This window comes from Ictidomys tridecemlineatus, chromosome X, assembly GCF_052094955.1.
Source record: "Ictidomys tridecemlineatus isolate mIctTri1 chromosome X, mIctTri1.hap1, whole genome shotgun sequence".
Lineage (NCBI taxonomy): Eukaryota > Metazoa > Chordata > Mammalia > Rodentia > Sciuridae > Ictidomys > Ictidomys tridecemlineatus.
In genome coordinates this window covers 82141873-82430230 of record NC_135493.1, presented here as the reverse complement: position 1 = coordinate 82430230, position 288358 = coordinate 82141873, and the positions used below count along the sequence as shown (strand labels likewise).

General features: G+C 35.4%; 1 protein-coding gene, 1 non-coding gene and 2 pseudogenes across 13 annotated transcripts; 2 read left to right on the top strand and 2 right to left on the bottom strand.

The window, feature by feature from the left end:
- Positions 1-46610: 46610 nt before the first annotated feature.
- Klf8 (KLF transcription factor 8) lies at positions 46611-279942 on the bottom strand. Of its 12 annotated transcripts, XM_078034786.1 has the most exons (12): positions 279405-279942; positions 222883-222934; positions 175369-175404; positions 173847-173875; positions 165425-165501; positions 139826-139895; positions 104139-104277; positions 74876-74949; positions 64919-65483; positions 61862-61973; positions 61071-61210; positions 46611-52848 (listed from the first exon to the last, which is right to left on the bottom strand). In XM_078034786.1, the coding sequence occupies exons 8-12, from the start codon at positions 74945-74947 to the stop codon at positions 52667-52669; spliced, it is 1071 nt and encodes a 356-aa protein (XP_077890912.1). In that variant the 5' UTR covers positions 74948-74949; positions 104139-104277; positions 139826-139895; positions 165425-165501; positions 173847-173875; positions 175369-175404; positions 222883-222934; positions 279405-279942; the 3' UTR covers positions 46611-52666. The 12 variants fall into 12 exon arrangements, with proteins under 12 accessions (XP_077890912.1, XP_077890913.1, XP_077890915.1 ...); XM_078034787.1 differs by lacking the exon at positions 175369-175404; XM_078034789.1 differs by lacking the exons at positions 165425-165501; positions 175369-175404.
- Positions 79857-79928, bottom strand: Trnaa-agc (transfer RNA alanine (anticodon AGC)). Its single transcript has one exon. It is a non-coding gene; the product is annotated as a tRNA-Ala (tRNA).
- On the top strand, positions 89324-106083 carry LOC144371588 (52 kDa repressor of the inhibitor of the protein kinase-like; annotated as a pseudogene).
- Positions 228646-230264, top strand: LOC101977426 (actin, cytoplasmic 3 pseudogene; annotated as a pseudogene).
- Positions 279943-288358: the final 8416 nt, after the last annotated feature.

Here is a 288358-nt window from a genome sequence, read left to right as displayed (position 1 = left end):
CGAACGTTTTCTTTGATATAAGGAGGATAATTCATAGTGGGATAGGGAGAGGGAGCATGGGAGGAATAGATAAACTCTAGATAGGACAGAGGGGTTGGAGGGGAAGGAAAGGGGCATGGGTTTATTAATGATGGTGTAATGTGATGATCATTATTACAGGTATGAAGACACCAATTGGTGTGAATATACTGTGTATACAACCAGAGATATGAAAAATTGTGCTCTATATGTGTAATAAGAATTGTAATGCATTTTGCTGTCATATGTAAATAACAAATAAATAAAAAAAATTTAAAAAGATTCTATTAACTAGGAAAAAAAGAATGGGAAGCGAGAAGCTACAGAATGAGAGAAAATCTTTGCTAGCTACTGTTCTAACAAAGGATTAATATTCAAAATATATAAAGAATTAAAAAAATTTTTAAAAATCCAAATAACCAATAATGGTCAAATGCCCATTAAAAAGATGCTTCTGAAGAGGAAAAATACAGTAAAGTAAATTTCTCTCCATTACCAGCAAACAGGTTGGTGTATACACAGACATAGTTCTACTCCCTGATTTCTGCTAGGCAAAGTTGTTTAATGGTGTATTGTCTGCAGCAGGGCTGTATTTTCTCCAGAGGCTTTCTAAACAAATGTGCACCTTAAGTCACTGCTATCCCCAATTAGTTTTGTGGCATGTGCACCATGCAAGTTCTCACTCACTCAGAAGATCCCCAGTCTGTGTCCATGGGGAAAGGATTAATTTCCAAGATAAGACATAACTTCAAATGCATTGGAGTGGGGGAAGCAAACAGACCTGAGTTATGTGCTGGAGGGATGCAGTTATTAGAACCAAGTAACCATCCAGGATAGATCTCAGAACTCTCAGACCCAACCCATGTAAACCACATGTGACAAATCTTGCTTATCACCCTAAAGGGCTTTGACACTGACTACTGTGCCTTTCACAGTCTGAGCTCTCCACTGCTAAACTTTTTAGGTAGTCTATGACTTATCTTCCCCATACTCTACAACTGTCTTAGTTGTGTCCAGTCAGTGTGGCTGGAGACCATAGACCCTAAAGACACTGAATTGTGATTATTCCATGCTTTCTGTGATTGGTAGCTCAGTCCTAGCCAATAGGCCCCTTTCAAAATGGCTCCTAGTGACAAGATGGCAGATTAGCATGACGCAACTTTTCTCACAGCTCTGTGACACAGGACTCAAACAGTGAGAAAAACTGCTTGTCTGTGAGTTTGGTGAAAAAAAGCTCTTCACTGATACTGTATATTGGACTGACAACATTGTAGACTGGGAAATTTGGGGTGCATCAGATAAGGATAAGGAACAGAATTGGAGCTGAGCTGGAGGAGAAGCAGGAGCCTGGGAAATTAGTAGCAAGGTTGGGAAACACTGAAAAGTTCTATGGACGGTCTTAGAGGTGGAGAATCCTGGATTGGAGGGGCAGCCTGCTCTTTGGCTCATTAAACTGATGCACCAAAGTCACCCTGGTCTTCCTGCTGTGCCCAGGAATTCCAAGCTGGAGACATTTTGGGATGTCCATGCGGCAGCAGCACCAACTCAGACCTGGAACTTAGATTCCTGAGTCTGATAATGAATCCCTCAGACACTAGCCTTGTGATCTCAAAGCCTAGCAAATCAGGAGAATTTCTGGCATGGAGAGCATTTTGCTCAGGGGTAAATCAGGCAAATCAGGTCAAAGAGACAAGAGAAAGCCCACTCTCTTCCCCTCCTTTGAATCCAGCAGTGTGCAGGACAAGTGACAGCAGGTCATGAATCTCAATGGGCAAGAGTGACAGAGCTCAGTGCTCAGGGGCAGAGCTTGGAGGCCAGAAAGGGAAGTATTGGTTAATATCACAGATGGCGAAGGACTGGATGCCCCTTCCGGATAGTGGAGCCCTGGGGAGATTCTTGAGGTACAGTCCTAGTGGTGCATTGACTCATTAATGCCCTATCACACAATAAAACACCTGAGGCAATACTAGAACTAATCCTTTCTCTGAGAACTTTACTTCCTGAAATTGATCTCATAGAACCCAGCAACATTTATGCCCTGGGAGTGAAGCCACAGACTGCAGATTCTACAGCTCCCCATACCATCCCACTGAGAAGGGGAGCTGAGAAACAAAAAGAGAGTCTGGCACAGACAGTGAACATATACTTTCATTGACTATTTGTTTATTTATTTTTTAAATTTAATTTTACTTTTTAAAAACTTTTCTTTTTCACTCTTATTTTCTTGTGATTATACAATGAAGCTTTTGAAAATCTACATGGCATAATTATATCATTACTCTGTTTTTATTTTATTTATTTATTTTTTTATTTTTATTTTTTAAAATTTTTAAAATTTTTTTATTGTTGGTCATTCAAAACATTACATAGTTCTTAATATATCATATTTCACAGTTTGATTCAAGTGGTTTATGAACTCCCAATTTTACCCCGTATACAGATTGTTGTATCACATCAGTTACCCTTCCATTGATTTACATATTGCCGTTCTAGTGACTGATGTGTATGAGTCCATACTGTTTTTATTTTTTTTAAAAAATTTTACTCAACAAATCATTTATAAAGGAACAATCCATAGACTGTGAGAAAACATTTGCAATATGCATACTTGTTTACAAAATATACAAAGATTGGAAAACTCAACAATCAGCAAATAATGTAATTCAAAAATTAACAAAACATATAAACAGGTATTTTACTGAAGAGAATTTTTAAATGGCAAATACTCATATGAAAAAATAAGCAGCATTATCTGTTGTTACAGAATTTCACATTAAAAATACCTAAGAGATTGCCTATGGTAATATATATATATATATATATATATATATATATATATACACACACATACACACATATATTATGAAATATATTATAAAATTATGTATATATGATTTTTATTTGCAAAACAAAAAGTGTTAGTAAACACTAAAATAAATCTGTTGCTGTGTACCATATGATAAATGAGAGAATGAACAATTACAACAAAAACATTCAAACAGTATTCTCTCTGAGCATGATAGCAGAATTATTTAACCTGTTTTCCAAAATATTACATCATCAAACCTATGATTTACCAAATTTTCCACTGACCTTTATTTCAAGTGTTCTTTTTTCAACAATATCAATAATTAATTTAAATATAAATAACTATATGCTATAATTAAAAGATATAAATATTCAACATGTGTAAAAAGCAGACAATATGAATACACCAATGTTTTAGAAGCAAAAGAAGGAAAAAACAATCATAAGAAATTGAAGTAGAATTATTAATATAAAATAAATTTCAAGAAAAAGTGTTTTCAGAGATAAAGTGGAACATTTCAGAATCATGATAGGGTAACTTCTTCAAGAAAGTATAACAATCCTAAATGTGTATGTACCTAATAACTAAATTTCAAAATGCATGAAGCAAAAATTAATAAAACTAGAAAGACAAATCTGTAATCATATTTGGAGATTTTAAACTCCCTCCCTTTGCTGAAGGAGAAATGATATAGAAGACTTAACAACAGAACTATATACAAGAATGACAAGTAGAAAATTAATAAGAATAGACTACATTTAGTAATAAAATAAGCTTTGAGAAATTTTAAAAATGTGAAATCATGCATACTGTGTTTCCTTTATGATTTATTGCATTAGAAATCTATCACCCTAAGATACATAGAAGCCCACCCCTATGTCTCAACTACTTCAAAATTAAGCAGCACACTTATAAATATCTCAAAGATCAAAGAAGAAAGCACAAGAAAAGTGAATAAAAAGTGTTTTGAATTAAGTGATGATAAATGCTTAAAATATCAGAATCTCTGGGACAAAATAGTACTCAGATGAACATTTATAACTTAAAAGTATTTGTATCAGAAAGAAGGCAGATTAACAATCAAATTATTTTCAAATTAGGTAGTAGGAAGGAAAAAATAGGAGCAGAAATATGTGAAATAGAAAAGAAATAATACAACTAAAAACTGATAAAAATCTAACAAGTTTAATCAAGAAAAAGCAAGAAAAAATTAATATCAATTGAAAGGGAGAAATCAAAACAACCCTACAGATACTAAAAATGTATTAAGGTAATATTACAATTGTATAATTACAATTCTATACCTTATATAACCAGGTCTATTTTAAATGGAGAAAAACTGAAAGCATTCTAAATGGAGAAAAACTGAAAGCATTCCCTCTAAAAACAGGATCAAGTCAGGGATGCCCACTTTCACCACTTCTATTGAACATAGACTTTGAATCTCTAGTCAGAGCAATTAGGCAAAAGAATGAAATAAAAGGGAAACGAATAGGAAAAGAAGAGCTAAAACCATGTTTGTTTGCTGAAGCATGTTTCTATATTTAGAAGATCCAAGAAATTAGCAGTAGGCAAAATTAACTCTCATAAATCAATTGGGGGGCTGGGGATGTGGCTCAAGCGGTAGCGAGCTCGCCTGGCATGCGTGCGGCCCAGGTTTCATCCTCAGCACCACATACCAACAAAGATGTTGTGTCTGCCGAGAACTAAAAAATAAATATTAAAAAAATTCTCTCTCTCTCTCTTCTCTCACTCTCTTTAAATATAAATAAATAAATAAATAAATAAATTGGGTTTCAGCTGAAAGAGAAATTAGAAAATGATCCCATTCACAATAGTCTTTTTTTTTTTTAAATTTTATTGTTGGTTGTTCAAAACATTATATAGTTCTTGATATATCATACTTCACACTTTGATTCAAGTGGGTTATGAACTCCCATTTTTACCCCGTATAAAGATTGCAGAATCACATCAGTTACACTTCCATTGATTTACATATTGACATACTAGTGTCTGTTGTATTCTGATGCCTTTCCTATCCTCTACTATCCCCCCTCCCCTCCCCTCCCTCCCCTCTTCTCTCTCTACCCCCTCTACTGTAATTCATTTCTCCCCCTTGTATTTTTTTCCCTTTCCCCTCACTTCCTCTTGTATGTAATTTTGTATAACCCTGAGGGTCTCCTTCCATTTCCATGCAATTTCCCTTCTCTCTCCCTTTCCCTCCCACCTCTCATCCCTGTTTAATGTTAATCTTCTTCTCATGCTCTTCATCCCTACTCTGTTCTTAGTTACTCTCCTTATATCAAAGAAGACATTTGGCATTTGTTTTTTAGGGATTGGCTAGCTTCACTTAGTATAATCTGCTCTAATGCCATCCATTTCCCTGCAAATTCTATGTTTTTGTCATTTTTTAATGCAGAGTAATACTCCATTGTGTATAAATGCCACATTTTTTTTTATCCATTCGTCTATTGAAGGGCATCTGGGTTGGTTCCACAGTTTTGCTATTGTGAATTGTGCTGCTATGAACATCGATGTAGCAGTGTCCCTGTAGTATGCTCTTTTTAGGTCTTTAGGGAATAGACCGAGAAGGGGAATAGCTGGGTCAAATGGTGGTTCCATTCCCAGCTTTCCAAGAAATCTCCATACTGCTTTCCAAAAAATCTCCATACTGCTTTCCAAATTGGCTGCACAATAGTCTTAAAAAATAAAAATTCTTGGGAATCAATCTGATAAAAGAGGTGAAAGACCTCTACAATGAAAATTACAGACCACTAAAGAAAGAAATTGAGGAAGATCTTGGAAGAAGGAAAGACCTCCTATATTCTTCAATGGGCAGGATTAATATTGTTAAAATGGCCATACCATCAAAAGTGCTATACAGATTCAATGCAATTCCCATCAAAATTTCAATTATGGGGCTGGGGTTGTGGCTTAGTGGTAGAGCACTAACCTAGCATGTTTGAGGCATGTTTGAGGTTTGATCCTCAGCACCACATAAAAATAAATAAATAAAATTAAGTTATTGTATCCATCTACAATTAAAAATATATTAAAAACTATTTCAATGATGTTCTTCATGGAAATAGAAAAAGCAGTCGTGAAATTCATTTGGAAAAACAAGAGGCCCAGAATAGCCAAAGTAAATCCTTTCCAAGAAAAGTGAAGCAGGAGGCATTACAATACCAGACTTAAAATTATACTATAAAGCTATATTAACAAATACAGCATGGTATTGACACCAAAACAGTCAAGAAGACCAATGGAACAGAATAGAAAACACAAAGACAAATCCACAAATATATAACTCATACTAGAAAAAGGCACTAATAACATACATTGAAGAAAAGATGGCCTCTTCAATAAAGGGTGCCGGGAAAACTGGAAATCCACATGTAGTAGAATAAAATTTAACTCCTATCTCCCATCCTGACTAAAGTCAGCTAAAAGTTGATCAAGGACCTAGGTATTAGACCAGAAACCCTGCACATACAAGAAGAAAAGCGAGGCCCAACAGTCGGGAACTGACTTCCTTAATAATACCCCTAAAGTGCAAGAAGTAAAATCAATAATCAGTAAGTGGGATGGCATCAAACTAAAAAGTTATTCACATCAGTAGAAACAATCAAGAACATGAAGAGAGACTCTAGAGAATGGGAGAAAATCTTTCCCACCTTCACCACAGAAAGAGCATTAATTTCCAGGATATAAAAGAACTCAAAAAACTTAACACCAAAAAACAAATAGCCCAATCATTAAATGTGCAAAAGAACTGAACAGACATTTCAGAGAAGAAGAAATATGAGTGATCAACAAATATATGTGGAAATGTTCAAGTTCTCTAGCAATTAGAGAAAATTAAAACTACACTGAGATTCCATCTCACTCCTGTCAGAATGGCAATTATCAAGAATGCAAGTAACCATGAATGTTGTCCAAAATGTGGGGGAAAAGGTATACTCATACATTGCTGGTAGGACTGCAAATTGGTGCAACCACTCTAGAAAGCAGTGTGGAGATTCCTCATAAAACTAGGGGTGGAATCACCATTTGACCCAGTTATCCCACTCCTTAGTACTAATCCTAAAGGATTTAAAATCAGCACACTACAGCAACGCACATCAATGCTTATATCAAATCAATTCACAATAGCTAATAGATGACTAAGTAAGTAAAATGTGGTATATCTACACAGTGGAATATTATTGAGCCATAAGAAAAAATGACTTTATGACATCTGTCAGAAAATTGATGGATCTTTAGACTATCCTGCAAAGTGAAGTAAGCCAGTCCCTGCCCCCCAAAAAAGAAAGGTCGAATGTTTTTATGATATATGAAAGCTAACACATAGTAAGGGGGAGTGAGGGGAAGAAAAGAAGCACATAAGATTAGACAATGGGGAATGGAGGAAAGGAAAGAGGGATAGACAAATAAAAGGCAGTGGAATGTATCTGACATAATTTTCCCATGTACATATGTGAAAACTACAGTGAATCCCACCACCATGTACATCCATAAGAATGGGACTCCAACTAGAATAAGATATATTCATGCTTGGGTAATCATATAAAAATGAATTTTGTTGTCATGAATAACTAAAAAGATCCAATAAAAAAGCAAATAGCTCCTAGTTATAGCACTCTGAAAAATAGAGATCACTGCAATGATTTATTTCTCCAAAGCTAGTCTGCCATGTAGAAGGAATCATTTTCAGCCCAACTCCCCACACTGGATTTATTTTTATTTCTTTATTTTTTGTGGTGCTGGGGATTAAACCCAGGGCCTTATTCACGCAAGGCAAGCCCTTCCACACTGGATTTAAAGTTCACTGGGTTCATTGATTTATCTTTGGGGATGCCTATACTCTTTGGTCTTAGCTTGCATTTGTAGTATTGGATTTCACTCCCCACAGGAGCCTTTTCTTTGAGTTACCTTTCCTCTTCCCTGTTCTTTTTAGGTTTCCTGTAACCTCTTTCATTATCCCCAAAGGTCTTCCTTCCTGTATTTCCTTGGAATATTATTATTTATTATCACTCACAGATTCATATGAAGAATACTTCTATTCTTCCATGACATATTTTAAGATTTATACAATGTCATATGTTGAATTGCCCCTCCCCCAAAAAACCAAGATATGTTGAAGTCTTAACCCTTTGTATTTCAGAATATGATCTTACTTTGATATAGAATTTATACTGAGGTAACCAAGTTAATATTAGACCAGTTAGGGTGGAGCCTAGTGTAATCTGACTGGAGTCCTTACAAAATTTAGGCACAAAGATAGACACCTACAGAGGAAGTTAACATAAAGACTCATGAATAATGTCATCTACAAGCCAAGGAAAACTAAAGGGTATCAAAAGGGAAGAATAGGGTGTAACATAGTTTTTCCACATGGTTTTCAGGAGACAATCCTTAAAATATCTTGATGCCAGACATCAATCCCCTAGAATTGTGAGACAATAAATTTCTGCTGTTCAAACTATCTAGTTTGTAGTACTTTGATATAGCAACCTCAGGAAACTAATACATATGAAACAACACTTGTATTTCGATATGAGCAGATGTATTCAGGAGACCTAATGCAATTTTAAAAAAGAAGAAAAAAAGTGGAAGGAATCACTCCATTTATTTTTCATTTTTTTTCTCTGAAAATATTTTATTAAAAAAATTTGTATTTGTTCTAATTAGTTATACATGACAGTAGAATGCATTTTGACACATCATATAAATGGAGCATAATTTCTCATTCTTCTGGTTGTACATGATGTAATGTTAAATGGTCATGTAATTGGGGCTGGGGATGTGGGTCAAGCGGTAGTGCGCTCGCCTGGCATGTGTGGGGCCTGGGATCGATCCTCAGCACCACATACAAACAAAGATGTTGTGTCCGCCGAGAACTAAAAAATAAATATTAATGGGAGTTCATAACCCACTTGAAAAAAAAAAGGTCATGTAATCACATATGCACATAGGGTAAAAATTTCCAACTAATTCTACTATCATTTTTATCCCCATACCTCCTCCTTTCCCTTCACTCCCCTCTGTCTTGTCCAAAGTACCTCTATTTTTCTTTCCCCTTATTGTGAATCAGCATCCACATATCAGAGATAATATTTGGCCTTTGTTTTCTTGGGATTTGCTTATTTCTCCAGACCTTCCATTTATTGGTATATACAATGATTTCATTCTTCTTTAAGGCTGAGTGATATTCCACTGTGTATATATACCACAATTTCTTTATCCATTCATCTGTTGAAGGGCACCTATGTTGGTTCCGTAGTTTGGCTATTGTGAATTGATATGCTATAAAAATTGAGGTGGCTATGTCACTGTAGTATGCTGATTTTAGGTATAAACCTAGGAGTTGGATGACTGGGTAAAATGGTGGTTCCATTTCAAGTTTTCTGAGAAATTTCCATACTGTTTTTCAGAGTCGTTGCACCAAGTTTCAGCGATGTATGAGTGTACTTTCCCCCCACATCCTTGCCAATATTTATTGTTGCTAGTATTCCTGATAATTGCCATTCGAACAGGAGTGAGATGAAATCTCAGTGTAGTTTTGATTTGCCTTTCTCTAGTTATTGGAGATGTTGAACATTTTTTCATATATTTGTTGATAGGTTCTATTTCTTCTTCTGTGAAGTGTCTGTTCAACTCCTTGACCCATTCATTGATTGGGTGTTATTTTATTTTATTTTTTTTTGGTGTTAAGTTTTTGGAGTTATGTGCATATCCTGGAGATTAATGCTGCATCTGCATTCTCCCCCTTTTAGGGCTTATATAGCAAATATGACTGCATGGTATTTTTTAAAATATATTTTTGTTGTAGATGAGAACAATACCTTTATTTATTTTTATGTGGTGCTGAGGATTGAACCCAGTGCCTCATAACTGTGAGGCAAGCGCTCTACCCCTGAACCCAGCCCCACAAATGCATGGTATTTTGTGAATAGAACAAGTTAGAGAACCCAGAAATAGGCCTATATAAATATATTCAACTGATTTTTTTTACAATAATACAAATACAATCTAATTCAGGAAGCAGTTTTTTTTTTAACAAAAGTCATTAGAGCAATTGAACACCCAAAGGTAAAAAAATGAATCCAACCTTGACCTCATACTTCTAAAATAAATAACTGAAAAGTGATGGTAGTCTTATGTAAAATGTAAACCCAGAAAATATTTAGAAGATACAGGAGAAAAAATCTCTTTGGGGCACCGAGCATGATGAAGATTTCTTTGATATAATATTCGAAGTACAGTTCATACAAAAAAAACTTGATAAATTTTTCACGTCATCAAAATGAAAAATAAAAAACTCATACTCTGTGAATGATTTTGTTGAAAGGATGAAATGATAGGTGTAGACTAGTAGGAAATATTTATAAACACTTACCACACAAAGGACTATTATATCACTACTAGAATAGAATTTAAAATTCTTTAAATTATATAGTAAATGACCATAAATGAACATAGTGTGTTTCTTTTTTTTAAAAAAGAGAGAAAGAGAGAGAGAATTTTTTAAATATTTATTTTTCAGTGGACACAACATTTTTATTTTTTATTTTTATATGGTGCTGAGGATCGAACCCAGCGCCGTGTGCATGCCAGGCAAGCACGTTACCACTTGAGCCACATCCCCAGTCCAACATAGTGTGTTTCTAAATAAACATGAACAAGAGACATTTCATTGAAGATGATATAAGGGAGACAAAGAAACATGAAAAGGCATACAACATCAATAGCTATTAGGGAAATTCCAATTAAACCATCATAAGATAGCACATATAATTATTAGAATAAAAGTTTTACTCAGACATAAAAAGAATGAAATTATTGCATTTGCTGATAAGCAGATGGAACTAGACAACATCATGCTAAAGAAGCCAAATCTAGATAGTCAAGAGTTGAATATTTTCTTTCATATGCAGAAGTTAGACCAAAATAAGGGGAAATAAAGGGAAGGGGGTAAATCCCATGAAAATAGAAGGGAGATTAGTGGAGCAAAAGAAGAAGATGGGGGGGCAGTAAACAGAGGAACAGTGGAATGAAATTGAACAATATGTTATGTACACAAATGAGTATACCATCGTGGATTGTGTTGTGTGTGTGTGTGTGTGTGTGTGTGTGTGTGTGTGTATATATATATATATATATATATATATATTTCATAAACAAATAGAAGGAAGACCAGAGGAGAGGAAGGGGGACAGGGAAGGGGGACCAGTGAAGAGGGAGAGGGCGAGGGGAACTACTAGGGACTAAAGTGAAGCAAATTATATTCCATGCTTGTATGATTATGTCAAAATGAACCCCAATAATATGTGTAACTATAATGCACAAATAAAAACATAAAAAAGTAGTAGTAATATCAAATGCTGGCAAAGATGTACAGAAAATGAATCTCACCGGTAGATGTGAAATGGTATAGCCACTGCTGATGCTAAGGTAGATAAATGACTCACACTTAGGCTATACTGAGGCAGGATTGCAGCTGAGAAGAAGCTATTCGTATATCTGGTAGTGATCTTTGCTACAACTGCATGGTGTTAAGTCATACCTCTGTTTCCCAATGTTTAAAGAATGATCTCCAATGTAGTGTGTGCACCCCAGAGGAGGAGGACACGAGATGATTTATTGCATTATATGAATAAAATATTAAAATTTCTATTTATATTACAATATTTTAATGTTTTATAATTTATTTGTGAATGATTTATAATACATATAAATTTACTACAGTGCTTTACATAGTTTATATATAGATGAACATATATTTGGGATACATGCAGCTTATCATTCTTTCCTTTACTTTCTGCAGCCACACTACCTTTATTGGGTACAATAAACACATTCTTGCCCAAGAGCTGTCATATTTACTGTTTTGTCTGCTTGAAATGGACATTTTTTAGATCTTAAGGCTCATTGACCTACCTCTTTTAGGCCTCTGCTCAGATCAAATCTATTCAGAAAAATTTTTGATTACCCTATATTACAAAGCAGTTCTGAACAATCTTTAATCCCTAACCCCAAATTATTTCATTAATATCACGTTTATACATTGTATTTATTTTATCAGCTTATTGTTTTTCCCACTATAATATAAAAATTTTGATAAAAATATCTTTTAAAAATATCTTTATTTAACTTATTTTTATGTAGTACTGAGGATTGAACCCATGCCTCACCCTTGCTAGAGAAGCACTTCACTGAGCCACAGCCCCAGCTCCAGAGACTGTGTCTTTTTTTGACAACTTTAAATCCTCATGTCATACTGGGCTTTCAGTAAGTGTATGTTGAATGAATTCTCAATTTTTTTTGTGTGAGTGGGATATGTGATTTAAAATTTTGGACATCACTATTTTTTTCTCTTTTTAAAAAATGTATTGGTGTATAATAATTTTATAGAATAATGGGTTTCATTGTGGCATATTCATACATAACACGATCAATCTCAACCCCTAGTACCTCTCTTTGTCCTCTCCTCCTTCCTCTCTCTCATATCCCCTTTCTCTACCCAATTGATCTCCTTTCTATTTTCATGAGATCTCTTTTCTTCCTCTTTTGTCCCTTGAATTCATGTATGAGAGAAAACATATGACCTTTGACTGTCTGAGTCTGGTTTACGTTGCTTAATATGATGCTGTTTTATTCCATCCATTTTCCTGTAAATGACATAATTTTGTTCTTCTTTATGGCAGAGTAAAAGTCCATTGTGTAAATGTATACCACGTTTTATTTATCTATTGATCTGTTGATAGATACCTAGTTTGGTTCCATTTGCATTTGCTGCAAAATATGGGTATGCACGTATCTTTATAGTGTGCTGAGCTTAATTATAGTGTGCTGGCTAAATACTGAGGAGTGTTACAGCTGAATCATATAATGGTTTAATTTCTAGTCTTTTGAGGAACCTCCACACTGATTTACATAGTGGTTGTACTAATTTACATTCCCACCAACAATGTTTAAGAGTTTTTTTGGTTGGGTGTGTGGTGGCACATGCTTGTAATTCCAGCTACTCAGAAGGTTGAGGAAGGAGGATCACAAGTTTAAGGTCAGCATCAGCAACTTAGTGAAATCCTCTCCTGGAAATAAAAAATAAAAAGTGATGAGGTTATAGTTCAGCAGTAGAGATAGAGTATCTCTGGCATCAATCCCAGCGCTGAAAATTTAAAATTTCCTTTTCCCACACCCTCACCATTAGTGTTATTTGCATTCTTGATGCTTGCCATTCTAACTGGAATGAGATTACATTTCAGTATAGCTTTGATTTGCATTTCCCTAATGGCTAAATATGTTGAATGCTTTTCATGTAATTATTGGCTATTTGTGTTTCTTCTTTGGGGAAATATACGCTTAGTTCATTTAACCATTTATTGAATGGGTTATTTGTGGTTTTGGTGTTGAGGTTTAGGGGAGTTGTTGTTTTTCTTTAAAATTCTAGACATTAATTCTCTGTCAGAGGACTAACTGGCAAAGATTTCCTCCATTTCTGTAGGTTTTCTCTTCACACTTTTAATTATTTCCTCTGTTGTGTTTAAGCTTTTCAGTTTGATGTCACTCATTTATTGATTCTTGGTATTATTCCCTGAGCTATAGGAGTCTTATTGAGGAAGTTGCTGCCTACAACAATATGCTGGAGTGTTTCTGCTATGTTCTCTTCTAGCTATTGCAAAGTTTCTGGTCTTATTCCTAGATCTTTAATCCATATTGAGATGAACTTTGTGCAAGGTGAGAGAGTCATCGAATTTCAATCAGTTTCACAGCATCATTTGTTAAAGGGGTTGTCTTTTCTCCAACATAAGTTTTTGTCACCTTTGTCGAGAATAATATAAAAATATTTAACATGTTAAAAAAGGAATAATATAACTATCTGTTTGGATTTGTCTCTGCATCTCTATTTTGTTCCACTGTTCCACATGTGTATTTTAATACCAGTGTCAAACAGTTTTTGTTAATACTACTCTAGTATAATTTGAAGTTGGTTATTTGGACACTGCTACTTTTGAGGCATGAAGGACCACTTTAATAGGTAATTAAAAATCTTTTTTTTTTATTGATTGTTCAAAACATTACAGCGCTCAAGACATATCATCTTTCATACATTTGACTCAATTGGGTTTTGAACTCCCCAAATACATAATACAGACTCACTTCTGTTACATACTCACATTTTTACATAATGGCATATTAGTGACTGTTGTATTCTGCTACCTTTCCTATCCCCTACTATCCCCCCTCCCCTCCCCTCCCCTCCCATCTTCCCTCTCTACCTCCTCTGCTGTTGTTCAATTCTCTCCCCTTTTTTCCCCCCACCCCCTTGCCCCTCATAACCTCTTATAATTTTGTGTATCACTGAAGGTCTCCTACCATTTCCATATGTTTTCCCTTCTCTCTTCCTTTCTCTCCCCCCATTCGTCTTAGTTTACTGTTAGTCTTTTCCTCATGCTCTTCCTTCCTATTCTATTCTTAGTGGCTCTCTTTATATCAAAGAAGACATTTGACATTTGTTTTTTAGGGCTTGGCTAGCTTCACTTAGCATAATCTGCTCTAATGCCATCCATTTCCCTGCAAATTCTATGATTTTGTCGTTTCTTAGTGCTGCATAATACTCCATTGTGTATAGCTGCCACAATTTTTTTATCCACTCATCTATTGAAGGGCATCTAGGTTGGTTCCACAGTCTAGCTATTGTGAATTGTGCTGCTATAATCATTGATGTGGCCGTATCCGTATAGTGTGCTCTTTTAAGGTCCTCAGGGAATAGTCCAAGAAGGGCAATAGCTGGGTCAAATGGTGGATCCATTCCCAGCTTTCCCAGGAATCTCCATACTGCTTTCCAAATTGGCCTCACCATTTTGCAGTCCCACCAGCAGTGAACAAGTGTGCCCTTTTCCCCACATCCTCGCCAACACTTATTGTTGTTTGACTTCATAATGGCTGCCAATATTACAGGAGTGAAATGGTATCTTAGGGTGGTTTTGATTTGCATTTCTCTGATTGCTAGAGATGGTGAGCATTTTCTCATGTGCTTGTGGATTGATTGTATGTCCTCCTCTGAGAAGTGTCTGTTCAGGTCCTTGGCCCATTTGTTGATTGGATTATTTGTTATCTTATTGTTTAATTTTTTGAGTTCTTTGTACATTCTGGATATTAGGGCTCTATCTGAGGTGTGAGTGGTAAAAATTTGTTCCCAGGATGTAGGCTCTCTATTTACCTCTTTTACTGTTTCTCTTGCTGAGAAAAAACTTTTTAGTTTAAGTAGGTCCCATTTGTTTATTCTTGTTATTAACTCTTGGGCTACGGGCGTTCTATTAAGGAATTTGGAGCCCGACCCCACAATATGTAGATCGTAGCCAACTTTTCCTTCTATCAGACGCAGTGTCTCTGTTTTTATATCTAGCTCCTTGATCCATTTTGAGTTAACTTTTGTGGCTGGCGAGAGAAAGGGATTCAATTTCATTTTGTTGCATATGGATTTCCAATTTTCCCAACACCATTTGTTGAAGATGCTATCCTTCCTCCATTGCATGTTTTTAGCCCCTTTATCAAATATAAGATAGTTGTAACTTTGTGGATTAGTCTCTGTGTCCTCTATTCTGTACCATTGGTCCACCTGCCTGTTTTGGTACCAGTACCATGCTGTTTTTGTTGCTATTGCTTTGTAGTACAGTTTGAGCTCTGGTATCGCTATACCTCCAGATTCACACTTCCTGCTTAGAATTGCTTTTGCTATTCTGAGTCTTTTGTTTTTCCATATGAATTTCATGATTGCTTTATCTATTTCTACAAGAAATGTCTTTGGGATTCTGATTGGCATCGCATTAAACCTGTAGAGAACTTTGGGTAATATCGCCATTTTGATGATGTTAGTTCTGCCTATCCATGAACAGGGTACATTTTTCCATCTTCTGAGATCTTCTTCTATCTCTCTCTTTAGGGTTCTGTAGTTTTCATTGTATAAATCTTTCACCTCTTTTGTTAGGTTGATTCCCAAGTATCTTATTTTCTTTGAGGATATTGTGAATGGAGTGGTTTTCCTTATTTCCATTTCAGAGGTTTTGTTGCTGATATACAGGAATGCCTTTGATTTGTGCGTGTTGATTTTATATCCTGCCACTTTGCTGAATTCATTTATTAACTCTAGCAGCTTCTTTGCAGATCCTTTTGGGTCTGTTAAGTAAATTATCATGTCATCTGCAAATAGCGATAATTTAATTTCTTCTTTTCCTATTTTTATGCCTTTAATTTCTTTTGTCTGTCTAATTGCTCTGGCTAGTACTTGGAGAACTAAATTGAATAGAAGTGGTGATAGAGGACATCCCTGTCTTGTTCCAGATTTTAGAGGGAATGCCTTCAGTTTTTCTCCGTTTAGGATGATGCTAGCCTGAGGTTTAGCATATATAGCTTTTACAATGTTGAGGTAAGTTCCTGATATCCCTAGTTTTTCTAATGTTTTGAACATAAAGGGATGTTGTATTTTGTCAAATGCTTTTTCTGCATCTATCGAGATGATCATATGGTTCTTGTCTTTAAGCCTATTGATGTGGTGAATAGCATGTATTGATTTCCGTATATTGAACCAGCCTTGCATCCCAGGGATGAATCCTACTTGATCATGGTGCACAAGTTTTCTGATATGTTTTTGTATTCGATTCGCCAGAATTTTATTGAGAATTTTTGCATCCAAGTTCATTAGAGATATTGGTCTGTAGTTTTCTTTCTTTGAAGTGTCTTTGTCTGGTTTTGGGATCAGGGTGATGTTGGCCTCATAGAATGAATTTGGAAGAGCTCCTTCTTTTTCTATTTCTTGAAATAGTTTGAAAAGTATTGGTATTAGTTCTTCTTTGAAGGTTTTGTAGAACTCCGCTGTATACCCATCAGGTCCAGGGCTTTTCTTGGTTGGTAGTCTTTTGATGGCTTCTTCTATTTCTTCCTTTGTTATTGGTCTGTTTAAATTGTGTGTGTCTTCCTGTCTCAATCTGGGCAAATCATATGCCTTAAGAAATTTATCGATATCTTCGCTATCTTCTATTTTATTAGAATATAGGGTTTCAAAATACTTTCTAATTATCTTCTGTATTTCTGTAGTGTCTGTTGTGATATTGCCTTTTTCATCCCGTATATTAGTAATTTGAGTTCTCTCTCTTCTTCTTTTTGTTAGCATAGCTAAGGGCTTGTCTATCTTATTTATTTTTTCAAAGAACCAACTTTTAGTTTTATCAATTTTTTCAATGGTTTTTTTTTTGTTTCAATTTCGTTTATTTCTGCTCTAATTTTAATTATTTCTTGTCTTCTACTACAATTGCTGTTGTTTTGTTCTTCCTTTTCTAGGTTTTTGAGGTGTAGTGTGAGTTCATTTATTTGTTGGTTTTTTCTTTTTTTGATGAAAGAACTCCAGGATATGAATTTCCCTCTTAAAACTGCTTTCATTGTGTCCCATAGATTCCGGTATGTTGTGTCTGTATTATCATTTGACTCTAAGAATTTTTTTATCTCTTCCTTTATGTCTTCTGTAACCCATTGATCATTCAATAACATATTGTTCATTTTCCATGTGGTGTAGGATTTTTCCTTCCTTTTTTTATCATTGATTTCCAATTTCATTCCATTATGGTCAGATATGGTGCATGGTATTATCTCCACACTTTTATATTTACTAAGATTTGCCTTATGGCATAATATATGGTCTATTTTTGAGTAGGATCCATGTGCTGCTGAGAAGAACGTGTATCCACTTGATGATGGTTGGTATATTCTATATATGTCAGTTAGGTCTAGGTTATTGATTGTGCTGTTGAGTTCTATAGTTTCTTTATTCAGTTTTTGTCTAGAGGATCTGTCTAATGGCGAGAGCGGTGTGTTGAAGTCACCCGTAATTATTGTGTTATGGTCTATTTGACTCTTGAACTTGAGGAGCGTTTGTTTTATGTAGATTGCAGCTCCATTGTTTGGTGCATACAAATTGATAATTGTTATGTCTTGTTGGTGGATGGTCCCTTTTAACAGTATATAGTGTCCTTCTTTATCCTTCTTAATTAACTTAGGTTTGAAGTTGATTTTATTTGATATGAGTATGGCCACTCCTGCTTGCTTCCGAGGGCCATGTGAGTGGTATGATTTTTCCCAACCTTTTACCTTCAGCCTGTGTATGTCTTTTCCTATCATATGAGTCTCCTGAAGGCAGCATATTGTTGGATTTGTTTTTTTGATCCAGGTTGCTAGCCTATGTCTCTTGATTGGTGAGTTTAGGCCATTAACATTTAAAGTTACAATTGAGATATGATTTGTACTTCCAGTCATGCTTCTTTATTTATTTATTTTAGTTTGACTAGTTTTACTTTTTTGGTTATTTTCCTCCTCCTTTACTGAGATACCTCTTGTTGTTAGTTTTGGGCACTATTTTTCAATTCCTCTTCTTGTAGTATATTGCTCAGAATGCTTTGCAGTGGTGGTTTTCTTGCTGCGAATTCTTTTAGCTTTTGTTTATCGTGAAAGATTTTAATTTCGTTGTCAAATCTGAAGCTCAATTTTGCTGGATACAGTATTCTTGGTTGAAATCCATTATTTTTCAGCGTTTGAAATACATTGTTCCAGGATCTTCTCGCTTTCAAAGTCTGTGCTGAGAAATCAGTCGTTAACCTAATTGGTTTACCCCTGAATGTAATCTGTCTCTTTTCTCTGGTAGCTTTTAATATTCTCTCCTTGTCCTGTATGTTGGCTATCTTCATAATTATGTGTCTTGGAGTTGGTCTATTATAGTTTTGAATGTTTGGGGTCCTGTAGGCTTCCAGGATTTGGCAATCCATTCCATCTTTCATCTCTGGGAAGTTTTCTACAATTATTTCATTTAATATGAAATTTTGTGAACTTGCTAGGTTACAGTGCAAAGTATACATTCAAATTTGCATCTATGATCCATTATTTCCTCATTTATAAAATGGTAATAAGAGGCTACACATTACTTTTGATATGCAAGCAAGATAATATATGTAAAATACCTAACACTAAACCTGACACATATTTGGAGCTTATGAAATATTAAATTCTACTGTAATATCTCAAAATAGCAATACCTGGGAACTAGTTCTATCAATAATTTTAGGGATTTTCTTCATAAATTGATAGCACTTTCTCTGATAAACTCAAAGTTATTGCCTAATGTCATCTCAAATAATATATTATACCACACACATTATTTGTTCTATTATTTTGATTTTTTTATATTTATTTTTTAGGTGTAGATGGACACAACACAATGCCTTTATTTTTATGTGGTGCTGAGAATTGGACCCGGGTCCAACCTGTGCTAGACGAGCACTCTACCTCTGAGCCACAATCCCAGCCCATTGATGTTATTTTTAAAAGTTTGGAAAATTGAAGAAGTTTAATTTTTTTTAAAAATTGACAGGTATAATTCTATATGTTTACTGTGTACAACAGGCTATTTTGAGGTATATATACATTGTGAAGTGACTAGATCTAGCTAATTAACATATCTTCTACCTCAGATTTATTTTTGTGGTAAGAACACTTACATTTACTTTCTGCAGTTTTCAAAAGTATAATATGTTAACTATATTCACCATGTTATAAATAAATCGCTTGACCCTATTCCTATCTAACTAACATTTTATGTCCTTTGACTAAATCTCCTCACTTCTTTTCCCTTATTTCATTCCCTGGTACTCCATTATATGCTCTACTTCTATGAGTTCAATTATTTTAGGTTCAACATAAGTAAGATCATGTGGTTTTTGTATTTTTCTGTCTGGTTTATGTCACTTAACATCTTCCAAATTTATCTATGTTGTAAAAAAATGAAACAATTTCCTTCTTTTCCATGACTGAAAACATTCCATTGTGTATATGTACTTCATTTTCTTTATCCATTTATTCACTGATAGACACTTAGGTTGATTAAAAATCTTGGATATTGTGAATAATACTTTAATGAATGTGAGGGTGTAGGTGTATCTTTAACATATTTATTGCCTTTCCTTTTGATAAGTTTTTAAAAACCATTTGCCTATTAGCATAACAAACATGAAGGATTTATTTAAATATTTTTGCCTTTTTACTATCTTCTCATGTTGTGTTTTTTAACCTCTTACTAATTTCATCTATTTTTAATTTATAAAAAGATAGTCATTTTAATTGTCATCATACCCTCCTCCTATTACCCATATTTAGAATCTTACTACATTAGGGGTATCACAAAAGGAAAAGACAAAAATGTGATCAACTCAAGAAGTAGAACAGCAAGAGAGAAAATCAGTTCCAGGAAAATGTTGAATGAACTGCAGGATGGTTTTGATTTCTCAGAATAAAGGATTTACTGTACATTATGTATATTGTGTTAGATCTACTAATTTGACATTAGACCAAAGGGACCAATATCACTTTATGGCTTTCATGACCCTGATTTTAAAATTTAACTTAATTAGATATAAAAAATTTTAAAAACCAAATTCAACTAATATGCAGTTTTAAAAAATACAAATAGTGTGATCTAAAATACTTATAGGGGCTGGGGATGTGGCTCAAGCGGTAGCGCGCTCGCCTAGCATGCGTGCGGCCCGGGTTCGATCCTCAGCAGCACCACATACCAACAAAGATGTTGTGTCCGCCGAGAACTAAGAAAAAATAAATAAATGTTAAAATTCTAAAAAAAAAAAAAATAAAAAAAATAAAATAAAATAAAATACTTATAGAACTGTTCACTGAAATTGGTAAAAAATTAAGTCTGTTTTCTTGATCCTTAAGACACTTTTTCTTGAATCATTCATATTGTTCAAATCAGGAAGGTGATTCAAGATTAAATTGTAGTCATTAACTAGCTTGGCAAGAAGCCTCCTACTAGGAGCTGGGACACTGATGAGCATGCTTTTTAATGTACCTTTCTAAGCCTCTTTTCAAGGCATTAGCATCTGGCCACTGAATACTGCAACTAATTATGATTCACAGAGATGATGAAGTTTTGAATGAATTTCAGCAATTATTTCACCTTTGTCAATATGACATCAATGTCATGCTCTCCATCTATATGAAAAGGATGGGGTCATACTGGAGATACTGAAGTGTGCTTATGAAAATTGTTTCATGGGTGCCAGGGAAAGTGCGGAGCATTTAAAAAACTGCCTCCTCTTTTAAAAAATATTTATTTATTTTTTTGTTTTAGGTGTACACAGTATCTTTAGTTTACATTTATGTGGTGCTGAGGATTGAACCCAGTGCCTCATGCATTCTAGGCGAGCCACAACCTCAGCCCCCAAACTGCCTCTTCTTATAAACCAAAACAGACTTTTTGATTACTTGAAATAGTTGAACTTCCCTAATTTTAACAAGGGAATAAAAAGCAGTTTGAACTAGGGACAAATCTCATATTTTAAACTGTAATTCTTTCAAGGGAAAAAAATAAACTAGATATAGAAAAGAATTGGCTTATAGAGATACATTGAGATCTGACAGAAAATCATTTATACCCAGTACATCAATTTTGTTTCTACATAAGTGCTTCCAAAGACTTGAAAAATATGTCTTCTTCATAGTTAGTTAAATATCTCCTCTTGCAGGATCATTTGCAGTATGCATTTGCTTAGTAAATTTTATCACATGTAATATAGCAATTAAATTCATCCCAGTTCTGTGCAGGATTATTCAGATTTTAAATCAGGGAGTACAAATTTATGATATTTGAATATAACAATTATTTCTTCAGTTTCCACATGATTTTCATTTGCTTTCAGTCTTTACAGTGAGGTCAAATAACTCATAGGTGAAAATATGCCAACAAAGATTCTTATAAGAACTAATTCCCCAAATCAGCCTGTTAGGAATGTGTTAGATCTACTAATTTGATAACTAGAATGTGATGGTGTTTAGAACAGCTGAAACCACAGGAAAGAAGGGGCAGGTGTTAAATTGCAATTAGGTATTGCCACTCTCAGTGATGTTTTTCCAGAAGAGAGAAAAAAGGAGGGGCTATATTCTGAGACTTAAAAAATGTCTTCTTCCTAAGCTGCTTAAATTCCCTTCCTGTCTTTTTTATTCTCCTAACATAACAACATCTTTAAAAGTACCATAGATATAGAAGAGTCTCAACAAGTCTTGTTAACTAAATTTGGAAAATAAATGTTTTTTCCAGGTTCTTAAATTTAGAGATACTCTCATCCCTTTTCCTTTCCCATCCCCCCACTGTATCATCAATTTCAACAAGGAATGTATTAGCTGGCAGGCTTGCACTTCACTCTGAAAGAATGCAATGGAATAGGTGTTCTCAGCCTAGGAGCAGCAGAGGCTTAACCAAGGGCTAATTTGGCCCATGTGTACTTTGTTAGATAATTATAAAAGGCTTCTTTCATTCTCTAAATACTTGGGTTTTTTTCCCTGACAAACACAGAGAAATTAAAAGAAAAACAATTTAGAAGTCAGATATAATTGGTGGAAAAGAAACATTTTGGGGCTGGGGATGTGGCTCAGTGGTAGAGCGCTCACCTAGCATGTGCAAAATAAATAAATAAAATAAAGATATTGTGTCCAACTACAGCTAAAAAAGAAATATTAAAAAAGAGAAACATTTGAAGAGAGAGATCAACTACCTATGAATAGACACTTATGCCATCTTCAAATTACCCCAGTGCTAACTGCTTCCTGGGAAAATCCGACTTTACCCTACTTCTGGCCTTGTATTCAATGTTTACACACTGGCTCATGGGTAATGATTCAACTATATGAGATCCAAAATGATTGTAGAGGCATCTAATACCCATCCAAAAAGAAGAGCTATAGTAACTGGTTTATATGTGCATTTTGATGTCTGCCCATGGGAGAACATTGGACACCAAACCTTGTTCAATTTGGAGAATTGAGACAATAATACAGTAAGAGAAATAAAATATCCCAGCATCAGTCATTCTGGCTCTACAGCCAAAGGAAAGAGAATCTCCCCTTTGTAGAGGTAAGTGTGAAATAGAGAGTCCCTATCTATCAAGAAACTTTAGTCAATGCAGATAGTTCAAAAACTAGCTAAAGAAAAATTTCAAAATCCTCACAGGATTTCAACCCACTTAAATAAATAATGTGAAATCTGCAAAGTAGCCTTGTTTTGAAATCAAACCTCACATTGTCTTCAAATTGAACAGCCAGGCTATTGTATCCACAAAGCATCTTGAGAAACAAGATATTGTCTGAATTTAAATTGCTTTAGGGCTCAGAAACCACTGTGTACACCAATCCTATGGACACCACAGACATTGTACTGCACTGGTTTTGGGGTAGCTGCCTCATGGACCAAACTTGGCCCAGGAAGTGACTGTGACATAAGAACCTAGGGTACCATGCAATGTTGGAGATAGATGTTGTGAGATTTCCATTGCCACTCCACCACCATACCTTTTATGACTAGGTACTGCTCTCAGGATTGCATGTGAGCATCAAAGAGGTGTACTGCATTTCCAGCCACTGTTTTTTTTTTCCATGCAGCATCTGGGGAAAAAGTGCTTCAGAAACCTCACCACTGTTGGTACTGCCAGTGCTAGAGACCCTTGTTGGCAGCACAGCCAGCATCAACATTGCCTTTGAAAACACCCAAAACCTGATAGGGGCCACCATTTACCACTGTAGAAGTAGTCCCACACCCCCTGCTCTTTGCACCATATCTGCTCAAACTACTACAGCATCCCTCAGCCTTGCATGTCACATAAGTTAGAGGGGTTTTCTGTATCTGTCACAGTATAGACCATGCCTGAAATCAACGTTCTTGGCCCTGTAACTAAGAAAGTTACAGGGAGACTATGCTATTATGTCCAGTTGAAAATAAAGCAAACACTGAATAACAAATTAACACTCCAAGCCACATCTTCAGGAGAAAGTTGCTTACTAAGAAGGCCAGCCCATGAAGGTAGTCAAGATTGATATCACCATAGGCATGAATTTCAATGTAGGAACACAAGAAATATGAAAAAAATGATGTGGTTTGACAATTCCAAAAGATCATAACTCTCTAGCAATAGATCCTAAAGAAATTGATATAGATGAAATTCCTAATTTAAAAAATTACAAGAAATCTACACCTCAGATAAAGCATTAATCTCCAGGATATTCAAAGAACTAAAAAAACTTAACACCCAAAAAATAAATTAATTAATTAAATAAAAAATAACCCACTCAATAAATGGGCAAAGAAAATGAACAAGCCCTTCACTGAGGAAGAAATATGAATGGTCAAAATATTTATATTTTTAAATTTACTCTAATTTGTTATATAAGATAGCAGAATGCATTGTAATTTATATTAAACATATATAGTACAATTTTCATATCTCTGGTTGTACACAATGTAGTGTCAAACCATTTGTGTCTTCATACATGTACTTAGAGTAATAATGTCCATCTTATTCCACTGCCTTTCCTACCCCCATGCCCCCTCCATTCCCCTTCCTCCCCTTTGCCCTATCTAGAGTTCGTCTATTCCTCCCATGATTCCCTCCCCATCCCCACTATGAGTTAGCATTCCTTATATCAGAGAAAACATTTGGCTTTTGGGTTTTGAGGATTGGCTTACTTCACTTAGCATTATATTCTCGAACTCCATACATTTACCTGCAAATGCCATGATTTCATTCTCTTTTATTGCTGAGTAATATTCCATTGTGTGTGTGTGTGTATGTGTGTGTGTGTACATATATATATATAAACAGTTTCTTTTTCCATTCATCTACTGAAGGGCATCTAGGTTGGTTCCACACTTTAGCTCTTGTGAATTGTGCTGCTATAAACATTGATGTGGCTGTGTCCCTATAGTATGCTATTTTTAAGTCCTTTGGATATAAACTGGTGTGTGTGTGTGTGTACATATAAATTTATATATATATATATATATATATATATATATATATATATATATATATATAATTCTTGGGAGTCTCCTAAGATACAGACTCCCATCAGAGAATAGCATCTGTGTGGCCCTATCAATGAATTGATCCAGAGCAGATACCACCCAACAAAGCCCCTGAGACTGATTAGACCTAATCCTCAACTCTTGGAACTCCCTTTAAAGAACTCTGCAGCAACCACATCCTGGGATCCCCTCTGTTAAGACAAAATTCTACTTGGTAGTACTTTCCATTCCATCCTGCCTTGTACTGGTAAGAAAGGAACCTGAGAGCTATTTCAACCAGCTTCAGTTTTAGGCAACTCTAACTGGCAGTTTAGTTAGTAGCACAAAAAGAGGAAGGGGTTAATAACCCCCATTCTCTCTCTATGTCTCTGTCTCTGTCTCTGTCTCTCCCTCAGTACATAGACCAAGAAGAAATGGAAAAGACAGTTGCGCATGGGCAGTGACCATTTATTTCTCTTTGACTATTTGACCACCTAAACAGAAATGATTTTTTCATTTTTCATTAAGTATTGTGGATGAGATATATATATATATATATATATATATATATATATATATATATATATTCTCATTTTTAGCATGTTTAAATGTAGTTATTTTTCCTTGAACTGTCATATGAGGGTTGGGGTTTTGGATTTGTTTATTTTTGCTTTTTTTTTTGGTTTGTTTGTTTTTCTTCTCCTCACACTAATAACCAATTTCTCTTGTTTTCTCTTTCCCTTTACTTTGTTTTTCCTATTTTCCTCTTCATTCCTTATAACCATCACCTGCTCCATCTCTTCTTACATTTTGTATACTGTAAACTCACTTCTCCCTTTCTGTTACATTTTATTTTCTCTTAATTAACTCTGTTTTATATCTTTTAGCACTAATTGGTTTATATAACTCTTGCCCCACCCTTCATATTGAATTATTATTGCTATGAATGACATAGTTCACCCCTGCTATTTGCTTTAATGACAGATCTAGTTCATGGTTACTTATTGTTTTTGCTCTTGGCAATTGCTGAGCCCATCATTTCTGTTTGTGATAAAAAATTAATGTTGTAGATGTCATAGTAGGAACCATGTATTTATTTTAACACTGTATGTTGTTTGTTTCTCCACTTTCTGTAAGGTGCTTGGAATCTACAGGGAAATTACATGTTCACATAATAAAAACTCTGCTGCTGAACTAAATTCAACCAAAAGACAGAGCACCTTGCTCCACACACATAAATTAATGACTATCAAACTTCAGCTATACCTTAATACAAAGACAAAAGCCCAAAGTAATGACCAGGCCCCAAGTAAGAATGGCCCTCAGTACCCATTCTAAGGAGACAGAGATAATTAAAAAAGAACTAAACAGAAATTTTGGAAATGAATTACACAATTAATCAAATAAAATATGTGGTTGAAAATCGCTCTAATAGAGTAGACCATACTGAAGACAGAATCTCAGAGCTAGAAGGTAAAGTGGCCAGTCCTGAACATTCAGAAAGCATTAATGAAAAGAAAATAAGTAGCCATGATCAGAATATACAAGAACTCTGGGATAATGCTAAGAGTGGAATTGAGGAGGGATATGAGATGCAGGCTAATGGAAAGGGATAACCCCTTCAGATAAGTAATAACAGAACATTTTCCAAATCTACAAAATGAGACAGACATCCAGATACAGGATGCATTCAGAAGTCCAAATAGACAAGATTTAAAAAGAACCTGTCAACAACACATTATAATTAAAATGCCTAACATACAGAACAAGGATAGAATTTTAAAATCTTGAGAGAAAAATGTTAGGTCACATTTAGAGGTAAGCCAATCAAAATTACTTCTGATTTCACAATACAAACTGTAACAGCCAGGAGGGATTGGAATGATGTGTTCTAAGACCTGAAAAAAAATGTCAGCCAAGATTGCTATATCCGGCAGTTATTATTTAAAATTGATGAAAAAATAAAAACTACCCAAGATAAGCAGAAACTAAAAGAATTCCTCACTATTAAGCTAGCACTACAGAACTTGCTTAAAGAAATACCCCTACATAGAAGAAATGAAAAACAAACCCCAGAGCTCACAAGTGAATAAATCTCACTTGAAGAACTGCTAAGCAAATGAGAAACAGGACCAAATTAAGGATTACAAGTAAATCAAAGTGGCAGGAAATAAACATTCCTCTATGATAACATTGAATGTAAATAGTCTCAACTCTCTGATTAAAAGATATAGGCTGGCCGAATGGATTAGAAACAAGACCCAACTATGTGTTTGCAAAAGACTCACCTTATAGGCAAAACAGCCAACAGCTGAATGTGAATGGATGGAAATTGATATACCATGCCAACAGAGCACAAAAACAAGCAGAAGTACCTAATCTCAAATCTGAAAAAGCAGACTTCAAACCAAAATTAATCAGAAGAAACAAAGAAGGTCATTTCATAATGGTAAAGGGAACTATCCAACAGGAAAATATAACAATAATAAATGTTTATGCCCCAAATGTGGGTGCAACCATTTACAAAGAAGAGATACCACTCAAATTGAATTCTCAGATAGACCTCAGTACAATAATACTGAGTGATTTCAACACAACTGTTTCACCAATAGGTAGGTCATCCAGACACACACTAGGCAGACACTTTGGACATAAAAATATTATAAATCAAATGGATTTAACAGAAACCTATAGAATATTCTATTCAACGAGAACTGACATACTTCCTTCTCAGTGGCTCATGGAACTTTTTCCAAAATAGACCATATTCTAGGCCATAAAGCAACTTTTAATAAACACACAAAAAATTGACATAATTCCTTGCATCTTATCAGATAATAAAGGAAATTAGAAATACCAAAAAACTTTTCAGAAAATATAAAAACCCATAGAAATTGAACAATACACTTTTGAATGATGAGAGGATGATAGAAGAAATCAGGATAAAAATTTAAAAAGACTTTGAATCAAATGAGAATAGTGATACAAAATAACAGAACATCTGGGACACTATGAAGGCAGTTTGAAGAGGAAGGTTTATAGCTATGAGTGCCTACATAAGAAAATTCGAAAAGATCCCGAATAAACAACTTAATGATAAATCTCAAGGCTCTTGAAGAAGAAGAACAAAACAATCCAAAATCAGTAGAGGAAAGAAAATAATTTCAGAGCTGAAAGCAATGAAATTAAGAATAAAAATTACAAAGGATCAATGAAATGAAGAGTGGATTCTTTGAAAAGACAAGCAAGATTGAGAAACCCTTATCCGAATTAAGAGAGAGAGAAAGAGAGAGAGAAGGGGGGAGGAAGAAAGACCCATTTAATAAAATTAGAGATGAAAAAGGAGAAATCACCTCAGCTATCACAGAAATCCAGAGAACTTAAAATCCAATAAATTGGAAAACCTAGAAGAAATGGACACATTTCTAGACACATATGACCTGGAAAAAGGTCATAAAAAAACCTAAACAGATCAATAACTAGCAATGAGGAAAAAGCAGTAATAAAAAAACCTCACAACAAAGGAAAGCCCAGGACCAGATGGATTCTTAATTGAATTCTACCATATCTTTAAAGAAGAACTAGTGCCAATGCTCCTAAAATTATATCATCAAATAGAAAATGGTGGAACACTTCCAAATTCATTCCATGAAGCCATTATGGTACTCATACCAGATAAGCACACCTCAAAGAAAGAAATATACAGACCAATAATCCTGATGAACTTAGATGTAAAAACTCATTTGCATATCATACTCAACAATGTAATAAGACATGAAAAAGTTGGTTTTACCCCAGATATGCAAGGATGCTTTAACATACACAAATCAATAAATGTAACTCCCCACTTTAAATAGAATTAAGAACAAAAAACACTTAGTCATCTCAACAGATGCAGAGAAGGCATTCAACAAAAATCCAGGATCCACTCATGATAAAACCACTGAAGAAACTAGAGAAAGAAGAAACGTATCTTAACATAATAGAGGCTGTATATGAAAAACCCTAAGTCAACCTTATAGTAATGGGGAAATACTGAAAGCATTTTCTTTAAATTTGGAGCAAGGCAAGGCTATCCAGTGTCACCACTTCTATTTAATATAGTACTTGAAATTCTAGCTACATAAATTAGAGGAGAGAAGGAAATAAAAGGGATAAAAAAGGGAAAGGAAGAAGCCAAATTATTACTGTTTGCAGATGATATGATCCTATATTTAGAAGATTCACCCCTCAAAATCTGCTAGATCTAATAAACAAATTCAGCAATGTAGCAGGTTATAAAATCAACATTAAAAAATCAATAGCTCTCCAATATCCCAACACTGAATCTGCCCCAAATGTGGGTGCAAACATATACATAAAAGAGACACTACTTTTCTCTTTCCCTTTATTTTGTTCTTATTTTCATTTTCATTCCTGAGAAAGATATCAGGAAAATTATCCATTCAAGATAGTCTCAATAATACTAAGAATAAATCTAACAATGGAGGTATAAAAAAACCCTCTACAATGAAAAATTATACAACATTGAAGAAAGAAACTGCAGACGACCTCAGGAAATGAAAATACATCCCATGTTTACAGAGAGAATTAATTTTGTTAAAATGGCCACACTACCAAAAGCAATATATAGATTCAATGCAATATTCCTCAAAATACCAGTTACAGTCTTCACGTACAAGAAAAAAACAATGCTAAAATTCATTTGGAAGAATAAAAGACTCAGAATAGCCAAAGCAATTCTAGGCCAAAAAAGCAATGCTGGGATGCATCACAATATTACACTACAGAGCTATAGTAACAAAAACTATATGGTACTAGCATGAAAATAGATGCATAGACCAATGATACAGAAAAGAGAGACAAACTCACATATCTACTGTCATATGACCCTTGACAAAGTTACCAAAAACATACATTGGAGAAAAGACATCTTTTTAAAAATATTTTTATTAGTTATAGATGGACACAATGCCTTTATTTTATTTATTTTTTATGTGGTGCTGAGAATCAAACCCAGTGCCTCACACATGCTAGGCAAGTGCTCTACCACTGAGCCACAACCCCAGCCCAAGACATCCTTTTTAAATAAATGGTGCTAGGAAAATTGGTTATCCATGTGTAGAAGAATGAGACTAGACCCTTATTCCTCACCGTGAAAAAAAATCAACTCAAAATGGAGCAAAAACTTAAGAATTAGACTAGAAACTCTGCAACTCCTAGAAGAAAATGTAGGGTAAACACTCCAAAATATAGGCACATTCAACAACTTACTCAATAGGACCTCTAAAATTCAGGAAAAATGCCAAGAGTTAATATATGGGATAGTGTCAAATTAAAAAGCTTCTATACAGTAAAGGAAGCAGCAAAGACTGTTAACAGAAAACCTACAGACTGTGAGAAAAAATCTTTGCTAGCTATATAAAGAACTCAAAAAATTTAACACCAAAAACTAAATAACCCAATTAATGGGCAAATGAATTAGATCCTTTATAAAAGAGTAAATATAAATGGCAAAAATGTATAAAAGTTGTTCAGTATCATTAACAATTAGGGAAATGCAAATAAAATGTACACTGAGATTTCATTTCAAAACAATCAGAATGGCTGTTGTCAACTATAGAAACAATAATAGATGCCGAAAGGATATGGAGAAAAAGGAACACTTTTACATTGTTGGTGAGATTGTAAATTAGTACACCTACTACGAAAATCAGTATGGAGGTTCTTCAAAAGATGAGGAATGGAACTGCAATATGATTCAGCTGTACCAATCCCTGACATTTATCCTGAAGTATTAAAATATACTATGGTGATACATGCATACCAATATTTATAGCAGCACAATTCACAATCACCAAACTATCAAACCAGCCTAGGTGTCTATCAACAGAATGAATGAATAAGGAAAATATGGTATGCATGTGTGTTTTTTGTGCATACACATATACACACATATGTGCATACACACATATATGTATGTATATATAATAGCCAAAAAGAAAAATAAAATTATGTCATTTCCAGGAAAATGAATGAAACTTGAGAACATTATATTAAACAAAAGAAGGCAACCAAATTCAGAAGGTTAAGGACAATATATTTTCTCTCATATGTGGAAACTAGAGAGGCAAAGGAAAATAAATATAGAGAGATCTCATGAAAATCAAAGAGATATTAGTGGAATAGAATAAAGGGACCCAGTGAGGTTGGATGTAATGGAAAAAGGAAATACCTGGGATGATGATGCCCAAATTATATTGTTATATTGTGTGCATGTATGAATATATAACAACAAATCCCATAATTATGTACAACTATAATACATCAATAAAAATGTGGGGAAAAGAATGATTATGAAAAAAACCCAATGAGACCTAAGAGAATGTAGGTGAACAATTAAATGTAACTTGGAAGACAATGCATGGTATGAATAAGAAATTCATCAAAGTGATAAGAGATGTTGAAAAAGAAGCAAATAGGTATCTTGGTGATTAAGGGCTTAATAGGTCAAATAAATAGTACACCTGAAAGCTCCATTGAGGGATAAGACCAAGGAGAAGAAAGAATGTCTGAACTTGAAGACAGGTCTTTTGAACTATCCCAATTAGGTAAAAATTAAGGAAAAAATGAAAGAATGAAGAGAACATTCAAGTTCTCTGATACACCATTAATTGAACAAATCTCCATATTTTTGTAATAACTGAAGACAAGGTGAAAAAAAGGGATGATATGGAAATGTTATTTAGTGAAATAACAGAAGAATTCACCAATATTGGGAAATATATGGCCATTTTTATACAGGAGGCTTGTAGGACATGACCAGAAAAGATCTTCAGTATGCCATATTATAGTTAACCTATGAAAACTATTAAAAGTGCAAGACAATAAAAAACCACAAAGCATTCAATACTAACAGATTTTCTGCCCATAAGAAACTCACCTTACCAGTAAAAGCACACACAGACTGCAAATGAAAGAATGTAAGATAACATTCTAGGCAAATGGAAATCTTAAATAAGCAGAAGTAGCATATTTATATTTGGTGAGATATACTTTGACAAAAAATATAGGAGTGGGAGAGCAAAGATGAGCAAAGTAGATAAAGTCTGCACTTTCCATTTGCTCCATGGCTTGGAATTGAAGCAGTAAGAATACTGTTTCTCAGTGTAGTGAGTGATTCAAGGATTTCAGTGAAATTCAGCATTAGACTATGACATAAAAAGACCCAGAAATTCTGATGGTTTGAACAGAGAACAAATGGGAATACATAAGAACCAAGCTTGTGGCAACAGCAACACTTGGTCACTACAGAGGGGAGGTGCAACAAAAAGAAAAAGAAAGAAACAAAGGACAAATTTGACAGGGGAATATTGGTAGATTAAAAAATAGTCTAAATTTTGCTAATTCAGAGGCTGCACAGTTAGCTGGTCTTCAATAAATGCTCTGTTTCTCAACTTGTGAGCAGAGTGCTCAAGCTGGGAGCCTCTTTGTGGAGGTTACTCAGGAACTTGCTGGGAGAAGTCAGGAGCATGTAGCAAAGTATCTCCACACGTTCACAGCCATTGTCTACTCTGTGGCTCAGGGTACAGCTTGCAGAAGGCAATTAAAACAAAAAACAGATAAGATTGTATCCTGGAGGGATGTGGGGTTCAAGGCAGAGATATTGAGGGGAATACAACTCACTTTCCCTTTCAGTATAGTGGCTTGTGCAACCAGCTGAAGAGGGTCATGAAACTGAACAGTAGGGCACGGTTATATTCAGAACCTCAGACAACTAGGTTTCTGGATGGTGGCACGAACAAGAACTACCCTACTGCCTCCACCCAGGGTTGTTGGTTACCCCACACTACTAATGAAATTCTTGGGAGGACTCTGAGATCCAGATGCCCAGCAAAGATCAGCAATTGCCCAGTCCTTTGGGTGTGTTGACCAAATCACTGCACAGTAGATACCACCTGACAAAATTCCAAACTTTCAATTAGATCCCAGTTACTACAACTTCCCATTTAAAACTCTGCATCAGCCTACCCTGGGAGTACACCAATTTAGTCTCTCTGTATATAACTACAATAGAGGTACTTCCCATTCCTTTTTACCTTGAAGTTGTGAGCAGGGAAGCTGAGAGCCATTTCAATCACCTTTGGCAGCAGGTCTGCACCTTGGTGAGCAACACCAAAGGAGTAATGGCTTAATAACATCTAGAACTTTTTCTCTCTAAGGGGTGCACAGATCAAGAATAAATAGAAAGGACCAGCTGGCATAGGCAGTGAATATCCATCCTTGTCCACAGTTTTGATTACCTAAGTGGAAACAATTTTTACATTTCATTAAGATTTTTTCTTCTTTTTGAATTTGCTAATTGGTTTGTGTGTGTGTCTGTGTTTCTGTTTTTATAAGTTTTCCTTTTTATTATCCTTTTGTTATTTTGTTTTGTTTTTGAGGGTTGGGCTTATATTTTCTTTGATTTTGTTTCATTTGTTATTCATTCTTTTCTTCTCCATCTAATAGCCAAATTCTCCTCTCTCTCCCTGCTTTGCTGTATTTTGTTTCTTTTTTTCCTATCTTCTCCTTCATTATAGCCTTTAATTTCTACTTCTTTTCTGCCTCCTCTTCTTCACCTTTTGCATTCCCACCACATTTTATTTTCTCTTAATGATCTGCACGTTTATGATCTTTTAAAAATACTTCTCTTATAAAATTTCTGCCTCATCATTCATGTTGTTATTGTTAGTACTATGGGTGTCATAGATGACAACTGGTGTATATTACAAGACTATATCTAGTTCATGACTTCTTTGTTGCTGATATTAAATTTTCTGACCCCATGATTTCAGTTTTTGTGGTTATTAGTGCTATAGATGTAATAAAAAGCATTTGGTGTTTAATTTAATGCTATATTTTTTTGTTGCCATTGTTGATGTGATTGATTTACTCTTTACTGTGAGGTTCTGTGAATCTAGTGTGACACTACAAGTTCACAGAGTAGGTATTCTGCTGCTGAGCTACACTCCAACCTTGATAAGAGACAGCACATTGTTTGACACACATCTAACTCACATTCAAACTTCAGCAATACTTTAACACAAAGAATAGGGGAAGGAAAGCCTCCAACCAATAACCAGGCCCCAAGTAGGAATGGATAGGAAGGGGCTTTAGGCTTCATTAATAGACATCCTCTCCTAAAGCAATAGCAAAAAGAAATAACATAACCTTTGTGCATACCACACCTACAAGGGCCTTCAATCTAGATCAATCTCATACCATTTCAGAACATACAGAGCTGTCAAGTAGAGAAGATCAATCCCAGAAGGTGTAATCCATATACCCTGCTGTATACAACACATTTATCTTACCTCCTGGATGGGGCCCTTCTATCAGAGGTGAGTTAGTGTGATCACTTACTTCTCACTGAGGTAAAGCCAAGGCATGTTGGGCATTTTTCTAAAGGTCTCAAATTCTGATGAAATCCAAATAAGGAAGACTCATTAAGAAATCACTCCTGTCCCTCTCCTCAGCGTATACCCAAAGGACTTAAAAACAGCATACTACAGTGACATAGTCACATCAATATTTATAGTGGGACAATTCACAATAGCTAAACTGTGGAACCAACCAAGATGCCCTTCAATATATGAATGGATAAAAAAATGTGGCATACATACTCAATGAAATATTATTCAGCAATAAAAGAGAATAAAATCATGGCACTTGCCTGTAAATGTTAGAGAATATAATGCTAAGTGAAGTTAGCCAATCCCAAAAAATCAAATGCCGAATGTTTTCTTTGATATAAGGAGGCTGATTCATAGTGGGATAGGGAGAGGGAGCATTGTAGGAATAGACGAACTCTAGATAGGGCAGAGGGGTTGGAGGGGAAGGGAAGGGGCATGGGGTAATTAATGATGATGGAGTGTGATGATCATTACTATCCAAAGTACATGTATGAAGGCACGAATTGGTGTGAATATACTATGTATACAACCAGAAATATGAATAATTGTGCTTTATATATGTAATATGAATTGTAATGCATTCTGCTGTCATATAGAAATAAAAAATACATAAAAAAAGAAATCACTCCATCTCAGATATCTTAGCATGGTATATCATAAGTAGATTTTATGTCAGTTTGATTTAGATAATGCATTTTGTATTGAATATATGTTTAATATATGTTCCCTTATTATTTTCATTGCAGTCCTCATACAAATGATCATATTCTGTTTTAACTAAAATCATTCTTTCTATCTTTATTTTCTTAGCTCAAGTTTACACTTGCTACTCTTTTTTTAAAGTATGATTTTTTTTAAAAAAACTGTTTTTAGTTGTAGATGGACACAATACCTTTATTTTATTTATTTATATGTGGAGCTGAGGAGTTAACCCAGTGTCTCACGTGTGCTAGGCAAGCACTTTACCACTGAGCCAAAATTCCAGCCCCACACTTGCTGCTCTTAATTCCTCTTTTCCTTATTGCATTACCCACTACTGTCTCAAATTCCCCTATTTTCTTCTTTTTATCTTAGTTTGTATTATTTTATTTCTCTTTTCTCTTTCTTTGCCTATTTTCTCTTTTCCCCCTTTTCAATAATAATTTTACTACTTTAAACCACTAATTTCTCAACCTATTCAAGAATATCATCTAATTTTATACTTTAATCAAAAGAAGTGTGAGATATGTTTTCAATAAGCTTATTTCAAAGGTTTATTAGTACATGGATTTGCTCTGAAGTGATTGCTGTTTAGTATATTCCCTCAAAATGATGCTGCATACTCAGCATAGTAGTGGGTACATGTTGAATGGGAGTAACAGTACTCAGATATTTGCCAATCCTTAGGCACATAAAAGATGAAAGCTCCCTTGCATAAAAGTAGAAGGGATAGTCATCCAAGTTGATGGGTAAAAATATAAACAATATTATAATGCAAGGAAACAAGTCATTCCAAGAAATCCACAAACTTCAATAACTGATCACATTGACACCACAATGGAGGAAATATAAGGTAAAGAATTTAGAATGTTCATAGTTAAAATTTTCAGTGCACTAAAAATAGATTTATGGAATAAACTAAGAGAAAATATAGGAAGTAAAAGGACATTTCAACGAAAAAATAGAGATTCTGAAAATGAACCAAACAGAAATCCTAGAAATGAAAGACTCAATAAATCAAATTAAAAATTCAGTTGAAAGCTTTGCAAATATATTAGACCATGTAGAATATTGTCAAGTCTTGAAGACATAGTATGTAACCTTGAAAATAAAGAATAAAGCATAGCATATCATAACAGTAAAAACATAATGACAAGAAAATATGTTAAGAAACCAGAATATTAAAAAAAAATCTGGGATAACATTGAGAACAAATTTAAGAATCATTGGCATAAAAGAAGGCACTGAGATAGAATCTAAAAATATGCATAATCTTTTCAATAAAATAATATCATAAATTGTCCAAACCTTAGGAATGAGTTAGAGATCAAAATACAAGATTCATTTTGAATCCCAAATAAGATAAAGAAGATTCTGTCCAAGATACATTATAATTAAATGTCTAATGTGCAGAACAAGGATATAATTTTAAAAGCCAAAGAGAAAATATAGCAACTCACTTTAGAGGGAAGCCAATTAGGCTTCCTCTGATCACTCAGCCCAAACTCTAAATGTCAGGAGGGCTTGGAATAATATATACTTTTTATCTTTGATGTGTCTAGGTAACTACTAGCTTTCTGCTGGTTCAGAAGAGATGTTCCTTAATTGCTTGTGACTTAGAAGTCAGATTACTCTTTATTAGGGGGTGTAGTTTTGTATGTCCTCCTGAAGAAAATTTCTGTGTATACAACACTGTCAAATCCAACGTTGGTTCTCATATGTGTTTTCGAGTTTGTGTGGTATGGTGGTCTAATATAGAAGTACTATGGTGTGAGTGCAGTGGCACTTTGTTGCCCTGGGAGTACACAGGTCACAGGTTGTTGGGGTTGTATCTGGGAAGAATGAGTAGTGACTTGTGTGACTGAAAATGGGAAATTATCTCTGTTTGCTAATGATATTATCCTATATTTAGAAGACCCGAAAACCCTCCTCTATACTTCTAGAGCTAATAAACATATTAAGCAAAATAGCAGGATATAAGATCAACATACTATATCTATTGAAAAATAATTTAGAAAAATATTCTATTGGCAACAACCTAAAAAAATACTTAAAGAGAACAAATAAAAAATTTAAAACATACTTAGGAATCCATCTAAGCAAGGAGGTGAAAAAGCTCTACAACAAAAACTGCAGATCAATGAAGAAAGAAGTTGAAAAAGACCTTAGAAGATGGAAAGACTTCCCATGTTCTTGAAGGTGCATAATTAACACTATCAAAATGGTCATGTACCAAAATCATTATACAAATTCAAAGCAATCACAATCAAAATACCAATGGCATTCTTCACAGACCTAGAAAAAAAAGCAGTTCTAAAATTTATTTGGAAGAATAAAAGATACAGCTATCCAAGGCAATTCTAAGCAATGCTGGAGGTATCACAATACCAGCTCTCAAATGATATTACCATTAAAACATACATGAAGACTTACAGAATGGAATAGAAGACAGAGACAAATCCATATAGGTACAGTCTTCTGATACTTGACAAAGCTTTCAAAAACATGTCGGAGAAAAATAGCCTTTTAAACAAATGGTGCTAGGAAAATTGGATATTCATTTGTAGAATGAAACTTCATCCCTATCTCTCACTATGCACAAAAATTAATTCAAAGTAGACCAAAGACCTAGAAATCAGACCAGAAACTGCAACTGCTAGAAGAAAATGGAGGTTTAACCTTCCAACATATTGACACTGACTCTGATTGCCTTAACAAGACAACTAAAGTTCAAGAAATAAAATCAAGAATCAGTAAGTGAGATAACATCAAATTAAAATTCTTCAGCACAGCAAAGGAAACAATTAAGAGTGTGAAGAGAGAATCTACACAATGAGAGTTCTTTGTTACTTGTTCCTCCAACAGAGAATTAATATCCAGAATATATAAGGAACTCAAAACACTTAACAAGCAAACAAATAAATAAATAACCCAGTTAAAAACTAAAGAGACCCTTCTCAAAAGAATAAGTACATATGTACAACAAATATATGAAAAAAGTTCAATTCTGTAGCAATTAGGGAAATTCAAATCAAAACTCCATTGAGATTTCATCTCACTTCAGTAAGAATGGCAATCATCAACAATATAAATAATAATAAATATTGGCGAAGATGTGGGAGAAAAGGTACACTCATATATTGTTGGTGGAACTAAAAATTAGTATAACCACTCTGGAAAGCATTGTGAAGATTCCTCAAAAAACTAGGAATGAAACCATCATACGACCCAGCTATCCCATTACATGGTGTATATCCAAAAGATATGAAATCAGCACATTACAGCCACATCAATGCTTATAGTAACACCATTCACAACAGCCAATCTATGGAACCAGACCAGATGCCTGTCAACAGATGAATGGATAAATAAAATGTGATATATATATATATATATATATATATATATATATATACATACAAATACATACACACACAATTGTGTTTTAATGAACCATAAAAAATGATATTATTGCATTTGTTGGTCAATGGATGGAGCTGGAGAACAACATGCTAGTTGAGATAAATCATATCCAGAAAATCAAGGGTTGAGTGTTTTATACGTGGAAGCTAGATCAAAATAAGGGGGTGAAAGAAGGGTGGCAGAATCCCATAAAAACAGAAGAGACTGGTGGAGTAGGAGAAGGAGGTTGAGGGGGAGAGTGGAGGAATAAAAAAATGGGCAAAGAGTAGAATGAATTCAACCAGTTTCCTATGTGCATATGAATATACCACAATGAATTTCACTTTTATGTATATCCATAATGCATGAATTTAAAAGAACTATAAATAAGGAGAAGATAGATCAGTAGAGGGAAGGGAACAGGGGGATGGAGGGAGGGAAATCAAAAGTGCTTGGGACTGAATTGGAGCAAATCATATTCCATGCTTGTATAATGATGTCAAAATGTGGCACAATATTATGTATAACTATAATGCACTAACAAAATCAATCAATAAATAAAGAGAAAAAAATATAAAATCCAAATGGCCAACAAAAATATTAAAAATTTTCAACATCTTTAGCAATTGGGGAAATGCAAATCAAAACTACCTTGAGATTTCATCTCTCTTGATTTATAATGGCAATTATTCAAAAATACAAAAAATATTAAATTCTGGAGAGGATATGGGGAGAAATACATTGTTAATGCAACTGAAAATTAGTACAACCATTATAAAAATCAGTATGGAGATATCTCGAAAGTCTAAAAATGGACCAATGATGTGACCCATATATCTGATTTCTTGGTATTTGTCCAAAAGAACTAAAATAAGCATACCATAGCTTAGATATGAGCTTTCCCCCAAAAAATTCTTGTGTGAGACAATGCCAGAACTTTCAGAGGTTAAATGATTAGATTATAAGAGTTTTAACCCAATCACTGATGTGAATTAACTTGGTATGGTATGGCTTGAAGAGGTAGATCACTGGGACAATGCCTTAGGGGTTTATATTTTGTCCCTGGTGAGCATAGTGCTCTCCCCGCCCTCCCCCCTTTCTTGATTGCCATATCCTAAGTTCTTTTCCTATGCCAAACCCTTCTGCTATGATGTTCCACTCAGCTTAGGCCCAGAGCAATGGAATCAGCCATCTATGGATTGAGACCTCTGAAATCATGTGCCTCTTCTAATTGTTTTTGTCAGGTCTTTTGGTCACAGTGACAAAATAAAAAATCTAAAACAGAAGTTGGTACCAAGAAGTAGGGTTGTTGCTGTGACTAACTTGACCATGTGTTTCAGAAGCCTATGGAAAAGTTTTGAGGGAAGTGGAATTTTGAAAATTTAAAGATGCAAGCTAGAATATTGGATATATGCGAATTGCTTTCGATTTTTACAGGGGTTCACACTGGATCTTAAGCCTTCACAGGAGATGTTAATAACTTTTAAATAAAAATTTCTTCTTCTAATTTTTCTTGTAAGGTCTTGTGCTCACAGTGACAAATATTGACTAAAACACCTACATTCCAAGTGGATAGCACCACAATCCATAGTAGCCAAGTCATGGAACTAGCCTAGCTGCCAGTCAATAGGTGAATGGATGAAGAAAATGTGATACATATACACAAAGGAGATTTATTTGGCCATAAAGAAGAATAAAAGTATGTCACTTGCAGGAAAGTGGATGAAACTGTAGAGCATCATGTTAAGTGAAGTAAACCAAACTCAGAAAGACAAGGGTCAAATGTTTCCTCTCATATGAGGAAGCTAATGAGAAAAAAAGAATTTGAAAAAAAAAGGGATCTCCCAAAAGTACAAGAGGGAATAGTAGAGTAGAGGAAAAGGATAGAGGGGGAGGGAGAAGGAGAGAGAAAGGGGAGATACTGGGGAGTGAAATCAATCAAATTATGCTATGTACATATATGAACACATGTATAACACAATGCATATTCATGTATTAAACAATGAATCCAACTGATATGTAGAACTATAAGCATCAATTTAAAAACTAAATTATTAGAAGGGAGATCAGCAAAGCAGAGGTGGATTGTGGGAGGGAGAACAGAAAGGAATGGGGAGATCAAAGTGGAGTAAACTATGGTATGTGCATATATGAATATAAGTTAGCAATGAACTCTATTATGTATATGTTTTGGTTAGCTTTTTGGTGCTATGACCAAAAGACCCGATAAGAACAATTTTAGAGGAGGTCTCAGTCCATAGATGGCCGACTCCAATCCTTAAGGCCTGAGATAGGCAAGATTAGTGGAAGAATGTGGTAGAGAAAATCATCTCAGGACATGGTACTAGGATGGAGAGAGAGAGAGAGAGAGAGAGAGAGAGAGAGAGAGAGAGAGAGATATCTCCAGGGACCTACAGTTACCAACCAGTTAATACCTATCAGGGGATTAATGCACTGAATAGATTTAGGCTCTAATAACTCAATCATTTCACCTCTAAACTTTCTTGGATTGTCTCACATATGACCTTTTGGGGGAATCATATGTCTGTTATGTCTGAACCATAACAGCATAATTACAATGCACTAATAAAAACACAATAAAAAAGAAATTATATTGAACTAGTAATAAAAAGATTTCCAACAATTAAGAACTCAGTAACAGATGGATGGATTCACAGCTGCTTTCTATCAGACCTTTAAAGATGAACAAATGCCAATGTTCCTCAAATTATTACACAAAATAAAATAGGAAGAGAACACTTTCAAATTCATTCTACAAAGTCAGTATTTTCCTGATCGCAAAACCTGATAAGGACTCTTTAAGTGAAAAATGAAACACCCACATACTTTGTGAGCATAGATGCAATGATCTTTAATTAAATATTAGAAAATAAAATTCAATAATACATTAAGAAGCTTGTACATCATGATCAATTTGGTTTCATTCTAGAGATGCAAGAATATTTTAACATATGCTAATCAATGAATAGAATAAATAATATAAATAGAATCAAGGACAAAAGCCACATGATCATCTCAATAGATGCAGAAAAATAATCTGACAAAATTCAACATGTATTTATCATTAAAAAAAAAAACCCTGAATAAACTAGGGTAAGAAGGTCATATATAAAAAACCTAAAACCAATCATACTGACCTGGGGAAATCAAAAAGCCTTTCCTCTAAAATCAGGAAGAAGGTAAAGGTGCACTCTTTCTGCACTCTTATTCAAGAGAATCCTTGAAACTTTACCCAGAAGAATTAAGCAAGAGAAGGAAATAAAAGGAATACAAATAGGAAAAGAATGGTTAATTTTTCCTTGTTTGCAAATGATGTGAGCTTATATTTACAAAATCCTACAAGCAATACCAGTAGAACTTCCAATAAACAAATTCAGTGAAGTAATAGGATATAAAGACAACATACAAATATCAATAGTTTTTCTATATGCCAATATAGATCTATTGAGAAAGAAATCAAACAATTCTATTCACAATAGTAAAAACATTTAGAAATAAATATAACAAAAGACCTCTGCACAGAAAAGTACAGAACACTGAAAAAAGGAATCAAAGACATCAGAAGATAGAATGAATTCCCATATTCAATTGACAATACCACCAAAAGCAATCTATAGATTCAATGAAATCACCATCAAAATACCAGTTATGGTCTTCCAAGAACTAGAATAAAAATACTAAAATTTATATGGAAGTACAAAAGACTCAAAATAGCCAAAGCTATTCTGAACAAAAGAAGTAAAGCTGGAGGTATCATAATATGTAACTTCAAATAATACTACAGAGCCTTAGTAACAAGAATAGCTTGGTCCTGACATAAAAATGGACATATAAGCCAGTGAAAAAGAATGGAAGAATACCCACACAGACATAGTCATTTGATTCTTGACAAATGCCAAAAATATAGGTTTGAGAAAAGATAATCTTTTTAACAAATGGAAAACTGGATATCTATATGTTACAGATTGAAACTAGATTCCTATTTCTCACTTTGCATGTAAGTTAACTCAAAATGGATCAAAGATCTAGAAGGAAGACTTGAAACTTTACAACTTCTGGAATAAAACATAGGGGAAACATTACAACATACAGGCATAGGAAGCAACTTCCTCAATAGGACTCTGATAGCTCAGGAAATACTACCAAGAATGATTAAATGGGATACCATCAAACTAAAAAGCTTTTACACAGCAAAGGAAACTATTAATACCAAGAAGAGAGGACCTAATGTATGGGGGAATTTTTCTAGCTAACTTTCCTAGAGTTGATTAATGTTTTGAATATAAATTCATAAAATTTAATATAAGAATGAATTACTTAATAATTGGGCCAATGAACTAAATAAACAGTTCTCAAAATCAGAAGTACAAACGTCCAGCAACTATATGAAAAAGTGTTCAACATTTCTAGCCATCAGAAAATTAAAAATCCAGACTACACTGAGATTTCATCTCACTCCATTTCTAGTGGCAATTATCAAGAATAAAAATAACAAATTCTGGCAAGTATGTGGAGTAAAAGGAACTCTTATATCTATTGGTGGCAATATACATTAGTGTGGATATTATGGAAATCAGTGAAGAAGTTCCTCAAAAGACAAAGCATGTAAACACCATATGATGCATCTACACAACTCCTGGGTATTAAAAACAAACAAACAAACAAACAAACAAACAAAAAACCTCCTGGGATTTACCAAAAAAAAAAAAAACAAAAAAACAAACTAAAGTCAGCAAGTTATAAAGGTACATTCAAACATGTTTACTGGCAGCACAATTCACAATAGCCAAGTTATGAAGCTAGCCTAGATTTCATCCATATAATACACATATTTGAATTTTATTCAGCCATAAAGAAAAATGAAGGCATGTCATTTGCAGGAAAATAAATAAAAATGCGGAGCATCATTTTAAGCAAAAGTCAAGGGTCATATGTTTTTCTTCTATGTGACAGCTAGACAGACAAAAGCAAAAAGAAAAAAAAACATCTCATGAATATAGAAGGTGACCAGAGGGATAAAGAAAGGGGGTCAGGGGGAAAAATGAGGAAAGTGCAAGAGGAGGTAGTGGTGATTGAAATTGATGAGATTTCGTTATATGCATCTATTAATAAACCAAAATGAAACCCTTGTTCTGTATAATTATTACTCACCAATACAAAATAAGCAAACAAAAACTACATTGAAGGCTAGTTGTGGTGGTACGTGTATGTAATCCCAGTGACTAAGAAGGCTGAGGCAGGAGGGTTGCAAGTTCAAGGCTAGTCTCAGTAACTTACCAAGGCTCTAATCAACTTAGTGAGACCCTATCTCAAAATTAAAAACAAAAAAACACTGGGGATGTTGCTCAGTGGTTAAGCACCTCCAGATTCATCTCTGGTACCTAAACAACAACAGCAAACTACATCAAGATTTCTTTTCACTCCACTAGAATAGCAATCATAAGAAGAATATTAATAATAAATGCTTGTGAGAAAGGGAAAAAGAAATCCTTATGCATTCTTGGTGGGAATGTAAATTACTACAGCCTCAATGGAAATCAGCATGTACATTCCTAAAAACATTAAAAATTAAAGTACTGTATGGTTCAGTGATACCATTCCTTGGTATTAATCCGAAACAATTTATTTCAGCATACTTTAGAGATACATGAATACCCAGGCTTATTGTAGCACATTTTACAGCACCTAAGTTATGGAATGAACCCAGATTCCCATCAAAAGATAAATTGGTAAGGAAAACATGGTGTATAGATAGTGGAGTTTTATTCAGCCATAAAGAAGAATGAAATTATGTCATTTGCAGGGAAATAGATGGAACTGGAGACGATTATGTTAAGTGAAATAAGCCAAACTCAGAAAACTGACAAGTGTCATATGTTTTCTCTCATATGTGGAAGGAAGCCAAAGGGGGGAAAAATAAGAAAAGTGATGTGATGGAAGTAGAATGAAGACTGTTAGGGCAAAGAAAGTCTATTGGGGAAGGGAGGAGTGGAGGGTAAATGTAGTTATTGGAAAGTGAAATTGATCAATTTTTTTTTCTCTATATATGTACAAATAGCCACAATAAAACTCAGTTTTCTGTATATAATGTAGCAATAAAATAAATTAAAATATTTTAAAAATATATTGTTCTGATCATGTATCTCAATGGTAGATATTATCTAGCATATGTCCTGGGTTTGATCCTCAGTACCTTAAAAAAAAATCCAGGTTGTATCATATATTACAACTTATGTAGATAATTAAAATCCTTATACATTACTTGTGGAAATGTAAACTGATACAACTGCATTAAAATATTTTGCATTATACAGCTAAGATTAAAATGTTTAAAAGCAAATGCTCTGTGTATGAACAATTAATTGTGCCACTAGATATTTTCCTTAGAGAACATTTACACATGTACACCAAGAGATATTTAAAAACATTCATTATAGTTTTGTTTCTCTAAGCATTATTGCTTCTAAATCTGAAGCACTGTAAGGGAACTTCAAAGCTCAGAGGAATACATATATTTATTTATGTGGTGAAATATCTTACAGCAATAAAAATAAAAGTACTACATTAACACATATCTACATGATTGATTTTCACAGGAATAACTTTGAGTAAAAGAAACAAAGCACAAAACCCCCATAAAATAGTATTCCATTTATTTAAAGTTCAAAAACAGGCAAAAGTAAACTATTATTTAGGTTTGCATTCATCAGTTGGAAAGATACAATTTTAAAATAATGGAAGGAAATGATTATCACTGAAAATAATATAGTGGTTACCTCTGATGAGGGATTGGTACCTGGATGCTTCTGGAAGTCTGAACAATAAATGTCTTGTTCTCAATCTTAATGAATACATGTAGGTCTATGCTATCATTATTCATTTAACTGTAGATACATGCTTTATTTGCTCTTCTTAAAAACTTGAATGCCCATCCAAATGGAGAATGTTCCTCCTAAACGCCTAAATAAAGGATTTCCCTCCCAGGCATCCAACAATGAAGAATACCCAGATAAAATTTTGGAACCTCAACCAAAGAAACAGAAGGTTCAGAAACTGAAATAACTTACCCCTCTGACTAAAACTGAAACCATTTACTCCTACGACCAGAAGCTGCCAGAGAGATGGTGAAGCATAAAAGGGCTTCTTTACTCATGTCTGGCAGCATTGGAGGTAGAGATGAGTCACTTTTGATCCCACTCTTGACACAATATAATGACAATCAATCCAAACTCAGAAACTGTGAAAGTAAAAAGACTTTATTTGGTCTCACAGAAATTGAAATTTGGGAGACAAATATCACATAGCTCTGAGTGAGAGTTCCAAGGAAAGCAATAAAAGTGGGAGCTTCTATGTGTTATTGGATATTGAGAAGTAATAGGAGCTACATGACTGATAGAAGATAAATAAAATAATTTACACACAGAATGGAGATCTCCATAATAGTCTGGCAACTTTTTGATATATATCTTTTGCCACTGGGTACAATATAATTGTTCACTTCTTCTTGTCATTCTAGATGCCTGTGGTCAAAGTAGGGAAGAGACCAAGGTTCATGTTCCTAGGCAGCAGTTTAAATTGTGTATAAGTCTTGCTTTCTTAATGGTCCCTTCAACTCCATTTTTAAAAGTTCTTTTAATGTTGATTTCATCATAATATTCCTTTTATTTTCACAAAAGAAATATTTCTGATAAATCCACAAAATCTTATGTTCATTATTTTTCTCATTTGCAGTGAAAATCCCATTCTCTGGGAACCATCACTTCAATTGTTCTTTCCAATTTGGCCTTGATTTCCTTCACAGAATTCCCTTTTTTCTTTTTCTCCCAGTGTTTCTCTGAAAGGCAAAACCTTCCAATGAGCCAACTTCCCATACCCCTACACAAAGCTGATAGCTGTATTAAGATATCTTTAGAGTTTACGTTTTCCCAATATTCTCTTATCCTTCTTCCTAGGAAAAAACACAAAATGGTGAGAACAGGGCTGGGTAGAGAAGCCTATTCAACTGAGCACATATCCCTGTATTCTATAAACTCTTGTGGAATCTCATACAGGAATTATACCAGAAAATAGCATACAGTCTTCATGGAGCCCCATTCATGGACATGGTTAAATATATTACCAAGAATGTGTTGGGCCTCATGGGCTTAAACAGATAATTGATTGTGTTTGAGTCAGTCTGATTTCCTTTTTTGCCCCATGATATTAAACAGTAGTTTCATCAGAACTTTACTCAGCTAGAGGGAAATAAAATAATTTAATCATCCCATGTTGAAGAAACACTGTTTGGAGACAAATTCAAGATAATAGCCATGAATTCTGAAGTTTAAAATATTTTTATTAATAAAAAAGTACAATAATAGAACTAAACAAGATTGCTTAGTACCCAAGCACACACCCTGCCTGGATGTCACAACTGGAGAGTCCCATGGAACTAGAACAAAGTAACCTTTAAGTGGCCATGCTAACTGAAGCAATTCTTGAGGATCTTGAGGTCTATGACAAACTTGTACATGAGAGATTGCTCAAAGCCATGCTTCTGGAGCAGGAACTAATATAAAATAGAGGAAAAACAGGGTGTTGCTCTAAAGCACTATAATAAAGAGACAAAAACACAAAAGTTAAAGCTTAATATACTGTTTTATAATTTCTTTAAACAAGTTAACAATGACAAAAGTTCGATCAATCCCTTCACTGCAGGCTCCTTTCCCCAACACAAAAATGAGTCAGTTTCTGGCACTGCTCTCCAGCTGTGACTTCCTGTGAAAAAACAGGGATAAACACCACTAGGGACTCTCTTCACCTTTTTTTCAGGAATACAATGAAAACAGCACTGCATACAACATAGTTATAAAGTAATGTCCAACAAAGCTACTTGTAGTGACCCTAGGAAACATCTATGGAAGTGAAGGAGAGTTTAACAGTTAACAAAATAATATCTCTTCCCCTGACCCCAGCCCACCACAGAAAGTGAAACCAGTGTTTGAAAACCAAAGAAATATCCTGCCACTGATATGAATTTCATCTTTTCCCTGCCCATTCCCACCCTAACCATCCCACCCCTCATCCCTCCTACCTTTACTGTTTACAGTACAGTAAGTGGAGAAAATGTAATTAATGAATATGAACTGATCAAAGACTGAAGGAAAGGTTTTAAGAAACTGCCTTTGTGCTTCTGACAGGGTGTCATGTAATATAGTCCAGGCAGAGTAAGAAAGTGGAAAATATAGCTTTGAAATAATGGAATATACCTATTATATCTATTATGTTTCAAGTCTAGAAACACTTGGTAATCCTATAGTTAGTAACCAAGAAAATATAGGGAAAGTGAGAACAAGAAATAATATTGCTTCTAGTGGCCACTCTTTAATTATCTTTCTTACTGAATCAAATTTAGCTCTTTATCACCTAGGAGGCCTAATCCTCTCCTTTTCATAGGGTAAATATAGGGTACAATAATTATCATTATAGTAATGTTTATAATACTTAGTTGTTCAGTTAGAGATCTCTCATGATTTTTGCCAACATCTATTAAGAAGAAGCCTCACAACATTCCTGTGAGGTAGATACTTGGATTCCCATTTTGCAGATGGGTTAACTGAGGCACAGAGGTGATGTGACTTGCCTAAGGTCAACCATGTAAGAGACTGGGAAAAATATGGAAGAGAGGCAACTTAGGGTAGCACCTCATTATCAGAGAGCCATATTTAGCTGTGAGAAAAGATAGTGCAGTTTCTTTAAATTGGGCCCACCCAGTTTCTTTTGTGTCCATCTGTCTATAGTACCTCATCAGGGATTAGCACACTATGAAAGATAAATACATTCCCTTGGTTTATTCAAGGTTAGGTCAATTTCCAATGGAATTTCTTTTACTAAAGTACATTAGAAAACTTTCTGGGGACAGGAAAGACCCCAGATTCTTAGAATTCAGATCACAGAAATCTCTAACTCCAGAATGTTGTAGACTACTTTGTTTTAAAGAATTGTTGGAATGCCAAAAATGTTATTATTATGTACATAAGCACTGGGTTTTAGTGATAAAGTTCTTTCTCATTGGTGTCCAGGTTAAGGATTCAGATAATGTTATATGTGTATATACTGGAATTGAACAATTAAGTAAATAGAGGGCAGAAGTTGGGAATCACGTTTTTCACTGTTGGAATGAAAGGCTACAGATAAAGGGCAAAAAGCTAGACTAATTCATGTAGTAATGGATTAGGGTTGCAACATCAATATGAACTCATGTATAGCTAAACAGATATGGATAATTACATCCAGAAATATTTATAGATGTGTATATGCATAGGTTAGTATACACACATATATTTCCTTGCTCTGTCAGCTGAGAAGGCCTCAAAGCAATAGCACTCTAGTAGCAACAAGCATACTTAATGCCCAGATCTAGGTTTCTAATACAATTCTATAGTAAAAGTAACCAGGATTCCTTGATGAAGTGGCTGATTATAGTAGTGGGCCTCAAAATATGCAAAATGAGAATGGAACATCTTGCAGTGCCAGAAAGTAAGGACATTCTAAAAAAGTGATGGGCATATGTCAAAAGGACTTGAGAGAACAGCCCAAAAGACCTCCAAATGGCCAAAGTCAGAACAATGTGAGTTACAAAATAAATAAACTAGCATTGGATTACTACATAAAAGTATAAGATAAATATCCAAGTCCATGCTGATATAAATAAATGATTGTATAAATAAATAAATGAAGATAAATCACCCATGCAGAAAAGTTCTAAATAATTTATGTAGATACTTCCTCTAAAGGATGTGGTACAAAACTCAACACTCTCTAAATACGGGCTGCACATAGTGACTTCCTTCCAAAAAGTAAAGTATGGAAGGGAAGAAAAAGAGTATATGGGAGAAACCTGATAAATACAATCAATTTCAGCCAGTTCATCGAGGTTGACATCAAAAGTCATAAGTCATGTAAATACCATGTGATGAAAATAACACTTCACCTTTGTGATCTTTTTCCGCCCAAACCCATTATGCCCATCTCTTCATGAGAAAAACATCAGACAAATCCCAATTGAAGAACATACTCTTCAAAACTGCTAAGGCCATTAAAAATGACCTTGAAAGGTAAATCTGAGAAACTGTCACACCAAGAGGAACTTGAGGAGATATGATTATTAAATGTAATATGGTATTCTGAATGGGATGCTGAAACAGAAAGAGGATACGAGGTCAAAACTAAAGAAATCTGAATAAAGTATAAACTTCAGTTAATATTAACGTATTGATATTTTTTCATAGTTGTAGCAAATGTACACTACTAATGTAAGATGTTAGTAATGAGGAAATTAGATGTGTAGTATAAGGAATTCTACTATCTTCACAATTTTTTTGGTAAATCTGAAAATTTCCAAAATGAAAAGTTTATTTAAAAAAGTTTCTATGATAAACTTTTATTATTTTTTACCCATAACACACTTCACTTAATCTATCCAACCAGTTCACAGTCCTCATATTTCCCCCAAATTTTATAGTCTTAATTATCAAGTTATGTTTAACTGCCAATCTTATACAGATGAAGGAATTCCACGATATTATTAAATTATTAGATAAAGTCATTTCTATATCCTAGGCAACTGTCACCCTAACAGTGCTTAGCTGGTATAAGCACATCAAATTCAATTAAACCCCAAATGCTACCCAGGAAAGATACATTTTAATTCCTTTCCACCTCGCTGTCTACCTAGCAAAGTTTTATGTGCTTTTGGTGCAGTAACTCTGTTGTGTAGTGTATTTGAATACATGTATTCTATGAAAATTCCTTTCATGAATCTTGACACGTTTCTTAAAGCTTATGTAATTGGAAAGAGTTTATTTTATTTTATTGAGAAGACAGGGCAATGAGAATAGGGTTAAAAATGCTTCTTGAGTAAAGACAATTAACAAATTCTCTCATTACTTTAAGAAAAATTTCAGAATAAAGTCTTAGGGATGTCAGGGACACCAATATTTGGGATCATAATTTGGTCATCCTAATTAGTGTAACAGTATGTTTGATAGCTTTTGCTTATTAATAAACCAAATGTCCCAATGCAAATGATCCTGAGGTCTAAAGGGTATGTATCAGGTCTGAACTCTGGAAAAGGAGTCCTAGGATCCAAACTGTGGAGAAAATGAATATGCCCTTGGGCTCTATTGTGAAATACTGTACCAACTACTCAATCATAAGCTTAAATCTATGTATGATGACAATCTACCTTTACCAACCTGCTTTACAGCTACAGAGATGTCTCCATGAACATACTGGCTCTAGATATTTCCTAGTGCTTTAGTAATTAATATACAGTTTGGAACTTGCACACCAAAAGTCAGGAAAAAGCCCATATCAAAATAAGAATGATAATAGTAAAAACCTACATGTCATTTTGAAAAAATACAAGCAGTCTTAAATTTATGGAGTTTATGGTCTAGAAAGACATTGCAAGTTGAAATGAGGTAAATAAAATCTAGATACTATAAAAGTGCTACAATAGAAAAACTGTGAGCCTAATGTTATATGGCAATGACCACAAGCACATTTTACTACGTCATCAACTATAAATTATTTTTGGGTGGTGTAAAGTTTTTTTTAAGTATAACATATAAAATTGGACAAATATTGCAACCAACCACGAAAAATTATCTTTAATTTGGTTTAATAATGTGATCCCTGGAAGAATGAGTGTGCAGGTCTATAAGGCCTCAAGGAAACATCTGGAGAAAAAAATCTGACCCGTATTTGTCTTATCTGTAAAATACTAGGGATGGGTAGGACTAGACAGCTAAAAGGATCCCTTCTTGATGCTAGAAATCTGACTTAGAATGAAAAGCCTCAGGAGGTAGTAACCTAAAGTATTCAAGCAGGGACTGGTTGAGTATCTGCCAAGGAAAAGGGGTTCAATATGAAGATAATCTTTAGGAGAGAGGCTGAGACCAATCCAATTGATACAAAGCCCCCTTCCCCTCATTCTGGGAGAGGAAATATGCTATGTGGAGGTAGATCTGAGGTCCAGGGCCAGGAACAGGGGATTTCATGCCCCAGATAATACCATGAAACAGACTGATTAGGCAACCAAATGTGAATTTTGCAACCTGCTGTAATGGCTAAAAGAAATGGCTTAGGTGGTCATGCAGTTATAAAACATCAAATTGCTTTTTGTATGTCAGTTTTCACAAAAGCCCCTTATATTCCATTCAAAACACAGGAATGAATGCCAGTAATGCTATGAAGTGAACATAATTCCTTTCTTTCAACCTCTCACCTCTGTATAACATGGCCTCAATGTGTGATTTCTCATCATGTATTATACTGAATAGTTGCTTTATGTAAACAAAAGAATAAACAGTACAGTGAAGCCCCTCAAGACACTGTCTCAACAGGCTGGCGTTTGAATGAGGTTTGTGATTAACAGCACTTTTAATATTCTATCCAAATTAAAGTCACCTTTTATTTGTTCTCAGGTTTGCCCCAGGTTTGCTTGTTCCTGTCACTGCCCAACATATTTTCCTGGAACACTTTTCTCCCTACTGAACTGAACTGTGCTTTGAATATTTGTCCAAATCTAACCTAACAAAGAATGTAACTGTGCCACAAAATCTTGAATCTTAAAGGAGCAGGAGGAGAAAGAGGAGAGGACAAGAAGATCCTTTCATTCCTTTTTATGGACTTAAGAAGCACCAGGACTGTCTGAAAACCAAACTGTAAGAAGAAATTGAAATGGATTTATAAAACTTTTAAGTTTGGTGTGAAATTCACCTTATTCACTGAGAAGATGCCCTATACTTAGGACCAAAATTCCTACAAATCTTACCAGTCCACTATATTGTTATGCCTCCTTCATCTAGGAACTTGAGAAAAGTCATTTTAAGACCCCATCAACTGCCTTTAAGTACTGATTAAAAATACATACGTGTGCATATATATACATATATACACACACATATATGTACATATATATGGATATGGATAAAAGTTATAGAAAACAAGAGAAAAAATAGAGGGAAAAAGCAGCGTATGTTTGTTCACAGCCTTGAGTTTGATTCCTGTTTTGTTATTGTAGGAAAAATGTCTATTTCAGGGAAGGGGTGTTGGGGCAGGGGCAGCCATGGGTGCCGCACTGGAATTCAACCCATGCGGAGGTTGAAAAAACTGAAGTCTGGATAGTGGAGAGGTGAAGGTGGAATATGAAGAGCCCCATGGGAGACTAGCTATTTTTTTCTCCAGTCTCCACAACCTGGCTCAGTAGGATCCTCCAACCCCATCCCAGAGGCAAGTTGAAGTCAAAGAGGAAGATATGGTCTTGACCTCAGCACACACACAGGAAAGAGACCAGTGCAGCTCCTCTAGTGTGGCCTATGGAGTTCACATGGTATCGTGGCGCCGGCGGTGCAGGGACAGGTGGTCAGAGCGAGAAAAGCTTCGGTTGCAGTCTGTACACCTGAAGGGCTTGATGCCTGTGTGCTTCCGGAAATGGCGGGTGAGCTCATCTGAGCGAGCAAATTTCCAGGAGCAGCCATCCCAGGTGCATTTATAAGGCTTCTCTCCTACAAAGGGAATTTGCCAAAACAATGGGAATCAGAGAGATGCTTGGCTCCTAGAAAGATAACACAATCCGTATTTTTTTTTTAAATCAAAACTTTAGTCAAAAGGCAAGGCAATCACTTTGAAAGCATGCTCTGGTTCACCTTTTTAATTAATTAATTCAACAAACACCTATACTTATCACGTATAACATGATGTTTTGAAATATGTATCAATTGTGGATTGGCTGATTGCATTACCTCACATAAATTTTTTTGTGATGAGAACCTTTAAAATTTACTGCTATCAATTTTCAACAATACAATATATTTTTATTTACAGAAATCATAAAACAAGGTCAAGATGGTAGGGTGGAAAGCATATAGCCTCTGACTCAATGAGACCCTTTTTTGAATCCTGGCTCTACCACACTAGCTGTGTGAGCTTAAAAAATCACCATTCCCTGGTTGAGTCTCTGTTTTCTCATCTGTAAATGGGAACAAAAATATTTTACAGTGTTGTTTAAAACATTTTCTCTTTTAATGATAGCTACTAAATAATAAAACTGGGAACCAAACTAGATCTTTATTGATACTTTCTACTGTACTATATGATAGTAACCACATCTTCTATTACCTCCCACTGAACAGTCTAAAACAGAGTCATATTCAAGAAGAATCTATGACTCAGTAGAAAGGGCCCTCAGCTAAAGCTACAGGCCTTCTTTTGTGTATGGTTAGAAATGAATTTCTAATGCATCAAATGGTATGGGGAGAGGGCTCAGGTGAAAATTCCTGAAATACCTCTATGTTTAGAGTCTTTTGGTTGCAATATATATATATATAATGTGCTCAGGATAGAAAGCCAAATGAAAAAAAAGAAGTATAAAAACATTAACATAGTTATGTCTCCATTATATGTATAGGTCACATGCTACATACACATTTGTATACTCAGAATAAAGGCAATACCAACACCTATACACTTAAATGTAAATTATTAAAGAAATTGTTAACAGTGAGGATGAGAGCTGGTGGGAAGAGTATTTTTTCTTTTTTAAAATATCTTTTTGTACTGTCTGAATGTTTTAAAATCATGGTATATCTTATAAAAATTTAATAATAAAAAAGTGAAGGAGCTATGTGAGTACAAATACATACTCATTGTGGTTATGTCTGAGTTTGTGATTATGGTAATATTTGCTTTCTTCTGAATGTATTTTGCTGTCCTATCTGCTACAATAAGCATGTATTATTTTATAATCAGAAACAAGTGATAACATGAACACATTGTTTTAAAATTCTGTTTTTCAATGCTTCTCCTTCCTTTCTATTTCTCCTCATAAATTTTCCAGGACATTTGCGTTTTTGCTACTTTAAATTTTGGTGGCAATTCGATATGCACATACTGTTTTTCAATTTACTGTTTACAATCTACTAACTCCCCAAAGTGTTTACTAATTAACTTTATAGCTTTCATATAATGGACAACAGAATGCATCCATCCTACCTCACAGCTTTGGACTATACCCAGGCAATCATTTTGATGATTGAAATTGTCAGTTATTAATCATTTCAATATGCAGAATTTTGTTAGCAACTAAGAAAAATGAAATCGAGCTATATGTATTGAGACCAAAAGATGACCAATGAAATATTATCAAATGAAAAGAAAAAGCTACTGAATAACAACACACACACACACACACACACACACACACACACACACACACCAGACAAAGGGAAAATATGTGGAAAGCTATACAGAAAGTATTTAGAGCAGGAAAGAGAATGAAATTTCAAAGGGTATAGAATATGTAAATGTGATTTTCACTTTTTATTCTATATAATTTTGTACATCTCCACACCTTCAAACTGCCTCATTGTTACCTATACATATTTTTGTGATCTCTCAAGAATTTCCCTTGAGAATTCCTATCTTCACTACATCTAAATGAAGAAAATTTGAATTGTAAAGCAGTGACACCCTGTGGCAATTGGGATCATTGCTAGAACACACAAGGTATAGGAATTTTCCTATTTCAAAAGCATTACCTTTTATTATCATTGAACAAGCTCTTATTTGAGCTAATTTCATATGACACAAAACCTTCATCAATTTAGTATGTGAATTGAAGAACAAAACATATAGGGAAAATTAATTCATAATTAAAAGCTCACACACAATGTGACAAAGATAGTGTGGTGTAAATTCCAAGGATAGATATTATAACCTCTGGTCTAGTGTTAAGGCATTAAAATGGAAGGGTAAGTTTCATATGAGTGATGAAGAAGACAAAAAGCAACCCAATCAGCTGGGGGCAAGCTCTGGTAAGGCAGTGCAGTGAATGGTAATATAAGGTTAGTGATCCTGAAGCATGAGGCATCTTTTCAGAAGCACTATAAGATGAACCCTATTATAAAAGCCGGGCCAAAAATCTTGGGGAGTAAAAAGGAATTTGGGCTTAAGTATAAAAAGCAGTAATATAACATAGAAAGTATGCAATCTGCACTGCATACAGGCTATAATCAAGATGTATTGACTATACAGAATTTTAAATTTTAAAACAATAATAAAATAGGCTGAGTTGGTCAGCTTTTTGTGGGTGGGGGTACTGGGGGATTGAACTCAGGGGCATTTAACCACTGAGCCACATCCCCAAGCCTGTATGTTATTTTATTTAGAGGTCCTCCTGTCTCAGCCTCCTGAGCTGCTAGGATTACAGGCGTGCATCACTATGCCCAGCTGGTCTGCTTTTATTATTACCATGCACCAATTTTAAACCATGTCCATGACATTCCTCTCCCCACTAGGAGAGAGAGCTCCGACTATCTTCTCCTTTTTGGTAAAGCATTTCATAAAGGCAATGGGGTATATATTGGGGTAACACTGAAGATTTTTTTAAACTTAAGGGTTACTTATTCAAAGTTGTATGTTAAAATTATCTAGCCATGATATGTAATGAATAAGAGGCTACTGACACAAAGTAAGTGATCAAATTGTTGAAAAGATAAAGAAATCAAGAATGAATGTAAGAAAAAACCTATGGGGGTGCAGTGGGACTGGAGGAAAGAATATTAATAATGGCTAAAAGTTATCAAGTGTTTACTATAGTCAGATTCTAAGAGATTTACACTATTACTGTTTCCAGATAAGGAAACAGGTAAAGAAAGGTGAAATAACTTTTGGCAATTAGTAGGAGACTAAGATGTCAAATATGACAGTGTAGTTTACAATACATGCTCTTAGCCATTATACTTGCATCCCCCAATGAAAAAATTATTCAAAACAAGAAAGAAATAATAGAGCTTTAAGAAAAATGTCTAAGTATATAAGAGAATATTAAGATTCAATGATAAACCAGGCGCAGTGGCACAAACCTATAGTCCCAGCGGCTTGGGGAGCTGAGGCAGGAGGATTGGAAGTTCAAAGTAGGCTCAGCAATTTAGGCCCTAAGCAATTTAGCAAGGCCCTGTCTCTAAATAAAATATTTAAAAGGGCTGGAGATGTGGCTAAGTGATTAAGTGCCCCTGGGTTCAATTCCCAGTACCAAAAAAACAAACAAACAAAAAAACCAATGATAAATTTTGACTCTGAGTGAATGAGTTATGCTATTATTTAAAAAATGGGACTTGAAGGTATGTTTAATGGGACCTGTTGTATCTGTATTTCCTCCTTTACATGAGTGCAAGCTTAGAGATGAGGGTTTCACTGCATGCAAGAAGGGTCTCTGAGATTCATGGATCTCTTCTAAAAGAATTTCTACCAAAAACAGGGATATTATTCTTAGGATTTATAGCAATGAGCTGAAACCAATCCTACCCTCTTCTCTCTCCCCTTTGTAGAATATAGGTGCTCTACTGAGCTGCATCCACAGCCCTTTTTATTTTTAATTTTGAGACAGGGTCTCACTAAATTGCTGAGGATGGCCTTGAATTTGTGATCCTTCTGCCTCAGCCTCCCAATTTGCTAGGATTACAGGTATGTACTATTGTGCCCAGATTCACATGGTTAACTTTGTGTGTGTGTGTGTGTGTGTGTGTGTGTGTGTGTGTGTGTGTGGTGCTGGGATTTGAGTGCATGCAAGACAAGCACTCTACCAAATGAGCTATATCCCCAATCCACATGGTTAACTTTTTAATGGCGAATCCAGGGAAATTTGATTCTCCATCATTGCTTTTTCCATTACATATTATAGTTTCTCCACATATAAAATTAATCCTTAAGTTAGTGATGCTTAGTCTTCACTGAAAATGGGGAGCTTTAAAAATTACTGACATCTGGGTCACACCCAAAGTTTCTGATTTAACAGATCTGGAGTGTGGCTCAAATGTGGAAATTTTAAAGGTTACATTTTCCCCATTGGAGATTGAGAACTCGAACTAATAAGTCCTAACTGCAATCTTTGGAAGGCAATGAATTAGGCATTTCTGCAACTGCCTTAGTCTCAAGGAACATGTAGAATAGTAGCAATAGAGAAAAGGATACCTAGTAAGTTTTCATTTCAAGGAAGTTTTCCTGCTTACTAGCTGTGTGATTGTTGACAATCTACCCATCTTTGTAACTGGCACTTCCATCTACCCAATTGGCCCAAACAGAAAACTGAGTCATCAGAGTCCCCTCAATCATCATGTATATATCTCATTTTCTGTGCCTCCACTGCCAATATCCTAATCAGACCGTCCTCATTTTTGGCCTAGGTTGCTACCTTAGCCTCTTAAATGGTCTCCCTCCCTTCCACTCTTGCACCTCAATGCTTCCCCTACCCACCATCATACTCCGTATGCTCTAGCTGTGCTGGACTTCTGTCAGTTATGTTAAAAATGCAAGCTTATTCCCATCTTGCAGATTTTGTACTCCATCTAGTTAAGAACACTCTTTCCTCAGTTTTTTTTTTGTATAGTTGATCCCTTCTCAGATTAATTATGTTATTTCCCAACTAAAAAAATCCTTCCTACCAATAAATTAAATAGGGTATTCTTATGTTGATAATTGGGAGAGGATACTGCTTAGGCTTAAGGAAGACTTTCATGATCAGAAGACATTTAAACTGAGATATGACAGATAAGAAGTGTCATAGATGAAACTTGTCAGAGGCCACATTCCACAGGACCTTTTAGGATATTGTAAGGAATTGGATTTCATTCAGAGTATGATGGAAAGTATTTTAAGCAGAAGCGGTTATATGGTTTGATTTACATTCAATCTAAACAGAACAAAAACATATGAAAACCCTCTGACTACTGTATGAAGAATGAATTGTAGTAAGAAAAGCATTAAGGCAGGAAGATTAGTTAGGCTACTACTACGTTAGTCCAGGGAAGGAGATGAATTAACAAATTGCCACTTCATTCCCCAAAATGGCTAACCCTATTGTGACTCAAGTTGTTAGGGCAAATTAAATTGCTTCTGAGAAGTGCCTTCAAGATTACCATTGAGATTATATATCCATGGAAAGATTGCATGTTAATTCCTGGGATCTTCTAGAAGGGTAAACACTAGGATACATTGAAATTTAGGCCATAGGGTTGCAGATAAAATAGTCAGATAGGGTCATCCAGTTCAACCCCTTCATTTTACAGCTGAAGAAACCCTGGATAGTCGGAGAGGTAGGATTAGAACTCAGGCATTCTATACCCCCTGTTTATTGTTTTTGCCTCCATAACTTCAAGGGGAACAATTTTAAGGATTAAAGAGGAATATGTGAACAGATGTGATCTGATGTATTGTTGAGTGTAGAAGAATGAACTGAAATTGGGAAAGGTCATCTGAACCCTACTATCTAGATAAATCTACGATATATACATGCTAAAACCATACCACATTGCCTCTCATTAAATGAATTTATTCAACTGCCTTCAGATCTGCTTTATAACTATCTAGAAAATATAGTTCAGAGATCCAAACCCATGGATCTATCTTAACATCACACAGAAACAACTAAGAAGCATGTGCCAAAATGCTATGCAATAGAAAGTACACAGCACCCTTTGATATATTGTTGCCAAAAACTTAATGTAAATCTGATTAATCTTCCAGGTATAGTTATCAGCTTGTAGGAATTATGGGGAACAAGGAATAATTTAAAATGACTGATGTAACCAGAGAAACTTAGAACATGGAAACATTGGATTAGACTAATGACCTGGGCTCTTCAACAAATAAAACAGAAGAGGAAAAACAATTAAAGAATTAAAAGATAACTAAGAGAAATATTAACCAAATTCAATTAATGACCACATTTAGATATTGACTTGAACAACCTTTTAAAAATAGTTATTAGATGTTTAGGGGAAACTTGATATTGAGAAATTTTACGTGCTAATGTTATTGTGCTTATGTTAAGTGTCTGTTAAAAACATATTCTGAAGTATTTATGACTGAAATTGCAAGATGTTTGGAATTTGTTTTCAAACAATATAATGGGCTGGGTGTGGTAATGCACACCTATAATCCCAGTGGCTCAGGAGGCTGAGGCAGGAGGATCACAAATTCAAAACCAGTCTCAGCAAAAGTGTTGCGCTGAGCAACTCAGTGAGACCCTGTCTCTAAATAAAATACAAGATAGGGCTGGGGATGTGGGTCAGTGGCCAAGTGCCCCTGAGTTCAATCCCTGGTATCCCCTAAAAAGTAAAATAAAATAATATAATGGGAAGTGGGAGAGTCAGTGGGAGTATAGAAGGAACAAGATTGTCAATGTATTAATAAAATTCTTAAAGTTGGATAAAGGGTACATTGAAATCTAATAAACTATTCTGCCTTTTCATGTTGAAAATTTAGATTTAAATACTTAATATCATATATATAGTCAGTGGAGTTAGCATCCACCTGCTGAAGAAGCAAACAAAAACATCAATAAATAAAAATAGTACCATGCAATCTGAAGATATAGTCACTAAGGCTCTGGGATCTTCTATATGAATTCTAACACAGCAAATAAAACACAATAGATAGAGGGCATCTTCTTTGTTCAAGGTGTCTAAGTCTCAATTCTGAGCTGGAGGTTGCTGAGAGCAGTCATTAAGGCAAAGTACACAAAATGATCAGACATTCTGTGTCTGGATTCTGGGCAGGTTTCTTTCAATTGCTGTTGTTATAAAATTATTTTAAAAATTTTGAACTAGATGTCAACATTCAAAATCTAAGACATTTTAGCCAGGTGTGGTGGTGCACACCTGTAATCTCAGAGGCTTGGAAGGCTGAGGCAGGAGGATTACGGGTTCAAAGCCAGCCTCAGCAACTTAGTAAAGCCCTAAGTAATTCAATGAGACCTGTCTCTAAATAAAATACAAAAAATGACTGAGGATGTGGCTCAGTGGTAAAGCACCTGTGGATTCACTTCCCAGTACCAAAAAAAAAAAAAAAAAAACTCACCAACAACTAAGATACTTCAAATAAAAAACCTGGATTTAAACTTAGGAGATTTCCTAATACTCAGTTGGAGTAGGGTGGCAACTGTCCTTCAAATGAAGCAGGAGTCCTCTTTGACACAATCCTTACCCAGTCTGCTTTAATTATCTAGGTGCATCTTTCTTCAGATGTAAACAAAGATAAATTATAGGTTAGTGTACAGAGCTGAGCTCCAAAAGCCTTTTTTAATATCACTAAGTTTAAATTGCTTTTGTGCTTTTCCATGCTCATTAAAATTTTGGGGACCCTAGTCACAAAGGAGGTAATAATGTTTTAGCTGCCTTAATCTTTGCTTCAGTGTTATGGCTTCTTAATTAGAAAGACCCATGGGTGCTCACCAAGAATGACAACCACTCATAAGAAACCAGGTTTCATGTTTTGCTAGTCTCGTTTTATAAATGTTGTCATAGAACATGAATGAGACATGGAGGTTAAAACCATGAGTTGGGCCTGTCCATGAATATTAATGAATCCATCTCTTTTTAAAATATTTTTTTTAGTTGTCAACAGACCTCCATTTTATTTATTTTTATGTGGTGCTGATAATTGAACCCAGTGCCTCATACATGCTAGGCAAGCACTCTACCAATGAGCCACCACTCCAGCCCCCAAATGAATCCATCTTTGCCTCAAGACTTCCTTCTCTTCCTAGCTCTCAAAGATTCATGTGTGTGTATGTCTCTCTCTCTCTCTCTGTGTGTATGTGTGTGTGTGTGTGTGTGTGTGTGTGTGTGTGTGAGAGAGAGAGAGAGAGAGAGAGAGAGAGAGAGAGAGAGAGAGAGAGAGAGAGAGTGAGAGTGTGAGTGTTTTGGAGTTGAATTGGGGGCAGGCAGACCTGTATGGATTCTGCGGTGAGCTTTCAGGTGAGAGCTTTTGGTGTACACTTTGCTGCATCCTGCAAAGTCACATTGGTGAATCCGTCTTCTCTTCAAGTCAAGTGACTCTTCCCCCTGCATTTGGGCCATTGTTGCTGGTCTGAGCAAAGAAAGAGAGAAATAGGCCAAAGTATGGCTTTAAAGTAGAATCTAAAGAAATAGAGTTTATTAAAGTGGTTCTACCTCATACCAGTTTTTAATTTATGCAAATTTAATGTTAGCTCTACAAGTGAAGAAGTAATTGGAATAATGCAAGCAATTCTTTCAACTAGGCCATTCTATTCAGGGAGTGAAGGTTCCTGAAAAAGCATGGGAAATGGTAACATTTCCTTGGGTGGTTGTGTTCCCAAATAGGGCAACCATTTCACCGTGATGAGTGTCATTTTTCATACACATGGTTGCTAAACACAAACCAATTACTTCCAATTAGTTTCAACATTAGAAAGTCAGGTTGTTTTAAACTTACAGAGAAAAAGAGTACACAACTGAATTTATGAGGAATTTGGAGATTGTTTTCAAGGGTAAAATTAATGATCTACAATTAGAATATAACTCTACCATAACCTTTATGCACGTGTTCATGCACATGTGTGCACATGAACTCATATATCTTCTCTGGGAAGGCAGTTTGCCTATATTGCCAATTTTTTTACCCTGTTTCTGAAAATTAAGTCCATCTCTATGCATTCAAGCGCACACACACACACACACACACAAGATACAGACTTGAAGTAAAGACAAAAGTACTCACTCTTGCTGGAGTCCCTGTAGACTCTGTAAGGCTGAAGATCCACTCTCAATTGCACTCTCTTCACTGTCACTAGGAATCTCCAGTGGAGACATGGAGGTGGGATCAACTTTCACTAAAAGCAAAGAAAGAAGCAGTATGAGCCAGAAAGAATGTATGTGCCTCCACAATCATTTTCAGGATTCTCAGTTTGATCAATATTGAGAAGTACCAGCAAAAAAGAAAAATAAAGCTGGCTGTGGTGGTGCACACCTGTCATCCCAATGGCTCTGGAGGCTGAGGCAGGAGGATTGAGAGTTCAAAGCCAGCCTTGGCAACTCAGTGAGACCCTGTCTCTAAATACAATACAAAATAGGGCTGGGGATGTGGCTCAGTGGTTAAGTACCCTTGGGTTCAATCCCCTGAAATGCCCACCTCCCCCTAATAGAAAAATAAAGAAAGAGGAGAGCTGGGAGAAGTGTATATGTGTGGAAAGAAGATGATAATATATAAAATTTTAGCATAGCAAAGAACAGAAATGCCTTTAAAAGAAGAATGGTAAGAATTATTTTGTACCACTAGAATGTGAATTTCTCTAGGATAGGATCTGAGTATGATTCATGTCTCCATCTCCAGATTCCAGGACAGGGTCTGTTGAAAAGTCAGATTCAACATGTTTGTTGAACTGAATTCTCTGAATGGTTCCCTGGTTGTTCTAAAATAATTTCTAGGATTATCCTAGAGGTTTGAACATCTCCTTTGGCCTTCATGCTCCTAAATGAAAATAATAAGTGCAATAAAACATGTACCTAGCACCTAGTAGATGCTTGACATATGTTAGAACTCTTCTTTTGTGGTACTGTTGGGAGAAGCCCTCAAACATTCCTTATTATCAACCACTGCTGTTTTCATTTCCTAGCAAAGTTCAGTCAGGTGCTCAATAGACGCCCAGACCCACTGAAAGCTTCAAAATTTACACCCACCTGAGGGTGGGTATAGGTTGAGAGGAAGTATTTGGCTAGTCCAGGTGTCTTTATACTTTATTAATCACTAAATAATTTTAAACATACATCTCAGTATATGTACATGTCTGTCTCTCTGTGTCTGTATGTGAATGTGATATAAATGTACTGGTGTCTTAAAAGTTTTTGTACATTATGAAAAACAAAAAGTGACATGAAAAAGGGTAAGAATATAAATTTTGGTAATTTGTTATTACACTCCAGTTGTTTTGTGTGCCTCCCTAAGGTTTAAACACCCCATTTTGGAGGCCATTGAATTAATGTCCTTATCTTGGAACTCTATTTTACACCTTTAAAAAAATTTTAGTTTGTTTATTTAAGGTGGCTCTGGTGAATTGATGAATACTTTGAGTGGGGGTGGGGAAGAATTCAATGCTCCTTCAAATCACCCCTTGATGATCCGACTGCCTTATCAGAAAATTTTCACACAGGGAAAGTTTATTACCTTTTTTTGGGCTCCTCTTATACAGAAACTGATATCATGTCTCAAAAACAAGATAATTATGAATATTTATCAATATCACAATTAACCACTATTCTATAATAATATTTTTATTTAGAAAAGCACTGCAGAGTCTCAGAAACTTGAGGCTTTGTATGTTGGTTTTTAACCTCTACATTTAGTGATGGAATGATCACAGGACATTGAATTTCAAATGAAGAGAACTCCTTGAAAATTCCTTATTATAATGAGCTAAAATTTTGTTCCTAATAATTTCCATCCACATCTCTTCCCTTTGGCCCTTTTAATTCATGCTAAATATTGTCAACTTTACAATTGACATGGGTTTGAATCCTCTTATCATCCTGATTTCAATCTTATGATAATCCTCCCAATTTGTAAATGTCTTTCCTAAGGCACAATGCACAAAACTGACTGTAATACTATAGATGTGGTGAAGCTAAATATCTTGTACCACCTCTGAGGCCATATAATTTTCTTTGATCATTCCTGATTACAAACTAAAATAGATATACCTCTCTAGGAGGGGAACAGCATTGCTGGGAGATAATGGTGAAAAGGAGACTTTATACTCTTAGGAATTCTGAACTTAAAAATTAAATAAAAAGAAAGATTACAGCATATGATTTCTCTTCTGGACAAATATTCATTTGTTTGCTCATTAAATTATATGTTGTAAGATAACTACTATGTAACACTGTGTTAAGGTCTCTGGAAAGGCACACGCACACACAAAAGAAGACAGTATTATTCTTGAGGAATTTATAATTCAGTAGGGAATAAGGCCCATATATTTATGATACAGGTAATCAAAAAATAAAAGGTGGGTAATAAATGCCCAATGAGGTGAAATACAGGAAAGATGGCAATATTTTAAAGATACTATTTTGTAGGAAAGAAAAAAGGTATGATACTTATAAGTTAACTAAGTATCACAGAAGTAGAAATTGTGTATGTGGCTCAGTGGTAGATCGTTCGCCTAGCACATGCTAGGTCCTGGGTTCAATCCTCAGCACCACATAAAAATTTTAAAAATAAAGACATTATGTCCATCTACAATTAAAAAATTTTAAAAAAATTTGTCCCCCCCCTTTTTTTTTTCAGAGTCCCTCTAAGTAGTTTAGGGACTTATTAAGTTTCTGAAGCTGGCCTTGAATTTGCGATTCTCCTGCTTCAGCCTCCTGAGACCCTGGGATTACAGTGGGTTATAACCACACCTGGCTCATTATACATTCTATATTGGGGGAGGGTATGGGGGATTGAACTCAGGGGCACTCAATAATTAAACCAGATCCCCAGCTCTTTTATTTAGAGATAGGGTCTCACTGAGTTGCTTAGTGCCTTGCCATTGCTGAGGCTGGCTTTGAAGTCACAGTCCTCCTGCCTCAGCCTCCCAAGCCTCTGGATTACAGGTGCCACTGCCTTCTTATACATTCTTAAGCATTGAAGAGATATGATAAAAACAGTGTATATGAAAGACTATCCTTAAAGCAGCGAGGAAGAATAATTGGAGGGAGTGAAAAGAGGCAGGAGATAGAATGATTTGAAAAGATGGAGGAAAACAAGGCTGAGGACAAGGGAAACATTAATGCTCACCTGATCCAGCATTTTTGCCATCTCCTCCAATGAGTGGAACTGTAATGGCAGCAGGGCCTCCATCTGTAGGCAAACTGGTATACACCATGGGCAGGGACTGCACCACCACTGGTATGGTTTTCAGTCCACCCATTTTATTTGGCAGACTGACTGAGGGGATGGTGTGAATCACATGTAATATCTGTTGGCCACCAGTCCCCTGAGAGGAGGCCAGTATAGAACCTGGAGTCAGAATAGTAGGGATGTTTGCTGAAGTGGTCGTTTCAGATGTTGAAGTGGACACCACAAGGCCCTGGGGAGCAGACTGTGGCTTGGGAGGACGTATTGGAGCTTGCAACATACTAGCAGGCTGGAGAGGAGCCTTGGGTTTGTGAAAGGAGAGATCAACTGGTTCCACTTGGGGCAAGTTGAAATCATTTGCTAGAAGTTCTTCTGGGGGCTCAATCTTGATATCATTAAAAAGGGCTGGGTTCTCCATGGGGCTCGCATCCAGGAGTGGTGGAGATGTCATATTACTTCCGTCAGCTGTGTCAGTGGGATCTCTGATCTGAACAGGACCAGTGACCTAAAATAAGTAATCAAATGAAAGATGCTAAATACTGTAAGTATTCTAAAGAGACATGTGAGAAACAAAAGAAAAAAAATCTCTGTTCTCACTGAAAAAATATAGCTGAGTGCAATCACATACCTATAATCCTAGTGTCTCAGGAGGCTGAGGCAGAAGGATTGCAAATTTCAGGCCAGCCTCAGCAACTCTAGTAAGGTTCTGTCTCAAAATAAATAATAAAAAGGGCTAGGGATATAGCTTCGTGTGAGAGTGCCCCTAGGTTCAATTCCCAGTGCAACAAAATACATGTGCCCCTCCTGCAGCACAAAGTGTTGGGGAAAATTAGGTACAAATACACCAAAGAGAAAAAGTTTGCTAAGCTTTAGTAAGTACTGGTACTATATCAGGTAACTGATAGAAATCATTTCATTTAATTTTCACAATAATCCTGCAATATTAATTAAAGTCGCTACTTTCTGTGCATGTACTATAAGCATTATGCTAAGTCCAGTGACAGCATACATAAAGAAGGTACAGCTAAGGAATTCATACTAACACAGAAAAGTATAGAATAATGCAAGTATCTTATGAGTTATACCATAAATGTGATGTGACACATAAACAAGGTATTTTGGAAAAAGAAAAAGGAATGGTTCATTTTATCTAGACAGGGAAAACTTCATAGAGGAAGTGACATTTTAGATGAGTTTTAAAAATAATAGGATTTCTCTAGGCAGAAAAAGGTAAGAAAGATGTTTCTTGTCTGCAGAGATACAACAAACAAATATGTTTAATGAATATCAATGCAGTATAGTTAGTTGTATTATATGAAAAATTAAATTGTCCAACTTCCAAATTGTTTTGTATTTAAAAAATACAAAAGCCTATGACTGCATATACATTTAAAGAAAATGAAATATATATGTCATAGAGACACCTGCACACCTATATTCACTGTAGCACTATTCACAATAGCCCAGAAATGGAAACAACCCAAGTGTCCATCAACTAATGAATGAGTAAAGAAAATGCTGTACATATAGCAATGGAGTAGTATTCATCCATAAAAGGAATGAAATCCTGTCATTTGAAACAACATGGATGGAACTGGAAATTACAAGCCAGGCACAGAAAGATATGTACTGCATGATTTCATTCGTATGTGGAATCTAAGAGTTTATTCCACAGAAGTTTAGAGATTCTACCATTCTAGGTGACTACCAGAGATTGGGGACTGTGGTAGGGGAGAGATGGGAAAGGTTGAACAATGAGTACAAAAAAAAAAAAAAAGATGCAGTTAGATAGGAACAAGAGACTCTGGGCTATTTATTGCCCATTATGGTGACTAGATAACAATAAAGCATTTCAAAAAGCTGAAAGAAAGGAGTGAAAAATTTCACAACTAAGAAATACCAAATATTTGAGGAGATAGATATGTTTAACCTGATTTAAACATGACTCAACAGATGTGTATTGAAACATTACATGGTACCCCATTATTATGTAAAATTTTATGTTCTATGTCAGTAAAGAAATATTTTTTAAATACTAATAAATTACCATTGTATGTAATATAAAACAATGTAGAGCTCCAACCTAACTAAAAACTTTCTAAGAATTCCGTAATTTGAAACATCAAAAGATACTGTGAAATATGTATGCCATTGCCAAGCAGCACTCTGGATCTTGACAACAAGTCTCCATGATATTCTGAGTCATAATAGTTTTAAATTATGAGAGATGTTCAAGAATGCATCCTTTATATAAAATAGAAACATCCTTTGGTGTTTTATATTTGGAAGATTAAGGAAAGGTTGAAGACAATTGTTTGGAAGAGTGGAGTGATATGGCAGAACTATTCCTATGAGATTTTTTTGTGTGTGTGTGGTGCTGGGGATTGAACCCAGGGCCTTGGGCATGCAAGGTAAGCACCCCACCAACTGAGCTATATCCCTACCCTCTATGAGATTTAACTAGCTCCTCAATGAAGGTAGTGTTAAAGAAAAGACTGGACGCAAAAGGACCAAAAAGAAAGCAAGTATAAACATCTTAGTGAGATATTTATGAGACATTTGGAGAAATCTGAATATTGACTGGATGTTGGATATTAAAGAATTATTGTTAAATGTAATGTGTGGGGCTGAGGTTGTGGCTCAGTGGTAGAGCGCTTGCCTAACACTCCTAAGGCACTGGGTTCAATCCCCAACACCACATAAACAAAAAGCTAAATAAACAAAATACAGGTATTGTGTCCATCTATAACTAAGGAATATTTTTAAAATGTAATGTTTGATAATAATATTATGTTCATAAATAATTTTTAAATTTAGCTGAGATCATAAGGGCCTTAATTCAGAGAAAGGTGAAGGGTCTGGGGAGGTACTGTTCTCTTGCTCTGACTTTATTTAAAAAACCCTCAGAGCATGCTGGGAATGAGGTAAAGGGCACCCAAAGCATCCATGCTTTATCTTCAGAATTTAACCAGAATGTTGCCTATTTTTACCTTTTGCTATGCTGAGACACTATTTGGTTCTTGATTTTAAAATCCCTAATTCAACTCAGGCCTAGTTTGTAATTTAAACCCTTGCTTTAGTCTACTCATCCAGGACATAATTTTTGTGATTTCTCGTACTATTGCATATACTTCTAATATAATCCATCCTTAATGGGTGGATTCAATTCATCTGGGGAAGGGGAAGGCAGTAGAATCTTTAGGCAGTGGTATTTGTGAGGTGTAGCGAGAAGAAAGAAGAAAATATCAAGAATGGTTTTGCCGGACATAAAAATCCCAGTCCACTGAATCCTCCAAACAAATTTAAGTTTTTATTTTTCCTACATTTCCCACTTGTTTTGTTTTATTCCCAGATAAAAGAGGCCAAATCCAAGGAATCTCTAAAAGAGAACAGGAAGGGTTTCTGTTTCCATAGTCTATCACAGCTGTCAATGATATTAAGAAATGGGCACGGTGGTGTATGCCTATAATCCCAGCGGCTTGGGATGCTGAGGCAGGAGGATCACTAGTTCAAAGCCAGCTTCAGCAATTTTGCAAGACCCTAAGCAACTTAGACAGACCCTATCTCTAAATAAAATATATAAAAAAAGGCTGGGGATGTGGCTCAGTGGTTAAGTACCCCTAGGTTCAATCCCCAGTACCCCACCCCCCAAAAAAGCTTAAGTAGTTAGGTATAATGTTATTTTCTATAAGAATGTGTATTGTGGGTGCAGGTATATAAATAGACACAATCTGCTAATAACATCAAGAAAAGATGTAGCTAAATTATTAGGGACTTTCTGGATTTTATTTTATGAGGCCGAAACTCTAAATATATAAAGTGAAAATTATTTTGGTAATTTTTCTCTCTTTTGCCAAACAAAGGCCATTTCCAAGATGCTGAGGACTACCTACAATAATAGTATTAATTCAAGGCCTGGTGCCTAGTTGGTATTTGATCTACAGTTATTCATTTCACTGAAAACACATAATTTAGGGAGATCTAAAATGGAAACCAACTCATGAAAGTATAGAAACTGAAGAACAAATAGGTTATTCTTATTGCCTTGATGAGATATTATTTTCCTGCTCTAATAAGCCATCCTGAGTTGCCCTTTATAGATTAAGTCTGCCTTGCAGTCTTTCAGACCAAAACCCAGTCTGTCACAGGACTTCAATCATTCCCCTCTCCTACCATCATCACATGACTTTGATAGAAATGTTAGAAGGCTAGTTGTTTGGGTTTCTGTGTTTTAATAGTAAAATTCCTCAAAGCATATCATCACATTTTCCTTCTGTACATATCACTTTCAAGAGTGCTTGTTATATCCAAGTGAATCCAGCCCACAGCAAGTATTTTCTGTTTCAATACTGTCTTCGGCAAGCAAGCTTCCTCAACAAAACAGATTACTCTCGAAAGCAGCTCTCAAGGTTATTCTTACTATTCCTGGCTTTGTGGCTTAAAGACAAGTTTTCAATATTTATACAGTCACATAATGAAAAGTTTTTGTGTGCACTGAGGATTCTCTTTTCAACATGATTAAAATTATTTTCATAGGATCCTAATTACACTGATTTATTCTATATTATCACTATAAGGATCCTTCTTGTTAAAAAAAAAACACACTATATGCTTTCCTTTCTCTTTCCACATAGTTCATTATACTTAAAGACTCTGAAGAAGACATAATGTAAAGAATGGGTGTTTTTTCAACCCTAGAACTTTGGTGACTTTAAGAATCCTCACTAAGCTGGGCACGGTGGTACACACTTGCAATTCTAGCAGCTTGGGAGGCTGAGGCAGGATGATCGGGAGTTCAAAGCCAGCCTCAGCAAAAGTAAGGCACTAAGCAATTCAATGAGACCCTGTCTCTAACTAAAATACAAAATAGGACTAGGGATGTGGCTCAGTGGGTGAGTGCCTCTGAATAATTCCCAGTATCTCCATCCTAAAAAAAAAAAAAAAAAATTCTCACTAAGATGATTCAGGTTGGCTCCCTATTCTACTATTCATTGAATATTAACTTTGAAAGTTAATCTGAGCATTGATTTAAAGCTCTGCCATCAGATTTTTCACTCTAAGTCACATTTTTCATCTTCATTGTTGTTACAGTTTGGATATGGATTGTTCCCCAAAGGCTCATGTGTTGAAGACTTGATCCCCAATGAGCAATGTTCAGAGGTGGAAGTTGTAGAAAGTGATTGGCTCAAGAGGATTCTGAACTCATTAGTGGATTAATCCATGGATTAATTCACTATTGAGATGTCATAGAATCTGTTGGAAGTGGAAGCTAGTTAGAAGATGTAGGTCCTTCGGGGTGTGCCCTTGGGATCTATAACTTGTCCTGGGACTCTGCTTCTCTCTCTGCTTCCTGGATGCCATGGGGTGTATAGCTTTCCTCTGCTATGCCAACTTGCCATGATGTTTCTCCTTGCTTAAGGCCTAAAAGCAATGGAGCCATTGCTGTAGCCAAGCAATGGCATAAATATTCTGAAGCCATGAGCCCAAATAAACCTTTTCTCCTTTAAGCTGTTTTTTTTTTCAGGTATTTGTCACAGCAACAAAAACTTGACAAATACAAATACTTTGGGATGGCTCCAGTTTTTAAGTGTTCTCTAGCCAATCATTATCACTCTTCAAGAAAGATAATGGCTACTTTTCCCATTTTCTATTTTAAAACCTGAAGCTACAGCTTTCTAGAATTTTTGAGTCTATGAAGGTCATGCATGAGAAAAAAAAAAAAGGACAGAAACTTGGGAGAAAATTGAGAGAAGCTTTAATTTACACAGTATTCATTCTCAAATTCCCAGAATCCTAATCCAGTTTTTTAAAGCCAATCTGAGTTGGCAATTTAAAAAAAATCTTTATTGATATATTACCAAAGGTGATAGAGAAAGGCACTTAGGAATCCCCGATTCTAGAAAGAAATCCAGAGAAAAGGTGGTCAATTTCACAAAGATTTAAGCTCTTGAGTATTTGATAAAATAGCGATGAAAAGCCTTAGGTGATGAATGGTCAGAAAAATCAACTATTAAAAACAAAGTTTCCACCTTTCATTTATTTGAAACAGCCATGATGTGGAACATTAAAGTGGGAAGGCACGACTAGAAAGAAAATGAAAGAACAAAATACTTCAGACAGCACAGTAGGTGGAAAGGAGAGTAAGGAGCGTTGTCATGGTAACAAGATAAAGCCCAGGCTCCTCCCTAAGAGAAAGATGAATGCTGTTTTTGTACACAGGTCTCTCCTAGCTTTTCTCTGGGTGTAGACTAATCATTTTCATGCCTGGGTGCACATGTGTGGGCATACACACATATATTGTGCACATTCATTGTTTAGGTCAAAAATCAGTTTAACCCTCTGAAACTCTAAACCTTCTACATTAAGGACATCATACATGTTAGTATTAGAGAAAATAGAGGTGGATGGAGATGGATATTATTAGAAAGCTAGACTTAAACTAAATCAAGAGGAATTTTGAATCTTATATCACCACCATCTCAACAGCATCAGGAAATAAAGCACTGTAGGACAAAAGAATTCATCAATTTGTACAAACTGATGAACTAGGCAATCTTAAGGGAATAAGATAGTAGCAGCCACATCTATGGAAAATGAGATCAGAAATGTACATATGTATGTATGTACATATATATGTATAAGCTATATATATATGTATATATTTACATGTATGCCTATATTATTTCATTAGGTATTTACTTAGTATTTCATATAAAATATGGAAACATTCAGCATGAAACTATGGAAAATGAAAAATAATAAGATAAAACAATTTTTCTTTCTCAAAGCATCTGAGAAAATTTCTGGATGATATATGGATGAAGTAATCTCATTCTAATAAAAATTTAACACATTGTAGTAGGCTGAATGGTGGACCCCAAAGAAGATTTTTCCACATTCTCATCTCTAGAAACCTTGAATAATACCTTATTTGGAAAAGTTTTCTTTGTAGATATAATTAAGGATCGTGAGGCCATCATCCTGAATTATCTGGGTATCATTAAATTCTATGACTAATGTATAAAAGAGGAACACAGAAGAATGATAGATACAAAAGAAGAAGGTGATGTAAAAACACAAGCAGACATTGGAGGGATGGGGCCACAATCCAAGAAATGCCCTATCCATGAGAAGCTGGAAGAAATAATGAATAGAGTCTCCCCTAGCAACTTCTGATGGACTACAACACTGATAACACTTTGATTTTGGACTTCTGGCCTCCAAGATAGTGAGGATCTCTTGTTTTAAACCACCAAGTTTGTGGTAATTTGCTGCAGGGTTTCTAGGAAACTAATACCTCATGTAAATCCCATAATTCTCCAGATTGCTAAGGACAAAACTAATATAGGACTTTATTTATGCATGCACTTATTTATTTGGATACTTAGTTGATTTTTAAACATAAATAATATTGATGGCAAGAGACAAGATAAAATTTTTGAAGGTGGTAAATTAATAGTTGAAAAATATCACTAGTAAGATATTTATATGAATTTGTTCACAATGGAGAACAAGTAACTAGCAGAGCTACATGAAAGTACAAAAAGTTAGCATTTCAGGGGTGCAAGTGCACTAGAGATTTGTGAGTTAGGGTTGTCAGTTAAAGTTTTACAGAAAAGATAAAATTGGAATTTGGACCTTAAAAAAAGTAGTAGGGGTTGGTAAATTAGGCTGACTGAGGCAGAGTCCAAGCAGAAAAAAAATCAGTGTAAGAAAAGGCAGCACTGAGAAACTTTTAGAAATGTATGACTTAATTAGATCTTATTATGGAAATCCTGTTCATTTTCTTTCATGTAGCTATGTAGCAGAATGTCATTATTTGCAGTTGATGCATGCTACATTATTTAGGGGCAAAATTTACTGATGCAGCTTACTTTCAAAAGTAAGAAAACATGAGAGAGAGAGGAAGAGAGAGAGGGATGAAGGGAGTGGGGAAAGAGAAAATAAAGAGGGGGGGATATGAAACTATGCAAAAATATGTTTCAAAATGTTAACAACAATAAATAACCCTAAAGCTGTTCATACATTTCAATCAAGAAATCCAACTTCTAGGAAATAATTAGAAACTAGAAATAAAGGGCAGGTGACAACCAAGTGCTCATTTGTAATGATATGTTGATATAAGAATTCAGAGAAGGGAGAGCAGTACATATGCTCTCAGCAAGACATTCGATCACAGATCATAATTTGTGACATAAACAAACCATATAATGAACCAAACCAGGAGGCATTTTCCACAATGCTAGCATTGTGTGGTTATAGAGCACCAGCCCCTAGTTTTTGTGCCCTAAGACATGGCTAGTGTTCTATGGCTATGTACTACAAGCATCTTATTTTACTAAATGTAAATATATCCTGAAAATGGCAGAATACAAAGTGCTTTAATCACCTACTATCTAGAATTTTCTACACACTGAACCAATTTCAAAGTCCCTTCAAATTCTGGAATTTTACTATACTTAAATAATGCATGGAAAAACATATCTGGTATCATAGTTAAGCACACTGAGATTGTAAAATAAAGTAGCAATGCATGCTGGACAACATTCATACAGTAGATAGTTTTATCTAACAATACAAAAACTCACCTTCCTCTTGGTATTAACTATCACTAAACTCCAGCAACTAGCAGATGTTTTGCAATAATTAGCAAGTTTTTATGTGCTAATAGTTTCTAAATGACAACAGCTAAGTAAACAAGACATTAAATTGAGTTTAATATCCCTAAAATACTACAAAGGAGTCTCAGCAATATATATGTAACAAATTCAATTTGTTACATATATATATGTAACAAATTCAATTTGTTACATATATATATATGTAACAAATTCAATTTGTTATATATATATATATAAAACAAATTCAATTATATACCATGGGCCAAATATTTAATGATAAATAAAAGATAAATATGACTCCTAAAACCAAAAGTAATCCATATAGTTTATCTGGGAATGAGAAAAAACAGATAAATACTGTATACACAAAATTGGATACTCAAATTTACAGGCAACTTTCAAAGATAATTTTGACTATATTTGGCTTTCATTTATACAGTGGATTAAAATTTAACTGTGAGCAAGATGGAACTTCAATATATAGCACAGAATGCTTATCTATAAAAAATAATGTTTTGAATCCTTGTTCAAGGCCTGTTTTCTTTTCTGTAAAATGGGAACCCTGAGAATAGTGATGGTTAATTTTATGTTCCAACTACAGTGCCAGATATTTGATCAAACATTGGTGTAGATGGTTCTGTGATTGATTGACTGATGGACTGATTGTTCAGTTTTGATGAGACTAACATTTAAATCACTGGCTTTGAGTAAAGTACATTAACCTTCATAATGTGGATAGACATCTGCTGCCAACAGTCTGCTTTTGGACTCAAACTGCAAACTCAAACTCCTGTGTCTCCAGTCTGCTGGCCTATCCCATCAGATTTTGGACTCGTCATGCCTCTGTAAAGCACGTGAGCCAATTTCATAAAATCTCTTTATATTTACTAGGTATCTATCTCTATATACATTTTATTGCCTCTATTTCCCTGGCTAATACAATATTCAATAGGATTATTGTGGAGATTAAAAAAGAGAATGTATTTAATCTTCACAATACCTGAAATATGAGATAGTGCTAGATAAATCATTGCTATGGTCTACCAAAGGTCTAATATTGTTCTTACAGCCTTGATCCCAGTGGTTGTTTCTTTTAGGACAGATCTACTCTATAGTTGAAACTAATCCCCAGGCATTCAAATACTTCCTGGAAATCTATCTTCCTCCTTCCTGTCTCAGACTCCAAACATGTTAGAAAAAAAAATGAGCTTCAGCTCTGCAATAATTACTGGTCCTCAACACTCTTATGGCTCAATATTAGTACCTGATAACTGACCTGTTTGAATACCTGCATTGAGCCACCTTCTGAATTAAGTTGGACTTCCAAGTTGTTTATGAGTTGATCCATATCTGGAAAAAATACAAGGGAAAGATAACTTTTAGAACAAGACCTAACCCACTCTGAATATACAGTATGCCACTTATCCTTGGTTACCCCTGTATGTGTTCTGAGAATACACTTTTTCAGGATTTAATAGATACTTAGAAGTCATTAAAACATTTAGATTTATTATACTCATCAAGATAGGCCTGATGTGTCCCCAACATATTAGACTCCCACTTGCCCCCATATTCTGCATACAGGTAATCTGTTTCTTCCAACCTCTCCAACCAGTTCAACTTCATAGGAATATCAGCATAACTACATAATTTCCAGAATCCTCTCCTCCTGATCCAGTTCTTATTCTCCTGAGTTCTAAGCTCCTGTATGGATATTGACTCAATTAAAATATCTATACATTGGGATTAAATATTCTCCAGAGAAGTATTTATCTGTTTACCTCTCTTAAATATACAAACGGGGAGGGGGGCTAATAAAAACTAGTCTTCCCTTTCCTCTTTAGATATCTATCCCTTTTATGAAATGAGAGAGTTGGTAGCCTCATTCAGCTGCCTTGAAACATCACAATTTTTCCTAAAACACCTATCAAGTTCTCTTCTTCAACTAGATTTTCTTTGATCTGTGTATAGTCCAATCTCCCCTGAGAGAAAAACATGGTAAGGAAGCCAAATCCACAACTCACTTATGACTTGATCAGTGAGATATAAGATCACATTAAGTGTTCCCAAGTCAATTACAATTATTTCTCTCGCCTATGACCTGATTACATTTCAAAAGTTCATAAATCTTAATTGTTTTGGATGTCAAATACACAGAAGTATTAATTTTAAAGGTCACATCACAACAGCCATTTAAAACATAATTCAGTTAAATACAACAAATACACAATCAACAAGGATACAAAATTATAATATTGTAACACAAAAATGTAAAGGAGGAACCTGAAAACAATTATTTCATTTGTTGAATGTCAAGAATTGAGAAAATCATCCCTAATTAGAGCAGAAACATACAAGGAAACTTAACATTTTATTTTATTTTTATATTTATTTTTTAGTTTTCAGTGGACACAACATCTTTATTTTTATGTGGTACTGAGGATCGAACCCAGCACCCCGTGCATGCCAGGCGAGCATTCCCAGCCCTGGAAACTTAACATTTTAAAGCACCATATGTCCAATTTTATTTAAAAATTCATGACATCTTTGATGCAGGTATATGAGAACTGTACACATAACCTCCATTCATTCACCAAACATAGATACTGTGTGTCCAAAGCTGTACTAGGAACATTACTATGATTTTGGGCTCTGGGCCAACCAGACATGTGGAGAGCCAGAAAAATGTAGCAGAATCTTGTCCTGGTAGTCTGATGCACAAGAACCATTTCACAATTTTGACAAGGCCTTTTTTTTTTTTTTAAAGATTCAACTCATCTGTTTAGAATGAAAGGATTTTGAACTATTTTCTACATAGCCCCAAGGCTTCTATGGAACTTCTCAGGGGTGATATAATGGAGAAAGAAGTATAGCAAAAAATGAGAAAGAATAAGAACAGTTGAGTCTAGAACTCAGAAAAATTATAATTTCCATAATAATTTGACCTCCTTGCTTTTTCCACTAATATATTCCAAGGACCTAGAACATTGCCTGATGCATGTTAGATGTTCAATAAGTTTATGAATTTTTTGATGATAATGATAGGAAAAAAGGCAAGGAAATATGTTTTCTCAAGCACAGGAATTGGAAAACAGTAGGACAGAATGAAAGAAAATTAGAGAGAGCATATAAGAGAGATGCCTGTTGTATGATTAACTACAAAATAAGAGGTGTCAGAGAGGACAGCAAAGCATTTTCTGATTCCTGGAATGGGAAAATGGAGTGTGATGATAGAAAAACAGTGTTAGGTCAGATAATTCTTATATAGTCTACATTGTTGGAGGGAAACAAAAAAGCTGGAACTTGCTTTGTTGTTACCAGGAAAATTTATAGGAGAATGTGGAGAGAATTCAGTTGTCCCCCTGAAGTCACAACACCTTGACTAAGCCTCATTTTTCTAGCCAGGACAATTTACAAGAGCCATGTTCTATCTGGTTTTCTTTAATTCCTATGGATTAAGAGAAAACAGGACTGAGGAAGAAGAATGACATTGAAAAACTATTTAGCCTCAATAAAGCTCATTTTCTTTACCTGCCAAGAATGGGGAAAAATCATATTGCCTTTAAGTACGTATAACTGCACTCAAAACAATTCTTGGCATATAAAAAATTCCTTATTAACCACTCTCATCACCATCACTACAACCATTACTATCATTATTGTTTATTTTGGTGCTGGGGATTGAACTCAGGGCCTTGTGCATGCTAGGCAAGCACTCTGCTCCTGAATTTACTATCTCCAGTCCTCATTATTACTGATGGTCAGAATCTTGAGCTATGGCTCAGAATATCTCCTAAGTATCCAACAGGTCCTTTATACTCAATAAGCTCACAAAATGCTCATTTATTTTTACATATTTTATTTCTAGCATCATCATCAAGCTAATCTATCAAGCTAAAAATCTGAGGGTCACTCAACTTTGACACTTCTCTCTCTCTCTCTCTCTCTCTCTCTCTCTCTCTCGCTCGCTCGCTCGCTCTCTCTTCAACTGGTCATCAGCCACAACAAATTCTACTCCAGAAATACCTCTTAAACCTGGATCTTCATCATTTGCCAGCCACTTCTCCTTCTCGTACACTCCATATTGTTACTGAAGTGTGATAAAATGTGTGGGTTCTGGAGTGAGTGTCTGAGGTCAAATTCTGGTACTGAGACTTCTTAATAGTAAGACATTAGGCAAAGTTTCCCAGCTCCCTGTGTCTGTTTTCTCATCTGTAAAATGGGAATAATATTAGTTCATATAGTTGTTGTGAGGATTTGTAAAATGGGAATAATAATATAAAGTTAGTAAATGTTCAAGTGCTTACAACAGAACCTGGCACAAAGAAGTATTATCTCTTTTTCTGAATACCAGGTAAGCTCATCCATAGTTACCTACTTTTATTCCTCTCTCTTTTAGCAGAGTATCTCCTATATACTATGACCTAATGTCTGGTGAGTAAATGAATATATGATCATGAGAATAAGCAAAGTTAGAGCCACATCCAGAACCACAGCTGCTTATCTCCTAAAGCTTTAATAATAATTGTCAAGAAACCTAAAAATATCTCTTGTCCTATCTACATTACAAATATTTTAGTCAAATGGCAAAGGGAATAGATGACAAATAGGAATGTCTCAGCCATTTCTGGTTGAGAAATTATAGGAAATGCCAGTTGGGTAAAAAAAAAATAGCCAAATGTCATCAAATGAATAGCCAAATAGTCATTAGATAATTCTCATCTATATTCTACATGTTGGTAGGAGTGACTACAGAAAAAGTTTTGGGAAGATGTAAAAACTTCCCTTTTAAAACTTTTGTATCTTCAATGTTTAGTCAGGTAAAATTAAAAAATAAGGAATTAGGGCCCACTGAAGGTTTTTTATAAAGCTGTTTTTGAAAAAGAGGGCTTTATAAACCTCTTTATAGAGTCAGAATTGCTTCTCTAAGTATCTAGGAGAGACCAGACAGATGCACAGAAGCTGTCAGTGAGGGAAGTAGTGAGAAAATATGCAAAGGAAGTTATAGTACTGGTCTGGGCCATCGAGATGTGAATCACCCAGGCAGGAGGGCATCAAAAATGAAAATTACATACTTAAGGTAACTACAATTCTGCTTGGTTTGGCTCTTCGAGCCTTTGGGTTTAGAAGCTATATTTCCTGGTCTTTCTTCTAGGTGCAGGGATATTGGAGAAAGGAAATAAAGGAGAATTGAGCCACATTTCCAGTGGTCAATGTCTCCCATATGTAAGATAGAAGACCATGGGCACAGGAAGTTGATAAGATTATGTACTTCTGTCATGTTCCGAAGTGTATTTTTTTTTTTTAACCCAACTGGCATTTCCTATAATGATCTGCTTGTTTTATGAAAGTAAAGGGTGCCTCCAAGGGACAGGAGGAGATGGCTCACTAAGAAGACCACATCCTACCCTTTGGCCAACCTTGGAAAAGGAAAAATGCCTAGAGATGAAATAAGAACTTTAAGGAGGGAAGCAAAGCAGAGTTATTAGAGCCTACAACTAAAAAGAAACAGGGAATAGTATACACATTTAAGAAAGGACTTAGTGCCTTAAGAGAATAGAGACATTGGGCAATGCAAATAATAATCCCTCTTCTGTATCTGCACAACTCTACAACAGGGAAAGAGATAGCATTCATATAATTCCCATTTCACAGATCACTGATTTGGAGGCTCAATGACACACAGTTTAGAAGTCCTGGAATCAGAACTTAAACTTTTATCCTCTTAGTGCCTTCTCACTACTTTTGAATACCTCAAATCTGGTGAGTACATTTTTCATGAAAAACTGTCTGCTAAAAGATCAAGTTTGAAGACAACAAAATAATCACTTAGGAGGACCTTATACAGATATTCACCTACATTCTCTGAACATAAAAAATGCTGAAACTATTAAAATATGAGAAACAATCTTTTAGTGTTTTGAGATTATGGATCATTTTTTGAACAGTGCTACCTATATTTTTATTATTAGAAAACATAATTAAAGGACTAGAGTACACATATATTTTAGATGGTTTATTATATATCTTCTAGGGGAATAGAAAGTAGTGTTAGGATGGGTCTTTACAAAAACCTTCAGGATTAAAGTTACTCTGTATCATGACATTAACAATGGAATGGTGATAAAAAGCTCTATAATAGTCTGTATTCCCCAAGTACTTACTATGTGTCAGGTACTGTTCTGTGAAAATAATATTATCACATTTACTCCTCACAATCCTTGTAGTGAGTACTACCCTATTTTATTTTTTATTTTTTGCAGTGCTAGGGATCAAACCCAGGGCCACAGGCATGCTAGGCCAGCACTCTACCACTGAGCCACACCCCAATTCTCCCCATTTTAAAAATGAGCAGAGAGAGATGAAGTGGTTTATCCCCAAATCACCCACCTAGGAATGGCAGAAAGGGGATTTGAATTTCAACAGCCTGGAGCTATAATACAGCCATAATAAAGTTATAATGCGTCTTGATCTGGAGGCAAATGGATCCCCAACTTCTGCTTGAAGCAGGTCCCATAACAGAGGGTAAATGGTTGCTAAAAACAAACTACCCAATAAAAGGAGATTGCAAGATCCTCTAATTTATCCTATTTCCTTCAAAGAGCCTCACATCTATCACTTTGGACATTATCAGAAAACTCAACCTCAAAGAAATCCCAACAGTAGTATCTCAGTGGACAAATCCTTATGACTTTCCTATGGAAAGATTTCAATATACACAAAAGCTGGAGGGTTTCTGAAGTACTTAGTCCAAACACGCAGCAGGTACTCAGAAGTGACTTCAAGACAGAAAACCCCTATAACTTGCATTTCCTGCTACTTAGAATGAGATAAAAGAAAATATGTGTGTGTCAGGGGCAACTGGGATGGTAAAAAGAATAGAAGTTTAAGAGAAAAGAACACATTATCACAAAAATGAGTCCGGTGTGACAGCACATACCATGTGTGAATTTCAGTGACAGAAAGAATGAAATTGAATATTATACCATCACAACAGTTAGTCAAGTTTGAAGTAGTGAAGTAGTGTGAGGTAATAAAAAGATAAGGTGATGAGATACACCAGAACAAAGCTGGATGATTTTGTGCAAGTCATTTGACCTTTCTATGCCCCAGTTTCTCATACACAAAATGGAAATATATCCTCTCATTTGGTTGTCAAGAAGATAAATCATGGTAACACATATAATAATTTGTTTGTAAGACATAATTGTAAGATCTCAATGTAATTTTTAGGATGATTTCTGTCAGAAAAATCACAAAATAAAGTACAAAAACAAAGTCATATTTTAAAGATCCAAATCAGTTAGAGTAACAATTCCTATCTTATTATTTTTGATATATTTATCTCTATTTCCTATGACTTCATATTCTATAGTATCACCTGCATGGCATCTAATGCTTTCACATATTTGTCCTCTCCTCAGATGCTGATGTTAAGCCCAATTTTCTTTACTACAAGAAATAAAACAAATATGTATGACTGATAAATCACCTTGAAATGTGCTAGGGAGTCCTCATTCTGGAAAACTTAAAAGCTAAAGAGAATGATGATAAACTCCCATATGAGTTTTGGTTCTAGTTTAATCACCAAATTGTTAGGTGACCTTGGGCAAGTCCTATCACTTAATGTGGAAAGTGGAATTAACTTCTTCTCACTTACATCACAGGATCGTTGTGAGGATGACCTGAAAGAACAGATTTTTAAAAATTGCACAAATGTAACCTCAGATTTCTAGAATTAGTCCCTCTGTCTTCAAACACCATTAAACAAGTACATTTATGTTCAAATAATAATCTTACATGCAATACCCTGGCGGAATTTTATTTATTTATTTATTGATTGATTGATTGATTGGTAGTGGGGATTGAACCCAGCTGTGCTTAACCACTAAGTCACACCCCCACCCTTTTTATTTTTTATGTGGAGACAGGTATTGTTAAGTTGCTTATGGCCTCACTAAATTGCTGAGGCTGGCCTCCAACTTGCAAACCTTCTGCCTCAGCCTCCTGAGTCACTGGGATTACAGGTGTGCACCACCACACTCAGCCAGTGGTAGAATTTATAATAAAAGTGCTCTAGTTAAAGAAGGCAGTGTGAAATAAAGGAAAAATAATTTAACTAGGAGCTGGTAGACTTGGATTCTAGACCAAGCTCCACTGTTACCTGTTACTCAAAATGTTATTGAAACTACTTTCTTTTTCAGGCCCCTTCTAGTTATAATATTCATAAATAAATAAATAAATAATTAAATTCCACAGGGTATTGCATGATAAAGTCCATAGATGGAAAATCCACAATAATCATCCAAGTTTCTGCTGACCAGTGAGGTTGATGTCAAGAAAAACAATTAAATTCCCTACAAACCACTACGTAAACTTGAGTTTCATTCCAATGGCATTAAAATTATTATGGATGATTTCAAATGCATAGAGACAGACTCCTATGTGTCTATTCCCAGCTTCAAATATATTCAATTAAAGGCAAATCTTATTTTATTTGCACTCCAAATTACTTGCCCCATCTCAGTGGATATTTTTAGGTAAATCCTAGAAATTACAACATTTCATTCCTATGGTATTTCTAACAGGGGATATGTAATCTTCACAATTGTCTGTGAGATAGCTACTATTGTTGATCTCATTTTCCACATGAGGAAATAAGAGGTCAGAGAGACTAAGTAATACCAAAGTCATAATAAATTGTTTAGTAACTGAAGTCACAGAATTGGTTCCCATCAAGATGTTATAAATTAAAATATGATTAGCTGAAAATTTTTCAAATACAGGAAATTTCATTTAAAAAGAAAATCTATTTCTTGATTTTCTGAACACTTGACAGATCTTACAACACGGAGTATACATTGAAAAAATATTTGGAGATGATCAGTGGCTGCTCCCTTTAGACATGACATTCCTCTCTTTTTACTGGGTCTTGCTGAGATTTGAGCTTGAGATTCCAGGTTCATGTGATAAAATAAAACTAGGCATAAAGATAGCAGTCAAACTTTACAAGACAAAGGCTGGAAACTGTGGTACACACATGTAATCCCAGCCACTCAGGAGGCTATGGCAACAGAATCACCAGTGCCAGAACATCCTGCACAAATTAGTGAGACTCTGTCTCAAAAAAAAATTGTCTAGGGATTTAGCTCAGTGTCAGAGTGCTTGCCTGTCATGCCCAAGGCTCTGGGTTCTATTCCTCGAACCCTCAAAAAATGCACTAAAAGAAGCCAGGCATGGTGGCACACGCCTGTAATCCCAGCTGTTTGGGAGGCTGAGACAGGAGAATTTCAAGTTCAAAGCCAGCCTCAGCAACTTAGTGAGCCCCTAAGCAGCTCGGCAAGACCCTGTCTCTAAATAAAATACAAAAAAGGCTGGGGATGTGGCTCAGTGGTTAAGTGCCCCTGGGTTCAATGCCCGTACAAAGAAAAAAAAAAGCATTAGAAAGTAGTGGATGCTGTTTCAGTGAATTGTAACTTGAAGTTATGAGCCTTTGAAGCTATGAGAGATTACTGAGAATGGAACAGTCAGAAAAAAAATCCCCAAAGAATTGTTTGTTATGAAGTGGAGCTTGAAGAACTAAGAAGAGTCCTAAAGGGAATTCAAATGAGAGAAAAAGTAGATTATAAACTCTATGAAGACGAAGATTCCCACTTAAAATTATTCACCACTATAACCCCAGCTTTTAGCATGATACCTAGAATTTTGTAGGTGCTTAATAAAATGACAAAGAAAAGAGGAATAATTTTTTAAATGTGTTTTAAGGACAATATCCTGGCAATAATCCTCAGAGAATGAAGAGGAGGAAGAATCAATGCAAAACTAGAAGCTAATAGAATATTCTATTTATTTTATGGTAAGAACTTGCAAAATTGCCACAAATTCAATACCTAGAATGGCCAGACAGTTTAAGGTCACCTAGGCCAGATGACGAACACAATGAACAGATAATATATGTCCTGTCTAAAAGGGATAGAGAGAGCAGTTCATAAACTCTAGGCAATTTTTGCCAGGAGCGAATACTGGCTTAGTATCTTCTGATTATTCTGGAAAATCTTGAATTCTAGAATTTCAAAGTAAAATCTGATTCTGAAATATTGGAAGTCAACCAATTTTTAAAGTCTGAGACTAGGAAAATTGACATTCTGCTATGTTAACACTTTCACCCCCAATGTGAATGTATTTGGAGACAGGGCCTTTATGGAAGTTATTAAGGTTAAAGGAGGTCATAAGGGTAGGGTTCTAATCTGATAGAATTAGTGTCTTTATAAGAAGAAACACCATAGAGTTTTCTTTCTCTCTCTCTCTCCTTGCATAAAGGTCATGTGAGTATGTAGCAAGAAGGCAGCTATGAAGACAAGGAAAAGAACTCTCAAAAGAATATGAACATCCTGGCATCTTGATCTAATATTTCTAGATTCCAGAATGTCAAAAAATTAAATTTCTGTTGTTTAGCAGACTCAGTCAGTGATATCTTGTTATGACAGCCCTATTCCTCTCATATAGAACTTACAAAGTTGTTATTGCTATTACAACATTGCAAATGTTTGGAAAGAGCCTGCCAATCCATAGAAAACTGTTTAAATAAATCATGGTTCATCCATATAGTGAAAAACTATGCAGACACACAAAAGAATGAGACATATTCTATGTATTATATGGAAAGATCTCAAGTATATTTTTAAGTAGACAAAACAAGTTGTGGAACAATGTGTAGAATGTGTTACCATTTGTGTATAAAAGGGAAGCGGGAGTATACATATTTATTATCTGACCTACATTAAATATCCCTGAAAATACTCCTTATGAATTAGGAGTTAACTCTAGTGAGGCAAAAATGGGTGGCTAGAAGACAGGAATAGGGGAGAGAGTCCACTGTACAGTTTTGTGTATGTTGGATTTTAAGCTCTGTGGAATGCATTACCACACCTAGAATACATTTTTTTATTTTTTGGAAGTGGGAATTGAACCCAGGGTGCTCAACCACTGAGCCACATCCCCAGACCTTTTTTTAACACTTATTTTTTAGTTGTAGGTGGACATAATACCTTTTATTTTATTTTTATGTGGTGCTAAAAATTGAACCAAGTGCCTCAGGCTTGCTAGCCCAGCCCTCTTCCCCTGAGCCACAACCCCAGCCCCATCCCTAGCCCTTTTTATTTTGAAACAGCGCCTTTCTATGTTGCTTGGGGCCCTGCTAAATTGCCGAGGAAGGCTTTGAACTTGCAATCCTTCTGCCTCAGCCTCCTGAGTTGCTGGGATTACAGTCATGCACAACAAAGCCCAGATAAAATATATTTATAAATGAGAGTTTTCAAATTTTAGGGGAAACATACATGTGAGCTGTATTTGATCCATAGGCTATTGTTTTTTTTTTTTTTTTTGCACTGCTTGCCTAAATTCAGGGGGTGGCAGTTAGAAGAAAAAAGGAAAGTATGTACTAATGCCAGATACAAAGAGAAAAAAAAAAAACCTTTGGCACCTAGGTAGATGAGGAAACAGAGAAAGAAGGAAAAGTCTGATGCCTGCATTTTGAGTATCAGTTATAAGAACCATAACAACTACATTTTCTCACCGCTTACTATGTTTTCATGCATTCTTCTGTTTAACAAAATTAACATATTTACTTCTCACTGCCACTCCATGAATTAGTTCCTATTATTATTCTCAATACACAGATGAGAACAAGTACAAAGTTTAATTAAATTCCTCAAGATTATGATAGTGATGTAATGTAACTTTCTTAACCAGGGAAGTGGAAAGGAGAAGTCTTGAATGATGGATCGATAAGAGTCTGGGGCAGCTGGGCATAGTAGCACACACCTGTAATCCCAGTAGCTCAGGAGGCGGAGACAGGAGGATTGTGAGTTCAAAGCTAGCCTCAGCAACAGCAAGGCGCTAAGTAACTCGGTGAGACCCTGTATCTAAATAAAATACAAATAGGGCTGGGGATGTGGCTCAGTGGTTGAGTGTCCCTGAGTTCAATCCCCAGTACCAAAATAGAATAAAAATCCCAGAGTTTGATTTGTGTATATATATATATATATATATCCAATTCATTTAAATACACAGACAATATCTTTTAGTATATTACATACAGCAGCTATGTTCCAAACATTTATATCCAACTTCCTGTCCCATCAATCTATATTCCTCTCCCACAATCACACAGAAACATTTAAATAAAACAAAACAAAAATGATGAGACCTTCCACTTATGAAATTTGTATTACATGTCAGGCACTGAGTCCAATGCTTTACTTACATTATTTATAATCACAAATTATAATATAATTTTAGAGATGATAATGAGAGACTTCATCTCAATCAAGTATTCCTTCATTTACAAAAATAATGGTATTTTAGAACTAGACCTCAGACAATAATCTACAAAATATGTACAAAGCATTTACAAGGGAAAGGTGATTAGCTAAGTATTATAAAGATACAATGACACTACTCGTCACTGAGTGCCTTGGCAGTCGGAAAAAGGGGTAAGGGCTTAGATATGTAATGCAGGACAAAGAGTAATGCGGTTTCCAGAAAGTGCAGGAAAAGTAATATGGAACCTCAAAAAAGCATTTCTAGATGCAAGAATCATAGAAATGGCATTTAAGTTGGGATTAATGATGGAAGGAATACTATAAATACTGTTCAGGAAAAATCATGAAAATAAGAACATTATAAGCATTTTATTTGTGGTATCAATGAAACAGAACAGACAAGGACATCTAAAGAATAGACATGCTGTGGGAGGCCAGGGCAAAGGTAGAATTTAAGGGAAGATTCAGGTTTGGATGGGAGGATAAAGAAGAGATTCAAAAGAAATAGGAAATTAAGTTTTTAAAAAAATTTCTCAGTGCCTAACACATAGTATGTCAATATACATTTACTAAATAAATTATGTATCCAAAGGCAATCTTGTCTTCATTTAACCAATTAAATGAGGCCATACAGTGTAACTGACTCAGGGCAAAGGTGAACATATAAGTGAATCAAATAATAATAGAGCCTCTGCCAGAAAGAGGAAGAATGAATGGTTGATATTCCCCATCATCAAAGACAATCTGGAAGGATGAACAACTTGACTGGGCTTGATATATTGGTTACTAGAATTCAGATATCTGAACCACTAAGAACTCCATCTCTAAAATTCATATACTAGCCCAGCATGGTAGTGCATACCGAGGTAGAAGGTTTGCAAGTTGGAGGCCAGCCCTAGCAACTGAGCCAGATCCCATCTCAAAATAAAAAATAAAAAGGTTTGGGAATATAGCTTAGAAATAGAACACCTGGGTTCAATCCCCAGTATTTACCCCATCAAAATGAATATACTAGAACAATGAGAGTGAAGGTGATGACCTAGTTGATGTTTTTTCCCCCAATGTTTCTGTTACTTCTAATGTTCTTTCTATTGTAACCTGAATGCCTAAGCAAAAGGGACCTATAGTTCCCTAGTGCTATGAAAGTAGAGACACGAGTTCTATCTTGAGAACTGACTAGATAAATGCATTTGTTGCTTTTACTTTTAAAGTTATATTTCTGCCCTTCTTATGTTTTCTGCCTGCCTGTTCCCTAAGCTAACCTGAAGACACTGTTCCCAGTGTATTCTCTTTGTCCCCAACCTTTACCAAAGTCAGGGTTTCCCCCAAACTTTAAAGAGTATGATGAGGTCATTTATGTGTCACTGGTTTTTGTTGTCCAAAGGTCCCATTGGCTATATTGTCCTGGTTAAGTTACCCAAAGAATGAGGGGAAAGGCAGTTTAGTGGCCTTTTCTCTTAGAGCTGATAAAGTCCAGTGGGAACAATGTTAAATCAGAAGCAAATAAAACCTACGTTCTAGCCTCAGCCTTTGGGCAGGCTAATTCAGTCTTCCTAGGCCTCCTTTCACTTCACCTAGGTGGTATTTTAAGGACAGCAAAAGTACCAATTCTATCATAAATGCTCAGAGAGAGTACCAAACTGAGTAAGAAAAGTGAAACTAAGATACAACAAGTAGCAGTCTGTATCACATACACTATAGTATTTAATTTACCTGAATGTCTTTTGAGATATAATTATTAATCTGCATCCTGTAGAGAAAAGCAATGCCCAGAGTCACACTACTGGTTAGGGGTGGTAGTAGGGTTTCAAAGCAGATATTTCTGTTACTGTCAAACCATCAGTTTTTGTTAGTTTAAAATTCAGATTTGGAGATTATTCTCTTTTTCCAGCTATTATTACTCTTGCTGACAGATAGGTGCTTAGTATATGTTTTTCTTCACAATGAAGACAATATTAAAGAAATATGACATCGTTTCCTTGGCTACCTATTTGTGTTTATTTTCCCCAAAATTCTTACGGTAAAACAAAACAAAACAAAAACCTACACACATAAAAAGCTCCACCAAGTGGCCGAGCAAGTCCATTAGCTCAAGCAATCGCAGCAATTCGGCCCAATCTTCCACCTACACAGACGAACCAACCGCCTTGGCCACGTCTTAAAGGGCCCGGGCTGGGCCTTAGGCTTGGGCTTCCTCCTCCAACCAAGCTCAGCCCCTCCTTAAAGAACTGGCACGCCCTAAGCAGCTCCTCCCCTGCGGCTCCTTCCAGGGTCTCGCGATTCGTGTCCCTAATAGCCCAGGTTCCCACCTTAGCCCCCTGCCCCCTCCTCCTCCTTTTTAGAAGCATTTCTAGGTACCGGCTAGTGCTTGGCAGGGGGGGTGGAGGGAGTTACCTAGTTCGGCTTTCTGAATACTGTTCTTGCTGGCTGCGACTTTGGCTATGTGGGGTTAAGTCAAAGACAAACCTTTACCGCTTAAGGGGGATTTGCGAGCATTGAGCCAGGATGGACTAAACTAGACAAATCCATCCATTCTTGTCCTCTTTCACTACTTTCACGAAGCCCCCCAAAAGTATCTCTTCCCCTTCTTAGCCCCTCTTTGCTCAACGCTTTAGCAAAGTCATTTCCCTTGAGTTTCATTTGATTCCACACAGTGTTCTTACCCTTCCGCTTCCCGCCCCCGCCCCCTCCACTTCTAAAACCCAAAGAGAAGTGGGTGTGTGTAGGGGGGAGGGGTAGAATCTAGACGGAGGAGATGAGAGTGGGTGGGTTCTAATCCCGGAGTCACTTACCGCCCATGTCTCTAGCTGAGGACTCCTGAAGTGTCCGGAGCTCATGCCGTCCTCCAGGAGGTTCATACCCCTGAGCTGGTCGCAAGACAGCTGCTCCCCTCACACCCGCCCCTGTCTGACAGCGCGCCAGGCGACTAGCTCTTGCCTTCTCTTTCTCGGCCCCCCACCTCCCCTTTTTCTCTTGGCTGGAAAATGGGGAGGAAGGCGAAAAGGGAGGGAGTCGATTCAGCCCCAGCTGGGCCACCCTTAGAACAAGGGAAACAAAGCTCTCAAGCATCCAACCCAAAAATCAGGGCCGGCAGAGCAGACTTTCTAAAAAGAATCCTCCCCCTGCAGCTTTTCCTCGGCTAAAAATAAAGTGGGTTTGCTGGGCCGAAGGGGCCAATGCTAAAGATCCTCCGTTCCCCTTTTACCTCCACCAATTTAGTTCCGGCCAAGCCCACTCTCCACCCATCCTCTGAACTCCGCACACCCTTGAAAATGGAGAGGGCCGGGGGTGGGGGCTAAAAAAAAAAAAACCCACCCTAAACCTCAAAACACTACTTGAACACAAAGTTGAGGCGGAGAAGGAATCATTCAAGACAGGAACGTTCCCCACGAGGAGATACCATGAGAGGATCCCTTCACCACCGCGGTTGCCGCCGCACACCCCAGCGCCTTCCTAAAAAGAAAGAAGGGAGGAGAAAATGCCGACGATTGGTCGAAACATATAGAACACCAGCCCAGGGAAGGGGCTTCAGCGAAAAAACAGCAGCAACTCTTGCGGGTCTTCTGGGGCGGGGTTTCTTGGAGGCACCTAGCTGCACCACTGGGGACCTCGAGCCCCACACGGGTCAGAACCTGAAGTGCTCTCTGGGCAACCTGAGTGGGTGGAGTGATTCCGTCTTTCTCCGCCCGGCTAGGCCCAGAAGAGAGGTGTGACTATCGTGAGGACTCCACCTAGGGTGGAGTTCCTTAAAAGGGACAAGCGGCCGCTAGAGGAGAGAGCAAAGTAGGAGGAGGTGGAGAAGGGTGGGGCTGAGAAGGCGGAGGGAGAAGGAAGGGGTTGGGGCGGGGCCCTGGGCGGAGAGAACTGGCCTCGCCCCTGGCGGCTGCCTCTCTGTGTCTCCAGCAGCAGCAGGTACAACTCGAATCAATTTCAGTTCCTTATCCGTCCCAGAAAGAAGCTTGTTAACACACTATTCGGTCATTTATCTACTCGCGTTCTGCTAACTCTCAGGGGACGATGAGGGGTGTAGAGATTGGGGCTGGGGATGCCTGGGAAGAAAGGGAGAGGGAAAGGAGAGAAATAAGAAAGCTGGCTTACTTCGCTTAGCATGATATTCTCCATTAAAGAAAAGAAAAGAAAACTGGCAACTGGAAGCGATATTTACCCTCCTAGCTCTCCATGGTAACGTGTGACACCAGCAAGGACAGTGAGGTCACAGTGCCTTCTCAGGGAGGATGCTAAGAGGAAAGGAGATTGGAGCTGGTTGCATATCTATCTACTAACAGAGGAGGGAAGGAGGTGAAGGTAAAGGAGAGGATGGGTAAGAAGAATTGCAAATACTGTGTGGCCCAGCTGGGAGACTTAAGAAAGGCGTTCTCAGTCTCCCAGATACCAGATCTCTAAGAATAGTGTTTTCAACCCCCTGGGACCGCCTCTCAGCTAGGCATTGGCGAAGATCCCTGTAGAGCTGCATCCACAGGATAGGAGCCACATTTCCAGGATTTCTTTGCCCTTGCCTGAAAGTCCTTCTCTAGTTAATTTTAATGGGAGGTCAGGAAGTAACAAGCAACCACAGCCCCCTTTCAGTAGCTCTTGCCTACCACAATTCTTCTAAAGAGGAGGAAAGAGAAGAGAGACAAGAAACAAAGCAGAGGAAGGGAGGGAGCAGCAAGGAAAGAGAAATAATAATAGTTGCTATGGGTTCAGCACTTAATATGGGCAAGTCACTGGACTAGGTGCTTTAACATTCATCATTTCTCTATTTATTCCTGGTAACAACTCTGGAAAGTAGGTACTATTGTACCCTCCATGTCTCCTTTGTTAATTTAAGGAAACAGGGTCAAAGCCCAATACTTCACAACAGGTAGGCCCACTTAATTATTATTTCTGCCTGCATACTTTCTAAGCATCTCATTTTTCATCCTCATCTCCCCAAACATATTTTTCTTTCTCCCATAGTTTAGCCACCTAAATGACATCAAGACTGGGGTCTTTTAACTTGCTGTGGTCTGGCCCCTGTCTACCTTTCCAGCACCAGAGCTTTTACTGCTGTCCTAGGTCTTCCCTGGATTGCAAATCCCTGAGAATCCTGGCCTGTTTCCAACCTTACTTTTTACTTTTTGAAAACTGTTGCCTTATGGACATACATGGTGGTGAGATTCACTGTGGTATACTCATATATGTACATAGGAAAGTTTGGTTAGTTTCATTTGACTGTACTTATCCCTTCTCCTTTCCCTCAATCCCTTTCCTCTATTCCACTGATCTTTCTTCTATTTTGATGGAATCCCCCTTCCTCAGTTTTTTTTTCTTTTCCCCTTATTTTGGACTAGCTTCCACATATCAGAGAAGACATTTGACTTTTTACTTTCTGGGTCTGCATTATTTTACATAGCATGATGGTCTCCAGTTCCACCCATTTACTTACTGGCAAATATCATAATTTAATTCTTCTTTATGGCTGAGTAATACTCTATTGTGTATACATACACCACATTTTCTTTATCCATTCGTCTCTTGATGGACATCTAGGTTGGTTCCATAGCTTGGCTATTGGAGTCACTTTACTTTCTGTATCTGAAATAGCCTAAACTCTCTGACTACCTTCTTAAAAGGACTAACTCAAGGTAGCTTTCCTTCTTATTTATTTCCTTCAGGCAAAACTTCTTTCTCTTTGCCTTCTTCACTCCAAACACATATTTGTTTATATAATTTCTTCCTTTAATAAAGTCTCTGAGGTTAGATACCAGATACTATAATACCTGTAACTTGGATGACAGGCATTATTATGTTTAACAATTATAATAGTTATTGAGCACTAACTATGTGACAAACTCTGTTGTAGAGCTCTTTATGTCTATTAAATCATTAAAAATTCTTCTGACAATCCTGTGAGTAGGGATTACTGAAGGGAAAGTGAGAAACGAGAGCCAGGTAAGTGATAAATGAAAGAGGGAGACCAGGCAGAAAAACACATGAGAGTTTATTTGTCAGAGCTGACAAATAAAAGCCATCTCTCTACAGAAGAGAGAGGCAAAATAGGCTTGAGTTCTAGGACTTTTATGGGGGAGGCTCAGGAATCACAGTGGGTGGGTCCTAATACAGCAGTTAAGGGTTGGGTTGGTATGAGGGAGTGGTAAGCCTTTCTCAGAAATACCTTTGGGGCCCTTGGGCGGGAAAGCAAAAAATTTTCCCTTAAAATGGCTGTCACTTAAGATGGCCATCCAGATGCTAAGCAAGGACCTTAAAACTACTATCACCAGTTTATAAAAGAGAAAACCGAGGGGCAGAGATTAGAGAACATATATACATATTTGCTGCATGAATGTTCCTGTAGTATGGATTTATAAATAACTCCTTATCTTACTCTACCATATCTCTCCACCACTCCCTGTACCCCCTCCCTGCTTACAAGGTGAATGACAGGGAATCATATTGACATGAGTACAGTTCTCTTTAAAAAGAATCACTTCAGGCTGGGGTTGTAGCTCAGTGGTAGAACTCTTGCCTAACATGTGTTAGGCACTGGGTTTGATTCTCAGCACCACATATAAATAAAATAAAGGTCCATTGACAACTGAAATTTTTTTTTAAAAAAGAATCACTCTATCATTTGGAGCCTTAGTTTCTTAATATATGAAATTTAGGAAGTACTACTCAAGATTTTCACCATTCCAACCAAGGCAATTTTAAGCAACACTGGAAAGAGTTTCAGATTCAAATGTATTAGGTTGTTTATATCATGAATGCATTTTTATGTTGTAAAGATGAAGATGAGTAGATAACTATAGTAAAAATTTAAGAGAGTAGCCACTAGAATTCCCGGTCTAGGTTGGCTGTACCTTAAGGTCACCATGAGTTCCTTATTCAATATGGAAAGGCTGAAGCCCTATCCAGCCAGGCATGGTAGTGCACACCTGTAATCCCAGTGACTCAGGAGGCTGAGGTAGGAAGATTGCAAGTTCAAAGTTAGTTTTAGCAACTTAGTGAGACACATATCTCAAAATAAAAATGTCTGGGGATCTGGGGATGTTGTTCAGTGGTTAATCATGCCTGGATTCAGTCCCTGGTTTAAAAAATAAAAGCTATCTTGCAGATAGCCAAACATTCTATATTCTTATTAAACTTTTTTCTGATTAAGTAATTTATTTTAACCCTGAGTTATTGTTTTTTTAACATTTTTTTTAGTTGTAGATAGACACGGTATCTTTGTTTTATTTATATTTTATGTAGCACTGAGAATCAAACCCAGTGCCTCATGCACGTGAAGCAAGTGCTCAATCACTGAGCTACAACCCCAGCCCAACCCTGGGTTATTGTTTTTATGCCTCAATTTTACTTGGGTAGAAAACTTGACCTCATATAACAAATTCAGCTTTTGAAAAACATGAAGTAAATTCTTGAACCTTTTATAAACAAACTCTAGATTCTTTCCCATCCATTCTTCTGTTTAGTAAATAAAAGTAAATTAAGCATCTGGGTTGTATCAAGAACGATGCTAGGTGCTAAGGGGAGAAATGAGAGCATTCATTTTATCCAAGGGGCTCCAGTAAGGAGCCCTTGGTTTTATCATACTCAGTCTATTAGTCCACATTTTCCTTTTGAATATTTTAGGTATGGCCTCTGTCTCACTTAAATTAGGAGTCAAAAGTGACACACAGAGAACTTTGTACCCCATAACCACATTTGGTGGGAAAGGCACGGCTTTTTCTTTATATTCTTTACTTCTTGATACTAATAATAAGAATGTGACTGATGCCTATGTCTGAAGAAAGATTTTGAGAGCAGGTATGAAGAAGTAAAAGTTGTGATCACTTTCCCTTTCCTTCTAGGAAGCACCACAGGTTCTCCTTTCTTTAGCAGATTTAAGAAATATACCAAATAGTAACCTGAAATGTCTTCAACTCTGTCTATTCCACCCAGAGCCTGAGGGAAATCCACTGCTTGAGGAAGCAGCCCGCACTTTCCTTTATGTACCCAAAGAATCAGATGAGGAAGATAAGAGTTAAATTAAATGTTTAACTTAGTGAAAGATAGCTGAGAAGTATGTAGACACACCACGTGTCAGGGCTCACAAGATGCTGTTCTCTTTCCCCCTTCTTCATCCTGCTGCTTCTCCTCCTCCTCCTGAAAGCCAACTGACAAACTACCAGGGTGGAGCCCAGTCTGAGGGCTAGAGGGAGGGGAGGAGGAAAAGCCTCAGTAAGAGGACTCCACCCTCCTAGCTCCCAGTAGAACAACAACAACACTTTTAAAAAGAAGGCTTGAAGAGCTGGGAGTGAAGGGAAGGTGGGGCAGAATAGGGTGAAGTGAGCAAGGGAGGGGGAAAGGAAGGAGAGTTAGGGGCCCAGCTGGGGAGAGCTGGCCTGGGGAGGGGGAGAGAAGTCAAGCAGTACATAAACAGAAAAATCTGCATTCTTAAGTCACTGTTGTTCAAGGAACAACAAAAATGTTGCTAAAACTAGTTCATGGCTCTGACCTAGTGGGAACAAAATTGCCCTCCTCACCCACTTTTCTTCTTGCTCTGCAGTTTCCCAGAGGTCCTACTCCTCCTGAAAAATCAGCTAGAAGGAGACCTTTTGCTCCACTGCTAATGTTGAACCAGTGTTAAGTTCCTCACGTGTCCCAGAGGACAGCACTAAGGTTACTGCCAGCAAAGGATAAGGATATTTCGGAGGAGGAAATCTATTTAGCTAAGAGGAGAAAACCTTGAAGGAGATTATGGGAATTGGCTTAATTTATAAACTATACAACTTTGAGCAAGTGCCTTCATATCTCTAAACATGCTTTCTCACCTATTTCTTTTACAGAGATACTGCTAGCACTTACTTAACAGAATTATCAAAAAGATTAAATAAGATGCAGAGGTGGCTTTCACAGTGACACTAATGAATTTGAGCCTTCAGGCCCTTTTCCAAAACTCTGGAAGGAATCAACCTATGTTTTCCTTAGAAAGGGTCCCCATAGTCGTATAAACTTTAGGCCCTACCAAACCTAGATCAGCCCCTGCGGAGTTTGTAGCCTACAAAGCACAGCACCTGCCACAAATGAAGGTCTCAGTAAAGGTTAACCATTATTTTTTAGCAACTTTGAGTCTCTGGCTAAATATATTGAGAACATATCCCATGATCCACATAACCCCTTTCCCTGTGTATATAAGTAAACTAATTAATAAAAACTAATAACTAAACTTCTTGCTCAAGACATTTGGAGGCATGATTAAATTTACCTAAGGAATGGCCAGTGGGCCAGGGTTTGAAATTCTACTGGCATACCACCATCCTAGACAAGCTCTAGCAGGCCCTTTAACTCCTATAAGTTAGTTGTGCCTCAGGCTGCTAACTTTATGAGCTAAGAGCTTGACTAGGGCTGTGTGTGTGTGTGTGTGTGTGTGTGTGTGTGTGTGTGTGTGTGTGTGTGTGTATGTGTTGGGGTAGGGTTAGGGAGTTGGGTGTCCATGAATTTTCCACACCATTTTATACCCCAGAAGCCACCACACCCATAAATTGGGGCAGGGAAGAGGCTTCATAATCAGCAACCAAGTCAAACCAGAAAAACTGGGAGCCTCAGCCTCACCTGCAGGAAATGGATAACATCCTTGGCCGTGTCCCCAAAATGTATATTCCTGAGTCAGGGAAGGTTCCTATTGGGTGTACAAAAAAGACTTGCATTCTTGCTTTTGTATTAAACAAATAAATATGAGATTGTCTAAGGAAATGTATAAATAGAACAGGAACTCCTTTATCACTGAGCTAATCCAGAGATGTGTCAGGGCCCTGCAGGCCACCAGAGGCAGGCTCATAGTTATCATCCTCATGTTACTTACCACAAGCAGTTTTCACTTCCCCAAAGAGGGGTGGTGTCCATCTCCCACTGTCCCCCAAACCAACAGGAGATTGGCCTTTACTTTTCTGCCCATGGAAGTCTTATCACTTCCCTCAGAAAGTGAAAGGGAGAAGAGAAAGGAAGGGTCTTTGTTGCTTTCTTAAAACCATTCTGCAAACACACCTATTGAAATATTGTAGCTTTGTTCTTTATTTCCTGTTCTATGTTTGACCAAATAGCCCTGTATTATAGTAGTCCTTTCTCCTCTCAGGTCAACACTACAAATATAGTTGGAGCAGTCTACCATGGAGCCACAGTGACAGGATACTTCCTTCTCATGCCTGGCCAGTAGTGAATTTAAAAGAGTATAGCAGGAAGAGTATCAGTAGTAATTCACTTTCTACGGTGAAATAAATGGTTTGATCAGGATTGAAAATCGATTTTGTCATGAAGATATAGCCAATAACAACTGTTTACATGGTGGAGACATGTTGAAATGATCCGGATTACGTGAGAAACAAATTGAGTGAATATACACAAATACGCTGAAAATAAAACTTTGGAGTCACACATCATAGCAAGAGTTATTTACTCAATCACAGAATGTTGGTGTAGAAGTGCCTGAAGAAGTTATTTCATTCAGTGTTTTTCAACATGTGGCATGCAATAGTGGTATGAAAGATTATTTTAGGTTGTACATAGATAAATATTTTCTAATAGTATGTATTTATTTTTATGGTTACTTTCTATTTATGGAGAGTAAAGCTGGCTTTCCATTTATGGTAGTGCTATTTTTGATGAAATTTATTTTAGTAAAATAAGTCAGTTCATTTAAAGAAGCATATTAAGTAAATGAAAGTACAGGTGGTACTCAGATATGGTCTAAATCATGAAAGTGAAACATTAATAATTGAACTTTAGCAAAAACAGCGTGAATCCAATTCTCCTCCCAATTGAAAAATTCCTTAATTAGACACCTTTATTTAGAGGAAGGGTAACCTGAAATCAATAAATACAATATAAACTTGTTGCTTCCTCCTATGCCTATAGCAGAACTAACAGAACATGTCATTTTTCCACTGAGCCTAGGTAAAGCCTTCCATTCTTTCTTGAACCTCCAGTGTGTGCTAAGGATCCCTCTTCTGGCTCTTACAGCACTGTAAGGTACTTCTGTTAGGGATCACAACATTATAATATACCATTTATGTAGCAATCTTACCAATTTGACTGTCAGATAATTGAGGTTAGGAGTTGAATCATCACTAGGTCAATCAACTTTATGCTTTCAGCTCTTAGTACAGAATCTGTCATATGATACAAGTTCGTAGAATGAAATAATTTAGACTTAGAGATGCCTGGTTGCTAATTCTGGTATCACCATTTATTAACTATTGACTTTGGACAAGTTACATAATCTACCCAGGTCTTGGTTTTCTCATTTGTAAAACAGAGATTATGATAGTATGCACCACATAGGACAGTTAGAGGATTATGTAATTTAATGTGTGTACATGTACCATGATTAGAACAGTACTTGGCACAGAGTAAGCAGTATGTACATTTTTGTTATTACGAGGTTGAACATTCCTCATGTGAAAATCCAAAATGCAAAATGCTCCAAATTCTGAAACATTTTCAGGGCTGACATGACACTACAAATGAAAAATTCCATACCTGACCTCATGTGATGTTTTGCAGTCAAAATGCAAGCACGTTAAGTATATTGTACGTAATTACCTCCAAGCTATTTGTATAAGGTGGATATGTAACATAAATGAATTTTCTGTTTACACTTGGGTCCCATCTGCAAGATATCTCATTATGTATATATGTAAACATTCCAAATTATGAAACAATCTGAAATCCAAAACACCTTGGGTCCCACGCGTTTTGAGTAAAGGATACACAACATGTATTACATTACAATGAATTATGTCTTGTTGAAATTTTTACTAATTCCTCTGGGAACTCAACTCTGGAGAAATGTAGAGCAAGTCTACTCTTTCCATATCATGATCCCTGAAATGACTCACCTTCCTTCTTTTGCCATAAACATCCCAGATTTCTTAATCTATTTCTTATATAACACAGTTTCCATATACCTTACCACCTGTTGTTACCTTGGTTCGTTAGAGAAAGATAATTAAAACCTCCTGGGCTAGGGATGCCATCTCAGTCTAAGGTGATTTACTATGTTGTTTACCAGGTAAACAAGCGCAATAGTGAGAATAAGTGTTTCTATTTACACAAAACAGAAATGAAGACAAAAAAGAACACCCTATATTTAAATATAATGAAAATAAATATAATGAAAAGTTGTAAAGAATCTAAATGTTCAGCAACAATATATTGGGTAGCTAAATTATAGTATATCTATAATATACAATGCTGTGGTCTGAATACATGTTCCCCCTTCCCTAAATTCATATGTTGAAATATTAATTTCCAAGGTGATGATAATAAGAGGGAGATGATTAGGCCATGAAGGTTCCACCCTCATGAATAGAATTAGTGCCCTTATAAATGGCTTACAGGAAAGAGTTTGTCCCTTTTGCCCCTTCCATCCCTTATGCCATATGAAGTCAGTGTTAATCCCCCCCTGTAGGACACAGCAATAGCACACTATCTTGGAAACCTAAAACAGCCCTTATAAGAACACAAATATTCCAGCAGAAGCATTTTAATTTGTTACCATCCTATTTATTTATTCTTCATATTATTTTCTGAGGTATAGGAGGCTTACTAAGGAAGTGGTTGCCTGTACCTATCATTGATTTATATCATTTTTGTAATTAGTATTTTTGGGGGGGTACTGGTGATAACACCCAGGGGTGCTAGCTACTGAGCCACATCCCCAGCCCTATTTGTTTGTTTGTTTATTTGTTTTGGGGGGTACTGGGGATAGAACTCAGAGGCATTTGACCACTAAGCCATATCCCCAGCACTATTTTATTTAGAGACAGGGTCTCACTGAGTTGCTTAGTGCCTTGCTGTTGCTGAGGCTGGCTTTAAACTCTCCATTCTCCTGCCTCAGTCTCCTAAACCACAGGGATTACAGGCATGTGCCACCATACCCAACCCTTTTTATATTTTTTATTTTGAAATAGGGTCTTGCTAATTTTCTTAGGGCCTTGCTAAATTTCTGAGGCTGGCCTTGAATTTTGAATCCTCCTGCCTCAGCCTCCGGAGATGCTGGGATTACAGGTACGTGCCACCTTGCCTGGCTTTGTTTACATAATTAGAATAAAAAATAAGATGAATTATTTGTAAAGCATCATCATATCACAATCTTCACTTATATTAGTCATATCAGTTTCAGAAAAGGATACTGAAGGAGCATGAACATATAACACTACTAATGGAAGGAATCATATAATTTCTTACCTAGATTATCAAAAGAACCTCCTAATTGATCTCACTGACCATATTTGTCCTCTTGAACTACAACTAGGATCGACCATTCTAAAATCAGAAAGTTCTGAAAGGTGACTCATTGCTCTTAAGACAAAAAATAAAATCTCCAGTATGACTTTCAAGAAAGGCCTCTGCAAATAACACATGCTTTTCTTCCTAGTCTCATCTCCTCAATGAACATTTGCCAACTACTCAGGACAATGCTTTGCAAGCCAAAGTACACAAATCTTGGATGAATGTTACTCTTCACTTACACATTTGGCAGAATAATTTTCCTTTAGTAGCAATAAACACAGTTTGTAATTAGATATGCTACACATTTGTATAATTATTTCTTTTAAGCCCATCTTTCCAACTGGACCTATTTTTTGTGTAGGCAGAAACCAGGTCAACTTTATTCATAGATATAATCTAGCACTTGGAAGAGTACTTTCTCAAAAATATTGATTAATTTAATTGCCAGGTTGACTGAATAATAATCCTCATTGTTTTTTTTTAATGAAACATTCATCTTTGACTTCTCTGATCTACTAGCTCCTGAAAGTTTTTAGATGACAATGGGTTATAATGATGGGAGTAGGGTAGGTTGTAGTAGTTCTTTTCTCTCATAAATGAGAATTGGAGTAAGAATGTGAGGTTGAAATTAATTTACATTTCTATGACAACAATGAACATGATTGGAGTACTTGCTATACACTAGTTCTGTTTTAAGCACTTTACATATAATAAGCATTATTATAAGCTTTATTATTATAAGCATTATTATCCCCATTTTACAGATGAGAAAATAGAAACAGAGAGAAGCTAAGTAATTTCATCAAGATCACACAATATACTACCCTTTTCATTTTTCCTGATTGAATTTGGACTCATATATAGGACATATCACAGGAATCTCAAAAAGAGAGACTTGAGGTCTGAATAAAGGACTATTTTAATTTTGTGTGAGTTTTTGTAAATGACAATCCTTTTTTGCAGGCTTATACCTGTCCTTAGACATACTGTTTTGAAATGAGACCAGGGGAGGTTCATCTAGTGTTGGCATGAGTAGCGACAAAGCAAGAGGTACGTTTCCATGGTGACAGAAAAGGCCATTAAAAATCTATTAGTGCATATTATACAAAATAGTAGGTTGCATTGTGACATGTAACATAATTTGATGCACATAATTTGATAAATTTTGTTCCCCAGTACCACCTCTTGCCCTCCCCTTTTCCCTCCCTCTGATCCTCTTTACTCCACTAGTCTACCTTCTATTTTCATGATCCTTTTTCCCCTCTAGCTTCCAGATACGAGACAAAACATATGACATTCGTTTTTCTGAGTCTGCCTTATTTTGCTTATATGATTCTCTCTAGTTCCATCCATTTTCCTGCAAATGACATAATTTCATTCTTCTTTATGACTAAGTAAAAATTGTGAATATATACCACAATTTAATCCATTCATTTGTTGACATATACCTAGGCTGGTTCTATAACTTGGCTATTATGAGTTGTGCTGCTATAAACATGGGAATGCATGTATTACTATAGTTTTCAAGTATGGTGTTTTTTAATCTTTTGGATAAATATTTTGGAATGGTATAGCTGGGTTATATGGTAGTTCAAATTTTAGTTTTTTTGAGGAACCTGCACACTGATTTCATAGTAGCTATACTAATTTACATTCACACTAACAGCATATAAGTATTCCATTTTCCCCACATTCTTGACAGCATTTATTGTTATTTGTGTTCTTGATGACTGCCATTCTGACTGGAGTGAGACAGAATCTCATTGTACTTTTGATTTGATTTGCTAAGGATGTTAAACAGTTTTCATATAATTGTTAGTCATTTGTACTTCTTTTGATAAGTGCCCATTTCATACATTTGCCCATTTATCAAATAGATTATTTGTATTTTGGCTATTTAGGTTTTTAGGTCTTTATATATTCTGGATATTAATTTTCTGTCAGAAGAGTAGCCAGCAAAGATTTTCTTCCATTTGGTAGGTTCTTTCTTCATGCTGTTGTTTCCTTTGATATGCAGAAGCATTTTAATTTGATGCAATTCTATTCATTTACTTTTGATATTATTTCCTGAGCTACAGGAGTCTTATTGAGGAAGTTGTTGCTTGCACCTCTATGTTGGAGTGTTTCTTCTATGTTTTCTTTTACATGTGTTCACTGTGCAAAGTTTCTGATCTAATTCTTAGTTCATTGACATGGTTTGGGCTGAATTTTATGTGGGGTGGAGATAGGGATCTGTGTGTGTGTGTGTGTGTTTGTGTGTATATATCTATATCTATCTATGTATATATAATCTCTCTCTCTCTCTCTCTATATATATATATATATATATATATATATAGATAGATAGATAGATAGATAGATAGATAGATAATGATCCTGTTTTTCCAGTACCATTTGTTAAAGAGGATGTCTTTTCTCCAATGTATGTTTTTGGCATGTTTAGCAAAAATAAGATGAAAGTATCTGTGTGTTTGTCTCTGTTTATGCTATTGTATTCCATTGGTCTACATGTATGTTTTTATGTCAGTATAATGAAATTTTTTTGTTAGTATAACATTGTAGTATAATTTGAAATATGGTATTGTAATGACTTCAGCATTGCCCCTTTTGCTCAGAATTGCTTTTGCTGTTCTTGGTCTTTTGATCATTCCTGTGAATTTTAGTAGTATTTTTTCTAGGTCTATGAATTGGAATTGGAATTACATTGAAACATTAGATCACATTTGATAATATAGCCATTTTAACCATAATAATTCTGCCTATTCATTAACATGGGATGTCTTTCCAGTTTATAGCATCTTCTTTCATTTCTTTTTCAGTGTTCTGTAATTTTCCTTGTAGGGGTCTTCTTCTTCCTTGATGAAATTTATTCTAGGTGTTTTTAAGGTACTATGAATGGAATTTCCCCCCTTGTTTTCTTTCTTAGTGGGTTAATTATTTGTGTATAAAAACCTATTGATACTTGTATGTTGATTGTGTATCATGCTACTTTGCTAAATTTATTTATCAGATCCAGAAGTCTTCTGTTAGAGTCTTTAAGATATTCTGTGTTATAGATTATATCATCAGTAAATGGGACAATTTGACTTCTTCTTTTGTTATACATCTCTGTAATTTCCTACTCCTGCCTAATTGCTCTGACCAAAATTTCAAGTACTACATTAAATAGGAGCAGTGAGAGTCCTCATCCTTGTTTGGTTCCTGATTTCAGAGGAAATGGTTTCATTTTTCCCTATTCTATATCATGTTGGCTTTGCGTTTGTCATATATAGTCTTTGTTATGTTGAGATAAGTTTCTTTTACCCCTAGTTTCTTCAGGGTTTTTATCATGAAAGGTTGTTTACTTTTGGCAAAAGATTTTACATCTATTGTAATGATCATGTCATTTTTGTCCTTGATTCTATGTATTTGGTCTATTAAATTTATTGATTTTTGAATGTTGAACCATCCTTGAATTGCTGGAATGTAATCAACTAGATCATGATGTATGATCTTTTTGATGTGTTGCTGAATTTTATTTGCAAGAATTTTGCTTAGAATTTTTGCATCAGTGTTCAACAAGATTGTTGGTATATTGTTTCTTGAAGTGTATTTATTTATTTATGGTAGCAGAGTGATACTGGCTTTGTAGAATGAATTTGGAAGCATTATCTACCTTTTCATTTCATGGAATAATTTGAGGAGCATTGGTATTACTTATTCTTTAAATATATGGTAAAATTCAGCTGTGAATCCATCTGTTCCTGGGCTTTTCGTTTTTTGGGAGGCTTTTTCTTACTGTTTCTATCTCATTGCTTAGATTTTCTATATCCATTTTTAAATTTTTGGTATATTTCAAGTGTCCACAAATTTATCTATTTCTTTTAGGTTTTCCAATTTATGGGAATATAAATTTTCAAAATAATCCTTAATGATCCTCTGGATTTCAGTGGTTTCTATTGTTCAATGCCATTTTTATTAATTTGGGTCTTCTCTCTTTCTTTTAGTTAGTTCGGCTAAGAGTTTCTGAATCTTATCTTTTCAAAGAACCAACTCTATTTCACTGATCCTGTGTACTTTAAAAATTATTTTTCATTGATTTCAGCTGTAATATTTATTATTAATTTCAATATATTGAATTGGGGATTGTTTTTTCTAAGACCCTAAGACAAATCACTAGGCTATTTAGTTGAGACCTTTCTTATGCTTGCTAGGTAGGCAGTTATAGCTACAAATTTTTCTCTTAGAATTGCCTTCAGTCCCGTGCAGGCCCTGACGAGCAGGCCAGCTGGCCTGGCTGCCCTGAGGAGGTGGGGAGGGGAGGCTAGGCACCAGCCAGCAAGCAGGTGACATATTGAACTTCTGTGCTGCCCTCAACTGCACGCAAAAGAGTATGCAGTCCCACCTGGACTTCTTCAGGTTCTGGCAGTATCCTGCCAGATGCCAAGAGTGGGTGGAGAATTGTAGGAGAGCTGACTTGGAAGATTAAACACCTTATCAACTAAATAAACATTATTGATTTGTGCCAAATACTCCGAGACCACTATGATCTGAAGACCTATACATTTTGCAGAGGCATCACAAAACTAAAGAATGATTGGATTATTTTATTTCTCAAAATTAACTGAAGCACATACTTGTGAAGTAATTGATAAGAGTCCTTATAGGATAGTTTTTCAAGATAATGCAATACCAATAGTATTTGATCTTACCAGTCATTTGAACAATTCTCATAGAATACATAGAAAACACACACACACACACACACACACACACACACACACACACACACAAATTTATGAACTTCCAAACAGGAACAAAAACATAAAGAAACAAACAATGGCAATGCTCAGAACCCTGGTACAGAAGAAAGGGTTGGGGAATGAGCAGAATGAAGATATTTTACCTTTATCCCTTGAAGGAAAACAAAGAATACTTAGTCTTTATTTGAAATTTTGATTCTTATGGAAAAACAAAACATACCTCTGGATGAGCATGAGGCTGATGAAGTCCCAGAAGGTATCTTCACTCCTGATAACTTTCAGGCCCTGTTGGGGTACTGGATAAATTCTGGTGAAGAGGTCCTAAGAAAACGCTTTGAGACCACAGCAGTTAACACATTCTGTTCAAAAACACAAAAGAAACAGATTCTAGAGATCTGTGAGAGCTTATTCATGAAGAAACCCTCAGGAAATTGAAAGACTAATGCTTCTTTTCCATTATCACTGACGATGTGATGGACATAGCAGGGGAAGAACACCTTCCCAAGTTGGTGAGGTTTCTACATGAATCTCATAACCTAAGAGAGGAATTTGTGGGTTTCCTGCCTTCTGAAGCTGATGCAGAAATTTTGGCTGTGAAATTCTACACTACAATAACTGAGAAGTGGAGACTAAATATGGATTATTGTCGTGGTCAGGCTTACATTATGTCTAGCAGTTCTCTTCTGAAAGGAAAGTTGTTGCTTCTAGACTTTTAGAGAAATATCCCCAAGCTATTTACACACTCTGTTCTTCCTGCACCTTAAACATGTTGGCAAAATTACTGCCTGTGATGGGGGTGTCTGTTGCATTAGGAACAATTGAGGGAGTTTGTTCTTTTTTCCATCATCATCACAACTGCTATTAGAACTTTTTTTTTTTTAAATATTTATTTTTTAATTGGACACAACGTCTTTTTTTTTTTTAAGAGAGAGTGAGAGAGGAGAGAGAGAGAGAGAGAGAGGGAGAGAATTTTTAATATTTATTTTTTAGTTCTCGGCGGACACAACATCTTTGTTGGTATGTGGTGCTGAGGATCGAACCCGGGCCGCACGCATGCCAGACGAGCGCGCTACCGCTTGAGCCACATCCCCAGCCCTGCTATTAGAACTTGACAATGTAATTTCTGTTCTTTTTCAGAACAGTGAAGAAGGGTAAAGAACTGAAGGAAAAGTGCCATTTTCAGTGGACTGGCAGGCATGATGCTTTTTAAATTTTGGTGGATTTCCTGCAAGCATTTGTTTTATGTTTAGATGTTGTAAATATTGACAAAAATATTAGATGGAAAAACTGTGCATTTGTACTTTGTACTGCAGTAACAGATTTTGATTACTTTGCTACTGTTGTTGTTCTTAAAAATATCTTATATTTTACAAGAACATTTGGGAAAAATCTCCAGGGCAAACTTCTGATGCCTTCTTTGCCACCAGTAGCTTGACCACAGTGCTGCATTCACTCAATGAAGTAATGGAAAATATTGAAGTCTATTATGAGTTTTGGTTTGAGGAAGCAACAAATTTGGCAACCAAACTTGATATTCAGATTATACTCCCTGGGAAATTTCACAGGGCTCAGCAGGGTAACCTGGAATCTCAATTAACCTCTGAAATTTACTATAAAGAAACCCTAAGTGTTCCAACAATGGAGCACATCATTCTGGAAGTTAAAGATCTATTTTCAGAAGAGTACCTCAAAGCTCTGTTTATCTCTGGTACCCTCAGTCATGGGACAGCTCAAATTCAATACATCAGAGGAGCAACATGCTGATATATACAGAAGTGACTTGCCTTATCCCGATGTACTTTCAGTCGAGCTTCACTGTTAGAGAATCAAATGGAAACAAATAAGGAAAGATACAGAGGGGTTCCATCCACCATTTATGAAGCCCTCCATCTGCCTGATATCAAGTTTTTTTCTAATGTATATTCCCTGCTGAAGATCCTGTATATTCATAAAGGTTGAGAATAAATGCTCTGAAAATGGACGAAAGCATCTCAAAGCATAATTCAGGAACACTTTGACAGACCAAAGGTCAAGTAACTTGGCTTTGCTTAAATAAATTTGATATAAAACATGATCTGGATTTAATGGTAGACACGCATATCAAACTATATACAGCTATGTCAGATCTTTCTACCAATAATTCAGAAACTGTTGAAAATACCTAAAAGACTTTTAAAATGGGCTTTCTCCTATATTTGATATTTGGAAGAAAAGCTATAAGGTATTATGTAGGTCACCTAATCACTAAATATCTTTGCCTACAGGCCACTGAAGAATACATTAGCCATTGATAATCTGCCTATATACATGGCAAATGTTTGAGCTCTCATGCTTTGAAAGCTTATCTTTTCAGAAAATAGCACTGGAAGTACCACATTTCACCTCTGCATGACCTCTGCTAGCAGCACTCTGGAATTGTTTTAGTTAAGTCATTTAGCTATAAAATGTATTATTACTGTGGATCCAGTTGTCAGGTATTGTTATCAATTTTGAGGAAGTACATTTTGAGGAGGTATAAAAAAAAGAAGGCATCTTTTGAAATGTTGCAATGAAGCCTACTGTTGATCTTTGACTCTTAGGAGTTTTAAGTGATTTAAAAATCTGTAATGGACAGTTAAGGGAATTAATCACAGAGTTGTGATCTCACCAAACAGATTTCAGTATAGATTTTGTCTTTATCAAATCAATTTAAAGAACAAGTTACAGTTAAAGTTTGAGTGGAAGAGTCTGCCATTGTTGTTCCACATCTGGCTTTTGCTGGTACATTCCTTTGTTGAACCTACATCTTCATAAGCCTATGCCTTCATTTTAGCAGGTAAATGTTGAACATTCTGCTTCATGGTCAAGACAGAATCAGAGGCCACCGATTTGGACTTGTCTGTTTTATTCTTACCATGACTATATCTACTGTCTTGTCTTAATTTATAAGCAAGACCTGGAAAACCTACAAAATAAATATTTTGCAGTTTATCTAGAAATAATACAGAAAATACTGCTTTTTTTGGTGAAGAAAATAAATTTTTGTATAATTTATTCTAGTTTAAATAAAATGTGAATTTTTTAAAAAGAACTGCCTTCTGTATATTTCATAGGTTCTTTTATAAACATATTTTTTTAGTTGTAGATGGACACAATACCTTTATTTTATTTATTTATTTTTTATGTGGTGCTGAGGATCAAGCCCAGTGCCTTTCATATGCTAGGCAAGTGCTGCACCACTGAGCCACAGCCACAGCCACAGCTTTTCCATAGGTTCTTTTAAAAAAAATATTTTTGTTTTAGTTGTAGTTGGACACAATATCTTTATTTCATTTTTTAAAATGTGGTGCTGAGGATTGAGCCCAGTATCCTGCATGTACTAGGCCAGTGCCCTATTGCTGAGCCACAAATAGAGCCCCCCTCCATAGGTTCTTGTTTGATATATTTCTATTCTTATTTCATACTAAGAAATTTTAAAATATCTCAACAATTATTTGATGACCCAATCATCTTTCAAAATAGTATTATTTAATATCAATGTGTTTGTATAATTTCTGTAGTTTTCTTGCTATTGATTTATAATTTTAATCCAATATGATCTGATTAAGGTTCAAGGAATTATTTAAAGTTTTTGTATTTGCTAAGACTTGCCTTGTGGCCTAAAATACTTCACAGAAAAGTCCATGAGGAGTTGAAAAGAAAATGTATTCAGTTGTTGATTAAAATGTTCTCTAGATGTCTGTTGAAGTTCATTTTACCTGTAGTATATTTTAACTCTCTACTTTCTTAGTTTATTTTGTTTGGTTGACCTATTAGTTGGTTTGAGAGGTATATTGAAATCACCCACTATTAATGTTGAAACGAGCAGCACCAAGATTTGGGGCATAAATATTTACAATTGTGGTATCTTCTTGTAGTATTGTTCTGTTTTCCATTATGTAGTGACTTTCTTTGTATCTTCTTACTAATTTTGGCTTGAAGTTTGAATTGTTGAATATGAAAGTAGCTACTCCTGTTTGCTTTAAGATTCCATTTACAAGGAATACCATTTATTATATTCCATTCTAGTACAATTTCACTTTGAGGGTGTCTTTTCTAATGAGGTATGTTTCTTTGTAATATATACTTGGGTCTATTTTTAAATCCAGTCTACTAGTCAATTCCTTTTAATTGGAGAGTCGAGAACATTTACAGTCAGTGGTATTATAGAGAAGTATGTATTATTTCCTGGAATTTTGTTTTACTTCTAATGTTTGATTTGGTCCTAATCTCATATATCTGTTGAATCTTCTAATGAGATTTATTCCTTCCAGAGATCATTTGGTTGTTTTTATATTTCTCTTCTGTGTGCAGGTTTCCTTTAACTGCTTTCTGCAATTGTTTAGTGGTCATGTAGTCCTTTAGTTTAAGATTATTGTGGAAAGTTCATATTTCTTCTCTAATTCTGAAGGATATCTTTTATGGATATAGCAATCTAGCTTTGCAGTTATTTATTTAGGTACTGGGAACTGACCCCAGGGGTGCTTCGCCACTGGGCTATATTACCAGTATTTTTTATTTTTCACTTTGAGATATGGTCTTGCTACATTTCTTAGGGCCTTGCTAAATTTGCTAATGCTGGTCTTGAACTTATGATTTTCCTGCCTCAGCCTCCTGAGTCACTGGGATTACATGTGTATGCCACCACATCCACCTACAGTTATTTTCTTTCAGGATTTGAAATACATTTTTCCAACCCCTCCCCTCTTTTAGAATTTTTACTGAGAAATTTTAAAAAGGCCACTTTCTATAGAATTATTTTAACATTTAGAGCTTGCTTTAGAACAGTCCTGACAATTCCCACCAGTATCTCTTATTCCCATTTTAGTATGACAGAAAGACCAGGGATTTTGTGCATAAAATAATCAACATGTTTTATTATGTGAAAGTAAGAAAGTATAATTTACCTTACATTTGTTTGCCAAAAATACATACAATTATTATATTAAATATGGAAGCCAAAAATGTCAGGTTCTTTATTTGGATCATTATTTTAAATGTTACAAAGCACAGAATAGATGAATAAAATTATTCTGTAATACACATTTGTCAGAGAAACATGAACAATTTAGATAAGATAAAAAACTTATGTGAATAATTTGTCTTCTTTGAAAAAGAAGTGCCTCACACAGAATTCAGATTCTGTGACAGCACTTAAAACTGTAGTATGTCATGGATCTCACACTTTATCATGTATCAGAGTCACCTGGAAGTCTTGTTAAAAACACAGATTGTAGGTATCTACTCCCAGAGTTTCTGATATGGTAGGCTATAGGTTGGGCCAAGAATTTTCGTTTCTAACAAGTTCTCTTATAATGGTGATACTACTATTCCAAGGACCACAGTTGGAGAATTAATGGTCCAGTTCTTGCTCTTTAGAGAATGACAATATACATCCTGCTAGTCTGTTAATGTTCTACAGATATTAGAAACCAACAGTTGACAGATCCCCAGAATTACTTTTTGTTGATCTTCAGAGAAAAGAATACATTTTACCATTAATTAAAAAAAAACAATTTCATTGTAACAGCTAATAATTATGATTACTATATTGGAGATTATATATACATATATCCTCAGTATCCTGAGATTCCTATTTTATCTTGAATTCCTGGCGGTAAAGGAGTGAAGACAAAGTTGGCTCTGAATGACACAATTGGAGAACAATAATAATGATGATAATGGGCTAACATTAATGGAACATGATGCTAAGCATGGTATTTGCCTTATTTAATCAATGAATCCACCCTAAGAATTATTATCCCTGTTTTATAGTCAAGTATATACCAATTTGTATATGTACTTCATTTCTACTGCCCCCCAATACTAATCATTCTCGACATTTGACCAGTTTTAAATTAGGTGGAAGAAGAGGAGGACAAGTAGGGAGAGGAGTGGAGTGGATGCTGGGCAGAGACTGAAGATCAATGGGCTTCTCTAGCACTAGTCCCCATCTGAATATCCCTGGACTCCAGCCTCATTTTAGTTAAGGATCTTTTTTGGGAGGATATTATTCTTAGTATGAGGTGAAAAATGAGACTGGCATTTTAGCAACAGTTCATTCTCGGTTGCCTTGGGTTTAGAGCCTCTCAATTATTAAAATCATTATTAAAATTATAATTATGAAAATCTGTATGTCTATGTAGAATACCTAGAGAACTGATCCCTCTTGCTTGAGAAACTGTGATAATTAGCTACTGACTATCTATGTTAACAATATTACATTCTCAGAAAGGATTATAAGTGTTTTTTTTCATGGTCTATCACAGGGGAACCTGAAAATCACTTGGTCAAAGTCTCATATCCCCCAAGGATATCCAGCTTAAACTTCTGCCCTTATTGCCAAGTCACAACATTGAAAGAATATTTCATCATACAAATTCAAATATAGAATTATAATTGGACCACACCTCCATACTACACTATGAAATTTTACATTTATAACTAAGAATATTATTATTATCTTGTTAATTATATTGTGTGTGGTTACTAAAAATGTATTCTTGTTTAATGTGATATTTAAAACATGGCACAATTTTTGGGATACTTTTTGATATTTCATTTTAAAAAAGTATTATGAAAATTTTAACCAAAAATGGTAGCCAAAATTTCTTTGACCATATTGGGAGCCTGAGACTTCATGCACTTAACCCTTTCTCTAAATTGACTTTGATTTATTAATCTCACAGCTCTACTATCACAGGTTGAAAGCCCATCCTAATCTCCACAAATTCTTTTTTTAAAAATTTTTACTTGTAGATGAACACAATGCCTTTTATTTATTTATTTATTTGGTGTTGAGGATCAAACTCAGTGTCTCACACAGGCTAGGAAAGAGCTCTACCACTGAGCTACAACCACAGCCCACCCCACCCCCCAAACTCTTTACAGTTCTACAACCTGGATGGACAACTTCAGAGAAGATGTTTTATCCCCTTTAGATCCATATCTAGGGTAAAATTAAATAATTAGATATTTTATTGACCTTCCAACCTTCCTCACTTTTTTTTTGCAGTACTGAAGACAGGATGATTAGACCCAGGGGCATTCTACCACTGAGCTATATTCCCAGCCTTTTTGCTTAGTCTTTATTTTGAGATAGGATGTTGCTAAATTGCCCAGGGTGGCCTTAAATTTGCAGTCCTCCTTCCTCAGACTCCCAGTGTGCTCCACCATGCTTGGCTCCAACCTTACTTACTATTTATGATTTTTCTTGTTGGGGGGTAGTCAGGGATTGAACTCAGGGGCACTCAACCACTGAGCCACATCCCCAGCTCTATTTTGTATTCTATTTAGAGACAGCGTTTCACTGAGTTGCTTAGTGCCTCACTTTTGCTGAGACTGGCTTTGAACTTGTGATCCTCCTGCCTCAGCCCCCTGAGCCTCTGTGTGTGTGCCACTTGCCCGGCTAGATTAACTTTTACATTTTAAGTTTGAATTCATTATATCAATAAAACAGTATGGGTTCTTTTGATATTCATAGTATATTCCTTAGATAAAATAATGATCTGCTTGTAATAAAAGGGAAGGATTATTGATTTTAAGAGGATAAAATGTTAATATGTTTGTTGCTAGCTTTGCATATAGGAAACAGACAATTTATTTAGGTACTCTGAGCATAGAACATTTTTGATCTAGAAGAAGACTGTTTTATCCATACCCTAAAGTATACCTGCTACTCAGCAGGACTATGCTTTCCATCACTCTAACCCAAACTCTTAACTCAGCATCCAGAATTCCATTGTATGTATATTACCTTACTAATCCCTGCTTTTAGCAGAGGAGCTTGAACACTTTATCCAGTACTTCAGACACTTATAGGGTTCTAATTAATCAAAGCTCTTTCATCTCTGCTCTGAGAAACAGGTTAGCTAGCTTTGGATTTCCTCTACACAGATATAAGCATTAGTAGGTTTTCCTTCCTGCTCTTTGAATATGGAGCAAGTCAAATGATTCCACCTCTCACTAGAACCACTGCTGCCATGGCTGCTCAGTAGTCCTATCTCTGACCAGATTACTTGCTGAGATTTTGCTATTTATACCAGTAGTCAACCCACTCCTACCTGGTCTGCAACAAGTAACCGTAGATAACATCAGGGGCCTAGAAGCTTGGATTTCCTGCCTACTACTCACACTTCTTCAGTGTATTTCCCCTTTCTTGTTGCCTTCTATCTATATTCCCAACATTAATTTACTTCTTCATTTCAATATTCTGCCTATTGGAATATCTGCTAACTTTCTATGTTGCTTTCTTATCTCAAAGGCACATTTCTCTCTGTTCAGAAACTTCAGTAAAATCCCCAGAAGCAGTGTTTAGTAGAATAATGGAGCAGGACTTAGTACCCGCCATTCCAGGAATTCCACCCTGACTCTTGGTCAACCCAATATCTGCAGCTTTTTATTTTAAATTTTTAAATTATTTCCTTGTAGTTGGGGGCCTTACTATAAATGCCCAGGCTTCCCTCAAACTTGTGATCCTCCTGCCTCAGCCTCTGAAGTAGCCATGCACCATTATGCCTAGCTCTATCCTTTTAAAGATACAATTGAAAATGGCACAGAAGAATCTTGGATGCCACAATTATAATTAAATGAAACCGGAAGTAATTAGTGTTTAATTTAGTTTCAATAGGTTCTATTAGAGATACCAATATAAATAAGGGATTCTTCCTTATACCACTGGAGTTAAAGGGGAGATGTTCTGGTTTCTAATGTATACTACATTTGAAAGCACTACCAAGATGTGGCTCACTACCCTTGAGTGTGTCTCCAAGTTAAGAATTCGAAAGGTACACATTTTTCCTATCAGGTATGCTATCCAAATAAGTAGCACATATTCACATTACCATTCTGAAAACAGCCATATACAAATGAGCATTTCTAGACACCATAGGCCAGCAGAACAAGATTATGAGCATCAAGAAAATCTTCCTGTCTTGAAACATATCTAATTACTTAAAAGATACGTGTTTGGCACATACCATATGATATGAGACAGAGAGAAGTCCTGAGTAAGATCTTCCAGCAAGCTTTCCTCATAGACACACTAACTTGAACAGCTATATACAGACAAAGCTACCAGTACAAGAACTAAGGAAATTTGCTCCTTAAAATCAAAATATGTTCTTTGTGAGCTTAGGTTAGCCATAAAGCAAAAAACCTATAATGTACAAACCAAAAATAAAAAGGAAACAAGGGTTGGGATTGTGGCTCAGTGGTAGAGTGCTCGTCTAGCATGTGCAAGGCCCTGGTTTCGAACCTCAGCACCACATAAAAATAAGTAAATAAAATAAAGGTATTGTGTCCAAATACTTCTAAAAAACTAAATGTTTAAAAAAACTAATAAGGAAACAAAACACACTACTAGCATAATTCATTTAATCATAAGAGAAGATTATAAGAAATGGAGAAAGGAAGGAACTATAAGAAAACTGGATGGGCTGGGAATGTGGCTCAGGTGGTAGCGCACTCGTCTGGCATGCGTGCGGCCCGGGTTCGATCCTCAGCATCACACACCAACAAAGGTGTTGTGTCCGCCGAGAACTAAAAAATAAATATTAAAAATTCTCTCTCTCTCTCTCTCTCTCCTCTCTCTCTCTCTCTTTAAAAAAAAACTGGAAATCAAGTTACATAATGAAAAAAATAAGACCTTACTTTTTGATAGTTATCTTGAATGTAAATGTATAAAATTTTCCAATTAAAAGACAGAGTGATGGAGTGGATAAGAAAAACAAGCCCCAACCCTATGTCCCTTACAAGAAACTCACTTAACCTCCAAGGACATACATAGACTTAAAGTGAATGGGTGGAATAAGATATTCCATGCAAATGATAGCCAACAGAAAGAAGAAATAGCAATACTGTTATTAGATTAAGTGGACTGTAAATTAAAAACAGTAAAAAGAGACAAAGAATGTCAATATATAATGATAAACTGGCTCATTCAGCAAGAGCAAATTCAACAATTCTAAATGTATATGCACCCAATACTGAAGGGAGAGACAGGCTACAATACAATAATGTCTGGGGACTTTAATGCCCCCTTTCTGCAATGGGCAGATCACCCAGAAAGAAAATGTACAAAGAAAGAACAGAGCTAAATTGTACCCCAGATTAAATGTACATAACAGACATCTACAGAATATTATACTTAATAGATGCTGAAGGCACATTTTTCTCATTGACATAGGGAACATTTTACAGAATAGATCATGAGATAGGCCACAAAACAAGTTTCAGTGAATTTAAAAAAACTGAAATCATATCAAGTATCTTTTCTGACCATGATGAAATAAAGCTAGATATCAACAACAGGAAAAGATTTGGAAACTAAGAATAATGGAAATTTAAAAAACTTACTTTTGACATTCAATAGATCAATGAAGAAATCAAGAAGAAAATTTAAATTTTTTTGGAACAAATGAAAATGGAGTCACACAAACCAAAGCCTATAGAATACAATGAAAACATTACTAAAATCAAAGTTTATAGTGATTAATACCCAAGTAAAAAAGTAGATCTCAGATAAACATGCATCTCAAGGAACCAGAAAATGAAAACAAAAACAAACTAAAGCCAAAATTAGTAGAATGAAAGAAATAATGGAACTAAAAGTAAAAAACAATAAAAAGAGCAATGAAAAAAAGCTGATTCATAAATAACAAAAAATAACCTGATTTTATTAATGGACTATATATCTAAATAGACATTTCTGAAAAGACATACAAATAGCCAATAGGAATATGAAAAAAATGCTGAAAATCACCACTCAATAGGGAAATGCAAATCAAAAGCACAATGAAATATCATCTCATCCCAGAAGAATTAGTAGTATCAAAAAGACTAAAGACAACAAGTTTTGGTGAAGCTATGGGGTAAAGGGAACCCTTGCAACTTTTGATGGATGCAAATTATAAGTGACATTACTAAAACCCACATGGAGATTCCTCAAAAAATTAAGAGTAGAACTAGCATATAATCCACAATTTCTCCACCAGGTATATAAACAAAAGAAATGAAACATGTATGCCTGCATTCCAACATTCACTGTAACACTATCCATAATCACCAATAAATGGAAACAGCATAAGTATCTATCAGCTGATGAATGGATAAAGAAAATGTGGTATACATACATAATAGAATACTAGTTAGCCATAAAAGAACAAAATCCTGAGCTGAGTGTGTGGTGCACTCCTGTAATACCAGTGACTTGGGAGGTTGAGGCCACCTCAGAAACTCAGTAAAACCCTCAGCAATTTAGTGAAGCCTTAAACAAGTTAGCAACATCCCATTTCAAAATAATAATTGCAGTAATAATAGTACAAATTTATGTTTTATGTATCAGTTGAGAATAAAAAGAAAAAGAAAAACAGACATGAGACAGAGAATGAGGAAAAGTTAGCTGGGCCCAGTAAAGAGGTAACAAGTACAGGGAATGCCATAGCAAAGGCCTTGTGCAAGAGGGGCCATGTTTTCATAAACCTGAAAAGACAGAGAGGTTGGAGGAAAGTAAGCAAAAGGACATGTAGTGTAAATTGGGGCTGAGAAAAAGAGGCATCTTTAGATATCCTAGAGTTTTTGTTTGTTTAACTTTTTTTGAGTTTTGTTTTCATTCAAAGAGGAACCAAATATTTTAAACAAGGGAGTAACATCATACGCATTTTTTTAGAGCGAGAGAGAGAGAGAGTTTTTTAATATTTATTTTTCAGTTTTCAGTGGACACAACATCTTTATTTTATTTGTATGTGGTGCTGAGGATCGAACCCAGCGCTCCACGCATGCCAGGCGAACCCATTACCACTTGAGCCACATCCCCAGCCCCATCATACGCATTTCGACAATGTATCTTGGCTTGTATCATGAGAACTGATTGGAGGGTGATGTGGTAATTTTGCAGAAGCTAATTAGGAGGTTGGTACAGGAGTTCAGAAATAAAGGATTATAGGTTATTCTAGAGAGGGGCAATGAAGATTCAGAAATATAGACTGACTTTAGAGCAATTGAGGAAGCTCTACCAACAGAATTTGGTAATTGATTTAATACTGGTGGTGATGAAGAAGGAAGTATCTAGGATGACTCTTAGAATTATAACTTGAGCAAATGGATAAATATCATTCAATGAGAAATAATGGAAAAGAAACAGGTTTGGGGAGAGAAAATCATGACTGGTTTTAGATGTATAGATGTTAAGATGTTTTTTAGGCAATGCCAAATAAGTAGTTGATTATGTAAATTTCTGAGGAGCTGCATGTGAGCTATAGAGAACTTAAATATTTGTTGAGCACCTTACTTCTATAAACCTCAGGTCTTATTTTACTCTCTAGATGGGCATTTTCTCAAGACTACTTGGAGCTCTCTTCTAAAAGTATTTTAGAGTCAATAATAAGAGACTTGCTGAGTTTGGAGCCAAACATTTTTTTTCTTTTGTCAAAACAAATTCTCTCTTGAATTTTTTAATTTACTGAATTAATTAGGAATCTTATCAATAGTGAGGACTGGCTCACTTTATATACAAATAATCAACATAATCATGGTAGCTTCCATTTTTCAGTTACATTTCCTTCATAAAACAACAACAATAATAAATACTGAGCACTTAAGAGGTGGTGTGTATTATTTGATGGATTCTGGAGATACCAAGATGAATTAGGACCTGGTCACTCTTTGAAGAAGACTCAATGTTTACCAATCAATTTGGTCATCTACCTCTGTCCTATATCAATAGTTAGATTTCTAAATTGGAAGGCCACTGACACATGTTGAGTACCTATTGTTTGTCCAATATGAAATAGGCATGTGTTTGAGTGGAAGGCAGTATAGGGTAGTAGTTAAGAGTGTAGACTTCAGCTTTAGACTCCTGGGTTTTGATCCTGTCTCTGTCATACTGGGTAAATTATTTAAACTTACTGTGCCTCAGTTTCTTCCACTATAGAATAAGGCTAATAGTAGTACCTATGTGTATTGATTTTCTAAGGCTACCATAACAAAATACAATAGCTAATCGGTTTAAACAACAGAAAGTTATTGTCTCACAGTCTGGAAGCTAGAAGTCCAAAAATCAAGATGTTCACTCGGTTGATTCATTCCAAGGTCTGTAAGGCAAAGTTCTACTCCAGTCCTCTCTCCATGGCATGTTGATGGCTGTCTTCTCCTTATGTCTCTTCATATTAGCTTTCCTCTAATATGCTTCTGTGTTCAAATTTCCATTTTTAATAAGGATAGTAGCAATACTGAATTGGCTGAGGTCATGGGCTCACCCTAATGACCCCATTTTAACTAATCACATTTGTGATGACCCTATTTCTAAATAAGGTCACATTTGAGCTACTGAGCATTAGGACTTCAACATATAAATTTGAGGATGCAGTGCATAATTCAGCTCATAACAATAGATCATAGGATTTATTTTAAAGATAAAAAGAAATAACCCATAAAGTGCTTAAAATGGTTCCTGGAACACAGTACACACTCCATGCTACTATGAAGGTATATATTATCTAATTTAATGTTTATACATATGACTTATATGAAGTAGGTAATTTTTTTACAGTACTGGGATTGTATTTAGGACCTCATGCATGCTAGGCAAGTATTATATCACTGAGTTATATCTCCAGACCATTTAAAAAATAAATTATTTAATATTTTTATTAGTGTATTATAATTATACATAATAGTGGGATTAGTTGTGCTATTAGTTTTATGTGCACATAACATAATTTGATCAATCTCATTCCCCAGTACCTTCCTTTTCCCTCACATAGTCCTTTCTCCTTATCTGTTTTTAAAATTGATTCTTTTTAGTTACACATGACAATACGATTCATTTTGATGTAATTATAAAAGCATGGAATATAGATTGTTCTAATTCAGTCCCCAGCACTTTCTCTTCCTTCCTCCCTCCTCCCTGTTTCCTTATACCAGCCCATCCTGTAAAAACTTTTTGAGACAGCACCTCATTAAGTTGCCTAGGCTGACCTCAAACTTGTGATCCTCCTGCCTCAGTGTCCAGAGTAGCTGGTATTACTAGTATGTGTCACTGCACCCAAATTGAAGTAGGTCATTTTTAAAGATGATGACACTGAAACTCAAGGTCATACAACTAGTAGTAGTAGAGCCAAGATTTCATTATATGTAGACTGATCCCAAATGACTTGGTAATTGTCTGAAACTGACTGCCACAGAAATATTTTCAGAAATAGCTAATTATTTCATGCATCAGTGCCAGAATCTTACTTTCTGTGCAACTCTGATATGTGAAACCAATTACATATATAACTTTTATCAACCAATTATAATAGCACCTTCAGGCTACTTAGGCTAACAGCAGTGTTGCAAGAAAAAGACTTGCCCAAGCAATGTGGCAGAAAACTTGGGGTCTCAAAACTATTAATACTTCTTTTCTCATAAAAACCCCAGTAGCCCACCTGGAAGATTCTTGGAAAGAATCACTCATTTTCATGCTCTCTCTCTAGAGATGGATATTCTTATCCTCTCTAGTATGCTCTGATATTTGCAACTAGAATCTTAAGGGGATTGGCAATGAGGGAGGAGTCATTGACATATTCCTGAATCCCAAGAATGTTCTTAATTCTTGATATTTGGTAGGGCATTAATCAGGTTTTAATGATAAGCATTTTCTTGGCTCCATGTTGTTCTACTTGATAAATTATATACATCTATATTATTTAAGCCCAGAACAATTAAAATTTGCTAGGGAATGACTTATGTGAGCCATATTTAGCCTACTGGGCTTCTAAGGAACTTCTATTTATATAATTTTATGGGTGCATATTAATTATATAGAATGGTGTATGTATTGAAAAGCACTTTATTGAAGCAATATTGGCATGTAAAAATCTGTACAATTTAATGTATAAAATTCAAAGAATTTGAAACCATTACTATCATCCAGGCCATTGATACACCCATCATTTCCCAATGTTTCCTCCCAACCTCCTCATTATTATGATTTTTATTATGGTAAGAACAAAATATAAGACATATCCTCTAAGCAAATTTAGAGTATACAATATAGTATTGTAAGCTATAGCCACTATGCTGTACATTAGATCTCCAGAACTTACTCATCCTGTATAACTAAAACATTTTACAATTTATTTTAACTGATAAAACATAAAAAACTTCCTATTAATGGGGTATTATGTAATGCATTGATACATGTATAAATTGTGTAAAATTTACATTAGATTAAGCATATCTACTTAGACATTTATTATTTATGGTGAAAATTTTCAAAAATAATTTCTTTCAGTTTTTTGAAACATACATACATTATTATTTTCTTTAGTTACCTCACTGGAAAATATCATGTCATAACTTTTTGCTCCTATCTAAATGTAACTTAGTACCTATTGATCAACATTTCCCCATTCTTCCCCCACCTCTACTCTTCCCACCCAGGCTCTGGTAACCACCATTCTACTCTCAACTTCTATGAGATCAACATTTTTAGATTTCACATATGAATAAGATCATGCGGTACTTGTCTTTCTGTGCCTGGCTTATTTTACTTAAATAGTCATCTCCAGGCATAATTGAAACTTTTCCCCTTTAACCATCATCTCCCTATTTCTTCACCCCAACCCCTGGCAACCACCATTCTACTTTGTACTTCTATTAATTTTATTGTTTTATATACTTCATATAATTGAGATCATACAGTATTTGTCTTTCTGTGCTTGGCCTAGTTCACATAGCATCTTGTCCTCTAGACTCACCCATGTTGTCACAAATAACAGGATTTCTTTCTTTCTAAAGATAGAACAATATTCCATCATTGATATATCTACATCTATATTTATATGTATCTGTTGACATCACAATTTCTTTATCCATTCATCCAATGACAGATGCTTAGGTTGTTTCCTTATCTTGGCTAGTGGAAATAATGTCCCAGTGAACATGAGAATGCAGACAGTGTTTCAAGATACTGGTTTCAATTTCTTTGGATACATACCTAGAAGAATGAGATTGTGGCATTTGTCAGAAAAATGGATGGAACTGGACACTATTATGCTAAGTGAAATAAGCCAATCTTCAAAAAACAAAGGCCAAATATTCTCTCTGATATGTGAATGGTAACATAATAAGGGGGTGGAATTCTTCTTTATGGCTGAGTCATATTCCATTGTGGATATATACAACATTTTCTTTAGCCATTCATCTGTTGTAGAGCACCTAGGTTGGTTCCATAGCTTAGTTATTGTGACTTGAGCTGCTATAAAGAGTGATATGGCTGCATTACTGCAGTATGCCAATTTTAAGTCCTTTGGGTATACACAAAGGAGTGGGATAACTGGATCAAATGGTGGTCTCATTTCAAGTTTTTGGAGGACTCTCCATACTGCTTTCCATAGTGGTTGTACCAATTTGCAGTCCCACCAGCAATGTTTGAGTGTACCTTTTTCACCACATCCTCGCCAACATTTATTGTTATTTATAGTCTTAATTGTTGTCATTCTGACTAGAATGAGATTAAATCTCAGTATAGTTTTAATTTGCTGTGCAGAATCTTTTGGTTTGATGTAGTCCCAATTGTTTATTTTTGCTTTTCTTGCCTGTGCTTTTGGGTTCACACCTAAAAAACATCATTGCTAAAACCAATGCCACAGATCCTTTGGTGTATGTTTTACTCTAGCTCTATCATTTCAGGTCAACATTTATGTCTTCAATTCATTTTGAATTTTTAAACATGGTATAAGGGTCCAATATTCCCACCATCACTTATTGAAAAGGGCACCCTTTCCTCATTGTGTGTTCTTGGTGACCCTGTCAAAAATTAGTTGACCACATATATGTGGATTTATTTCTGGGCTCTCTATTCAGTTTTGTTGCTTGCTGTGTTCATTTTTATGTTGGTTAACACATATATTTTTTGGTACTGGGGATTAAATTCAATAGTGCTTTACCACTGAGTTACATTCACAGACTTTAAAATTTTTCATTTAAAATAGGGTCTTGCTAAGTTGCTGACGCTGGTCTCAAACTTGTGATCCTCCTGCCTCAGACTTCTGAGTTGCTGGGATTACAAGCATTTGCCATCATGCACAGCCAATAATATTTTGATTACTACAGTTTGTAATATGGTTTGAAATCAAGAAGAGTGATCCCTCCACATTACATTACATTACTCCAGACTGTTCTGGTTGTTTGGGTCTTTTGTGGTACCACACTATTTTAGTATTATTTTTTCTATTTTATGTAAAATGTCATTAGTGGTTTTTTAAAAAATTTTTTTACTATTTATTTTTTAGTTGTAACTGGACACAATATCTTTATTTTATTTATTTATTTTTATGTGGTGCTGAGGATTGAACCCAGGGCCTCGAAGGTGCTAGGCCAGTGCTCTACTGCTGAGCCACAATCCCAGCCCCTCATTAGCATTTTGACAGAGAATGCATGAAATGTATGGCATACTTTGGTTAGTATGCCATACATTTTAACTGTATTACTATTTCTAATCCATCAACATGGGTTATCTTTTTACTTATTTCTATCATTTTAATTTCTTCTATTAATGTCTTAGAGATTTGGGTATACAGATCTTTGACCTTCTGGGTTAAATTTATTTGTAATTATTTTATTTTTTCTGATGCAATTATAAAAGTGTATATTTTCATAATTTCTTTTTCAAATAGTTTATTGTTAGTATACTGAGATGCAATTGACTTTTGTATGTTGATTTCTTATTCTGCAAAATTACTGAATTAATTTATAATTTCTAATAATTTTTTGAGAAGTCTATTTGGAAGCCTACAAAAATTTTGCCTAAAACTATGATATCATGTAGAACCACAAACATTCTCATGAAATGTATGACTTTCATCACCTGTTCCATGACACCTCAGACCACTGTTTCAAAACCCTTCAGAGCAGGCTTTCAAAGTGATAAAATTTAACCAGGCCAAAATTAGGTTGAGATACACATCATATCATGGCTCTTTTGTCATACATTTTATGAAAATCCAGCATTGAAAATAACTGAATATGGGCTCAATCATTGATCCATTTTGTTTTTCTCAAAATCTGATAAGTAACATGATTTTATTTTTCCTCAATACTTTCATATATAGGGAAGAAGTATTACCTTTTAAATATGTGTTTAAAATCAAGATTGCCTGCACTAGAATATTATCTCTATCCATTTATTGGAGTATAGTTTTTTTTTAAAGAGAGAGTGAGAGAGGAGAGAGAGAGATAGAGAGAATTTTTTTAATATTTATTTTTTAGTTCTGAGAGAGGGGAGAGAGAGAGAGAGAGAGAGAGAGAGAGAGAGAGAGAGAGAGAGAGAGAGAGAGAGAGAGAGAATTGTTAATATTTATTTTTTAGTTCTCGGCAGACACAACATCTTTGTTGGTATGTGGTGCTGAGGATCGAACCTGGGCCGCACGCATGCCAGGTGAGCGCGCTACCGCTTGAGCCACATCCCCAGCCCTGGAGTATAGTTTTGAATGAGTCATTTAACCTCCTTATACTTATATATCCTTTAACATTCTAAATTTATTTTGGGGGGATACTACCACAGTCCGGCTGCAGCAAAATAACGGGGGCGGGTGTTGACGAGGAAATTGTGTACATTGATACAGCAGGAGTGGGAGCCTTTTATTGTAGGACAGGAGGGATATTTATACATTCCACACAGCTTATCTAATTAACATAAACTAGATACAGCAGTCAACCAATAAGGAATCTCCACACTTGATGGCTCACTGGCATTAGTTCACAAACCACTCCCTCTGGCAAAATGCCAGGCACCATCCTGACTTGTTTACAGACTCTAACACACTAGTGATCAGGAAATTTGGAGGCACTAAAGAATCCTGAAGAATGGAAATGTGACCCATACATGCTTATTTTGCAGCTCAGATTCCATTCATTCTGTGTCTCTATAACAGTACTTCTTAATGTATGATCTGCAAATATCTCAGGGGCCTCATTGCATTTTCAGAAGATTTCATGAGGTCAAAATATTTTGATAATAGGGTCTGGGGTTGTGGCTCAGTGGCAGAGCGCTTGCCTAGCATGCAAGAGGCATTGGGTTCGATCCTCAGCACCACATAAAATTTAATAAGTAAAATAAGGTATTGTGTGCAACTACTACTAAAAAACATATTAAATATTTTGATAATAGGATGAAGACTTCATTTGCCTTTTCACTGTATTGATATTTTCTATGATGGTACAAAAGCAATGGTAGATTAAATTGCTGGCACGTTAACACAAATCAAGGCAATGGCAGTAAAATAAACTATTAACTATTATGTTAAATGATATTACACATTTGTAGTTTTCAAAAATTGAGTTTCACTTAAGAATATTTTGATGAAATAATTTTCATAGATTTGTTGGCTATTTGTATTTCTTCTTTTGAGCAATGGCTATTCAGTTCCTTTGTCCATTTATTGACTGGGTAATTTAATTTTTTTTAGAAAGAGAGAGAGAGAATTTTTTTATATTTTATTTTATTTTTTTAGTTTTCGGCGGACATAACATCTTTGTTTTTATGTGGTGCTGAGGATCAAACCCGGGCTGCATGCATGCCAGGCGAGCGTGCTACCGCTTGAGCCACATCTCCAGCCCTTAGTTTTTTGATGTTAAATTTTTTTCAGTTCTTTATATAACTGGATATTAATTCCCTGTTGGCGGAGTAGTTGGCAAAGATTTTTACCCATTCTGTAGGCTCTCTCTTCACACTTTTGCTTGATTTGCTATGCACAAGCTTTTTAAGTTGAAGTCATTCCATTTATTAATTTTTGGTTTTATTTCTTGAGCTTTAGGAGTCTTAATAAGGAAGCCAGTGGTGTGATGATATGTTGGAGTATTAAGCCTGTTTCTTCTAGCAGTTGCAGTGCTTCTTTTGTAATTTGTAGGTCTTTGATACACTTTGAGATCATTTTTGTGCAGAGTGAGAGATAGGGATCTATCTCTCATTCTTTCATTTATATACATATGGATATCCAGTCTTTCTACCATAATTTGTTAAAAAGCCTGTTTTCTCCAACACAAATTTTTGATATTTTTGTAATGGGTCAGATGACTGTATCTATGTGAATTTATGTTTGTGTCTTTCATTCTATTTCACTGTCTGTTTTTTTATGCCAATAAACTGAGATTTTATCTCACTCCAGCTAAAGTAAAAATCATCAAGAATATAAATAATAATAAATGTTGGCAAAGATGTAGGGTAATAGTGCACTCATACATAGTTGCTGGCACTGAAAATTAGTACAACTACTATGAAAAGCAATATGGAGATTCCTCAAAAGACTAGCAATGTAATCACACTGTGATCCAGTTATTCCACTCATTGGCATTTAAACAATAGTACTAAAATCAGCATAATACAGTCAGACAGGAACATCAATGTTTATAGCAGCACAATTCAGAACAGCCCAGTGATGGAACCAGCCTAGGTGTCCATAAACAGAGCAATGGATAAAGATAATGTAGTATATATACACAGTGGAATTTTACTCATCAATAAAGAATGAAATTATGACATTTGTTGTTGAATGGATGGAATTGGAGAATACCATGCTAAGACTCAGAAAGGCAAGAATCAAATGTTATCATTCATTTGTGGAAGGTAGAGAGAGAAAAGGAATTTTAAAATGTTGATCTCATCAAAAGAGAAAACAGTGGAATAGAGGAAGGGGATCAGGGCAGAAAGGAGATATGGATAAGGGGAAGAAATGAGAATGAAAGTGTCCAAATTACGCTATGTGCATGAATAAATATAGTATATAAATTCCATAAATTTTGGAATATGTGTGTGTAAAGAAAAATATAGATAGTATTATCAGGCTTACATTTGTCTACTAACATTATTGAGATTGATTTTTTTCTTGATTCTGTTTCAAAAGTTTTCTTCAATAAACAGAAATTGAACATTAAAAAAGAATACCTTGATAAAGCTATAAAAATTATCTTTATTAAATTAGGTTTGAATCTTTTTCTTCTGTGTGGCCAAGGCACTTCTGCTATACACTTTAGTATAATGATTGTCTCAAGGAAAAGCACTTGTTAATTAGGTTTTAATGGAACTACCTACAATTTTCACTGAACACTAGTTTTACTTGAAAGAAAAACTGTCAGACAAACTCTGGTCATTCAGACTTAAGTCTCTGATATTACCAAAAGTAAACTTTGTTTTTTAAGCAAAAATTAAAAATTTGAAGATTTGTATCTGGCTCTATGAGCTTAACAGCTTAAAGACTTGTCTGTTGAGATTAGTAGTAATATTAATGTATGCAATTGTTTCACAGTGTACAAGGAAATATAATAAACATAACATTTGGAAGAGCTATAAAACAGAGCAAATCAATACTTTCTAAGTGACCAACATGATGATATTATAAAATAATGCACAGGTAAAAGAGTCATTTAAAATATAATGTAGTACAATGGGTTTTAATGGAAAAGAGTATGAAAAGTTGATTAAATGAGAAGTTCATTGATTTACTTTCACATTTCATATACCAACCAAGTTTATACCACTTGAGAAATTTTAATCAAAGAAGAATATCCACAGTTATTTGAAAAGGTTATTAAGATACTTATCCTTTTTATAAATATACATCTTTGTACAGTTATATTTTCTTCATATATTTGGGCCAAAACAATGTATTACTATAGATTGACGCAGAAGCAGTTGTGAAAATTTGTCTTCTTTTATTTTTTCTTTTCACATTTTTATTAGTGCATTATAGTTGTACATAATGATGTGATTTGTTGTTACATATTCATACAGACACACAATGTAACAATATAATTCAGCCAATATCACTCCTTCTTCCCTCACTGCCTTCAACTCCCTTGGTCCCTTTCCTCTACTGACATCCCTTTGATTTTCATGAGATCCCTGCCCCCCACCTTTCTTTTCCTTTTTCCACTCTAGCTTCCACATATGAGAAAAATACCACACTTGACCTTCTGAGTTTGGTTTATTTCACTTAACATAATGGTCTAAAGTTCCATTTATTTTCCTAAAAACTAATATAATTTCAATTTTCCTTATGGTTATACAAAACTCCATTTTATATATGTACCACATTTTCTTTATCCATTTATGGATACCTGACTGGCTGCATAGTTTGACTATGGTGAATTGTGCTGCTATAAACATGGGAATGCTTGTATTAGTATAGTATAATGACTTTGATTTAGAATAAAAGCCAAGGGATGGTATAGCTGGGTTATATGGGGGTTCCGTTCCTAGGCTTTTGAGGAAAGTCCATACTAATTTCCATAGGGGTCTTATTAATTTACAATCCCTCCAACAGTGTAAAAGTGTTCCTTTTCTCCACATCCTCTCCAGCATTTATTATTGTTTGTATTCTTGATGACTGCCATTCTGACTGGAGTGAAATTATATCTCAGTGAGGTATTGATTTGCATTTCCCTAATTGCTAATGATATTGATAATTTTTTTTCATATATTTGATGGCCATTTGTATTTCTTCCTTTGTGAAATGTTTAATTCATTTATTAATTAAGTTATTTGTGGGTTTTTGTTGTTTCTTAGTTCTTTATATATTCTAGATATTAACTGTCTGTCAGAAGAATAGCTAGCAAAGATTTTCTACCATTATGTAAGTTCTCTCTTCACATTTATATTGTTTCCTTTGCTTGCCAGAAGCTTTTAAACTTGATGCCATTCCATTTATTAACTCTTGGCATTATTTCCTGAGCTTTGGGGATCCTAATGAGAAAGTTGTTGCCTGTACCTGTATGCTAAAATATTGACCCTACATTTTGTTCTAGGATTGCATACTTTCTGATTTAATTCATACTAGGTCTTTGATCCATTTTGAGTTGATTTTAGGGAAGGGTGAGAGATAAGCATCTAGTTTTATTCTTCCACATATAGATAAGCAGTTTCCCCAGCACCATTTGTTTAAAAAGCTATCTTTTCTCCAATGTATGTTTTTGGCAACTTTGTCAAGGACCAGATGGCTGTAGAGTGTGGGTTTGGCTCTTTGTCTTCTATTCTATACCATTGGTCTATGGGTCTGTTTTTATGCCAGTACCTTGTAGTTTTTGATACTATAGCTCTTTGGTATAATTTGAAGTCAGGTTTTGTGATGCCCCCAGCATTGCTTTTTAGGCTTAGAGTTGCTTTGGCTATTTTGAATCTTTTATTCTTCCAAATACATTTTAGGAATTTTTTTTCTAGTTCTATGAAGAATGTCATTGGTATTTTGATGGGGATTGTATTGAGTTGACATATTAATTTTGACATTATGACCATTGACGTTATGACCATTTTAACAATATTAATTCTGGCTGTCCATGCATATAGGAGATCTTTCCATCTCCTGTGGTATTATTCAAGTGTTCTTCAGTTTTCTATAGTTTTCATTGTATAGGGCTTTTACCTCCTTGCTTAGATTTATTCCTAGGCATTTTATTTTATTTTAAGGATATTTGAATAGAACTGTTTGCCTGATTCCTTTCTCAGCAGATTCATTATTGGTATATAGGAAACTTATTGATTTTTTTTGTTGACTTTGTAATGTGTATCTGTCTTATTTTTAAGTAAACATTAAAGAAACCTGCTATAATATAAAACTGTAATGCTGAAAACTAATTTATTTTGGAAAATAAAGCTATTTTTCATAAATGTTATTTATTAACTTATTTATATCATATTAACATTAATTAATACATAAATATTTTCAAATTTTCTTATTTTTATTTCTACTATGATGAATATTTATATATATATAAAATCCACATAAAAATCTCCTTTGGTCTATAATAATTTTTAAGTGTATAAGTCTTGAGGCCAAAGTTTGATAACTACCATTCATCAATCTGAGGAATTTGTTTTATGATGCTAGACTCATTGTGATCTCATTCAAGTTTCTTAACCTCTCTGGGCTTGTTTCCTCATCTGTGAAATGGAGACAATTATAATGCTTACTGGACCATAATGAGGATTAACTATATTAATAAAACCCAAGAACTGTAGAACACACGTTAAACAATATCTTTAAGGGGCATAGACCTATCCAATATCTGAGGAATGCAGAATTCATGATGGGATCTCTACTTTAGGTGGATCCAAGGAGGAACCACACAAATGAAGCACTACCTTGGATTCCCTCACCCCTCTGCCATCACACTCTCTGTTTCACACATTTCCACACTGCTTCCTCCAACATATTGCCTTTAAATACAGTGAGAAAATGCCACATTAAGACAATGTATGTGCCTTTGCTCCTTCACTCCTCAGTCTTACGTGCAGCAAAATTCTCTGTGGTTTACAATGCCCAGTTAACCTCTTTGTTGAAGGTCTAAAAGGAGTCAATATGTTCAGACAAGGCCACTCTCTTTGATCACACAGCAGAACATCAAAAGGGACTCATTTGTCTATAAAGCTCTGGCTTCAGGCCCTCTCTATGTCCCTAATATCTAATAACCACCTTCTAAAGTACATCTCATGCTGAGATACCATCTGCCACATACTCTGGTCACCTGATATACTTAAGTTTAATAATCTGATTCAACAAGTTTGAGTTAAGCACCTTCCTGAATCCGTTCAATTATACAACAAGTAAGAAATAAAAATAAAGAAAAGGAAAAAAGAATATATGTAGTCTTTTCAAATATCTATAGAACATTTAAATAAAGCCTCATGGTGTATTTAGCTATTAAGAAAATCCCTACATATTCCTAAATATTAAAAATTATATAAACCATATTCTCTAACTACATAATGAAGCTCTAAATTAACCACAAAAAGATATAAAATAGCAAGACAAGGAATAAACATATAATTATAGAGTATAATTATTAGGAGAAAGAAAAAAGTTAAAATTGAAATTATGAATTATTTGTTTTTTTGTATGCCATAATAGAGATTAAAATTATCTCTCTATTCTCTTTATGCTTTAGCAAAGTGACTCATTAAATGACAGATTTTTTTTAGAGAGAGAGAGAAAGAGAATTTTAATATTATTTTTTTTAGTTTTTGGCAGACACAACATCTTTGTATGTGGTGCTGAGGATCGAATCAGGGCCACATGCATGCCAGGTGAGCGCGCTACCGCTTGAGCCACATCCCCAGCCCCCAAAATGCCAGATTTTGTTGTGGATAAATTCTAGACTTTTTATGTTTTCAATAGAGTCTCTCCCATGAAGAGTTCATCCATGCTAAGAAATTAAATTCTAAAATATGTAAAAATAGTGCATTCGGACTGGGGCTGTGCCTCAGTGGTAGCACACTTGCTTGGCATGTGTGAGGCACTGGGTTCTATTCTCAGCACTGCATATAAACAAAATAAAAGTCTATCGACAACTAAAAATGCTTAAAAATACTGTATTCACATTTATATCTCCATTTCAAATATGTCATCCATTTTCATTCCCATTTTACCAATTATTTACTTGGCTGTTTCAAAAGCATCTAAAGCTAAGTGGATTCAAAACTCATAATCCCATGGGGCTGGGGATGTTGCTCAGGAGGTAGCGCGCTCGCCTGGCATGTGTGCGGCCCAGGTTCCATCCTCAGCACCACATACCAACAAAGATGTTGTGTCTACCAAATAGTAAAAAATAAATTTTTTTTTAAAAAACTCATAATCCCCAAATCTCCATCTAATACCCTTCCTCCATCATGTTCTTTTCCATTGTTACTTATATTTGTGTGGGTACTGTCATACATTGAGTTAAAGAAGCCAAAACAATAGAAATTATCCTGGGCACCGGCTTCTCCATTATCTCCTCCTACCCATATCCAGTCTATCACCATTTACTGTCAATTGTACTCACAAAAACTTTCTTTTTTTATAGAGAGAGAGAGAGAATTTTTTAATATTTATTTTTTAGTTCTCGGCGGATACAACATCTTTGTTTGATGTGGTGCTGAGGATTGAACCCGGGCCACACGCATGCCAGGCGAGCCACTTCCCCAGCCCACAAAAACTTTCTTAAAACTGTGCACTTATCTTCTTTTCTACCTTTACCACCTTATTCCAATATACTACTACTATCTGGACTTGTAGTGGCCTTTTAATTGCTCTCCTATGGCCCCTACTTGTACCCTTGAATTCATTTTCCACATAAACAACTAGAGTGATGCTGTTAAGTGTCAAAACTGACCATATCCCTTTCTTACTCCAAACTTTCTAACAGGCCTTCTCATTGCTCTTAGAAGAAAATACATAGTGTTTATCAAGATGTACAAGTCCCTACACGGTCTAACTCTACCTCTGTATCTTCAGTCTCAACTTGTTTCTGCTTTCTTTATTCTTTTACCAACAACCATACTTGACTACTTTCAGTTTACAATTTTTTCTTGTGCCAAACATGATGTTCCCTCTTTTTGGAATGCTGTTTGCTCTGGTTTGCCTAACTTACTTATATTTACTCTTTTTCTGGACTACTTAAGTATTCTTCTTTTATATTTTCTTTATTTTTTTAAAGTTTTGAGAGACACTAAAATATTTCAAAAATTTTAGGACTGCTTAAACTAATAATATCACAAAATGAGATGTTCTTAACATTATATAACAATGAGTTTATAACAGATTGCCATAAGATGGTTTTGTTTATCCAATTGGAGTAATTGCTAATAAGGTGATCATTTTGGTTACCCCAAAAGTTTTGAAAATATCACTTTGTTATTCATCAAGTCTTTGTAAAGTCAATGATCAGTTTATGTGAATGTGAGCTAAAAATGTTCATCATGAGTCAAAATTCTCTTTTATAAAATTATAATTATTAACACATGCTAATTGTACAAATTAATGGCTTTCATTAATTTGACATTGCCATACTAGCATATATTGTGCTTCAATCATGTCCATCCTCCCTTCTACCCTTTCTTGCCCTGTCTTCTCTTCTCCCAGCACCCTTCACCTTACCTAATAGGTCCTCTTCTATTTTCAGATCATCTTTTTGTTTTGTTTCAACATACAAGAGAAAACATGTGATACTGATCTTTTTGTATATGACTCATTTCTCTTAACATTATGTCCTTTGATTCTATCCATTTGTGATAAAATTTGTGATCTTCAAACTGAGGTAATTTAACTTTTTCCTTTCCGATTTGCAGCCCGATCATTTCTTTCTCTTGCCTTACTTCTTGGACTAAAATTTTAAGTATTATATTGAATAAGAGTGGTGAGAGTGGACATGTTTGTCTTATTCTTGATTTTAGAGGCACTGCTTTCAATTTTTACATATTCACAGTGATGGTGGCTTTGGTTTTGTTATATATAGCCTTTATTATGTTGAGATATGATCCTTCTATAACTAAATTATTCAGGGCTTTTTTTGAGAAGGGATGTTAAATTTTATTAAAGGCTTTTTCTGTATTTATTGAATGATGATTTTTTATCCTTGATTTTAATTATGTGCTGTATTACATTATTGATTTACATATGTTGAACCAACGTCCCACTTCCAGAATGAAACTAGCTTGATAATCATTTATAATCTTGTAAAATACACTGCTGAATTTGAATTGCAAGTATTTTATTGAGGATTTTTTTGCATCTAACTTCATCAAGGATATTGGTGTATAGTTTTGTTGTTGTTGTTGTGACAGGTTTGGTAAGGTAGTACTGACTTTGTAAATGAATTTGGAAGGGTTCCCTCCCTTTCTGGATTACAGAATAGTTTAAGGAACACTGGTTTAAAAAAAAAAGTTAAATAAAATTCAGCAGTGAATCCATCTGGTCCTAGACTTTTCTTAATTGGAAGACTATTATTCCCTTCATCTCACTGTATGCTTTTGATGCATTTAAGATTTTACATCTCTTGGTTCAATTTTGATAGCTTATATATGCTCCTTTGTTCATTTATTCTATATTTAAAAATTTATTGGCATAGAGTTTTTCAAAATATTCCCTATTTTATGAGTCTCAGTGGTATGTTTTAATATAGCCACTTTATCTCTAAATTTATATACTTGAGTATTCATTGTGTATTGATTAGTATAGCTAAGGCTTTGTTAATTTAGTTTATTTTTTCAGAAAACCAACTCTTTGTTTCATTGATGCTTTGCATTGTTTTTTAGTCTCTCTATTTTGTTTATTTCTGCCCTGATCTTTATTATTTATTTTCTTTTAATGATTTGGGGCTTAACTTGCTCTTATTTTTCTAAGACCTTGATAAACACATTAGGCTATTTACTTGAAATCTCTCAGGGCTATAAAGTTCCCTCTTAGGACTGTTTGCACTGTATCCCAGAGGTCCTGGTATGCTGTGTTGGCATTTTCATTTGATTCTAGTAATTTTTTTAAATTTACTTTAGATGTCTTCACTGACTCACTGTTTAAAAAATATTGTTCAATTTCCATGTATTTGCCTACATTCTGTAATTATTTTTGATATGGATTTCTAGTTTTATTTCATTGTGATCTGATAAGATACAAGAAATATTTTCATTTTTTTTAAATTTGGTAAGACTTGGCCTAATATTCCAATCTATTTTAGAAAAGTTTCATGTCCTGATGAAAAGAATGTGTATTCTGAAGTTTTTGGATGGAATACTCTGTTGATGTCTGATAAGTACATTTGATAAATAGTATAATTCGACTTTTATTATTATTAGAGTACTGGGGATTGAATTGAGGACTTCACACATGCTAGACAAATGCTCTGCTTCTGAGCTACATCCCAGCTCTTTTTATTTATTCGTGTTTTAATTTTGAGACAAGGTTTCACTAAGTAGTTGTTCTGGCTGACATCAAACTTGTGATCCTCTTGCCTCCTAGGTATCTGGGAAACAGGTGTGTACCACTATGCCTAGCTCTTTGTTGATTTTTTTCCTGGATGATATATTTATTGCTAAGAGTGGGGTACTGAAATCACCCATTATTATTTACTATAGCCTATCTCTCCCTTTATTTTCAGAAGTATATTTTATAAAATCAGGTCTCCAACATTTGTGGCATATATACTTATCATTGTTATAACTTCTGGATGGATTGTTCCCTTTATCAACATGTTCCCTTCTTGGTCTCTTCTGACCATTTTGGTCTGATGTCTTATTTGCCATGTATGAGTATAGCTGCTCCTGACTGCTTCTGGATTTCATTTGCTTATAATATCACTTTTATCCTTTCACTTTCATTCTATTTGTGTCTTTATTAATGAGGTGAGTTTCTTTCAGGCAGGAAATTGTTGGGCCTTGTTTTTGATCTAAATAACCAGTCTGCATCTTTTAATTGGAGAACTAATACCGTTGTGATTAAAAAACATGTACTCCTTCCTGTCATGTTGTTGTTTTTCTTCTGTATGTTTTGAATCTGTTTCTTCTTCCCTCATTCATATTAGAGGTTTGGTGCTTTATTGAATTTATAGCATTTGATTGTTTCCTAATTATCATTTGCTTTATCTACTCTTCCAGTGAGATTTATTCATTACTGTGCTCTAGTGATTATGTTTATCTTGCTTCCTTTTCCAGGTATTGGTTTAAGTGTCATCTGTAATGCTGGGTTAGTAGTCATGAATTTTTTTTAGTTTATCTTAGATGTTATTTATTTTGCCTCTAATTCTGAATAATGACTTCTTGATATAGTAATCTATGTTGGCAATTTTTTTTCTTCCAGGACATGAAATACATCATACCATAACCTCCTGGCCTTTAGAATTTCTGCTGATAAATCTGCTTTTATTGCAATGGGGTTGCCTTTATATGTGATTTGGAACATCTCTCTTGCAGTATTCAATATTCTTACTTTATTCTATAGTTTTGGCAGTTAAACTATAGTGTGTCACAGAGAGTTTCTTTCCTGGTAATGTTTATTTGGGTTCTAAATGACTCCTGAACCTAGACGTCCATTTCTTTCCAAGATTTGGGAAGTTTTCTGTTGTTATTGCATTTTTTCTGTGATGTTTGCCTATAGCTATCCTCCATTGTCAATTCCAATTTCATATATATACTAGTAACTTGTATGTTCCATTAATTCTTTCTTAATTTTTTCCTTTATTACTGTCTGAATGTGAAAATTCATCAACCTTGATTCCAAGCTGATATTCTTTCTACTTGATCCATCTTTGGGGAGGCTTTCAATTATTTCTTATTTGACTTATTTAGGTTTTCATTTCTATGATTTCTATTTAGTTCCTTTTCAGAATACACATCTCTTCATTCAATTGGTTTTTCATAGCCTGCATTGTCTTCCTTAATTCATTCATCTATTTATTTATATCCACTTTGAATTATTTTTAAATAATTAAAAAAAATTCTTGGGCTGGGGATGTGGCTCAAGCGGTAGCGCGCTCACCTGGCATGCGTGTGGCCCAGGTTCGATCCTCAGCACCACATACAAAGATGTTGTGCCCGCCGATAACTAAAAAATAAATATTAAAAATTCTCTCTCTCTTTAAAAAAATAAATAATTTTTTTAAAAAAATAAATAAATAAAAATTCTTTTTCCAGCATTTCATACATTTTCATACATTTGTAATCAGTTTACTAGAGGTTTATACACTTTTGGAGGAGTCATGTTGCCTTGTTTTTTCATATTATTTTATTTTTAGTTGTAGATGGACATAATACCTTTATTTTTTATTTATTTATTTTTATGTGGTGCTGAGGATCAAACCCAGTGCCTCACATGTGCTAGGCAAGTGCTCTACCACTGAGCCACCATCCCAGACCAATATTTCTTATGTTTTTATGTTGAGATTTTCATGTCTTTCGGAATGTATATTTTTTCTACTTTTATGTGAGATTCTTCTTACTAAGCAAACTTCTCTTTAAAATGTGCCTTGAGGGCTGGGGATGTGGCTCAAGCGGTAGCGCGCTCGCCTGGCATGTGTGCCGCCCGGGTTCTACCCTCAGCACCACATACCAACAAAGATGTTGTGTCCGCCGAAAACTAAAAAATAAATATTAAAAATTCTCTCTCTCTCTCTCTCTCTCTCTCTCTCTCTCTCTCTCTCTCTCCTCTCTCACTCTCTCACTCTCTCTTTTAAAAAATGTGCCTTGAAATATCAGTTTGTTATGTTGAGTTTAATTACAACTGAACTTCATGGTTCAGTTTTCCTGCTGCTTCTTTAGTTGTGATTAGTGGAGAAAATTATACTTCATGCTTGTATTAGTCCTTCTTTATCTCTGAGTCTTTCAGACTCAGAGGTGCCTGCTTTCTCTGCAGGCATTGGAAAAAGGGGGTCCTTCTTGTAGTTCAGGCAGGTGTGAGGTAGATAGCAAAATATATGGGGTGGAAATTCTGTGGTAGAATGAAACTGACCAAACTATCTTATGTACCTATATGGATATACAAAAGTGAATTTCACCTTTTTGTATATCTATAATGCACTAATTAAAAAACAGTATAAATAAATAGAAGAAATAATGGTAGAATAGAGCAAATAGAACAGGGGGAAGAAGGAGGAGAGAGAAAGGGAAAATACCAGTGACTGAATGGGAATGAAATGTATTCCATACTTGTATAATCATGTTAAAATGAACCCCATGTAACTATAATATTTATTATAGTATAACTATAATAAAGTAATAAAATTAAAAAGTAATAATAAAAATAAAATTAATTTTTAAAAGGAAGGAAATAGAAAAGGAAAAAAACTGAAAAAAGAAAAAAGTTAAAAATCAAAGAGGAAAGATTTTATCCCCCAAATCCTACACCTGCCTCTTTAGCTTCCAAGTGGCTCTACCCCAGGGCCAAACTGGGTCTCAAGGCAGGTGCCTGCTGAGTCAGTGTAGTTACATCGTTGTGGGCTCCCAGAGACAAGAAAATGCAGGGGACTTTGGCTCCCAGAGCATCAAACTCAGACAAAGCCTTCTCAAGATAGTTCCCCATTACAGCACTGTGAACATCCACTGGAAAGTGCATAGGACTTCTTCATAGCCAGTTCACTATGCAGATCTCAGGTTCACTGTTCAGACTTCACTTTTACACAGTACAGAATTCTGTGCTAGATGTGCTCACATGGACTTTCTCTCTTTCACTTCTACCTTAACCTCTGCCTCACTGTCATTCTATCAGTGCTAGGGCATTTTGTCTCACCCTCTGTTTACTACCCAAGGTCTCTGGGTTTTTCCAAGTCTCTGACTATCCACTATTGAAATTCTGCACTCACCTTGATAAGCAGTTGCTATCCAGTTGTTTTGATTTTATCTGGTGGAGAAACAGGTGAGTGCTAGGTGCCTTTTATCTGCCATCTTGGATCTCCTCCTAATCTTTCTTAAGACAACCTTCTTTGACCTCTTAAGGAGGTCAAAAATCTATTATATTTTTTCATAGCAATATATTTTCCTGTGTCACAATTATCATAGATAAAATTTTATATTTGTATGATTAATGATAATTATTAACAATAAACTGTAGGAACCACTTAAGTGAGGCATATTGGAAAGGGATCCTTCAACACTAGTCAAGTCTTTAGACAACTGAAATCCTGAGAAAAACAGATATTTCTGACATATAAGGAAGAAGAGAAATAAGAGTGCTAATGGAGTAGCTCGGGGAAGAAAGGAAGTCAGGCCATATAATGGAGACTAAAGAGAGACTATATATTAGGAATTCTAGGCCAATAGTATCCTGTGGAGTCTGCCGAAAACTAAAATATAAATAAATAAATATTAAAAAAAAAGATAGAAGGATCTTTGTAATGGCTAAGGGGGAATAATCAATTAAAAAAAATAGTATCCTGTGGGGCAAGTCAAAAGAGGAAGGAGTCTCCAAGTTTCCTTATTCATGATGTCTTTCCTTGCCTTTGTAGAGTCAGATGATAAATGCCCATCTGGCAAAATATCTATTACATGTTGCCAAGTGCTGCACTGGGCACTCAAGTTTTTTAAATACCAACACTGCTTTGCCTTCAGCTATCTCTTAAATTTGACACTACAGTAATATCTACGTTTTTGTTTTTTCACTATTGTGAGTTTAAAAAACATAAACATCCATGTCAGTATGGGATAGGGGCTGATTAGGGTAGGAAGGGTGAAGGAAATCTTATTTCTACTGGAAATAGAACTCCAGGTTCATTCATCATGAATTTTATCTGATGTGAAGATTTTAAAATGTCCTCACTGTGGTCTGTGTCTCCTTTTCTTGCTTATTCACTCACAGCTGACTCAGGATGACCTTAGGCTCAGCCCAGGGCTAAAGAAGCCATTTTGAATATGGCCATTTGGCTTGAATAAGTCAGTTCAAGCTACAGTACTTTGTACAACAGAGAAACCTGAATATTCCCTTTAAGCTAACCTCTTGTCCAACATTCAGGTGGAGCAAAGATATAAACCAGGGCATATCAAAAAATACTTTTAATACTTTTAAATAACAAAAAGTACTTTGTGGGTATGTATATGTGCGTGAAATATAAATATTCCTAAAAATTTTTTAAATTAATAGGTAACTTTGGAGTTTGTAAAAGTATAGGTCTTATGATGTGGCAGTGGTTTTTCAATGATACTTTCCTGCTGCTAAATTACCACTTAAGGCGATAGACTGTAGAAGCAGTTCCGAATTGAAGCCTATTGTGACAGCAACTATCAGAAGGGCCAGGATGGAACAGAAGAATTTTCTGTTAAATTAAAGAATTAAAACTACACAAGGAAACTCAAAGAGGAGAAAATGGCAGATCTAACTCTCTGTGGGGAAGAGAAGAGACCTTGTAAAATATAAAGAACCAAAGTTTAAGATCGTGAGTGGTCAATATATTCCAAAATTTGAACCATTAGTGATCTCTGGTGTATGGTTGATTATCTTAAAATTCATGTTCACTTAAATAACCCAATCAAGCAAATAACCCAATCAAGCAAAATGAGTTTATACCGTAGGATATTCTTCCTTTTAGAAAGCAGTTTACCAACTGAACAACCTCTCCCCTACTCACCTTAGCCTCTGGTAATCACTCTTCTACTCTCAACTTCTATGAGATCAACTTTTTTAGATTCCACTTTAGTGAGATAATGCAGCACTTGTCTTTCTCTGCATGACTTTTTTACTTAACATAATGTCCTCCAGGTCTATCCATGTTGTTAAAAATATTGCACAATGTATATAAGAATGGAAACATTATTTTATCCCATTGATATATACACTTATTATTTTCATTTATAATGCCTTTTGATCACAAATGGGGGACTGGAGTGTGGAGAAGGATGAAATGAAAACAGGAATTACCCTAGAATTTGTCATTCAAATATCAAAAAATGTCTTGAACTTTAGGGGTTTTGTTAAGGAAGTCAGTGCTTGCACCAATATGGTGAAGTGTTGAGCTTATGTTTTCTTCTAAAAGTTGCAAATTTTATGATTAAACTAAGAATCAATAAGTGGGAGGGATGGCATCAAAATTAAAAAGCTTCTGTACAGCAAAGGAAACAAGAGTCTGAAGAGAGGGCCTACAGAATAGAGAAAATCTTTGCCAGCTACTCCTCTAGCAGAGAATTAATATTCATAATATATTAAGAACCCCCCCAAATTTAACACAACCCCCCACAAATAACCCAATCAATAAATGGGCAAAAGAATTAAACAAGATTTTATCCAAAAAAAAATACAATGAATTAAATTTAAAAAAGAAAAAATACACTGGCCAACAATTACGTAAACAAAATATTTAATGTCTTTAGCAATCATGCAAATGCAAATCAAAACTACATTAAGATTTTACTTCACTCCAGTTAGAATGGCAATTATCAAGAATACAAATAATAATAACTGCTGGTGAGGACGTGGGAGAAAATATACACTCATATATTGTTAGTGGGACTGCAAATTAGTATATTTACTCTGGAAAGCAGTATGGACATTCCTCAAGACTAGCAATGTATCTACCCTATGACCTCGCTATCCCACTCCTTGGTATTTATACAAAAATAACTAAAATTGGCATAGTGTAGTGATAGAGGCACATTAATGTTTATAGCAGTGCAATTCACAATAGCCAAGTTATGGAACCAACCAAGATGCATGTCAACAGACAAGTGGGTAAAGAAGATGTGGCATATATACATATTGGAGTATTACTCAGCCATAAAGAAGAATGAAATTATGGCATTTTTTTTGGTAAATGGATAGAACTGGAGAACATCATGCTAAGTGAAATAAACCAGACTCAGAAAGTCAAGGGTCAAATGTTTTCTCTCATATGCAGAAGGCAAACAAATTAAGGGTGAAAGGGAGAGGATCCCATGAAAAAGAAGAGAGATCAGTAGAGTTAAGGAAGAGGATTCGGGTGAGGGAGGAGAGACAGGAGAAAGGAGTAACTGTGGAATGAAATTGACCAAATTATGTTATGTGCATATATGAATATATCACAATGAATTCTACCGCCCCCCTTCTATATATATGGCACCAATTTTAAAAAATGAATAAATAGAAGGAAGACTAGTGTAGAGGAATGGGAATAGGGGAAGGGAGGAGAGGAGGGAAAGAGGAAGTACTAGGGACTGAAATGGAACAAATTATATTCCAGGCATGATTGATTGTGTCAAAATAAACCTCAATATTATGTATAACTATAATGAAATAATAAAAGACATTCTAAAATAAAAAAAAATTATCCTAGATACTTTGTTTGGAGAGTTGGAAAAATGGTGTTGCTCTGATCCTAAAACGGCAAGTTGGGAGAGAATAGCTGCTGAGGGGCTTCAGTGGACGTTTTGTCTCTGAAATGTTTATCTGACCATATCTATCGTCCTGACCTATCAGTTTCATCTAAGGAAGAGTCAGAAAGTTGTGAGTTGGTTTCTCTAGGCAAGAAACAGGAGTCTGGAGATTAAGTCAATATTACAGAAAAGTCCAAAACTGAACTTTGGAAATTTTCTCTCACCAAACATTAATGTCTCCCTCACTCTACTTTTGAGGTACATTTAATAGGTAAACACACATTTTCTTTGATTTTTCATGAAGACTAAAGTAGTATCGGATAGTCTTTTACCTCACTAATCCTCTTTGTGTCCCCGTCTTCAGCTAGTTTCTTCCAGGTTCATGCAGGTTGGTTCAGGACACTGGCACCAAAAAATATAGAAAAACTTCTTTAGAATTGAGGTTGTATTGCCTGAGTGTGATAACAAGTCATCAAACACATTTCACTTAGTTGTTTCGGGCAAATAAAAATTTGAAAGTGGAAAAATTAATGTCTAAATTAAGCATGATAATACATGTATACAATGTAATAATAACCAACATTTTTGAGCATGATGTAGTAATAACAGTAGATACCATTTAGTGATTCTGCCTATGTTAACTCATTTAATATTTACAATATATATGTAATATGAATTGTAATGCATTCTGCTGTCATATATAACAAATTAGAATTAAAAATTAAAAAATTACAATAGCTCTATGAAGATGGCTGTATTATTATACCAATTATACAGATAAAGAAAGTAAATAGAATAATGATAATTTGCCCATTATTACATAGCTAGTAAGTAACATAGCTATAGTTTGAACTCAAGAGGTCTGGCTCCATGATCCACATTCTTAACTACTGTGTTGCACTTTTTCTTATGAGGTTAAAAAAATAATATAAAATATATACTGAAATGTTTAGAATATGAAAAGCTTCTAAATTTTCAATATTGTCATTGTAACATAAAAGATCCCATGGGCAGATGACTTCTATCTTTTTTCTTATATTGATTTAAAATCCTAAAACATGATCATTTTATAGGCTTTTTAATATTTAAGGGAGAGATGGAGACCAATGCTTGTTTATGGTCTAATTCCATCTTAAAAAACAAAATGAATAAATAAGCAAAAGCCAAGAAAGGGTTATTATGTAAAGGTGAGACAGCTAGTAAACCCTTTAACTGAAATGCAAACTCAGGTCTTTTAGAGCTGAGAACTAAGCTCATTGCATGACACTATTGCAGACCTCATGAGGCCTCAGAGGTTGGTGGGGTTAATAATATGAAATATATCAATGAACAAATATTAATGCACGATTTAGAAAATAGTTACACCCATTTTTGCAAGGTGTTTGTTAAAGTGTATAGGTAAAATTTACTTCCTAACTGCTTAATGACATTATCCAGACCACTTTCTGTATTATCTCTCTATGTCATTGCTTCCATTGAAGTTCACCTTTATCTCCTCTCCTTAATTCAGATTTTTTTCAGAACCAATGATTGAACCCAGGGTCACTCTACTACTGGGATACATCCTCAGCCTATTATTAATTGTTTTTATTTTGAGATAGCATCTCACTAATTTGCAGGCTGCCCTCAAACTTATGATCCTCCTTCCTGAGCCTCCCAAGTCTCTGGGATTTCAGGCATATAGCACTACACCCTGGTTTCTTATCTTACTTGTTTTATATGTCAGCTTCAAAACATTAACTCATAAAACTTCCTTTTCATTTATTCTCCTGTGGTCCTTCATAAAACTTTAGGACACATTCTTAATAAGACCTCCAGTGCCTGGACCTACCCAGAGTGGGTAGTGGAGGGACCTCTCATCTCTCCATTTCAGTGGGTATAGCTACTACTGAGACCATTTTCATTACATGAAATTATTACACCACGTTCTTGATCTTGAACTCTGTTTTTCCTTCCTATGACCTCTGCTTACTATACATCTGATTTTTTCCATTCCTATCTTCCTATTGAACCAGTTTTTACCCTCATCTGCATCTGTAGTCCTTGGTTACCTCCCTATTCTACCAGGCTATCAGTCCCATCTGCCTTTAATTTTGCTCAGTGTACAGCATTATGCAATCCATGAGATTCTCAGTTACTTTCCATGTCCTGTTTTGAAAACTGCTAATTTTGAGTAAATCTCATTATCTTTTTTTCCTGCTCCTGTGCCTGAGCTACAAGTCCTTTCTGGAGAAAAGTTGAGAAACCAGACAAATTGGCTTCATTACAAATCTATGCTCTTCACCCTAGGTGGACTCTTCATTTCCAGCTATTTAGTAACTATTTTACTCATTCATGCCTGGCTACCATATTCCACTCATATATCTTCTCCATCAACTTTATCCCATTAGTCTCAAGTCAGATCCCATCATTATAAATAATCTCATCAACTTGCTTATGAAACACCAAGTTTAAACTACATCTGATACACATTTTCATAACTTCCTTCCTTTGTACCACAGCAATTCACTTCTCTATCATTTTCCTAACCCTTTATTGTATCCCATTTCCCAAGAGATTTTCCTCCTCTTCTCCAAATCTTTGGCTCAAGACCCTCCTCTTCTTAGGACCTTTCTTCACCTGTTTTTACCCATTCCTTCTCATATCTTCTATCTATACCTCTTTCTTTTTCCACTAAACCTATCAGAATTCTATCATAAAATTATATCCAAACAACAAAAATCCAATACTTTGATTTGACCATCTGTATCACCTTCTTTCTTTATGATGTTTCCTCTATTGCATAAATTTTAGAAATATAAGTCTATATTAACTGCCACTACTTCCTGACCATTTTCTAGTTCTGGGGTCCTTTTTCATGAGGTGAGGCTCAGATAATGTAGCTGGTAGCCAAAGTTCCCTTAACAGTAACCAAAGACCTAGCCACAGAAGACAATACTGTCAGCAAGTTGAAGGCCAAAGGTGTAATCTGACTTTCTTGATAGTGTCCTTTGATGAACAAACATTTTTAACTTTGATACAGTCAAATTTATTTTTCCTTTTGTTGTTCATGCTTTTGGCATCATATCTAGGAATCCATTCTAAATGCCAAATCACAAAGATATGGCCCTATGTTTTCTTCTAAGAGTTTAAAGTTTTAACTCATATTTCTGTCTTAAATGCATTGTCTTATCTTTTGTAAATGATGTGAAGGCAGGAAAACTACATTCTCTTGTATGTGGATATCCAGTTGCCCTGGCAGGAATTGATGAAAAGACTATTTCCTTCCTATTGAATAATCTTGGCACCTGAATCACCATGGTTCTTGTCATAGTTTATGATTAACTAGAACTTCTTGCATTATTTTTCTTCATGAATTCTGGGTTTCTCTTATTAATACCTCAGCTAACTTGATGATCCCAAGTATAAAACTTGGTATTTCTCTATTAAATTGTATTCTGTGGACTTTTACTCAGTTATTCATTCAACAAACATTTATTGCATATCTAAATATATATTAGGCATTGTGATCACCAAAGCAGTTCATTTGGGCAAGATTGTTTTAAGTGGTTTTATCAAAGTATAAAAATTTTCTTTTTCTCTCTTTTATTTCCAAGTGATGCATACAGTACACATTCATGATTCTCATTTCATCACTGAGACTTTCTTTGTAGGGTCAAGAATGGGAGGAAGTAAAGAATTATAAGTGATGAGGTAGAACTTAGCAAGGGAATTAAGTTCAGGGATGTTATAGGGGAGTGGTATGGAATGAAGGTTTTGTGGTACAGGAGATATACACATCACTTAGGACCTCAGAGTCCTTGACACCTTTTGCTGCACAAAAGGTACCAGGGACCCTGACATGCTGTAGCATCTAGAGTGAGAATAGAAGGTAATGAGGTCAGAGAGAGAGCAGAAGCCCAGAGTGCATAAGACCTTGATAACATTTATTGTGCATAAGATAGAAAACCACTGGAAGTTTCCAAGGAGAAGAATGATAAGATATGAACAATGGGATCAGTTTAGAACAGAGAAAAGCAAGGAGATAAAATTTTAAAAGAAAATTGATAATACTCTGTGTTGATAAGAATGTGAAGAAAACATGTAGTTATATGCGTAGTTGGTTGGTTATGTAAATTGTTACAGCATATCTATTAAGATTTAAAATATGGGGCTGGGGGTAGCTTAGTGGTAGAGTGTTTGCCTTGCATGTGAAAGACACTGGGTTTGGTCCACAACACTGAAAAAAAAAAAGATATAAAATGTGAAAACCATCTTATCCAGCAATGTCATGTCTAGAAATCTAGCTACAAGTATCCAAAGATATAGGTTTCACATTATCATCATCATCATTATAAGAGATTTTAACTAATTTAATCCTCAGAAAAAAATATCTCTGAGGTACGTACACTTATTATTTTCTTTTATATAACAAATGATTGAGGCACAAAGAAGATAATAATCTGCACAAATTCACACAGACTGGAAGTAGACTCAAAGTCAAAACTGAGCAACCTAACCTTGGTGACTGGATGGTGATACACATCTCACATGTGTCTACAATTTTGTATATGAGGGATACATTAGTGAAAAGAGCAATGTCCCTTATGGAGTTCCTCATTTTTTATTTAATTATTCGCATCTCCTTGCATTCTGGAAGAAAGATGAGAATATAGAATTACTCAGAGACCTCTCCAATATATGCAGAATAAGATCAAACTGGAAGCAGAGAAATTAGTCATGAGACAGTTGCACTAAGTTAGGCAAGAGACAATAAGAACCTAGAGGAACACAACAGAATTTTAAATTTTGATTTTGCAACTTATTAGACCTAGGATGCATAGGAAATTAAATCATCTTCAGTACCCAACTCTACCAGGTTATCCCCTTTTAACCCACCTCAAAGTGTGATTGAGCATAAGAAGATGTTTTTAGAACTATACAACTAGTAATTTATTACTGTCTTCCTCATTATACTGTCTTGCACATTGCAGGCTTTCAATTTTCATGTGTTCACAAAATGGTGTTTGAGCAGTTCATTACACCTCCAATACGACAATCCAATTTTATTATCAGCTATATTTTCACACCACTTACAGGTGGATTTGTGGTGGCAGGTTGTTTGCTTTGCTTTGCTTTGCTTTTCTGATCCCATTTGCCAGTTTAATAAAATCTTCACAATCTATACTGAATGCAGAGTTGGACAGCTGACCCAATTTTGATCTCATTACCAGAGATTATCAGTTTGGCTTGTAGGTGGGTGCAGCATCTTTGAAAGTGGTGCTGAAATAACCAAACATATACATTAAGCCACTGATTTAAAAAGAAACCTTCCTACACTATGTCAAATATGAAAATATATCTTTACTTTATTCTTTCATCTATTGGGTTGGGATTAGGTAGGAAAATAATCTCTTGTCAACAGACAAAAGCATTCTGAAATGATTAAGTAATGAATTCCCCTGCTGAAAATCTGGAGAAAGGATATCTTCACAATTTTCCCAAAGCTGGTGAGTTGCACTAAGATTTGACTTCAATAGTATGTTATCTATTGTTCTGTTCCTTACCTAAAATAGAAAATAAGCTAACCCCAGGAGCATTATCCATGCTGAAGGACAGCATCTGAATAATTTTTAAAAGCATCAAGAGCTCCTTCATTCTATCAGAGCTCCTCTCCAGTGAATGGAACTTCATACTTTCTCTTCTCTCAGTCTCGAATGCCTTCTCAAAGAATCACTCCCAATTACCACCTTCTCTTCTCAGTTGATTACTGTATATCCATCCTTCACGATTCAGCTCAAATTATAGCTCAAGCACTACCCTCCTGATAAAGACCTTGGCCATGTTTTTTGCCATCAAGCTTTCTCCTCTAAACTTTCATGGTACCAGATCTTTATTACAGCACTAAACATTATAATGAGAATTGCAGTCTTATTTCTTTGCAGGCCTTCAACTTTTATTTCCCCAGAGGGCCAACACACACTCTTTTTAAACAAAATCATTTTATTGTTTACTTTCTCAAAATTCTGTTAAATATTCAAATATTTTTTTCCAGATTTAGTGAGGTATAATTGATAAAAATTGCACACACTTAAGGTATAAAATATGATGTTTTAATATGTACATGCAATGTGAAATGATTACCAGTGAGTCTTTATATTAACTTAGTTTGTGAACTCTTCTAGCTAGAGCTTATGTTTTATCTAGAGCCCTGAAACTACAGGTTTCTAATGGAAAAGGTGTTTAGTGAGTCTTTGTTCATTTTTTCAGCATGGGATACATTAGTGAAAAGAACAATGTCCCCTATGGAGTTAATTTTAGTTAGGGGAAATGGACAATAAATAATATATGTCACAGAAAATAAGAGAGTGTAGGAGGGATGGGGGATACTTGAAAGAGCATTGCTATTTTACATAGGTATCCTTGGGAAGGCAATATTTGAACAGAGGCCTGAAAAAAAAAAACAGAGAAAGTGAGCCATGTGGATATTACAGGGAAGACGATTCCGAGCAGAAAGAATGGCAAGTACAAAATTCGTGTAGATTGAATAGAGTAAGTGAATGGGGAGAGGGGGAAGAAGATGGGGTCAGAGAAAGAGCATGGGCCAAATCATGCAGATTCTTGTATGCCGGGGTAAGGATGTTGGCTTTTAGTTTGAGTGAGATAGAAAAACATTGGAGGAATTTGTGTGGAAGAATAACCTAATATTACTTAGTTTAAAACAGAATCACTACTAATATAATAGAATGTATTGTTAGGAGCAAACATAGAAGTGAGACTAGTTAAGAGGTTGCTATAATACTCTGGGAGAGAGATGATGGTAGCTTGGACCATGGGTGGTAGGCTGGGAATAGTGAAAAGGTGTTGGATTTAGGATGGTGTCTGTTATTTGTTTGAGGTTAGAGATACAGCATTGGATGGTGCATTTATTATATATGGGTATAATGATATTAATGTTTTGACCCTATCAACTGAAAGGATGAGTTTCAACTTACTGGAAAGATAAAGGCTGAGAGAAGCAGGTACTAGAGATGGGAACCTTGAGTTGTACTTTGGCTAGGTTAAGAATAGGATAAGTTAGAACGAATGGATGAATGAATGGATGAAGCTAAGCAGATTTCATGTCTTCCTTACAACTAGAGTATGTCTACCTGAGTTTGGCATTTCCTAAAGTACCATTCATTACAAAACTACTCAAACAAAATCTTTTACCATTACCAAAATCACTATAGCTTGGGATGTAGTCCAGTGGTAGAGTACCAAATTAGCATGTAAAAGGCCCGAGTTTGATCCCCAGTGTCATGAACATCACTGTGATTAATGGAATAAATAACAAGTATCAGATATTGAAGCTTTATATGTGTACTCTCATCTAATCATTACTCAAATTCAATAAAGTACAAAATTTCTGCATTTTTTAAATGATATAGCTGAATTTCAGAGAAACTGAGCATCAGTGCAAGGAATAATACTGCACCAAGAGTCCATCTCACTCTAAGCCCTTCATGTATTCTACTCCACCTTCTTGCCCATGAACTAGATCTGACCTATCCCAGTTACAGTATCTTTTTTCAGTTTTATAATTGGAGAAGTGAATATCCTGGAAAGGAAAAGGAACTTACTTGAGATCTTACTTTTGGCAGTGATGCAGACAGAAAGATACCATAATCCAGGGAAATATCTCCTCATTTAAAAATGTTTTATGAACACTGGAAAAGATGCCAGACAATGTAATGAAGGCATAAACTGGAAAATGTGTTCAGAAGTTAAGCTGACCCAGAAAACAGGGGTCTAACAGTTGCCATCTCAATTAAGCTTCCTTACTTGACTACTAGCCTAAAATCAACTCAGCATATAAAGACCCTTCTGAAGTGATATTGAAGTGCATTTCCATTTCTAAATGAAATCCACAGTTGAACTTCCTCTGACTTTTGATCTTCATCATGAAAGTTCTTCTCATGACTTGGGAAAGGGGACTGAGAATGTGAAAGGACTAGACACCAAAAGGTCACAGTTGCATTAAACAAAAGAATCATTTTCTCTGAGTTTAGCCATGCCAAGACTCAACAGAAAATGCACAATCCCTTGTGACATCACCCTTCTTTACCCAGAATGACCACACTGTACATAAGCCAAGCTAAACTGAGCCCACAACAGCTGATGCATGCTGGGAAGTCTCCCAAGGAAATCCCTTGGCAATGATGCAAAAGACTCCACTGACCTCTCCCTACACATACCACAATGGGTCTATGGTTTATAAGGGCAGCTGTGGAAAGCATCATATTTTATATGGCACCAGAAACTGATGAATAATTCATATACTTCAGGTAAAGAGACAGTATAGTCTAGTGGTTAAGAAAGCATACTGAAACCAGCTTGTCTGTGTTAAAATATGGACTCAGTTCTTCACAAGTTGCATAGACTTGAGCAAGTTTTTCCTTGACCAAATATTAAATGAGGTTCTAATATGGGCAAAGCTTCATGTTAGACACGTTGGATGCCTTATTGAACAAAATGGATCGAGATCCCTACTTTCATAAAGCCAGCATTCTATTGGGGGGCAGATAATAAACAATAAATGTACAAAGGAGAAATGAACAAGTAGAGCAAGGTAAGTAGACCTAAGAAAGCCAGGGGAAAGGGAGTTACTTAATTTCACTGCCTCAGTTTCCTCACTTGAAAATGAGCATAATAAATGATTTATAAATGTAAAGTTATCAGAACAGAGCTTGGCAAATAGAATATGCTTCAATAAATTTTAATTAATATTATTACTGTGCTATGATATCATTTTGCAAAAGATTTTTTTGCAAAAGACTTTTTCATATCAAAATGCCATCAGTACCTTAGAAAATAATTCTTTAGTTCATCTTCCTTTTTGTGCAAATAGGTTATCAGTATCCAACCCCAGAGTTAAGCAGAGTTCAGGAATGGCTAAGAAGAGAGGTCAGTCAGGTAGGTGCCATTTGTGCAAAATATTCCTATTGTGTAGAGAATAAATCTAGAGACCATATTCTATACTTTATGAAATAAATAACCTATTGATGAAAAATATGTTCCTTCCCTCAACGAGTGAGACCTCATCATTCTTCCACATATCAATCTCCCTTCACTTATTCCTTCATTTAACTAACTCTCCTCTTATTTTCTTATTAGTGCCCTCTGCCCAAGCTTGTTGCTTTCATCCAATGGATAGAAGAATTATAACAATAAAGAGGTCAGAGTTTGTTTCAGGCATATGCTCAGGATCAAGACTTCATCAGTTTTATTTCATGGCTAAACAAGATTGGTAACTCTTTTGAAAAGTAAGGAGATTTCACTGCCCTTCTGCCAAATACATTAGGGGAGAAAGCTTAAGAAACATATAGAAAAAATATTGAAAGGAAGCGTAATGGAGAGTATTCATGCCAGAAGTTGTGTTATACAAGACATTAGTGATGTCAGTAAGGCAAGCATCTTACAACTTTCTTGACCTCTTCAACTTCATTCACTTATTGTGTATAAGTGTCTTTTAGGGTGAAGGGGGAGAACGTGGGAGTATATGAAGAATACAGTATTAGAACCACCAAAGTAAGAAAAGCAATAAAGGATATAAGTGAGCCAAGGCAAGTAAGATGTCCTTTAAAATTTTAAAAAAATTTTCATTAACACTATTCTATATTCAGGTTGCCTTTTTAAACTTCCACATATAAGTGGAAATATGCAGTTCTTGTCTTCCTGTGTCTGACTTATTTCATTTAACATATTGTTCTCCAGCTCCATCCATCTTGCTGCAAATGACATGAATTTGTTCTTTATAGATGAGTAATATCCATTGTGTATATATGCCTTATTTTCTTTATTTATTCATCTGTTGATGGGCACAAAGGTTGATTTCATATCTCAGCTATAATTATAAGTGCCCATCAAAACTTTGGTGTTCAGGTATCTCTTTGGTATTTTCATTTCCTTTGGAGATATACTCAAAAGTGGGATACATGGATCATATGATAGTTGAAAGTGATTTTTCAAGGTATTAAGTGGGTAATTTCCCTGAAATGAGGGTCCTTTCATTTAAGATCACATTCTCTAGGAACTATCAATTGCTTTCTGAAGTATGCTACAGAGCACATCAAAAGTACATAGGTGCTCTTGCACTATTAAAAACCATCAGGGGACTGGCGTTGTGGCTCAGCGGTAGAGTGCTTGCCTAGCATGTGTGAGGCCCTGGGTTCGATCCTCAGCTCCACATAAAACTAAATAAATAAAATAAAAGTATATTTTTTCTAAAACAACCATCAGGTCCTGGCTGGGACAAGTATTCTCTATCTGATCCTAAAATTCAGCCAAGATAGGCCATGTGGCTCTTCTCTAATTATCCTCCTTTACTGGCTGCCTTTGAAAAAGCAAAGAATGCAAAAACATGACAGGATAAGTGAAAATGCTGCTTCTCTGTGTTTGGAAAAAAAATTCAGGTCAGAAGAACAGAGCTTTCAGGTCAAGCTGCAAGAATTACAGTCACATGAAAACTAAACGATTCATGACAGATATTCAAAAGCAGTAATACAAATAGACAAATAGGTCAGTCTTGCCCACTCAGAGACCTTCCTTTTCCCTTTCATCTCCCCTTTCTTCACTTTACTCTAGTTTCTCTTACTTCAGCTTACCCTTCCTCCAGCCTCTTCTTTTCCAGGCTCTCTCCTTCTTTTCCCTATTTAATATCCCTTTTACAGCCTTGAAGAGGAAGTCTTATATGTGTAGGGTCTGAATAAAGTATTTTCTTTAGGTCCAGGGCATGCTGTACTCACACTGCTTAGAAACCAGCGGGATCCTTGAGAAAATATGAAAAAGGTCAAACTCTCACCTTTACTTGGAAACATGCCCTCCAAATCCCAGCATTTATTCTTCCCTGGGACTCAAAGGGGAGGAAGTGGGGTATATTTTCTTTTCACTTTCATAAAAAAGAGGAGGTGAAAGCCCCTACATTGGGGGGTGGTGGCTAGTGGTTGGAGGGACAATCAAAGACATGTTTCTGGGGCTGGCAATACCTCTCATCCCAAGGATTAGAGGCCACAGCAATTTTGCAGCACTACTATAAATGCAGGACCTGGATTAAGGCCATTTGGGTGGGGACCTTTTTCTCTTTCTTCTCCCTCCCTATTCATTCATGCAAGTACTAGAAGCACAGAAAATTAGAGGCCTGGCCATCTGCCTGGAATGGGTTCTACCTTAAGATCAGCCACTGCACAAAGGTCAGCTGGAGAGTGGGCAATAATGTTTATTTAAAAGTAGAAAGGACTAAATGAAAGCTTCTTATATTACCAAGGCTGGACAATGAAAATATGAGCCTTCCAGAGGGCCATAGCTTATATGGACATTCTACCTAAAGCCAGGCATTTTGGGCATGAGGATTGCAATTGGGTGGTGCAAGCAGAGAAAAGGGAGCAAGGTAATTGTGGCATCCAGAATTCCCACATCAGAGGAGCTTAGGGGAGAAAGCAGGTAGAAAATAAGGTAGGAAATGAGATTAAGATACTTGAGGTTGTATTTACATTGAGAGTATATTGTTTTACTTAACATTGTAGATTATAAATTACTTAAAAAATAGCTTTCAAAGATGCTTTCATTCATACTTGATGTAAGATTGACAAAATGTCAATTATTCACTTAAAAGAATGTTATCTACATTGTTTTTATGTGGTGTGGTTTTGGTTACTGATGGGAATTATGGAGAAGCCATATTCCATTTCCTAATCCATCCTTTGATATAGACATAGAGCTGAATGGGGAAGGCAGGCCCTCCAAGGTAGTCAAATCATAATAGGAATAAGAATGCAAGTGGAAATGGCCAGAATACAAGTAGAAATAGTGGAAAGCGGCTACTCAGAAAGTAATGCTAGTGACATCCAAGCAAAGATAAATTTGAAAAGATAAGAAAACACACACACAAAGACACACACACACAAAATGTAAATGAATTTCTAAATACCCTCCAGCGGTATCAAAAGGCTCAAATGAAGCAACTATCATGTAGAAGATGATCATCGCAAGTGCCTCCTTGTATCCAAAGAATATTTCCTTGGCTCTTACACCTTTTTCTTCCCCTACACCTCTATAAGCCTATGAACATATGTTAAATACCTAAACCTGAATTCCCACAACCTACTCTTTTGCTTGTACGCACAATGGAAGAACTAACTATAATAAAACAAAACAAAAATTAAAACCCAATGCTCTATTGTTATATTGTATATTGTGTGCATGTATGTATGTGTAACAACAAATTCCATCAGTATGTACAGATATAATGCACCAATAAAAATGTGAGGGGAAAACCCAAATGCTCTTAAATAACTGAAAATAAGTGGAACCTGTTGTGGTAATGAGATGGCTCTTTCACAGCCAGCTTGCTTTAGCTGGCCTCTCCTGGACTGCCTCCTCAGCTCTCCCATTAGGATCTCTGAACATTGGGTAGCTATGCCAGCTACTTCTTCACTCCCTTCAGTGATCCTCCCCCTCCTCATACTTCAGCAAAAGAAATCAAAGCTCTCTTCTGTCAAAGAGAATGCCAGCAGGAGGGAAGAAGGCTTTGTTGGAAGTAGACCAATCCCTGACTTCTTCCTCTTTCTTTCACACACAAACTATGACAAATACCTCTTGATTCTAGGGCTCAGATGAGAGAGGTTTCATAGATTTAAGAAAAACTAGTCTGGGTCCTGCAGAACAGGATTATATCCAACACACTCTATATCCACCCTTCTCCAGGAATTTCTTCTCATTTGAGGTTTCTTATGCCTTTTTCTTCCCCTACCCCTCTATAAGCCTATGAACATACATTAAACACATGTGATTGTGATTGAGATATACATATATACAGCACATAAATGTGTGCACACAATTAAAAAAAAATCTAAATTAGAAGCTCCTGGCACAGTATCAGTCCCAGTTCAGTTACCACAGACCTCACATATACAACCTTTATCAAAGGCCAAAGGGGACAAAAAGGAGAAATAGAAAAACAACTGTACACAGCTTCAAAAATATTTACTATGTACTCAGGAAGAAGAAAATTACTATTGGCAAAATTTCATCAATCAAAAGAAGTTTTGCCATTGCAAATAGAGACCATTATTTAAGTACAATAAGTCAAACCAGAAGGTCATGGGTCATTTGTTTTCTCTCATATGTAGAAGCTAGAGAGGAAAAAGGAAAAGAAAGCGGGCAGGGATCTCATGAAAATCAAAGGGAGATCAGTAGAAGAAAGGAAGGGGAGGTGGCAAGTAGAGAGGGAGGGGAAAATGCTGGGGAATAGTATTGGTTAAATTATAATATTGTGTGTATATACACATATGTAACAACACATTTCATCATTATATACATCTATAATGAACTAGTAAAATGTGAAAAATAAAAAATATAAATCTGTTATAAATACTTAAAAATTAAAATAAAATAAAAAGGAAGTTTTTCCATTATAATTTATCAATGATAAAAATGATCAACATTTTCACTGATAACTTATAAAGAACAATAGGTTGCTGCGTCATCCGTAGTAGAAGAATATAAAATGTGGAGTTGAGAGATTTAGGCTATTAGGGGTGACCCTAAGCTAGTCACCTAATCTCTTTAGGCTTCAAGTCAAAATTTCTATGTATGTCTAATAGATCTTAGAGTGAATAAATGAAAGCAAAACTGTGAGAGCCTTACAAAAATATAAATGTATGTTAAGAATAGAAAAAGTAGTAAGCATTTATAAGTTCTTATTTTCATTATTTGAGGTCTATCTGGCTTTCTAAGTCTTTTATGGGGTAAAATAATTTAGCAGCTAATTTCTCATAGCACATATTAATAGTAATAGCTAATTTACACTGAGCACTAGGTACTGTATTTACATATGTTACCTCCTTTTCAACCTTTATAGTAGCCCTATAGGGTAGGTAAACTGAGTACTCAGAAAGGCTAAGTAACTTATCTAAGGATGTACAGATAAGAAGTTGCTATAGACTGAATATTTGTGTCCCCTCCCAATTCATATGTTGAAATCCTAATTTCCAAGGTGATGATATTAGGAAGTAGAACATGTGGGTGATGATTATGTCACAAAAGCAGAACCTTCATGAATGGAATTAATGACCTTATAAAAGATGTCACAGAGAGATCCCTTGCCCCTTCCCATAGGAGACCATGTTAGGAAACAGAGAAAAGATGCCTTTCTATGAACCAGGAAGTGGATGCTTACCAGCTAATGAAATCTGCTGGCATCTTCATTTTAGACTTTCCAGCCTCCAGAACTATGAGAAATATACTTATGTTACTTATAAGTCACCCAGTCTATGGACTTTGTTATAGCAGCCTGAAAAAACTAATTTAAGTGGAGAAGTAAGGAATTAAATTTGGCAGCCTGACTTTGGAGCCCACTATCTTACTCTATAAAATGGATTAGATTAAAAAGTTAAAGATGAATCAATTTGAAGAAACACTAGAGGGAGACAGCCAATCTCTTAGTCAATCAAGAACTAATTATTCAACATGCTGGTCCTGCAAATATCTTGCTTTTATACAATTTTACTTTTTAAATTCGACTATCTGAAAGTAACATGTTTAACAAGAAGGTGACACAAATTGTCCCACTGTTCCTAACAGTTCTGATTAAGGAAGAGTCTGGAATTAATGGTAAGCTGAGATTAGATGTATTTTAATCAATCAAGTTCTTCCTGTATACCTTTCCAGAGATAATAGAGCTGGACAAACTAAATTTAAATTCTGTACAGAGAACAGGATCATGATTTTGTCACAGAATGCAAAAGTTCAGTGAATGTAAAGCCCCAATTCTGCCTGACAATTGAACTTGTTGCTCAGCACACAGCACATACTTGTAATATAGTGGATGCTCAGGAAATATTTGTTGGATGGATTTTATTTCAAAGAGGATCATGCAAATATTCAACAGGTGGCTCAAATGGAAGAAATGGGAAAGCTAAAACAGGAGGGTACTACTTGTACTGAAATGAGCTAGGATAGTTATATCAATGTCTCTGATTTTTACAAGGTGTTCTAGGGCTTGAAGAATTGTAGGTTATCAGAAAAACTATTTAAATATTCATTATAATAATTTACTATGAACAAGATATTGCATCAAAGAAAGTATAAAAGTTCTAACATGTTATGATGCTTATTAACTGTTAAAATATATCAAAGGAAAAAACATTTCAAATTCTTGCACATTCTATACCAAGATCTTGACCAAGTACACAACCCAATCCCAATTCATTTCCTTAACTCAATTGCATTTGGGAGAAATAATGAGAAAAGCAGGAAGCAGTCTGAGACTCTGTGAGTATAATGATCCTGAACTCTGGATTGCCCTGTGAACTTTCTTTATTCATCTGCCTCCTGTTATAATCACACAGAGTTCTCAGAGAAATTTTCTTTCCAAATGGCTTTTTCAAGAAAATAATTTCCAAAATGAATTAAAACTTATCTTACAATGGCAGATACCCAGAGTCTCTAGTACAAGCTACATAGCCCAAATTCAGTTCTCAAAAGTTGTGGTGAGCACAGTGACTATTGTTAATAATACTGAATTGTTTATATGAAATTTGTTAAGAGAGCAGATCTTGAATGTTCTCAGTATACACACAAAGAGAATGATAACTTTGTAAAGTGATGGATGTGTTAATTAGCTTTATTGGGAGAATCATTTCCTAGTATATAGATACATAAGAACATTACACTGTATACCATAAATACATTCAATTTTCATTTCCCAATTATAATTCAATAAATGTGAGGAGAAAATCAACATTACTGATTCATTCCCCCCCTCTCTCTTTACAGTGGTGGAGACTGAACCCAGGTCCTTGTGTATGGGAGATAAGCACTCTAACATTGACCTACATCCCTTGCCCTCACCTTCTCCCTTAACTACCCTCACCCAAGCTTTCCAGGTTCTTTTTAGTAAGCTGCAATTTCTGGAACTCTGGCTATAACACTGGTTTCTGGAAGAAAAGGAAAGCCATAGGAAGAAGCTCAAAATCAGCTCTCAAAGGAGTGGATATTTTCCACTCAATGAGTAGTTATTTTTACTATTCCTTTCATCAATTCTTCTAATTGGCTCCTCTCAGGCTACTTTTGCATAAATACTATGTTGCAATAGATCCAGCCATTCTCTCAGAATCCCTGCTGGCTCAACCTACTCATAGCCATTCCTTCCAGATGGCATTCTACATGAGCATTCACCTATGCAGCCAAGATCCCTTTGGCCAAATGCTACATCTAAGACTATCAAAGCAGCATCATTCCAAGTAGTAACAGCCTTAATTTTAGAGAAGACATAGTCTGGGGCCCAGGGCATAGAGCTTGGAAAACACAGAATAAAGAATCATACATATCAGGGAAGAAATGCTGCTCTGGATATAAGCTCACTACCCATTAGATAGGTTCATATTTAATTAAGTGTATTTGATAATTTTAGTGGGGTGTTAACTAGTTGAAAGGCTTTTGGGTGGACAGGAAAGGACAGATGTTGAACATTTACCCTTCCGCTTATTAGCTGTATGACCTTGGGTATGATATTCATGTGTTCTGTGTTTCAGTTTTCTCACTGGAAAAAGTAATAGGAAGATTTTAGCTGATAGAACTGTCATATATTTTAAATGATATATTTCAAACAAAGTTCTTAGAACTTTGTTTGACACAAGGTAAATACTCAGTAAGTGATATTATTATTATGGAAATGTTATATTTGGACCCTGATAACCATTTCATTTCACCAGGGGTGTATTCATTATACTGAAAGATAGTTTACTACATAATGACTACCCATATGTCTTGAGGACACTTCTAGTTTGATTATTCAGTCTCTGAGAATGTTAAAGTCCACCCCTATCACTCATTAATCAGGCATAGAACCACTCTAAAATGTACAGGGAATAAAGATTCCTTTGATTATGTCTTCCAACATGTTAAAGAAACTTTATTTATTGACTCCCAAATCTAGACTCACTAACAAAAATTCTCAGCAATATGTGCCTTTTCAGATTTGTCTATTTTAATCTTCAGAATAAGAAAAATCAATAGTTGACAATTTTTAATGGATTCACTTGAAAATGAAATAATTTAAAGAGAAAAATACATTACCACGAATGGAAGACAGAATTCATTTATGCATATTATTATATATTCAAAGAAATCCATAACCCTTCAAAATTTTAAAACTTTACCAGGAAAGAACGAGCTGCAAAATCTCTTCATTTTATAGGTGAAAAGACCACACACAAATAAGCCAAGTCACTGAGTAAAAAGTAAAACTAAAAGCCAAGGCTCTTAAAGACAAATTTAGTATTCTTTATACCACACTACTCATGGTTTGTGTAAAATTTTAATTATTCTCCCCACCACTTGACATATTCCTCCCTTTTATCTCAGGCAACCCTGGAAAAGAAGGGATTTCTAGAACTATGGACCAAAATTTTTCTTAGTCCCTGATTTTGCTTCCATAGCAGATAGGCAAACTGATGTACAGGAAAATAATTTGCTTTATCCCACACATATTACATAAAATTATATCTATGCCCATATTAAATATAAAGGAAATCATTGTACTATTTGCTTATCTTGACAGAGATAGTCATAACCCAATGTTTACTGTCTTTCCTGCTGAATCACAGAGATCTACAAATCCGAGTTTATGTAATTGCAAATACCCTTTATTTAGCAAATTAAACTGAGGTTTCAAAGGGGCAAGCACTTGGGCAAGGTCATACAATAATTTTGCGGTAGAGCAAGAAAAGTCACAGCTCAATATTATTCTCCTTGTTATATTTTAGTCCTTCCAAAGGCCTGGAATCATTATGTAGCAAGAAATATCACGGTTTATAATTTTATATTTGTGTTATTAGGTTAATTTGGTTAATTTCTTTGCTATATTGAAAGGTCTCGAGACTCAAACATGGCCTTCTGTATCTACATACAATATTTCCTATGGTCAACTCAATCCAGGCTCTTGGCTTGGTAAACCATCTTAATGATAACTCTTAATGTGTACATCTATCCTGGCACTCTTCTCTGAACATCAGATTTGCATACACACCTAAACCATTTGATACCTCGATGTGGATGTTTAATTAGCATCTCTAATTTAGCATGTTCAAAGTAGAAGCATTGCTTTATTCCCCAAACCTTATCTTTCCTGAGTTTTACTTATCTCAATTAATGGTGCCATCATTCTGCCAGTTGCACAGGCTAAAAACTGTAGAGTCTTTGATTCTCCTTTTCCCTTCCTGCCATATTCAGCTAATCATGAAATGTCAGTTCTATCACCCAAACATATTCTGTATCTGATCACTTCCATCTCTACTGCTAACAGGTTACTCATGGCTACACTCATCTCTCACCTATAACAGAATCCTAATTGGTCTTCCTGGTTCCTCTACATTCCATTCTCTATGGAGCATCCAGGGTGATTTTTAAAAACACAAATTAGATTATATCATACTCTTTCTTAATATTTTCCAGTACTTCCAATTATAATTAGAATAAAATTAAAACTTTTAACCGTGGCTTATAAAGACCAAAGTGACTAACAAGATCTAACTCTCAAACTTTACTTCCTGGTAATATGTTCCTCATTCACTATGCTTAAGCCACATGGGCCTTTGGCTGTTTTCCAAATACCCCCTTCATTCCTACCCCATGGCTTTTGTGTTTGCTATTCCTTCTTGGAATGTACTCATCCCAGTTTTGCATAGCGATCATAGCTAAGGTATTGCCATTATTTTTAACCTTCCATCTTTGTGTGTGTGTGTGTGTGTGTGTGTGTGTGTGTGTGTGTTCTATAGCACTTACTAATGTATGAAAATTGTTTGTTTTTCATCTTTCTTTCCATGCACTAGACAAACTCTATAAGGGAAAAGGAGTTTTATTTGCTATATCCCTAGCACTTATAACAGTGCCTATCATAGAGTAGACACAATAAATAATCCCTGAATAAATTAATCAGGAAAAGACAAAAGTTGCAGTGCCCCAAGAATACTCAAAGCCTGAAATTTATATCACTGGTGGGACATGAGATGACTTTGGTTGGTATATAGATGAATTATTTTTTATTTAATGATCATGCATTTATACCAATATACACCATAAAATATCTAATCTGTAAGTATATGATGTAGATATAGACATCACTGCTAAGAATAAAACTAAGTAAAAATACAGTAGAATTTATAAATAAAATCTTTAAGAAACTAAAAGTATAAGTGGTATATGGATCTCTTAAAAGTCATCAAGGTGGACTGAGGCTATAGCTCAGTGGTAGAGCACTTGCCTAGCATGTGTGAGGCACTGGGTCTGATCCTTAGCACCACATAAAAATGAAACAAATAAAATAAAGGCATGCTATTCATCTACAACTACAAATTTTTTTTAAAAAAGTAATCTAGGTGGTATATGTATCATAAAGTCTTGAAAATGTTACTCAAAATCCAATTATATAGGTAAAAACTGATTATTGTCACAAGAGTTATAAAAAATACTAGGTAAAACTGAACAAAGGGTGAAAGATCTCTATGAGAAAAATTACAGAACATTGAAAAAAGAAATTGAAGAACCCCTTCTTGGACTATTCCCAAAAGACCTAAAAAGAGCATACTACAGGGGTACAGCTACATCAATGTTCATAGCAGCACAATTCACAATAGCTAGACTGTGGAACCAACCTAGATGCCCTTCAATAGATGAATGGATAAAAAAATGTGGCATATATACACAATGGAATATTACTCAGCACTAAAAAATAACAAAATCATGGCATTTGCAGGGAAATGGATGGCACTAGAGCAGATTATGCTAAGTGAAGTTAGCTAATCCCTAAAAAACAAATGCCAAATGTCTTCTTTGATATAAGGAGAGCAACTAAGAATAGAGCAGGGAGGAAGAGGATGAAAAGAAGATTACCATCAAACAGGGACAAGAGGTGGAAGGGAATGAGAGAGAGAGGGGGAATTGCACAGAAGATGGAAGGAGACCTGCATTGTTATACAAAATACATATAAGAGGATGTGAGGCGAAGGGGAGAAAAAAAATAAGAGAGAGAAATGAGTTACGATAGATGGGATAGAGGGAGGGGAGGGGAGGGGAGGGAAGATAGAAAGGGGATAGGAAGGGCAGCAGAATACAATAGACACTAGTATGGCAGTATGTATAAACATGGCTGTATAATCAACATGATCCTGCAATCTGTACACGGGGGAAAATTAAGAATTCATACCCCATTTGAAACAAAAGTATGATATATAATATGTCAAGATCAATGTAATGTTTTGAGCAACTAATAAATTTCTGATGTTTAAAAAAAGAAGAAAAAAAAGAAATTGAAGAAGACAGTAGCAGATGGAAAGAACTCCCATGTATATTTTTTGGCAGAATTAGTATTGTTAAAATAGTCAAAGTACCAAAAGGGATGTGCAGATTCAAAGAAAGCCCCATATTTTATTTATTCATTCATCTACTGAAGGGCACCTAGTTGGCTCCATAGCTTAGCTATTGTGAACTGAGCTGCTATAAACATTGATGTGGCTGTGTCACTGTAGTATGCTGTTTTTAAGTCCTTTGGATATATATTGAGGAGTGGGATAGCTGGGTCAAATGGTGGTTCCATTCCTAGTTTTTTTTGAGGAATTTCCATACTGCTTTCCAGAGTTGTGGTACAATTTGCAGTCCCACCAACAATGTATGAATGTATCCTTTTCCCCATATCCTTATCTACATTCATTGTTATCTCACTCCAGTCAGAATGACAATTATCAAGAATGCCAGTTACTCTGACAGAGGATTAATATCCAGAATAAAGAAACAAATGAAAAAGCTTAATTCCCCCCAAAATCATTCAATAAATGGGAAAATAGAAGAGTTACAAGTGGCCAACAATTATGTGAAATTTTTTTCATATTTATTTATCTATAAGGGAAATGCAAATCAAAACTACCCTGAGGCCACCTTGTGCAGAGCCTGAACTGAATCCTGCATGCCCCACCTCACGTGGAGCCTGGACGGGAACCACCAGCCTGTGCTGAGCCAGGAACCATTGTGCCCACATGGTTAGGAACACTGCACTGGGGTTCCCTAACCACCAACGTGTGGCTGCACCCAAACCACCTCCATCTTGGAACACTGTAGCCACTGCCATAACCTTTCTGACTGGTAATCTCCACTGTGGGACAACAGACAGGGCCACATGCCACAGTGTGCCATCACCAAACAGGCCACCCAACGCAAGAAACAGTTCAAAAAATTGACAAAATAAAAAGGTGGTTCTTTGAAAAAGTAAATGTAATTGACAAACCCTTAGCCACCCTAACAAAAAGGAGTGAGAAAACTCAAGTTACTAAAATTTGTGATGAAAAAGAGAATATCACGACAAGACACCTTTGAAATACAGAAGACAATTAGAAACTATTCTGAAAATTTATACTCCAGTAAAATAGAAAACCTTGAAGACACCAACAAATTTCTAGAGGCATATAATCTACCCAAACTGAACCAGGAGTACATACACAATTTAAACAGATCAATTTCAAGCAAGGAAGTAGAAGATGCCATCAAAAGCCTACCAACAAAGAAAAGTCCAGGACCAGACAGATTCTCAGCTAAGTTCTACAAGACCTTCAAAGAAGAATTAATACGAATACTCCTCAAATTATTCCATGAAATAGAAAATGAGGGAACCCTTCCAAACTCATTCTACGAGGCTAGTATCACCCTGATACCAAAACCCAGACAGAGACTCATCAAGGAAAGAAAATTTCAAATCAATATCTCTGATGAATACAGATGCAAAAATTCTCAATAAAGTTCTGGCAAATCACAATACAAAAACAAATTTAAAAATAGTGCACCATGATCAAGTGGGGCTCATCCCAGGGATGCAAGGTTAGTTCAACATACAGAAATCAATAAATGTAATTCATCACATCAATAGACTTAAAGATAAGAATCACAATTATATCAATTGATGCAGAGTAAGCATTTGACAAAATACAGCACCATTTCACGTTTAAAACACTAGAAAAACTAGGGATAGTAGGAACATACCTCAACATTATAAAAACTATCTATGCTAAACCCCAGGCCAACATCATTCTAAATGGGGAAAAATTGGAAGCATTCCCTCTAAAAACTGGAACAAGGCAGGGATGCCCTCTTTCACCACTTCTATTTAACATGGTTCTTGAAATTCTAGCCAGAGCAATTAGATAGATGAAAGAAATTAAAGGGATATAATTAGGAAAAGAAGAACTCAAAGTATCATTATTTGCCAATGATATGATTCTATACTTACAGGATCCAAAAAATTCCACCAGAAAACTTTTAGAATTAATAAATGAATTCAACAAAGTAGCAGAATATAAAATCAATACCCATAAATCAAATGCATTTCTATACATCAGGGATGTATACTTTCAGGGATATGAAACAGAAATTAGGAAAACTACCCCATTCACAGTAGCCTCAAAAAAATAAAATACTTGGGAATCAACAAAAGCGATGAAAGACTTCTACAATGAAAATTACAGAACACTAAAGAAAGACATTGAAGAAGACCTTAAAAGATGGAAAGATCTCCTACACTCCTGAATATACAGAATTAATATTATCAAAATGGCCATACTACCCAAAGCAATATACAGATTCAATGAGATTCCAATTAAAATTCCAAGACCATTCCTTATAGATATAGGGAAAAAAGCAATCATTAAATTCATTTGGAAAAATAAGAGACCTAGAATAGCCAAAGCAATCCTTAGCAAGAAGAGTGAATCAGGAGGCATTAGAATATCAGGCCTTAAACTATACTACAAAACTACACTAACAAAACAGCATGGTATTGGCACCAAAATAGACATGTAGGCCAATGGTATAGACTATAAAACACAGAGACAAAGACCCACATAAATACAGTCATCTCACACTAGACAAAGGTGCCAAAAACACACCTGGAGAAAAGATAGCCTCTTCAACAAATGGTGCTGGGAAAACTGGAAATCCATACATAGCAAAATAAAACTAAACCCCTATCTCTTACCATGCAGAAAATTTAAAGTGGATCAAGGACCCAGGAATTAGACCAGAGACCATATGCCTAATAGAAAAAATGTAGGCTCAAATCTTTATCATGTCAGATTAGGCCCTTCCTTCCTTAACAAGACTTCTAAAGTGCAAGAAATAAAATCAAGAATCAATAAATGAAATGGATTCAAACTAAAAAGCTTCTTCTCAGTAAAAGAAAAAATGAATGAAGTGAACAGAGAACCTACATTTTGGGAACAAATTTTTGCCATGTGCATGTCAGATAGATCACTAATCTCCAGGATATATAAAGAACTCAAAAAACTTAACACCAAAAACAAACAAACAAACTAACAACCCAATGAATAAATGGGCTAAGGAGCTGAACAGACACTTCTCAGAAGAAGATATACAATCAATCAACAAATATATGAAAAACTGTTCATCATCTCTAGCAATTAGAGAAATGCAAATCAAAACTACTCTAAGATTTCATCTCTCCAGCCAAAATGGCAGTTATCAAGAATACAAACAACAATAAGTGTGGGCAAGGATGTGGGGGAAAAGGCACACTCATATATTGCTGGTGGGACTGCAAATTGGTGAAGCCAATCTGGAAAGCAGTATGGAGATTCCTTAGATAACTGGGAATAGAACCACCATTGGATCCAGCTATCCTACTCCCTGTTCTATATAAAAAGGACTTAAAAACAGTATACTACAGTGACACATAAATGTTTATATCAGCATAACTCATGATAGTCAAACTGTGGAACCAACCTAGATGCCTGTCAATAGATGAATGGATAAAGAAACTATGGCATATATACACAATGGAGTATCACTCAGCAAGAAAGGAGAATAAAATTATGTCATTTGCAGGTAAATGGATGGAGTTAGACATGCTAAGCTAAGTAAACCAATCCCCCCAAACCAAAGGCTAAATGTTTTCTCTGATGAAGTGGATGCTAATTCCTAATGGGAGGGGGGAATGAGATGAGTGGAGGAACTTTGGATGGGGCAAGGGGGTGTGAGGATAGGAAAGATGGTGGAATGAAATGGACATCATTATCCTAGGTACATGTATGATTGCATGAATGATGTGACCCTACTTTGGGTACAGAGAAGTCAAAAATTGTGCTGTATTTGTGTACAAAGAATCAAAGAGCATTCTGCTGTCATATATACTGATTAGAATAAATAAATAAATTTTTAAAAACTACACTGAGATTCCATTTCACCTAATCCAGAATGGCAATCATCAAGAACATACATACTGATAAACCTTGGTGAGTAGGTGGGGAAAAAGAACTCTTATATAATATTGGTGGGAACATAAATCAGTACAGTCACTATGGAAATCATAATGGAGGTTCCTCAAATAACTAGAACTAAAACTACCATAAGATCCAGCTATATCAACTCTTCAGTATTTTTCTGAAATAAACTCAGCATTCTTTAGAGAAACACATATACTTATGTTTATCATAACATGATTCATATACACATTGTTTGCAGAATGTCACCAACACACACTCAACTGCCAATCCTGCCTAGTTATCACCCTATTGTTCACCAAAAGATGAGCAGATGAAGAAAATGTGGTATTTATACACAATGCAATATTATTCAGTCATATACATCAAGAAAATTATGCAATTTATGGGAAAATGAATGGAATTGGAAATCACATTAAGTGAAGTAAGCCATACTGAGAAACATAAGTATCATGTTTTCTCTCATATCTGGATGCTGTGTGTTTGTGTCAGGGGAAGAATACCATAAATATAGCAGGGAGTCAATGGATGCTATGAATTTAGAAGAGTAAAAGAATGGGATTTTGGAAGGGGGAGGTGAGGATAAGGGGAAGATTTGAGGAATGAAACTGATCAAATTATGTTATAGGAATGTAAGAATATGCCACAATGATATCCACTATTCTGTCAAATTAATATGCATCAATAAAAGATTCTGATTTCTGTTTCTTTGGAAATATACAGTAGTGGGATTGATGGATTCTATTTCTGATTTTTTCAGGAAACTCCACATGGCTTTCAATAATGGCAATGTGATTAGCACTTGTTACCTTTAGTTTTCTGGTAATGATCATGCTTTCCATTTTAAGTGATCTCTCATTGTGGTTTTGATTTGTGTTTACCTGATGATTTGTGATTTGGGGCATTTTCTCAGTTTAGTCCAAATTCTTTTTGGAATACATCAAAGCAATGGGCAGGAGATCATTTTACACATTCTAGAAAACTATTCTTATGGCATTGTATCATAGTTTAATTGTCATTTTTCTTTTACAATGGTATATAAAATAACAGTTCATCTTAATAATGTATGCTAACTTAGATTTAAGGAAATAGAGTAGTAACTCCTCATGAGGTTTTTGTGGAAATATGAGTTCATGCCCATTAGCTCTGTGCCTAGCATGTATAAGAATTAAATAAGCATTAGCTAATATTTTTCAAAGGTACCACTTTTAACTGCTTGCAAAATACTAGACGTTTACATGAACTGAAATAATTCATATTATTATATCTACTTGATACATGAGAAAACCCTACCATACAGAGATTAAATTACTTTTTAAAGTCACAGTTAGTAAATGGATAAGAAGCATTTGAACACAGGTACAATTTCTCATACTCTAAAACACATGTTTTTCCCTTTTTACTAGGCCTCTTTTATATAAACCTGTATTGGTTTGAGAATAAAATAATGAAAACAGTTTCTAAGGAGAAGCCAATTGGAACCATTGTACTTCAAGTACATATTGACTGTCTAACAATGTCCTTGCAGATAATTTGCACAGAGGGTAACAGGATGTGAGCTTAACAAATCACATTGGAGCTCAGGAGCAAGTTGAGAAATGGATTTGCATGCATAAAATAAATATTACTAACCTGTGTGATAGTGTGAATGAAATCACCAGTATGGGGTTTCAAAATAGCTTCATCAAAGCCTTCTTTTGTCTCCAGACCTAGAGAGTGGAGGCCACAGAATTTACTATGATCTAGGTACAGGTTTTCAATCTATCTTTTCCTTTTTCTCATTTATTAAATATTTATTCAGGAACCAGTATGTATTTGGCATTGTTCTAGGGGCTAGAGATACAACAGAAAACAAATTGTCTCTCCATGGAAGTTAATATACTAGTGAAGTTATGCAAACTAAAAAATGATAAAATACAGGTTGCTGCTAAATTCTAAAAACAAATAGAAAGGGAAATGGGGAGAGGATGGGATTTTAGATAGGAGAGCTAACTCAAAGAATTTAATTCCCCTCGTGTGAGTTTTGTTTGGAGAATGTCACCAACACACCCTCAACCGCCAATCCTAAGACAAGGTTGATTTTTTGATGTAGCTATTGTTCTATATCTGTAATAAGTTTCCAATGCATTTAATTATTTCCTTTCCACTGCTATGACATTAGGTTAACCTAAAATTATCTCTCAGCAAAGTAATTATGAAGACCTCCAACAGGTCTCCCTCCAGTCTTTTTAAAAAATGTCTTTATTAGTGGATAATAGTCATACATAATCATGGGGTTCATTTTGACATATCCATACTTGCATATTTGTTCCATTTCAATCCCCAGTACTTTCTCTTTCCCTCCCCATCTCCCTCCCCCTGATCCCCTTCCTCTATCCTATTGGTCTTTATTTTACTTAGTTAATTTTAAGTGGTACATTATGAAAAAAAATATATATATATGGAATTAATTGTGACATATTCAAACATGCACATATAATCAATTGGTCAATTTCATTTTGCAATTCCTTTCCTTTCCCATCCTTCCTCCTTCCTCCACAAATCACACTCTCTACTTCAATACTTTCCCTTCTATTTTCATTGAATATTCCCCCTTTTTTAAAAAATTGCTTATTTTTCTCTAATTTCCACATATGAGAAAAAAAAATCTGACCCTTGACGTTCTGAGTCTGGCTTATTTCACTTAGCATAATGTTCTCCAGTTACATCCATTTACCAGAAAATGACATAATTTCATTTTTCTTTGTGGATGAGAAAATTGTGTATACTATCACATTTTCCTTTTCCATTCATCTTTTGATGAGCACCTGGGGGTGATTTCATAACATGACTATTGTGAATTACACTGCTATAAGCATTGGTATGCATGTATCACTATAGTATGCATATTTTAATTATTTTGGGTAAATATCAAGAAACAGAGAAGCTGGGTCATATGGTGGTTGCATTGCTTGTCTTTTTTAAAAAACTTTTTTAGTTGTCAATGGACCTTTATTTTATTATTGATGCGTGGTGCTGAGAATTGAACCCAGTGCCTCACTGTCTTTTTTTAAAAAATGTCTTCATTAGTGGATAATATTTTGCTCTGATTCAGTCCCCTTTACTACTTCTTCCCAACCCCTCCTCTATCCCCCTGTTCCTCTCCCTCTACTCAACAGTTTCTCTGCTATTTATTTATAGTTTTTTCAATATCAGTATCTTATGGATGTACATGATGATGAGATTCATTGTGGTATATTCATATACATACACAGGAAAGGTAGGTCAGATTTATTCCCTTATCCAATCCCTCTTCCCTCCCCTCAATCCATTTCCTTTACTCAACTGATTTTTCTTCTATGTTGATAGAATCCCCCCCCCTTTGTTTTTTTTCCAATTATTTTGGACTAACTTCCACATATCAGTGAAAACATTTGACTTTGGGGGACGTGCTTATTTCACTGAACACAATAGTCTCCAGTTGCATTAATTTACTGGCTAATGCCACAATTTCATTGTTATTTCTGGCTGAGTAATATTCCATTGTGTATATATACCACATTTTCTTTATCCATTCATCTGTTAAAGGGTGCCTACTATGGTTTCATATATTGGCTATTGTGAATTGTGCTGCTATAAATATTGATGTGCCTGTATGCCTATGCTGACTTTAGATCTTTTGGACATATGGTGATTCTATGTCTAGTTTTTTAAGAACTGTTGATATTGCTTTCCAGATTGGTTTCACCAATGATGTATTAGTGTACCCTTTCCAGCAAATCCTCTCCTGTGCTTATTAGTATTTGTATTCTTGATAACTGTCATTCTGATTGGAGTGATGTGAAATCTCAATATAGTTTTGATTTTCCCTGATTGCTAGAGATATTGAACATTTTTCATATATTTGTTGGCCATTTATATTTCTTCTTTTGAGAAGTGTCTGTTTAGTTCTCTTGCCTACTTATTTTTGGGTTATTTGTGGGGGGCTGGTGTTAAGTTCTTTGGGGTTCTTTATATATTCTGGACATTAATGCCTTATCCCAGGAACAGGTACAAAATATCTTCTCCCATTCTGTAGGCCTTTCTCTTCACAATCTTAATCATTTCCTTTGCAGCACAGAAGCTTTTTAAACTGATGCCATCCTACTTATTGTTTTGTTTCATTTCTTGCATGTTAAAAGTGTTATTAAGAAAAACAGTACCTGTGCCAACAAGTTGGCATGTTGGGACTACATATTCTTCTACGAGTTGCAGAGTTTCTGGTCTAATTCTGAGGTCTTTGTTCCACTTTGATTTAGCTTTTATGCATAGTGAGAGATGGGGATCTAGTTTCATTCTTCTACATATGGCTATCCAGTTTTCCCAGCACCATTTGTTAAAAAGTCTATCTTTTCTCCAACAAATGTTTTTGGCACCTTTGTCTATTTTTATTTGGATTTGTCTCTTTGTCTTGTATTCTGTTCCATTGATTCATATCTGTTTTGGTGCCAATACCATGCTGTTTTTATTACAATAGCTCTGTAATATAATTTGAGGTCTGGTATTATGATGTCTCCAGCATTTCTCTTTTTGCTCGAGATTGCCTCACATAGGTTTCTATTCACTATTTGGTTTTAAACTGCATGATTTGCTTCAAGGACACTGCTGTTTCTGTCATGTTTTATTGATTGATTGATTGATTGATTGATTGCCAGTTGTTTTAAAGGGGGGGGTTGTGCTTTTCCTTTCCCTCTTTCTCTTGCTCCTGGCCCCTTTTCCACCCAGGTCTGGGTTTGGGGTTAGGAAACTGTTTATTTTCTACTCTGGTAACCAATCTTCAAGTCTCTCCCGGTCTCAGATTTTGTAGTAATGGGTCTTAGAACATTTTTTTTGTGTCACCCACCTTTCAAATAACTTTTTCCTTTACTGCCTTCTTTTGGAATTATGGGGGATCAGGAATTTCTCCCTAGCTCCATTCTACCACCTATTCACATTGATATTCCATATCATATTGCTACTTGTATAAGGCAGTGTAATAGTGTTTAGACACCAAGGTTATTCATAAGGTAAATCTGCTTTACCTGTACTATCTGTTACTTAAAGGCAAATTTATGTTATAAAAGAAAAGACTTGTATTGTGCCAGGATTATAAAAATAAATACTTTAATAGAGATGTGAGAACAAAAAAAATTGTCTGATAAGATTTCATCTCACTCCTGTCAGAATGGCAATCATCAAGAATTCAGGCAACAATAGATGTTGGAGAGAATGTGGTGAAAAAGGCACATTCATACATTGCTGGTGGGACTGCAAATTAGTGCAACCACTATGGAAAGCAGTTTGGAGACTCCTCATAAAATTGGGAATGGAACCACCAATTTGACCCAGCTATCACCCTCCTTGGTTTATACCCAAAGGACTTAAAATCAGCACACTATAGTGATGCAGCCACATCAATGTTTATAGCAGCTCAATTCACAATAATTAGACTATGGAACCAACCTAGGTGTCCCTCAATAAATGAGTGGATAAAGAAAATGTGGCATATATACTCAATGGAATATTACTCCGCTTTAAAGAACAGTAAAATTATGGCATTTGCCAGTAAATGGTTGGAATTGGAGAATATCATGCTAAACGAAATAAGCCAATCCCACAAAACCAAAGGCCAAATGTTTTGTCTAATATGCAGATGCTAATTCACAATAAGGCAGGGGGGCACTAAGGAAGAATAGTGTTACCTTAGATTAGGTAGAGGAAAGTGATGGGAAGGGAGGGGAGGGGAGGGGAGGGGATGTTGGCATAAGAAAGATAGTAGAATAAAAAAGACATTATTATAGTATGTATATATGTGACTATATGACCAATATGATTCTGCAACATGTACTCTCTGAAAAATGAAAATTTATATCCCATCTATGTATAATATATCAAGGTACATAAATGCATTCTACTGTCATGTACAACTAATTAAAACAAATTTAAAATTTTTGAAAAAAGAATTCAAAGCAGTGATCTTAAGGAAGCTCATGAAATAAAAGGAATTATAAACAATTGAAAAAAGTCAGAAAAACAATTCATAATCTGCCTGAGAAATTCAACAAGAACACAGATACCACAAGTTAAACAGAAATAATAAAGTGGAAGACTTCACTGATTTGAAAAATTACAATCAACAGCAAACTAGATCAAATAGGAGAAATAATTTCTGAAATTGAAGACAGGTCTTTTGTAATAACAGAGAGGAAAAAAAGTAAAGAAAAATATTCATGTCCTACAATTAAGTGAACAGATATTTGCATTATGAGAGTTATAGAGGGAGAAGAGATGGAAGAAAGGCACAGAAAGCATATTTATTAACATACTGGTTGAAAATATCTGACATCTTGGGAAAGATATGGACATCAAGATCATTGAAGCATAAAGCACCCCAGTCAAATTCAACCCAGAGCAGTCTTCTCCAAAGCACATTATAATTAAGCCATCAAAAGTCAAAGACAAAGAGAGAATTATAAAAGCAGCAAAAGAGTTAAGTCGTATAAAAGGGAATCCCTATTTGACTGTCAGTAGCACAAACATTGTAGGCTGGGGAAGATTGGACTGTGATATTTCAAGTGCTAAAAGAAAAAAAATAAAACTACCACTCTATAAAGAAGTATGGAGAGTCCTCAAAAATTAGAAATGGAACCACCATGTTAACTTCACTATCTACTCCTTGGAATTTATCCAAAGAACTAAAACCAGCATACTATTGTGATACAGGCATAACAATGTTTTTGGCAGCATAATCCACAATAACCAAGTTATGGGACTAGCCTAGGGTCCATCAATAGATAAGTGGAGAAAGAAAAAAATATATATATATACATACACACAATGGAATATTATGTCATTTGCTGATAAATAGATGGAACTGGACAGCATTATGCTAAGTGAAATAAGTCAGACTCAGCAAGTCAAGGGTTGAATGTTTTCTCTCACTTGTAGAAGCTATAAAGAGAAAAGAAATAACAAAGGGAGATCTTATAAAGATAGAAGAAAGATGAGTAGAGTAGAAGGGTATGAAGGGGTAGTAAGAAGGGGAGAGAAAGGGAAAGAACTGGGGAATGAAATTGACCAAATTATGCTATATGAGTGTATTAATATATCATAATGCATTACAATTTCATATGTAATATAATGCACCAAATAAATGAGAAAACATATAAATAAATAAATAGAAGGAAGACCAATAGAGTAGAGGAAAGGAATCATAGGGAGATAAAGATGAAGTACAGGAGACTAAAATGGAAAAAAATATGCATTTATGAATATGTCAAAATGAGCCCCACTATTATGTATAATTATAATGCACTAATTTTTCAAACCTAACAATAATATCATACCCAACAAAGATATTCCTCAAGACTTAAAAGGGAATAAAGTCTTCCTCAGGCAAGCAAAAGCTCAGGGCATTAATCATTAAGAGACTGGACTTACAGAAGATGCTTAAGAGAATACTTCAACCAAAAGAAAAAAGGATAACAGTTCCATATCATGGAAATATGAAATTATAAAACTCAGTGGTAAACTCATATTTAAATTTAGAATGATCCACTTTTGTAATGGTGGCATAAAATAGTATGAAGAGAGGAAAAAATCCAGGTGATCAATGATAATCATAGTTACAAAATGTTAAGGGAAACACAATATAAGAAGATGTACTTTAAAGCAACAAAATCAAAAATTGTGGAAAGAAGTGTAAAAGTCCAGAATATTAGCATGGAATCAAAATAAAGCTGTCTTCAGCTTTAAACAGTTGATTTTATCTGTGAGATTTTTAATCAGAAGCAACAGAGTAACTACAAAAACAAAATTACAGCAGGTACAGAAAAGAGAAAGAGAAAGGAATTAAAGTTTATCATTACAGAAAAACCACCAAAACACAGAGGCAAAAAAGAATAGGGGAAGAAAGGAATAAAAAATGTACAAAATAACCAGAAAACAGTTAACAAAATGGAAGAATTAAGTCTTTATCTATCCATAATAACCTTGAATATACATGGATCAAAACCTCCATTTGACAGATGTAGAGTGGCTAAATAGGAGAAAATATATTCTGCTTATAAGAGATTAATTTCACCTTTGAAGCATACATATAGACCCAAAGCAAAGGAATGTAAAATTATATTTTATGCAAATGGAAAATAAAATATAGCTGGAATAGCTATATTTCCCTCTGATCAAAATAAGTGAAAACCTGTGAAAAGAGGAAAAAAAGATTATTTTATAATAGTAAAGGGGTCAACAAGGCTAAAGATATAAATATTGTAAACATATATTTATCCTACAATAGAATACTCAAATATGTCATACAAATATTATAAGATCTGGGCTGGGGATGTGGCTCAAGCGGTAGCGCGCACGCCTGGCATGCGTGCGGCCAGGGTTCCATCCTCAGCACCACATACAAACAAAGATGTTGTGTCCGCCGAGAACTAAAAAATAAATATTAAAAAATTCTCTCTCTCTCTCTCTCTCTCTCTCTCTTTTAAAAAAAGAACGAAATAAAGAACAAATATTATAAGATCTAAAGGGAGAGACGGACTTCAGTAAAATAATAGGAGGGGCTATGCCAGACCACTTTCAGTAATAGAAAAACAATCCAGACATAAAATCAACAAAGAAACATCAGATTTGAACTGCACTGTTTATAAAATAGACCTAACAGACATTTATAGAAAATTTCGCCCAACGTCTGCAGAATGTACATTCTTCTCAACAGCACATGGAACATACTCTAGGCCAATTCATATATTAGAAAACAAAAGTATTGGTCTAGGGTTGTATCTCAGTAGTAGAGTGCTCGCCTCACATGTGGAAGACACTAGGTTTGATCCTCAGTACCACATAAAAATAAAATAAAGATATTGTGTCCATTTACAACTAAAAAATATTTTAAAAAGAAAAAACCAAAAATCTTAAAAAATTTAAGAAAACTTCAATAATTTCAAGTATCATCTCTGGGCACAATGGCATAAAACTAGACATCAATAATAGGATGATTTGCATTACTCAAATTGCTAAGGATGTTGGATATTTTTTCATATATTTGTTGCACATTTGTACTCTGTTGAGAAGTATCTGCTTAATTCATTTGCACATTTATTGATTGGAATTATTTGAGGGTTTGTTGGTAAGTTTCTGTGTTCTTTATGTTCTGAATATTAATCCTCTGTCAGAAGAGTAGCTGACAAATGTTTTCTTCCATTCTATAGAGAAGAATGGAATAATGGCATTTACAGAAAAAATAGACAAAACATTAATGCATAATGTTAAGTAAAATAAGCCAAACTCTGAAAGTCAACTATTGTATGCTTTCTTTAATGTGTGGAAACTAGAGATGAAAGAAGAAAATAAAGGTGAGGGAGGAATCTCATGAAAATAGAAGGAAGACCAGTAGAGTAGAGAAAACGGGCCAGGAGGAGGAAGGAGGGAAGGAAAAAGGAAAGTACTGTAGAATAATATTTGTAAAACTGTATTGTTATATTGTGTGCATATATATTTTACAATGAATCCTTCTAGTATGTATAATCATAATGCAGCACTACAAATAGGGGGCAAATAATAGGAGGAACTTTGGAATCTTTAAAATTTTTGGAAATTATATAATATGCTCCTGAACAAACAAGGGGTCAAAGAAGAAAGTAAAAGGGAAATTTATAAATTTCTTGAGATAAATAAAAATGGAAGCACAACATAATAAAATCAATGGGGTACAGCAAAAGCAGTACTAATAGAAAAGGTATAGAAATAAATTCCTAAATAAAAAAGGAAGAAAGATCTCAAATAAACAACCTAACATTATACCTCAAGGAGGCAGAAAAAAATAGAACAATCTAAATATAAAACTAATGGAATAAAATAAAAATGTTAGAGAAGAAATAAAAAATTGTTTAAAAATACAAAAGATAAATGAGAAAGAGTTGTTGTTTATATAAACAAATGAGAAACTGAGTTGTTTTTAGATAAACAAAATTAACAAACCTTTTGCTAGTCTAAGGAAAAAAATGAGAGAAGAGGGGCTGGAGTTGTAGCTCAGTGGTTGAGCACTTACCTTGCATGTGTGAGGCACTGTGTTCAATCCTCAGCACCACATAAAAAAAAAACAAATAAATAAAATAAAGATATTGTGTACATCTACAACTAAAAAATACTAAAAAAATGAGAGAAGACTCAAATAAAGATAAAATATATCTTTCACATTTCTGATATTAGATAACCTGGGTGAAATGGATATGTTTTGGGACACATACTAAAATGGAAGTATGAAGAACTACAATATGTGAACAGACCAATAATAAGCAACAATATTGTGTCGTTAAGAAAGTCTCCCATAAAGGGCTATGATTGTGGCTCAGTAGCAGAGTGCTCACCTAGCACATGCGAGGCCCTGGGTTCGATCCTCAGCACCACATAAAAATAAATACATAGAATAAAGGTATTGTGTCTAACTACAACTAAAAAATAAATATTAAAAAATTTTAAAAAAGAAAGTCTCCCGTGAAATAAAAACTCAGGACCTGTTGAATTCACTGCTGAATTCTACTAAATATTTATAGAAGAACTAATACCAATTCTTCTCAAACTCTTCAGAAAAAAAAATCAAAGAGGAAGGAATTTTTTTCAAATTTATTCTACTAGGCTGACATTACCTTGGTACTGAAACTAGACAACGACACAACTAAAATTCAAACTACAGGCCAATATCCTGATAAGCACAAATGTAAAATTCTCGATAAAATACCACCAAACAAAATTCAATAGATCATTTAAAAATTATTCATCATGACCAAGTGAGTCTCATCCTAGGGATGCAAGCAAGGATGGTTTAACATATGCAAGTCAATTAATGTGATGAATATTAAGGGGAAAAATCATATGATCATCTCAGTAGATGCAGATAAATCATTTGACAAAATATAATGTCCCTTCATGATATAAATATGAGCAAATTAGTTATAGAAGGAATGTACCACAATACAATAAAGGCCTTAAATGACAAATGCACATATACTGAAATGGGAAAAGTTGAAGGCCTTCCCTTTAAGAAAAGGATGCCTTCTCTCATCACTTCTATTCAACAGAATATTGGAAGTACTAGCCAGAAGAAGTAGGCAAGAAAAGAAATAAAAGGCATTCAAACTGGAAACAAAGAAGTTAAATTTTAGCCAGGTGGAGGTGCATACCTGTAATCCCAGCAACTCTGGAGGCTGAGGCATGAGAATTGCCAGTTCAAAGGCAGCCTCAGCAATTTAGTGAAGCCTTAAGCAAAGAAGTTAAATTTTCCTATTTGCTGAAAACATGATTTTATGTGTGTGTGTGTGTGTGTGTGTACACACACATACATATATACATACATGTGTATATACATGTGAGTATATATTTGTATATGTGTGTGTGTATTCCAAAGACTCCACTAAAAATTTGTTTAAATTAATAAATTAATTGTTTTAAGGTATAAAATCAACATACAAAGAACAGTAGCATTTCAACATGCTAGCGGTGAAATTCCTGAAATAGAAATCAAGAAAACAATCCCAGGGCCTGGGGTTGTGGCTCAGTGGTGGAGCACTTACCTAGCAGGTGTGGGGCACTGGGTTCAACTCTCAGCACTGCATATAAATAAATAAATAAATAAAAGTTCCATCAACAACTAAAACAGAAAGAAAATAATCCCATTTCCAATAACTACAAAACTAAAATACTAAGAAAAAATAAAATTCATATTTATATGTTTATGTCAATGAACATAAAAAAGTCCTGCAAAGACACAAGCCAAACTATTAAGAATGGTATGCTAAGAGAGAAGAGTAGAATGAAGACAAAAGTAAAGGTCAGTTTTATTTTCTACTTCATTTAGTTATATATTTTTAATCATCTTATAAAACCCAATCCCCCCAAAAAAACAAAGGCCAAATGCTTTCTCTGATAAGCAGATGCTGATCCATGGAGGGGTGGGGTAGGGAAGAATGAAGTTACTTTGGATTATGTATAGGGGTGGAGCAGTGAGGATGGGAAGGATGGTAGAATGAGACAGACATTATTACCTTATAAACATGTATGATCACACTATTAGTGTGACTCTGCACCATGTACAGCCAGAGGAATGAGAAGTTGTGTTCCATTTGTGTACAATGTGTGAAAAAGAATTCTGCTGTCATGTATAACTAATTAGAACGAATTATTTTTTTAATTACAAAAAAATTATAGCCAGAGCAATCAGGCAGGAGAAGGAAATTAAAAGAATAAAATTGAAAAAGGAGTCAAATTATCTCTGTTAGCTGATGACATTATTCTATACTTAGAAGACCCAGAATACTATAAGCAAAAGACTTCTAGATCTAATAAATTCAGAAATGTAGCAGCTTATAAGATCAGCATAGAAAAATCAATAACCTTCCTATAGTAAGCCTGATGAGAATAAATTCAGGATTAGGGGTCTCAAATAAAAAAGAAAGAAAAAAAGAAAAGAAAAGAAAAGAAAAAACTTGGGAATAAATCTAACCAAGGAAGTGAAAAACTTCTACAGTGAAAAACAAAGAACACAGAAGAAAATGAATAAGACCTTAGAAGTTGCAAAGTCATACCATGAATTTGGATAGGCAGAATAAATATTGTCAAAATGATAATATTAGCGAAACTGATATATAGATTTAATGCAAAACCCATAAAAATACTAATGGCATTCTTCATGGAGATAGGAAAAATGCTAAAATTAATATAGAAGAATAAAAGAATAGACAAATCAGTACTGAGCAAAAAAAAAAAAAAAGAGTGATGCTGGTGGCATCACAATACCTGATCTCAAATTATATAACAAAAAACAGCCTAGTATTGGCATGACAACAGACATGAAGACCAGAATAGAAGGCATGGAGACAAATCCATATAGACACAGTCATCTAATCCTTGACAAAGTTGCTAAAAACATACATTGGGAAAAAGATACCATTTTTAACAAATGCCTAGGTCTTTGATCCACTTTGAGTTAAGTTTTGTGCAGGATTAGAGATAGGGGTTCAATTTCATTTTGCTACATGTGGATTTCCAGTTTTCCCAGCACCATTTGTTGAAATGGCTATCTTTTCTCCAATGTATACTTATGGCCCCTTTGTCCAGTATGAGATAACAATATATATGTGGGTTTATCTCTGTGTCTTCTATTCCATTGGTCTTCATGTCTGTTTTGGGACTAATACCACGCTATTTTTACTTCTATATTTCTGTAGTATAATTTATGGTCTGATATTGTGATGTCCTCTGCTTCTATTTTCTTACTAATGATTTCTTTGGCAATTCTGGGCCTCTTATTTTTCCAAATGCATTTTATAACTGCTTTTTCTCAGAAGAATGTCATTAGAATTTTAATAGGAGTTACATTAAATCTGTATAGCACTTTTGCTAGTATGGCCATTTTGACAATATTAATTCTGCCTATCCAAGAACATGGGAGATAGTTCCATCTTCTCAGTTCAAGTATGAATGGTCAACAGATATATGAAAAAAATATTCAACATCTTTAACAATTAGAGAATTGCAAATTAAAACTGCACTGAAATTCCATTTCACACCAGTCAGAATGGCAATTATCAAGAATACAAATGACCAATAAATGCTGATAAGGAGTTGAGGAAAAAAGTATACCCAAACATTACTGGTGTGCCTGAAAATTGGAACAACAAGTATGGTAAACAATATGGAGATTCCTCCGAAGATTTGCAATGAAATCACATTTGACCCAGTTATCCCAGTCCTTGGTATATACCCAAAGGAATTAAAATCACCACACTGCATTGATGCAGCCAAATCAATGTTTATAGCAGCTTAATTCACAATAGCTAAGCTATGGGACCAACCTAGGTGCCCTACAACAGATGAATGGCTAAAGAAAATTTAGTATATATCCACAATGGAATATTACTCAGCCATAAATAATGAAATTGTGGAATTCATCAGTAAATGCATGGAACTAGAGACTATCATGCTATGTGGAATAAGCCAATACCCCCCAAAAGCAAAAGGCCAAATATTCTCTCTGATAGTGGATGCTAACATACGACGGTGCAGAGGGGAGTGAAGAATAGAAGTTTAGTGGATTAAACAAAAGAGAATGAAGGAAGAAAGAGGGATGTGAATAGGAAAGACAGTAGAATGAATCAGATATAACTTTCCTATGTTCATATATGAATACACAACCAGTGAAACTCCATATCATGTACAACCACAAGAATTGGATCCATATTAGAATAAGTTATACTCCATGTATATATGTCAAAATAACCTCTATTGACATGTATATCTAAAAAGATAAAAATTTAAAAAGAATAATGACACTAGATCCCTTCTCTTGACCTGTACGGAAATCAACCCAAAATGTATCAAAGACCCAAGAATTAGACCAGAAACACTGCAACTGCTAGAAGAAAACATAGGGTCACATCTCCAACATATTTGCACAGGTGCCAACTTTGTTAATAAGACTCCTAGTACTCAAGAAATAAAACCAAGTATTAATAAGTAGGATGGCTTCAAATCAAAAAGCTTTTTCACAGCACACAAAAACAAGAGTGTCAAGAGAGAACCTATAGATTGGGAGAAAATCTTTGCCAGGTATCAAACAGGAGATTAAACTTCAGAATTTTTAAAGAACTCAAAAAAAAAAACTTAACACACACAAACAAATAATAATTAGCCAAAAGAACTAAAAAGATATTTCTCAAAAGAAAAAAACCACAAATGGTCAACAAATATATGGGAAACAATGTTCAACAACTTTAGCAGTCAGGGAAATGCAAATCAAAACTACATTGAGATTTAATCTTACTCCAGTTAGAATGACTATTATCAAGAATTCAAATAGGGGCTGGGGATGTGGCTCAAGCGGTAACGTGCTTGCCTGGCATGCGCAGAGTGCTGGGTTCGATCCTCAGCACCACATAAAAATAAAATAAAGATGTTGTGTCCACTGAAAACTGAAAAATAAATATTAAAATATTCTCTCTCTTAAAAAAAGTTTTAAAAAATACAAATAACAATAAATGCTGGTGAGGATAAGGAAAAAAGATACACTCATATATTATTGGTGGGACTGCTGATTAGTACAATCATTTTGAAAAGCAATATGGAGATTCCTGAAAAGATTAGGAATGAAACCAGCATTTAACCAGCTACCTCACTCCTTCATACTCATCCAGAAAACATAAAATAAGCACTCTATAGTGACACATGCATACCAATGTTAATTGCAGCACAATTCACAATAGCCAAGTCAGGGAACCAGCCTCACTCCTGTCAACAGACAAGTGGATACAGAAAATGTAATACACACATATACACATATACATACATGCATACACACACATCTATGTACACATACATATACACAATGGAGATTTACCTAACCACAGGAAGAATAAATTATGTCATTTGCTTGTTAATGGATGGAGATGGAGAACATTATGATAAGTGAAATAAGTCAGACTCAGAAAGTCAAGGGTTAAATGTTTTTTCTTATATTTTCAGAAATAAGGAATTTGGACCAAATAATGCTATATTCATGTATGAATATATCACAGTGAGTTCCACTTTTATGTATAAGTATAATGTACCAAATATAAAAAAACAATAGAAGGAAAACAATAGAGTGAGGAAAGGAATCAGGGGGGTGTTAGGTGGGAAGGGAAGGGTTTATTACTGGGGATTGAATTGGAGAAAATTATGTTAATGCATTTATGAATGTTTCAAAATAAACCTCACCATTATATAAAAATTATAATGTACTAATAAAACATTAAAAAGATGAAAAAATGAATAGTCCTTCCTCAGCTGAACTTGAGGTCTTTTATGATAACATGAATGCCCATGGCTTCTGCTGAGGTACCATCTATATTAATATGCTAGTCTTTTCATTGGAAACATGGATAGATGTAGAAATGACCTCAGAAAAATAGATGTTAGAACAATGAGGCTTATTTTACTTTAGTTTTCTTCCATTTATCTGTGGACTGGCAAAGAAGATACTTAAATCCTTGCCCATATAGAATTCATAGTACAGTTTTGTTATTTAAGATAAAAGTCACACTTGTAAAATGACACAAATGGGAGTTTGCATGATTGCTACTATAGTTAATATATTCATATTCATAAGATAGAGCAAGGTAGTAGTTAATCTCTTTTCAATATAGTGAGTGGCCAATTTATTAAAAAATACTTTTTTTTTCTAGGCAGTTCCAAATCTCTCCAGCTTCACTATGGAAAGATTTATGACTATTAGTGACAGCATGTTGATAATATCAGTATGTGACATTATAAAAAAAAAAAAGGTCTGCTTGTAGAAGCATCGCAAAATTAAAGCCCCATGTAACTGCCATATCTACTTTCACATCTTCAGCCCAACCCCCCTAAATGTCTGGTATAGAGGACATGAGTGAAAATCGGAAAAAAAAATCATCAATGGTTTTCACCAAGGCCCACAGCTTTAGGCAGGGGGCTTTATCTCTGTGAACAAAAGGCAGTCATACTAGCTGGCAGCATGGGGTTACTGACCCCAGGAAAGGAAGACTGTTGCTGGCATCTTCACAGGAAAGAATGCTGACCTGAATAAAAGGAAAGGTCTGAGGGAAGTGATTCAGAATTTACAGGAGGCACTTAAAAAGGAAGTCAGAAGCATTTCATTCCCTACTAAACATCTGTCAGGATTTCCACCCCCACAGCTGTTGAATTGATTGAACCTAATCCATCATAATGATACTTTATAGAGAGTCCCATCCAGAAAAGAATTATAATTTAACAACAGTTAATTTTATAGTTTTTGCAGAGAAAAAAAATGGTGCTCCAGACTCATGGGAATAATAAAGATACCACTTTTATGTATGTGACTTGGTGAAGAATTGTTTCATTTTATAGACAAGGATTCAGGAAGATTGAATTACTTGCTCAAGATCATACAGCTTGCTTTTGGTGACAAGTAGTACTGGTTCCCAGGAGTTTCAAATCCTAATACTGTACTCTTCACACTTATAGAATAATGTTGCACATGTTCCTGATGCAAGTTGTTTTACAGTTTTTTTTAATCAGGTGGAAGTTTTCCAACCGTTGTCCCAAAACCTTAAAATATTATTTAATTTTATCCTATCCCTCAATCCAATAAGCTACATTTATCTCTTTATTAATTTGTTTCTTTGTGGTTTATACTCTGCTTCATTCCAGAAAGAATTTTGTATGATTTATAAAACCACAGTTTATACCAAGGAGGATTAGATTTCTTTTTTACAATCAACAGGAATATTCAAGTGTCGGTTGCCTAATAAGACTCTTACTTATTTCATATAAAAGAAGCCGGGGAGAAGGCTGTTTGGGGTTGGTTTGTAGCATTATGCTTGTAAGAGACATAGGTCCTACCATCATATCACAAGGCTCTCCTCTTCGGAGTACCTTTAGGATGACAGGTTTTCCAGGGATCAGGAAGGAGCAAAGGAAGAAAGGACAAAAAAGGACTCTCCAGCAGTAGCATGCAACAATTACTTTGACATCTTATCTTAATTTAGTAATATTCCCACACCTAGCAAGGGAGAATGTTAATTAGCTGAGCACAGTTCCACCATTATTGCTCTGTTACTAAGTGCTCTGGAACTAAGTAAGAGAGGGAATACTGAGCATTCTACAAGGATCCTTTGGTAAAAATATAATTTGTGGAATCTAAGTGAAGAAAAGATAAGGGTAAATATTTAAGAAAAGATTCTAAGGTGCTTAAGCGGGTACACTAGCAAGAGACTGGTAGAATATTGGTATTTGAATCAACTATCAAATAACCTGAAGTCTACTTCTGCCTTATCTTACAAATCTTTCCTCTTTCCCACTTTCACTGCCATTACTTCCATACCTCATCATAACCAGATCTTGGGCAACTGCAAAACTAATAAGCTTTTAACTCATTTTCTAATCTTTAGTCTCTTTCATATTTCATAGTAGTCTTCCAAACACCAGTTCTGATCATGCCATTCCTTGTTCAAAAATATTTAGTGACACAGTTAGTCACCCCTCCAGTATTTTATCCTGTTCTTTCCTCCTGCCTAACAGAACCTTGACTTTATTCATGTATTTGCCTCTGTTCTACATAGGATGGGCTTCATAGGAAGTCAATTTCATGCCTGGCTGAAATAAATAGCATTTATAAAAAGTAAATAGCATTTGGTATAAACCCATCATAGTTATCTGAATCCCCTTGTCAGTAACTGGTAGAGAGGTCAGTGGGCTTGGAACAATAGGCAATGAGGCTTTAGGGAGGACTTCTGGGAAAGCATGTAGGTAAGTATTCCTCCTACTGTAAAGGTAAAACTAGATGAAATGGTCATTTAGTATCCCTCTAATGTTAATATTTTGGGATAAATTGCCTGAAGCTATCTAATTACAAGTCTGAGTATAACTCTAATCAGTGAAGGGGCAGAGCTAACAGAATCATACAGAAATAGAATAAAAGTCCTGAAATACACCTAGAGCTTGCCTAACTTCTAGCTGTAGTGTTATATATGAAAGTAAATTTCTGTATTGTTTGCATCTATGTGAATTGGTGTTTTCCTTTACTTGAAGTGAAAAGCTGATGTACAAACATTAATGGCTCCAAATCTCCTCCAAAATGATGTCCAAAATCTTTCACATATCCCTAAGAGCTTTTGTGATTTGGACCCAATTTACCTTCCTAACCCTATGTTTTCATTATCCTTGATATTCATTAACTCCTAACCAAAATGGATCAGTTGATGTTCCTTGAGCATCTCCATGCATTCTTCCCTCCAAATTCATCTCTCTAGTACACTCTGCCTACCACCCCTCATCTCCACTTGTTGAAATTCTACTGAACCTTTAAATCTTATCTCAAGGTGCTATCCCCAGCTTGAAACGTTTCCTAGTTACAGACATGTGATATGTTTCCATTCTTAATGTCCACAATACTTAGACAAGCAAAGACTGAGGAAACAGTGAGCAAATGGGAGCATATTACCAGATGAGATTAAGGATATATGGGCCAGATTATGAAAGGCCTATTAAATCTTAGTAATATGTTGTGGTTTTATTCTTAGCCTAAAGACAATCTTCTTGTGTAAAACAGAGTAATCATATAATCTGATTTACATTTTAAGAGGTCTTTTTCATTGTTTTGTGAGAGAATAAAAAAGGCATCAAGAGACAAATCAAAGAGAACAATTAAGAGGTGATTATAGTAGTGCAAATAAAATAAAATTAGTGACTTGGGCCAGATACTAGTAGTGAGGATGGAGAAAAGTGGATATATTCAGGATACAATCCAGAGGTAAGTGTGATAGACTTTTTGATAGATGAATATTGGAGAGATGAAATCGAAGAAAATAAAGATGAAGCCCAAGATTTTATCTAGAGCAACCAGAAGATGCCATTTCCTGAGATGGAAAATCTAGGGAAGGAAAAATTATGGGGAAAAAAGTAGGATAGACTTCTATTTTGAACATGCTATGTCTTGATGCCTAATAGACACCCAAATAATATCCAAGTGAAGAACATTAAGCTGAGTGAAGTAAGACTCAGAAAAATAAGTGTCATGTGTTTTCTCTTACATACAGAGGCTGGGGGGAGGGGATAAAAACGGGATCTTCTGAAAATAGAAGGGGCACCAATATAGTATCATTTCTTTTAAAAATGTTAAGGTGTGTAATATGTATTAGAATGTTTTCTGGTTTGGGGAATATTCCATGTGAGCTTGAAAGGAATGTGTATTCCGCTGTTATTACATGAATTTCAATTGTTATAGTTGACTGATGGTGCTATAGAGGTCAACTCTGTCCTTACTGATTTTCTGCTTGCTTCATCTATCTTTTTTTAATGGAAGTATGTTGGAGTATTTATACAAGTTGTCTGCAAGTTATCCACATACACTAGCAAATTTTGTCTCCAACCTAGATTTTCCTCTACCCCAAAGGCCCAAAGGAAATTCAGCCAAATAATGTGATAGCTTACTGATTTTTTTTTTGTACCAGGGATTGAACCCAAGGGTGCTTAACCACCCAGTCACAACCCCAGCCCTTTGTATCTTTTATTTTGAGGCAGGGTCTCACTAAGTTGCTTAGAGCCTTGCTAAATTGCTAAGGATGGATTTGAATTTGTAATCCTCCTGCTCCAGCATCCCAAGCTGCTGGGCTTACAGGCATGCACAACCAGGCCTGGCAGTTTACTGATTTTTATAATATCAGATTGTCTTAATGATTTTTTCTTCTGCTCAAAAATGTTTTCTGTATTATCTAGGACCCCTCTCTTACCCAGCTGGATAATTCTGGCAACCTTCAATAGAGAATCAGAATCATTCACATACCATATTCTGAGATCACCCTTAAATTAATTTTTGATCAGGTATGTATCTGAATTAATTTTTGAATGTTAATGTCCAATAGTTCCAGTATCATAATTGAAAATTCTGTGTTTTATTCATTATATTGATCTTGCTTGTTTGTCAACAGTTAGCTATATTTGTATGGGTTTGAGTATGGGCTTTTATTGTATTCCATTGATCTATTTATCTATTCTTCTGAGAATATCATATTCTCTTGATTACAGTAACTATATAGTCAGTCTTGAGGTTAAGTAGTGCCAATCCTCAGACTTTGTGCTTCTCCTATAGTATTGTATTGACTATTCTGATTTTTTTCCTCTCCTTATATACTTTAGAATCAGTTTGTTGGTATCCACAAAATAACTAGCTGGTTTTTAATTTTGGCCGATTTGAATTTACAGATAAATTTGAGAAGAACTGAAATTTTGACAATATTGTGTCTTCTGACTCATGACAAGGTATATGTATCCATTTATTTAGTTCTTCTTTGGTGTCTTTCATCAGAATTGCAGTTTTTCTCACATATCTTATAAATACTGTGTTGGGTTTATAGCTAAATATTTCATTTTTGGGGTATGTTAATATATATGGTAATGTATTTTTAATTTCAAATTCCATTTGTTCATTGTTGTACTATATAAAATCCACCGACTTTTATAAAAAGTACTGCTGGTTTTATTGATCACTAGATTTGGTCTTCACAGATGGTCTTTTCAATATTGAAGTTCAATAATTAACATGCTTCCTCAAAAATAGCTAATGCCTCCTTTAACAAGGATTATCCTTATTTTAATTATTAAATCTTTGCAATTATTATCTTTATTACATAACTGAGGTAAGTAATATTTCTATAGTACCTTGTTTAATACCACTTTGTTATAATTTCTTTTTACTTCCCAGACAATTTTGTTAATTTCAGGTTTTCTTCATAGATAACCCTGTCATCTGCAAAATGTCTTATTTCTTCTGTGCTCTCGATTTTCTGCTGGATCTAAATAGTCACTGATTTTTAGTTTGTTCTGCTTTTTCTCTTGCTGTTAAGATAGGGGTGATAACTTACAAGATTTTTATGTGGTAAATGACAGAAGTCCTCCCAATGTTTATTTTGATTAATAAACACTCATATTTTCACAGTGTGTGTGTGTGAGTGTGTGTGTGTGTGTTTGTGTGTGTGCTGTACTTGTGGTAGAAGTAAGTAGTTATTAATGATTTGATATACATGACTATAATTACTTTTCCTTCCTATCTCCTTAATTCTAGCTGAGACCTTGGTATTGAATGAGTGAAAGCTTTGAATAAAATTAAGAATGAGAAACTGAAAAGTAAGAGTCAAGTGTTGATAGTAGTGCAAATGTTAATTTCAATGATGGTTGGACCTGAGTGGAATATTACAGTGACTTTAGATAACCAGTGAGCAATACATTACTAGAAGGTAGGGAAAAAGAAAGAACCATGCACAGGAATAGGTGAGGGGCTTAAAAAGAAAATATTTTCTTCCTTTGAATGTTCCCGTAATTTATGTACAATTGTTATTTCAGACTGCTATATTCAATTTCTCATAGCCAAGGCTTTGCTTCCCCATTTCCTTGCTTTGAAAACCAGGGGGCTGTGTTCTTTGTGAAAGAATGTCCATAGATTGAACCAGGTTTCCTGACCACCTAAGAGTGGTATACATTGACTTGTGGGAACCCATAACATGGAGTGGTAAGAAAGGCTCTTATCAAGGAAAATAATAATGAACTAGACCTACTAGAATACTTTTTTTGGACTTTGACCAGGAAAACAGTCAGTGATTAATGAATACTAGAGCAGAATCATGAGAAGAAAAAAAGGACAGACACTTCAGCATAATAAAATAAAAATTAAAAGGAAATTATGTGAGGAAATACAATACCACTTAAAGACATACTTCTTTAATAGCTCATCTCAGTAGATTAATAAGGTGGCACATATACCTTTGCTACGTTTAATTCTGTTTGTTTGTTGGTTAGTTTGTTTTGATGACAGATTCATCATGGAAAAACAGAAACATTTTAAAACTATGTATGCATTCAATATCCCAGAAACAAAAGCAATTAACTGCATTTGGGGGCTTTTCCCTCTTCCTTTAAAATAATAGATAAATTAATTGCTCTAAAAAAGAAAATAGTAATCTTTAGCACTCATCTGATGAACAATGAAAAGTTCACCTTCCTCCTAACACCTTGGAAGATTCAAGGAGAGTTTTTGTTTCTTCTCATGTTTTTCTCTGGTAATTGCCTATAAAGAATTAATCTTCCTTGCATCCTAATATTGGTTTCTTCTCGTTGGTCTATAATTTCCCCAGAAAAAGGCACATTCCATTTGACTTTGATTTTCCTAAAGCATCACTTACACAAGGCAGTTTTATAGGTATTAGAGTCTTTAGGGAATAATGTTCTCTATACATATGGCATATTCGTAGCTATATGATCATAACTAAGTGCAGTTTGATTTCTCTGTCCAACTTCTGAAGAAAGTGACTTACTGTAAATAAACCAATAAATATTTATTAAGCAATAAGTATATGTGGATTACAGGAAAGAGAAAGAAAGAACCTAATTGATATAAAAAGTAAATAATTACCCCCTGTTAAATAAATAAAGCTATTTTTCTTCTCAAAGAAATCTAGTGAAAAATAACTATTCACAAGCTATATCTTAAAGACTACAACTTGGTTATCTCTAAGGAAGATTGGTATTATTGTTCAGTAAGGGCATAGTATGTATTTGACATGCAACAAGCATTCAGTGAGTAGGTGAATGAATAAATGAATGAATGAATCAATCAATCAATCTAAGGATATAACCAGATGTCTCTAATATTGGCAACTTCTATATTCTGTCTGGTTCACTCCTCATTCCTCCCTAATGAGGTATCTGATTAACCCTCACCTCTGAATTCCACTTCCAGGAAAGCATCAAAAACTAACTGTTGTTGGTTCCAATTTGATCTTAATGACTCCATCTTCCAATAAAGGATCTTTTTTTTTTAATACCAAGGATTGAACTTAGGGGCACTCGACCCCTGAGCCATATCACCAGCCCTATTTTGTATTTTGTTTAGAGACAGGGTCTCACTGAGTTGCTCAGAACCTCGTTTTTTTTTTTTTTTCCTGAGGTCTCCTGCCTCAGGTTCCAGAGCCGCTGGGATTATAGGTGTGTACCACTGTGCCCGGCTCCAATAAAGGCTCTTTTTAAAATTTTTATTTGTCCACAACATTACAAAGCTCTTGACATATCGTATTTCATACATTAGATTGAAGTGGGTTATGAACTCCCAATTTTACCCCAAATGTTGTGAACAACCAATAAAAAAAAAGACTTTAACCCCTGTTGGAATGGAGATAATTACAGAAGCTGATGTAAAATATACTCAGGTATCAATATGTATTCCTATGGTAATTATGTGGTAGGTTCAGAAAATAAATCCTAAGTAATCAATAGATATATAGCTCACACGATTCGTATATAACCAAAGGCTTCTCTTTTTTTCCCCTGAATAATAAGTAATAATATGTGAAATAATTCCAAATCCAGGTAAAAAAGAGTATATACTTCTGGGTGTCCAAAGAATTGGAATAAATGTTCATAGAGGATTGGGTCTCCTCCTCCAGCTGGGTCAGAGAAAGTTATATTGAGGTTTTAGTTAGTGAGAAGCTCAGGAATTTCTGCTTCTAGTACTGGGAGGGAACTAAATAATAATACTGCTGTAATTAGCAGTAATCTGACAAATAATGGTGTTTGCTATCAATGTAGACTTCCCTCTAAGATACCTGTTCTGAATTAAAATCGTATACTTAGCATAATTCACAATAGCTAAATTATGGAATTAACCTAGATGATCTTCAGTAGATGAATGGATAGGGAAACTTTGGTATATATACACAATGGAACATTACTCAGCCTTAAAGAAGAGTGAAATTATGGCATTTGCCAGTAAATGGTTTGAGTTGGAGTTGTCATGCTAAGCAAAATAAGCCAATCCCACAAAACCAAAGGCTGAATGTTTTCTTCGATATGAGGATGCAGATACATAATGGCGATTAGAGGCATGGGAGCATGGGAGGAATGGAGGAACTTTAGATGGGGCAAAAGGGAGGGAGGGGAAGGGAGGGTGCAAAGGGGTAAAAATGATGGTGGAATGAATTAAGACATTCCACCATCATTTAAGATCATGTAAGACATGAATGGTGTGAAAATACTTTGTGTAAAACCAGTGTAAATTGAAAAATTGTGCTCTATATTTGTAATATGAAATGAATTGCATTCTGCCATCATGTATAACAAATCAAATAAATTTTTAAAAAAATGAAAAAAAATTTTATTTGTCCTTTTTAGATATACATGATAGTAGAGTGTATTTTGACATTTTATACATATATGGAGTATAACATCGTATGCTTGTGGTTATACATGATGTGTAATTTCACTGGTCATGTATTCATATATGAATATAGGAAAATTGTGTTCGATTCATTCTACTCTTTCCTATTCACAACCCCCTCCCTTTCCCTCATTCTCCTTTGTCTAATCCAATGAACTGCTATTCTCTCTCCCACTCTTACTTTGTGTTAGCAAACATTCAGTCTCTGTTGTTTTAGAATGGGCTTATTCCACTTAACATGATAGTCAACAGTTCCATCCACTTACTGGCAAATGCCATAATTTCATTCTTATTTATGGCTAATATTCCATTGTGAATATATACCACATTTTCTTTAACCATTCATCTGTTGTAGGGCACCTAGGTTGGTTCCATAGCTTAGCTATTGTGAATTGAACTGCTATAAACATTGATTTGACTGCATCAATGTAGAATGGTGATTTTTAAGTCCCGGGTATAAACTGAGGAATGGGAAAACTGGGTCAAATAGTGGTTCCATTCCAAGTTTTCTGAGGAATCTCCATACTGCTTTCCATAGGGGTTGCATCAATTTTCAGTCCCACAGCAATGTATGAGTGTAATTTTTCCCCCATATCCTCACCAATATTTATTGCTACTTGTATTCTTGCTAATGGCCATTCTGACAGGAGTAAGACAGAATCTCAGTATAGTTTTAATTTGCATTTCTCTAATTGCTAGAGATGTTGAACATGTTTTCAGATATTTGTTGAACATTTGTATTTCTTCTGTGAAGTATCTGTTCAGTTCCTTTGCCAATTTATTGATTGGGTTATTTGGGGGGGATTTTTGTTGTTAAGTGTTTTGAGTTTTGTATATTCTGGAGATTAATGCTCTATCTGAGGTGCAGGCGGCCGAGATTTTTCTCCCATTCTGTAGGCTCTCTCTTCACGTTCTTGTTTCTTTTGCTATAAAGAAGCTTTTTAGTTTGATTCCATCCCATTTATTGATCTTTTTTAAAAATTTATATATGACAGTGGAATGCATTTCAATTCTTATTACATATAAGGAGCACAATTTTTCATATCTCTGGTTGTATGCATAGTATATTCACACCAATTTGTGTCTTTATACCTGTTCATTTATTGATTCTTGATAGTACTTCTTGTACTTGTTGAGGAAGTTGGTATCTAAGCCGACATGACAGAGAGTTGGCCATACTTTCTCTTCTATTAGGTGCAGAGTCTCTGGTCTAATGCCTAAATCCTTGATACACTTTGAATTGAGTTTTGTACAGGGTGAGAGATAAAGGTTTAATTTCATTCTGCTACATATGGATTTCTAATTTTCCCAGCATCATATGCTGAAGAGGCTATCTTTTCTCCAATGTATGTTTATTTCACCTTTGTCTAGTATGAGATAACTGTATATATGTGGGTTTGTCCCTGTGTCTTCTATTCCAATGATCTTCATGGCTCTTTAGGTGCCAATACCATGCTGTTTTTGTTACTGTAGCTCCATAGTAACAATAAAGGCTCTCTTGCCCTTCAGATCTAGTCTCCAAATGACTGGATTCCTTTGTCATATGGTATCTAGTGTATGAAACTGAATTTCTGAAATAATCCGGTTCTCTAGTTTGGATTTTGTGAATCAACTCTGACATCTTAATGTTGACTGCTTTGCCAATTCAATTACTGCTAATTAGTAAATATATTTTTAATTCCTACCAGTAGTTGTAGTTAGATGTGGTTTATAGAGGCTTTATTGTGACTAACCACCTCCATTACTACAACTACCACTACTATTACTAGTACTCATTATCATTGTCATCATCATCATCATTATAATTATGGTAATAAATACATGCATTTATTTTCAAATTATATGGAAAGCATTAATAAAATGATTTTTAGAAAAAATTGCTGTTATTTCTTTGCAATATACAAAGTTGTAAGAAAAGTTGTCTAAATCTTATTCCAAAAAATTTTTCAAATCTAAGTTAACCATATTTAGAAATATTCAACACACTACTCAATATTGTTCTTAAATTCAGGAGTGATAGCTCTTAACCCCATCTTTTAAAGACCCTGCTCTGGACCTCTTCTATTAGTGTCCCTTCTAAAGGATGAAGGGAACTACAGGGAAGGAAAACTGTCACTGGGAGAGGGAACTAGCAGCATGAAACACTTGAGACTGAACTGGAAAGTGAACTTGGGGATAGTAATTAAGTAGAAGGATAAGATTAACTAAGGTATGTAATAATAGAATTATTTCTGGTTTTTAGCAGTTTATATTTATACTACTTTTATTATAACTTAGTTATAATTACATATCCTTTGACCAACATCTGCCCATCTCTCCATCCTCCTATAACTATTTAAGCCTCTGGTAATTACTCTTCTAATGTATCCTTCTATGAGATCAGCTTCCTAAGATTCCACATCTGACTGAAATCATACAGTATTTCTCTTTCTGTTTCTTTCTTATTTCACTTTACCTATTATCCTCCAATTCTATCCATTTTGGCACAAATATTGGATACTGATTTTTATTGTTCAGTAGTATTCTGTTGTACATATACATTTTCTTTATACATTTGTGCATTGATGGATACCCAGGATGATTCCATATCTTAGGAATTATGACTAGTTCTGTAATAAATATGAGAGTGCAGATATCTTTTTAACATACTGATTTTATTTCCTTTGGATATATATACAGTATTAGTATTACTGGCTCATACTGAATTTTCATTTTTTAATATTTTGAGGAATATTGTTTTCAATAATGTCTGTACTAATTTATATTCCACCAACAGTGTACAAAGTTTCCCTTTTATCTACAGTTTCACCAACAATTGTTCATTTTCCTTTTTATAATAGCCATTCTGATAGGCATGTAGTGACATAGAAAAGGCAAACATATAGAGACAGAAAATAGATAAGTAATATTCTGGAGCCAAGGGAATAGGTAAAGGAGAAAGAAATTATAAATGACCACTATTGTCTATGAAGTTTCATTCTTAGGCAAAGAAAGAGCTCTAAAATTGATTGCGGGGATGGCTGAATAACACTGCAGACATGCTAAAAACTATATTGGAGTGTGCACTTTAAGTGGATGAATTGTATAATATATGAATTTTTCCCAATCAAACTGCTTTGTTTTTTAAAACTCCAATCCAGGAAAAAACCCCATTTCCCAGTGCTTTTCCCAAAAATCAACTCACAAAAGCCCAAATCCTAGAAGGGTCCTCTCATGCTGTCTTCCTGAGATGCCATTGGTTCCCTATGATATCTGTTTTCCCTGTTGCAATGAGTAATGAATTACACTGTTTGAACCACAGATGTTTTCCCACTTGGTTTTGATAATAAATCACCCTCCAAAATGTGAAGGACTCATTGAGATTCAGATAAACCTCACTATCTTAAGCCAGAATCCTAGACTCAAATAGTGTACACATCAGAGACTCCTTGTGTCTCTATACTCAAATTGACATCTTGTGCATTACTGGGAGGTATATTCATAATGAAATGAGCTCAGAAACTTTTCAAGTCCTTCAGCATTGCATTTTTAAAGGAATAATAAAGTCCCTAGGGCGGAAGCACTCTGGAGGATTCAGAAAATGTCTGCATAGAAGCAGGCTTTATGTCCCTGCTCCTCTGAAGTTAGGAAACAAAATACCCAGAGAATAACTACTCATGAGGTGGGTGATTGAGGGAATGTACTGAGACTCAATTTGGAACAGTCATAGACTGGAAAAAATCAGACTATAGTTACTGGAAAAGAGAGTGAGAAAATTTTAATCAGGTATGAAGCTGTATCCATGGCCAGCTTCAGGGAAGGTTGCGGGGTGGGGGGGCGGTGATCACACAAAGGGAGAGAAAGAAAATCATATCTAACAAAATTATGACAAAAACAGTGTCAGAGTGAAAAGTCAGTCTGAATTTAGCTGAAACCAGAACTGCATAGTGGGCAGTGTGATAATTACTCCATTTTTCTCCAAATATAAGCAGAGAACTGTGGAAGGAAGCCATCTTGTTGGGGCTGAGCCTTGTTTCTTAAGCCTGAACCTTAGGGAAATATAATCTCCTGTATCTTCATCTACCTTCATCTACCTTCATGACTGACCTATAGGTAGCAAGCCATCTGAATAGTTTATATACTGAAATCACTGTAAGCCTAAAACAAACAAACAAACAAAAATTGGTCAGCAGAAAGAATGTAGCAGAACCCACTGCACTGCTTGGGTACCCTGGCATCTTCCCTCATACATGGAAGCTTCCTGGGGGCACACAAGGTACACTGCCAATACCAAAGAAGGTTCGGTCTGCTGGGAAATGGACATAATGGCACCAGCTTCTCTGCAATATTAGGGAATCCATGGGTTCCCAGGTTAGTTCTGGAATTTTTGAAGCCACCTAGGTTCTCACCAGAGGAGGGGAGGGTAAAAAGCACCAACATATGGTGTTTTTCTCTGAGCATCAAGAAAACCTTGAGGGCATGGAAAACTCCCACCTGTACCAGTGAAGTTCCTGCAAGCCTAAATCCTGTTAAACATGACGTCTGGCAGAGGGAACACAAATAGAAAGACTCCAATGTCTATGTACACAGTGTTTCTATCTGCATACTAAAATTTCCCTGTTGAAGTATTCTACCCATGCCAGAGAAAGTCCAGGTTCACTGGTCAGGGATGTGTTTTAGTCAGCTTTTTTGCTGCTGTAACTAAAAAAATCTGACCAGAACAATTTTAGGGAAAAAAGTTTATTTGAAGGCTCATGGTTTCAGAGGTCTTAGTCCACAGAAGGCTAGCTCCATTCCTCAGGGCTTGAGGTGGGGCTGAACATCATGGTGGAAGAATGTAACAGAGGAAAGCAGCTCACAATGTAATCAGAAAGCAGAAAGAGAGAGAGACTCCACTTGTCAGATACAAATATATACCCAAAGCCACACCCCAATCCCCATCTCCTCCAGCCACACCCTACCACTTCAGTTACCACTCAGTTAATCCCTATCAGGGAATTAATTCGTTGATTGGGTTAAGACTCTCACAACCCAATCATTTCTCCACTGAACTTTCTTGCATTGTCTCACATGTGAGCTTTTGGGAGACACCTCACATCTAAACCATGACAGGTTATCCCAGCACCATCCCATCTGTAAAGCTAGGAGACCCACAGGTTTTTTCAGGCCAGTCATGAAATCTCCAGAGTCACTTAGCTCTATATATGAAAAGGAGGGTAGGGTGACATGTTGTGATTAACACCAGCCTGCATTGCTTCTCCCCCATAAAGGAAGAAAACCCCAAGAGCACATAAAACTACAGACGGTGCCAGAAAGGGATCCAGCAACTGGGCTGGAATTCACACAATCCCCAGGTAACACAAAATCTCACAGGCCCTGATAAGGATACCCAGAGCCAGATGAAGAGAGAATGGGCAAAGTTTGAATGACTAAGTTGCAGTAACAGCTCCACACAGATTTTTTAAACAAGAGACTCACCTAGACTTTGGAAAATCCAAATACACAACCCCCCACCTCAATGCTGCACCCAATGAGCATCACCACAGAGGAGCCAATGAGCTAGATGTTGCTGGGGCCGCTGTGAGCCAATCATCAGCTGGCAGCTGGAAGTTTGCTGGCAGCTGGAAGTTTGCTGGGGCCCCTTTGGCTGTGGCTCTCAACAAAGTGTATCACAAGTACTCTTTTAAAAAGGAAGAGGTATTCAATTTTTTCTAGGAAAAATCATAGTTCAGTACTCCTATAACATCAGGCAACAACTAAGGGTCATCAAATGTATCCCTCTCATGAAAAATTTTAAAGATATCCAGACTGAAAAATAATTCAGTTGTTTCCCATTCACTAAGATATTTAGTTCAGGTAAACAGTCAAATAGTCTTAACAAAAAAAAAATTATTAAATGTGTTTCTTTTAGTGAATTCTGAAATGTATGTTGACATAATAGCCTTTTTACTACTACTATGAGAAGATCATGGGAGGAATAGACAAACTCTAGATAGGGCAGAGGGGTGGGAAAGAAGGGAGGGGGCATTGGGTTAGAAATGATGGTGGAATGTGATGGACATTATTATTGAAAGTACATGTCTAAAGACACAAATTGGTGTAAATATATTTTGTATACAACCAGAGATATAAAAATTGTGTTCTATATGTGTAATACAAATTGTAATGCATTCCACTGTCATATATAAATAAAAAATAATAAAAAGACAAACTCACAAATAAAGCAATATTCTAGTTCAGATGCACTATAAAAAATGCTTTGTTAGCAAGGTAGAAGAAGGATTTTGGAATGTAGAGTCTTAAAATTTTGGTTTACAATATGAAAATGACATTAGCATAATATTTAGGATATTAAAGATCAATATTTAGGATATTACATTTATTATGCTTCACATTTTCTACAACACCTTATTTGTTTTATGAGTTAAATATTAATGTGTTATGAGCTAAATGTTAATTGTCATAGTTAAATGAATCCTATGAATGTTGTTTTCATAACTTGTTCAAAAACTTTAAATATATATATATGTAATTATATTCAACTAAATTAAATGATAATGAATATTCTTCTAAAGTGAATCATTTAATGAAAATTTCACAAATATACATAGATAAAAATGTAATGTGTTATTTATAATTATATTACCCAGATCTTTAGCTAAATTCAATATCCTAAACTAATGACAAATAGTAAATAATCCCTGAATTCCTGCCTGACCAATCACAAAATATAATTTTGTTATATTACATCTTAAAATGACAGTAGTTTAATAAATATTCAAATACTGTTAGTTGCTAATATGTAGACATTCATTTTTCCTCAAAATTATTAAAATGACATGATGTCAGTATAGATGAAAAAATCTACCTAAACAATCATTAATTTTATTTTCACAGTTTTCTCTTGTGTCTGAAGAAAAGTTGATTACTTTGGCTAAAAATAATAATTAGTATAAATGATTAGTAATACTACTTGCAATTTCAGAGAAATACAAATATATACATGCACAAAACAATGAATAGGACTTCATTTTTATTTAAAAATGTTATAGTACATTCAAATAGTAAATTTAATGTAATATATAAGGTATATATATGGTTTTTAAAATATACTGATAAGCTAGTTCTACTTTAAAGCTATAGTTAAAAGCTTTAAATTAGTATTCCCTTGTAATGTATGCCCAAAGGCATATAAACATGGGAATATGTATAATCATATTAATAAGTTATTTACTGCAAGCTATTAAATGAATAATGCACTAAAGTTGTAAAATTACAATCTGGATCTTTTATGCAGAATGACTAAATAATTTTATGCACAAATTACAAGAGAATCCATTTATCATCCTATGATTTAATGCAGTCCTTTTTGAAATAATGGTAAACCATATTTTAAGAGTCCATACATAAAAAAATTAGTTGCTAATAATCATTATGGTTTACTGATGGGTGTTTCTACAATGATGAGTGAAAATATTTATTGTCTTCAGATACTTTCATCATATTCTCATCTCTTCTAACAATATTTTTTGGCTTTTTGCTGGTCTCAAATTAAGAGTAAGAAAACAAGCCCAGTGTGGTGGCAATTGCCTGTAATTCTTGTGGCTCAGGAGGCTGAGGCAGGAGGATCTTGAGTTCAAAGCCAGCCTCAGCAACTGGCAAGGTGCTAAGTAACTTGGTGAGGCCCTGTCTCTAAATAAAATACAAAATAGGGCTGGGGATGTGGCTCAGTGGTTGAGTGTCCCTGAGTTCAATCCCCAGAACAGAGGAGGAGAAGGTGAAGGAGGAGGAGGTGGAGGAGGAGGAGGAGGGGGAGGGGGATGAGGAGGAGGAGGAGGAGGAGGAGGAGGGAGAGGAGGAGAATAAAATGTTTTTAGCTGGGCATGGTGGTGCATACCTGTAGTCCCAGAGGCTTGGGCAGGAGAATTGCAAGTTTGAGGCCAACATCAGCAATTGAGCACTAAGCAACTTAACAAGATCTCTCGTCAAAATAAACAAATAAAAATGGGCCGGGGATGTAGCTCAGTAGCTGAGTACCTCTGGGTTCAATCCCTGGTCTTCCTGTCATTCCCCCTGCCACAATAGTTTTTATACCTAAGCTATCTTTGGTTTTTGGCTCTTGGGTAACATAGAGCTCTGCTTTTTTTTTTTTTACCCTGTAAATGAAACTATAATTAATAGATAAGTCTAAAGTACTTTCAGAAAAATTCCAGAGTTGGCAGCTGCCAAAGGCTTTCTCTATATAAAAAAATATCAAAAGTAAGCAAAAAACTACTAGAACTACCTTTATTAAAATTCTGGAAAACAAATTTTACAGTAATCAAATGAACATCAAATGGGACCCTCATATTTATTTCCAGAAACAGCATAGCAAATCTTATTCACAAATTACTGTATCTATTTTAACTCTGAAGGACTAAGATAAATTATTCATCTCTATTTTTCCTAAGACTAAGCTCACTAAGGGAAAACTGATGGACATTCCCCAAAGATATTGTAAGAAACCTTACAGCCACATGGGGAAAAGATTATGGTAGAAACACACAATACATAATCTAAAGACTGGAAGAAAAAGCTGTAGAAGTAGTTTCTTTGAGAATAAAGAGCATTCAAAAACACTTGTGTACACTGGAAAAATTGAAAAATCATGCATGTGGCTCAAGAAAGGACACATGCTCACAGAAAATCCTGAGAAGACTAAGCTTTCAAATTTGGTTAGTTTCTAGTGTCAGTGCCAGCATGCAGTGAAGACTAAGGCAGAGTTGTAAATCAAATTCAATTTTAAAGGAGTGTTCCAACACAAAGTGAAACCATAATGATCCACAAAGACTGGGAGAGGATTTATTTTTATGTCTTGGAGTTCCAGGAAATCATTGTCAAAACCTCAGACAGGGGCTGTGGATGTGGCCCAGTGGTATACTTCTTGCCTAACATACAAGTGGCTCTGGGTTCTATCCTCAGCACAGAAAAAAATAAATCAAAGATAGCTGAGTGACCATACAAAACAAAGAACTGACCCTATGTAAAAACCACTGGGACAAATCCTTAAGAATTAGAACAGCAGTCTTCAGTAATCAGGAACACAAAGCCAAAAGAAGTAAGGAAGGAAAATGATCTGATTTCCAGAGTTACTATATTAAAATATTAAAACATTCAGAGCCCAATTTTTTACAACAAAAAAGTAACATAACATACAAAGAAACAGGAAAGTATTTCCCATCCAACGGAAAAAATACAAACCATCCCCAGGGAAGTTCAAAAAACTAAACTCACTAGAAAATGATTTTTAGACTGGAAGAACAAATTATAGTAATGTAATGCACTACATGAAGATCAGAGTTGTTAATGATTATTTCAAATGTCAGGGCTGGGGATATAGCTGGGTGCTAGAGTTCTTCCCTAGTATGTGTTGGGTTCAATCCTCAGCATTACAAAAAAAATGTAAATTAACTGTCTTAATTATGTTCAAAGAAGTATGAGGAAGGAACCTTGGATAAATATCTAGAAAAACCACGAATAAAGAAGGTGAATTGGGGCAGGGGTTGTGGCTCAGTGGCAGACCACTTGCCTCACACATGTGGGACACTAGGCTCAATCTTTAGCACCACCTAAAAATGAGTAAACAAAGATATTGTGTCCATGTATAGCTAAAATATATTTTGAAAAAAGAAAGAGAATTGAAAAGTGGTAGGCTAGAGGCATTCAGTGCTTACTGGCTGCTTTCCAAGACTGAATCAAATCCATGTGGGAAGAACTAGTACTTGATTTGCATTGCCCTTGGGTGGGTCTTGAGAAGGGACCACAAAGGCTTGCATAATTATTTTATTTAGATGTAAGATATATTTGTAGATAATTTTTGTATGTGGCATGTGGTTTCTTTTTTGTGTGTATATGACAGTTTAATTGTTAAGCACCATTTGCAGAAAAGATGGCCTGTTCTGCTAGAAATACCTTTACACATGGGCTGAAAATCAATTCACCATAAATATATTTGTCTAATTTTGGACTCTCTGTTTGGTCCCACTGATCTTTACATCTATATTTATACCAATACCACACTGTCTTAGTTATTATAGCTTTATAGTAAGTTTAAAAGCTGGTAGTGAAAGTTCTCCAGTGTTGTTTCTCTTCACAATTATTTTGAGTATTTTATGTCTTTTGTACTTTGATATAAATTATAAAATTAATGTCCAATTTTATGGAAAACCAAACTGGTATTTTGAATAAAATTGCTTTGAATCTATAACTTATTTTGGAAGATAAGTCTTCTAAACAATATTGAGAGTTCCAAATCATGACCATAGTGTATTTCTTTATATATTTAGATCTTCAGTAATTACTCTCAGTGTTGTCTTTTCATTTTCAGCCTACAGGTCCTACACATTATTTCTCAAATAAATCTCTGATCATATCATTTTGATGCTACTGTAATTAGTATTTTAATTAAAAATACCATTATTATTGTTTAGAGATATACAATTGATATATTTGTACATTATATGTACATTAATTGATGTATATTATATGTACATTATTGTTTTAGAGAAATACAGTAGATACTTGTACTCTATAATTTTGCTAAATCCACTTTTTAGTTACATTGGCTTCTTTGTATATTCATTAGGATTTTCTAAGCAAATATTAGTATTGTCTGTGAATAAAGTAAGTTTGGTTTTTACTTTTCAACACATTTGTTTCTTTTCAACTTTTCTTGCCTTATTTACATGGATGAAAACCTCCAAAATAATGTTAAATAGAAGTAGTGAGTACATATCCCTACCTTGTTCTTGATCTTAGGATAAATGACTTAGTTTTCATTATACATGATGACAACCATAGGATTTTCATAGATGCTCCTAACATGAATGAGTAAGTTTATTTCCATTCTTAGGTTGCACTGAATTTTCATCCTGAATGGAAGCCAATTTTGTTAAATGTTTTTTTATGCATCTACTCAGGCTATATATAATATCTTATTTATTTTGGTAGTATGGTAAAATACATAGTTTGATTTTCAAAACCATTCCTGCATTCCTGGGATAAATTCTACCTCATCACAACATATTATCCGTTCAAAAATTTTAACAAGTTTTGCTAAAATTTTGTTTAGGAGAATATTCATTTGTAGTTTTTCACCCATTGTTAGAATCATTTTGGTATCTAGGCCTCATAAAATACTTTGATAGGGATTCCTCTTCTATTTTCTGGAAGAATTTGTTTAAATTGGTTATTATTCCTTCCATAAATGTTTGGCTCAATTCATCAGGTAAAATATTTAGGCACAGAGTTTTCTTTCTTTAAATGTTCTATTCTACAAATCAATTTCTTTAATAGACAAAGGGTAATTTTGTTAATATGTTTTGTCTTGAGTGAGAATTCAGATCAAGTGCCTTTCAAGGAATTTGCCTATATCTTTAAAGTTATCAAATTTCTTGAATTAAGTTGTACATACATAGTATTCATTTATTATCTTTTTAAATCTATATTTTCACTAGTTATATCCATCCTCACTCCTGATATTCATGTGTTTTCTTTTTTTCTTGTCCCTAAGTCAGAGAAGATATTTATTAATTTTATTGATCTTCTAAAGAAATGATTGATTTTATAGACTGTGCTTCAGTCTTCTATTCCATTGTTTTCTGCCTTGTCTTTATTAATTCCTTTATTCTGCTTACCTTGGAATTATTTTGATTTTTTTTTTTAGTTTAATGAGGTAGAGTGTTATATCACTGATTTGAGACCCTTCCACTTTTCTAAAAGCCCTTTAGTACTACACATTTCCGTCTAAGCAATTTTTTGTGTGTGGTAATGGGGATTGAACCTAGGGCCTTGCACATGCTAGGCAAGCACTCTCCCACTAAGCTACTTCCCCAGCCCTTTTTTATTGTTTATTTTGAGACAATGTTTCACTATGTTACTCATGTCTGCAACTTGTGATCCTCCCAAGTAGCTATTATTACTGGTGTACACTATTATGCCTGGCTAAACCCTGCTTTAGCTGCATTGGGCAAATTTTGACACCACGTTTTCATTTTAATTCAAATTCAATTACTATTATGGTTTGGATGTGAGGTGTTCTCCAAAAGCTCATGTGAGAGACAATGCAAGAAGGTTTAGAGGAGAAATGATTGAGTTATAAAAGCCTTAGTAAATCAGTCCCTGGAGGGGATTAACTGAGTGACAACTGAATGCAGGAAGGGTGTGGCTCAAGGAGGTGGATCCAAAATATATAGTCCAAAGGACCTGCCTTTGGAGTACATACTTGATATCTGCTGAGTGGAATCAATCTCTCTCTCTCTCTCTCTCTCTCTCTCTCTCTCTCTCTCTCCTTCCTGATCATCATGTGAGCCACTCCCTCCATCACACTCTTCCATGATGATGTTCAGCCTCATCTCACCTATGGTCTGAGACTTCTGAAACTGTGAGCCCTTAAATAAACTTTTCCTCCTCTAAAATTGTGTTGTCAGGGCTTTTAGTCACAGCAGTAAAAAAGCTGACTAAAACAATTACTTTCTACTTTGATTTCTATTTTGATGACTTGAGTTATTTAGATTAAATTAATTAAAAAAAAAGAACACAAAAAAATTGGCCTAAAGAAAAGAACAGGTCATTCATAGGGGAAAATGAGACCTTTAAAAAAAATAAAAAGATGATCAACATCTTTCAGAAACAACTAAAACACAAAACAATCCTAAATCTCTTTTGGAAACCCCTAACTCCAAATAGCCAACGAAATATTGAGCAAAAAGGACAAAGCTAGAGCTACCATACCCCTTGATTTCAAACAGTATCAGAAAACTATAGCAATTAAAACAGAATGGCATAAAAGAGAAACATTATTTAATAAAATAGAATAGAAAGCCTCAAAATGTATGTATAGTCAATTGATTTTTGACAAAGGTACAAAACCATACAATGGAAAAAGAAGTGTTTCTTCAATAAATAGTCAGACAAAATATGGAGAAAAAATAAGTTTATTCAGAAGAATAAAACTGAACCTCATACCATACAAAAAAATCAGCACAAAATGGATTATAGATTTAAACCTAAGACATGAACTGTAAAAATACTAGAAGAGAAATCAGGTGAAAAACTACAGACCTTCATTGGAACTCTGTGAAAAAAAAAAAAACCTACAGACCATTATTCTAGGCAATGCTTTTTCTTTTCTCTTTCTCTCTGACTGCTGAATTACAGGCAACAAAAGCAAAGATTGGTAACTGGGGTTGTATCAAACAAACAAACAAAAAAAACTCTGTCAAAGGAAACAATTAACAGAGTAAGGATACAATATATGAATGGGGAAGAGATGTTTGCTAGTTAGACATCCGGTCAGGGGTTGATATCCAAAATAAGAAACTCAACCAACTCAATTGAAAAAAAAATAACTGATTTAAAATATCAGCAAAGAACTTGAATAGAAACTTCTCAAAAGAAGACATATCAATAAGCTACTAGTATTTGAAAAATTTTCAGTATCACTAATCATTAGAGAATAAAAGGAAAACCACAATAAGATATCTATCATCTTAAAATCTGTTAAAATGGTAATTATTTGGTTCAAGATGGCTAAATAAAACTGGCTAGCACTCACCTCCTCTTCCAAAAGAAAAGCCAAAGGAACAGTTATCTAGCTGCAATTTAAAATTAGTAACCAGAGACAAACACTGGAATCAGCAAGATGGTGACTGGAACTTGCAAGATTCAGAATCCTGAGATAACAGTATAAAAAGAAAAACAAAACATCCCAGAATGTGCTACCCTGTTTCTACATCTTGGGAAAGGGAAGTCTTCCTTTGCAGGGTGTTATGGTTTGGTGTCCCCCAAAAGTTACTATGTTGATGCAGGAATGTTAAGAGGTTAAATGTAATCTATATTACATAGAGTACTATAATGTAATACTAGTTTGAATGACCTGGTGGTAACTGTATGTAGGTGGGGCATGGCTGGTGAAAGTGGGTCATTAGGGGCATTCCATGCAGCCCCTTCCCCTCCCTCTCTGCTTCCTGATTCATTCTTGAACTGAGAAGCTTTTCCTTTGCTGGGCCCTTCCCCCAAGATACTCTGCCTCACCCTGGTCCCAGAGCAGTGGAGTTGGCTCTCTATGAACCTTTGAAACCATGAGATCCAAATAAACTTTTCCTCCTCTAAGTTGTTCTTGTCAGGTGTTTTCTTCATAGATATGAAAAAGCCGACTAAAACAGAAATTGGTTCCAAATAGTATGGCTGTTGCTGTGGCTGACCTGACTATGTGGTTCAAAAGACATTGGAGCTGGTTTGTGTGAAGAATTTTGAAAAATTTAGAGATGCAGGATGGAAAGCTTTAGAATGGAGTAAGTGCAGCTTAATGGGTAACTTTGGTGGGGGTTCAGAAGATCAGAATGGCAACAGGAATGTAAACTGTCCTCATGAGATTTCAGAGGGAAATGATGACTCTAGGGAACTGAATTAGAGGCCACTTATGACACATTATGGCAAAGAACTTGTCCACATTTTGCATATGTTCTAAGGCTTTGTGTGAGTTTAAACTGAAAAGTGATAGACTAAATAATCTGATGGAGAAAATTTCAAGGCAGCACAGCATTTGGTCAGTGACAAAGACATTGCTAACAACTTTTAGGCAGGTTTGCTATGAAAATCTGCAACAGAAATTACAGATAATGGATTTTTAAAACTTGTAGTTTGGCCAGAAAAGTGCTTGTAAAGCTGGGGTCAGGGAAGGTCTACTTATTGAAAAGATTACAGTCCCTAAAGAGATACTTGCACGGAGACAATAGAAGATAGCTTGGAGGACATCTCAGGAATTTGCAAAACCACACCCATGACAGGCTCCTGGATAAAGAAAAAATGCTTTGAGAAGAGATTACTGAGGTCTCCTGCTTGCCCAGGAGTGCCTAAATGTTGTTTTACCATAGGGAGCCACACAAGCATGCAGAAGCCACGGGAGCTGTGATCCCAGGGCACCCAGGTATTGCACAAGCTGTCAGCAGACTTTGACATCATCTGTGTAGTGCTGCAGGAATACAGGACGCTAATGTTTAGGGATCCTGGAGGCTTCCAACAAAATTTCAAAGGAAGGCCTGGGAGGCCCAACAAAGTGTAACCAGATTGGAATCCCTGAAAGGGCAATGCACGAAAAGCCAAAGCTGGAATGCAGACCCCAGGAATTAAGAGATATCTGTAAAACTACTGTCTGCTGAGAAATGCTGCTGGCTGTGGAGAGAGTCAGTCATGAGAGAGTCAGCCCATGTGTACAGCAACTGGAAAGGCCAAAGAATTAGAGCTAACCAAGGCCTTTGGAGAGCATATCATTGGCCATATGTCCTAGATACTATTCACAAATTTACAGGCAATTATAGGACCTGTTTGTCTTGTTATGTTTCAGTCTTGCTTTGGCCCCATCCCTTCTTTCTATGCTGCTATTCCTCCCTTTTGGAATGGGAATGTTTATTTTGTGCCACTGTATATTGGATATTTGTAACTTGCTTTTGATTCTTCCAGGGGCTCACAGCTAAGTGTTATCCTTCAGTCTCAAAGGAAATGTTGGACTTTGGGGTAATGCTGAAAATGCTAAGATTATGGCACTCTTAGAGATGGACTTTGTATTCTGAGGTGGACATGAGCTTTTGGGGACCAGGGACAGAATATTATGGTTTGGACAAGAGGTGTCCCCCCCCCCAAAGCTTCTGTATTACTTCAGGAATGTTCAAAGGTAAGGTGATTGGATTGTGAGAACTATAACCTAATCAGTCCATCCCAGTTTGAATGACTGAGTGGTAACTGTAGGCAAATGGGGCTTGGCTACAGAATTTAGGTCATTGGGGGCATGCCCTGGAAGGATGTATCTTCCATGAGATCCCTTCCCCCCACTCTCTTTCTCTTACCCTACCCTCTCCTCTTCCCTCTCCCTCTCCCTCTCCCTCTCTCCCCTTCCTGGTCCAGCATTGAGCAGACCAGCTTTCCTCTGCTGGGTCCTGCCACCATGATGATGTATTATTTTGCCTTGGGCCCAGAGCAATGGAGTCAGATATCTATAAACTGAAACTTTAAAAACTATTAGCCCCAGATAAATGTTCTTCCTCTAAGTTTGTTTTGTCAGGTGTTTTAATCACAACAATGAAAAAGCTAACTAATACACAGGAGTAAGGATGAAAGAATGCCAGAAAATTCTATCAGTCTAGATGCTGGCAATCCTAGCTTCTGGAAATTTTCAAAATTCTCACAGGCTTACTACACCCAACCTACTTGAATAACTTGAACTCTCCACAGTAGCCTTGCTTTGGAAAATGATCTTGCATCATCTCCCAGCCAACCCCCAGGGAACGGTAGCCAGAAGTCATCTTGAGAAGAAAGCTATCATCTGAATTTGGGCTGCTCTAGGAATCAGAAACCCTTGAATATTCTTATACCTGGAACCCCACAGACATTCTATTGCAGAGATTTGGGGGTAGCTTCCTTGCAAAACCAATTTAACCAAGCATAGTGACTGTGAGCCAAGCCCACTGGGTGCCCTGCAGTATAGGAGATGGGTGTGTAACACAGGGGAAGGAGGGTGCTGTCTTGGAGAACTAGGTGATCAGGGTGCTTGACCTCTGATATTAAGGGTGTGGAAAGCCATGTGTGAAACTGCACCACCTCCAGGACTGATGGGAATTGCTCACATGATTTTACCATCCCTCCCACCTGTACCACTGGCAGGTAGCTATTACTGGGAGGAAACATTGCAGTTCCCATTGTTGCCCCACCCAAAGAGGCATGCTGAGGAGACCTTAAGTAGTCCTGTGGCTCCAACAGCTGCCCCATTCCAAGAAGCTCTGAGCTAAAGAGATCAAGAGGAAATTTTCCCAACTCCAGCTGCAGACCATCTTACAGACAAACACTGTACCTGAAGGTATTTGGAAAAAATACTGGAGATCCAAAAGCTGCCTTGCTCCTGGATGTGCATGGCTAAAGGGAACAGAGAGAAATTATGCCCACCTCTAGCTTCTGCCCCTCACCCAAGCACGTACTGCCACTGAAACGGCAGTTCCTACTACCACCTCAATTACACAGTTCCCACCACCACTCTAACCCCATATCTTTTGTGACCACACGGTGATAAGATTTGTAATTGGGCAATAGAGAGGTAGTACCGCAGTGCCCACCACCCCAATCCTTGTGCAATACCTGGACTCACGTCCTGACTGGTTGGAGGAAAACACTTTCCTCGCCAAAGTTGAGGCTACTAGTGCCAGAGGCCCTTGCTAGTAGCAGAGCAGAAGCATCAGTTATCCTGAGGGGTATTTCCCTATTGCCCCAAAGGTACCACTATCCTCACTATAAGAAGAGCCACACAATAAGCACCCCAGACCCACTGCTACCTGTACCACACCTGCCTGAATTGCTCATGTCCTCACTCTGTGTGACCCACAGAAACAGTTGGGTTCTAGGACTTTGCCATGGCATACAATGTGCCCATCATAATTAATTTCTAGAAAAGAAACTATAGAGAAACCATACAATGAATTCCAACTGAAAACAAAGCCAACATTGCATAAAAAATCAGCACCCCAAACCCATGTTCTAGACAAAGCCACTTACATAGAAGATCATTCCATAAAATTTGTAAGGATAACTGATCTATCATATGCCCACATGTCAACAGAGGACTACAAGAAATATGAAAAACAAAATACAATGCCTCCCTAAAACACAACTCTCTAGCAACAGATTCAAAAGAAATGAATACTAATATTAATCAATATCAGGAAAAAGCTGATAAATAATTTAAAAGAATGATTATAAAAGTTTCAATGAAATTGTGTTAGCTTTTCATCACTGTGAAAAAATATTTGACAGTGGGGGGACAAGTTGAAGGAGGAAATATTATTTGGGCTCATGATTTCAGAGGTTTCAGTCCATAGTAAGATGGTCCCATTGATTCTAGGTCTGTGATAAGGCAGTATATCACTGTGAAAGGTTGTGGCAGAGGAAAGCTGCTTACCTAATGGCAGGTGGGAAGCAGGAAAGGTGGGGAGCATGTATGCACAAAGAAGAGGCCAGAAACAAGATATCCTTCCAGTGTAAGCCCCAAAAGACCCAGATCCTCCAGCAAGGCCCTAACTCCTAGTTCCTACCATATCTCAATGATGCCATCAAATTATGAAATTATCAATGGGTTAATCCATTGATGCAGACAGAGCCATCATGATCCAACCACTTCCCAGAATCACACCTCTGAACATTGTTGCATTGGGGACCAAGCTTTCAACACATGAACCTTTGGGGACATTTCATATCTGAATCATAAGAGAGATCTTTGGGAATACAACTAAATAAAATTAGGAAGATAATGCAAGGTACAAATATGAAACTCACCAAAGAGTTAGAAGTTTTGAGAAAGAGCCAAGTAAAAATCTTGGAAATGAAGAGTTCAATATGTCAATTAAAAATATAGCTGAAAGCCTCAACAATAGACTGGATCAAGCAGAAGAAATAATGATTGAATTTGAAGATGGGTAATTTGAAACATACCACTCAAGGGAAAAAAAGGAAAAAGTGTCTGTTTTAGTCAGCTATTTTGCTGCTGTGACTAAAGGACCCAACCAGCACATTTGTATGGGGAAGAAAAGTTTATTTGTGGGCTCACGGTTTCAGAGTTCTTAGTTATAGAAGGTCTGCTCTATTCCCGAGAGCTCAAAGTGAGGCAAGACATCATGGTGGAAGAGTGTAGCAGAGGGAACAAGCTCACATGATGTTCAGGAAGGAGGGAGAGAGAGAGAGAGAGAGAGAGAGAGAGAGAGAGAGACAGATTCCACACTCCAGATACATCATATATGCCCCCAAGCCATGCCCCCAATTCCCACCTTCTCCTGCCATACCCTACCATTTTAATTACCACTTGGGTAATCCCTACAAAGGGATTCATTCACTGATTGTGTTAAGACTCTCACAACCCAATCATTTCTTCTCTGAATCTTCTTGTATTGTCTTACAAATGAGCTTTTGGGTGACACTTCACATTCAAACCATAACAGTGTTAAATCACATTTAAGGGTATCTCCATTAGACTAACAGAAGATTTCTCAAAAGACACCTTACAGGTCAGAAGGGAATGGAATTACATATTTCAAGTCCTGAAAGGAAATAAATTCCAATGACAAATACTATTCTCAGTGAGACATTCTTTCAGAAATCAAGAACTTCCAAGACAAAAAAAAAAAAAAACTGTTGGAACTTGTGAACATCAGACCAACCTTTAGAGATGCTTTAGGTAGTCCTACATTATCAAGTGAAAGATGACTACCATCGTGAAAGCACATGAAAGCACAAATCCCAGTAGAAGAGTAGATACACACACAAAAAAAATAGAAAAGAAACATAGTCAGCACATCAAATCATTAAAACACAAATATTAAGGAAGAAAAAAACAAAGAATATTTGAAAGAACTAGAAGCAAAACAACAAAAAAATAAGAACAAGTACTCATGTATCATTAAAACGGTGAATGTTAATAAACTAAATTCTCCAGTTAAGATACAGACTGGCTGAATAGATTTGTTTCTCTGTCTCATCAGTAAAGACTCACAGGGATTAAAAGCCAAGGATGGAAAATTATAGTCCAAGCAAAGACCTAAAGCAAGCAGAAGTGGCTATATTTATATCTGAAAAAAATAGACTTTAAAACCAAAAAAGTATGAAGAGACAAAGAAGGTCACTATATTATGATGAAGTGATCAATTCAACATGAAGATATAGATTGTGAGTGGATATGTCTATAATGTCTGGGCACTCAACTCTATAAATCAAATGCTATTAGACCTAAAAGGAGACATAGACTTTGGGAACCAGTGGCTGAATGTAATCATTTGGATATAGAGTATTCCCAAAAGGCTAGTGAGTTGAAGGTTTAGTCTCCGATGAAGCAATTGATGTTCACAGGTGGGACACTTGAGAAGTGACTGGATCATGATTTTCTTGATCTCATCAATGGATCAATCTAATGATGTATTCATATTTGATGACATTACATGGAGGTTACAGAAACTGTAAGAGTTAGGCCCTCATTGGAAGAGTTCATCGTGGGCATGCACTGGAATGGTATGTCTTACCCCCAGCCCCCTTCCCATTCTGTGTCTGCTTCACAGCTACCATGATTGAGTAACTTTCCTTTCCCATGTACTTCTGCCATGATGTTCTACCTTGCTTCAGTTCCAAATTAATGGGGCCAGTGAACCATGGACTGAAACCTCTGAAATAGTGACCCAAAATAATCTTTTCTCCTTTAAGTTGTTTTTCTCAGGTATTTGTCACAGCAATGAAAAGCTGACATAATAAAATACTGAGGAATAAATTTATTCTTTGTTTGAAGAATTTCAGAAAACATCCCAAATTTAAGGATAAATGTTAATCAACTCATCTAAGAAGCTTAAAAATTCCAACTAGGATAAACTTATGGGAAACTACACCAGGACACATCATAGTCAAAGTAGTAGAAATCAAAAACAAAGAGAAACTTGAAAGCCAAAAGAGAAAAATCATTGATCAAACATTAATACCTGTGTTGTTATTATAAATTATGGAGGCAGAGGCAGTGGAATAACATTTTTAAAGTGTTGGAGGAAAGGACTGTCAACAAAGATACTATGTCCAGCAAAATTATCTCTCATTGGTTATTTAGGAGTATGTTTAGTTTTCACATATTTGTGAATTTCCCCAAACTTTGTCTCCTATTGTCTTCTAGTTTCATTCCATGCAGTAATAAAACACACTTTGCATGATTTTAATTCGATTTTTTAAAATGATAGACTTTATTTACTCATTCAATAGTGCCATCCATAAAATAGCTGGAACATTATTAATTGATAATACAATATATTCAATTTTAAAATAGATAAGATTCTTTTAAATTTATTGAGATTCATTTTATAGTTTAACTTGTGGTCCATGCTGAAGGATATCCCATGTGCACTGGAGAATGTATATGCTGTTATTGGTGGATGAACTTTTTCTACAGATGTCTATTATGTCTAGTTGGTTTATAGTGTTGCTTGAGTCTTCTATTTCCTTGTTAATTTTTGCCTACTTTTTCTATCCATTTATAAAAGTTGGGTATTGAGGTGTCAAATAGTAATGTTGTTAATTTGTCTATTTCTCCATTCAATCTGTCACATTGTAATTCATGTATTTTGGGTTCAGTTTTTAGATGAACATATATTTGTCATTATTATATCATCTTGAGGAATTGACCCTTTATCATCATAAAATGTTATTTGTATCTAGTAATAATTTTTGCCTAAAACATGTTTAGAAAAAAGACCTGTTTGTCTGATATTAATATATCTACTTCTGATTATGGTTTGCATAATGTATTCTTTCATACTTTTATTTTAACCTATTTGTGCCTTTGTATCCAAAATGTGTATCTTATAGAAAGCAGAAAATTGAACAACATTTTTGAAATTTATTCTGTCAATCTTTACCTTTTGGTCAGCATATTTAATCAATTCAAATTTAATGTAACTACTAATAAGGTAGGATTTATATCTGCTATTTTATTCTTTGTTTTCTATATGTTTTATGTCTTTATTCTTCCATCACTACTTTCTTTTCTCTTAAATATTTGCAACATACCCACTTAATTCCTCTGTCATTTCTTTTACTCTATTTTTGACTAATATCAATAATATACAAAACCTTCACTCATATAAATCTCAATTCTCTCCCTGATCTTTTGATTGTTGTATCTTTACTATAGGCCCATCAACATTCCTACAGATATCTCATTCCCCACATTTTTCTTTTAAGCTTTTTAACTAAGCTATTGTTTGACCCTATGTTTATCTATCACCTCAGGAGGCTATGATGTTAAAAATTTTCTCTGATTATTTTTGACAAATACTCCAAGGGGTAGAATATTGACTGTGGGGAAGCTCTTAGGGAAATTAAAGATCAGATTTATACATGAGATTTTCCAGAGAGCCAACAAGAAGTTTGAATAACAACAATTTTCTGGTAATGTGGCTAAATAAGTACCCACCCCATTCTGCTCTCTCTAGTTGCTGCCAGATTGCTGGTCTCACTGATTGTACATTCTTGATTTCATGGCTACTATCCATAGCTCCAGCTGGCAGGGGGACATGCAAATAGAACACTTTAAAATGCTATAAAACTCATTGTTCTTACTAAAAGTTAAATATTTTTCTTTAATAAATGCTCCATAGATTTCTGCAAGCCTTAGGTTAATTTTTAGAGTGCTGAAAACATTTCATTTTTTCCCAGAATTCACATTGCTTTTAAGTATGAAAGGTATTCTGAAAGTTGTTACTCTACCATTTTCACTAATGATAACTCAGATATATTCTTCTTTTTTCTCAGATATAGCATTCTTAAATTCAAATATTTTATGTGAAGTTTTTGTTTGTTTCACTTTGGTTTGATTTAATGATTATAGTTGAATATGATTAATGCCTGCTTTGAATTTTTTTCACCCTCGTATATTTTACTCTATGCTCTCTGTATGGATCTTTGGGAATCTCAACTACCCAATCTTCATTTCCCTTTTTTTTTTTCAGGTACTCCATATTTTTAAAAAATTTTTTTTAATTGTTGGTTGTTCAAAACATTACATAGTTCTTGATATATCATATTTCACATTTTGATTCAAGTGGGTTATGAACTCCCATTTTACCCCGTATACAGCTTGCAGAATCACATCAGTTACACTTCCATTGATTTACATACAGCCATACTTATGTCTGTTGTATTCTGCTGCCTTTCCTCTCCTCTACTATCCCCCCTCCCCTCCCCTCCCCTCTTCTCTCTCTACCCCCTCTACTGTAATTCATTCCTCCCCCTTGTATTATTTTTCCCTTTCCCCTCACTTCCTCTTGTATGTAATTTTGTATAACCCTGAGGGTCTCCTTCCATTTCCATGCAATTTCCCTTCTCTCTCCCTTTCCCTCCCACCTCTCATCCTTGTTTAATGTTGGTCTTCAAATCCACATGCAACAAAATGAAACTGAATCCCTTTCTCTCGCCATGCACAAAAGTTAACTCAAAATGGATCAAGGAGCTTGATATCAAATCAGAGACACGGCATCTGATAGAAGAAAAAGTTGGCTACGACCTACATACTGTGGGGTCGGGCTCCAAATTCCTCAATAGGACACCCATAGCACAAGAGTTAACATCTAGAATCAACAAATGGGACTTACTCAAACTAAAAAGTTTTTTCTCAGCAAAAGAAACAATAAGAGAGGTAAATAGGGAGCCTACATCATGGGAACAAATCTTTACTCCTCACACTTCAGATAGAGCCCTAATATCCAGAGTATATAAAGAACTCAAAAAATTAGACAATAAGATAACAAATAACCCAATCAACAAATGGGCCAAGGACCTGAACAGACACTTCTCAGAGGAGGACATACAATCAATCAACAAGTACATGGAAAAATGCTCACCATCTCTAGCAGTCAGAGAAATGCAAATCAAAACCACACTAAGATACCATCTCACTCCAGTAAGATTGGCAGCCATTATGAAGTCAAACAACAATAAGTGCTGGCGAGGATGTGGGGAAAAGGGTACACTTGTACATTGTTGGTAGGACTGCAAATTGGTGCAGCCAATTTTGAAAGCAGTATGGAGATTTCTTGGAAAGCTGGGAATGGAACCACCATTTGACCCAGCTATTCCCCTCCTCGGTCTATTCCCTAAAGACCTAAAAAGAGCATGCTACAGGGACACTGCTACATCGATGTTTATAGCAGCACAATTCACAATAGCAAGACTGTGGAACCAACCTAGATGCCCTTCAATAGATGAATGGATAAAAAAAAATGTGGCATTTATACTCAATGGAGTATTACTCTGCATTAAAAAATGACAAAATCATAGAATTTGGAGGGAAATGGATGGCATTAGAGCAGATTATGCTAAGTGAAGCTAGCCAAGCCCTAAAAAACAAATGCCAAATGTCTGCTTTGATATAAGGAGAGTAACTAAGAACAGACTAAGGAAGAAGAGTCCGAGAAGAAGACCAATCTTCATTTCCTAAATGAGGCTATAAACATTTCTGAGGAATTCAGTTCGTGTGCAAATGTAGCAAAACACCACCATAAATACTTATCTGACTGATCAGATTCCATGACACCTAAGTACATGATTATGGTCGGCTGTCTATGGACCTATAGACTGTATCCCTTTGGCCAAGCTCAGTGCCAAGGTGGGGCAATCATATATTCAGGTATACATCTGGTGTTGAATTCCAGACTTTCTTTATAAGATATGAACCTAAAATACTACTTACTTGCCTATTCAATAATATTTCTGAACTTTGTATTTTCTGATTTAGAGCATAATTCTGACATCTTTGTTATTCAATTACCCAAAACTTAAGAGAAACAGCATGATTATATTGGGGAGAGGGACAGGAGAGACTGGGTCAGTATAACCACTTTGTAGATGTATTTGCCTATATTGACTAAAATTAGTCATATACATACCATATGACATAGCAATTCAACTACTTATATATAACCAACATATCTGAGTGTGCATATGTAGCAAAACACCACCATGTACATAACATTTCATACAGCATTATTAACAATAGTCTCAAACTGAACACAACTCAAATGTCCATCACTTAAATGACTTATGGTATAGAAGCACAGTGGTATACTATTGAGTAATGTAAAAATGACAAACTACTGCATTTTTGCATCATCAGTGAATGTTAAAATCATAAAGTTGAGTGAAATAAACTAGATACAATGAAGTACATACCATATGGTTCCATTTATATAAATTTTATAAACAAATGGTTCTAATCTCTGATGCTAAAAATCAGCATAGTGATTTTCCTTGGGATATAGTAACTAGAAGAAAGTAATAGGGGCTTCTGAGAAGCTGATAATGTTCTGTTTCTTTTATATCTGGTATATATCACAAAGGTATGTTTAATTTACGAAAATTGCTGTTCATGTATAATTTCTACACTTTTTTATTTGTATTCTCTATTACAATAAAATATTAGCAAATCAGAATAACATGCATATTCTGACTGGAGAAAGGGGTCATTTGAGACAAAAGTGTAATGTGGAGAAGCACACTGAGTTCGTGGACTGGTTGATCATTTCAGTGGGGAAGAAGCAAGCTAGGCTTATAGGTAAGGGAGAAGAGATAGATAAAGTCTTTTGTTTCTGTAATATGGTAATGTGATTAATAAAGTGCAATATTATTGCATATATGTATTTACATATGCCATCTAACCAAATGTCTCAGAAATATTTCAATGTGTATATGCTGAAATGAAATATATGATACTAAATCCATACACTGAAATTTTCTCTTTCTTCGGTACCATTTTGTACTTAGTTGCTCAGGTCAGAATCCTGGAAGTCACCATTACTTCTTCCCTTCCCTCAACCAATTTACTACCAAATAACTTCATTTATATATTTAGAATTTATCTACCTTTCTTGATTCTAACAGATTCTAGTCTATCTGACTATCACAAATGCTTTCCAACAATATTCCTGTAGCTAGTCTCTTTTCTAAGCATACTCTATACTGCTGAAGCATGATGTTTTTAAATACCCAAATCCTTAGCATGCCTTACACTGCCCTTTCACATATTTCTGATACTAGTATTCTTGTCTTCTCTAAGTCAAGCTGCTATCCTTCTAAATAGCAATCCCAGCTGACTATGTGCTGATTTCCATTATGTTTAAAGTACTGTTTTAATTCCTTTCTTATTTAGTGCATGTACAATTCTAGAATGACAGAGATAGCACCTAAAAACCCTTTGTGTTCTCCCAGTCACCACCATAAATACTTATCTGACTGATCAGATTCCAGTGACACATAACTACATGATTGTGGTCGGCTGTCTATTCTTTTTTACTAATCAGGCTTATCTATGCAATCATGTCACACTGCAGGTAAATTTCAAATAAGGCTCTGAGATTCAGGTTTGTGTTAAGGTAGAGGAAAATAGGCCCCATAAGGCCTCTGAAATGAACCATAAGATCCAGCTTTACCTACCACAGTTCTCTGCCTAGAGTTCTGGGGGATGATTCTGCCTATGTGTTAATTTGTTACCATTGTTTCCAGTGTGTATTTTCCTCAGGAAATTTGTGATAAGGCAGGCTATTGTCCAGGATAGTTATTCCATGGTATTCTGAATCAAATGCCATTAAATTCTACTAGTACTTCTAAAGATATACATGCATAGAAGAAAATTGGCCTCAGGACTTTATTGTCCCATATAAGCCTTGTCACTAAGTTTATGTATCCCTTTCTGCTTTTGACGATTATTTCTCAAAAAATATATCACTATGGAGACTGTTAAATCAGTTCCAAATATCCAGAATATAGAACTTAGAATAGTTTGAAGCATGTAATAAGTGCTCAATAAATTCTCTGAAAGCAAGATTTTAAAACAGCAGCCACAGTGTTCTAAAAGTTCATTCTCCAAGAAAAACAAAAGTAGTTTAATAACAGTCAATAATCTGCAGGGACTGGATTTTATAACAAATGAATTGAGAGGATTTTGGTCATATTTATGTAATCTACTACTAATTTTTCCATTGTACTCATAAGATTAATTGCCATCTACAGATTAGTATTATTACTTTTTATGATGATGAGTTGTTTCCTTTCTTATTCTGCAAGGAATACAGAATTCAAAACAGATTGAACAGATTTAAATAGCACTATAAGGATTCAGCTTATACATATGACCAAAACATCTGGAGAGTAAAGGTTGTTAGACCCAAAAATCACTGAAATAGAGGTAAGAAGTGATTTAACTACCTTCCTTAGAAACATATGAAAAGCAGAATGTTAGCCATCTTTCTGAGATGGCTTATGGAAAAACTAAATGAACTCCACAATTAGTGTCATCCTTACGGTTGTACAACAAGCCTTCTTGAATACAGTTACATAGATTCCTAAAATTGTAACTTTTACTAGGACATAGATATGCCAAATACACACATTCCTCCCTCCCTCTCTCTCTCTCTCTCTCTCTCTCTCTCTCTCTCTCTCTCCATTTCCCTCTCAATCTCATTTCTCTCTTGCTCTTGTTCTCTCTTTCCTTCAAACATGTGCATGTGTATATACACACACATGTGCATGCATGTACACACATGTGCATGCACACACGTGCGCACGCGCACACACATACACACTATGTAACCATACAGACTTGCTGATAAGCAGCACTATTTTTAACCAACAAAATGGCAGTTTCATATGGTTCAACTGAAAATACTCCTACATATGCATAATTAATCTGTATATAATACATATATTTCCCTCACCAGAAAATAGGCAATCGAAGTTTCCACAAATACCAAACCACCAAACTTTGCCAAAGAACATAATTCAGTTTTAATCAGCAGTTGCATTCTCCTTTCTACTCAACAGACACATTCATACACACAAAGGGAAATAAAAGCCTTCACTATCACTTCCACTAAGAGCTATATTAAAGACAGGTTTCTTTCTTTCCTTTAAATAGCATATTTTCATTAATAGTTAAGAACATGGATATTAAAATTAATAAAAATCAATGAATCTTTTAAAAATGTATTTAAGTAGGGACAGGTATAGTGAGCAAAGGAACAAAACAAAATAACACTCTACTCTTAGCCAAAATGAATGCCATTTTTTTCCATTTCACTTTATGTCAGTTACTTAAAAAAATATCTTTTACTTTGAACTCAAAAGAGAATTAAATAAAGAGTTATACTACATAACTGAAAGGGAAAATCCATCCCACTCAAGATTATAACAGTAATCACCACTAGCACCCCTCAAAATAATCTAACCCACTAGCAAGCATACACCATCACCATCATTACCCCCAGTGCACTGGAAGACCTGCCTGCTCACTTTTTATGGCACAGCAATCTTTTCTATACCTTACAACCATTGTGTCAGTCTCAGGCCCACGACATCGTCCTCATTGCCCTTCCCTAATTTCTCTTCTCCTTCATACCAGCTGCATACATATTTTTCTCTTTGTCTGAAAGGCTTACTATTCGCTTTGCTTTCTCTAGTGCAGAAAGAACCATTTCAGTGTTGGCCAGAGCTTTTGACAGGGCAAGGAAAGAGGCTCTGTTCTGGGCTTACTGCCATTGTGTTTGGAAGCCTGCTTCAGCTCTGTAAGGCCACACTCCCGGTATATGCATGCACTGTCACAGTCCCAGTATGCCTGTGAGCTTGCTAGGTCCAAACTATTAGCTTTCCAGAGTCTGCTTCTGTGTTGTAGGAAAAAATTAATAACAAATGAAAACTTACTCTTATGAGTCCTGCTGCTATTTCCTTCAGGCAAGACTGACTGAGATTGAAAGTAGGTAATAGATTTCTAGACCAGACACTGTGGTATTTTCCATAATAGAAAAAACCCTTGATTTTAAAACCAAATGTTAAAGATATAATCTATCTCTCCCCCAATCCTCCACTGACCTTTCCCCACTTTTTAAAATGTTTCACTATAAAAAGTTTTATTTTATAATATAACCACATGGTATTTCAATTAAAATAATATTTGTAAAACAACTATAAAACTTTTAAGGTAAAGGAACTAACAAGTAAAATGGTCTTGAAATCCCAACTATTTCCTTGTGCAACTGAAGGAAATGAGGAACCTGATTTGAATCTTTGCATGACACAAAAAATTGCTTAAAACAAGGTAGGTCATTCCTCTCTGAATACAGTGGCTAAAATGCAGACACAGGACCACAAATATTTGTATGGTGCTAGATATGTTAATGAACTCTTTTATGCCTTAGTTTATTTTCCCATCTGTAAGTGGGAATAATAATAGTACCTATCTCTTAAGTTCATAATGAAGATCCTTGACTTAATTAATGTAAAGCAATTTTAAGAGTGCATGGATATAGCATTGATGTGGATTCTTATAATTTCTAGTAATTTTTAATCTGGCATAAGAAATGAATGGCATGTTCTTATCATTCATAGAGTCTAGGTAACTAAAAATTACTATGCATATCACCAGGAATTATTACTTTAAACATAAATATAATAGAAAAAAAAGAAAATAATACTTTTTAAAACTGTAAATTACCAGGGGTGCTTAACCACCAAGCCACATCCCCAGCCCCTTTTTATATTTTATTAGATACAGGGTCTTGCTGAATTGCTTAGGACCTCACTAACTTGCTGAGGCTGGGTTTGAACTCGAGATCCTCCTGCCTCAGCCTCCCAAGCTGCTGGGATTACAAGTGTGCACCACTGCACCCAGAAAGAATATCAATTTTGATTGATCCATTCAACAAATACTTTACATATGCTACCTTATTACCTCACAATAATTCTGGGGAAGGGCAAGTCTTGTGACTATAAATGTAGTGAGGAAAAATGATTTGCCCAAGGTTATACAGCTACAACTACTCAAGTTGAGATTTGAATGTAAGTTAGAAAGTTCAGGTTCAACAACAAGCAAAAATTGAACTGACACTGCATTAAGCTCTAGAAACAACTGCTTTAAAAACTTTACCTTTGTAATTAGAGCTTGTTATTTGTTAGTTGCTTATTTTACATAACACACACACAGAGACTGAAAGGGCAAAACTATCCTCTATTTCCAAGATATTTCTGTGGCCTTCATTTTGGCTTATAATTATCTCCCTTCTCAAGAAAAATCCTTTATAACCTTTATTCAAATCTTCTCTTACATTAGCACCCTTCTTTCTACCACCAATGATGCTACTGTCCTTGTTTACATCCTTGTTACTTATTTCAACAACTTTTCCATTGTTTTTTTTTGCTGCTGCTATTCTCCCCTTCCTCCACTGCAGCAGAGAAATATTTATAGCACACCATTATGGATTTTACCTTGCTTGAACACACCCACCTTGACTTTTATCAAAATGAGAAAAATCGAAACATTCTATTAAGTCAGAAAGTGGTACAGCTAGAAAAGTTCTAGAGAAGGGCAAAGACTGTTTCATTTTCCTTCCCCAAAACTTCAATGACCTGATAGAAGATAGACAAAAGCAGTTCACCACAATAAGAAAGACAGATGGCCAGTAAACAGATGAAAAGATATTTGGGCTCACTTGTTATAAAGAAAATTCAAATTAAAACAACAGTGAAATATTAACCCATCAAAGTGAAAAACAATATAAAGGATTGTTGAGTGTGTGAAACAATACAAATTCTCAAATTCTCAAATACTGCTGATGGGGGTAAAAACTAGTACAGCCACTTTGAAGAGTGATTCAGACTGAAAATGTGCAATCTTGTGACCCAACAAATCTGCTCCTGAGTACATACTTTAAGTAAATATTCTTAACCTGAGGTCTGGAAGCCTTTAGGGGATACATGATCTTGGATGGAAAATAAACACCTTTGTTTGCACTAACTGAGGTACAGCATTTATTTTCATGAGGAATGTAGGCAAAAAGCCAGTTTTATTACTAGTACATATGTCTTTGCACTAACATTAATTCTACTTATTTGTGCAGAGAATATTTTTACACTCATTGGTATTTTTAAATTACAGTAGCTATTAGATTTTATTATTTAATGAATTTCATAAAGAATCACACCAGGCCTGGTGCTGCATTCCTGTAATCCCAGTGACGTGAGAGGCTGAGGCAGGAGGATCACGAGTTTAAACCCATTCGCAGAAACTTACCGAGGCCCTAAGCAACTTAGCAAGACCTTGTTTCTAAAAATATGAAAAAGGGGTAGGGATGTGGCTCAGTGGTTAAGTGCCCCTGGGTTGAATCCTAGTACCAAAAAAAAAACATTTTCATATCATAGTTTAAAAAAATAATTTGAATAATATATTTTCATAAAATTTGTTTTCTTTGTAATTTGAGGCATTGTTTTTTACATGTATTGAAAAACAATTTCCTAATAATGGGTCTGTAAACACCTCCTAGATTCTCAAAAGAATACCATAGCACAAAAAGGTTAAGAATCTCTATTGTAGAAATATTCTTGCATTTGTATATCTGGAAAAAACACATTTCTTAAATTTTTATTTATTTGACAAATAAAAACTGTATCGACATTGTATACAACATCATGTTTTGAAACATGTATACATTGTGATATAGTTGAATGAAGCTTATTATCACAAATTGTCTCACATTTGTGTCATTTTTTTGTGACAGGAACACTTAAGTCTTAAAATTGAGAATCTATTCCCATAGCCTGTTTTTGTTTTTTGTTTTTGCAAGGACAGGTGCTGGGGATTTAACTCAAGGAGCTTTAACACAGCTACATCCCAAGTCCTATTTTTTTAAATTTTTTTGTTTTTAAATTTTGAAACTGAGTCTCACTAAGTCACTGAGGCTGGCATTGAACTTGCAATCCTCCTGCTTCAGCCTCCTGAGTCATTGGAATTACCTATGTGTGGCCTGGTTCTTTTGGCCATTTTTAAGAATACAATAGATTGTTATTAGTCATCATGTTGTATAATAGATTTCTTGGAATTATTCTTCCTATTTAACTGTTGTATCTTGACCAATGTCTCCCTAACCACCATGATCCACTCGCCTGCCAGACCCCAGTAATTACTATTCTCCTCTCTGCTGTAGGAGTTCAATTTTTCTAAATTCTACATGAATGAGATCATCTATGCATGATTTATTTCATTTATTATAATGTCCTCCAGATTCACTCATATTGTCACAAATGACAGAATTTTCTTCTTTTATGGCTAAACAGTATATCATTGTATGTATATTCCACATTTTCTTTATCTACTCATCCTTTGATGGACACTTAGATTCCATATGCATAGCTATTATGAAAAATGCTATAATAAATGAACATGGTAGTTCAGGTATCTCAACATACACACACACATATACTGGATATATATATATATATATATCATATATATAATCTCATATATATAATATGATATATGAGATTGTTGGATGATATTGTGGTTCTATTTCTAATTTTTTGAGAAATTGCCATACTGCTTTCCATAATGACTACCCTAATTTAAATTCCCACCACAAGTGTACCAGTCTTTCCTTTTCTTTATATCCTTACCACTACTTTTTAATAAAAGCTATTTTAACAGGTATGAGGTAACATCACATTTTATTTTAATTTGAATTTCTTATATAACTAGTGGACATTTTGGAATTTTAAAGAATGGCCTTCTCTGAAATAGTAATTGAAAACTGAGAATAAATAAATCAAATGTAGAATAATTTACATAAGTGAATATCAGAGGAATGAACTAGATTTATATATATATTAACCTGACTAGATGGCAGTAACTCCAATCTGAATGGAAAAGAATAGATGCAGATTAATAGGTGCAACATGTATTAATTAAGGATGTTAATTTAAGAATGTACACATGGAACTTACCATATAGTGCTTAAAAATCCATACGTAGGTATATAAAAATATAAAAAAATGGACTAGATACCATGCTTTTATAATTATGTCAAAATGGATTCTGTCATGTATAACTAAAAAGAAGCAATTAATTTAAAAAGTGGACGAGGCAATGATATAAACCAAACCCACAATAATGGTTTTCACCACTGTAATGCCATCTGCCATGAGGCATTCACCAGATCGAAGTTGATACCAGTGCCATGTCCTTGAACATTTACAACTGTGAGTTAAAATACCCAACCTCAGGTACTTCATTATATTAACAGAAAACTGGCTAATACAAAAGCCTACCTCAAATGGAATTTTCCTCATCAGACTTTTCCTGATTTCTAAGAAATCAATTTACTTCTTAATGTTATTATTATTCCTTTGTTATAGAGTGAAGTGGCAGAAGAAATAGTGGTGGTGGAAGGCAGGTGGGCAAGCTTGCAAGTTCACAAGGTCGACTATTTAAACTCGAGGTATTTTTTTTAGTACCAACTGCTGAAACAAGCTTCTTTTATACTTTCTTTCTCAGACATCTCTTAAATACCAGTAACATATCTGCTCCCTTAAAATAACATGAACGTTTTCAGGAGAGGTATGACATACTATGATTGAAACAGGTCTGAGGAAAAACAAGTATAAATGGTATAAAGATAGAAATTTTCATTAGGGCAGCATCCTTGATAGAGATATCATTTTTGAGGTACAAACACACATATCTTCCCACAGAAATCCCCAGGCATGCCACAAGTTACCTGGTCATACCATAGATGCCTCACAACTTGTTTTCTATAACTAAATTCATGATTGTACTGATATCTTCTGTTTTGTCCTCCAGACCCACTCCTAAACCTTCTTCACTCTGCTTTGTGTTCCTAAAGGTTACTTTATGTATACTTCATCAACAGGTGCCCCATCTCTAGCTTTGGTTAGTGTTTAGCCAATGAGAAATACCAGCATGTGATTGGAAGGAAAGAGGTTGACATACTTATTCTTTAAGCTACCACCCTGCAAGATCATTGCAGGCTTGCTGCTTCCTTTAACCAAATATCATAGTTTCTGCTAAGTGACACTCTTTAATAGCTGTATCTACTCATGATTCTAGGAATCTAGGAATCACTCCCTACTTATAACTCCTTTAGACCTTGAAGTAATAGCACTTCCTATGAATATACTTAGAATATTACACTATATTTTATCATTTCTCTATCCCTTGCTCACAATTTTGTAATTAGATTCTGTATTAACCTTACTCAAATTACTTAATATGAGCAGGACATATGTTTTCAGCTGGAATGCTCATTGACATAACAATCATCATCATAATCCAAGAAATAATAGTCAGTATTTATTGTGCATTTACTGTGTGCCAGGTTTCATTCCAAATATTTGATGTGTATTGACTTAAATGAGTCATTTTCACAATAACTCTGAGTTAATTATCATTTTATTTTATTTTTCTTTCTTTTTTTCTTTTTTACCAGAGGTTAAAACCAGGGGTGCTTAACCACTGAGCCATATCCCCAGCCATTTGTTTTTTATTTTGAGAGAGGTCTCACTAAGTTGCCAAGAGCTTCACAAACTTGCTGAAGCTGGCTTTGAACTTTCAATCCATCAGTTTCAGCCTCTTGAGCCACTGGGGTTACAGGTGTGTGCCACTGTGCCCAGCTATCATTTTATTTTCTACAAATTACTTAAATCTCTCCTCTCTTGATCTCTGATCCAGGTATTTCCCTCTCCATTTTATTGTGAAAAGAAATTGGAGTTGCTTCTTCCTGTATCACTAAAAAGTGAAGAATTGATAAGGCCCCCAATGCATCAAGGCTTGCAAAAATAATGTATGGGTAACAGAAAGGACACACTTTAGTTATATTCAGAACAAGATGAGGAAACAATGAACAGGGAAAAAAAACTACTTAAAGTCAATTGTATAAAATTGAGGAATGACCTTAGAAGAAGTTGTTCTCACCTTCCATTTTACTCCTTCTGATGTTCTTCTGTCACAGAGAATGATTTTCAGGCTAAAAGGGATATGAAAAGAAAAGGTAAGATATACATAGGGAAGAGGCAAAAGTCCGTGACAACTAAAACAATAGTGAGAAATTATATGAATCCATTTTAACAAAATTGTTAAATTCCATCACCAAGAAGGGGGTTGAAAAATACAAGAAAAAGAAGCCATAGATACAAATCAAAAATATCTAAGTAGAAATGAGAATTTTTAAAAATCATATTTTCTTGTACTTTTCAATAATATGTTACATGCAGTTTTATTTTTCACCATATACAGTCTTGAATTGTTCTTTTTTTGTACATCTTCTTGTTCTCTCGGTAAACTGAGGAAGATGATTTTTCTTCTAGAACACAATAACTCCTTGATCAGAATCTATTTTTCAAAGCTTCCCAATGTTCATGGAATGATATCCAGACATTTTACAAAGGCTCTACTGCAAAGGTTCTGTACAGTCAGGGAAATAAAGGAAAGAAGGAGCAACAAAGTAATTTTTGTAAATCCAAAAATAATGAATAATTTCTCTTTCAATTATTTCTATTCCTCCAAACTCATTTTGTATCCCTTTCTTCTTTAATCCTTTATTTCAGCTACTGGAACTCTTATAATACCTGGATATTCTACATTTCCTTTTTACATAAATGCCTGATATTCTGAGATTAATATATAAATTATATTGCATACCAGTTACACACACACACACACACACACACACACACACACACACACACACACATGGATTTCAATTATATATCTGGAAACAATGCTTTGCTGAATTAGATAATAGTTTTACAGATTCTTTACAGCCATAGAGTGAAGAGGATTGAAGTTAATTATTGGGCTAAGATACAGTTTGTAGAAGTAGCATAGCACCTTAGAACATAAAACCTATAGTCTTTATTTATACATTGACTCATTCATTCATTAAGCAAATATTTATTGAGCATCTATTCCTTACAAAACCCACAGATCCTTCAGGATCCCTATTCATTCATTCAATCAATATTCTGTCAACCATGTGCCAGAAAAAAATGTTAGGCACTTTGATGCATGAAACAAAAATTATCCCTGTTTTCATGTAAGATACAGACTAATGAGGACAGTAGATACTAAAAGGAACACAAATTGATCATTTACAATTATATAGGTTCTACAAGTGTGAAGTACAAAGTGCAATAAGAATGATTCACAGAAAGACCTGACCTAGTCCAAGTGTCTGAGCAGGTTGCATTGAGGAAATGATATATAATACCTGCCCCCCCCAAAAAAAAAACAAAAAAATGAGTAAGAATTAAAAAAATAAGATGGGTAGACCTGATTCTGTGTTGGTTGCACAATAAAGGAAGTAATCAGAACCACCCCTCAGTGATACTTCACATATGTATCACAAAACATCAATGTTAGGAATTCCAAAATGGTCCATAGCAGATGCCAGCACTCACCTCCTTTTCCACAAAGAAAAATCAGAGAAAGATCTGCATAGTTGTATTTTGAGGTGAGTTACTGCAGGAGAATGCTGGAACCCAGAAAGACAAATTGGAACATTGTAAGATTCTGAGACCTGCAATGACAGCATAGAAAGAGAAAGCACTTTGACAAATACAATACTGGCTCCCCGGCTGGAGGAGGAGATTACTCTACTTTGCAGGGGAAAGATTGAATGAGAGAGTCCCAGCAAACTCCATCACTATGGACATTGACAATCCTAACTACAAAAAGTTTCACAATGGTCACAATTTTACAGACCAATTAGGGAACAACCTGAAATCTGCACCATACTTTTGTTTTTAAAAAGGAATTCACATTGTCCCCCAACTAACCCGAGAATAGACTGCTATGGCTGACACCATCTTGAAAGGGAGCTATTATTTTAATTCATACTAATTTAAAGGGCAGAAACGCCTGCATATTTGCATCTCTGGGATCTTATATACACCATACAACACTGCTAAGGGGAAATGCATCCTCATTGACCCAACTTGTCCAAGGAAAGAGGCTGTAACCCTAGCATCCAAACCCACTAAGTGTCCTGTACTTCAGGATTGAGGTATTTTAGCACAAAGGGGAAGAGAGAGCACCACCCATGAGAACAGAGACCAGAGCACTTATCCTCAGGGGAAAAGAGGGTGGTCAACCATGCATGGACATTAACCAATGCCAGAAAAGATGGCAGGAACTTGTAGCCCTCACTAGCCACATCTTTCCTATACCATGTGCAGCATGTTCCTTTCCTTTGAGGGCTAGAGCCTGATATTAAGTGTCCTGCCACCACAGCCCCACCTTGGTGCCACATCTGGGCATGTGCTTATCTGCCTTTGGGGCTAAGAATGCACCAGATATGCAAATCTCAACACAGAAATATAAGAAACAGGGAAAATAAAGTCATATGACACCTCTACAACACAATAACTCAATAGATAACATGATACAACACAAGAACTCAAAAATTATATTAAAAAGATGCCTGATAAATTTCAAAAGAATATTACAATGAAGCCAAATGATATTCAAGAGAACACTAACAGTTTAACTAAAATGAGTCATAATATGAATAAGATATTCATGAAAGAGATGGAGATCTTGAAAAAGAACCAAACAAAAATTTGGAAATACAGAGCTTCATAAGACAAATTTTAAAAATACAATTGGAAGCCTCAATGATAGACCAGATGAAACAGAGGAAAGAATATCTAAACTTTAAGCTTTAAGACAGATCATTTGAAATACCCAAGTCAGACAAATATAAAAAGAAAGAAGAATGAAGAGAGCCTTCACAGTTTGGAGTGAACCATTAAAGGTTTTTGTGGTACTTGAAGGAAAAGATAAAGGGGAAGGCATAGAAACCTATTCAAAGAAGTAATAGGTAAAAACTTCCCAAATCTTGGGCTGGGGATGTGGCTCAAGCAGACCCATGGAACCTCAAAGAGACATAGTGTGACCAGAAAAGATCCTTAACCCAACATAGTAGAATCAAAGATAAAAGAAAAAGAGAAGTTTCTGAAACCTGCAAGAAAAAAGAACTAAGTCACATTTAAGGGAACCACCATTGTACTACAAGCAGATTTCTCTGTGGAAACATAACTGGCTAGAAATAAATGGAATGATATGTTACAAATTTTGAAAAAATAAATAACTTTAAATCAGAACTACTATATCCTGAAAATGTATCTTTCACAAATGGAGAAAAATATTTTGCAAGTTAGGCAAAAGTGGAGGGAATTATCACCAGATAGGCTAAACAAAAGATGATTAGGCCATGTAGAAGACAAATTTCCAGGCCTCAAATATAGGGTATATGATCTTGAAAACATACTCAGCAATAAAGAAAACATAATAAGAAACCATAGCCAGAATATTCAGGAAGACTGGGACATTATAAGAACAAACCTAAGAATTATCAGCATTAGGGTGCATATCAAGATACAAACTAAGGGCATGCTAAACTTTTCAGGGAAATAATGTCAGAAAAATCTTCAACCTTGGGAATGAAAATCAGATATATGAGATATTCAGAAGTCCAAATAGATAAGATCCTTTCAAGACACATTATAATTAAACTATCTAGTATACAGAATAAAGATAAAACTTTAAAAGCATCAAGAGAAAAATGGAAGGTTATATTTAGGGGTAAGTCAATAAGTATGACCTCTGATTTTTCTACATAAACTCTTAAACTAGGAGGGCTTAGAACTATGTATACCAAACCCTGAAAGAAAATAATTTCCAACCAATATTGTTATATCCAACAAAGTTTTCGTTCAGAATTAAAGAACCAAAAACATTTCCAAGGTAAGCATAAACTAAAAGAATTCATGGCTACAAAGCTAGTAAAAACTTTGTAACTTCTAGAAGAAAAGACATACTTAACAGTCTAACATATTGGTGTAGGCACCAACTTCATAAACAAGACCCCTGAAACTCAAGACGTAAAACCAAGAATCCATAAATGATATGACATCAAATCTAAAAGCTTCTGCACAACAATGGAAACATGAGCATGAAGAGTAGCTACATACGGAATGGGAGAAAAATTTTGCCAGCTACTCTTCAACAGGAAATTAATATCCAAAGAATATAAAGAACCCAAGAAACTTAACATTGAAGCAAAATCCAATCCATAAATGTGTAAATGATGTAAATAGATATATTTCAGAAGAAGAAATGCAAATGGCCAAGAAATACATGAAAAAATGTTCAGCATCTCTAGCAATCAGGAAAATACAAATCAAAACTATACTGAAATTTTATCTCTCTCTGGTTAGAATGGCAACCATAAAGAATACAAATAACAACGATTGCTAGTAATGATGTTGAGTACAGGTACACTGAAACATTTATGTTTGGAATGAATATAAATTAGGACAACCACTTTGGAAATCAGTATGGAGATTTCTCAAAAGACTAGAAATTGGCCAGTTGTAGTGGTGCAGGCCTGTAATCCCAATGGCTGGGAGGCTGAGACAGGAGGATCATAAGTTCAAAGTCAGCGTCAGCAAAGCCAAGGCACTAAGCAACTCAGTGAGACTCTGTCTCTAAATAAAACACAAAAAAGGGTTGGGGATGTGGATCAGTGGTTGAGTTCCCCTGAGTTCAATCCCCAATACCAAAAAAAAAAAAAAAAGACTAGGAATTGAACTAACAAATGATCCACCTATTTCATTCCTTGGTACTTTCTAAAAAGAACTAAAATCATCATACTATAGTGATACATGTATACCAATATTTATAGCAGCACAATTCATGATACCCAAATTGTGGAACCAGCTTAGATGCCTGTCAATAGAAGAATGGATAAAGAAAATGTGGTATATATACACAATGAAATTTTATTCAGTCATAAAGAAGAATAAACTTATATCATTTCCTGGTAAATGTATGAAAGAAGAGAACATCATGCTATGTGAAATAAGCCAGACTCAGGAAGTCAAGTGTCAAATATTTTCTCTCATATGTGGAAGTTAGAGAGAAAAAGACAAAATTAAAATTAAAAAATGGATCTCATATTTCATGAGAACAACAGAACATGAGAAGGGGAGGTCATGAGAAGCACTGAGGAATAAAATCCACCAAATTATGCTAGGTTCATGTGTGAATACACCACAATGAATCCTCTGTGTGTGTGTGTGTGTGTGTGTGTGTGTGTGTATAAATATATATTATATAATTAGCAAAATTTATATGAATTAAAATGGAGATCAATAAACTACTACAAGTGGATCAAGGGGATGGGGATGGGTGATAAAGAGAAGGTACTTGGAAATGAGAATGATAAAATTATATTATGTGCATATGCAAATAAGGCACATGTGCCACTATTATGTATAACTATACTGCACAAATAAAACTAATAAAAAACCAATAGCTCAATAGGTTCTGTGTATACCAACAATTAATATGCTGAAAAATATATCTGAAAAACAATTACATTCACAATAGCTTCAAAAAGTTAAAATACTTAGAGATGAGTCTATCCAAGGAGGTGAAATACCTCTACAATTAAAATTATAGAATTTTTATGAAAGAAACTGAAGAGGTCTCACTCGCTGCCGCCGGCGGGTGCTCCGCGTTCTGTCGCTGCTCCGCCGTCCGTTCTCCGCCGATCGCCAGGGAAGAGGAAATCGCCCGGCTGCTCATTGACAATGGGTCTGGCATGTGCAAAGCTGGCTTTGCCGGCGACGACTCCCCCCGGGCCGTGTTCCCCTCCATTATGGTTGGCCCATCGAGCATGGCATCGTCACCAACTGGGATGACATGGAGAAGATCTGGCACCATACCTTCTACAATGAGCTGCGCGTGGCCCCCGAGGAGCACCCGGTGCTGCTGACGGAGGCCCCCCTGAACCCCAAGGCCAACAGAGAGATGACTCAGATCATGTTCGAGACCTTCAACACATCGGCCATGTATGTGGCCATCCAGGCTGTGCTGTCCCTGTACGCCTCTGGACGCACCACTGGTATTGTCATGGACTCTGGTGACGGGGTCACCCACACGGTACCCATCTATGAGGGCTACGCCCTTCCCCACGCCATACTGCGTCTGGACCTGGCTGGCCGGGACCTGACAGACTACCTCATGAAGATCCTGACAGAGCGCGGCTACAGCTTTACCACCATGGCCGAGCGGGAGATCATGCGCGACATCAAGGAGAAGCTGTGCTACGTTGCCCCGGACCTCGAGCAGGAGATGGCCACTGCTGCATCCTCCTCCTCCTCCCTGGATTAGAGCTACGAGCTACCTGATGGGCAGGTGATCACCATCGGCAACGAGTGGTTCCGGTGTCCAGAGTCACTCTTCCAGCCCTCTTTCCTGGATATGGAATCTTCTGGCATCCACGAGACCACCTTCAACTCCATCATGAAGTGTGATGTCGACATCCGCAAAGACCTCTATGCCAACACGGTGCTGTCGGGCGGCACCACCATGTACCCAGGCATCGCTGACAGGATGCAGAAAGAGATCACAGCCCTGGCCCCCAGCACCATGAAGATCAAGATCATCGCGCCCCCCTGAGCGCAAGTACTCTGTGTTGATCGGTGGCTCCATCCTGGCCTCACTGTCCACCTTCCAGCAGATGTGGATCAGCAAGCAGGAGTACGACGAGTCGGGCCCCTCCATTGTCCACCGCAAATGCTTCTAGATGGACTGAGCAGGTGCCAGGCACCTGCTGCATGAGCTGAATCTGAAATATAAATTTTCTCTGGCAAATGTATACACCTCATGCTAGCCTCATGAAACTGGAATAAGCATTTGAAAAGAAATTGTCCTTGAAGCTTGTATCTGATGTCAGCACTGGAACGTAGAACTCGTTGCTGATTTTGACCTTGTATTCAAGTTAACTGTTCCCTTGGTATATGTTTAATGCCCTGTGCATATCTTTGATTTAAGCCTTTAGTCCATGTGGCTCGGTCACCTGGTACCTGAGGTGAGAGCGTGCATGAAGGAGAAGTCCGTGGCTTAGGGAATCTGAGACCACAGCAGTGATCTGTGCAGGGTATTCATGTGTCAGCTGACAGACTTCCAGGATTGCTCCGGCTGGCAAGAGTTCCTGGGCCAGCTGTCACTTCTTGCAGGTTTAACAGGGTAGGAAAGTCCAAGCCTTAGGACCCAGTTTCCGTTCTTACCAATGTTCTCCCGCCTGACCACCATTGGTTATTACTTGCCTTGAGTTGGAAACGGTTTGCATTTACATCTGTAAATTTATTCATTTTAATTTATGTACGGTTTTTTTTGTACTCAATTCTTTACCAGATGACAAAACTTTTGGTTTTCTACTGTTATGTGAGAACATTAGGCCCCAGCAACACTTAATTGAGTAAGGAAAAATAAAGTGCTACAGTACACTGAGAAAAAAAAAAAAGAAACTGAAGATATTTCAAGGTAGAAAAACCTCTCATGTTCATGGATGTGCATGACTGATATTGTTAAAATGGTCATATTATAAAAAGTGATCTACAGACTCTATGAAATCCCCATCAAAATACCAGTGATACTCTTTACAGAACTAGAAAAAATTCCTATAATTTACATGGAAGAATACAAGACCCAGAATAGCCAAAACAATTCTGAGCACAAAGATCAATTATGTAGACATAGCAATACCAAATTACAAATTATACTACAGAGCCATAGTACCTAAGCCAATGTGGTGCTGGCATGAAAACAGACACATAGATCAATGGAACAGAATAGAATACACAAGAACAAACCAACATAGCTATAGTCATCTGATTATTGACAAAGGGGCCAAAAATATACAATTAGAGAAAAGACAGCTTCTTTAACAAGTGGTGCTAGCAAAACTGGATATCCATATGGGAAGAAATGAAACTAGATCCTTATCTCTCTTTCTGTACAAATGTCAATTCAAATTGAGTTGACTCTGGTCCTTTCTATAAGACCAGAAAATTTCCAACTCTTAGAAAGAGAAATAGGGGAAACATTTCAACATATAAGGCACAGGAAGACACTTCCCAATCAGAGCCCTATAGTTGATGAAATAAGACAGAATCAATAAAAAGGAATTGCAGCAAATGAAAAACTTCTGTATGGCAAAGGAAATAACACAGTAGTGACAACCAACAGTATGGGAGAAAATCTTTATCAGTTATTCCTCTATTAAAGGACTAATATCCAGAATATATAAAGAATTCCAAAAGTCAATATTAAAAATCAAGAAGCCAAATAAATAAATAGAAAACAAGAACAGAAAAGACACTTCTCAAAAGAAGTACAAATGGCCAATATTTATTTGAAAAATCAAGGAAATGCAAATTAAAACTACACTGAGACTGCATCTCACTTCAGTTAGAATGGCAAGTATCAAGAATGAATATAATAATTGCTGAATAAGGACAAAAAGGAATACTTACACACTAGTGGTAGGAATGTACATTAGTATAGCCTCTATGGAGGTTCCTCAATAAGCTAAAAATAGATCTACAATATAATCTAGCTATACCAATGTATTTATCCAAAAGAATTATTTTATAGATACATGCTTACCCATGTTTATTGCCACACAATCATACCAGCCGAATTATGGAATAAGTCTGGCTGTCTGTAAACACCTTTAATTGCACCTAATCATAGAATTTTAGAGTTGCAAATTTAGATATGAGGTGTCTCCCAAAGCTCATGTGTGAGACAATGAAAAAATGTTCAGAGGTAAAATGATTAGATTATAAGACCTTTAACATAATCAGTGGATTAATCCACTGATATGGTTAACTGTGTGATAGCCATGGGCAGATGGGGTGTGTTGAAGGAAATAGGTCACTGGGGGCCTTTCTTTGGGGTTTATATTTTGTACTTGGCAAGCAGATCTCAATCAATCTCTCTCTCTCTCTCTCTCTCTCTCTCTCTCTCTCTCTCTCTCTCTCTCTCCCTCTCTCTCTCTGTGTCTGTGTGTGTGTGTGTGTGTGTGTGTGTGTGTGTGTCCTTCCCTTCCTCCCTCCCTCCTTCCTGGTTGTCACTTCCTGAGCTGCTTTCCTCTGCCATGCCCTTCTGCTGTGATATTGTCTCACCTTAGGATCCGAGAGATGGCACTGGCTGACCATGGTCTGAACCTCTGAAACCTTGAACCAAAATAAACTTTTCTTCCTCTACATTGTTTTTTTTTTGTTTTGTTTTGTTTTTTGTTTTTGCAGTAACTGAAAACTTTATTTTTTATTTGTTCTTTTCAGATATACATGATAGCAGAGTGTATTTTGACATACTATACATACATGGAGTATAACTTATTCTAATTCGGATCCCATTTTTATGGTTGTACATACCGTGAGTCTCACTGGTCATGTATTTATATGAACATGGGAAAGTTATATCCAATTCATTCTACTGTCTTACCTATGTCCATTCCCTCTCCCTTCCCTTCATTCCCCTTTGTCCAATCCAATGAACTTCTATTCTTCCCTCTCCCTCCCCCTTATGTGTTACTATCAGAGAGAACATTTGGCCTTTGGTTTTGGAGGATTGGCTTATTTCACTTAGCATGATAGTCTTCAGTTCCATCCATTTACCAGCAAATGCCATAATTTCCTTCTTCTTTATGTCTGAAAAAATATTCCATTGTCTACATTATTCTGGTCAGGCATACTGGTCACAGTGAGGCAAAAGTGGACTAAAATAGTAAGAATCTAATCTTACATTCAAAATATAAATCCTCTCTATTACAGACATAACAAGTAATTTATTTTTTTGCTTTTTCAAAATAGTTCTAGACTAGTTTGAATAATTTTGAGTCAGTCTATTGCAATGATCTCCAGCTCACCAGGGAGTATCAATGGATTCAAAAGCATCTCTGTGCACTTATGGAAGAGCATATTCAAACAGAAAACTAAAATATAGAAATATTTGGGTGTGGGAGACAAAATTGGAAACAAAATTACATAAATAATTTTTGTCCCATTCTCTCATATCTGATACCAAAGAAAGAGATTCTTACAGCCTAAGTGTCTTTCTTCAGACTAAATGTATCAGCTTATAGACATGGACCCTCTAGTTTTAGGCTTTGGTCAATGCTGCAACAATATCTTATTCCCCTCCCCACCTCAATTTAAGGAACTTGACTTTTTATAAAGGAAGTAATGAGGAAGCTAAGCTCAGTCTCATCACAGCATCTAAAACAAAACATACTTTTTAAAGTTAAATTAAATTTAACAGATACATAAAATTGTACATATTTATGGTATAACGTGACATTTTGATATATGTGTATGTTGTGTAATGTTTAAATCAGGTTAAATATATCTGTCATTTCTCTATGGCAAAAACTTTCAAGATGCTGTCTTACAGTTTTTTTTGAGATGTGTAGTTCATTCTTTTCTGCCATGCAATAGCACACCAGAACATTTTGCTCCTATCCAACTGTAACTTAGTACCCACTGATCAATCTTTCTCCATCTCTCTCCCCACACTCTTCCTGCCTCTGGTTACCACCATTCTATTCTCAACTTCTATAAGATCAACTTTTTTAGATTCCACAATGTCATACAATTACTTGTCTTTCTGTATCTGACTGAATTCACTTAATGATCTCGAGTTCCATCCATATTGTCACAAATGACAGGATTTTGTTCTTTTTTATGCCTGAATTACATCCCATTTTCTGTCTATCTTATCTAAGGATTTTTTTTTTTACCATTTCTTGGCTATTGTGAATTTGCACTCCCATGTTTACTGCAGCACTATGCACAAAATATGCTTTTAAGCAGCTCTATTCCCTAGCTGATATTTGAAGAATTCCTCCATACTCCACCTCTATTCATCAGAAAGAGAACCAGATTTTGATTCATCCTTTCTTCCCACTCCTGTTATATTAGAAGTGAGGCACAAGCTGAGCACTGTGGTGCACACCTGTAATCCCAGTGACTTGAGAGTGTAAAGCAGGAGGATTGCAAATTCAAGCCAGCCTCAGCAACTTAGAAAGACCTCAGCAATGTAGCAAGATCCTGTCTCAAAATAAAAAATAAAAAAGGACTAGGGATGTAACTCAGTGATAAAACACCCCTGAGTTCAATTCCCAGTATAAAAAAAAAGTGAAGCACAAAGGGCTGGAGGTGTAGTTCAGTGATAAAACTACATTTTTCATATGCATAAAGCCCTGGGTTCAATTCTCAGTATCAAAACTATGGGAACATTTATTCCTAAGAAGCAATAAAAGGAACAAAAATCTAATTTCCATTAGCTACTTTGCTTTATCTTGCTAATGCAAACATAATATGAGTTGGCCTCTTTTCCTACTCCTGTGTCTGTATCGCCCTGTGTAATATTGAACAAGTTACTCTCCATGCTTTAATTTTCTCATCTGTTAAATTAGAATAGTTATAGTAAATATTATTATAGGATTGTTATAAATTAGAAGAGTTCATGCCAAACACTTGATGCCTTACACTTAGTGAATGATCATAATATGCCATCAGTATTCCCCAAGTTGATGAGTTTTAATGATGTTCTGTGTAAAAAAATTCTGTGATTTGCTCATTTTCAACATCCAAGTTCAAATAATCATTTTAAAACGCTCCCAAACAACTAACAATGAACAATCTGAAAAGGTGGCCCTCAACAGAAATTAAGAAAACAAATCAGTTTATGAGAGGATAGGAAATAATAATATATTAAGGAATAAATCTAATCTAGAAAGTGAAAGATGTACACATTAAAAACTAAAAAATTAAAGATACAAATAAATAGAAAGACAATTACATTCATAGATTGGAAAACTTATAATTGTCATGATGTCAGTACATACAAAGCAATTCAATGAAATCTTTAATAAAACCCCAATGGCATTTTTCCTACAGATATAGAATAATTCATCATAAAACTCATACAGAATCTCAAGTGACCCTGAATACCAAAAATAATTTTAAAAAAGAACTAATTGGAAGGCCTCACATTCCCTGATTTCAAAATTTAATGAGTTAAAGTAACCAAAACACTGTGGTACTGACATAAAGACAGTCAAATAGGCCAATGGAATATAATAGCAAAAAAAAAATGGTTGCATATAAACTAACTCTAACAAGGGTGCCTGGGTCTTTCATAGAGGAAAGAGCAGTCTCTTCAACAAAAAGGTGCTGGGAAAACAGGGTATCCACATGTAGAACAATGAAATTTGACCCTTATCTTATACCAGATATCAAAACAAATGTAAGACCTAAAACTACAAAATTCCCAAAAGATAACACAGGGGAAAAGATTCATTTCATTGAACCAGGCAATGATTTCTTTACTATAACACCAAAAGTATAGGCAATCAAAACAAAAGTATACAAATGGGACTACATCAAACTCAAAACTGTATACATCATTAATAGAATGAAAAGACAACCTATAAAATCAAAGAATATTTGCAAATCATATATCAAATAAGGGTTTAATCCAGAATACATAAATAAATAATTCTTATCACTCAACAACAAAATATCAAATACAAAAAGTACTTAAAGAATTTGAATAGACATTTTTCCAAATATGATATACAAATGGCCAGTAAGAACATGAAATCATGCTCAAAATCATAAATAGAGAACTGCTGAACAAAACCACAATGGTCCTTCATATTTCTGTAATATCAATTGTAATGCCTCTTCTTTTCTAATTTTGAGTCCTCCCTCCTTTTTAAAATATTTCTAGTTGTAAATGGATCTTTTATTTTGTTTCTTTATTTGTATGTGGTGGTGAGGATCAAACCCAGGGCCTCACACATGTCAGGCAAGTGCTCTACCACTGAACTACAACTCGAGCCCCTCCTCCCTCCTTTTTTTAATCTACTTAAAGTTTTGTCAATATCATGCATCTTTTTTAAAAACCAATTTTTAGCTTTGTTGATATTTCTGTTGTTTCTAATCTTTCTTTTGTTTAGTTATGATTTGTTCTTTCTTATTTCTTTCTCTTTGATAGGTTTGGATTATTGTTTTCTCCCTTTCTACTTCCATGAGGTGTAATGTTGGGTTGCTTATTTGAGATCTGTCTTTTTTCATGTAGGTGGTCTATTGCTATAAACTTCCCTTTCAGGACTGCTTTTGCTTTTTACAAAAGTAAAAAGAAAATGAAAAATGTGTTTTCATTTTCTTTTTACTCTTGTATCAGCCTCATTTATTTATTTTTACCTTTGCATTTTAATTATGTATAATAATGGAATCCATTACACAATAATGTAATTTGATCAACATCATTCCAAGTACCCCTCTCCTTTCTCTCCTGATCCCCTTGTTTTACTCTACTTGTCTCCCTTCTGTTATCTTTTAATTAATGCATTATAATTATATATAAAAGTGTGGTACATTCATTTATGGGCATGCCATAGTTTATTTGATTTTATTCCCTAGTTCTTCCCCTTTACCTCCCATTCTCCCTACTCATTGTCTCCCACTTCTATTCTACTAATCTCCCTTCTATTTTTCATGAGATACCCTTTTTGATTCCTTTTTCTCTCTATCTAGATTCCACATTAACAGAAAATATTTGCAACTTGACTTTCTGAGTCAGGCTTATTTCACTTAGCATGATTTTATTTTTACAGTTCCATCCATTTACCAACAAATGAAACATTTCCATTCTTCTTTTTGGCTGAGTAAAATTCCATTTTTTTGTATATATATACCAATTTGTTTTCAAATTTATCCTTCAATTTCTTCTTTGACATACTGGTTGTTCAGGAGCATGTTGTTTAAACTCCATATATTTGTGCCTTTACCAAGATTTCGCCTATTATTAATTTCTACATTCATGCCATTGAGGTAAAAAAATATGACATAATTTTGATCTTCTTAAGTATGTTAATCTGTTTTGTAACCCAACATATTATCTATCCTAGAGAATGTCCCACATGCACTTAAGAAGAATGTTCATTTTGTTGGATGTAATATTCTATAAATATAGGTTAGACCCATTTGGAATAATATGTAGTTCAATTCAACATTTCTTTATTTATTTTATGTCTATATGATCTGTCCAATTTTAAAAATGATATATTGAAGCTTCTTATTTTTATTGTATTAAAGTCTATTTCTTCCTTCTGATCTATTAATATATTTAGGTGCTCAAATATTGGGTTCATATACATTCAAAATTATTATATCATCTTTAATAATTGATCCCATTGTCATTATATAATAACCACATTTTCTCTTCTTATAGATTTTTACTTAAAAAGTCTTTTTTGTTTAATATAAGTTTAGCTATTCTGTCTTTTGCTTTCCATGTGCATGAAATATTTTTACATCCCTTCACCTTCAGTCTGTGCATGTTCTTATAGGTGAGGTGAATCTATTACAGACAGCATATATTTGGGTCTTGTTTTATAATACATTTAGCTACTCAAACTCTTTTTGTAATTTTTAGTTTTATGTTTTCATTGTTGATTGACCTTTTTTTTAATTTACATATGGTGCTGAGAATCAAACCCAGTGCCTCATACATGCTAGGCAAGTGCTCTACCACTGAGCCCCAGCCCCAGCCCCACTACTCAAAGTCTTTTGATTGGATAATTTATATAATAGGTAACAAACTTACTATTGGCATTTTGTTATTTTCTGGTTAATTGTAGATCATGTATTTTTCTCTTCCTCTCTTGCTTTCCTTTTTTATTTGATGATTCCTGTAGTTACATACTTTGAATTTTGAAGTTCATAAGAGACCACTATGAGCAACTATACACAAATAAACTGGATGACCTAGAGTAAATTTTTACAATTAAAATAACAATTTAAAAAATAATGGATAAATTCCTAGAATTATGTGACCTATCAAAACTGAATCATGATGAAATAGAAAATCTGAACAGGCCAATAATGAATAAAGAAATTAATTCAGTGTTATGGTTTACATGAGGTGTCCTTCAAAAGCTCACCTGTGAAACAATGCAAAAAGTTTAGAGATGAAATGATTGGGTTATGAGAAACTTAACCTAATCAGTACATTAATCCACTGTTATGGCTTAACTGGGCAGTGACAATAGGCAGGTAGGAGATTGGCCTGTAGTTTCCTTGTAGTTTTGTAATATCCTTATCTGGATTTGGTTTATAAATGAGCTTAGAGGTATTCCTTCATTTTCAATTTGGGAAGAGTTTGAAAAGGATTGATATTAGTTCTTCTGAAAGTATTTGGTAGAATTAAGCATTAAAGCCATCAGGTCCTTGGCTTTACTTTGGTGGAGACTTTTTATTACTGATTATTTTAGTCAGATTTTTCATCCTGACCAAAAGACCTGAAAAAAAACTTAAAGGAAGAAAAATTGATTTTTGGCTCATGGCTTTAGAGGTTTAGTCCATGGTTGGCTGACTCTATAGCTCTGGGCCTGAGGTGAAATAAGATCTCATGGCAGAAGGGCTTGACAGAGGAAAGCAGTTCTGGACATGGCAACCAGGAAACAGAGAGGGAGAGAGCTCTGCTCACAATGAACAAAATATAATCTCAAAGGCATGCCCTCAGTGACCTACTTCCTCTAGCCACATCCCTAAGAAAACATCCAAGTCATTTTCACAGAAATTTTTAAAAATCCCATTATTCCTATGGACAAGAAAAGATGCCAAATAACAAAAGCAAAGTAAAGAGAACAAAGCTGGAGGCATCACACTACCTGATATTAAAATATATTTAAAGCTATTGTAATCAAAACAAGAATATATTGACTTTTATCAAAATAAGACATACAAATGGCCAAAAGATACATGAAAAATGCACAACCTCACTATTCCTCAGTGAAATGTGAATCAAATTCATGAGATACCTCTTCACCCCAGTTGGAATGGCTATCAAAAAGATTAGAAATTAACACATATTACTGAGGATGTGGATTAAAGAAAACTCTTTTTTGGGGGGAAGGGGGTACCAGGGATCGAACTCAGGGGAACTTGACCACTGAGCCATACTCCCAGCCCTATTTTGTATTTTACTTAGAGACAGAGTCTCACTGAGTTGCTTACAGCCTTGCTTTTGCTGAGGCTGGCTTTGAACTTGAGATCTTCCTGCCTCAGCCTCCCAAGCCACTGGGATTACAGGCGTGTGCCACTGCACCCAGCTTAAAAGGAAACTCTTTTACATTAATGGTAGGAATGTAAATTAGTACTGCCATTATGGAAAACAGTATGAATTTCCTCAAAACTTAAAAATAGAATTTCCTATAATAACTGGCAGTCGCTCTACTGAGTATTCAAAGGAAATAGCCTGCCAAAAAGACTTGTTTACTGCAGTACTATTCACAATAACCGGGATATAGAATTAACCAAAATGTCTATCAACAGACGAACAGATAAAGAAAATGTGATATTTATACATATTGGAATACTATTCAGCTATGAAAGCATGAAACCCTGACATCTGCAACAACCTGGATGAACTTGGAGGACATTATGTTAAGTAAAGTAAGTCAGGAACAAACATTAAGTGATTTTACTCCTTAGTGTAATCCAGAAAAGTTGATCTAATAGAAGTTCAGAGTAGAATAATGATTACCAGACACTGGGGAGAGTATGAAATATAGGGGATGAGGGGATTTTGGCCAACATATATATTGCTAATGTTACACAGAGAAGGAATAAATCATGGTGTTTTATGGCACCATAGAGTGAATATAATTAACAATAATACATTGTATATCACAAAATAGTTAGAAGAGAGAATTTTGAATGTATTCACCATAAAGAAATTATAAAAATTTAATGTGATGGATATCTTGATTATCCTGAATTTATATTTATCATTACCTAATGCATACATGAATCAAAACATCATGTTGTACCTCATAAATACATATAAATATTATGTCAGTTAAAAATAAATGTTAAAAGCTTGGTACTGGCATAAATGTCAATATATCAACCAATGGAAAAAAATCAGAAAACTCAGAAATAAACTAAAAAATGTATGACCAATTGCTTTCAACAAAGGTACCTAGAACACAGCATGAAGAAAACATAATCTATTTAATAAAGGGTGCTGTGAAAATCAGATAGCCTCATGAAAAAGAATACAACTGAGTCTTTATCACACCAAATGCAAAAATTTACTCAAAATTGATAAATGATATAAATGTAATACCCAATTAAATAAATTATAATACATCCATATTATGAAATATAGTCATGAAGCTTTAAAAAGAATAGAGCAAAGTCTATTTATTGATATTGAAGAATCCCAAAGAAAAATTGTTAAAATTAGTAAAAAGAAGTTGCAGGATAATATTTATAGTACACGCCTATTTTTTCCTTAAAAAACTCAAATGACATATTTCTACATATAAACAAATATGTATATACCTGTATGTAAATAGGTATAGAAAAATACATACCTACTTATCAATATTTTTTACGTCTCAGGAGAAGAATAAAACAAGGCATGAAGAAGGTAATGGGTATAAAAATTGGCATTTGCTTGTAAAAAATATTTTTTAATTGTCAATGGACTTTTATTTTATTTATTTATATGCAATGCTGAGAATTGAACCCAGTGCCTCACACATGCCAGGCAAGTACTCTACCACTGAGCCACATCTCCAGCCCTGACATTTGTTTTTAATTCATTTTTCTTCAATGTTGTTTTAATCAGATGTGTCATTATTTTGCTTTAGTGGTTAAAATAGTAAAAATTATACTGCTAACTGAATAAATAAATATATGCAAGACCTGAAATAGGAAAACTATTAAAAGAAAACTTAGGGGAAATATTCTACAATATTGTTCTGAGCAATGATTTCTTGGATAACATTCCAAAAGCACCAGAAACTAAAACAAAGAAAAATGGGATTAAGACAAACTAAAAATCTTCTGCACAGCAAAAGAAACAATTAACTAAGTAAAGATAAAGCCCATGGATAGAAAATATTTGCAAACCATTCATCTGACAAGGGGCTAATATAGAAAATATATAAGAAACTCAAGCAACTCAATAGCAAGAAATCAAATAACAATTTTAAGAACAATAAATAATATGAATAGACATTTCTCAAAAGAAGAGATACCAATGGCCACCAAATATACAAAAAAACTTCAACATCTCTAAGTATTAGGGGAATGCAAATTAAAACCACATAAGTGATCACCTCACAACAATTGTATCTAAAAGATAAATGATAAGTCAGGCCAGGGTTGTAGCTCAGTGGTAAAGCACTTCCCTAGCATGTGTGAGGCACTAGGTTCAATCTTCAGCACCACATATAAATAAGTAAAATAAAGGTCCATTAACAATTTTTAAATATATAAAAAATAAATAAACAAATGCTACTTATTTCTTTAAAAAAAGATAAATGATAAGAGTAGGTGAGGTTGTAGATAAAACAGAACTTTTATATACTATTCATGAACATGTTAATTAATACGCCATTTTTTAAAATACTAGCCAATTCCCTAAAAAAAAAAAAAAAAAAAAAAAACTAAGAATACAAATTCAACATAGTTCAGTATTCCAACTTCTAGGTATATAACCAAGAGAACTGAAATTGGTATGTCAAAGAAATTATTGCTTCTCATGATCATTTCAGCATTATTCACAATAGCCAAGATATCTAGTAAACCTAAGATTCTATCAATGGACAAATGGATAAAGAAAATGTTGTAAATATACAGAAATATAAGAATATTCTTTTATTTGCAACAACATGGATGGAACCAGGGGAAATTATTTCAAATGAAATAAAACTGGTACAGAAAGAAAAATATTGAATGATCTCACTTATATACAAAATCTAAAAATGTATATATAATAAAAACGATAGTAGAAAATGGTTCATAGAAGCTAATGATAGGGGAGGTATGGGGAAAATGGAAGATACTTATCAAAGAGTACAAAGTTTCAGTTAATAGAAATATTTTATTGATCTTTGCACCACATGATCCTGTAATTTAAAAATAACTTATTGTATATTTCAAAATTGCTAAAATAGATTTTTACATTATCATCACAAACAATAAATTGGGATAGTGATGATTATGATAATAAGCTAGATTGAATCTTTCCACAATATATACATAAATCAAAACATCACATTGTAACACATAAATATATATAATTATTATCTATCAATTAATAAATTATAAAACCCTGATGAGAGCATCTCACCCATTAGGAGGGCTACTATTTAAAAAAAATTTTTTTTTTAAAGAGAGAGTGAGAGAGGAGAGAGAGAGAATTTTTAATATTTATTTTTTAGTTCTCGGTGGACACAACATCTTTGTTGGTATGTGGTGCTGAGGATCGAACCCGGGCCGCACGCATGCCAGGCGAGCACGCTACTGCTTGAGCCACATCCCCAGCCCAGGAGGGCTACTATTTAAAAATAAATAAATAAATAAAAAGTGTAGTTCAGCATGTAGAGATATTGGAACCTTTATGCATTATTAGTGGAACTGTAAAATGGCACAAGCCCTATGGAAAATTAAAATTCCTCAAAGAATTAAAAATAGTAACCCCCTATGATACAGAATCTCACTTCTGGGTATACATCCAAAATAATGTAAAGCAGAGTCTCAACAAGACATCTATCTACCCATGTTCATAGCAGCATTATTCTCAATAGCCAAGAAGTAGAAGCAACTCAAATGTCTGTCAATGAATAAAGGGATAAACAAAATATGTATTATTCAAGGTTATCCACAAAAACAATATATGTAGATAAAAGATAGACAGAATTTGGCTGGGACAATTATGAAGGCTGAGATGTCCCAAAATCTGCAGTTAGCAAGGTAAATACCCAGGTAAATTATAGTTTCAACCCAAGTCCACAGTCCTGAGAACTAGGAGAGGTATTGGTAGACATGCCAGTCTGAAAGCTGGAAGACTCAAGATCCAAGAAGGGCCAATATTCCAGTACAATTCTGAAGGCCAGAAAAGTATAATTCCCTAGTTAAACACAGTCAGGCAAGAGTAGTTTTCTCTTATTCACTCTTGTATTTAAGTCTCCAATTGGTTGGATTTGTAGTCACTCCTCATTCTTACCAAAGGGCCTAATTAAACACTAATCTATTTTCTGTCTCTATACATTTTAACTTTTCTGGACATTTTGTATACATAGAATTATACAATATGTGGTCTTTCACACATAGCTTTCTCACTTAGCATAACGGTTTGAGGTTCATCCTGTTTAATACTGAATATTATTACATTATATGGATATATCACATTTTGCTTGTATATCCACTAGTTGATTAGCATTGGGATTCTTTTTGCTTCTTGACTATTATGATTACTCCTGCTATGAATATTCATATGCAAATCTTTGTGTGGACGTATGTTATCCTTTCCCTTTGTGTGTGAAATTGCTGGGGCACATGGTAACTCTTATATTTTTGAAGAACTGCCAAACTCCTTTTCAAAGTGACTAGACTATATTTCATTAACACCAACAGTATTTGAAGGTATTGATTTCTCTATTTTCATAAAAAAACTTATATTTCAGTTTTTATTATATTAATCCAAGTGGGTATCCTACCATGTACATAATTATCATCAAACCAATTAGTAACTTCTCTTGCTTCTTCAGGAAAATGGAGATTTAATTCATTAAATGCTCTTGGAATTCTATCAGCCAGGTAGAATGCCAATTAATACAGGTGACATAGTCTTAGACTAAAGCTTTCCTTATTGCTATATCACATTATCACATGGCCCATCCCCCAGAATTCAGCTTTCTACTCCTGTTATATGGCTTTTTTTTTTTGTACCAAGAATTGAAGTCAGGGATACTCAAACACTGAGCCACATCCCCAGCCCTATTCTGTACTTTATTTAGAGACAGGGTCTCACTGAGCAGCTTAGAACCTTGCTTTTTGCTGAGGCTGGCTTTCAACTCACAATCCTCCTGCATCCTGAGCCACTGGGATTACAGGCATGCGCCACCATGCCCAGTTTCATGTTGTCTTTTAATTGTTTTCCATGGGCACTGCAGTTTGGGGAATTTCAGCTTTCAGCCTTTCAATATTTCAGGATTTTAATCTTTCAGATTAAATTTGATTAAAAGATGATTTGGGGGATTTTGGATTATGGGTACTTTCAGGATATCATCATTCAAGGTTATGACATTTACAATTGTGTCTTTCAGGAATTTTGTTGGAACCATCTTCTAACCACTCTAGCTAGTTACAATAACTCAGTGGTACTCTCACCTCCTATCACTCTGTGTCCCCTTGCCCTACTTTAATTTTCCTCTCAGCACTTACCACTACTACTTAACTTTGTTTCTATAGTTACTATATCCTTGTCAAGAATGTGAGCTCCAAAATGTCAAGTGGGAACTTTCTCATTTACTACTGCACCAAAATGTCTAATACTTTGTATGCATTCAAAACTATCATATCTACTCAATAAATGACTAAACCTTTGAAGTCAGGAGTAATAGCACTAGGGAAAGTAGTCTTGACTAGTGGTTAGGGCACTGAACTTAGATCTCCTTGGGTTTGAAATCCAGCTTCACCAATTAGTTATGTGAACTTAAGCAAGTCACAAGCTCCATGAGCCTCAATTTCATCATCTAAAATTGGGGGATAAAAATTATATACAACTCATAGTTTTAACCAAGATATAACATTAATGTATCTAGCACAGGGCCTTGCTCATTATCTTTTTTAAAAAATATTATCAGTACTAGTATCATTGTCACCATTAATCCCTATGGTAGGCTGAATGAGGGTCTCTCAAATAAGTTAACATCCTAAACCCTGAAACATTTGAATATGTTACTTTACATAGACAAAGGAACTTTGCAGATGTGATGAAGCAAACCAAGACTAGGAAAGCATCCTATACTACCCAAGTGGGTCCAATGTAATCAAAGAACACTTATAAGAGGAAAGCAGGAACCAGAAAAGGAGATGTAACAACAAGAGAAGTCAGATTGATGCAATCTTTGATTCAAAGGAACAGGAGTAGCCTCTAGAACCTGGATGCAGCAAGGGAACAGGTTTTTTCCTAGAACCTGCAGAAGGAACAGAGTGCTGTTAACACTTTGATTTTAGGTTTTTAGACTTTTAGAATTATAAAATAATAAATTTTAATTATTTAAAGTCACTAAATTTGTGGTAATTTTTATAGAAACCATAAGAAATTAATATAGTATTTTCCAATGTTTCCTTCATGAATGGACCTATTGGAATCATGATAATAATTTTGTTATTAAAGAACAATTTTTACTCTAATAAATGGATTACTAAATAATATCAAGGAATTTCCTTGATTTAAATGAACAAACTAAGCCAGAAGTACTGACTAGAACCAAATAACCATTTGGGTTTTCTACAGAAACAGGATTCTGAAGCCATGATTTCAAACTCAGCTGCATATCTTAATCACCCCTAGTGATTAAAAACAATTCCAGTTCCCAAACTATACCCCAGACCAATTACATCAGAATGTCCCAGGGATGGAACCCAGTCATCACTATTTTTAAAACACTCCCCAAGGTGTTTCCAAAGAGCAGACAAGTTGAGAGCCAAGACTTACTTACTTACTTTATTTATTTATTTATTTAATTTTTTTTAGTTGTAGATGGACACGATATCTTTTTTAAATTTATTTACTTTTTTAAGTGGTGCTGAGGATCAAACACAGTGCCTCACACATGCTAGGCAAGTGCTCTACCACTAAGCTACAACCCCAACCCCTATTTTTTTTTATCAAACTTCTCATATGCTTAAGCAGCCTTTGCCCCTCCATGGTCATACCATACACTCCATATATTAGCCACCAAGACCTAGAACTTCACTAGACAAGAAATAAACAAGTATTCTCCCAGTCATAGTTCATCTCTCTCCCCTCAGACTTTCTTCTTTCCCCTAGAACTTCTTTCCCCATACATATAGCTCAAACTCTTACATATAATATAGCCTCAATAAATACTTTTTTAATTGATCGAGCAGTGTGTATTTCCATTTGCTAGCAGAGTCTATTTCCATTTGGGTCTCTATGACTTGCTGTGAGTATTACAGAAAATGTCTTCCTGGAAACCCTGTAAACTCCCAATTCACTTCTATTGCATGAAATCTTGAATTATTGATGCGGGATATATACTGGACCTTGGAAAGAAGAGGGGGAAAGACTAATGGTGAAGTCACAAGATGACATCAACTTCTGGTACTTATTTGTAAGTATATTGCAAATATAAACCATTTTAGTCTAATTCAGTTCAACAAGTATTAAGTTATACTTAATAACTTAATAATTTGCTACTTTCCTGGTAGCAAAGTTAATTTTCACCATAGCTACTTTAAACATACAGATTCTGAAAAGTTAACTAGGTACTGCTAGTTATTGTGAAAGATACATAAAAACCATCCCTACTTTCAAGATACTTTCTGTCTAATATGGAGGTATGAGAAAAGCATATTTGTGATTATAAGATAAAGAAAAATAGGATGAACATCATAAGAAAGGTATTAGGTACCACCAGGGGATCAGAAAGGACTTGGAGATGTTCCTTACAGAATAGTAGTTTTTAACTACCTGAAAGGGAGAATGCTGGTAGAGGATTAATAGTAACTACTATTTAGTGTCACAGTGATAAGCCCTTTCATGCATTGGCTAACTGAGTTAGATATATTATTATCACTCTTAATCTTAGAAATGAAGATATGAATCTAAAGTGTTAAGCAAATTCTTAAGGTCATTTACAGAAAGTAAATGGCAGAAGTAAAACTTGAACCCAGGTCTGTCTTCCTCTAGTGCTTTTGCTCTTACATGTACATAATTATGCTTTTTTTTGAAACTCTAACTGATCATCTAACTCTACATACTACTATTGGCCACTTTGAAATATACTCCCTGCAGTACTAACTCAAGACAGACAGCTTTTCTTGGTGAAAATATAGACCTTTCCAGCAGATATGCCACATGTTCATCTAGCTACTTTCTGCTAAGGAGATCCTCATGCAGGTAACCAGACTTTGGCAGGCAGAATTGCTCTAGGACACTGAAGAAGGGGACAGTGACTGGAGAGCAAAAATGGGCCATTTCTATTATTAGTATAGGTATGTACATAATATTAGTTGAGGAAAGAAACTGATCATTTTAAACTATGCCATAATGTTTCAGGATTCAAAGATAGTCAACATTTTATAAGGATATTTGGAATATTATTATGCCACTAAAACTTTAAAGCAGTTTACAAACATTAATTTCTTGCTTCCTGGTAGCAAAGTTAATTTTCACCATAGCTACTTTAAACATACAGATTCTGGAAAATATACAGTGTCAGGAAAGTCCTCCAGGCATCAAAATCTAAAACATCTTGTTTGTGGTCCAAACCAAATGAATATTCCAGAAACCTACCTCTTCCAATTATTATTAACAGAACATTCTCTACTCAAGTTAAATAAGATATCTAATCTTTTTAAAGTCTCTCTCTCTCTCTCTCTCTCTCTCTCTCTCTCTCTCTCTCTCTCTCTCTCTCAAACACACACACACACACACACACACACACACATTCCATTTGGAAACTACTCACCAACTTGAGGTAAAACACATATGTTTATCAAGGTCAAAAATAGTAATGTCTTAGAGAAGTCTGAATTTGTAACCAATGTCCATGGGGCCTGGAAATTGAAGGGTTGTTTATCAGTAAAACATGCTGAATAAGATTGATTGATCTGACTCATGTACAACAACATTTGACTAATCTCAATGTCCTGATCTGTTTGCCTTGCTCTGTATGGGAAGAGTTTGTTACTCTAGCCTAGCTAAAAGACACTCATTTCAGACAAGTACCATACAAGGTAATTTGTTTGAGAGTTCAAACACTAGATAATAAAAAATGGAACTGTCTAAAAGAACTTTTCTATTGATAATCTGTTTTTAAAATACTGCAACAACTGAAATTGACAGAATAGCAAATGCCTATGGAGTACTTACTAAGTACCAAATTTTACATGAAGTAACTCATTTTATAGAAACAAAAGTTTAGTAGATAGCATAGCATTAAAGGAATAAGAATTAATATTCAAAATAAGAATTAATATTTATCTGGCTTCAAAGTATGCTATTGTAACTACTCCTACATTGTCTCCCACTAGACTGGTAAGGGTAATGATAGTATGATTTATTTGGTTCTAATAACCTGTTGGTGATGTCTTGGCGGCCTCAAATCCTACTGAGTAGAACATATTATAAAGAAATATTAAACAATAATCTTTAGATACAGCTGTAGGATTACTGGTGATCATCAAATGTAGAGAATATCCTCACTTATCATTTGGTTTGATATGCAAAATTGTTTTAAAGTATCTGAACTGGGAATAAGTCTAGCCCCAGACTTTCCAGCTAAAATAATCTTCTATAGCAGAGGTAGGCAAACTACAGCCCATGGCCAAATCCAACCCTGGACCTGTTTCAAAAATAAAGTTTTATTAGAGCAGAGCCATTCCAATTTGTCTATAATAACTCTCTACACTTTATAATCCAAGTGTTGAGTTGTTGTGATAGAAACCATATAGCCACAAAAGACTAAATTTTTACTGGCCATTTACAGAAAATATTTACTGACTGCTCTTCTATAGCAACAACTTCTAGAATGAATTTAAAGGATGCAAAATGTTAATCAGCTCATTACTGTATTTCTTAAAGGGAAAAATGGGGGCTAGCTTAAAAGCACTGTTAGTGAGTAGGCTATCATATTTGCTGGCTGTCTTAGTCCATTTTCTGGCATTCTAACAAAATTGTGGGATGAAGTAACTCATTAAAAAATCCTCATGATTTCCCAAAGGAACCATCTCCAATATCATTAATATATGAACTTTGCGATTAAGTTTACAACTCATGAACTTTTGGAGAACACATTCAAATCATAGCACTGGCTCATAAGCTCCACTTCCCAACTCCAATGCCAAAATATATGCAATACTTTCCTACACTTAATATATTCATAAAATGGAGAAAGAGGCAAAATAAATTACTGGTTTATTAGTAAAAATAATTTCCCTGTCTTATTTTACCTCTAACAAGAATATGCACTGTATTTTCATGAAAAGTGCTTTCCTTCTATAAGCTAGTTTAAATACATGTGTAAATTTTTAAAAGTACAATGCCATTGAAAATATTAGGATATCTTATACACCTAAGAATCTTTCATGTTATAATATATAGGATTTATTTGCAAGCCTGTTTGGAGCCCAATGGGAGGTGATGAGGGGTTAGACTATTTTTTATATATAATATAAAATATTTAATATAAAATATTTTTTATAAGTTTGATTCTACTCTGAGAATATTTCCTATAGAAGGAACATTTCTACCAAAGAGAAAAGAAAAAGAAATTTTTTAAAAGTGTATTTGTGGTTGAGGAAGCCATTCTTAGTGTTCAATTCACAATTTCCTCTGTGAAGTTCAGGATTTAGACCCTTTGGAACCCTTATCCCAACAAGCAACCAGGGTCCATATGTATAACTTTCTTCCAGAGACTAGCAGACTTCTTAATGAAAAGCAGGCAACTGCTCCAAATAAGTTGCTTTCAATTACAGCCACTTAAGATGCAGCTGAAAGTTCAAAGCAGATGAAAACCAGGGCAGTAAGTTCTGCAGCCAGACACTGAATTTCACTTGCATCAAACTATTTGTACCTCCTGGCATTTCCTCCATCCCCCAAACATGCACACTTCACAGGCTTATTGAAAGCTATTAAGAAATAAAATCATAGGTTAAAATTCAGCTGCTAGTTATCATAGACCTATCTATCATCAACCGTCATTTCACCTTTCCCACTGAATATACTCATCAAATATACCAGCAAGTGCTTCTACTATAACAGATCTCTAAATATTGGGTGTCAAAACTTTTTTTATTCTCCATGTTTGCCCTTTCCTTAGGTGATTTCATGCAGTCCCACCTTTTCAATAATCATCTCTATGGTAATGACATCCAAATCTTAATCTCCAGTCATGCTACTGCAGTGAGTCTACTTGGATGTCTAATGAGCATCTAAATTCAAAATGCCCAACACTGAACTCTTGATTTGACTTCCAAACTGCACCTTCTCCCTCATCTCAGTAAATAGCAATACTGTCTACTCTGTCACATGACAAAAATTTAAAAATCATCTTTGGCTCTTCTCTTTCCCTCACCCTTAACATTCACTCCATTAAGAAATTCAATCAACTCTACCTCAAAAATAGTTTCTGAATGTATCCACCTCTCCATCTCTCTTCTACTGAGTTCAAGATTATCACATGGCTGGTTCCTTCTCACTGTTCCATGAACCAGCCAAAATTTTTTCTTTTTAAAAAATGTTTTTAGTTGTAGATAGGCACAATACCTTTGTTTATTTATTTTTATGTGGTTCTGAGAACCAAACCCAGTACCTCATATCACTGAGCTACACCACAGCCGCTTCAACTATTTCTTACTTGAAGCACTACAAGACCTATCAGTCTCAAGATTCCACAGAGCAAACTGATAGGTGTAATACGTTTCAGTGCCCTCAATGCTTTAAAGTCCTCTTTGCAATTCACCAAGACTTGTTTGCTCTGTAGGCAGCAGTCACATTGAACTTCAACCTACTCCTCCAACAGTCTAAGTTTGCCTTCACTTCAGGGCCTTTGTACTTCCTTGCTTCTCTGTCTGGAATGCTCTTCCCCAGATTGTCACATGGTTGGTTCCTTCTCACTGTTCCATGAACCAGCCCAAAGTGGCTAATATGCTTCCCTAAGCACAAAATCAAAAGAATCCTCACCCCATACACACTCTAGTCCCTATCCCATTTGTTTCTATTTTATTTTCATTATAACATTTGCCATTAGCAAATTTACTTTGACCATGTAAGGCTTTACTGGATTATTTATTTTGTTTTTTAGTTGTAGATGGACACAGTATCTTTATTTTTATTTATTTATTTATTTATGTGGTATTGAGGATCAAACCCAGGGCCTCACACATGTGAGGCAAGTGCTCTACACTGAGCGACAACCCTAGCCCTTTACTGGATTCTTAAAAGTAAATCTCTTACTATTAGAAAGTAACCTTCATGTGAGTAAGGAATTTTTGTCTTATTCACCACTGTTCACCCACTTGGTGGAACAGGGGCACGTTTAAAATTAAGATTCTGGGGTGGAGGTTGGTAATGAAATTGTTTACCAAGAAAGGATGAATTCCCCCTGGTGGCATCATTTGACTCCAATACTGGGGTTGGGTGGGGTGGCATACCTATGGCTCCTTGGCCCTGAACAAAGGGAACAGATAAAAGGCCATCATCTCTACAGCTGAAAAGCTAGTTTTTTTTAGGACCCTCCTTTGTTTCCCTTTCCAGCCAACATCACCTGCCCTTATTGCCTTTTGGTGACACAAAAACATAAATTTTTTGCCCTGGTAAGTTGTCCCTGACAGTATATGTTGGACTTTGCCCTTCCTTTATTGTCATTTGGAGCTCTTCTGAGAGATTTGGGGGTTATCCTGAACCAATTTTGAGGCCTTGGTCACTTGAGTGAAAGGAAAAACTGGATTGTTGTTTATGACTTTGGTGACAATTTGCAAGGAAGGAATATAAGGTGCATAGGAAAACCCAGAATGTTTGGAGAACTCTATTGTGATTTTCATGAGAGTGGAAAGAGCTAATTCTATGTTGGAGCCATCTAGAAAAAAATGTGGTTGACTTAGAAAAAGGTGATTTTATTATTGTTGTACACCATAGTCTATGTAACTGAAAGTGCATTCTGATTTACTGTAACTGCTTTATGAGTTCTTTTGATCTATAACCATGCTTATTCACTTAAAAGAGGTTACATTAATTTGTCAGCTAACAGCAACAGTCCTATGAGGATTTTGTTTACATGAAAATACTTAGACTCTAAAGATAAGAGGCAAATGCTACCTCTGGCCCACACTGGGTGACCCTAGGTAAGTAGGATCTTGATGGAAGTGTCAAAACAACTGACCTACGACGATGTGCAATGACTTCATAGGATTCCATTTCAACAACATATTACATTCCTGGGTTGGAAGGAACTCTAACAGCTAATCTAGAAGATGTAGGGGAGAGGTCACCCTCAACCCTGCACTTTAAGTACCCTATACCCCTTGGTGTTCAGGGCTGTCTGAGAAATGTAAAAGAAAATATTTGGCCCATTAGTGACATTCTGGGAAAGAATTCCCATAAATAGCACATTTTAATGACCCACAATATTTCCTAATCATCAACTCTTACTCCAGTTCATCAGAAAAGCCTCTAAAAAATGAATCATGAAAACAAAATTTGGCAGAGTTTAATTTAAATTCATCAAGATAAACTGACCCTAAAATTCCTAAAAATAACTTGACTAGGGTACCTGTAGCTACTTAACTTTTGGTGACACAAAAACATAAATTTTTTGCCTTTTTGAACTCATGGTTGTTGTATTGTTGTTGTTGTTTGTTTGCTTTTTGGTGAATTCACTTTTTGGTCCTGCACACTTAATATATTTTTAGTTTGTTTTGATTGATTGGAGGCTTTTGGCACTTTGCCTATCTGGTCTTTTCTGCCACCTTTATTAAGATAACCATTTTCAAGGTTACTGGGAGGATTATTATTTTAGCTAGTCCTAGCTGCAATGCAGACTTCAAAAGAATTAACTCTCAGACTGTTTGGGACTAAAGAAAAAGAAGTAAACCAAGTTACTGCCATATGAAATTTTGATTCAAGGCTTATTCAAGGCTTATATAAGACTTGCAAATACAAATCTTAAAGTTTAGCCATATAACCAGGTGGCCTCAACATTTCTGTTTCTCATAAATACAATTTTGATTTAATTGTCTGTTTAAAAACCTGGAAAATATATATTACCAGATTGTTTTGTCTTATGATTGAAATTTTAGCATACCTACATCTTTGACAAATGGATCAACTTAAATTGTTGGTAAAGTAAAATAGAAATGTCTTAAGAACCTTTATACATTTTGCCTATATTGCCAGCCAATCAAGATTATATTTATCTCTCTTAGATTTTTAGCAATGTCCATTGCTTTCTATGTCACAAGCACAGCAACTTTTAGGGCTTTAACTCGGACAAAGAAGCAACTGAATATATTGACTAAGTTTGTTTAATGTCTCAACTTTGATGGGTAATAGAAAAAAATGTTAAAAACAAATTAAGTAAATATAAGTGGGAAAAATGTTTATAAATGTATATGCTAGAGCTAAAACACCTAAGTATATTGTAAATAAATTAAAATACTGAAATTGCTAAATGTAAATTCAAGTACTTTTAACTTATTAAAATCTATATAAAATATAATAAATTTGGGTCTATTAAATCTGTTTCATAAATTGTTGAAATATAAACATGCTTTGTGATATACCAAAAAGATATCTGATATTTTAATAAGTTTGAAAACAACTATTCTAGAGAAATAATAAGTATCTAGAAATAAAGACTTTATTTAAAGTGCATTTTCATGTAATATAGACCAATACTTGAGGAGAAATGGAATTTAAGCAATAAATTTTTAAGATTTTTACAGGTTATATTTGTTAATCATTTAAAAATACCCTTAAGTCAATGATTTCTATAAAGGCAATTCATTCAATACTTAAGTTGTAAAAACAGTAGCCATCATCTATTTTAGGTGGCGTCAGCTTAGGGGGAACACCTTTTGTTTTGCTGTGAAGATGCATTAAAGAAACCTATTCCAAGTAGAGTTAATAGCTGAGACTTAGCCTTTAATGAAATGTGTTTACTTATGTAACCTGATACTAATAGTTGGAAAAGAAACTAGAAATACTTGCTTGCTCCTCTGTAGTAGGTGAGCTGCTGCTGTTTTCATATCTCATCCTTGTCTAGATCAGATTCTTAGAATTGTAGTTTTTTAAAATCATTTTTCCTCCAGCTCACATTACAATTAATAAACTTCTCTTATGACTGCATTACTGCACATAATCCAAATTAGCTGATAAAATCAATCTAAAATTTAAATTACACTGTCAAAATACATTAAGAAGTGAAGCCAGGCACAGTGGTGCACACCTGTAATCCCAGCAACTTGGGAGGCTGAGACAGGAGGATTTCAAGTTCAAAGCAACTTGGGAGGCTGAGACAGGAGGATTTCAAGTTCAAAGCCATCCTCAGCAACTTAATGAGGCCCTAAGCAATTTAGCAAGACTGTGTCTCAAAATTTTAAAAAATTATAAAAAAGGGTTAGGGATGTGACTCAGTGGTTAAGCCCCTAGGTTCAATCCCCAGTACCAAAAATATACATAGTTGTGATATAATATTTATAATATATAATATATTGTATTGTACATATTACATACATATTAAATATGTATGTAATATGTAATATATATTATATATATATGTTCTTCATCATGCTAGGTAAAATAAGCTAGACTCAGAAACTCATGGGTCAAATGTTTTCTCTCATATGTGGATACTTAAGAGAAAAGAGATATAAAAAGGGATCTCATTGAAGTAGAAGGGAAAACAGTAGAGCAGAAGCAGTAGAATAGAAGTGGGGATGAAGCAGGAAAGAGGAAGAAAGAGAAAGGGAAAAAACTGATGAACATAATTGGATAAATTTTACTAGGTGCATGTATGAACATAATACAATGCATTCCAGTTTTATATATAACATTTAAAAATAGATAAATAAATAGAAGACAAAGTAGAAGAATGGGATCAGGGAGGAGGATAGGGAATGGGGGTCACTGGGGATTGAAATAGAACAAATATATTATCTGCAAATATGAATGTCAAAATGAACCCCACAATTATGAATAAATACAAGGCACTAATAAAAAGAAAAAAATAAATATTCATAATTGATAAATAAGCATTAATTCCTATAAACTATATCTGAAAGTTTACAGTACTTTATTTTTCTATGGCATATCTCTTAAAAAATTCTAAAGGTATTGTCACTATAAAAAAGAAAAGACAAATGTAGCTTAATTTTTAAAATGCAATTCTTTTTTATTTGTGCATATTGATTATACAGACTGGTGGGTTTCTTTGGAGCATATTTGCACATAGATAAAAGCATACTTTGAGGGCCTGGGGTTGTAGCTCAAAGGAAGAGCACTTACCTAGCACATGTGAGGCACTGGGTTTGATCTTCAGCACCACATAAATATAAATAAATAAATTAAAGGTATTGTGTCCATCTACAACTAAAACATGTTTTTAAAATGAAGCCTTAAAAATATAATACGATCAATTTTATACCCCAGTACTTCCCACATGCTCCCCCTGATCATCTTTCTCTACCCTGCTGGCCTCCCTTCTACTTTCATGGCACCCCTTTGTTTCCCTATTTCTCTCTAGCTTCCACATATGAGAGAAAACATGACACTTTTCTGAGTGTGACTTATTTTCCTCAACATTATGATCCCCAGTTCCATCCGTTTTCTTGCAAATTATATAACTGCTCTTCTTCTTCTTCTTTTTCTTTTTAAGTAGGAAACAGTTTTATTTAACTCTAGCCAGGCTCAAAGGGCACAGCCTTTGCTGTAATCAATCAATCCCCTGAACCCTGAGTTCAGGAAGTTTCAGAGTTTTTTTTATTGGTTGTTCAAAACATTACAAAGCTCATGACATATCATATTTCATATATTTGATTCAAGTGAGTTATGAACTCCCATTTTTACCCCAAATACAAATTGCAGAATCACATCAGTTACACATTCACATTTTTACATAATGCAATATTAGTGACTGTTGTATTCTGCTGCCTTTCCTATCCCCTACTATCCCCCCTCCCCTCCCCTCCCATCTTCCCTCTCTGCCTAATCTGTTGTTGTTCATAACTGCTCTTCTTTATGGTTGAATGATAATTCACTGTGTATATATACACCACCTTTTCTCGTCGTCTGTTGATGGATACCTAGGTTGATTCCACACTTGACTATTGTAAATTTTGCTTCAATAAACACTGATATGCATGTATATTTAAAGTATGCTGACTTTAATTCTTCAGACAAAAAAATCAAGGAGAGGTATAGCTGGATCACATTGTAGTTCTATTTTTAGCTTTTTGAGGAACATCCATACTGATTTCCATAGAGGCAGTACCAATTTACATTCACATCAACAGTATATAAAAGTTCCTTTTAACCTACATTCTCACTAGCATTTATTGTAAATAAAATGTAATTCCTGAAATTCTGTATGATTAGAATCCCAGAGGATTAAATTCTAGAAGCAAAGAAAATTTAACTTGGAACTCATGAGATGATTTCTAACATACTGTATTATTTACTTTTACAATTTAACAGAAATGATTATATTTTAAGTGTAAAGTAATGTGCTTTTTGCCTAAATGGTAGTTCATCTTAGTCTGCATAAAAATGATTCTAAAAAGTACTCCTAAGTACTCCTAAATGAACCTTTTTGACAAACTAAAGTTGTTTTAAAAGTAAACTGGTTTTCTTGTTTATCGTGGTGAAATTGATAGAAATAAAATAGATGGTTTTTCAGTTCAAATCTGCTATATAAACTAGATTTGATTTGCCCTTATTAATTTGTTTTGTATTTTCCTTTTAAATTTTGTAACTGTTGTCTGGCAAAATTCTGCATAACACCCAATGTTTTAAGATGCTAGCTATTGCTTATGAAACAGACAAGATTAAATTTAGCAATGAACTCCACATAAATTGAGCCCCCAAACCACTCTCTCTAGACCTCTTTTTGCTCAAATCTGGACAAAATGGTTTAAACACTAACTCTTAATTATGTTACTACTTTCCCTCTGACATGGAACCAATTACCCAGATAGGTCCATTCTTGCAATGAGACACAATCAAAAGCAAACCACAGGGTGATTAACCAGCAATGCCTTCAAAGAAAGTAAAACAATCATTCAGGAACAAGGTGGGATAACTGTCAAAATCAAAATGTAGTAAGCTGTAGGCTGGGGATATGGCTCAATGGTAGAGCCTGGCATGTGTCAAGGTCCTGGTTCAATCCCAGCAAGGCAAAAACAAAGGAAGAAGAAAATGGAGTCAGTTATGTTAACCCTGCCAAAAGTAAGCAGAGCCAAGAGGATACAGAAAAAAGGGGTTCTTACCCATGATTGTCTAAAAGCAAAAATCTTTCCACCAGATGGAGCTCATAACTTTGACTAAGGGGCCTCTACTTATATAAAAGTTGTTTTTTCTTGCTTGCTCCATCTCATGGTAAGAGCAAAAACTGCCTTACCGCCCCCTGGTCTTAATACTGAAAAAACTAGCAAAACCAGAATAACAACATACTTCTCAACTTGCAGGCCCAAGGCCTGACTGGCCTGACCAGATACACATATGCCTATATTTAGCTTTGTTCTCCTACATATAAAACCCTCATGCTTTGCTAGTATTAGCCAAATCATAAATAAATTCATTTCTTACTTCACCATTTATTTTTCTAACTAGCTCCCTGATGTGGACTGGTTATGGAATGTAGTCCATTGGGACCTTCAGTGTCAGACCTTTGGTGAGAGTTAGGTATAGTAACCTTATTAAATGTTCAGTTGATAGCTATAAATGATATATGGACTTTAGAGAATAGAGATCCATGAAACTGGTAGTGATACTGAAGAGGGGAGGATGGTCACCAACTGTAAATCATATATAAATAAAAAATTAATTAATTAACTGAAGGAAATAAACTGAAAAAAGGTATTCGAATGTTTCAGGTACATGTGCTAATGTGGTCACGATAGTTTTAGATTCATTTTTCTCTGGTTGCTCACTTTCTTGTATTAAAAAATATTAAAAATGAAAACCCATGTACCTACTTCTCCAATTTTTCAAATTATATCATGATACCCTATTTGCTTACACTCTTTTTTGAAAAATTAGAGCCTTATACAGATACTTCAAGCCAAATGAGTGACCCTCCACAACCTCATTTGTCTCCCTAGAAAAAACTACTATCCTGAATTTGGTGTTTTTATTCCCATGAACATTTTTATACTTTAGTATATGTGTAAATCAGTATATCTAACATTTTAAACATTATATCAAATTATATGAATCATCCCACAATTTGCTCTTCCTCCCCAATATATTTCTGAGACTTATCCATGTGATTCTAGTTTATTATTTAGTACTGCTATCACTACTAACAAAATAACAGAATTATACATCATCCTATTAACTGATATTTGGGTTGTTTCTGTTTTCTTTTCCTGTTGCGGTGATGCTACAAATATTTTTGATCAGGTACCTTTGTGCACATGTGTGAGAGTTCCTCTAGATGCTTCTAAAACTTTAATTTGCATACAAATCATCCAGGATCTTGTTAATATTCAGGTTCCAATTCTGTAGGTTTGGAGCGGGGCCTGAGATTATGCATTTCTAACAAATTTCTAGGTGATGTAATTTGTCTAATGACCATACTTGGAGAAGTAAGGCCTTAAAGATTCTCTACCCAAAAGTAAAATTACTAGATTGTAAGCAATGCTGAACTTCTACTGTACTAGTAATGCCAAACTATTTTCAAAGTCTTTGTACAAATCTATAATCACACCAACAATATGAGAGAGTTCATAGTCTTCTATATCTTCACCAGCACTTTATTATTATGAGACTAATTTTTTTCTACTATCCACTCCAGTCTATTCTCCTGAATGCATACCTGGCTCCCCTTCAACTACCAAATATATGGCCACCAGAAGACTGGGATCCAACCCTAATTCCAACAAAGCCAGATACCCGCTTTCCTATGCTTCTCCCAGGTTGAACCCAGTGATCCCAGGAACTTAATCATGCCCCACCAAGGGGAGAATTGAATAGGGCTCTGGACCACACAATGGGTACAGTTTTATACACTTTACTTTTTTTGATGGCATTATTCCCAACTCTTATAATATTGTAATCTCTGAAGGCAGAATTTGTTAAAGCAGAATCTAGAAGCATATTGACCGAAAATTTCAAATCAAGGAAGCAGAGATTAGGGAGGGGTGCTAATTGAACTGAGAACTAAATACCATCATGGGCAGAAAGAAGAGAAGTGAATGCTACCACCAAAAGGAATAATTTTTGGTCATTCAAAATCTAGAGCTAGGATTCAAAAGAGATAGCTAAAATAGGGGTGTGCCTTTTCAGACATTGTACGTTCTGGTTCTGACCATTAAATCTTTGCTTACTTTTGATGGAATGTTGTAAATTCTTGAGATCTTTAACTTTTTTAAGCCATTCCCCAGTTGCCTGATGCTTTTATTATTGATAAGTATGGGCTGCCCTTTATCCAGCTCTACTGGGTACCAGAATAAGGAGACAGAGAATTCAGCTGAATTCCATTCAAAAGCCTTTTTGAGCACCTTTTTGAGAAGAAGTATCTGTACTTTTTTTTTTCTTGATACCACGGATTGAACCCAGGAGTTCTTAACCACTGAACCACATCCCCAGCCTTTTTATGGTTATTTTTTATTGACACAGGGTCTTTAGGGCCTTGCTAAGTTTCTGAGGCTACCTTTGAACTTGCAATTTTTCTGCCTAAGCCTCCTGAGCCACTGCATGTAATTTTATTAACGTTTTATATATTATGACTGCTAAGAATAGAAATACATATGTGAGAATGGTTTTTCCTCTCAAAGAATTCATATTAAGGAAAAAGCTACATACAAATTAGCTAAGCCAATTCAGTTAAACTGATTGATAAAGGATTTTTTAAAGTGCTTAATTTCTAAATTAATGAATTAAGCAATACCATGTTACCTTGATTCTAGGACACTTTTTTTTTCGCTTTTAACAACTATGAAATCAAAATTTATCTTATAATTGATATAACCTTACGTTGTGGCATATTTTCCCATAAATAGCTTAAAAAGCTTTTCCCTTTAATAGCTCAAAAAGCTATTATCAATTTATATTATAATTTACAATTAAGAATATCTTCAAAGTAAAGCAATAGAGAAAATGATATTAGCATTCTTCATGGGTAGAAATTATCTGGTATGATTTGAGCTGGAATCTTAAGAACAAGTCATATTTTGGTAAATAGAAAAAACAAGCTAATTCCAGGTTGGAAGGCATAAGCAAATAATGGTCATCAAGTCTCTCTTTTTTCCTCCTAAAACAGAGTAAACTGTGGAAAAGCAAAATGCTACACACACACATATATAGTCATTAGTGAAAACAGAAAGGTGTGTTCTATAAAAACAATTATTTAGAAATTTGAAAATTTCAACAGAATTCCCAATAACTGAGAATTTCTGGAGGGATAACTGCAAATCAAAATATTTTCTTAAGATTTAGGAGGTGAGTAGATCATGGCAGTTATATTACCTCATCTTAAACCAGTTAACCAATATTTTTAATAACAAAATATGAACATTCTCCTTGTTTGCCATTTTCTCTATTCTTGTCATAGAAAGCAGAGTTCTATTTCAACAAGGGAATCTTTTATAATATTGACAACCACTTTTCTGTCTAGGTTGATTTGACAAATCACCTTGGATTATATACTATTTGTTCTGAAAAGACTGAATTGTGTTGGTCGAGTGTAATGCTCAATAAGGGACCATTTCTCTTAAATGGTGATTGGCTGATCATATAGCCATATGGGAAAAAAAAGTAAAATTAGACTCCTACCCTAAAACTACACATACAAACAGTAGACATATTAATGATTAAACATGAAAGCAAAACTGTAAAATGTTTTGAAGAAAACAAGAGATTTCATTACACTAAGATGTCAGAGCAGGGAAATATTTTTAATAAGACATAAAAATACACAATCCATAGGAAAAGATTTATCCACTTGACTAAATTGAAATTAAAATCTTTAAATTTTAAAATACAATAAGCGTAACTAAGAAACAATTTACTATAGAAAGTATTACATATGCCAAAAAGTCATAGGGGCCAACCTGAAAGACCTCCCAATAGGCAAAGTGAGAACAATTTGAGCAACAAAACTAATGATGACAATATTGAGTTAAAACCCAAAGAATAAAGTCCACATGAGTCCACACTGGTATACAGTAAATTATTCAAAAAATAAATATATGAGGATAAAGGGAAAAATGTTCCTTACAGAATAATTTTAATTAATATATTGTGAAAATGAGGAAAATAGAAAATCACTATTATTATGCCACAATAAAAATTTCTGCAGGCAAAATCCATGAATGAATGTTAAAATGAGTGGGTTCAACTTTAAGAATAGAATGTTTGTTTACTCACAAAGCATCTCTTATAACTATTTATTAATTATTGTAGTTTTATAATATGGACTCATATTCTTTGTTATCTCTTCCTCCAAGAAGTAAAGCTAATTCCTTTTCCTTTGAATGTGGGCTAGACTTAGTGCCTGACTCTTGGAAAGGGAAAAATGGTGACTCTACTGTGGATACACCTGGAAGACAACCTTAACCAAGTGACCAAGGTTAACATTTCCATAAATCATATGAATCTTATGTACTCCCTAATATGACATGATGTTAAGGGCATATCACTTCTGTGTTATTCTTCTCCACAACCCTCAATGTAATCATGAGAAAACATCAGATAATGCCAAACTAAATGACATTCTACAAAGTAACAGGCTATTACCATTCAGAAGTGTTGGGATCATAAAACCTGTGTCCGTGGAGATAGAGATATAAAAAGTAAATGCAAATGTGTACTGGAAAAGATAAGGGGTACTAGTGGGGAAATCAAATTAAAATCTGCAGTTTAGTTAATAGCTTCAGTGTTAATTGTTTAGTTTTCACAAATGTACTATCGTCAGGCAAGCTGAATGAAGCACTTACAGAAACTTTTGTACTATCTTTGCAAATTTTCTTTTGTTTTGTTTTTAATACCTTTATTTATTTATTTATATGTGGTGCTGAGGATCAAACCCAGGGCTCTGTATGTGTTAGGCAAGCACTCTACCGCTGAGCCACAACCTCAGCCTGCAAGAGAAACAATAAGAGAGGTAAATAGGGAGCCTACATCATGGGAACAAATTTTTACTCCTCACACTTCAGATAGAGCCCTAATATCCAGAGTATACAAAGAACTCAAAATATTAGACAATAAGATAACAAATAACCCAATCAACAAATGGGCCAACGACATGAACAGATACTTCTCAGAGGAGGACATACAACCAATCAATAAGTACATGAAAAAATGCTCACCATCTCTAGCAGTCAGAGAAATGCAAATCAAAACCACCCTAAGATACCATCTCACTCTAGTAAAATTGGCAGCCATTATGAAGTCAAACAACAAGTGCTGGCGAAGATGTGGGGAAAAGGGTACACTTGTACATTGCTGGTAGGACTGCAAACTGGTGCGGCCAATTTGGAAAGCAGTATGGAGATTCCTGGGAAAGCTGGGAATGGAACCACCATTTGACCCTGCTATTGCCTTTCTTGGACTATTCCCTGAAGACCTTAAAAGAGCGTACTACAGGGATACTGCCACATCGATGTTCATAGCAGCACAATTCACAATTGCTAGACTGTGGAACCAACCCAGATGCCCTTCAATAGATGAAAGGATAAAAAAAATGTGGCATTTATACATCATGGAGTATTACGCAGCACTAAAAAATGACAAAATCATGGAATTTGCAGGGAAATGGATGGCATTAGAGCAGATTATGCTTAGTGAAGCTAGCCAATCCCTAAAAAACAAATACCAAGTGTCTTCTTTGATATAATGAGAGCAACTAAGAACAGAGCAGGAAGGAAGAGCAGGAAGAAAACTTAACATTAAACAGAGACATGAGGTGGGAGGGAAAGGAAGAGTAAAGGGCAATTGCATGGAAATGGAGGGAGACCCTCATTGTTATACAAAATTATATATAAGAGGTTATGAGGGGAATGGGAAAATAAACAAGGAGAGAAATGAATTACAGTAGAAGGGGTAGAGAGAGAAGATGGGAGGGGAGGGGAGGGAGGATAGTAGAGGATAGGAAAGGTAGCAGAATACAACAGTTACTAATAGGGCATTATGTAAAAATGTGGATGTGTAACCAACGTGATTCTGCAATCTGCATTTGGGGTAAAAATGGGAGTTCATAACCCACTTGAATCTAATGTATGAAATATGATATGTCAAGAGCTTTGTAATGTTTTGAACAACCAATAAAAAAAGAAAAATAAATAAATAAATAAATAATAAAAATAAAAAGACAATATACAGATTAGGGAAAATATTTAAAACACATATAATCAACAAATAATTTATGAAAAATATATAAAAGATGACTTCAAATTAATGATTAAAAGAAAAAATGACTAATGAAAAAAAAGCAAGTAAATGAACTGGACTTTTACAAAAAAAATAGAAACCTGAATGTCCAATAAATACTTGAAAATATGAACAAAGTTTTGTGAGGAAATATGAATCAAGGCCATGCATTATCATTTCATATCAAATAGATTGGAAAATTAATATGTCTGAAGTCTGATAACTCTAAATATCAGAAGACACAGGAAAAACAGGAACATGTATATTACTGATAACTGAGGTAGGAGAATAGAATGTTGAGCTATAAATTGGCACATACACTCTGGTGAGCCATTTCTGGTAAATTTGAAAATGTGTACTGTATACACTCTGACCCAAGATTGCTTTTAGATGTTTATGCTAAAGAAATTCTCATACATGTGCATAAGAAGGAGACATGTTTAAGATACTTGTTGAAGCACTATGACATCATGATAGGAGACAAAGAGACAGAAAGTTTGAGATTTTTCATTGTCACAACTGGCGCACATAGTTTATAGAGGCCAGAATTTGCAAAACGTAGTACAATGTATAGGATAGCCCTCCATAGGAAAAGTTTTCTAGTCAAAATATTAATAGTGTCAAATAGAGAAACTCTGGGCTATCAGAAGAGTATAGTTATAATTGTTTTCTAACCTGAGAAAATATTTCCACAAGATTCTACTTCCTCTTCCTGATCACTTACATATTCAAGGAGTGTTAGTTAGAGCCCATAATTTGTACTTAAACTCTATTTGATCTAGTATCTACTTTGTACATCAGTTTATTCTTAATATTTGCACTGGTACTTTTATAAACCTATAGCTCCTTTTGGTGCATCAATTTTTGCTCCACTTCCTGAAATTCATAATCTTAGGTTTGTTTATCTGTACGTCTGAGCATTTGATCTAATTTTTGAAGCTTTAAGTGAATTAAAACTTAAATTTGGTTAATTTAATATCTAGTCTTTGGGTCATTGAATCATAAAAAGGAAATCAAATTGAACCATTTAATTCTAAAGGACATTCTGTTTCTAAAGTTGTAAAAATGCTATATTTATTTAATATCAATTTTAGTAGTATTCTTGATTATGCTAATAGTAGACTAGAGTTTGGTTTTTGTTTTTGTTTTGTTTTATTTGGTACCAAGCATTGAACCCAGTGCTTAACCACTGAGCCACATCCCCACATCCATAGTCCTTTTTAATTTTTTGAGACAGAGTCTTTCTAGGTTGCTCAGAGCCTCATTAACTTGCAATCCTCTTGCCTTACTTCTGAGGTGCTGGGATTACAGGTGTGTGCCACCACACCATCTAGACTGGGAGTATTTTTTAAAAGATATTTTATGGTGTACTTTTGCTTAAAACCCAGGCCATGAGCCCAACTATTAGCCTTCATATGCAAAGGAAATTTTCATATTTTAGCAAACATGTAAATAAACATGTAAATGGATGAATGGCAAGTAGAAAAATTCACTGTATAAGTAAATACATAGATTGGAGGAAGCATGGGCAGATTGGGAAACACTGTGAATTTACAAAGACAATCTTGGCTCAGCAACCTAGTACCTATTCCCTCTAAATTTTCCTCGGACTCCTAAGATTTGGATAGGGGACAGCCTAAAGGGTATCAACATGACCTTTATGCAAAATATTTCCTAGAACCTATCCTTATTTCTGTTCACCCATGCAGTCTGTTCTTCATCCAAACTAGTCTATTCAGAGGTTACATACTGTGATCACAAATATTGTAACTTTCTAGTAAGTGTCAAGCCATGTATTAGACAGCAGAAATATAGTGCTAAAAAAGCAGACATGCTTCCTACCCTCATGGAACTCATAGTCCAATAAGTTGAATTTGGACTATGCTGGGCTGGGGATGTGGCTCAAGCGGTAGTGTGCTCGCCTAGCATGCGTGCGGCCTGGGTTCGATCCTCAGCACCACATACCAACAAAGATGTTGTGTCCGCCGAGAACTAAAAAATAAATATTAAAAATTCTCTCTCTCCTCTCTCACTCTCTCTTTAAAAAAAAAAAAGAATTTGGACTATGCCTGGTCCCCACAAAAATTTCTTTCTTTATGTATATGTATGTGTGTGTGTGTGTGTGTGTATCTTTGATAAAATTTCATCTTTGAAGTTTAGCTCAAGCTTTTGACCTCCTTGAAGTATTTTTCCAACCATCTTGTTCCCTATCATGTGGAACATGTGGATTCCTGGAGCATCAGCTGTTTGTTCCCTTCATGTTGGGCATTCTGCACTGCCTTGGATAACTATTTTCTTATGTGCCTCACCCACCCAAGTGGACTATAAATATCTTTACAGTACAGATTAAGCCATAGTCATCCTTTACCCTAGTGCCTGGCACAGTGCCTGGCATGTAGTAAATGCAACAGATGGTGCTGTTGCTGCTACTACTGCTGATTAAGATGGTATAGTATGTAGTGTGTGGGAGGGCATACAGTGATAGAAATGCCATTGCTTTTCATGCATTTGTGTTTCAGGAGAAGGGAAACTGACCACTTCCATTGTCTTAAATCTTTAGGTGGGGAATCAAAGCAGAGCCACCTCAGTTGTGAAGTAAAAGAATGTACTCATAAAATGTGCTCATCTGCACAATGGACATGCAACATAACCTTTATATTGTCCCTGCACATAATACACACACACACACACACACACACACACACACACACACACATGGTCCCCTCACCCTTTTGTCTGGTTAATACTCACACCTTTTAAAAACAAAAAATTCTTCCTGAACTAAACTTTTAGCTCCTTTCAGGCAGAGTCCACGTTTTATTTATAATAGAATCCATAGAGTACAAAAGTTGCTAAACCGAATGGGACACCAATTGCCCACCTAATAGGAGAGACCAGAGTCATTTTGTTCCAACAGAGAATTTGCAGGCACTGCTTTTTATGTCTTTTCACATGATTCTCACCTGATTGTCTTATAAATTTTCAGACATCTGAGTATTAAATGAAGTAGAATATGAAAATACCTGGCATCAAGCAGATGTTCCATAAAAATTCTTTCTCTCTGTGCATTCATTGCATGAACAAATATTGAGTATCCATAATGTGTCATGCCCCATCTTGGGCTTTGGGGAAAACAGTATGGAACAATAACAAACAAAAGTCTTAGCCCTCGTGCCTCATGAAACTTGCATTCTAGTAAGAGAAGATAGATAATAAAATAAATAGATAATGGTGTTAGGGCAAACACAATTCAGTGCTTAAGCTTGTTGTTCCTGTCAGTGAAATAAGAAGGACACCAAAGAATGTAATAACAAAGATAAGGAGAAGGGAAATGGACCACTTCCATTGTCTTAAATCTTTAGGTGGGGAATCAAAGCAGAGCAATCCCGGTTGTGAAGTAAAAGAATGTACTCATAAAATGTGCTTATCTGCACAATGGGCATGCAACATATCCTTTATATTGTCCCTGCTCATAAGTGCAATGTGCCCTAAATTTTGTCCTGACCTGAGGAATGCACAATTAATAAAATGCCTGTACCACTGAGGAGTAAATGTCCAAATTCTCTGTTGAGTCTTCCAAGTTTTTTTCTTTGAGATTGGTAAACAGTACACTGGGGCTTTTGCAGTCTTAGGGTTGAACAAATGACCAAATGGTATAAATTGTTATGAATAAAAACAAAGCAGGCAAAGAAGATTAAAAATGTTGGGAGTAGATGGGGTTGGATTATCTTGGATACCCCAGTCAAGAAAGCTGCTCTGACATGATGATCTTAAAAAAGAGATCTAAATGAAAAACAAGAATAAACCATGCAAATATCTGAGGGAAGTGGAAGAGTGTTAGGCAGAGGAAAAGTAAATGCAAGGTTTGAGGTAGAGATGTTTAGCATGATTAAGTACCAGCAAGCCAATATGTGCTTTATATATCAGATTATAAATGTTTGCTGAGCCCTAACCCATCTCCACACTACACCACATGGATGTTCTATTTTGTACACACACACACACACACACACACACACAAGTTATATGTGTGTATGTATATGTGTGAAGGCATACCTAAGTGTTACGGGTTGAACTGCATCCTCCCCAAGATACATGAAAATACTAACCCCTGGCATTTGTAAATGAGGTGATCATTAGGTTTACGGAAATTTTATACCAACAGAAATACTACTAGTCTGGACTAAAAGAGATAAAGATGGGATGAAACAAAGGACTAATGACTCCAAAAGTAAAGTCACAGATATACAGAGTCTGGGCCAAAAATGTAATCTCCTTAGGCAGAAAAAAAATGAGCCATTATCTTGATTGAACTAGAGGGCAAGGCCAATCAGGCCCAGATAACACAACATCATACTTCACAGGATTATTTTCAGACCTTGAAATCTAATACAATGTTCCTTGGTAAGTTTCAGACATGCTTAGGACCCATGATACCTTTTTATCCTTATATTTTCCGTTTAGAATGAGAATGCCTATCCTATTCCTGTCCACCCATTGTATTTTGGAAAATATTATTTTTATAGGTTTTACAGATATGCAGATGGAGAAGAATTTCACTGAGTCTCAACCATATCTTATTTAAATGAATTAGAAGATAAGATTAGGAATTTTTAAATTCATTATATCTAGCTGACACTTTGGACTTAGAATTGATGCTGGAATTAACTAAAACCTTTGGAAATGTTGGGGTAGGATGAATATATTTTGCTTGCAGGAAGGACATGAATTTTGGAGAGCCAAATGACAGACTGTTATAGGTTGTATTGTATCTCACAAGATGATATGTTCAGTTCCTAACCATCAATACTTGTGAATGTACTTATTTGAAAACAACAACTTTGAAGAAATAATCAAGATGAAATTGTTAGAGTAGGATCTATTTCAATATGACCGGTGTCCTTATAAAGAAGGGGAAGAAACCATGTCAAGAGAGAGACACATTACAATAGGAGACCACCATGTGAATAGAGGCAGAAATTAGAGTTATACTGCCATAAGCAAAGGAATATGTGATGCTTCTAGAAGTTGAAAGATACTAGAAAGGATACTACTCTAGAGTTTTTAGTGGGATCTTAGTTTTGATTTGTGGTAAAATAAATTTCTGCCATTTAAAGCCACCCACTTTATGGTACTTTCTTATAGCAGCAGGAAACTAATACAACAAATATTCTTTTATGTGGAGATGTATCTTTATGAGTCTGTGTATATCAAGATGGCAATTTCTGAATAAGTATGTGTATCTTTGGGTACATATATACATAATTTATATATCCTTGACTAGGAACATGTATAAGGACATATAATCTGCCAGGGAGAGTTAAACTAGGTATATAATTCTTTAAAACTTGTTGATTTACTCTTTTACTCATTCATTCATTCCATAAATATTCACTGAGATCCTCCTATGTTATAGGCACTGGAACAGACATAACAAAAATATTCTTAGACTATTGGGTACTATATAGTACAAGTAGGAGCAACCTCCTTAATATACTTTCCAGGGCCCTGTTATTTCTATGATCTCATGTGAGATGTCATGTGAGGCAGTAAGAAGGTGAATGAGTAAATAATGGGAGAATATTTATCAAAGAGGGCTTTGACGTTTGAATCTGACACCTTTATAAACGTAGGTAAATGAAATCAGCTTGATATTACTTAAGGGCAAGGGTTCTGGTGGTTAGATTTGCATTTAAATCCCAGATACCAAATGCTAGCTCTGTGACAGTAAGAAGTTCTTTTAGTTAACTTCTCTTTCAGTATTTCCTTTATAAAAAAGAGGGGACAATAATATTGCATAGGGTTGTATTAAGTGGATTTAACAAAATAAACACAGGGAAAATATAGTTCTGGGCACTCAGCATCCAGCTCAGTTCTTCCCCTTGAATACTCAAGAGGATGATGTTTTGTTTGAGGACTTTTTCCACTAAATGGGTGTACTGTTTCTGCTAACGTGCCCAGATAATTTGAAATACAAATTTGAGATTCTCAAGTCCCTCTAACTATCCATAACTGGATAGTTAAAACTACCAAGTTTACAAAGATGATGTTCCTAGACTTTATTTTTAAGCAAAACATGACAAACACATGTTAACACAATAAGGGGGGGGGAGAATAGAAGTTCATTGGATTAGACAAAGGAGAATGAAGGGAAGGTAGGAGGTTGGGAATAGGAAAGACAGTTGAATGAATCGGATATAACTTCCTATGTTCATATATAAATATATGACCAGCAAAACTCCACATCATGTACAACCACAAGAATTGGATCCTGATTAGAATAAGTTATGCTCCATGAATGTATAATATGTCAAAATACATTCTACTGTCATGTATATCTAAAAAGAACAAATAAAAAAGAAAAAATGACAAATACACTATCCCATATCCACATACAAAATCAATATAGCCAGATGAAACTTTGAAGAAAGTTAAAGGTACCATGAAGGCATTTACGAACATGGTTACTGATACATCCGTAGCACAGCTGCAAAGGAAGAACTCAATTAACTAGATTCCAACAAGCTTAAGAGCCTTCTGCAAGTTCTCAACTGTCATAGAGTCCCAAGCTATCAAATTATCTCAAGTAAGCTCAACAACCTGCAGACACCTTGAGTTGCAGGATTTGGCAAGAACTATTTTAAAAGAGTACTCTGTGGAAATCCTTAAGTGCCCTACTTTACCTTGCCAATAAACTGACAATTATTCTCTCCCACATTGGGAAAAGAGGACCTCAATCATATTCAGGTAGAGTTGGCATGCTGCAAACCCAGAAGTGAGAGCCTATTTAAACTTCTTTACCCCTCCCTCTCCAACAAATAAACCTATCCTCAAATATCTGAATCAGCCTCACTTATTCTTTTGGAGTAATAAAAACTGTATGAACAGTGGAGTTTGTATCTTAGAATTCTTTGAAGCTTCCATGCACAAGCTTTCATGCTCATGACATTTTAAGCCAAAATAACTTGAAAATATTCACAAGTGACCTTTAGAAATAATTATAGTAATAATTCAGCAAAGCAAAATTACATTTAGATCAGACACAAGAAGACTCCTCTACCTCACTTCCACAGGCTGAGATGAAGCAGAACAGGCAATTTAACATCAAGAAATTGCTTCAAGAAGTAATTGCAGAAGTGTAGGGTTTAAGTACAGTATGACAATCAGGAGCTGGGTTCAAGTCTAGACCCTATCACTGACTAGCTCTGCAACCTTAAGAAAAATCATTTAACATTTTTAAGTATTAATCACCTCATCTGCTTAAATAACAGATTTGATAAACTTTGAGCCTCTTTAGATCTTTACTACCAAAATGTGTAATCCATCGAACACTACTGATATCACTCAAAAACATTAGAAATTAGAATCTCCTCAGGTTCCACCCCACACCTCCTGATTCAATCCGGATGATAAGCAGAACTAAACGTTGAGTAGTAATAACCTGGGTCAAGTAAAGGAATAATGAGAGAATATGTATAATTTCATTAACAAATCAGGGAACAAAATTGGAAGGAGGTATGAACAGGACTTGATAGATATAGAAAGGTCATGGAATTGTTATTATAGGACTTGATGAAAGGGTGGCGAAGCAGCCAAAATGACCCCTCTAAGATTGAAAAGCATGTGCTTTTAGTAGGCCCAGTCTTCAATCAAAGTATGTTTTAAGGAAGAAAGAATAGAAGAGATAGAGAATATACGAATACTACTATTCATTGACTGAACATTATATACTAGGTACATGTCTTAGTCTGTTTTCTGGTGCTATAACAGAATAACACAGATTGGGTAACACATAAAGAAAATAAGTGTATTTTTCACAGTTCTGGGTGCTGGGAAGTCCAAGATCAATTTGGTGCAAGAGGAGAGGGAGAGGGAGAGGGAAAAGGAGAGGGAGCAGGAGGGAGAGAGAGAGAGAGAGAGAGGAGCAAAAGAAAGCTGAACAGCTAACCTTGCTTTTATATCCACTCACTCTGGGGATAAGGGACTTAATCCATCCATGAGAATAAAGCCCTCATGACTCCATCACCTCTTAAAGGGCCAACATTACAATACCATTACAGTGGCGATTAAATTTCAAATATGGTTTTGGAGGGGAGATTCAAACTATAGGGGTACTCTTATTTGTTATATAATCATACAATTTTTATCAGATTGGTGTTGTCAAGAATTTAGAATAATTTCTTTCACATAGCAATTGCTCAATACTTTTTTGGGGGAGGTGATAGCAGGGATTAAACCCAGAGGCACTCAACCACTAAGCCACATCCCCACCCCACCCCACCCCCTTTTTTTAAATTTTGAGACAGAGTCTGAATAAGTTGCTTAGAGCCTTGCTAAGTCACTGAGGCTGACTTTGAACTCTTGTGATCCTTCTGCCTCAGCCTCCTGAGCTGCTGGGAGCTCAAAACATTTTAACTGTTATTGCTATTTATAAAAAATACTGTCTTAAACTGCCAACTAACAACCTTTATTACTAGCTAGAAATCCCTGCACCCCAAGCTCTGACAATACCTTAAAAGAATCCTTCAAATATCAACTACAGTTCCAGTAAGGAGTGTCAGGATGGAAAATTTAAAGTCCTTGGGAAAAAATAATCACCGAAATAAGAAGTGTCTAAAGTCTCAGCTGGAACACACACACCTTGGAAAGTTCCTAGGATTCAAGAGGACAGTGGAATGAATCTCCCCTACCCACCAAAGTAAAAAGTAAGCTTCTTTGGCTGAAACTGTCCTCTCTCAAGATCCTAGAATAAATTTCTTCAAAAAGGATCCAATTTCCCCAAGTCCTGATGCCACTTCTGTGATTTGTTTTGGGTTTTCATAAATAGAATAGAATTATCCTGACTTCCTCTAGCTAAGAGTTGCTTATTGGCAAGGGGAGAGTCTACATTCTTCAAAGTGTAATGAGGAGAACCAAGAGCCAAAATTAAGCAACTTGTTAGAAAGAAGAATTTCACTTGGAGAATTTGAGATCTGGGCAAATTTTGGTTTGCTTTCACTTTCTTCTCTGATGAAATCAGTTTAAGTGCATATGGGTCTGTTACTTTGGATCCTCTGTTTTCATGTCTCAAGTATCATCTCCTGAAGCCAGTACTCTCTCACTGCCCTCATTTCTAATAACACCTGCATTTTATCTGTTCCTATTATGATCACTTGGCAAGTTTGCCAGTACCCCATTCCTTAAGTTGATGGAACTTTTCTCTAACCATCAGTGTCCTTGTCTAAAAACTATTGTAAATTTAATTGAACAGCAGGCAAAGAGCTTATCATGGTCTCTAGTGTATAGAAAATAATCAAGAATTGCTAGATATTAGCTAGCATTTTGTCTGTCTCTAAGCTGAGCTCCAGGTTAAGATTTTTAGGTTTTGTATATTTTTATTGCCAGGCTGTAGCAAACAGCTGGCTACCATAGAGAGTTCTCAGGATATATATGTTGAATAAATGAGATAAAGGACTAAAATTTGTACCCTCCTTCAAAATCATCTGCCTTACTTATGTGGAAATGATTGATATATATGACAAGCTTTAAGGTGTACCAAAATACACTGTAAACCTCTTTAAATCTATTCTAATTCATTACATATTTATCATATTGTCATTGACCAGAAAATACATGCCCATCTCAAGAAGCTATTAGAAAGTTCAGCTTTCACATTTACAAAAATTACAAAAAAAAAAAAACCAAAAAACTTAGGAACAAATTTAACTAAAGAGGTGAAAGCTCTCTACAGTGAAAATTGTACAAAATTGCTATAAGAAATTGAAGAAGACCCAAAAAATGGAAAGACATCCATGTTCATAGGTTGGAAGAATCAATATTGTTAAAATGTCCATACTGGAGGGAACAAAGATGGCTACACTTTCCAGATTCTCCACAGCTTAGAACAGAAACAATGAGAATGCTGCTTCTCAATGAAGTGAGTGACTGAGGGATTTCATTGTAATTCAATATTGGGCAGTCAGCATCTCAGAGAGACCCAGAGATTCTGGTGTTTTGGTCAAAGGATAAGAAAGAGTATATCAGAGCTAAGCCAATGGCGGCAGTTATGCTAGGTCACTGCAGAGGGAAGAGGCAACACAAAGGCAAAGAGAGAAACATAGCAGACAAATTTGAAGAGGTATTTGAAAAATGCTCCAGGTTTCCAAACTTCTAAGGAGAGAGAGAGAGAGAGAGAGAGAGAGAGAGAGAGAGAGAGAGAGAGAGAGAGAGAGATGGAGATGAAAACCCATCTTGTGGGGATCAGGCTGGAGCTTACTGCCATAGAAACCTGGGAAATCCTAGCAAATATTGCTTCACTGTCCATGCTAGCACTTAACATGTGACCTTGGGTGCATCTGGTGGAAAGTGTTTGAAATAGGCACAAAAAAGATTGTTTTCGGAGGGATTCAGGACAGACAAGCATGATTACATTCAGAGACTGAGCCTTGAAATGTCATATTCAGCTGCAGTGGTGTGCTTGAGACCTGCTGTGCCCTTTTCACCCAGGGTGGTTTGTTACCTGACCTAGCAAATAGAATTTTGGGGAGTTGCTCAAGACCCAGACACCCTGCAGAGATTGGCATCTGCTTGGCCCTAGGGTGTGTTGATCTAATCTCTCTGGAGTAAACACCATCAGACAAAGTTCCAAAGTTCCAATTAGAGCTAGACCCCAGCTACTGACTGGAAATTCTCACAAAGAAGTCTGAATCAGCCCTGCCCTGAAAGTACATTGACCTAGGCATCTGGGCAAAACTCCAACATATGGTACTTACCATTTTATTCTACCTTGTCCTGGCGAACAGGGAAGCTGAGAGTCATCTCAATCAGGCTCAGTCCCAGGCCACTCCAGCCACCAGTCTGGTGAGTCCCACAAATATGAGGAAGAGTTTAGTAAGCCCTATCCCTTGTTCTAAGGGGTGCATAGCCCAAGAAGAAACAGAAAGAATAGTCTGGCATAAGTGGTGATATCCAACCTTGTCCACAATTTCAACCACTTCAGTGGAGAGAATTTTTTCATTTCTCATTAAGAATTTTTTGTTTTTCTTTTGTCTCCGAATTGGTTTATATATATATATATATACACACACATATTAGTTTCTTTTTTCTCTTTTTCTCTTTTTTTTTTCTTTTCATCCTTTGCTGCTTTATTTTTAAGGGGTAGTGGTTGTTGTTTTGATTTGAGTTTTGTTTGTTTTGTTTGGTTGGGTTTTCCGATAAGTTTTTTTTTCTTTGCTCCTTTCTTCTCTAATAGTCAAATTCTCATTTTTTCTCTCTTTTCCTTCTTCTTCCTTCTTTGTGACCTTCATGTACTATCTCTCTTCTGTTTTCTATCTTTTCACCTTTTGAACATTTTAACTTTTCTTTCACCTTTCTATCCCATTTTCTTTTCTCTAAATGAACTGTGTTTTTAAAATCTTTTCATAGACTTGGCTTCAGATATCAGCTGCTACTTACTAGCTGTGTGAGATTGGGCAAGTTGCTTAATTTATCTGTGCCTAAATTTCCTTAACTGAACAATAGGAAAAATTATAAAAATAATAGTATAAAATACATATATAATAATGAAAATAATAATAATACTTCATAGGATTTTTCTGAGCATTGTTAAATTGATACATATAAAAAGCTCAATAGAGATCCTGGTATAGAGTAGGCCTTCAAGAAATGTTAGGTAAATTAGGTGGGGATGGTTGGATGTGTTGGAGAATAAAAAAAGAACAAATCAAAGAAAATAGGAGAGCAGAAAACCAACTGATGAAACAACTTCTCCCAAGATATAAGAGAAAATGTTCCTCTTCCACTTACTAGTTGTATGATTCTTAGGTAAGCCATTTTACTTTCCTCTGCCACAGTTTTTTCATCTGTAAAATGGAGATGATAATAGTGTCTACCTTACAAAGTTATCATGAAATGATCTACAAAAAAAAAGAACCATGAAATAAGCATGAAAATAAGTAACACATGAAATACAAAGAGCCACATAAATATATTACAAATTATGGGTTGAAGGAGTAGGAATGAGGATTCTGACATGGGATGGGGATTGTCATAGTGAGCCTCTGTTACTGACAGAGGTATATTATTTCCCTCTGGTGTGTTGAGGCTGGGGAAAAATTAATAACCTCTAAGGCAGTGATTTTCAAACTTCAGTGTACATCAGAATCACCTGGAGAACAATACACATTGCTGGGTCTAACCCTAAGAGTTTCTGAATCATTTAGTAGGGAGAGGTTAAAATTTTGCATTTGTAAAAGGTCCACAAGTAAGTCCCTTCTGGTCCAGATATCATACTCTTGAGAACATCATCTCTAAGCTAGTGGTTCTCAATCTTGATTCCAACATTAGAATCAACTAGGAAGCTCTTTCAAAATTGTCTTCTGAGCTGGGTAGAGTACTTGCCTTCTATGCACAAGGCCCTGGGTTCAATCCCCAGCACTATAAAAAAAAAAAAAAAGTAAAAATTTTCTTCTTCCAGGTTATCCACTAGTCAATTTTGTCAGAATTTTAAGGATGGACAATGGTGTCAATATTTTAAAAATATTCCTAGGTGATTCCAATATGTGGCCACCATTGGGAATTATTTTGGAGGAAGCCAAACATAACTCCTAAGTGTTTCTACACACACACATCTATCTTATCCCTACAGGGGAGGTACAATGACAGAGGAAATTTTCAAGGTCTGAAGTAGGTGGAACTTCTGATGTGTAGCATTGAGGGGATTTGTATTTGTGTGACTAGTACTTTTTCTTGTCACATTTTCCACTTTGGACTTCTTTGGTCCTTTTTCTTTCTTTCAACTCTTTTTCCTCTTACTTTTCTCTCCCTCTGCATTCCGAATGGCTAATGAGGTGTCTAACCTTGCAGCTCCTTCTGGGAAGAACATGAGGAATATAGTGAATAGCTTAAGAGAAATCATGTGTGCCAACAGGGCTAAGAGTTTTAAAAAGTCCCCAAGCAAATAATTTTCATAATTTCATGATAAAGAGTGATATAAAATCTTGTAATATTTTGTTAAAGTTAAGAATTCTTCCAGTGCTAATAAATTTATTTTGATTTTTTGTTAAAGTACATTGAAGAAACTTTTTGCATTTAAGTATTTTTTATTCACATGTATTTGAAACATTCTTCAGACAATTGTTATAAAACAATAGTCAGTACAAAATAAAATTATATTAGTTGACATTAACAATAAGCAATATGTTACTAAATTATTCTTAAAGGAATACTGGATGCAAAACATAATAGAATCCACCTTGATTTTGTTAAGATGGATAATTCAAGATTCATCCTCTTTTGTGGAGTATAATTTTAAATAAAAATGATTACTGATTATTTTATTCAAAAATGGCTTCATATATTTTTCAGAATAAAAACCCAAATCTTCACAAGGTCCTATATGATCTAGCCCCCTCTATCTGATTGACCTCATGTCCTGACACTCTCCAGTGAAACTGACCTTCTTGATATTCCTTAAGTATAATGAGCCTTTGCACTTGCTATTTCCTCTGTCCTAGAATACATTTCCCTTGAGTATTCTCATCGATGGCCCCTTCACTTCTCTCAGATACATTCTTAAATATCTCCACATCAAAGAGGGTTTCCTTGACTAAATCAAATAACTCTCCCCAACCCCAGTGTCCTATAGCCTTTCTCCTACCTTATCCCTACTCAAAATATATCTTTATTGTTTATTGTCTATAGCTTCTACCAATGCCTCCTCATTGAATATACTCTCCAAAAATCACTTATTTTCCCAGAGTCTTGTACAGTAATGTAACAGAGTAGATTCTCATATGTATTTATTGAATTAATAAATGAATGAATGACATCATAACACAATTCATTTTTGTTATGATACCTTTCTCCATTATAGATTTCTACCTTTGTAGGCTGTGTAAGAACTAGGAAGAGATTTAGCAAAAGAAAAGGTAGGGACAAGCTGTCTAAGTTTTTCCAGTCTAGGAAAGAACAGCCTAGCTCTTTGCATTCCAAAGGAGACACAGGATCAAAACTACTGCTGGTAAATTGCAGAAACAGAAGAATAAAAAGAAAATTCAAAGTGTCTGTTTTTTGCAATTATTCCTCATAAAACCCTTTTGCCTTTCCATAGATAAAAATTCCCTACAATTCCAGGAAGCAGAATGACTCACACAAAACAACTCAAAGTGCTATGGGAAAGGATTTCTATTGCTTGTCTGGAATATTTTTTAATACTTTCTAATGGGCTTACAAGTCTTTCATTGTCCTAGAAAGAGGATAAGCTATTATATGACAGCTAAGATTTGCCTAGTTCTCATATCCTGCAACTAGAAAATCCCCCAAAGAAAAACTAACCAACATGAAAACAAAGAGACAAACATTAAAATGGAAACACAGACACCCCTAGCAAATAATATGCATGCTAAATGCAGGGGGTTGGCTATGAAACCAACACATAGTTCTTTCCCCATTTTCCAGGCAAGGGTGTAAACAACAGAGTTTTAGGGGACACTACACGTACAAGTGACCCTTGGCTCTATAAGACTTCACTCCCACTGTCAAAGCAACCAGAATGTTTCAGTTGTATTTGTGTTTTCCTTTATTTCTAGAAGCCTATAAATCAGGGATTTTTAAGAAGAAAAAAACATTGAACAAGGCTTTCTTTTTTACCTGAATCAAATAGTCTCAATGATAGGGCCTTTTGGAATAAGGTTGTTTTGAAGTTTAGAAAATTTATTGAGGAGAGAGGGAATGGAGGAAGGTGCTTTGGCTAAATGTTGCCTAGGAACCTAGAACTGACACATGCCCTTAACCAGAACTGGCACTGGGGATGGAATGAAACCCAGCATATTAAAGAAGGAAAGGATTCTACATTTTTCATTTAATACTAGGGACAGCTAAAGTGGTACACTGCATAGTACTGGGAACTGTGTCATTCAATTAACCAAACAGAACCTTTCAGAGTGAAATATTAGCCCTAAAACCTCAAATGACATGTTTTCATCTCTTTTACCTATAGGATATCATTACGCTCTATCTACAGTCCTGCCACCCTCCCTAAAAAGAAACAAAAGAGAGACAAATATAGGACAGATGTCACTGGTCCATAAAAGGCCCTTTTTAACAAGTCTCTGCCACACCAGCTCTTTATTTAACAGTAGAAGGGAGCTAATGAGGCGCTCCTTCCTGACACAATCTCCCTGACTTGACATTGGAATGGCCTGAAATGGTTTTACCTTCCTTATATTCTGCCCTTTTCCCTTTGCATGTTATTTTTTTTGAGAGAGAGAGAGAGAGAGAGAGAGAGAGAGAGAGAGAGAGAGAGAGAGAGAGAGAGAGAGAGATTTTTAATATTTATGTTTTAGTTTTGGGTGGACACAACATCTTTATTTTATTTTTATGTGGTGCTGAGGATCCAACCCAGCAGCCCGCACATGCCAGGCGAGTGCACTACCGCTTGAGCCACATCCCCAGCCCTTTGCATGCTATTTTGACTTGATTTCCCATGTCTTCTATCAGGAGCCTAAGTCTCTTGAATTTGAACATATGGATGCCTGGCATTGAAGAAAAGTCAATAAACATGAACCATAGAGCCATTCATGTTAGATATGTTTGGAAAATGATGGATTCAAATTCAACATTTATTTCCATATACTAAGAAGTAACTTCAGTCACCAATCAGGTAAGAAAGGAGTCAGTAACAACACTCTGCATGGCCTTAACATTTTCCAAACACCACCCAGCAGCATGATAGCCCCAGGTAATGCACTTGGCATTCAATAAATATTTGTAGAATGAATGAATCTGTTCAAGTAAAATACTACCATGGTGCCTTTCAGGAAATGGAAAATTCCCTTTCAGCTAAAACTGCAGAGCCTATTGCCCCTGCAGTTAACTAATGTGCATTTTGGCATCATTTTTAAAGTTGATCTGAGGAAGAAAAAGCACATAAATTCTTCCCAACATACAGGTGGTGTAACAGCAAGAGGAGACACTGCCATCTTTCTTAAAATTGAATTTCCCAAGTACAGACTTCCCTTAGTTGAAACTGTGCACTGTTCCTTTAAGAAGCTAGGCAAGATGGAGCCCTCCCAGCTCCAAGCTGGGAGGCTTCAAGCAACCTGAGAGAGATGCTGGAGTGTGACAAAAAGAAAATGCCAGAAGGGAGGAAGTGAGGCTCTGATTTCAGGAGGAGAAATCAAGCCTCAAACTGTACAGCCATTCAACAGAACGCGCCTATCCCGCCAGATGGCAGCTCCTCTAGGCTGGAAAGCACCACCCCTCCTCCCCTCCCCTCTCCTCCCCTCCCCTCCCCTTTTCACCCCACCCCACCCTGCTCCACCCTTTGGGTCCTCCTTGAGAGTCTCTTTCTGAAATGCAGCTAGATCTCCTCCCAGCGGAGACCCCAGAAAAGGTGGCAAAAGGAAGGGGGGAGAGAAGGGATGTTGTTAGTCAAAATGAAAGGGACTTACTTTCTGATTCTGCGCCTCCGAAGGCATTCTCTCCTCCCAGCCCCGGGCCAAGGCCGACGGGGCGGGGCCGGGATTGAGCTGGTGGATCCGGGGTCTTCACTCCCTCGGACTACAAACCTAGTTCAGTGGAGAATTATAGGGAATGGGAACCGACTAGTGCCGGGGTACATTCGATTTTAATTATCTAAGAGAAGAGGGTGTGAGAGAGTTAGCCAGTGGTGGGAGTGGAGGTGAGCTGTAACACCCTCCCCCACCCTTTCTAGCTAGCTTCCCTCGCCCAGCTTTAGGATGTCAGGGGCAATGAAATTCTTTTTTCTTCCTTTTGGTTTCTCCCAGCTGCCTGTCCCAGACCCCACCCAGCGGCTCCACCCCATTCACTGCTACACATTCTGTCAATCACCAGCCCTTTTAAAGCTGCATTGCACAACTAGTTTTTCTCTCTTTGGGGGGGAGGTCCTGGCCATTCCGATGATACCCTGGACATTTTTGCTGGGTTTAAGCAGTTGAGGTTAGTTGCTAGTGACGGCCTCCCCTCCCCCTCCGCCCTGACGCTTTCAACTCAGCTCCACCCAAACTCCTTCCGGCCAGCCAGGCCCAGCCACACCCCACCCCACTTCTTTTCTTCACTTTGTTTCTGGTAAAAATGCTTCCCTAGCCTGCCAGAAGTCCAATAAAGTTCCTGGGGCGCCCTCCTTGGCACTGCCCACTCCCATGCAGTTTCTGCACTGAAGTGGCTACAACTGTTCTCTGGTCCTCTGGACTTCTCCATTCTGCATGGCACAGGATGCTCAGTTTCTGACTTGAATGGGGGGAAGAGAGGGTAAGTGATATCCAGAAATGTGTTGGATGCTTCTAATTCTCCCTAAATAGCAGCCCCATTCCAATGACCCCCACTCCATAAATAGGCAGCTCAAACTCAGAGGAAGGTTCCAAGGTTCCATCCTACAGGAATATGAGAATGACCCATCAGAAATCACAGTTGATGCCGTTCTCCATACCAGTTAATGACAACACCTGATTGCTTTCAAGTCACATCCAATTCTTCAGGAAAGCCTTTGTCTCTATTTTAAAAATACGTCCAGAACCTGATTACTTAACACCATTTCCACTAATCCTCGGGCCCTGACCACCTCCACCTCTCAACTGGATGCCTAGAGGAGTCTCGTCACTGCTCTTTTTCTACCACTGCCTGCCTGAAATCCATTCTCTGATCATCAGTCTTTTTATTTTATTTTTAATTATTGTATTTATTCTAATTAGGTATATGATCATCAGTCTTTTTAAAAGGCAACTTTAAAAGACCAGTAACAGCCAGTTTATACCTTTGTTTAAAATCATTCAATCACTTCCCACCGCCTTTAGAATTCAAACTCTATCTATCCACTGCCTACCTCTTTGACTTGATTTATTTTGACTTGTACACACTGCCATAACCAATAATGATATTTTTCATCAGGACCTCTGCACTTTCTTTTCCTTTTGTTAGACTCTACCCATGGTAGACTCCTATATCCTAAAGATCTCAAGGAAGCTTTTCCTGACCAACCAGATTAAAATAACTCCTATGACTCAGAATAACAATGGGGCCTCATCCCATTTTCTTTTTATCACACCCTGACCATAATTTCAAATGATTTTATATGTGTGTTTGCTTCTGTGATAAAATATGACTCGAACTCAGAGTAGAGACTTTTGTTTTGCTCACTGCTGTATCCTCAGCAGACTGAACAGTGGCTGCCATATAGTTGGAACTTAATAAGTATTTGTTTAAAGACAATTGATGACGATGGCTTCAGGGATCTATCTGGTAATGTCTATTTTTAAACAAGCCAAAAAGAACGCAGCAAAAAGATACCTACTATAAACTACTTGCCCTATTTATTTTTCCTTAGAACATCTGTCTGGATAACTTGCTCTTGGGCTAAATTGGTAACATGATTGGAGCAGTGACATAATGACAGGGGGCTTTTAGGTTGTCTTTTAGGATCTGAAGTTGATAGCTGGTGACTGACTTAAGTGTTATTGGTTTTGTCAAATAAGTGACAGGAAGTTCTTGGGGGCCTGGATCATCTCAACTAATAGATGTATTTCTAGATATATTTCTAAATGTATTTCTCCCTTTGGAATCAGATTATGAATATATGCTCTTTCACACTTGATTCCACAACTTCCCTGTGAATTAAATACTATATCATCCTTGTTTTAAGATGAGAAAACTAGAAGCTGGTGGAGGTGGAATGACATCCCAAATCACATCCCTAGAAAATGGTGACACTGAATTTGAACCCAGGTATTATGGCTCTAGAGACAACTAATTTCCCATTGTTAAACTTATAGTCAGTCATGATATTGGGGAAAGCATACATACCAGTTTGTTGGATGTTAATTGGTTAAAGATTAAGGAAAGACTGAAATTAAGGACATTAATTACAAACAGCAAGAAGAATGGTTTTAGTTATTCTGTAACTATGATCTTGATACAAGGTCATGAGAAGAAGGATACCAGGTCCTTTCTTGATACAAGGTCATAAGGTCACTAGGAAAGGACAAAGGGCTATTTAATCTCAAGAACAGAACACTTAGGAGAATAATAATTCTTTCTTTCAGGGATGTCTTGGGCAGTCATTGACATATTCTTTATTGCTTATGCATCATGTGTTCGTACTTCAGCTATCTGTAATTCATAAAAAGACTATTAGACCTAAGCCTCTGTTTCTCTGGTCATGAGTGCAACATAGTTTTTGCTGAGTTTCCATCTTTTCCTGTACATGATACTATGCAGAAGCTTTAAGGATACCATGGCTGTGCTCTCTCTCAGTATGGTGCAAAGACAAGACCCACAGAGGTCAGCAATTTCCTATATACCCAGTACTACATTTATTTGCTATGTGAGTACATGCAAGACTGCATACTGTACCTCATATTCCTTATCTGTACAATGAAAGAGGTTGAATTAATTGTTGCAAAAGGCTCCCTCTATCTCAGAAATTCTATTTCTTTTGGCTAGTTCATTGATATCAGAAAGTTCTTATAACAGAAAAAACTTTGGGACGTTAAACTTCTGAGGAAAGTGAATATATTCTCTTGATCTGATTCCTCTTGATATTAGCAGTTAATAGACACCACATGGAACAGAGTAGTCCAATTACAAGGATTGCCATCTTTGGAACTGGCTTAAAACCAGAGATGGTCCTGTAATGGTCATGTCCGCTGCTTGTGCTATATGAACTTTTTCTATTTTCCGTAACAACTTGCTCCAGGGGAAGAGTCTTTTTTTTTGGGGGGGGGGGTACTGGAGATTGATCTCAGGAGCACTTGACCGATGAGCCACATCCCCAACCCTATTTTGCATTTTATTTAGAGTTAGGGTCTCATTGATTTGCTTAGGGCCTCACTAAATTGCTGAGGCTGGCTTTGAACTCATGATCCTCCTGTCTCAGCCTCCTCAGAGGAGGATTCTTGACTCAACTGGGCCAAATAGTTTCTCCCTTCCAAGAGCATACCATTGTGGATTAAAACAGAAACTCGTATTCCTGAGGTGGAAAGTCATATTACAAAAGTCGGAGAGAAGTTCCATAAAATCATGCTTCTCTTGTACCTAGAGCTAACATAATTCCTTCCCTGAGTCAACTCTTCCCCTAATTTTGTAGCATAATCCACTGTCCTCTTCATAAATTCCCCTTTCCCCTTACTTTTAACTTTTATTACTTATGCTAACCAGAGTAATCTTCTTATTTACTGTTTTATACTCACTATGTGCCTGGCAAAAAAAAAATGATGTTCAATAAATACTTGTTAGATGAAAGAAGGAATGAATGAAAAAATAAATAAGGTCTCCCTCACCAAGTCATTGTTCTAGAACCAACCCAAATCCTGACTTTTCTGTGCTTCCATTACTTCTTGGGAGTATGGTCTGGGTCTTGTTCATTTTCAAATCATTTTCAGTGACTACCACAGAGTTTTGCTCATAATAGACACTCCAATTATGTTAAATTTAATTCAATTCTGCACTATACATGGGACCTCAGTCAGTTATATAGCAAACCAAAGAAACCTCAATATGTGAAATACAATTGTGATGTAGTAGAAAGAGGACTGGATTTGAAATGAGATGGTCTCCAGTTCCAGGATCATCACTACCTAGACATGTCACCTTTCTTGTAGAGAATATTAGAGACTCTTGACATCAGAGAGCATTTACAATATTTCTAAAAATCATGGTATAGCCATTTCATTTGTAAAGATGATGGAGGGTCTTAGTAGTCTGGCATCAAGCAAGCTAAGACTAGGCTGAAGTTGTAGTAGTATGGAAATTTCTACAGAACAGAAGTCACAAATCAACAGTCCATAGGTTAAATTTGGTCCACAGACATTTTTGTTTGGCCTGTGATGTGTGTGTATGTGTGTGTGTGTGTGTGTGTGTGTGTGTGCACGCACACATGCTCAGCATATATACACACATATGTATGTGTTAATTTGAATAGATTATCAATAATGAAAAACTAAGAGATTTTATGTGAAAATTTATATTTCCATCCTTAAAACTGCTTTACAGAGTGTCATCAGCCTGTTGGAAATCAGCAGTGCCTGAACCTTTACATGTTACATGATCTCATCTACTCAACACAGTTCCTGCCTGAACATTTCACTCATTTATGTTATCACCTTGGTATGATATATTTATCAGGGTTCTCCAGAGGAACAGAGCCAACAGGTTGTACATATGTATGATTACAAAAGGGGACTTATTAGATAGATCGCCTTACACAGTCAGAAGCTGGAGAGTTCCACAATGGCCATCTGCACACTGTGGATCAGGGGTAACCAGTATCTGCTCAGTGCAAGAAGCTGGAGCCAGAGAATAAGAGAAAACAATGATGCAGCCCCAGTCCAAGACCGAGAATCTGGAAATTCTGTGGATACTCATTGGTGAGCACCTACATTAGAAATATGAAGAAGCTGCAGTCCAGTGTTCATGGGCAATGGCAACAGCAAAAGATTCACCCATTCAAGAAAAAATATAACTTGCATCTGCTGTGACTTTCTCCTTCTTCCACTTTATGTTCCATTTAGTCCCACCATCTATTGAACCATGCCACCCACATTCAGGGCAGTTTGCTGTCCCACATGCCAATCATCTCTTGAAACACCCTCACAGACACACCCATAAATGTCTTAATCCTAGATGTTTCCAGGACATTTCTCAATCCAATCAAGTTGACAATCTAGGAAATGAAAGTATACATTTCAATCTTCCTTCCTACTTCATGAGCCTACTAAATGCCTGCTTTGAAGGTCTCCAGTGGCCTCCATGTTACTAAATCAAATGCTCGCTTTTCTTTTTATTTTTTAAATATTTTTTTAGTTGTCAATGGACCTTTATTTTATTTATTGACATGCAGTGCTAAGACTTGACCCCAGTGCCTCACACATGCTAAGCCAGTGCTCTGCCACTGAGCAACAATCTCAGCTCAAATGCTCACTTTTTAGTCCTTAGCTCACTTTATATTTCAGCAACATTTGGCGTAGTTGACCAGTAATGCTTCCCTGAAGAGTATTTTGCTTTTCATTTCTGTGTAAAAGTACCCATGGTTTATTCTTACCTCACCAGCTGCTCTATTTCAGTTTCCTTTTCTCCACCAAACTCTAAATATTAGAGTACTTCGGGATTTCTCTTTAACCTTTTTTAATTTTCTAACAACATTCTCTGCCTGTGTGATTTCATGCAATCTCATGACTCTGAATATAAGCCAATGAATCCCTAAATCCATACCTCCAAACCAAACTCTCTGAATTCTCAGTGCATATACAGTATCACAATTAAAAGAACAGGTTCTGGGATGATACAACCTCTTATAAATCCTGGCTCTATCATGTAGTAGCTTTATAGTTCTAAGCAAATTACTTCACTTCTTCACTTAGTTGTTCCTGTGAAAATGGGGACAATAATAGAAACCACCTCAAGATTGAATTCTTATCACTTTCTTCTCAATCTGTTCTTCATAAGAAGCCAGATTAATCTAGAATTATGAACCAGATCATGTCATTACTCTAACGACTTCCATTGCACTTATGATGAAAGCTTAGATCTTTACCATGGCCTACAAGGCCCTACATGGTCTCCTCCCCCTTAGCTGCTGGCCCAGCTCATCTCCTATTACTCCTCCCACAGACCTCAGTGTATCAGTCACTGGTCTCTCTTTTCTAAAGTTGCTCAAGTTTGTCATGCTTTTTCCCATCCTAGGGATATCATGCATGCTATTCTTTCACCTGATATACTCTGTTTTTCTTTTTAATTTGACTCATAATATTTGTATGTATTTATGGGGTATATTGTGATAATTCAATACATGTAAATAGCATGTAATGACCAAATCAGAGTAATCAGAATTTTATATCCTCAAACATTTATCATTTATATGTGTTGGAAAACTTTGGACTCTTTTCTAGTTGTTTGAAATCTATCATAAATTGTTGTAGATTATAGTTTTCCTATTGTGTTATAGGATGCCAGAACTAATTCCTCCTATCTTACTATATTTTGGTACACATTACCTAACCATTTCCTCCTCTCCCCACTACCCTTTCATGTTTCTAATGACCATTATTCTACTTTCCTCTTCACCTGAAGTACACCTGTGCTCACTGTTCACCTGCTTGCTAATATTAATTATTGAAGTGAAAATTAACTATACTTCATGCAACACAATGGAGAGTTATTTTTATTTACTGATTTACTTATTTTGTTGGTGCATTATAATTATACCTAATAGTAGGATTTGTTACATATTCATACACACATGTAACATATGTTGGTCAATTGCATTCCCCCTTACCACCACATGCCCTCCCCTTCTCCCTCCTTCTGGTACCCTTTCTTTACTGGACAATGGACAGTTCTCAATAACATAAATTTGAATGAACAAAGAAAGTTCCAGAAGACAATACATTGTTTAGTAACAGTGAATAAAGTTCAAAACCAAGAAGAACTAAATATTATATTGCTTATTTATTCACACAAATAAAATAAAACTCTTTTTTTTAGAACAAGGAAAAAGGTATATTGCTTGCTAGCAAAGGAGAAACACAAAGAACTCCTGTACCAAAGGCTATGATTCTGTCCATCAGCAAGAACGGGGGGCTTTTGAAGAGGTGATTTAAAGGCTACATTTCATGTGTTCTCTGACTGGAGTTCAAAATAAAACATTTTAAAAGAAAAGAATGACAAAATGTTTGGGTTACTTCTGGAACAAAACCAGGGAAATAGGATAGAAAAGATAGCCATAAGTAGATATGAGTTATTTGTTAATGTAGTAACTTTTGGGTTGGGTGGTGGGTTCACAAATATTTGTTATATTATTAAATAAAGAAATGACAAAAATTAATCAATAATGGTAGTGTGTTAAGAACAAAGGATTATCTTTAATTCAGTTCTGTATACCTGAGGTCCACTAATAATGTTTAAAAATAAACATAAAGGATCAGAGGAGAATACTTTTTTCCCCCAAATCGTGGAATGGGAAAACCATTTTAAAACATGAGCCTACTGGCAAAACCCACAAAGATAGATTCATTAACAGATAAAAATTTAAACATTCTACAACATGTGATAAGTGAAGGTAAAAGGCAAAGATAAACCGTGAAATTGTTTATAGCCATGCAACAGTTAATGCCTTTAATATACAAAGTGCTTTTATAAATATTTTAAAGTAGCCATCAACATGATGAAAATCAAACTCATGTTAATGCAAATTTTGAAAGTAAATAATTTGAGAAGAACTATCTTCCAACAAATGGTGTGAAGAAAGCTGGATATTCACAGGCAAAAGAATGAAATTGGCCTTCCCTTACAGCATATGTAAAAATTAACTCAAAATGGATCAAATATCTAAATCTAAGAGCTGAAAGTATAAAAATTTTGCAAAAAAAAAGCTTCATGAGATTGAATTTCACAGTTTCTTGGTATTACACCAAATATGTAGGCAATAAAAGAATTAATAGGTAGGTTGGACTTCATCAAAACTTAAAACTTGGGGCTAAGATTGTGGCTCAGTGGTAGAGCACTTGCCTAGAATACTCAAGGGCCTGGGTTCAATTCCAACACCATGAAAAATAGATTAAAAAGAAGCCAAAAACTTTGTACTTGTTGAAGGACACTATTACAAAAGTGAAAAGATGACTCACATAACAGGACAAATTATTTTCAAATCATATGTTTAATAGGGGATTAATGTCTAGAATGTGTAAAAACTCCTAAAACACAACAACAATGAGCAATCCAAAACAAACAAAAAAAGTGGCCAAAGACTTGAATAGTTGCTTCTGCAAAGAAGGAAGACAAATGACCAATTTGCACATAACTGCGGCTGGGGGTTGTGGCTCAGCAGCAGTATGCTTGCCTTGTATGCATGGGGCACTGGGTTCAATCCTCAGCACCACATAAATAAATAAAATAAAGGTATTGTGTCCTACAACTTAAAAAAAAAGACACATAACCTTGTAATTTCATGCAAATAAAAACCACAGCAAAATACCACTTTATATCAACTATGCTGGCATAGTTTTAAATAAGTGTTGATGAGGATGTGGAAATATCATAACCCTCATACATTAATGGTGGGAATGTAAAATGGAAAGCAGCATATGATTCCTCAAAAAGTTAGAGAATTACTATGTGATCTAGAAATTCCAACACTAGGTATATACTCAAAAGAATTAAAATCATAACAACATTATTCACAATAGTCAATAATTGATAACATGGTAGTTCTATTTTTTTTAGAAACTCCATACTATTATGCCTAATGGCTATACCAATTTACATTTCTAAAAAGTGTTATGTTTCCCTTTTCTCCACATCTTCTCCAGAAGTTATCTTTCTAATTTTTATATAATAGCCATTCTTACTGGAGTGTAGTGATATCTCATTGAGGTTTTGATTTGCATTTCCCTGA

Coding starts and splice junctions, on each gene's coding strand:
- Klf8 (XM_013365437.4), bottom strand. CDS start 88,991: ATGCTTGAGAGCTTTGTTTCCCTTGTTCTAAGGGTGGCCCAGCTGGGG. Junction 74,950..88,714: donor CTCAGCTAGAGACATGGGCG/GTAAGTGACTCC, acceptor TATTTTTTCCAG/ATATGGATCAACTCATAAAC. Junction 65,484..74,875: donor CAATGCAGGTATTCAAACAG/GTCAGTTATCAG, acceptor TACTTATTTTAG/GTCACTGGTCCTGTTCAGAT.